The sequence below is a fragment of the Crinia signifera genome, chromosome 3 (genome assembly GCF_055691185.1).
Source record: "Crinia signifera chromosome 3, ASM5569118v1, whole genome shotgun sequence".
In the NCBI taxonomy this organism is placed as follows: domain Eukaryota; kingdom Metazoa; phylum Chordata; class Amphibia; order Anura; family Myobatrachidae; genus Crinia; species Crinia signifera.
In genome coordinates, this window is record NC_139219.1 from 302,334,640 (window position 1) to 302,606,470 (window position 271,831).

General features: G+C 46.0%; 2 protein-coding genes across 3 annotated transcripts; one reads left to right on the plus strand and one right to left on the minus strand.

The window, feature by feature from the left end:
• The first annotated feature begins 8,640 nt into the window (after positions 1-8,640).
• GREB1 (growth regulating estrogen receptor binding 1) lies at positions 8,641-134,299 on the plus strand. Of its 2 annotated transcripts, XM_083178557.1 has the most exons (32): positions 8,641-8,741; positions 52,892-53,048; positions 61,678-61,791; positions 62,139-62,315; positions 69,994-70,176; positions 73,825-73,959; positions 75,082-75,201; positions 77,091-77,216; positions 80,343-80,480; positions 80,795-80,980; positions 81,256-81,606; positions 83,678-83,806; positions 85,061-85,168; positions 86,821-87,018; positions 87,172-87,352; positions 89,886-90,078; positions 90,191-90,327; positions 93,380-93,719; positions 94,549-94,664; positions 95,132-95,331; positions 97,481-98,055; positions 100,470-100,572; positions 110,335-110,493; positions 113,612-113,754; positions 114,720-114,881; positions 115,598-115,802; positions 124,729-124,903; positions 126,574-126,792; positions 129,349-129,484; positions 131,077-131,277; positions 131,545-131,683; positions 132,600-134,299. In XM_083178557.1, exons 2-32 carry the CDS (start codon positions 52,892-52,894, stop codon positions 132,761-132,763), a joined length of 5,670 nt encoding a protein of 1,889 aa, XP_083034683.1. In that variant the 5' UTR covers positions 8,641-8,741; the 3' UTR covers positions 132,764-134,299. The 2 variants fall into 2 exon arrangements, with proteins under 2 accessions (XP_083034683.1, XP_083034682.1); XM_083178556.1 differs by lacking the exon at positions 8,641-8,741 and having other exon boundaries at positions 52,411-53,048.
• A 5,245-nt stretch (positions 134,300-139,544) lies between these two features.
• NTSR2 (neurotensin receptor 2) lies at positions 139,545-156,552 on the minus strand. The gene is made up of 4 exons (XM_083178558.1): positions 155,780-156,552; positions 150,694-150,979; positions 141,243-141,333; positions 139,545-140,250 (listed from the first exon to the last, which is right to left on the minus strand). The coding sequence occupies exons 1-4, from the start codon at positions 156,425-156,427 to the stop codon at positions 140,058-140,060; spliced, it is 1,218 nt and encodes a 405-aa protein (XP_083034684.1). The 5' UTR covers positions 156,428-156,552; the 3' UTR covers positions 139,545-140,057.
• Positions 156,553-271,831: the final 115,279 nt, after the last annotated feature.

Genomic DNA, 271,831 nt, shown 5'->3' on the forward strand with positions numbered 1-271,831 from the left:
TGCTCTGAGCTCCACGCGTTCCACGTTCCACAACATTCTATGGTTGGCGACCATCAAATGATGTGGGTGTTCCCCGTAGGCTGCGAATGGATAGTTGTGTAAAATATACATTCACATACCGTGCGAACATACGCGCCGTGCGAATGATGGGCCGGCGTACCACCATTCGCAAGGCTAGATCTGGTTGACACTCAAGGATGCAAATTTGCATGGGAGCGAATCAACCAGAATATTTATTTATTTGCAGATTCCGTTACAGTTACTTATACAGCCCAGCAGATTCCGTCACAGTGTCTTATACAGCCCAGCAGATTCCGTTACAGTGTCTTATATAGTGCAGCAGATTCCGTTACAGTGTCTTATATAGTGCAGCAGATTCCGTTACAGTGTCTTATATAGTGCAGCAGATTCCGTTACAGTTACTTATATAGTGCAGCAGATTCCGTTACAGTTACTTATATAGCGCAGCAGATTCCGTTACAGTGTCTTATACAGCGCAGCAGATTCCGTTACAGTGTCTTATATAGCGCAGCAGATTCCGTTACAGTTACTTATATAGTGCAGCAGATTCCGTTACAGTTACTTATATAGTGCAGCAGATTCCGTTACAGTTACTTATATAGCGCAGCAGATTCCGTTACAGTGTCTTATATAGCGCAGCAGATTCCGTTACAGTTACTTATATAGTGCAGCAGATTCCGTAACAGCGTCTTATATAGCGCAGCAGATTCCGTTACAGTGTCTTATATAGCGCAGCAGATTCCGTTACAGTGTCATATATAGCGCAGCAGATTCCGTTACAGCGTCTTATATAGCGCAGCAGATTCCGTTACAGTTACTTATATAGCGCAGCAGATTCCGTTACAGTGTCATATATAGCGCAGCAGATTCCGTTACAGCGTCTTATATAGCGCAGCAGATTCCGTTACAGTGTCTTATATAGTGCAGCAGATTCCGTTACAGCGTCTTATATAGCGCAGCAGATTCCGTTACAGCGTCTTATATAGCGCAGCAGATTCCGTTACAGCGTCTTATATAGCGCAGCAGATTCCGTTACAGTGTCTTATATAGCGCAGCAGATTCCGTTACAGTGTCTTATATAGTGCAGCAGGTTCCGTTAGTGTCTTATATAGCGCAGCAGATTCCGTTACAGTGTCTTATATAGCGCAGCAGATTCCGTTACAGCGTCTTATATAGTGCAGCAGATTCTGTTGCAGTGTCTTATATAGCGCAGCAGATTCCGTTACAGTTACTTATATAGTGCAGCAGATTCCGTTGCGCTTTACAATTGTAAACAGAGATTAACAAACTGGGTAACAACAGACAGACTTGGAGGTCCCTGCTGCAAGTTTACAATCTATAGGGACAATAACCCCCTATATTCCTTACCACGTGAATCTGCATTCCGGAGGAAACCCACACAAGCACGTGGAGAATAAACAAACTCCGCACAGTCTAACCCATGACCTCATTGCCGTGAAGCCATATTGCTTATTACACAGTCCATGCTGCCCCTGATTGCAGGGGGCATCGATACAGTACTTGGGGCGTGCGCAGTCTAGCGATAAATGCGCAGCTGCATGCACATTGGTATTGCCTACAAATCGGAATCAGGCCCTACAGATGGAGCCACGTCCATTTATTGCGCCTAATCGGCCCATCCAGGCGAACAGTTCACTGAGATGGGGACGCGAGAGCATCTGGCATGCTCGCACGTCTATTGCCGCAAATGGGGCGAGCAAGTGTCTCACAAGCACGCTTGCATCATTCCCGAGAGCGGTATAGATGGACCTGGCTACATCTGTAGGTCTTTTGGACATAGGCAGTGGCAGTTTTTTCCCTATGGGCTGCAGGACTGCAGCCGCCCAGATAAAATCCACCACTGTAGTGAAGCCAAATGTAGTCCGTGAGATTGTACTGGCTTCACTGTGACTGGCAGTGACTTCCTATTGGAAATCAGACCTGCCAGTCAACCACGGCAGTCCCAGTTGCATGTGTTCCCTCCCTCTGGGACTGCCTCTTTGGCTTCTATGGGCTGCAGCCCATAGAACCTGGGGAATGCATATGCGCAGAGGCCGATACTGCGCATGCACCGGTCCCGGTGCCTGGCTATCACTTGCATTGTACAGGCACCGAAACCGTGATTTGGGTTCTTTGGGCTGCAGCCAAAGCAGCCCATTGAAGCTGGGCTGGGGGTAAGTTAATGTGCATGCCCAGTACTGAGGACGATACTGCCCATGAGCCGGTCCCTGCCACCTGCATTGTAGAGGCAGAGCGACTGCGGCAGTGTGTGGGTGGTTCTCCCCTCCTACAATGAGGTAGGAGCCAACGCTGAGAGTAGGCGTTATACCTGTGTGTGTGTGTGTGTGTGTGTGTGTGTGTATTGTAAACTGACTGCACCATACAGTGGATGAAAACATTTTGTCCATCCAAACATTTTTTTATCCTATCAAAGTACATCACAGGGACTTTGGGAGTTTTGGCAGGTCTGTGTGATGTCATGACATCATGTGGTAGACCAGCAATGCCCCTCTGCCAACATATTGGATGGCCAGGATATCTCGCTGACCCTGCCAACACATCCTGTTACCTCCCCCAAATGGTTTCTTCCTGTTAATCCCTCTGCATATACAATGTCAGTGCAAGCTGGGCCGGCGCCACCACTAGGCAGCCTTAGGCATTTGCCTAGGGTGCCGGCCGCTGGAGGGCAGCAGTTTGGAGCTGGTCCCCCCACGCCGCATCACCCAGCAAGCAGCCCCATCCCTGGGGAGCGTTGTGGCATGGCGACCCGCATCACCGGCAAGCCCCCCCCCCGGAACGGAACGGAGCAGTGCTGGTGGCTGCTAATCATAAAATGTGTACAATCAGACCCAAATCCTGCCCTTTACCACATAACTGAACCTAAGAAGCACATATAAACACAATCTACTTCATTTGATGAATTTTTTGGGACCTAGGGGTGCCGTGGAAAAATTCTGATACTCTAGGGTGCTGTGATTAGAAAAAGATTGGGAACCCCTGCTTTAACCAAAGACTTTTGCTTTTTAGAACTGTATTCCATTTAAAGAACTGCCCATCAATCATAATGTGTGTTTGCATTGGTAATTGTACTAGACCATTGTCATATTACTACATACCTGCGTCATCCATGCATGTGTATGACTGTATTTGCATGTGCTGTTAGTGTTACACAGAGTAATTAGAAGATTACAACTGAAATAGGCAGGAGATTTTGGTGCGGCTGAGAGACTTTTTATATTGTAGCGAGTGCCAATAGATGACGGAAGACACCTGATTGGCGGTGTTAGACACGCCCAATAGGTGGAGCTACTCACACCCCTTTGACGGTACACCCCCTAATAAAATGAGCTGCACCCGCCTATGTGTCGCTTATAGATTTGTTACAGAATCACAGCTTCTGACCAGCACTTTATTATTATTATTATGATAATGATGATGATTTTTGGGGTAGGTCTCCCTCCAATTCAGGAGCTGTGTTTGCTTAGAGTTAAGCTGCAGACAAACTGGATGATGTGTGCTGATTCCGACATATTGAAACGACACACTCTGAATGTTGTCCGGTGTGTACACATTGTCGATGATCATGCGCCTGCCCGTAAGTCGTCAACAACATCCTTCGTTGTCTACACATGCAGGATGATGGAGGGTATCGCTAGGAATGGTCATGCTGTACAATGCAGCATGTCCTCTCCTCCCATGTATGCCGTCACTTGTCACGGCCGGCACGCAAAATGTTGCTGGGTACATACAAGGTCCGGCGTGTACCCAGCTTTAGAAAGCGGGCAAGGAACATTGCATGGGATCAGTCTGTTTCAAATACTACCGTCAGGCAGGAGCTGCAGTGTTGCCTATAACGACAGCTAGACATGTCAAAAGCTTTTTCCAACAGTCTGTCTGCTGATTGGTTGGCGGGAGGTTCTTCACATGATCTGTACTGTATCATTGCTGTAATGTATGATGTTTTATTAATTATAAGAATTTTACTGGTTGGTATTATTTATTGTATCATGTATTGGAATTTGTATGTATGCTATTTATTATTTATTTATTACCAGTTTCTTATATAGCGCACACATATTCTGCAGCGCTGTACAGAGAATATTTGAACACTAGGTGATTCATCGCGCCCTACGGGCGCTCTTCACACCGTCGTAAGGGGCTGCGCCCCCTTAATTTGTGAACGTTTGTATATGAGAAATATGGTTAGAATTGTATGAAAGATGCCCTGTATTGCAACTTAGGTGTCCGCGAATCGCGGGAGGGGGGGTCGCGGAGGGTGCCGCGAATTGCAGGAGGGTGGGTCGCGGGGGGTGCCGCGAATTGCAGGAGGGGGGGTTGTGGGGGGGTGGATGCTGCGAATCGCGGGAGGGGAGGGATTGCAGAGAATCACGGGAGGGGGGTCGCGGGGTGGGTTGCCGCAAATCGCGGGAGGGGGGTTACGGGGGCGGGGGTTGCGGCGAATCATGGTAGGGGGGGTCGCGGGGGGTGTGCCGTGAATCACGGGAGGGGGGTCACGGGGTGGGGTGCCGAGAATCGCGGGGGGGGGGTGTGTGTGCCGTGAATCGCGGGAGTGGGGGTTGCGGGGGGGTGGGGGGGGTGTGACGCGAATCACCACAAGAAAAAATCAACACAGAAAGGTCAACACATGTAAATGTTGACATAAGTGTGGCACTTCATTGGTGTCCATGTCGACACATGAGAATGAATATGAAAACATTCAAAAAATGAAAAAAAAAAACTTCAAAAACTCATGTCAACCTTTTTCAGTGTCGACCATAGCCATGTCAGTGTTTTCCATGTGCAATTTAATTCTGGAGCTGCCGCGAATCGCGGGGGGGTGCCGCGAATTGTGGGAGGGGGGGTAGCGGGGGTGGGTGCCGCGAATCGCGGGAGGGGGGGTTACGGGGCGGAGGTTGCGGCAAATCATGGGAGGGGGGGTCGCGGGGGTGTGCCGTGAATCACGGGAGGGGGGGGGTCACGGGGTGGGGTGCCGTGAATCGCGGGAGTGGGGGTTGGGGGGGGGGGTGTGGGGGGGGTGTGTGACGCAAATCGCCACAAGAAAAAATCAACACAGAAAGGTCAACACATGTAAATGTTGACATAAGTGTGCCACTTCATTGGTGTCCGTGTTGACACATGACAATGAATATGAAAACATTCAAAAAATGAAATAAATCTTCAAAAACTCATGTCAACCTTTTTCATTGTCGACCATAGCCGTGCCAGTGTTTTGCATGTGCCATTTAATCCTGGGGCTGCCGCGAATCGCGGGGGGTGCCGCGATTTGCGGGAGGGGGGGGGGTTGCGGGGGGTGGGTGCCGCGAATTGCGGGAGAGCGGGGTTCATGGGGGTTCCGGTGGGGGGTTGCCGCGAATTGCGGGAGGTGGGGGGTCGCAGGGGGGTGCCGGGGTGCCGCGAATCGCCGGAGGGGGGGGTTGCGGGGGGTGTGACGCGAATTGCCACAAGAAAAAAATCAACACAGAAAGGTCAACACATGTAAATGTTGACATAAGTGTGGCACTTCATTGGTGTCCATGTCGACACATGAGAATGAATATGAAAATATTCAAAAAATGACAAAAAAACTTCAAAAACTCATGTCAACCTTTTTCATTGTCGACCATAGCCATGTCAGTGTTTTCCATGTGCCATTTAATTCTGGAGCTGCCGCGAATCACGGGGGGGTGCCGCGAATTGCGGGAGGGGGGGTCGCGGGGGTGGGTGCCGCGAATCGTGGGAGGGCGGGGTTCACAGGGGTTCCGGTGGGGGGTTGCCGCGAATTGCGGGAGGTGGGGGGTCACGGGGGGTGCCGCGAATCGCGGGAGGGGGGGTTGCGGGGGGGTGTGACGCGAATCGCCACAAGAAAAAATCAACACAGAAAGGTCAACACATGTAAATGTTGACATAAGTGTGCCACTTCATTGGTGTCCATGTCGACACATGACAATGAATATGAAAAAATTAAAAAAAATTAAAAATAAATCTTCAAAAACTCATGTCAACCTTTTTCATTGTCGACCATAGCCATGTCAGTGTTTTGCATGTGCCATTTAATCCTGGGGCTGCTGCGAATTGCGGGGGGGGGGGGTGCCGCGAATCGCGGGAGGGGGGTCGCAGGGGGGGTGCCGCCAATCGTGCAAGGGGGGGTCGCGGGGGGGTTCTTTTTGCCGCGAATCGCGGGAGGGAGGTCGCGGGGGGGTGTTTTTTCCGCGAATCGGGGGGGGTCACGGGGGAGGGTTTGCCGCAATTCGCGGGAGGGGGGGTCACGGGGTGGTGGGTATGCCGCGAATTGCGGGAGGGGTCGTGGGGGGGTTCTTTTTGCAGCGAATCGCGGGAGGGGGGGTCGCGGGGGTGTTTTTGCTGAGAATCGCGGTAGGGGGGGTCACGGGGGAGCGGGTGTTTTTGCCGCGAATCGCGGGAGGGGGGGGGGGCGCGGGGGGGGGAGGTTTTGCCGCAAATCGCAGGAGGGGGGCGCTCACCTGGTGGCTGTGGAGTAGCAGTGCTGGGCAACATGGGAAGGCAGTGGGTGTCTGGCAATGACCCTCTCCAGGAGGGACACAATGCTCTGTTTCTAGACTTCCCCTTAATGTATGATTGCCATCACCTGTTTTAAACAGGTTAATTTCTCAGAAAGGTGTTCAGCACAGATGAAGGCAATCACACATTAAGAGGAAAGTCCAGGAACAGAGCGTTATAGACACAGACACCCACTTTGAGTGACAGATGTAGCCAAATATATAGGAGATTCACATCAGTCCCTGCCCCAGTGGAGCTTACACTCTATATTCCCTACCACATGTACACGCGCACAGACATTCTAGGGTTAATTTTGTTGGAAGCCAATTAACCTACCAGTATATTTTTGGATTGCAGGAGGAAACCGGAGTACCCGGAGGAAACCCACGCAAGCACAGGGAGAATATACAAACTCTGCACAGTTAGGGCCATGCTGGAATCGATCCCATGACCTCAGTGCTGTGTAATGGCAGTAATGCTAACCATTGCACTGTCCGTGATGCCCATTTATGTGGGTACTTGGCACAGTGGCAAGGGGTATGGGTCATTGGGTCGACAAAACTAAGGTCAACATGCATTCGGTCGATCACTGAAGGTTGACAAGCCTTAGGTCAACACATGAAAAAGGTTGTCGACAGGGTCAAAGGTCGACACACACATTATAATGGAAACTACTGAGGAAGAGAGGGATCTAGGTGTCACTATTTCAGGGGATTAAAGGCAGGTAGGCAATGTAACAAAGCAATGAAGAAGGCAAGTCAGATGCTTGGTTGCATAGGGAGAGGTATCAGCAGTAGAAAGAAAGAAGTAATAATGCCACTGTATAGGTCATTGGTACAACCTCACCTAGAGTATTGTGTTCAGTTCTGGAGGCCATATCTCCAGAAGGATATAAATACATTAGAGACTGTACAAAGAAGGGCAACTAAAATGGTGCATGGCCTACATCACAAAACGTACCAGGAAAGACTAAAAGATCTTTATATGTATACTTTAGAGCAGAGAAGGGAAAGGGGGGACATGATAGAAACTTTCAAATATATCAAGGGTTTTAACAAGGTCCAGGGGGGAGACATTCTTCACAGGAAGAGGAGCAACAGAACACGAGGACATGCACTGACACTAGAGGGATGAAGATTCAGGGGAAATGTGAGGAAGAATTACTTCACAGAAAGAGTAGTAGATAAGTGGAATAGCCTCCCATCAGAGGTGGTAGACGCAAATACAGTAGAACAATGTAAACATGCTTGGGATAGGCATATTGACATCCTTACAAAAAAATAAGGATCAAATATGGTTTGGGGTAACATGTTTAAAAAAAGAGGCAGACTAGATGGGCCAAGTGGTTCTTATCTGCCGTCAAATTCTATGTTTCTAGGTAGATTCCATCGGAACCAGGCGAAATTGGGCCAATTCACACTAGTTCATACTCAGCATCGCCTGTATCCCACTACCACTTGCCAGGGCAACGATCCATCCGGTACTTTTTCGCAAATGCCAGAAGGGCCGGTGGTGTAATGGGCCAGTCCAGCCACACAGAACGACAGTCTGGCGGCAGACCAGCGCAGACGCCTGGCACTCGCTCGCACTCCCTTTTTTGTAAGTGCGAGTGACATAGGTCTGTCGCTGCCTCCTGCACCCCTTTAACAGCGAGGGTCCTGGAGATGGCCGTGTTCCCAGGAAATGTGGGGCCAGGTGGTCACTCTGCAAGTCCTGCTTGTCAATGACACGTCTCTTTTCATGCCTCTAGTTGTCTAATGGTGGGAATCTCTGCTCCTCTGCTTTATCCTCTGTGTGTGCTATTGTGGGAGAGTGATGGGACTGCAGGGATCTGTCAGAGACTCCCTGACCCCTGCCTGCAAGGTCTCAGCCTGCCCCTGGGGGCAGCCCTGTCCCAGCCTCCCTCCTTATCCCTCCTTACACCTTTCTCCCCCCATGCATTACATCCCCAACCCCCCTCCCCATATCCACTCCCCTTGAGAAGTAGTAGTAGTACTGCATCTTAGAGCAAACAAGAAGAACTGCTAGTTATAGAAGAGGGGAGGTGGGGGAGTCCTGTCTGAGTAGGGCAGGGGGAGGGGAGGCACTCAGCAACAGGAGACAGCAGCAGCAGCAGCAGCAGCAGCATCTAGGCAGCCAGAAGCTCCGCTCACCTCTGTACACACAAATATCTCTGGCAGCAGTCCGGGCAGGACACCCCAGAGGTGAGTGCATAAATGCGGAATTCTTTATTATCAATGACTTATATAGCACCAGCATATGCTATTGCACTGTACTGGGAGCACCAGGTGCTGTCCATGCTGGAGGTGGGTGCACAACTACCGGCACTCCTGGCATTGCACGCTCTGCTGTGTGTGCTGGCAGCTGCCCTTAGGGCGATGAGGTTACTGGGTGTACTGGCCATAGAGGTATGTGCTGGGAGACCAGTCCACACACGCAGCCAGCGCTGGGTAGTCTGCGGCACTTTGTTATAAAGTAACTCCTGTCATGTGTTATAGAGCGCCGCAGCTCATGTACTCAGTGGCTGGGTGTCACTGTCACAGCATGTGTGTTATTGCAGATCATGTCGTGGATGTATGATTACTTGTTTATGGCAGTACTCATTTTGAAAATAATAAATACACAGAATATTTACTTTAACTATATAACTATCTAATAACTATTTCATATCTATTTATCTATCTATCTATCTATTTCATATGTATTTATTATAATCCCACTCTTTACTAATAACTGTTTCATATCTAGCTAATTATAACTATCTGGGGATTTCCTTATCTTTGCGGCCACCGCTATGCCAGTTGCGTTAGTCGATACTTAACCGCTACGTAAGGATTTTCGGCAAGGGAACCGCACCACCGCCCTGGGTCTACGCCACCCCCCTGTGTCCATGCCACCCTCCTGTGTCCACGCCACCATCTATTATCTTTAGTTAAGTAGTTAAGTTGTGGCGAGCGAAGCGGAGAAAGACGATGGTGCTTATCAGCACCATTACGTAAGTTCAGTTGCATAAGCGGTGGCCACAAAGATGAGGAAGTACCCTATCTATCTATCTATCTATCTATTTCCTATCTACAACTATTTCATATCTAATAACTATATATTTAATATCAATCTATCTATCTAGTGAATTATAGCTATTTTATAACCATCTATCTATTTATCAATCATCTATCTTATAACCCTTTCATATCTGTCTGTCTGTATATCTATCCATAATCCCTCTCTCTACTAATACCTGTTTCATATCTATAATTATAATTAATTCATATCTAGCTAATTCTATCTATCTAACTAATAACTATTTCATATCTATCTATTTAATTACTCTATCTATCTATCTATCTATCTATCTATCTATCTATCTATCTATCTATCTATCTATTGTGCACACATATTCCGCAGCGCTTTACAGAGAATAGTTGAACATTCACATCAGTCCCTGCCTCAGTGGAGCTTACAATCTATATTCCCTACCACATGTACACACACACACACACACACACACACACACACACAAACACAAACCCGGAGGAAACCCACGCAAGCACGGGGAGAATATACAAACTCCGCCATTTAGAGCCATGGTGGGGATCGAACCCATGACCTCAGTGCTGTGAGGCAGTAATGCTATCCATTACACCAGCTGTACTGCCCACTATCTATCTATAGTTATCTAATAACTATCTATTTCATATCTATCTATCTATCTGTCTGTCTGTCTGTCTGTCTGTCTGTCTGTCTGTCTGTCTGTCTGTCTGTCTATCTATCTATCTATCTATCTATCTATCTATCTTCTAAGAGAAGAAAGTGGATCATTAGGCGCTGACACTAGCTGCTGACCACGAAGGGTGTGTGAGGTCCCTCAATAAATACAATTGGAAAAAAGAGGATTATGGACAGCACTGAATAATACAACACTGTTTAAAAATGTAATCAATAATACTGTATATGGTTAAAAAGTAAAGTATAATAAACAAACAAATAATAACAATTATCTTTGTGCACATAGAAATCAATACGAGACCATATTTGGCGTATTCAATTCCTGCTAGGGAAAGTGGGGACGCGCTGAGCAGCATTTATAAGGGAAAGCTGCAGGAAATCGTCAGGTGGCCAATCGCATAGACAGTATACAGGAGAGGGATGGTATAATAACCTGTATGAGTAGTCCTGGATAATAGCCCAGCTGGAGGTGAAAAGCAATCTGTCTTTGTGTGTCCGTGTTTTAGAAAGGCCTCCTCGCAATAGTGGCGGCGCGATGACGGTATTAAAGTGAGCTTTCTCCCAGGGTGCTGGACCGGATTTAGGTCTGTTGTACGCTCAACGCTCTTCAGTGTAGCTTAAGGGCCCCATACATCAGCAATTAATTGTGACAATTTTCAGATATGGAGATGATTGCCACAATTAATTTTAGATGTGTGGGCTCCCCCTTTTAACAATCCCAATCAAAATCGCCAATCGATTGCTTAATCAAGTTTTTAAACATGTTTAATAATCTGGTATTAGCTGCAGATCTTTTTTATATGTGTGGGCATTCCCAATTCGTCTTCTTCATCTATTGACATTATGAACAGCTGAAATGACAATCGATTGGGCAATTTCCAGATATGAAGGTGTAATCTTTAGATGGAAAAATCTGCCGATCACTGAAATAAATCTGTAATGTGTGGGCAAGTCAGATAGATTGTAAAATCCATTTATCTGGCCAAAAAATCCCTGTATCTGAAAATCCATAAATTGTGATTGCTGATGTATGGGGCCCATTACACCTTCTTCAGGTGCTGGATGGTTTGGGGGTCTCTGGGGCCTTTTATATATATACCCCTTTGATTAGAGTAATGGGGTGAAATGTAATAGGATGAGAGATTCAGAAAGTGAGAGATTTGCTAAGAAATCTCCAGTTTTTTTAAAGCGGCAATCATTTACACTTCAAAAAGTTTTGCAGTGTAAATGATTACCGCTTTAAAAAAACCTGGAGATTTCTTACCAAATCTCTCACTTTCTGCATTTCTCATCCTATTACATTTCACCCATGGTTGTACAATTACCAATATACAATAAAAGGTCCATAATGATATAAACACAAATGATATGCATAGGAGACAGTGGGGTCGATCCTATTAGTTGTGGATAATTCACTCTCGTGAATCATCACGGCATCGGGAGCACTTTACAGCGGACTGAATTCGCTTAAAAGTGCTCACACCTCCATAGGGGTGCAAGCAATTTTAAGCAAATTCGGCCCAGCGAAGGGTGCGAGATCGGCTTCATTCGGGTGCCATTTCCAGCGTTTAACCAGCACTCGAACGGCACCTCACACCCTTCGACCCTAATAAAGAGTGGAAAATTGCATGTATATCTCCCTAGTGTATGGGCACTTTATGCCTCTGTTGCCATTGATGCTAATGGAAATGTAGGTAAACAGAAGAGCACCTGAGACAACAGCTATAGATGTACGGTGCAGCAACTACAGCTACAAGGTCTGCCGTTGTACTCTATGTGAATCAGCGCAGTGAATATACTCTTACAACGGGCTGATTGTGTTATGTTCAGACAGCGATTTAGGTGTCAACTCAAACATGCGAGTAAGCAATTCCCTCTATGTAATGTTAATAAAGTTTTATTCACAGAAGCACAGTATCAATCCTCTGACAGTGGTTTCGGTTACCCAATGCTTATGCTCCATGCAGTGGGCGTCGACCAATTGACTGTCTATCTCGATACTGTACATCTATCACCTGAAACCACACTGGATGTAGTGAATACATCAGTGTCCTTGCAATGTGCTATAATAATTAAGCACATGATGCTGATCCTGTGTCTATATATCACATTAATACACTGTACCTGTGGGACAGGATTGTGTCGCGCACTTTGATTGGCAAGAGGGCGAATCTGTCTATCCTAATCTACCAGGTATCGACCCTCCTATAAAGTAGCAATGTATCATTTCAATGCGGATTCGGCAGCCTGATGCCTAGAGGAAGGGGGGTTTCAGGGAGTGCACCCCAAGGATTTCCCCTGGACCCCTGTGGGCCAGGAGTGCTGGATGTTGGCCCAGCAGTCAAGATCCCGCCGGTCAGTTTACCGGCATCAGAATCCCTACTGTTAAATGCCCGACAGTTGGGATCCCAACTTTTCTCCCTTGTGGGGGTCCACGACCCCCCTGGAAAGAGAATAGAACATGTGGCAAACCCAGTGAGCCAATGAGCCCGCAAGGGGCTTCTTTGCACTTGCCCCCCTATCGGAATCCCAACTGTCGGTCCGTTATACCACACCCTGGGCCGCTACAAGCCTGCCTGGCCCCGATAAAGTGCTATTGTTACATTCATGTTATTAGGAAGAATACAACATACCCCTACCCCTGTCTTGTATGGGAAGCAAACCACAACCATATCCAGTTACATCTGTGAAGGGATACCGCTAATGTTTTATATTCATAACCCCGGAACTTTTACGATTAATTGTATTACTTCCAGTCTGTATTCCCTCTGCAGGGCAGTGCTGTGCTATTTGTGTATATACAGTATATATATATATATATATATATATATAGACACAGCACATGGGTAGCAGCAATGATGAGGACGCTGCATGTGCAGGAGAATGGCACCAAGTACAGAGGCAGGGAATTGTCCCTCATAAAGAGAGAGAGGAAGAATGCCCACCCATTGTGTCACATGTATTGCTGTCTCATTGTCTGTACTTGTACTTTCATCAGTGTATTGTCCTTGCTTTTATGGGGCATGCATATATTAGTGTGCGAGAGAATTGGAAAGTACAGGCTGCCCGTCTGTGTTCTCAAAGGGAACGCCCAGCGTTTTCAGGAGGATGCCCACAAAATACTAGGCCTTCCCCTGCTCTGGCCTCCCTCCCTCCCCTACCCGTGTAAACACCGTGACGAATGTGATCATTGACAAAGGGGTTCGCACTGCAGCCCTGCACATGTGTATACAGGCCCCTACGCATGCACAGAGCCGTACTGTCGGTCCCCGCAGCAAATTTACTAATGAATCGGGCCCTATGTTCGGATCCTCTGTATATGGCACAATTCAGCACAGGTTTCGTTGTAGAAACCTTGGGCGCCTTGCATTCCACCCGTGGGTATGTGTGCCAGGTATGTGCTGACCTTTCCCCTTTTTGCACTTCTGCATAAAAGATGACAATATAAATTTTCTATCTCCTTGATAATAGGACCAGTAGAGAACGCTAAGCGCTCATGTGAATCCCATGCTCCAATCAGTATCCTCAAAGTTAGACAGATGTTGATTTAATGTATGTTTTTTTCAGGTATGGGTAAAAACCGGACCAGGACAAGACCCCGGACCGCCGGACCGGATATCAAACTCTGCATTTTGGAGCTTGTAGTGTCTGGTCCGGGGGGTGTCCTGTCCGGGAGGCTGCCTGTGACACCTGTCACTAGGGAGAGGAGGGGGGGAATAAATCCTCCCGGTATGGTCCGGACATGTAGCAAAAACCAGACGGTCCAGACCACAAGGGGAGGCTGTAATCTCCCCTTTCCCATGTCCCTGGTGATAGCTATCACAGGGAACCCTCCGGACTACACACCCCACGGATCGGACACTACAAGCTCCGGACTGCATATCTTGATGTCCGGCCCGGCGGTCCGGGTCTAGTCCGGGCCCGGTTTTTACATAGTCCTGTTTTTTCTTTTTTTCCATCATTGTTTTTCTGTTATTTATCATGCTTTCAGTGCTATAGATTAGGGAACAGCTGGCCTTGTATGTGGCTAGAGGCTTCTATTGGTACTCTATTGGGCTGATTTATGTTTGGCGGTATAACCGGATAAGTCTTAACGTTCCGTCCTCAACACCTAATAACCATCCACCCAGTGTGTTAATTTCCTGTGTGCTCTGCTGAGAACACTTAATCCACGCCGCCCGTGTGGGGGCTCTGCAGTCACTTGTGCAGCAGGTAGTGACATCCAGATTATACACACGACCAAGGCAATATCAGAATGTGTGCATGTGCTCATCTGGTGTCCCCAGCTTATAGACTGTTTCTCCTACCACACTCTTATACATACTTGCAATATTTCCCCTGGCCTCTAAATTGTAAATCCGTACGTTTAAATTATTAGTGAGATTTATGATGTTGGGCCAAAAATAAGAACATTTCCAGACCTGAATGTTCCACCTTGCCTGCCCTCTTATCACCAAGTTCTGTCTGCACATCATAGAAAAGAGCGGAGCGTTACGTGCTTACAGTTGGTCTCGGCCTAACGTTTGATACCCGTGTTCCAGGTTTCCAAAATCTCCTTGAGTTTTCCATATTTTCCACATTTTACCCATATCATTTCTGCCCACACTCTCTCCTGTCCCCCCCGCTCTTCCTCTGATTGTTGCTTCAACTCTACTCTGGCTTCCTCCTCTTATGCCTGTCCCCACAGTTTCTCTTGTTCCACCCCTCCTCAGGGGTGCTGGATGACCTCCCAAATGTCGGGATTCTGACGGTCACAATACCGACATCGGAATTCCAACTTTTAAATGCCCAACACTCGGGATCTTGGCTAACAGGGACTATTCTCCATCGCGGGGGTCCCGCAAGGGGCTTCTTACTTCTATGTCTCACTGTAAAAATAATAGATAATAATTATGGAAACAGCCAGCGCTAGGGACACACACTGGCAGCACGGATGGTGTAGTGGTTAGCATTACTGCCTCACAAGGCTGAGGTCATGGGTTCCATTCCCACCATGGCCCTAACTGTGCAGAGTTTGTATATTCTCACCGTGCTTGCCTGGATTTCCTCTGGGTACTCCGATTTCATCCCACAATCCAAAAATATACTGGTAGGTTAGCTGGCTCCCAACCAAAAAAATAAGTGTGGATTATACAAATAACTGTGTGCTTCACTCATGTCCTTCCTGCTTTATAATCAGATTTAATTGCACTAGCTTGAAATATATGTTTAAAATGCTGCTGATATATTATTCCGGATAGGTGTTTTTTTTTTTTTTATTAAAATGTTTAATTTTACTGAGATAAAGTTCATGTGCAGCTCTTTTGAAGTTTACAGGATCACAGAGATGTTGGCACTCAAAGCGTTAAGGTGCCCATACACTAGTAAGATTTATCTTCAGATCTGGCTGGTTGGAACAAAAACATGGTTATGGATGAGTGACAGTTTGTCAGTTTTCCAGCATTTCCAAGCAAATGGTTAACTGTCATTTGCTCTCATCCATAACAGGTTTTTGTTCCAACCAGCCAGATCTGAAGATAAATCTGCTTGTGTATGGCCACCTTAAGACTGATAAAGTGGAGAGTCATAAACTACCAATCAACCAGCTCCTGTCATTTTTTAAATGACTGATATGAACTGATTGGCTGCCACTTTCAAGGCTTAGAACATCTGGCCCCCAATCAGCTCTAGCTAACATTTATCAAGTACATCCTATAATATGCTTGGTTGCTATGGACACTTCCCCACTCATTTTATAAGGTTCGTTACCTCTTCCCCTAAGGTCAGTCATTCGACAGTCATCCGAGAGTATTTAAAAGAACGTTATTATGGTTATATAATAGTAGTATGAGGGGGATGAGAAAGCTGTAACAAAATAGTGGCCAAATTATAAATACAACAGTAAAATTCTTTGGCAGTAGATAAAAGTCCAATTAATTAAAAAATACACAAATAAAAAAACCTCTAAAAAATTGCCTTCAAAATTAGAGGTAAATCATTAATGTCCCTTTAAAAAGACATTTGGGCTGGTTTCCCTGTCTGAAGGTCGCTACAGTTCGGTATCTCCCAGAGTTGTAGTAACTTTCCTGGTAGACGTAAATAGGGAAGCAGTATTGTCATTCACAGACCCAGTGGCCTTGGGCCCTATTCACACGCTACTCCTCCCATGTCCTGGTAATTGACTGTTACAACCAAGAGCTGACTATTAAAGTGCTACCGAGGGAACACGAAGGTGCTGGAGTCTCAGCCTTTATTTCCTCTTTTTTGAAACATGCGTTTTTGATCCTTTGTTCGCAGCCTTAGACAGGGAAGTGTCAATTGTCAGGCTTGTGTCTTGGCTATTGTACAGGCCACCTCTGCTCAATGTCTCCCCGCAGAATTGCAGCTACCTGTTCTCCAGTGTGTTCCACACAAGCTGGCTGCTCCTTTGATGCTGTTGTGTTAAACATCCTCTGCAAGGGTTATGTGATGGCTTTTGAAGCCAACACTTGGTTTCAATCACTGTGACTGGTTAATGTGAGTTAAAAGACTGCTTATTTAGATGGCTGTGTTGCTGTAAAACCCGGCCATACGTCGCCTGCACCGGCCTTCTTGTAACTTCAGTTTTGAAATGCACATTTGCAAGTTTTAATTAAACCATTATTCCAATCATTTTGAACATTCATATCCGTCCCTGCACCAGGTGAGCTTACAATCTATGGAGCAGATGTATTAAGCCTGGTAACATGATAAAGCGGTGATAAAGTGGAAGGTGATAATGCACCAGCCAATCAACTCCTAATTGTCATTTTTCAAACACAACTGATTGGCTGGTGTATTATCACCGTACACATTATCACCACTTTATCACTTTACCACATTTACGTGCACACATAGACATTCTAGGGTTAATTTTGTTGGGAGCCAATGAACCTACCAGTATATTTTTGGATTGTGGGAGCAAATCGGAGTACCCCGAGAAAACCCAAACTCCTTTCATGAATTATATATAAAAGGGCACACACAACACTAGAAGTCAGTAAGAACAAAGAGAACATTGCTGTCAAAGTAGGAACACTGGACCCAAAAGATGTTGCCCCATCAACCAATCAGCTTCTAGATCATTTATTATGTACATGCTACAAAATATTACCTACAAGCTGATTGGTTTCAGGCAATTTCTTGGCATACACCTTTAGAAGGTGCGTGATATAGTGCCTGATTCAGAGTGTTCGGAGCCCAGCGAACAGGTAAATGCTGACCCTCCGAGCTCCACCCCCGCCCTGCTGTGCTCCACCCCCGCCCCACTGAGCTCCACCCCCGCCCCTGTGCACTCACAGAAAATGCCAGCATTCCAACCCCAAACGCCCGGCACCTGCCAATCATCTTGTCTACGGCCAGTGAAGTCTAGCCTTCGGATGGTCCATATGCAGGATGACAGTGTGCATGCACACTGTGGACCATGCGCATGTGCGGCCTTTCGTTTATCCGATGTCTACGGGTCTGAATCGGAACCATAGTCTTAATACTGAAGGCTATGCCCCTGGTTCCAGAATTTCTTCCATTGACTGTTCTAGCAATGTTCTCCTCGTTCTTACTGACTACTTACTGACTACTGTTGATATCAGTGCTATCTGTGCCCCGCATCCTTTTATATTTCATTCATGAAAGGGAAGATAAAAGCAGTCGGGTAGGGGGAGGGGTGGGGGCTTGGTGGCACTGGACTGTTACAGCTGTATAACTTATAGAAGTTTCCTTTATTACTCAGATTGCTTTTTGTCTTCCGTCTGTGCGATTGCTGTAAAACAAAGTTGCTTATATTCGCTGCCCTAGGATATTACACAATACTGTGACTGTGCTCTATGCTCAGGCAATAACAGGAAGCAAATCTTGGTAATATTGTGCCGAAATAGCCAGTTGAGAACAATTGATTGTTTATCATGTTGACAGCTTTGGCATTATTATATATTTAGCTGATTTAAACAACATAAACATTAAGTTGGCCATTTGTGTTGAAGATGCTAATACAGGAGGGAGTAATAGCAGTTAATGCTGGTTATAGATAACATACTTCATTCTTTGTGTAAGATGTAACTCAATACGTAAAGAGAGGAGTTACTCTGTAGTAGAACACTGGCAAATCTGCAATGATATGTATTCTAGGTAATTGCCCACTTACATCTATCTATGCAGCAATTCTGGACCCGGGCAGAACCACTGATCGGATCCGCCAATTGACGTTCCGGTCAGCCAAAAATGCCCGAATTGTCAATTCCGACTGTTTTCAGTTGGGATTGAGGAATCAGGATTTTTAAACCTGTTTAATGTTCGCCGTTCACATACCTGACCGTCGGGGAATTGGGCTGGCCCGACAGCCATGACCCTGTCCCGTTCTCTGGCTGCTCGGCGCTGATTCCGCAAGCGGGATTCAATTTCTCGCCTGCCAAGCGCCAAGAAGGGGGGCGTGGCCGCGAGAAACAGACAGAAGTCGGTGAGCTGCGTCCGGGAGCTCGTCAATTCCCAGCCGTTCCGTACGCGACTGCCCGTATAGTCTGGCACGTTCTGCCGTGAACCCTGTTCAATGCTGTTGGGGAAGACAGGGAGGCGGGAGATTGAATATCCCCCAAAGACACGTTTCATCTATATCTTCAACTGAGTCCGGGCCACTGCAGCGTGACCTTTGGTAAAATCCGACATAGCTCCACTGCATCCGACATAGCTCCACTGCATCCGACATAGCTCCACTGTATCTGATATAGATCCATATGGTCTCAAATCACTCCAGCTGTGTCCAACATAGCTCCACTGCGTCTGCCATAGCTCCACTGCATCTGCCATAGCTCGACTGCATCCGACATAGCTCGACTACATCCGACATAGCTCCACTACATCCGACATAGCTCCACTGCATCCGACATAGCTCCACTGCATCTGACATAGCTCCACTGCATAGCTCCACTACATCTGACATAGCTCCACTGCATCCAACATAGCTCCACTGCATCCGAAATACCTCCACTGCATAGCTCCACTACATCCGACATAGCGCCACTGCATCCGACATAGCTCCACTGCATCCGACATAGCTCCACTGCATCTGACATAGCTCCACTGCATCCAACATAGCTCCACTGCATCTGACATAGCTCAACTGCATAGCTCCACTAGATCCGACATAGCGCCACTGCATCCGACATAGCTCCACTGTGTCGATATAGATCCACATTGTCTGAAATCACTCTAGCTGTGTCCAACATAATTCCACTGCATCTGACATAGCTGAACTGTGTCCATCGTCCAGCTACTGAGTTCGACATTGCTCCACTGCTTCCAACATAGCTCCGCTACTTCTGACATAGCACCATTGCATCTGACATAGCTCCACTGCATCTGAAATAGCTCCACTGCTTCCAACATAATTCTACTGCTTCCAACTTAGCTCCACTGCTATATCTAAACTGTGTCTGACACAGCTCCACTTTGTCTGACATTGTTCAAGCTTCATCCGACATTGCTCCAGCTGCTTCCGACAACACTCCACTCCGTCCGACATCACCCCTGCTGCATCCGACTTAGGACCACAATTACTAATTCGCTCCTCTCATATAAGGGTGCATTCAAGTAGGATGGATTTTCTTTGTACACAATGGTAAAATATAAGTTTTCACTCTCCTATTCTGAAGTAGTCTTGACCTTTGAACCTCATTACACCCTCTGCAGGCTTTTTATAAAAAATAAATAAAAAGAACCCTTTCTTTTGTTAGCACATAGTTTGTATTTTGCTGCCACTTGGCTTGTCCGCCACAAAGACAGTGTGGGAACGGTAGCCGTGGCCAGACTGGTGAAGGCTCTTGACATGTCTGATGTTCCCTGAATGCTTTATGTGAGAGGTCACGGGTCACGCTATAGAAAAGTCTGGATATCAGAAAAAGAAGCACATGAGAGATTTCCAATGGATCCTTTGTCCGCAGTGGTCACTTGTCATGACCTATGCCTGCGGACCTGAAAGACATAAGCAGCTATCTCACCACGTTCCTTGCCCCCTGCCAAGCAAGAGGCCTCCTGGCAGCACAGTATGGAAGAGGATGAGAAAAACAAAGTTCCCTGTACATTGATTTCAGTCAGGGGGAGCACAGGTAGAATCCCCATTAAATGCCACATTTATTATCGCAGTATTAGTCTGATTTGATTCTGTGCGTCGTGTTGGAGAATTCCTGGTAATTTTTAATTACAGGTTGAGTATCCCTTATTAATATGCTCAGGACCAGAAACCTATTGGATAACGGATTATTCCATATTTCAGAATATTTTTAGATTTGAATGAGGTATCTATGTTGAATATACACATCATATATTACATATCATGTCCCCAGTAGTGCCAGTTACAGATGTCCCCAGTACTGTCCGTTACATATCATGTCCCCAGTAGTGCCAGTTACAGATGTATCCAGTACTGTCAGTTACATATCATGTCCCCAGTAGTGCCAGTTACAGATGTCCCCAGTACTGTCCATTACATATCATGTCCCCAGTAGTGCCAGTTACAGATGTATCCAGTACTGTCCGTTACATATCATGTCCCCAGTAGTGCCAGTTACAGATGTCCCCAGTAGTGCCAGTTACAGATGTCCTCAGTAGTGCCAGTTACATATCATGTCCCCAGTAGTGCCAGTTACAGATGTATCCAGTATTGTCAGTTACATATCATGTCCCCAGTTGTGCCAGTTACAGATGTCCCCAATACTGTCCATTACATATCATGTCCCCAGTAGTGCCAGTTACAGATGTCCCCAGTAGTGCCAGTTACAGATGTCCCCAGTAGTGCCAGTTACAGATGTCCCCAGTAGTGCCAGTTACAGATGTCCTCAGTAGTGCCAGTTACATATCATGTCCCCAGTAGTGCCAGTTACAGATGTATCCAGTATTGTCAGTTACATATCATGTCCCCAGTTGTGCCAGTTACAGATGTCCCCAGTACTGTCCATTACATATCATGTCCCCAGTAGTGCCAGTTACAGATGTCCCCAGTAGTGCCAGTTACAGATGTCCCCAGTAGTGCCAGTTACAGATGTCCCCAGTAGTGCCAGTTACAGATGTCCCCAGTAGTGCCAGTTACAGATGTCTCCATTACTGTCCGCTAAATATCATGTCCCCAGTACGCTTCCCCATGCAAACGCTGGGCCTTCCCATGTAAATGCGGCCGTAACGCAGTGTGCCGGGGGAGGGCGGCTGATGTCACATGACAGCCGCCTTCCCTGTTTTCGTCCGGATCCCAGGATAAATCATTTGACCATCAAATGACCTCTCCTGCTGCGGGCACATACAAGGGGATGTGTTTTCATAACACATCCCCTCACATGGTTGCCAGGGGATACGGTGGCGTAGGAGTGGGTGCTTTTTTGGCGGGGTGGGCACTCTTTGACTCGGTAAGTTGCAAACCTCGCAGCTTACCAACTCAACCAGAATCAGGCCCATTGACCCCAAAGGACAGTTACATTTTCTAATGCTTATAAAAATTGAAGTGAGGTGAGGTTGCCTATAGCAACCAATAAAAATTTCTCATTTCTTTATTGCATCCTACAAAATGATAGACAGAATCTGATTGGTTTCTGAAATAATAATAGGTTTAATAAATACCAATAAGGCATGTTATAAGGCCCCTGTCATTATCCACTCCTCCTCCTCCTCCTTCTAATACAGGCAGTAGCCCGCAGCACGTCCGATCTGTGCAGCCTCTTTAATTAATGCATGTATAAGAGGGTAGGAGGAGATATGTAAGCAGAGGCATCCGAGCATTAGATTCCATCTCTAGGGGCTTGTACCATTACTGAACCTGGAGGAAAGGTTGTTTTAATTGTCATGCTAATGCTTCCTTCAGCTTGTTTGGGGTAAAAGCACCAGGCCAAGGAATCACATTACATTTGGAAGGGATCTAACTGTTAGTTCCCACGTCTCAATTAGAGGCCAACGTCTGCTGTCTCAGTCCCCGAGGCCCAGATTAGACTGACCCCATTCTCGCCTCTGGGGTCAGCAGTGCTGCTTAGTAAGCAGATCAGAGCATTGATCATTGGTTCTGGCTGACCATCTATTCTGGTTCGCAGTCCCGGAGGTGTTAAGCCGCGCATTGTGCTAATAATATGCTTAATATTTTATTTGGTTTGCTCATGTGAGGGTTAATAACATAAAAGGATAACATTATCTGAAGGGACAGAATTGGGCAGAATTGGCATTCAGTAACATCATTTCTTGGCCTGGGAGCTTTCTTAAAAAGAAATGATAATTATAAGCCAAAGTAATAATAATAATTTTCCAGGTTAACCACATTGACATCATGAATGTTGACTTTATCAGTGTCGACATTGTCACTGTTGATTTCATGATGACATCCGCCTTCTATTTCCCAAGGTAATGGGCTGTTCATTTTAAAAGTTCATTGTGCGAGCCTTCCGGTTGATTGGCCGCACTGCAGGTTGCCAATCACAAGATGGTGTCCATCTTATGCAGTATCATCTCTTTGATATCATCAAGAGACTCTGCCATTGTGAGGCCTTGCAATGTCTTCAGTCTGTTCCATATAGACCCTAGTTCCGAGTTGCCTACCCTCCCGCATACTGCAGGAGACCCCCATTTTTGCTATAAATCTCCTGCTGCCCTGCATTGATTATCTTAACCCCCGGATTCTCCATGGACACAGTATTGGTGTACCGCATCCTCTTGCATCCTATTGCTTAGCGATGTTGCCAGCCGCTATTTGATGATCAAAGCGGCATACACACCTTCCAAATGGCCTGATTTAAGTGGTTTAGAGGGAATATTCAATCCATGATCATGGCTGTCGATCCCTCCCGACAGCCATGATCCTGGCCCATTTGCGTTTCGATCAACAGCTGAATGACAGACGGGATTCAATGTCCCACCTGCCGATTGGCGCAAGGGGGCAAAAATGGCATGGATTGTCGATCTGAGGCCGGGATCACGACAATCCATGGCCGTTATCGGCAGAACGGCCCGGCAACTTCTAAAGTCAGGCTCATTCTGCTGTGATCCCTCTTCAATGCTGTCGGTAAAGACAGCACTGAGAGAGGACCCGCTGCTATTTCCCCGTCGGCAATAGCCGCGGCACATTGAATACCCCCCTTATTCTTAATCAGGGGGTGTCCTGTGGATCAGACAGGTGCAGTGGCGGAACTAGAGAGTTGTGGGCCCAGGTGCAAAAAATGCTTTGCCCCCCCCCCCCCCCCCCTCACCCAAACACACAAAAAAGCACCATATTTATTTTTGTTTTATTCAAATTTCAAGAATTATAAGTATAAATAAATACCATAAAAACTTTGAACAACTCCCCTTCCCCATAACAAAACTTCAAAAACATCCTGTGCTTACATCTCCTACAAATAATTTCAAAAAATAAATGTATGTCCATTTTAAAAGAACGGTGCAAATACACATCTGAGATGAAGTGGGATATAAGAAACACCCTAAACTAAGTTCTTCATGTTGTAAACAAAAGATACGCTCCTCAGTGTGCTTTAAGTGCTCATTGTTCAGCAGGAACTGCAATGAAATTCAAACAAATTCAGCCCCAGAGCGAAAAGAAAACCTGAAGTTCAAAACCTGCTGATCCAGAAGTCAATCCTTAGTTTTCTACTCAAAACTATGTCTGGAAATTCATCTTTCTGGCTTTTCGTTCAGCAAATTCATCAATGATCTTTTCCAGTTGTATTTTCTTAGCCCTCTCATTTTCAATGGACAATATTGCTAATCCTTGTAGCCTTTCTTGTCCCATTGTGCTGCGTAGGTAGTTCTTAATTAGTTTTAGCTTTGAGAAGGAACGTTCAGCAGTCGCTACGGTTACTGGGATGGACAGAAATAAAATAATTGCTGTACATACTTCTGAAAAACTTGAGGCTAAAAAACTATTATGAACTATAAGTAGCTTTGCCAAGTCTTCCACTGTAGCTAATTTTGATATGTCTGCTTTTAAACATGCCCTAAATGCAAGCAATTGTCCTGGGAAAGAACTAGAAAAGTCCTTGGAGAAATGTTTCACTAAGTTTTCAACATCTTTATAGAGCTCGTCATCTGCTGCTGTCACAAGTGTATTAGGTAGAATGGCTTTAAACTTTTGGACCGTGGCATTCAGACTTTGAAAGCGATTTGACATTTGGGCCACAAGTATATCCAAACAACCATAGAAAACGTTCACTTTAAAGTATCTCTCAGTCTTATATTCAGTCTTTCATCCTCACATAACTCATCAAACTGTCTTTTTACGGTCTTTCCCCTTTTTGATGTAAACTTGACCTCCACACTCCACATTTGAGACATGTTGACTGCGATGTTTTTAGCTTTTTCAAAATTATTTCTAAATAACCTCAGTGACTCTGTCGCATTACTAATTAACTTTGCCGCATTTTCTAACTGAGTCTCTTTTGCTTGTATGCATTTAGAAACAGTATTGACAGTTTCCACAATCTTTTTTTGAAGCACGATCCGTAACACAAACTCAAAACACCCTAACATTTTCTTCAGACTAGAGGCTTCATTACATTCATCCTTGTTTTTGCTGATCAGGATTATTTTTGACAGAGCCTTCATTATGTCCTTATACCGGAATCTCAAAGCAGTAAGTGAGTCGTTCCTTGAAGACCAGCGTGTTGGACATAATTTTTTTAAAGTAATATCACTTCCAGTGTCGAAGAGAGATGCTAATTCAGATAACATGGCCCATCGTTTGATACTGTGCCCAAAGAAAGTGTACACTCTTTCCAGAACGTCGTAGAATTTTTTTACTTCAGGTATACCCTGAACACAAACATTATGTGCAAGATTCAGTTTGTGGGCAGCACAATGTACATATTCTGCACTAGGTTCCCTCCTAGAGATTCTAGCTTGCACTCCAGAATAAATTCCGCTCATATTTGCCGCACCATCATACCCTTGACCGCGACACTTTGCTAGATCCAAGCCTTTTCTTTCAATGGAGTTCACTATTTCTTTTTCAAGACCAGCAGCAGTTTGATCCGATATTTCATGAAACCCTAAAAAGGATTCCTTGATTTGAACATTAGTTATTAAGTTCAGTTCATTGGTTTCAACTTTCACATAACGAAATACTTGGCTAAGTTGGTCAGTTTTTGAAATATCCTGTGTTGTATCCATAATGATAGAGAAAAACGGTGCAGCTTTGATTTCTTCAACAATGTCATTCTCTATCCTTTTAGACAGAATTTCAATAAGCTCGTCTTGTATTTTATGACTTAAATAGCGAACTGAACCTTTGGGCATGCTTATTAGCTGCTTCAAAACAGGGTCATAATTTGCCAAGAGTTCAACAATTGACAGAAAATTCCCACTGTTAAGATTCCCTAAAATTTCCCTGTGCCCTCGGAAAGGGAGATTACACATCGCCAATGTTAATGTAACATTAATAAGACGATCTAATACTTGTCTCCAAAAGTTCTTAGCTTTTAGGATTTCTCTTTCATTTTCTTCATCGATAGTGCCATGCATTCGCCAGTGCTGAAAAACCATGCAAGCATTTAGGTGTTGTTGGGATTTTTCATGACTAATTATCCGATCAGTCAAATGACGCCAATCTCTTACGCCACTAACCCATGCTTCTTTATATGTGGTAGAGCTGCGGTCAGCAAACAGCCAACATGGCTCACAGTATGCACTGTCCAATTTTGGTGAATAACAAAGCCATGCACGGGGGATGACTACTCCAGCCTTGGTTATCATACTGTAATATTTTTTAGAAAAACATCTTTCTCCTTGTTTTTCATCTCTAGGAAAAAGCAATTCGGGCTTGCATGATCCCTGGGAAATGATGTATCTTTTTGTCTTACTATCTGTGATCTCTAAGGGAAAATCTGCACAATGTGGGATACTGAACAGTTTATTCTTGATTTTCCTCAACTGTATCATTTGTTTCAGATTCATGTTCACTTAATAAAGGATCACTCATGTCTACTTCACCAGTATCAGCCACATTTTCAAGCTCTTTCCTTGTTTCACAACTAGTACTTGCTGTAGTATCTTGCATCATTTCGGTACTTTCAACATTGGTACTCTTTGGGTCGCTGTCACAATCCTGCATTTCAACGCGTTGGAAAAAAGCGCTTATTTTCGGAAGTTTGGAACTCTTCTCTAATTCTTCCTTCATTTCCTTGCGCTTTTGCGCCCCACTTTTAGATTTAGCAGGCATTATTGTTGACAGGAGAAAGTAGTGGATAACAAGTTATCCACTGGTGTGGGGGGCGCAGGGGATATGGGTAGCTCTGCCAAGCTGCAGTGTAAGAAAAAAGGGGGTAGTAAGTCCCCAACTGGAAAGAAGAAAAAACGGAGTACACTGCGCTAAGTAAAGTTAAATGACAGTAAAAAATGTAATTGCATAACAATGAAAGATGATAATAATTACCGATAATGTGCCAATGGTAGGGTAAAAGTAGCAATTTTAATGAAAATCTTTAAAAAAATGAATAAAGATTTTTTTTTTTTTAAATAGTAATAATAAAAAAATGTGGTTTAAAAAGTCCAGTTCATACGGTACCGTATTTTTGTGACCATAGGTGTATGGGTCCGTTCCTATACAATGTCTTCCATTAGATGTAAATGGTTATGTCCGATGTGTCCAGATGGCAGGCACTTTGTGGAGAGGCAATCTCCTGGTGTATCACCTTATGTCCTGAATAGAGCAAGTATAAGCCTAAGATGAATGGCTTCAGGTGGTTTTGCCCAAGGTGCCGATGGAGTTCCCTGGTGTACGGGAGGGAGGTTGAATAAAGATGGAAGACTGGTCCGGATCCAAAGTAGTGGTCAATAGGGAGGTTTAGAACTGGACAGGGGTATTCCTGGTAGTCCACCATTATTGTTGACAGATCTATTGACATCAAGAATGGGGCAAAATGTAATCTAAGAAATTCATTGAATAATACAATGAGCAGGACTGTATTAAGATACTGAAACCAGATGAGGCACTCTGATCTACAATAAAGGGCATAGTGTGATAGTGTTTCCACCCCAAAAATATTTCCAGGATCAGGCCCTATCTCACACAGGATGCTACATGCACCCTCACCCACTCACTAATTACTGTATATCCAGATTGGACTACTGTAACCTCCTCTTTTCTGGCCTTCCTGACACCTGCTTCTTTCTACTCCAATCTATCCTCAATCTTGCTGCCCGTCTCATCTTCCTCTCCAAACATACTACAGTATGTCCACCTCTCCTCTCTTACACGCCCTACACTGGCTCCCCTTTGCCTTCAGAATACAATTCAAGCTCCTCACACTCACTTCTAAAGCCATCACCCATTCCTCTCCCATTTACATATCTGACCTTATCTCTCTATACACTCCCTCCTGCTCTCTCTGCTCCATAAATGCATGCCGCCTCTGCTGCCAACTGGAAATTCCCTCCCATTTATACCTCCAAGATTTTGGACATCCCTATCAGACTTTCTCCTCATGTGCTTTTTCCGGTACTTGTTTCCTAGCACGGCGCCCACGATTTAAATCTTATGGCATCTTATGCATTGTATCGCATTGCATGCCATATAGCCGCATGCAATGCGATTTTAAATTGTATAAGCACCCTAATGGGTGCTTTCAATGTTAAATGCACCCCCACTATCAACGCCAACCCGAAGCGGGGCAAGCACAGCGAGCCCGCGAGGGGCGGCAGTACACGTCCTCCGACCTTTTCATACCCCCACTATCCACATTGGCGTGGATTTGATTTTATATAGTGTGGCGAGTGCACGCGTATTACTTTACATGTATTCTGCATCCGCTCGCGCTCCGAGGGCTCGCTGCGCTTGCCACACTATATAAAATCAACTGCACACCGACATGGATAGTGGGGGTATGAAAAGGTCGGAGGACGCGTCCGCTTCGGGCTCGGTGGCTCGCTGCGCTTGCCACACTATATAAAATCAACTGCACACCGACATGGATAGTGGGGGTATGAAAAGGTCGGAGGACGCGTAACGCTGCGCTCACCACGCTTCGGTTTGGTGTTGATAGTGGGGGTGGAGTGGGGGTGTATTTAATATTGTAAGCACCCATTAGGGTGCTTATACAATTAAAAATCGTATAGGGGGGCCATTTAACATTGAAAGCACCCATTAGGGTGCTTATACAATTTAAAATCGTATCCCATCGCATTGTATGCCATATACTATGGTATACGATTTTAAATTGTATAAGATCGGATCCGATCGCGTCACATCGCATCGCATACCATATTTAGGCTTATGGTATACGATGCGATGGTCGCCGCTAGGAAACAAGTACCCTTTTCCTTCTCTTAGAATAAATATATACATATAAATATAGAGAAACCAAACTGTACGCCAGCAGCATCAGATTTTAGTAGGCAAAAAAGGTTTTATATAGGCATAATAAAGTGCATAGTGACAAAAAATTCACTCAGCGCCCATATTGCCAGCTATTTCTGCCCGTGTGTACACAGCTTAAGACAGAGTGCACCAGGATTGCGTACACTGTAACACCCATAACACATTATGCCACACATCATAATGCCCATTAAACATTTATACATTATGCCACACCATAATGCCCATTAAACATTAGGCCACACACCACAATACCCCTTGAACATAAATGTTGGTGCCCCCCGTACTTTATTGTGTATATATTAAATATATACTTGTAGCAGGACAGTGGCACTCCAACCAAAAAGAATGCAAGTCACAATGATATGCTTGTTACCTATTGCTGTGATCACACAAACACACACACATCGCATAGAAGTGGCACTCACGAATGAAATGAACACTATAGTGTGTATCACATAAATGTACAGAGTAATTGCTTTATTTATTAATATAAATACATAACTCTATTTCTGTGCCCCCTCTCATATTACATACATATACATACATATATATATATATATATATATATATATATATATATATATATATTTATTTATTAGTGGATGCGGCCTGGCACTCCCTCAACCAGTGTCTATAGGCCCTGGTATATATATATATTAGTGGATGTGGCCTGGCACTCCCTCAGCGAGTGTCTCTAGGCCCTGGTATATATATATATATAAATATATATATTTTTTATTTTTGGATGCGGCCTGGCACTCCCTCAGCCAGTGTCTATAGGCCCTGTTGCATATATATATATATATATATATATATACACACACACATACACACCATGGCCTATAGACACTGGCTGAGGGAGTGCCAGGCCGCATACAAAATATATATATACCAGGGCCTATAGACACTGGCTGAGGGTGTGCCAGGCTGCATCCAAAATATATATTTACCAGGGCCTATAGACACTGGCTGAGGGTGTACCAGGCCGCATCCAAAATATATATATACCAGGGCCTATAGACACTGGCTGAGGGTGTGCCAGACCGCATCCAAAATATATATATAACAGGGCCTATAGACACTGGCTGAGGGTGTGCCAGGCCGCATCCACTAATATATATATATATACCAGGGCCTATAGACACTGGCTGAGGGAATGCCAGACCGCATCCAAAATATATATATACCAGGACCTATAGACACTGGCTGAGGGTGTGCCAGACCGCATCCAAAATATATATATAACAGGGCCTATAGACACTGGCTGAGTGTGTACCAGGCCGCATCCAAAATATATATATACCAGGGCCTATAGACACTGGCTGAGGGTGTGCCAGACCGCATCCAAAATATATATATACCAGGGCCTATAGACACTGGCTGAGGGTGTGCCAGGCCGCATCCACTAATATATATATACCAGGGCCTATAGACACTGGCTGAGGGTGTGCCAGGCCGCATCCACTAATATATATATACCAGGGCCTATAGACACTGGCTGACGGAGTGCCTATAGGCCCTGGTATATATATATTTTGGATGCGGCCTGGCACACCCTCAGCCAGTGTCTATAGGCCCTGGTGTGTATATATATTTTTTTCCCACAGACTTGTACAGGGAATGGTTTGATTTATTAATATAAATATGACTTTTTCTGTGCCCCCTGATATTTTTAGCAGCAGCCTTGTGCAGTGCGGCCCCCAGCCCCTGTGTTTATCTGTGCTCAGCGTCAGCTGTGCGGCCCCCAGCCCCCCGTTTTTATAATATGTGCGGCCCCCAGCCCCCATTTTTATAATATGTGCGGCCCCCAGCCCCCGTTTTTATAATGTGTGCACTGCGGCACTGCAGCCCCCAGCCCGTTTGTATCTGTGCTCAGCCTCAGCCGTCAGCTGTGCGGCCCCCAGCCCCTGTTTTTATAATATTTGCGGCCCCCAGCCCCCGTTTTTATAATATTTGCGGCCCCCAGCCCCCGTTTTTATAATGTGTGCGCTTTGGCACTACAGCCCCCCAGCCCCTGTTTGTATCTGTGCTGCTTGTGCTCAGCCTCAGTCGTGCGGCCCCCAGCCCCCGTTTTTTTTTTATGTGTGCGGCCCCCCCAGCCCCCGTTTATGTGTGTGCTGCACTGCGGCCCCCAGCCCCCCGAAATTGTACTTACCTAGAGTCTGGGTGCCTGGTCCTGGTGCTGTCGCTCCTCCGCTCCGCCTGCATGCTCAGCCTCAGAGCAGAATAACTTCCTGTTTCTGCTCGGAGTCAGAGCAGCAACAGGCAGCCGTGCGATTGGCTGCCTGTTGCTAGGCTACCACAGTACACCAGTCCCAGGCCGGAATGACGTGCAGGCAGGGTGCTGCTGCTGCATCCATTCCTCCTGTATACCCCGGCGACTGAGACAACAAGCTGCTGCTACTGCCTGCCACTCAGCGACACCCGTGATCCCCGCGCTGCCCGCTAACACTGTCTCCTGGCTTTCCCCACATACGGCGCACCGCGCGCCGCACACTTAAAAAAAAAAGTTTAAATGTCATGCCGGGCAGACGGCGGCATCGGGCCCCTTTAACTGCTTGGGCCCCGGTGCACTGCACCGCCTGCACCGGCGGTAGTTCCGCCCCTGGACAGGTGCTTCTTCAGAGGTAGGTGAGCACAGGATTGTCGGGGTGTTTTTAGGGAAGCGAGATGGAGGCAGCCAACTTGGGGAGCTCTGCTATCTATATTAAAATTAATGACATGCAGTTTCCTAGTATTAGTATACAGCAATCACATTGTTAATAATCGCATATGCACTAACATATGTGATTATTAATGCAAAGGACAGCTCTTGGGATACGGAACTGCAAAATCTGTAGCGCTGCTTGTTATGACTAGATATATTACAACCAGCAGGACCCCGTGATCTTCCGGCCTGCAGGCCCCCATCAGTCTGCAGGAGCCTATCTGCCCCCACTTAGCAATAGCTTAGTGGATTACATGTAAAAATCAGTGGTGACATTTAATAGGATGAGTTTTAGTAGCTTTTCAAAATCGCCCATTATCGCACTTTTTGAAATCGCATTTTTTGCTGCGAATTCGCATATTAACTGAGCTGCGTGTTCCGGGCAAAAAACTGTGATAAAGTGTGATAATGGGTGATTTTTAGTCATGAAAATGTGCGATTTTGCGGAAATGTGGTCCTGGTTCCAAAAATACAGGGCACAAAATATCTGAGGATCCCCCGTATTTTGAAATCAGCACCGGCTCCAACAGCCTGCGGTACCATGCCACAGGGGGGACACGTTTTCATAAGGTCCCCTGGCCATACCATGAGCACCGTGGCTGCTCAGCCTTGGACGGGGTCCCTGGGGGAGTGGGGACCCCCCAATAAAGAGGTCCCCCCCCAGGCTTCACCTATCCGGGGCTGAAGCCCGGGGCTGTCACCGGCGTCCGTGGGCTGTGGACACAGGCCTGATAGGTTGAAGCCTGGGGGGGACCCCTTTATTGGGGGGTTCAAGGCTGACCAGCCACGGTACTCATGGTATGGCCGGGGGACCTTATGTAAAAAGTGTCCCCCGGCTGTGGCATGACACCGCGGGCTGTTGGATCCCCCAGATTTTTTGTCCCCCGTATTTTTGGAACCAAGACCGGTCCAAGACTCTGGGGCTGGTTTCAGAAATACAGGGGACCCGTACGCTTTTTGTCCCCCATATTTTTGGAACCAGGTCCGGCTCAATGAGCCCGGGGCTGGTTATGCTCAGGAGTGGGGACCCCATGCCATTTATTTTTACAAAATTAACTTTTACACATTTTTTAAGTCAGGACCATGCACAGATCTCAATGATCTGTGCATGGTTCTGGCAAATTCGCCTGTCAGAACCTGGTCTGCATGTGTGTCGATTTTTAGTAACATTTTCCCGTTTTCGCATCTCATTAAATATGCAATTTCTATACTTTACAATGCAAAAACATCTGAATGCAAGTTCTAAAAATTGCACCTTCAGAATGTGCGAATTCGCATTAAAAGCCGCGTTTTTTGCCGTTTTCCGCATCTCTTTACATATGCGAATTCGGAAAAAACGTGCAGTTTTTTGGCCTAAAACTCGCAAAAATCACATTATCGCATGTCATTGAATGTCACCCAAAACATTACCATGTAGTGTCATTTCTGGGCATTGTGTTCCTATTGCCATACTACCAGCGATCAGCAGGTGGCAGTGCTGTAATCATTCCATCCATATTCTTATTTCTATGTTTTAACCCTTGAGTGCCAAGGGAGTTTGTCAAAATAGGTGTGAAAATTGCCAAGCAAACATTTCTATTCATCATAATGACCTGTAATGTGACCTTCTATAGGAAATAGAATATTTTTGTACACTTAAAATGTATATAACAAATGTGAGCGACGCTGGAATTTTTTGCGGATATTTTGCACATCTCTCAGAGAGATGTTATCACTCAAAGGCTTAATTAGCGCTTGAATTATCATTTGTTTTGCTTATACCCCTTTTAAGCCAAAAAAGCCTGGTCTGAACCAGGATTTGGAATATGGGGCCTGATTCAGAGCTGTTTGCTAGGCTTCGTACAGTATGTTCGCCCATAACCTGCCCATCCCCATTGCGCCCCTCCTGGAGAATGGCCCAGCGAGTGTGAAACTTCCCGAAGCCATTTGCTCACGGTGGGCCAGATGCAGTAGGCTTTAAAAGTGATTTAATTATTCTTATTAATTTTATTAAATCTATTCCATTATAGTTCAGTGGTCTTTGTTTCGTATCTGTTTTTCATTTCAATGAAAGTGGAATTATTTCAATGACACACACATAGTGGCCTCTCTAGCGCACAGCCCTTTTTCCCTTCTTTTTTTGCTTACAATTGTATAATTAATTTGCTGTTTCCTTCACCCCATGTCACCTGAAGCCAAATCAATCCACCAATCTTTAGGAGGTTCCATCTGTAGGTGGTCCCATGCCGATCCGTAGTGCTAACTGCCATGTTACAGGCTGTGTTTGAAAAAAGTCAGTAAGGAGCTGATTGGCTGGACGTTTATCTCTCTTTATCACCCTTGCATTTATCTCTTGTTAAGGCTTAATACATCGGCCCCATTGAGTCAGGAGTGGGTAACTAGCTGCTACCACCAGACTCTGACACCTGGAACCACTTGCTCCACCCAGGCTCCTACGCCAGTACCTGGAATCGCTTCTTCAGGCTCCTACTAGCGTGCTTAGGTAACTGGCTGACACCACCAGATTCCGACACTCTTAACCACTAGCTCCACCCAAGCTCCTACACCAGTACTTGGAATCACTTCTCCAGGATCCTACTAGCAAGATTAGGTAACTGGTGCCACCACCAGACTCTGACACTTGGAAACACTAGCTCCACCCAAGCTCCTGCATCAGTAACATAGAAACATAGAATTTGACGGCAGATAAGAACCATTTGGCCCATCTAGTCTGCCCCTTTTTTTACCCTTCAGGTAATCTCAACCCTTTTTGATCCTTATTTCTTTGTAAGGATATTCATATGCCTATCCCAAGCATGTTTAAATTGTTCTACTGTCTTAGCCTCTACCACCTCTGATGGGAGGCTATTCCACTTATCCACTACCCTTTCTGTGAAGTAATTTTTTCTAACATTTCCACTGAACCTACCTCCCTCCAGCTTTAGTGCATGTCCTCGTGTTCTATTACTTCTTTTCCTTTGAAGAAAATTTCCCTCCTGTACTATGTTAAAACCCTTGATATATTTGAAGATTTCTATCATGTCCCCCCTTTCCCTTCTCTGCTCCAAAGTATACATGTTAAGATCTTTTAGTCTCTCCAGGTAAGTTTTGTGATGTAGGCCATGCACCATTTTAGTTGTCCTTCTTTGTACACTCTCCAATGTATTTATATCCTTCTGAAGATATGGTCTCCAGAACTGGACACAGTATTCCAGATGAGGCCGTAGCAATGACCTATAAAGTGGCATTATTACTTTTACTTTTTCTGCTACTGATTCCTCTCCCTATGCAACCAAGCATCTGACTAGCCTTCCTCATTGCTTTGCTACATTGCTTTCCTGCCTTTAGGTCACTTGAAATAGTGACTCCTAGATCTCTTTCCTCCTCAGTAGTTTCCATTATAGTACCCTTGATACTATATTGAGCCTTTGGGTTTTTGAGTCCCAAGTGCATAATTTTGCATTTTTTTAGCATTAAACTGTAGTTGCCATGCTCTTGGCCAATGCTCAAGTTTACTTAGATCATCAGCCATTTGATTTACCCCTCCTGGTGTGTCTACTCTGTTGCATATCTTTGTGTCATCTGCAAAAAGGCATACTTTCCCTTCAATACCATTTGCAATGCCACTAACAAAGATATTAAAGAGCACTGGTCCAAGTACAGATGCCTGGGGTACTCCACTGGTAAGATGTCCCTCCATAGAATGCACTCCATTTACTACAACTGTCTGTTTCCTATACTGCAACCAGGTTCTTATCCATTTAATTGTTTTATAATCCAATCCCACACTTTCAAGTTTATTTAGCAGCCTGCGATGTGGGACAGTGTCAAATGCCTTACTAAAGTCTAGATATGCCACATCTACAGCCCCCCCTTCATCTAGAATTTTGGTCACGGAGTCAAAAAAGTCAATGAGACTTGTTTGGCATGATCTCCCTGCAGTAAAACCATGCTGTTTTGGATCCTGTAAGTTGTTTAATTTAAGATATTCCACTATTCTTTCTTTTAATAGTGTTTCCATTAATTTCCCTACTACTGATGTAAGGCTCACTGGTCTGTAGTTACTTGCTTCTTCTTTGCTTCCGTTTTTGTGCAGTGGAACTACATTTGCTCTTCTCCAGTCCTCTGGAACTGCACCTGTATCTAGTGACTGGTTAAATAAATCTGTTAATGGCGCTACCAACACATCTTTTAGTTCTTTTAGTATCCTTGGATGCACTCCGTCTCATTGATTTATCCACTTTCAGTCTTGAAAGTTCTGTTAGGACTTTCTCCCTAGTAAATGTACTTCCATCTACCTTAAGGTGCCCACAGACGCTACAATTGTACTGTGCTATGCGTTTTTGTCTGTACAATGGTTCTATACAATTTTTCTTCCAGCTTGCGATGCAATGTGCAATTGGATGCATGCGATGCGATGTGATGAACCCATGTTTGTAATGTTAAATTTCAGATGTAGTCTAAAAAGTACGTGCAGCACGTACTTTTTTAGACATACAATATCGGGCTCCCGGGAACGCGCATCGCATCGCACAAGCCCATAAACACCATACAATAATTGTACATAAGATGCAATTTGTGCTCAAAAAGTACAAAACGCATTCGATAATTAATGCGTCTGTGGGCACCTTTATTTTTATGAATGTCCTTGCAACTTAACTGTGGTCCCTTCCCTTCTCCTTCTATAGTGAATACAGAGCAAAAGTAATTATTTAGATGATCTGCAATTGCCTTGTCTCCCTCCACCAAATTCTCAGTGTCTGTACTCAGTCTTATTATTCCTCCATTTGATTTTCTCCTTTTACTTATATACTTAAAAAAAGTTTTGTTTCCTTTATCTACCGACTGAGCCATTTTCTCCTCAGCTTGTGCCTTGGCACGCCTGATCACTTTCTTAGCCTCTTTGTCATTATTATTTTGAGTCTGCTTGTATGTCCTAAAGGCCATCTTTTTTGCTTTTACACTAGTTGATACCGCTTTAGTAAACCACACTGGCTTTCTTTTCCTGGTACTTTTCTTAACCCTTTTGATACAAAGGTCCGTTGCCTTTAGTATTGCACTTTTTATTTTTTTCCACCTCTCCTGCACTCCTTTCAAGTTCCTCCAATCCGCTAATGAGTCGCTTAAACATCTCCCCATTTTTGCAAAGTCAGCCTTCCTAAAATCCAACACCTTAGTTTTTGTGTGACTGGAGTTGGACCCTGCCTTGATACTAAACCATACTGCTTGATGATCACTGGATCCCAGCTTCTCACCCACATATATGTCTGATATCCTGTCACCGTTTGTGAGTATTAAATCTAACATTGAGTCTTTGCGAGTAGACTCCCTCACCAATTGCTTGAGAGATGCTCCCTGTAGGGAATTTAGAAATTTGCCACTTGTAGATGATCTTGCAAAAGACTCCTCCCAATTCACATCAGGTAGATTAAAGTACCTGGAATTGCTTCTCCAGGATCCTACTAGTGTAGGTGGGTAACCGGCTGCCACCACTGGACTCCGACACCTGGAACCACTTGCTCCACCCAAGCAGTACCTGGAATCGCTTCTCCAGGCTCCTACTAGCGTGCTTAGGAAACTGGCTGACACCACGAGATTCTGACACTTGGAACCACTTGCTCCACCTAAGCTCCTACAACAGTACCTGGAATCACTTCTCCAGGGTTCTACCAGCAAGCGTGGGTCACCGGCTGCCACCAACAGATTCTGGATACCTGGAACCACTTGCTCCACCCAGGCTCCTACACCAGTACCTAGAATAACTTCTCCAGGGTCCTACTAGCAAGATTAGGTAACTGGCTCCCACCACCAGACTCTGACACCTGGAACAACTTGCTCCACCCAGGCTCCTACACCAGTACCTGGAATCTATTCTTCAGGATCCTTCCAGCGTAAGTTAAACACTGGCTGCCACCACCAGACTCCGACACCTGGAACCACTTACTCTACCCAGGTTCCTATACCAGAACCTGGAATCATTTCTCCAGGCTCCCACTAGTGTGCTTAAGTAACTGAGTAACACCACCAGATTCCGACACTTGGAACCGCTTGCTTCACCTAAGTTCTACATCATTACCTGGAATCACTTCTCCAGGGTTCTACCAGCAAATGTGGGTCACCTACTTCCAACACCAGACTCTGACACCTGAACCACTTACTCCACCAAAGCGCCTACACCAGTACCTCCAGGCTCCTAGTAGCGTGCTTAGGTAACTGACTGCCACCACCAGATTCCATACACCTGGAACCACTTGCTCCAACCAGGCTCCTACACCAGTACCTGTAATAACTTCTCCAGGGTCCTACTAGCAAGATTATGTAACTGGCTGCAACCACCCGACTCTGACACCTGGAACCACTTGCTCCACCCAGGCTCCTGCACCAGTACCTGGAATCGATTCTTCAGGATCTTACCAGCGTGAGTGGGACACTGGCTGCCACCACCAGACTCTGACACCTGGAACCACTTGCTCCACCCAGGCTCCTGCACCAGTACCTGAAAGCGCTTCTCCAGGCTCCTACCAGCATGGGTGGGACACCGGCTGCCACCACCAGACTCCGACACCTGGAACCACTTGCTCCTCCCATAACGATATTGCACTGATTTGCATTGTAGGGTTGTAGAGGAGCCAGGTATGACTGCCCAATTTGTAAAACTTTTCTTTTACTACTATTATCAATGTGTTTATTGCTCAGATTGATTTGATGTTTATATCACATTATGCTGAATGGAATTACAAGAAGCCTATGTCACCAAGAAACATCTGGATAAAACATCCACCGCAGCTCAGTTTAACACAGATGCATCGGACATAATTCTTTTATTTTTTAAATGTTTGGAACTTTTGGAACGATTTTTATTTGTGCTGCCGAGGCCTACGGTGCGTAATGTATGCCGCGCTCTCAGGGCTGTGCACCTGGTGTGAGGATGGTGTGAGCACTTCGCTATGAAGCCATTAAGAAAAACAGGAATGCGTTTGACTGCCAGTCGCAATGACTGTAGTTTAGGTGGCTGACCCAGTTCATCTTGACCCAGCCAAATACTTCAGTATTATAGAGACATTAAATCTTCCTATTAAACTGACAAAGGGTCACCTCCGTGCATTTACAGAAAACATTTAGCTTGTATTGTGGTGTATTTTGTTGTTGTTGTTCTGAATGAATAGACAGCTATTGAAAATGTCTCCTGTTCTGCGGGGATGCGAGTACATTCGTGTCATGTCGACCTGACTGAATATTTAGCAGCCTTTTCTATTCAACAAGCAGCATTACGTGATTGTAGGCACAGCACCTTGAACAACACACAGAGCAGACACTCGCTCGAGATGTGAGAAAAACGGTCGGATGAATGGAAGAAAGAGCTGCTTGTACGGAAAATGCACCCACCGCTGTCCCCTCTGAGTGGCTCGCTCTGGGAAGGGGAGAGTCTGGTTTCGCTCACCCACATCCGTTGGTTGGGTTCTCTTTAACCGTTCACTATGGGGGTCAATGGTTTCTCATAAACTCATTCCCATCGCTGTTTCGGATTGACACCCTATTTCTCATTTACTTATTTATTTATTTATTTACAGTTTCTTATATAGCGCAGCAGATTCCGTTGCGCTTTACAATAGTAGACAGTGATAAGACAAACTGGGTAACAACAGACAGACTTGGAGGTAGGAGGGCCCTGCTGCAAGCTTACAATCTATAGATACTTATTAGATACTTATAGAGTGCACACTGGGGCTGATTCGGTGGTGGACACTATGGGCCTTATTCTAGTTCACTCTTTCTGCCAACATCCTTCTTAGATGGACAAAACCATGTGCACTGCAGGGGGCAGATGTAAAATGTGCAGAGAGAATTAGATTTGGGTGAGTTATTTTGTTTCTGTGCAGGGTAAATACTGGCTGCTTTATTTTTACGCTGCAATATAGATCTTACTTTGAAGTAAAACCCCACCCAAATCTAATTCTCTCTGCACAAGTTACATCTGCCCCACCAGCAGTGCACATGGTTTTGTCCTTCTAAGAAGGATTTTGTCAGAAAGAGTGAACTAGAATAAGGCCCAATATCACAATCACTGGGTCTTTGTATGCAGCGGCTGTGCTGAAGTATGTTAAAGTTGCAGGAGTCATCTTAGGTAAAAAGATGCCCACTCCCGGCTTCTGTGATCCGCTGTGGTGCTGGCACATTGGATCATCTTTGTGGTCTTCTGACATCTGACAGCCGCTATTTTGTTTGATTGTGTGTTTGGGGGCAGAACCTGTAGGACATATATACAGATGACAGATGGTGAAGGGTAGTATACTTACCTTCCCCTTGCCCCCCTTAAACCTTATCCTTCCTACAGTCTATCCCTACCCCCCCCCCCTGTGCAACCTAGCCTTTACCCTCCCTGCAGTGCCTAACCCTAAACCCCATACCCCAACACCCCACCACCCACAACCTAATCCTAACCTTCCCCCTTCAGCCTAACTCCACCTTCTAAGTGCCTAACCCTCGCTCCCCACAGCCTAACCCTATCCTTACAGTCCTGTCGTTCCCCCCTACAGACTAACCCTAAATTCCCAAACCTTACCCTCTCTTCCCGGCCAAAACTGAACTCACCCGGCATACTTACGTTCTGCAGTCCAGCAGTTGGGACTCCGGCACTGGTATCCTCATTGCCACACGGGTTATGCCACGGCACTAGGGGGTAATTCTGATTTTATCGGTCCGGGACCGATTTTTGGCGACTGCACATAGTTCTTTATGAACATGCACAGCCGCTGTGTGCAAGCGGCCACAGCACTCACACACACAGAAGTCCGGGCGGAGGTCGTGGTGCGGTGGGCCAAGGGATTTGCCCATTGGGGGGGCAGCTGACACCAGCAGTTGCCCGCACAGGGCGCTCAGAGATCTGAGACACCACAGATATTTCAAAATTAATCATCCATTTGCAGCTGTGCGGGGGATTGCGGCGTGTGAGGGGAGGACGCACGGCCGTGCGGGCGACATCTGGGGGACCCACAAGCCTTGCGAGTTAACCAGAATAAGGGCCTAGGTGTGACGTGATTTGTGCACGTGAAAACTATCTCACAGTCCACCCGCCCCCATAATCACAACTTTATTATATATACAGGTTGAGTATCCCGTTTCCAAAATGCTAGGGACCAGGAGAATTTTGGATAACGGATTATTCCGTATTTTGGAATATTTTAATATTTCAATGATGTATTTTGAAGTATCTTGCATTTATGCTGTATAAACACATAAAATAAACACAAATATATTTTATTACCACATAAAATACACACAAATATATTTTATTTGTTCAAAAAACAAGGTTTCAAAACATGAAACAAAATTTGTGTACTATCTCAGATATTGAATTTCAATGCCAAGCAATAATTTTCTTGTACATATATAGTGCCAGTTACATATTATGTCCTCAGTAGTGCTGTTACATATGTCCCCAGTGAGTTTTTAGCTAAACAAATTAATTTTCCACTTTCTGGAAAGTATGGTTTTCGGAATAATTCGGATAACGAATATTCGGATACGGGATACTCAACCTGTACCATCACTTTAACGTTCCTGTTTTACTTTTGTATTTGTTATTGTTACTGCTTCTTCTATATCAGGTCAAGTGGTCCTTTCCAGATTAATAAGTTCAGATAAATATTCCGTACAGAACAATAGTTGCTTGCAGTCTGCATAAGAACATTTTACTTATGTGTGACACAAAATACAAAAAATCCTAGAATCACGATGCGTTCCACTAGACATAATAGATAGTACTCCTCTTCACTACCGCAGATAGACAGAAGGAAAACAAAACTCAGTGTTCCCCAGACCAAGCACAGAACATTCTATGACTCAAGGAGAAAACTTCGGGTCTTCAGTGCTTGGAAAGCAAATGATCTTCTTTGCAGCTAATTCGTACTCCACAATACAGAACTTCATTCATGCAGAATAATGCACTGTTAATGTAACGCAACCATCTACAGATGTATGATATAACTGTTGTAATATTTCCTGAGAGGTTATATTGTTTAAAATAATATAAAGTGTGGTAATAAATGGACAATCAATCACTCAATCAATCAATCTTATTTATTGGAGGCCCTTATTCTGGTTGACTCACAAGGCTGCAAATTCGCCGACCATCGAATGATGTGGAGGGTGCACGCAAATCTAAGTGACAGTTTGCGTGCACACTCGACAGGAACTGGGTGGGCAGCTGACAACCGTTGATTTCAGCTGCCCGACCACCAAACCCGCGTCAATAGGTGATTTCTATGGGAACGCCTATGAAACGCTGGACATTCCCAGGGGTGAATCCCCCGGCCTGCTTCCCCATGTCCCCCCCAGCCCGCAGTCTTGGGAGTGTGCGCCCTGCAAAAAGTCTGGCCTCACGCACCCGGTGCTTTCACATGCACAGAAATGCGCACTTCAAAAACATTGCATGTGAATTCGCATGCAAGCATGTGAATCAGAATAACCCCCATAGTATAATGTCTACCAGTGGCAGACTTGTGTTTCATTATTTATAACAACTTTATTAGAATAATGCTGGGTGAGCTAGTGTGAAGAGCAGTGGTGGGCAACAAGCGGCCCTCCAGCTGTTGATGAACTACACATCCCAGCATGCCTTGCATCAGTTTCCATATAGCCAAATAGCAAAACTAAGGCAAGGCATGCTGGGATGTGTAGTTCAACAGCTGGAGGGCCGCTTATTGCCCACCCCTGGTGAAGAGGGTGGGGTCTAGATTTAGGCACTAGTGGGGTGAGTCAGGGTTAGCCTGCAGGGAGGTGGAATAAGGTTTAGGCACTTACGAGGGGGCTTAGGCTGAGAGGCATCGGCAGAGGCGCCGACGGGTCATCCGGGCCCAGTTGAAATGGAGGGGGCGTGGCTAATCCCAGTGAAAAAAAATTAAAATAAACAAGAGGGAGAGAAAGGACAGGCTGCTGCAGCTGTATCTCTCTCCAACTCAGGACACAGCACTGAGCAGTGTGTGCTGAGCTGGGGAGAGAGGCTGTGCTGCGTGGCATCTCTCTCCCCACTGCCTGACTCCCTGGAACTAGGGAGAGGGCAGTTGACCCCTCCAACAGACCCAGGCCTAGGAAAAAAGTACACCCCCCCCCTTCGCACACACACACACACACACACACACCTCAATGCCACTGGGCGTTGGGTCTAGGGATAGGCTAACCTACCCCGCTTACTAACGTTCAGGATCCAAGCAGTCGGGATTCTGACACTTAAAACAACTAAACCAACATCCAGTGTTTATTATTATTATAAAATTATAGACATAATGTGATTGGTTGCTAGGAGCAACACCATCAAGCATCTGTTTTAGAAGACTTGTTAAATCTACCACTAAACTTAAGGTGCGTATACAATGGGCGATTTGTTAAACAATATTGCTTGTTTTGGCCCTTCTAAGCGATATCATTCAAAATATCGCCCAGTGTGTATGCTACGAACCGTGGGGGTTATTCAGAACTGATCACACGGCCGCAAATTCGCAGTGGCCAGTGTTCAGATAGACGCCACCCCGCCAGCGTGAATGATATCCTTCAGTGTGTCTGCGCTTCTCCACTTTATCTCTCTCGAAGGGCCATGTTAAGCTCGAAACATGATAAAATGGAGAGAAAATTATAAAATGGAGGAAAATAAACAGCCAGCCAATCAGCTCCTACCTACCATGTCACAGACTGTGTTTGAAAAATGTCAGGCAGGAGCTGATTGGTTGGTTGTTGATCACTATCCATTTTGTAACATATCCCCTTTTGTCACCAGTTATTAGTTTTGTTTTATAATAGTGTCACGATCCGAGCTGTGACCGAGCCAATCCTGTGTGATCTGATCTCCCAGTCATACCTGCCCGGCCAATCCTGGCCACCCAGTGGGTATAAGTATGCTGGGAGCTCTCAGATCAATGCTAGTGCTTCAGTTGTCTCCTGTATATGGTCAGCTGTCCTTGTCTCCGTGCAAGTGTACTTCTCCGCTGGTGTTGTCTCCCATTCTGCAGAGCGTTCCAGGTTATTCCATCTCCTGTCGACATCCAGGTTATTCCATCACCTGTGAGCCTGCCTCGTCAGCCCAGCGGTCCAGCCTAGCTCCAGGACTCTGGTCCTCCGATGCTCCTGCATCATCCATCTCCGATGTTCCACCATCGATAGTCCGATACTCCGGACCCACAGTCAAGCTTCCGTCCGTCATTCCGGACCCACAGTCAAGCTCCTACCTTCCGTCCGTCATTCCGGACCCACAGTCTTCATCTCCGATATCCATCCGATGTTCCACCATCGATTCCACAATTCATCATCCCTGTAAAGTATTGCAATCTGCATGAACTGTTATTACTCCTGCATACTTTACTGTCTGTACCATTACAACCTTCTGCATAATAAACCTGGTTGTATTTTTACCTCTGACTACTCATTGGCTCTGGGTGCACTGTCGCGCAGTTCATGCGCAGGGGTCCTCTCCAACCTCCCCGGTTCAGGTACCGGTCCAGGTCCCCACCAGAGGTCTCAGTCTTGTCGACTGAGTCCCCTGGTGTGACAGTAAGCACTAGCCAAATGGATCCAGCCGCAAACCAAGCTTCTCCACCCAGCCCTGTACAGCAACTGGCTGTTCGCTTGGATCAGCAAGAGGCTGCGCAGAGCCAAGTGATTCATTGCTTGCAAGATCTGTCTTCCCGGCTGGATAAGTTACAGACCACTCTCAGTGGCCCTGAGCCTGTCAGAGAACTTCCAAGTCCCGTTCATCCTCCTGTAATGGCTGCTGCACCTCGCCTTCATCTGTCTGTTCCCACCAAGTATGATGGGAACCCCAAGACCTGTCGAGGCTTTCTCAATCAGTGTGAGATTCACTTCGAGCTGCAACCCAGCAACTTCCCTACTGAAAGGGTCAAGATCGCCTACATCATCTCCCTCCTGTGTGGAGCGGCACTAGAGTGGGCATCTCCCTTATGGGAAAGATCCGATGCCATCCTGTCCAACTACAAGGACTTCGTGTCAACATTTCGGCGTATCTTCGATGAGCCTGGGCGATCAGCATCTGCCTCCACTGAACTCCTCCGTCTCAGACAGGGATCCCGCTCCGTCGGGCAATATCTGGTCCAGTTCCAGATTCTGGCGTCAGAACTCTCCTGGTGTGATGGGGCCTTATACGCAGCTTTCTGGCATGGCCTATCCGATCGTATCAAGGATGAACTTGCTACAAGAGACTTACCCTCAGGTCTAAGTGACCTTATTTCATTGTGTGTTAAAGTAGACCTACGCTTCCGAGAAAGGGCTATAGAACGTCACAAGAGCGCTCCAGTTAAAGTGCCAACTCCTCCGCCTTCTTTACCCACTGCTCCTGCGGTCCATTCCAAAGAAGAACCAATGGAGATAAACCGCTTCCGTTTGTCTCCAGGAGAACGTCGACGTCGACGGTTGGCACAGCTCTGCCTGTATTGTGCCGATCCTGCACATCAAATTTCTGCATGCCCAAAGCGTCAGGAAAACTCCTCCTCCTAGCCCGTCAAGGAGAGGGTAGGCTAGGAGTAATTAAGTCCTCTCCATCAGCAACCGATTGTGTCCTTCCAGTTTCCCTACAAGTTGGTCAGCATTTCAAGACTGTCTCCGCGCTTCTTGATTCCGGTGCCGCTGGCAACTTTGTTACTGCAGAACTGGTCCGCAAGTGGGGGTTGCCCACTGAAAGTCTTTCCAAGACTGTCTTCCTTACTGCTGTGGATGGCAGTAGGATTCCTGATGCGACAGTCTCCCGCAGAACTTTGCCACTTACAGTGAAAGTGGGAGTCCTGCACACTGAACTCTTGTCCTTCCTGGTTTTACCCCGAGCCACTCATGCTCTGGTTCTGGGTTTACCCTGGCTCCGTCTTCACAATCCCCGTCTTGATTGGAAGACATCCGAAATCCTTTCCTGGGATCCTTCCTGCTCTGGTACCTGTCTCCAAAAGGTACTTCCAGCTCGTCATTCTTCAGCCGATGCAGCAGACCTTCCGCCTCTTCCCTACCAAGAGTACTCAGATGTATTCAGTAAGTCTGGCGCTGATGTCCTACCTCCTCACAGACCGTGGGATTGCCCTATTGAACTCATCCCAGGCAAAGAACCACCCAGAGGTAGAACCTATCCTCTCTCTATTCCAGAGACTCAAGCCATGACCAGTTACATCAAGGAAAATCTGGCAAAGGGATTCATCCGTCCTTCGACTTCTCCTGCTGGCGCAGGATTCTTCTTCGTCAAAAAGAAGGATGGAGGCCTACGTCCCTGCATTGATTATCGCGGCCTCAATGACATTACAGTAAAGAACCGATATCCGTTGCCTCTCATCACCGAGCTGTTTGACCGTGTCAGCGGTGCAACCATCTTTACAAAACTCGATCTGAGAGGTGCATACAATCTCATCCGCATACGAGAGGGCGACGAGTGGAAGACGGCGTTTAATACCAGAGACGGCCACTATGAGTACCTCGTCATGCCCTTTGGGCTCAGCAATGCCCCAGCCGTGTTCCAGCACTATGTCAATGAGATCTTTCGGGACATTCTTTACAGTCATGTAGTGGTATATCTCGATGACATTTTAATCTACGCCAATAACATCACAGAACATCGTTATTGGGTCAAAGAGGTTCTGTCCCGGCTGCGAGCTAATCATCTCTACTGTAAACTGGAGAAGTGTGTCTTCGAGGTGAAGTCTATACCCTTCCTAGGGTACATTGTCTCCGGTTCCGGTCTTCAAATGGACCCAGGAAAACTGCAGGCCATCCAAGATTGGCCAATTCCCTCTTCGCTGAAAGGTATTCAACGTTTCCTGGGTTTTGCCAATTATTACAGAAAATTCATTCGTAATTTCTCTTCTATTGTGGCTCCCATCACTGCCTTGACAAAAAAGGGGTCGAATCCAGCGAAGTGGCCGGCAGAAGCCATCGAAGCCTTCCATCTGTTGAAACAGAGGTTCACTTCCGCTCCTGTCTTAAGACAACCTGATACCACCTTGCCCTTTATTCTCGAGGTTGATGCCTCCTCCGTGGGTGTTGGGGCAGTCCTCTCGCAGAAAGCGCCCGATGGTCGTCTTCATCCCTGTGGGTTCTACTCCCGTAAGTTCCTGCCTGCAGAGCGTAACTATGCCATCGGTGACCAAGAGCTTCTCGCCATCAAGTTGGCATTAGAAGAGTGGAGATATCTTCTAGAGGGCGCTGTTCATGAGATCACAATTATCACAGACCACAAGAATCTTCTGTATCTCAAGTCTGCTCAATGTTTAAATCCCCGTCAAGCCAGATGGACACTTTTCTTTTCCAGGTTCCGTTTCAAGCTGTCGTTCTGTCCAGGGACACAAAACCGAAAAGCTGATGCCCTTTCCCGCTCATGGGAGCAAGAAAGTGAGTCTAAGTCCACACATCAACACTTTATTATTGATCCAGTGGCATTCTCCGCAACGAGAGTTTCTAATCTCACGCCCCCTACAGGGAAAAGATATGTAAAGCCAGCTCTAAGAAAGAAGTTGCTCTGTTGGGCGCATTCTTCAAAATTCGCTGGCCATGCAGGCATTCAGAAAACTTACGAGTTTATCACCAGGTCCTACTGGTGGCCGTCCCTCAAACAGGATGTACAGGACTTTGTTTCCTCTTGTGCTAAATGTGCTCAGCACAAGACCAGTCGTCAGTCTCCTCCTGGGCAATTGATGCCACTGTCAGTGCCACATCGTCCTTGGACGCATATTTCTATGGACTTTGTAACTGATCTTCCAGAGTCTGACAAGTTCACCACCATCTGGGTGATTGTTGATCGGTTCACCAAGATGGCTCACTTCGTTCCCCTCACCGGTCTTCCGTCAGCTTCCAAGCTGTCCCAGCTCTTCATCAAAGAGATATTCAAGCTTCATGGACTGCCTCTCGAAATCATCTCCGATAGAGGAGTCCAATTCGTAGCCAAGTTCTGGCGAAGCCTGTGCTCCCTGCTTCAAATCAAGCTAAAGTTTTCCACAGCCTACCACCCTCAAACCAATGGCCAAACGGAGAGGGTGAATCAGGACCTTGAAGCATTTCTCCGCACATATGTCTCTTCTTCCCAAGATGACTGGGCTCAACTCCTTCCATGGGCAGAGTTCTGCCATAATAACCAATATCATTCTTCATCTAATGTCACTCCATTCCTTGCCAACTATGGGTTTCATCCTCGAGTTCCTGACTTCACTCTGCAACCTGTGTCCTCTGTTCCAGCGGTCGACACGACCATCCGGCAATTCGTCAAATCCTGGAAGCTTATTCGTTCTTCACTCCTGAAGGCTTCAAGCAGGTACAAAAAATTTGCCGACAGGAAACGCAGAGCTGTGCCAGCCCTCCGTCCCGGAGATCGTGTCTGGTTGTCAACCAAGAATCTTCGATTGAGAGTGCCATCGATGAAGTTCGCTCCCCGATATATTGGTCCTTTCCCAGTTGAGCGAGTCGTCAATCCAGTAGCTTACAAGCTCAAGTTGCCGCCCTATTTGAAAGTGCCAGCTACATTCCACATTTCGCTGCTCAAGCCGCTGGTCTTGAATCGCTTTCATTCCAAGCTCCCCAAGGCTCCTAAGGTTTGCACCCAGCGTGGAACAGAATATGAGGTCAGTAAGATCTTGGACTCTCGCATCCGATATGGTCGTCTGCAATATCTGATCGATTGGAAGGGCTACGGCCCCGAAGAACGATCATGGACCAATGCCATCGATGTCCATGCTCCCAGACTCATCCGGGCGTTCCACTCCAAGTTTCCCCGCAAGCCTAAAAGGTGTCCTGGGGCCACCCTTAAAGGGGGGGGTGCTGTCACGATCCGAGCTGTCAGACAGACTTTCTTACCGGCTAAGTGCCTTCGCAGGTTCAGCTTGCGGTCCAGACGTCACCTCTGCCGGCGTCCTGTCTGCCGTGCGCCATCATCGCTGCCATCCTCCAGTCTGCTCAGCGCTGCTGAGTCCGCGGCTGCGCGGTGCACCGCTCTCCTTGTCCCCAGTGACAGTATCCAATGCACGCCAATCCACCTGTCCGCCGCCATTGCTCCCAGTATCCAGCATGGTGTGCGCAAACATACTTTCCCGCCATAGCCTGACATGGGGGCTGCCATGTTTTCCCAGTCACATGTCATTCCCATCCAATCCTGTGTGATCTGATCTCCCAGTCATACCTGCCCGGCCAATCCTGGCCACCCAGTGGGTATAAGTATGCTGGGAGCTCTCAGATCAATGCTAGTGCTTCAGTAGTCTCCTGTATATGGTCAGCTGTCCTTGTCTCCGTGCAAGTGTACTTCTCCGCTGGTGTTGTCTCCCATTCTGCAGAGCGTTCCAGGTTATTCCATCTCCTGTCGACATCCAGGTTATTCCATCACCTGTGAGCCTGCCTCGTCAGCCCAGCGGTCCAGCCTAGCTCCAGGACTCTGGTCCTCCGATGCTCCTGCATCATCCATCTCCGATGTTCCACCATCGATAGTCCGATACTCCGGACCCACAGTCAAGCTTCCGTCCGTCATTCCGGACCCACAGTCAAGCTCCTACCTTCCGTCCGTCATTCCGGACCCACAGTCTTCATCTCCGATATCCATCCGATGTTCCACCATCGATTCCACAATTCATCATCCCTGTAAAGTATTGCAATCTGCATGAACTGTTATTACTCCTGCATACTTTACTGTCTGTACCATTACAACCTTCTGCATAATAAACCTGGTTGTATTTTTACCTCTGACTACTCATTGGCTCTGGGTGCACTGTCGCGCAGTTCATGCGCAGGGGTCCTCTCCAACCTCCCCGGTTCAGGTACCGGTCCAGGTCCCCACCAGAGGTCTCAGTCTTGTCGACTGAGTCCCCTGGTGTGACAAATAGTTTACAAACACGTCATCTTTATGAGGCTTTATTGTCTAAATTGGAATGTCAGTCCCTATGTCCAGATGCTTCCAAGTTGTCCACTGGTGGTGACACCTGGAGTATAGGACAAGCACAGGAAAGTATCTGTGGGTGGAGACAAATCACATTACTTATAGAATCACGAGACAAGTCTCTACATTTTGATAATTCCATGACATAAACGAGGTTCTGGTGATATTGGTCGACCCAATTGAACTCTGTAATCAGGAATAGCCGGCATTGGGAAATGATCTCCTCTTCAAGCACCGGCCCATGAAACTCCTTCGTTGATGTCACCCGCCCAGCAGGGGCGCCAGGGTACAAAATCCCAGGCACGACCTGGCTATTTGGTCTAAAATCTGTATTAGAGATCCAAGCAGTAGACAGACAGCTCCGCCCCCACTCCAGTGCTCTGCCTCTCCTGTCTCTCCCAGCAACCACTGCTGCTGCCGCTATCACCAGCAGGCTGCACTCCCTCGTATACATGTAGGGGCACATGGCTGCCAGCGAGGGCACTCCCGGGTCCTGGGGCTTCTGAGATGTAAGAAACTTGTAGGTAAAACAGGCAGTCAGAAGCCCAGGACTGAGTCTGTGAAGAACCTCTTATAAACAAGTGCAACATGGGAGCATAAGGGGGAAGGAGGGGAGCACTGAGAACAGACTTTATGGGATGTGGATGGGGAGAATAGGGGAGCACAGTGTAGGATGTGGACGGGGAAAGGGGCAATTAAACACCCACTGCCTGTCCCTAGTCACCCTCTGCCTCCAATTTCCATCCTCATTGCCCTCTGCCATCACATCCTCCTGTCGCCCTTGCCATTCTCAATTACCATCTCCTGTTAAATACTGCCATTTCCTATCACCCACTTCCAACCTATGCTTCTTTTGTCACACTCTGCCTATCCCTAGGCCATCCCTCTGTCACCCACAACCTCTCCCAGTCACCCTCTCCCTGTCATCCTCTGCATCTCCATGAAACCACTGCCTCAGCCTCTGTCCCACTGCCACCCTCTGCACCTCCCTGCCACCCACTACAACCCCCTGTCAACCTATGTCAACCTCCTCAATCACTGCTTCCATACCATTCTCTGCACCCCATCATCCTATGCCTCCTTTCACTCCCTAGTCACCCACTTCCACTCCCTAGTCACACTCTGCCTCTCCTAAGTCATGCTTTGCCTCTCTCTATTATCACCCTTGTCACCCTCTACCACCTTGTCTCCCCCTGTCTCCCAATGCATCTCCCTAGTCACCACCTGCCACCCTCTGTATCTCTGCCATCCCTCTTCCACCTCTAGCACCATCTGCCTCCCCTTGTCACCCTCTGCCTAGTCACCCAGTGCTTCATCATGCCACCCTCGGCATCTCCCTGATAGACAATGCCTCAATCTCTTCTAATGGTTAGCATTACTGCCTTAGAGCACGGAGGTCATGGGTTCTATCCCCATTATGGCCCTAACTGTGTGGAGTTTGTATAGTCTCCCCGTGCTTGCGTGGGTTTCCATCCGTACTGCCCCAATAACCAGTCTTATTTTAATACTGTTTCTTCCAAATGGTAGAGCTCTGCAAAGTATGTTGATGATATATAAGTACATGTTAATAACATTTAGCTATTGTAAATTAACATTTTGAACATTCAGCTGGGAATGCAAATATTTTGAAAAGAGTTACATTTAATAGGGACCAAGTATAAACTGGACAGGAGGGGGGGGGGGGGAGTGTCTGTGACAGCTTTCAGCAGGAACATGGGAAGGGGAGATTACAGCCTCCCTCCCTGTATGGTCCAGACAGTTCTGGTTTTTACTACATCTCCGGACCATAGAGAGAGGCTGTAATCTCTCCCTCCTCGTCTCCTCTGTGTCATCCCCCAGACAGATCGCCCACCCCCCCCCCCCCCACCCCCCCCTGGACCGGACGCTAGAAACTCTTCAATTTATTTATTATTCTTTATTAACAGTTTCTTATATAGCGCAGCATATTCCGTTTCGCTTTACAAAGGCGACAGTGATACAACAAAACAGGGTATTTACAGACAGTCAAAATGTAGGAGGGCCCTGCTCGCAAGCTTACAATCTATAGGGAAATAGGCATTGATACATAAGGATAGATACTGTATTATTTATTGCATCGATTCCACCAGAATGCAAGGTTCTGTGACTGGTTCTGGAATTTGATAAGCTTGACTGAATAGATGAGTTTTTAGGGAACGCTTATAGGTTTGGAGACTGGGGGAGAGTCTTATTGTGCTTGGGAGGGCATTCCACAGAGTGGGTGCATGGAATGGCAGAGATTGATGGCTCCGGCATTACAGGGTCTGATCCAGTTCTGGTTTTTACCCATACCCATTTAATATCCAAACTTCAGCCAAAGCCAATCTTAGCTCTTAGTGTGAGAGATGTACTAAGCCTTGAAAAGTACATTCAATCAGCCAATCAGCTCATACCTTTCATTTTTCAAACACAGGGGTAGATTTATTAATAGACGATCAGGGGAATCTGCGCTATCCCCGTGCATTATAGCAGGGGATAGCGCTTCCCCTGATCTATCACACCCGCCGAGCGTTTACTCTAACGCCGGCGGTGTGGGGCAGGAGGCATAGCGCAGGGGCGATATTTTGCACTGCGCCCCTGCCTCCTGCCAGATTTATGAACGGTCAGCATCGCTGTCGACTTCGCCAGCTGCAGACGGCGATGCCTATACCTAACAGCAGGGACAGCGCTGTCCCTGCTGCTGGGGCTGAGCTGCGCTGGGATCTCGCGAGACTAGCGAGATCCCGCGCATGCGCAGTGAGCCGGCCGGGGGGGAAGGAGACGGCGCATCAGTATTAACTGATGCGCTGTCTCCAGGAGGGACATCGCCGGAGGGGGGAGTTAGCGCTCCCCCACTCCAGCGGCAAGATCTTAATAGATCTTGTCGGTGTCCCCTCCTGCTTCGCCTCGCTAATGAGGCGAAGCAGGAACTGTTATAGCAGCGCGATAGGCGCCGCTATAATAAATCTACCCCCCAGCCTGTGACATGGTAGTTCGCAGGTGATTGGCCAGTGGTTTATCACTCTCTATTTTATTACTTTTCAAGCTCAGTACATCTGACAAAAGCAGGGACGTTTTGTGTCAATCACGTACTTTCATTTAGCATAAGAAAGAGAATGTTTTTCAGTTCTTCTGTAATTCTCAGTACTTTATGGCACCCTGCAATTATATCCAGGATCCTCCAGTCGTGATGCCGTCAGTAGAATAATGTGAGAGCATCATCTTGTCTGAGTGCACCGCTATCTCTTCAGGAAGTAGGAACAGTATTGTCTGACATACAGTTCTGACTGTGATGTTCTTGTACAGCTTGTAAACCATGGGGAGTCTCAGGCTGAAGGATCACAGACTTTTAGTCACATCTTTTATAAGGTGTCAGCCTGTGGTCACTGGTGGTGTCTTGGAAATAGCTGCTGGCAGGTTGCTTCCTGTAATATATCAGCTACAGGGTCAGATCACACAGTGAAAGAGGAGGAATCTTCTGTCTGATTGCAGACTCTCAGTGTTCCAGTGCACACTGCATCATTCATATCACTGCTCTGTCCCACAGCACAGGCTCACTTGGATTTTGCCTCTTGCCCGACCAGCATGACAATTCTTAAAATACAACGTTACACGTGAGAGTACAGACCAGAGGGATACGCGCTTTAGGAGACCTTAGGAATCTTTTTTTTTCGTTCACTTTGGAAATTTTAACATTTATTTTAATTTTTTGTTCCTATGGAAGATGGGGAATTCGTATGCTGGACAACTCAAGACAACGCGCTTTGAGGAAGTTTTGCACAATTCCATTGAGGCATCTCTGAGGTCAAACAGCTTAGTTCCCCGTCCCGTCTTTTCCCAGCTGTATTTAGAAGCCGAACAGCAACTCTCATCCCTAGAAGGTAAGAACCGGTTCCAACGTTGTTAGATTCTAGAACACACTTGTGGAATATACTCCTAAATTTACAGATGCATGCTCCGAATTCTAGAGTACATTCACAGCTTTCTATAGTATATTGCCAGGATCTGGGCTTCTAGATTACAAAGATTTCAAGATCTAGAATACAGCCAGGGTTCTAGACTATTAACAAGTTTCTACATTGCATTTTCCAACATAGCGGTTTATTTACTAAAATGCGACTTCTGCTACAGATGGGATGTTGCAAGGGGCAACCAATCAGAATGTAATTCTTTATTTTGAACCTTCTAGAAGAAACATATGTTGTTTGAACACTGCATGCCCTGGGTTCAACAACCTATGCACTCTAGAATCAGGATGCTGGGATACATTGCCAAGATTCTAGAATGAGATGTAAAATGTATGGCATTGTAGAGGGTTTGCTTCCTGACAAAATTGCTATGTGATTTAATATATTCAGTGTGTAGTACATTTTTGGCATAATAAGTATAGAAAATAGAAACAGTAACATTAAATATTAAATTAAGTCATTTAAGTTGAATAGTATGTTGCCGAAATTGGGAATCAGGGAGGTTTATGTGTCCCATTTTTCTTTCAAATTGTATTACTCGTTTAACTTGTTTTGCATTTCAGTTTAATTGTTATTCCTGACAGAGGCATTTGATTGTTAACTTTATATACATTGTATCCTTTAGACTGCTATGTATTGTCAGAAAACACTACTTTTAACACTTATAGGGCGAGATGTACTAAGCCCAGAAAGGAGAGTGATAAACAACCAACCAATCAGCTCCTACCTGCTATTTTTCAAACACCAGCCTGTGACATGGCAGTTGCAAGCTGATTGGCTGGTGGTTTATCACTCTCCTTTGTATCACTTTTCAAGCTTAGTACATCTGGCCCATAAGGTCAATGACAGCATTAAAACCAGCATTATAAAGTATAATGAAACCATTGTCATTATTGAATAATGGTTTTTAGAATTCTTCTCATTTCAGAGATAACAGTCCTGGTGGTTTTCTGATTAAACAATAAAAGGGAAATTTACTAAAACGGGACTTGTAATTCACATGGGATGTTGCTACTGGCAACTAATCAGATACTATCTATTACAGGATATTCTAGAAGGTGCTAAATAAACAATAAGTAGATTTTGATTGGTTTCCCATAGCAACATCCCATGTGAAATGGAACTCCCGTCTTAGTAAATGTCCCCCTAAATCATGTGCACTTCTGCTGTCAGTGGAGACATGTCACTTATTACTCTATTACAGACATACATTACTTGTATATTCCATTGATCGTGCTTTCTGCAGGAACCTGATCCTTTCTATGTTCCCTCATCACAGATTTTATGGCTTCTAGAGAGTTTCAGTTTGTTTTAGCAGCTGCACAGCAACAATCAATATAGCTGCACAATGTCATTCATTTTGCATAATCTACATCTTTCGATGGTAGCTGACCATCGATAGATGTTGTACGTGCTCGCATATATAAAGTGACTATCGGGTCACATATATGCGTGCACATCTGGGAGGAAATGGGCAGGCAGCTGACATCCGGTGATCCGGCGCGCACGTCACATGGCGATTTCCGTGGGAACGCCCAGCATTTTCATGGGCGACTACCCTGCCCCCCCCCCCAACATCTGCAATCTGTTCGCCGTGCCCGCATGCACCCTGCACTTGTGCAACCATCGGACCCCTTGCGAATGAAGGGGTCTGAATAAACGGACCTGAATAAGTTGTCACCTACCGCTTTATCTCTACACCAGGTTTAATACATCTGCCCCTATGATAGATAGATAGACAGAGACACATAGATAGATAGATAGATAGACAGAGACAGATAGATAGATAGACAGACAGACAGACAGATAAGGTGCGTACACACAGGGGCGATTTTGTGCAAAATCGCGGGAAATATGGTCGCTGAGCGACTATATTGCCCGCAATGGGAGTGTGCACCGGCAATATATCGCCGGGTGCGCGCTCCCGTTTTTGCCCCTGTGGTGATCGCTGGTCGCAGGAACATGCTCCTGCGACCAGCTGATTACCACTGCCGGGCTCCCCCCGGCAGTTTCTTTTTCATCAGCGACCATCTCTGGTCGCTGATGTAAAGTAGAAACTGAGCAATATATCTCCCCCGTGTGTACACAGCAATAGATAGATAGATAGACAGAGACACATAGATAGATAGATAGACAGAGACCGATAGATAGATCGATAGATAGACAGACAGATAGATAGATAGATAGATAGATAGATAGATAGACAGAGATAGATAGATAGATAGATAGATAGACAGGGACACATAGATATATAGACAGAGATAGATAGATAGATAGAGATAGATAGATAGATAGATAGATAGATAGATAGATAGACATAGATAGATAGATAGATAGATAGATAGATAGATAGATAGATAGATAGATAGACAGAGACACATAGATATATAGATAGATAGATAGATAGAGACACATAGATAGATAGATAGATAGATAGATAGATAGATAGACAGAGACACATAGATAGATAGAGACACATAGATAGATAGATAGATAGATAGATAGATAGATAGATAGATAGATAGATAGATAGATAGACAGAGACACATAGATAGATAGATAGATAGATAGATAGACAGAGATAGATAGATAGACAGAGACACATAGATAGATAGACAGACAGACAGACAGATAGATAGATAGATAGATAGATAGATAGATAGATAGATAGATAGACAGACAGAGATAGATAGATAGATAGATAGATAGGGACACATAGATAGATAGATAGATAGATAGATAGGGACACATAGATAGATAGATAGATAGATAGATAGATAGACAGAGATAGATAGATAGATAGATAGATAGGGACACATAGATGGATAGATAGATAGATAGATAGATAGATAGATAGATAGACAGAGACACATAGATAGACAGACAGACAGACAGACAGATGGCAGGGGGCAGCAGCACCTTACAAGATACAGAAACAGTAAAAACAAAGCAAGAAAAAAGGGACTTATCAAACAGAACATTATAGGACATGACTGAGAGAATGAACATTATAGGACAGAAACAGAATTTGTCAGCAGATAAGAACCTCTTGTTTATAAACCTTGCTGCATCAGCGTCATAATACCCGAATCAGCAGCAAGGTGGCAGAACCCAATGGATATGTGCCATTGTGGGCAGTGGGGAGGAGATGATGATAAAAAAAGGGATGAAAAAAGAACATGGAGGAAAAGGGCCCTGCTCGTCATATGGGATAGCCAAATAGATCATTTGCATATTGTTTTCAATATTAAAATAAGAATGACCAACCACTTTGACAGATGCACTCTCTTGTAAGCGATTGTACCGAAGGAGTATGAACAGTAGTGGCAGTTGCCCAGCGACAGTGCCATATGTGTAGTAATGTTCCCGGCTGTACTGCTGTGTATTTTGTCTCTATGTAAATAATTGTTGATGATAATAGTAGTAATAATGATACCCATATTATCATACATTCAGGTGCACTTTGTATATTGCAGGTACTCACATATGTGTTGGTTTGCTTAGCAGAATACTACTTGTTTGCCTTTTAAAGTTAATACCTCTGAACTCTTAGAACAAATAACAAAGACCCAGTAACATTGCTGAGATTAGCCATTAGGATATATTCCACTCCCTGCTTTTACTGAAAGGGAACAAAAGCTTTGGAGGATTCAGTAACCTTCATGTCACATAAGTGCGTGTACATGTGGTAGGGAATATAGATTGTAAACTCCACTGGGGCAGGGACTGATGTGAATGTTCAAATATTCTCTGTAAGCGCTGCGGAATATGTATGCGCTATATAAGAAACTGTTAATAAATAATAAATAAATAAGTGTACTGGTTGTCTGCTTCCAAATGATAGGGGCCATGAAATAACAACAGGGGAGGTTCATCAAGGCTTACAGAGAGATAAAGTGGAAAGGGATAAAACACCAACCAGTCAGCTCCCCACGGCTTTTTGGGGATGTTCCCTTATCCCGCCTGGGGACGGCAGTGTCCTGCTGGGCAGGGGGGCGCAGCGTCTATTCCCGTAAGCAGAGGGGCTGGGGGCTGGCCAGCAGCTTACAAAGCCACTAGCCATGCCACCACAGCGGCGGAAAACATGGGGCGTGGCCTCGCGGAATGTCACAATGTATAGACCACGCCCCTTGATGCTAGGCCACGCCCCCCATTTCAGGCGTGCGCCATTGGCTGATGTCCCTCCTTGCTTGGAATCAAAGTTGGGAGGTGTGCTTTATCTCAATCCACTTCATCTCCCTGTAAGGCTAATGGGTCCTACACTGGGGGCGATTTCTAGGCATTTTCTAAGCGATCTCTCTAGATTGCTTAGAAAATGCTCCTACATTGCTCTGTGTGCTGGGGCCATAGCAATAGCCATGCGCGGCCCTGCGCATCGCTATTGCCCAGTGAGTAATATCCAGCATGCTGGATAAATCTAGTTTATCGCCGGTCAGGGCCAGTGTTCTCACCGGAGAACACTGGCCCTGACAGACTGCTCAGCACATGGTGCTGACACATCACTGTGTGCTGAGCGGTCTTGCTGAGCGCTCTTGCTGAGTGCTCTGAGCGATCAAGCATCACTCAGAACGCTCAGCACATCTCCCCGCTTGTGGGCCTCATTAGTTAACAATCCCTATCTTTGTTCGGTATATCATCATTAGATGTAGAATTATCATTATACAATAGTCTAGTCAAAGGGGAGTGGATACATGGAATAACCTCCTGTCAGAGGTGGTAAAGGCTAAGGGGGGGGGGGGGGGGTATTCAGCCGTGACGATTTTTTCCAACAGTCAGAAAAATCTGCACTTTTTTGCAGTTTTTTCAGTTGAATTTAAAAATCCACCTGTTCAATCCAAGTGACGATTTTTCAACTGTCGGAAAAATGGTCGATCCACGTGTCTTAGTTAAAAATGCGGATTTCTCCGACTATTGTCCGCCGATGCAGATTTGACTGCAAACAAAGTCGAGCTTGCATCAGCGTAAAAACTGTATGAACAAGGCTGCGTTGAATAGGTACTTCCTGATTTTTCAGCTCGTTGAAGAATCAGGAAAACATTGAATACCCCCCCCCCCCCCCCCCCCCCCCAAGACAGTAGAGCAATTTATATATGCTTGGCATAGGCATTTGAACATATTTACAAAGAACTAAGGATCAAATAGAATTGAGGTAATGGTTCTCAAGTGGTTCTTATCTGCCGTCAAATTCTATGTTTATGTAATTTTCTGACTTTAAATTTGATTTTTTATTTGACCTATTGGAAATTAGTACCTACTTATGGAATATATGTTTATTGTTTTGTTAGGGTGCGTGTAAAGTTTTATAATTTGAATCCAATGTCCAGTCACGTTATGACGTATCTGGGACACAGCGTTTTCTGCCCTGATTATTGTACACGAAATGACTGACCGATGGCTGGAGATTGTAGTGCAGAGAATACATTTCCCTAAGGCTCCATTCTTAGGCAATGTATATTGGCTTCCGTCTCTCACAATGGAGGCTGTAGGAGGTGAAATTAGCATTTGCTTTAACAGCCTGAAGCTTACGCAGGCAAAGTGCTTGTTACTCTCACAATGCTTGTCTGACAAACTCTCTTTCATGTAGCAAACTCCACTAAACTTCTGCCACTAGATTAAAGCTAATTCTTTAACGCAGGAGAGGAAAGTGAAAAGAGCCGCACTTCAGGGATTCAGAGAAAGTCGGCTGAGTCTGCTGCTGCTGTTGTCGGCGGAATATTTGTATTTTTTTTAATGTAAAAATGGTCGTTCCCCCTTTGTATTTAGCTTCAGACACTGAGCTGATGTACTAAGCTTGAAAAGTGATAAAGCGGAGGGAGAGAGAGAAAGTACCAATCTGATGGCTCATAACTGTCATTTGTCAAACACAGTCTGTAACATGGCAGGGTGGAGCTGCTTAGTACATCTGGCCCACTGTGAGGACTCGGAGCACTAAACTTAATGATAGTAGGGGGGGGTTCTACTGAAGATGTTCAGTTCAGGGTGGGTATTCAATTCGGATTCCGACTGTTGGAACGTACCGACAGTCGGAATCCCGGGCTGTTATCACTCAGCTCGACTGTAACTCGACAGCCGGAATTCAGTGTTCCGGCTGACGAGTGTCGGAAAGTCGACATGTTGGCGAAAACGGATGCAGATTATCGAAAAACGCCCGTGATTCGACAATCTGAGGCTGTTTCCGACAAAACAGATCCAACTTGTTTTAAAGTCGGATCTGTTTTGTCGTAGTACGCCTCCAATGCTGTCAGAAACGGCAGCATTGAATAGGTGACGGCCGCGATTCCCGCAGGTGGAAATAACAGCCGGGATTGAATACCGCCCTCTATCTATTATTTTCTAGAAGGTGTTAAATAAATAAGAAGCGGAATCTGATTGGTTGCTATGGGCCACATCCCATCTTCAGTAGAACGCCCATCTTAGTAAATTTACCCCCTAACCTTTCGGGTTATAGTGATATCCAGGCTTGTGCACAGGTGCCTTAATTAGTACAGATGCTTGTTTGCCGCATCCGCGGTAGTCGCACGTGGTGATTGCCGTGGCAACGATGAACGTGGCTATATCTGTAGCTCAGTTTTTCAAATGAACCACCTGTGCTGAAGCCTGGACATCATGTGACCTGAGATCCAAGGTTGGGAATGCCGGTATAGACTCTAGGGATAACCCCCAGTATACACAATATGGTCCTCTTTACTTAGAAGGGCGCCCATCTCGGGCATTGAATGCACTAAAAAATCAGGTGCGATGCGACAGACGAGATGCCCGAGATTTCCCATAGGGAACAATGTTAAATGTCTCAATTGACCCGATTTTCCTGTTCAATGCCTCAATTGACCCAATTTTTCCATAGGAAACAATGTTAAATGGGCCACAGAGGACAAATAGGCACCCTGAAGTGAATAATGGCCACCCGAATTGTTAACGCCACCCCACGATCAACGTCAACCCGAAGCGTGGCGAGCGCAGCGAGCCCGCGAGGGGCGGCGGTACGCGTCCTACGACCTTTTCATACCCCCACTATCCACGTCGGCGTGGAGTTGAGAATAGAAAGTGTGGCGAGCGCAGCGAGCCACCGAGCCCGAAGCGTGGCGAGCGCAGCGAGCCCCGCGAGGGGACGCGGATACCTTCACAGGTATTCGCGTCCCCTCGCGGGCTTCACAGCTGTCCGCGTACCCTCGCGGGGCTCGCTGCGCTCGCCACGCTTCGGGCTCGGTGGCTCGCTGCGCTCGCCACACTTTCTGTTCTCAACTCCACGCCGACGTGGATAGTGGGGGTATGAAAAGGTCGTAGGACGCGTACCGCTGCGCTCGCCACGCATCGGGTTGACGTTGATCGTGGGGTGGCGTTAACAATTCGGGTGGCCATTATACACTTCAGGGTGCCTCTTTGGCCTCTGTGGCCCATTTAACATTGTTTCCTATGGAAAAATCGGGTCAATTGAGGCATTGAACAGGAAAATTGGGTCAATTGAGACATTTAACATTGTTCCCTATGGGAAATCTCGGGCATCTCGTCGGTTGATCGCACCCGATTTTTTAGTGCATTCAATGCCCGAGATGCCCGAGATTTTTTACTAACGATGCCCACGATCAAAATCGTGGGCGCCCTTCTAAGTAAAGAGTACCCACAATATTTCTAGGATTAATATCTGTAATTGTTCTGTAATAAAAGTATAATCATTAGATCTTGTGAAATACAGTACTATATGATCTCCCAAATTAAATCACTACTCTGGTGCAGAATCTTACCCCCTTTCCTTCTGAACAATAGGAGGTAGGTAATATAAGAGAAGTGCAAGATGTCAGCCCTGAGCACATCGATGGGTTAAGCTCAGGCATTGCATGAAAAAGCTCAGCAAACAGATATTTAAAGCTCAGTCAATGAATGGGCAAAGCTAAACCCATGCGTGGGTAGAGTTGAGCAAATGGATGGGTAAAGCAAGGCCAATAAATGTATAAAGTTAGCCCAAAACACGGGTTAGCTTAGCCAATAGGAGGGTTGATCTCAGCCAGTGCATGGGTAAAGCTGAGAAAATGGATGGGTAAAGCTTGGTTAATAAGGTGGTCAAGCCCAGTTAGTAATGTTTAGCCAATGGGTGGAAAATATTCAGCCAGTGGATGAGTAAAACTCAATGTATAGGTTAATGGATGTGTGACGTTCAGCCAGTGGATCAGTAAAGTACATCAGTAGATGGCCAAAGCTCAGTCAATGGAAGGGTGAAGTCAATCAGTAGAAGAGCAAAGCTCAGGCAATGCATGGGTAACGCTCAGGCAACGCATGGGTAACGCTCAGGCAACGCATGGGTAATGCTCAGGCAACGCATGGGTAACGCTCACATACATTTTGTATAGCTTCCTTCCAGCAAGTCTCCCTACCAGTAACACTGCGGGGGTCCCATACACAGGAAGTAAATGTCAGCACTGTGTGACGGGGAATTCTGACCTAGACTGCAAGCTTCTGAGGTTTGCCGGTACAGCTCATTGGATCATGACTATGACCTTGTTCCTATTCCACCTTCTGTCCCTCACGTAAGTCCTCTCTTCTGCAGGTGGTGGTGTGGATAATGATGATGATGAGGAAGACGATGATGGATCAGGATCAAGTAGCTCTACCCACTCGTATCAGAACAAGCCGCCCCCCGAAGGCTGCTGCACCACCGATGGTGAGCACATTGTATAATATAAACACAAAGGTTACACCAATCATAGCAAAATACTGACAACAAAAACTAAAGATACACTTATACATTTTGGCCTTTTCCACCCGATTTCGACTCATAGGGTCGCGAAAACAGGTGAAAAGTGTAAAATTGTATGTGCCTAACCTCCAATTTTGATCCATCGCGCATCGGATTGGATCTGGAGATCGCCATGGCTACCACAAGGATTTGTTCATCTGTCTTATGTGTATTAGGTAACAGATACGTGTTTCCCCTATTCACTGCCTTAAACCACGTGTGCAATAACCATTGTAAACTGTCTAACAATTGGACTCATTTCTCTGCTCCAGGTTTTTGTCAGGCCGGTAAAGACTTGAGATTGACTTCTGTGCTGGCTGACCAGTTCGACGTGCCTCCTGGATTTCTACTGGTGGGCGCCAAGTCCCCTAGTTTACCGGATCATATTTTAGTGTGTGCAGTGGACAAAAGATTTCTGCCAGATGATAATGGCCGCAACGCACTGCTAGGTACGTCTATAAGTAGCTGTCTGTATCCCCATCACTGAGATGTTCTGCTGAACACATGGACACAATGATTAATGTGTCTCCTGGTCCAGAACTACAGGTACGATGAAGTATGAAGATAATGAATGAGAAGATAATGAATTGAGACTTTCATGCAGCGCTTCCATTTTTAAACCTTTTGTGAATAAGAATCTATAACATGGCGGTTCTCAACTCATGTCCTCAAATACCCGGTATGGGTCATGTTTTCTGGATTTCCTTCCTAATGCATAGGGGACAGGAGAAAGAAATTATGGAACAACGGCCTGTTTGGGGTACTTGATTAGAGCTGAGAGTCAGTTTTAGAATATATTTTGGTTATTTATTTATAGGACTATCACCCATTGGGTGGTATTTAATCTGTGCCCCAATTTCCGCCCAGTGGAAATATCGCCTATTCAATTCTGCAATTTCCGACAGCGTTAAAGGCTTTCTGATTCGGCTTTGAATCTGAATTGTTGGAAACGGCCATTAATTGTCGAATTTGCGGCCCATTCCGACAATTTAGCGAACGTTTCTAACAAATCGTGGCTGTTCTGACACTCGACAGTCAGAACATTGAATACCAACTGCCAAGTTACAGTGGGAACATGTCAAAAACGGTAGCGAAAGGGACTCTCAAGTTCTTCTTTGGGACGTCTGTGCACCTTAGTTTGGATGGATTTCTCTGTGCGGCATAGGTCTGAGAAAATAAAAAGGCCACACACGTTCCCAGAGAAGTATAATGTTTCCCAAGTGAAAGGGAGATGTAGGAATGAGGGAAGGATTTCCCATTAAAGTACGCACAGATAAAATGAGATTTCATTGTGTGGAGGCCTTTAACAAAAATAATTTTTCCATCAGCTTTGCACGAAACAAACTGTGTAATGTGTAAAACTACTGTACCTCATATAAGAACTACTGTCATTCACTAGCACCCTGTCTTCCTGCTTCTGTAGCCTTCGACTGGTGACTGCAGGGTGATAATGAAATGGGAAATCCTAGAGTGACAATTACGCTGCTTATAGTACTGAACGAATAAAGCAAAGATAAAAAAAAAAACACAATTTTTTTAAATGATCTTTATTTCAATATATAACATCACACATTCTTGTTCAGATTATGAAATAAATAAAATCTTTCCTCTTCCCTGATCCATCTTAGTTCAAATGACACATAAAAAAACATTGTATATATAAATATATACATACATATATATGTGTGTATTCACCAGAATGCCGCAGCTGACGTTCACCAGCAGGGAGGTGCTCCATTTGACTGGGACACGCGAACGTCTCACACGCGTCCCAGTTTGCTGCTGCAAAACTGCCAGAAAAACAGGTTTTAGTAAAGTACCCCCCTAGGCTCATAGTGCTGGCTGTCATCTTAAGAATGTGAGGGATTTAAGGAGCATTCCCATCCAGGCGCCCCCCCCACACACACGGGTCATGCCATTGGCTGTATATTTTATGTTTAGCAATGAAATCTCCAGCCCTTATCTGTGTGATAGATCTGTATGCATCCTGTGTAATGTGGGGCTTAATACGGCTGTTTGTAAGTCAGTGGGATTTTTTTCATTGTCCAAAGCCATCAGGGATGAGTGTACAAGGACCACTGTATCCAATTCTGGAAGCATTAAACCTGACTAAACATTTGCAGGTTTCCACCATGACAGGCAGCATTAAGTCACTTTACCAGACCATTCCTGAATCCTGTAAACAGCCCCATCCTCTTTCCACTGATCAGATAGATAATAAAATCCCAACAGAAACCTAGATGAAAGCTCAGCAATTAGTGCGGAGGAAGTCATTGTATTAATAGCACTTTAAACAAAAGCACAAAAGAACAATAAATAATAACAGTGTAAGCCCGGGCCACCAATGGGGCAGCTGCCAGACAGCTATTCATCCCCTTCACTTCCTCAATAAACTTGTCCTGTGTTCCCACTGTAGACATTCCAGACAGACGGAGATAGCCCAGGTAATGCTAGACAAGCAGGTATGCAGACTGCTGGCTGATAGTGGCTGGAACCAGACAGACACATCTGCACACTGGCAGGCAGCTGCCTTGTTTACAGCTCTTCACATAGCCAGATATAGGGCTTGCTCTCCTATATGCAGCCTATCTACTTGTTACGGCAATGAGCATTATTATAAGTGTTTCTTTATATAGCGCTACCATATTACGCAGCTCTGCTAGTGGTTCCCAAACTGTGTGCCTAGTCACCCTGGGGTGCCTCGGAATGTTTGCAAGGGTGCCTCGGGTTGGGGATCCACGACCCAAAAAAACATTATTTATGCACAAAGTGATAGGAAAAACCAGTGCTGGTGGCTGCCAATCGTAAAATGTATGGACCATTAGAACCACAGCTATGTTCCCCACCACTTAACGGAACCTGAGGGTGACCATTAAGCACAATGGGGCAGATGTATTAAGCCTGAACAAGAGATAAATGCAAGGGTGATAAGGAGAGATAAACGTCCAGCCAATCAGCTCCTTACTGACTTTTTTCAAACACAGCCGGTAACATGGCAGTTGGCAGGTGATTGGCTGGACGTTTATCTCTCCTTATCACCCTTGGATTTATCTCTCGTTAAGGATTAATACATCTGCCCCATTAAGGATTAATACATCTGCCCCAGTGTACTGATTTTTTTTTATTTATCCATAAGAAACTTTTTGACATGGGGTGCCTTGAACAAAGGCTGGTATTCTAGAGCGCCCTGTTTCAAGAAAGTTTGGGAACCATTGCCCTAAGCATTCTTTTTATCAATTGCTTTTTTTGCACATAGGGGAAGATGAATCAAACGTTCTCTAGAGATAAAGTGGAGACGTTGCACATTAGGCCCTTGTGTAATAGATGGGTTTTGCGTTTTACACTTTTACCACTCTTAGGGGTCGATTCAGTTATCTGCAAATTACTTGAGGCCGATAGTAGCTTTACGCTCTACTTATGGTACCTCTGGAATCATGGGGTTCTACGTGCAGCCCCATGTGCTGTATCACATTAAGGGGGTTATTCTGGTTAATTCGCAAGGCTGCAAATTCCTCCCCCCCCTCACAGCGTGTGTCCCCATGCACAGCCTGAGAATGGATATTTAACATAAACACCCATTCGCATGCTGTGGGGAACACCCACATCTTTCGACTTTCACAGCCTCATTACCATGAGAACGCCAAGCATTCTCATGGGTACGCCCATGAAACGCTGGGCGTTCCCATATGGTAATGGGGCTATGTTGGGTGCGTGCACCCGGTGAACAGGGGCCATGACACAGAGCATAGCTCTGTCCCCAGAAACAATGAAGCTGCCCCCCCTTGTTTTGATTGGCCCACAGGCCAATCAGTCAAAGAAAATGGATGATCATCGATAGGTGGTCATCCATTGCATTGTGAGCAGGGCCCTCCTACCTTTTGACTGTCTGTAAATACCCTGTTTTTTGTATCACTGTCTCCTTTTGTAAAGCGCAACGGAATATGCTGCGCTATATAAGAAACTGTTAATAAATAATAAATTGCATAGTATTCCACTATCGATGGCCAGTTCACCATTGTCGTCGATGGCAACCATCGCTATGGAAACCTGGGCCCAGATTTGGTGTGAAAAGCTCTACCAGGGTTGTGTTATCTCAGGAATCCGACTATGGAGGTTATTCTGATCGGTGCGGCCAAACGTGCGTACGTTCGCTATTAACGTACGCTAGCCGCACGCGGCCGTTGGGGTTAAGTCCACCCACAACTCTGCCGCATACGTACGGGCATAAACAACGTAGAAGGGGAGTGGCGTACAAATGAGCGTACGCCAACGTACACGGACGGGCCAGCCCTTACACTCCGACAACTGGCGTACAACTGAGCGTACGCCGCCGTTTACGGACGTCTGTCGTCCGTCTTCCCACCGCCTTCTTGCGGAGATCTGAGTGTACGCCAGCTTGCACGGACGGGTCCCTATTGTTTTCAATAGAAAAGTCAGCTTATGTCACCGCTCGTGAGAGTGAGCGTACGTCCGTGTACGCTGACATACCCTTCACATATATGGACCTGCAAATGTTGCCTTTCAACTATAATTATGAAAATTAATTAATTGATTGAATTAATTAATGTGCAAAATAGTGGCCATGGGCTTAAAACATTGCTGAAACATCCTTTGTAGGTGTTAGATGTGGTTTATGTTATTGTATCATAAATACAAAACCTATGTTTGTATTAGAGTGAACACGTTGACACATGTCGACTTGTGTAGATTGAGTGTGCTACTGTGTAAAGTCTATGAAAGCACGTAGTGAATGTGTATAACTTTAACAAATACCTACCTTAGCATATATAAGCAGGTCTTACAAAGATTCTTACCTTAAATTAAACAAACCTTTAAATGTCGAGAAGTATAGAAAGATAAGCTTCCAATGTGTTTGAGTGCTGTGTGTGGCTTGCAGGTAGTGAAATCATGGTTTGGACTTAATAGACTGCAGCATTGCTTATTACATTCGGGTGTATGTGTTTGAGTAGTAATCCGCGTAAATTAGCCAACCCAGGCGCACGCTGGCATGCGGTATCTGTAGGGGTGGTCTGAGGTGGCGGTTGGCGGCCGCCTGTTTTGTGTCCGAAATGAACGGTGCTTTAGTCGATCGTGCGGTAGTAGCACCGCTCATTTTTGGTGCACACCCCCGTGTACGCCCATATTTACGCCCATTTTCCCTCATTATTTCGGCCGCTCCCCTCTTCACGCCCCTGTGCCGCCCCCAATACCCGTACACTCGCGTACAGGTTTTTTCGCACGTAGAGACCCGTCCGTAAGCGTTGGTGAGTGGTCGCGCCTGCGCATTAGCGAATGTACGCATGCGCAGATCATAAAAAATCCCGAGACGTCCGCGTACGGCCCGGCCGCTCCAACCAGAATAAGGCCCTATGGTAGCTACTTTACCTGGATTGAACCCGGCACTGACAAAGGTAGCATGTGATGTGAGACATGTGACTCGGGCCATCCAATCCAGGTCACGTTAAAGGCATGAACAGAGCCGGATCACCAGGGCTTGGAGTTGGTGTCACGTCCAAGTACTGGCAAATGGAAGGCCTGGCGATATCTCAGGTGCAGCCTGCGGTGGAAGTGAAGTTTCAAGCAGCTGTGACACTGCTTGAACCATTTTCAGTAACCCAGGTTCGATCCGTTTGTTGGGGAGCTAGCCCAAATATGAGGGGTGTTTATCAATGCTTGGAGAAACAAAGCTAAAGTCCCAGCCAATCAGCTACTAAATGTTTTCAAACACATCCTGTAAAACGACAGTTAGGAGCTGACTGCTTAGTACTTTATCACACTCCACTTTATTTCTCCAATCTTTGATAAATAGTACCCCCTGTTTTTTTTTCTTTACATAATATTACAAAAACAAAATGTGATTTGTTACGTTCCAATTAGAACACTCTGTAAGACGCGGATTCTTATTCCAGGATAACACAAGGGACCCTAGAATCTTAATTAAGAGAAAAAATAATAACTGATGAAAATGGAAATATTAGTTCATAACAAGGAATAGTTCACATGGTCTGATATACTTAGAATAGAAATAATCATCTAGGAGTAGATGTATGAAGCAGTGATAAGGGAGGAGAAATGATGAAGTGCCTGGTACTTTATCACCGGCCAATCAGCTCCTGACTGTTAAGTTGCGGGCTGGGTTTAAAAAGGGAAAGTCAGTAGCTGATTGGCCGGTGGAAAAAAAAAATTAAAAAAATATATATATTTTTAAATTAAATATATATTCATGTGCTATAAGCACATGAATAAAAATAACATGCCCCTTCACAGAAAAAAAATCCTGATTTTTTGACACCAAAATTAAAAAAAAAAACCTTTTAGTTTAAAAGTTCACATTCCAGCTCTCCATGAAAAGATGGAGAATTGCTACACGGAGAGAGACGGCGAAAATCACTTAGAAAGACGGCGAATATTTCACATTGAATAGGGTTGCTCACTTTTGGAGAGCAAAATGCTCCGTCCAAGGCGAAAAAAGCACAAATTCGCCATAAAACAGGGCAAATTTTTCTCATTGAATACTGCCCAAAGTACCCAGCACTTTATCACTTCTCCTCCCTAATAACTGCTTCATACATCTCTACCCCCTAGTTCCTTATTGCCAGCAAGACGCGTTTTCCCCCCTTTGGCATGTCTGTGATATAGACAGGGGACTCCCTTTAACATAAACTATTGCTTCAGTGCTTGGCTCCCCTTCATTAATACAGCCAGCCTCATTACATGGGTTGTCATCTTTACCACCCAAAAATACCAGATGGCATATTTAGCAAGTTTTACGAGATAGCAGATCTGATTAAAACTCGTTTCCTCCTCGTTTACCGACTAGATGATGATGGGAACGCTGCAGAGTCGGGACAGAGGTTGTGCTGTCCCGCCAAAGTCTTAAGGTGGCCATACACAGGCAGATTTATCTTCAGATCTGTCTGGTTGGAACAAGAACATGGTTATGAATAGGAGCAAATGACAGTTGACCATTTGCTTGGAAATGCTGGAAAACTGACACTCATCCATAACCATGTTTTTGTTCCAACCAGCCAGATCTGAAGATAAATCTTACTAGTGTATGGGCACCTTTGCCCTTGATGGCTGAAAATAGAATCTCATTGGTTGCTATAGGAAACTTTTAGAAGGCTTGATACACCTCCCCCTTGTGGACAGTAGCACATACTCATCTACCTGTTATACCCCATTACCAGGAAGAGGCAGACTACTGTCATCAGCAGTACAATAAGCCAGCATGGGATGGAGTTGAGCCTCTCTCTGATTCGGGGACAGTCAGGTCGGCGATGCGTACAGTGAGGCAGGCAAGTTCCCAGGCGGGCAGCACGGAATTAAATTACATACTGTATCGACCCTTTGCCCGCTGTATTCCAGCACAACTAATCTGTAACTTGGTACTGTTTGATTCCATCGTTTTATGTATCCTTCGGTTTATGACCCAACGTTCGGAGATAATGTTCCGTAGAGTCTCATGTTCCTACGGCCTTTTTCATGGATGTTAAGCAGATGGCTGGCAAATACCTTGATTAGCACTGCGGATTGTTCTGCCTGCCAAGTTGTCTTGACCTGAGAAGTCACTGTGACCCGTAGCAACCTATATACCACAGCATGTGATGCAACCTCCTGCATCCACTAATGCTTCATACAGTCCCTGGTACCCATAGAAACCAGACAGGCTGCACTATGAATGAGATCTATTAAAATACTGTATGAATGAGGGAGGAAGCGGTGACGTACTGTTGTGTGTCTGTATATTTTTATTATTAATCAAGTGGGTGCTCGCCTGTTACTGATGGATGTTTGACTTAATATTTAAAGGGATACACCAGATGGAATGCAAAGTCAGTGGCATTTTCTTGGAGAACTCTTGGTATCAGGGAAAGTGCACATAAAGGGGAGATGTACTTGAAGAGTGTTAAAGTGGAGCGCGGTGAACTATCTTCCATTTGGCTCCTAACTGCCATTTTCCCAGTTACATGCTTACATTGAACTTAGCTCTACTCTGATACTAGAAGCAACAGATTCCAATGCAGAGATTGTAAGATTGTGTATATATATATATATATATATATATATATATATATATATATATATATATATATATATGATAATATCTTGTCTCCTCATCCTCAGGGTTTTCCGGCAATTGTGTTGGGTGCGGAGAAAAAGGATTCCGCTACTTTACAGAGTTTTCCAATCACATCAATCTGAAGCTGACCACCCAGCCTAAAAAACAGAAACACCTGAAGTATTATCTGGTCAGGAACGCACATGGGGGCTTAACAAAAGGCGCCCTGATCTCTTGGAAGGGGACAGGTGAGTTCTTGCAGCTACAGCATTATCACAACTGGATCCGTACCGTATACGGAACACATTGTTTTCTGGTTGCGACCATTCACAAAGCCCAATCAGTAATAGGTTCAGTATTCGCTCTTTGGAGGTGATTCAGTTTCACTCGCAAAACACATTTGGTTTGCTAATGGACAAAACTATGTTGCGCTGCAGGTGGGGTAGATGTACAGAAAGATTTGGGTAAGTTATTTTGTTTCTGTGCAGGGTAAATACTGGCTGCTTTATTTTTACACTGCAATATAGATCTGTTTGGAGTACAAACCCCACCCAAATCTAACTCTTTCTGCACATGTTACATCTGCCCCACCTGCTGGGTGTCCATTATACCCCTTTTACACCGCTGAAAAATCCGGGTCAGTGGCGTGTCAGACCCGGACCTTCGGCGGTGTAAATGGGGTCAAGCCGTGTCCATTTACACGGGTCCTCTACCCAGGTCCTGACCTGGGTAGAACACGGTTAGGACCCGTGTAGAGGCCGGTGTAAATGTTCCCGCTGCGGGTCCAGGCACCCGCAGCGGGTCCGTGCACGGCATGCAGCGCTGGGGAAGCTGTCCCCAGCTGCTGCAGGAGGAGAGGGGTGTCTCAGCTGCTAAGGGCCTGGGGTGAACTGTCAGGCTGCTGAGGGGGGGAGATGGAGGGGATGCTCCCCGCTGCTGTAACTCCCCCCTGCAGCCGCGGGGCCGGGAGTGGAGGCAGCGGGAATCAGCAGTGCAGGTGGGCAGGGGACATCATCACCTGTAGAATCATATCATCACCCCCCCAGCGCGGGGTCCAGCCTCCAGGCAGCGGGGTCCGGCAGTACAGGCGGGGGATCCATTCAGCGTATACGAAGTTGCTGGCGGGGTCCCTCCAGCGTATGGGAAGTAACCAGCGAGCGTCCCTGCGGCGGCTGGGAACTGCCGCTACTAGTTCCCATACACTGGGGGGACCCCGCCGGCAACTTCGTATACGCTGAATGGATCCCCCGCCTGCACTGCCGGACCCCGCTGCCTGGAGGCTGGACCCCGCGCTGGGGGGGTGATGATATGATTCTACAGGTGATGATGTCCCCTGCCCACCTGCACTGCTGATTCCCGCTGCCTCCACTCCCGGCCCCGCGGCTGCAGGGGGGAGTTACAGCAGCGGGGAGCATCCCCTCCGTCTCCCCCCTCAGCAGCCTGTGATTTGATGCTGCAGGGGGGTCATAAGGTGCAGGGGGTGATGCTGCTTCAGGGGGTGTGTGATTTGATGCTGCTTCAGGGGGGTGATGATGTGCAGGGGGGGGGGGGGGTGATTTGATGTTGCAGGGGGGTGATAATGTACAGGTGGGGGGGGGTGCTGCTGCTGCTAGGGGGGGTGATGATGTGCAGGGGGGGATTGATGTGATGCTGCAGGGGGGGGGGGTGATGATGTGCAGGGGGTGATGTGGTGCTGCTGCTGCAGGCCATTTGTAATGACAAGGCAGGGCTGACCCAGGTCCAGTGTAAATGGTGCAGACCCTGGTCCGACCCAGGTCGAAGTGCTGTGTAAATGCAGTATAAAGCAGGGTCAGACCCTGGAAACTCCAGCGTTCAAAGACCAGGGTCGGACCAGGGTTTTTGGTGTAAAAGGGGTATTAGCAAACCAAATGTGCTTTGCGAGTGAACCTGAATCAGGCCCTTTATTCCTCCAACTAAAAGCATTGATCAAAAGGAATATTACAGATGAAGCGTGATTCATCCAGCGGGGGTCTGGCGGTCGGATCGCCAACCACCAGCCCCCCGCCAGGCATCGGAAGGGAACACGCACAATTCCCCTTCTAACGGAGCTCCGGGCTGGTCCCCGCCGCACCCACCCCTTCCGCTGCTGTTTAAAGTTAGTGACCTATATTGATTGGATGGTATTACCCAAGTCACAATCATACAGAATGCCCCAGTACAGTGTAGTTGATATGAAAGTATAGAGATATATACAGTTTTCTAAAGATGAAACTATTTCACAAATGAATAAAAGATCAAGATGACCCTTTCTTTATTTCTCATCGTTATATCAGTTTTGATCAATGCTTTTAGTTGGAGGAATGAAGAGCAAATAGGTCCTCCAAACTAAAAGCATTGATCAAAATTGATATTATGTTGAGAATGCTGTTATAAAGAAAGGGTCACATTGCTCTTGTATTCATTTGTTAAATGTTTTCATCTTTAGAAGACAGCATATTACTTTATACTACCATATTATCTACAGTGCACTGGGGCATTCTGTATGATTGTGGTTTGGATAATACCTGTCAATCAATGTAGTTCGCCAACTTTAAATAGCAGCGATGGGAGTTTGTGATTGGTCCTCCCGCTAACACCACAAGCAGGAGGTGTAAATTGATTGTTGGGGTATATAATAAAATCCAATCAGCTTTTAGCTTTCATTTATCAAGTATAGTCCATAAAATGCTTACTAAAAGCTGATAGGTTGCTTTGGTCAGCTCCTCCTCTGTAGAAGGTTTGATGCACCTCACTCTTGCTCTGGAATCAGACGATGTTAAATCCACAGTTATGGACCGACCTTTTCATGGGTACCGGACGGGTTCCTGACAGTCGGGATCCCGACAGTCATTTACCCGAAGTCGGGATCCCGACTGTCAAAACGCAGACAGCAGGTTGCCCGACGCCACCTGCTATTTTCCCTTGTGGGGGTCCACGACCCCCATAGAGGGAGATTAGAATAGGTGGCTCGCGTAGTGCAGCGAGCCCGCAAGGAGCTTTTTTGCGCTCGCCATGCTGTCTGACTCCGGGCAGTCGGGATAATGACTGTCGGGATCCCGACTGTCGGAGTCCCGTACCACACCCCCTTTTCATACGATGCCTGATAATACTGTTTTATTGGTACTTATTTCCTAGCACGGCGCCCATCGCATAAGATTGTATGCCTTAATTAAGGCATACAATCTTATGCGATCACATACAATTGAAAAGATTTTTAATTGTATGTACAGTACAATATCGCATCTTATAGATCTCATCTTATGGCTCTCATGAATCTTATGCATCCATAAGATGGGGGGCGGCGGTACGTGTTCTCCGACCTTTTCATACCCCCACTATCCACGTCGGCGTGGAGTTGACTTTATATAGTGTGGCGATCGCAGCGAGCCACCGAGCCCGAAGCGTGGCGAGCGGACGTGGAATACTTCACATGTAGTCCGCTCGCTGCGCTTGCCACACTATAGAAAGTCAACTCCACGCCGACGTGGATAGTGGGGGTATGAAAAGGTCGGAGGACGCGTACCGCCGCCCCTCGCGGGCTCGCTGCGCTCGCTACGCTTCTGGTTGGCGTCAATAGTGGGGTGGCGTTAACAATGGCGGGGGGGGCATTTCACCCATGAGGGGGGGGGGTTAGCAATTAAAATTGGGGTTTTGGGGGCTTTTTACATTGGAATCAATGTAAAATTGGGTCTCAGGGACCATTTCACATTGATTCCAATGTAAAAATCTCGTCGATCACATCGATCACATCGCATGCATCTTATGCCGCACAAACACATAAGATGCATGCAATGCTTGCGATATCGGCCCGACACATACAATCTAGATCGTGGGCGCCGTGCTAGGAAACAAGTACCGTTTTATTTAGTGGATGACATAATTTCCTGTCATTACAGAAGTGAGAAGCCGCCATTCATCTTCCAGCATGTGCTCTAGCTCTGGGGTCACCCAACAGGACAGTTCTGTCCCCACCGCAGTAAATAAGATGAGTGACCAAGCTGCACAGGTGACTAGTGGGAATCCTCTATCAGGTAAATGACAGACTTTCACCTCTGAGTAGATTGAAGCAGAAATAATGAATGCTAAAGACTGGTGTTTGCTGTTGTGCTGCTTTCTAGGTATTGGCCTGCAACACTCCTAAACCACGCCCATGAAACAGACCATTTCTGGGTGTCGGCTTAGCCACTTTCCAGTTATCGCCCATAAAGCATTGTCAAGGCATATCTTAAGGAGCCCATACACTAGTAAGATTTATCTTCAGATCTGGCTGGTTGGAACAAAAACATGGTTATGGATGAGTGACAGTTTGTCAGTTTTCCAACAATTCCAAGAAATGGTCAACTGTCATTTGCTCTCATCCATAACCAGGATTTTGTTCCAACCAGCCAGATCTGAAGATAAATCTGCATGTGTATGGCCACCTTTAGACTCACTATACAAAGTAGTTGCTCAACTGCAACTCCCCAGCAACTCAGAAACAGGCTCAAAATGATCAGTTTACAAAAAAATGTACTAAGATGGGAATTCTAGTTTACATGGGATATTGCTATGGGCAACCAATCAGATGCTATCTATTATCTTGTAGAAGGTGCTAAATAAACAAGAAGTAGGTTCTGATTGGTTGCCCACAGCAACATCCCATGTGACATAGAACTCCCATCTTAGCAAATTTTCCTCAAGAGCTCTATTCACCCATAAATTTACAGATGGGAGTTGGGAGCAAAACAAAAACAGGAGCACAGTAACTTTACACATGTACAAACCATGTTGCTGTGTAGGGTAAATAGTAGCTGCTTTTGCATGTAGTCCTCAAATACTAGACAGCTTTATTATTACACTGCAGTTTAGATTTTAGCTGGGACACCCCACCCACAAATGATTCTCTTTGCATTGTTACTTCTGCTTCCCCCTTCCTGCAGTGCAGCATGGTTTTGCCCAGATGCGAAGGTAATTATCAGGCGGCACTTGGGGAACAGGTTAGATAAAGGAAGGGGGTAAAGAGTCGGACACTAGAGTTCTATTCAAATGAACTGGCAGGTATGGCTGAGCCAGCCCGTAACAGTGAGAGGCCACAGTAGGCGACTGGTGTATAAGGAGTGGGAGGAGTAAGGTTATCCATAGAGCAATAAAGCAGTGATGATATTATCTTCCAGGGGACAATGGATATCTGCAAGCACAGATCGGGATGACCTATCAGAATGTGAATGGCACATGTTGTCTCCAGAAGTCAGCAAGGGTGACCCCATCATTACCGCTCAGACCCACTGTATTAGGTATGCTGCTTCTCTTGTCTGCTAACAAATAATAATAACAACAGTCATATTCAAAATAATTATCTGTATTTTGTGATGAAAATAATGATTACATTATAATTATGAGACCGAATTTTACTAAAGTCCATAGAGCAACTCTGACGATTCTCAAACAGATATTGGAGGTACTTTAGCCATTATATCACAGACCACTTCCTGTCGGGATGCGGTCATTTGGTCTACAGCATGATGGTCGACAGTCATTAGGTCGACACCATTAGGTCAACATGGGTCTAGGTCAACATAGGAAAAGGTCGACATGGTTCTAGGTCGAAAGGTCATTAGTTCGACAGGTCGTTAGTTCGACAGGTCATTAGTTCAACATTGTCTAGGTCGACAGTCAAAAGGTCGGCATGGGGTTTTTCACTGTTTTTTGAGCCGACTTGTGCTGACTTTCGGTAATATTACTGCCCACTTCCCATTGCATCAGTGTCCACTAACCATTATACCACAGATCACCTTCTGTTATTTCACTGGCAGCTTCCCATTACATCACAGACCCCTTCCTGTTATTTCACTGCTCACTTCCGATTATATTATTGTCCACTTCCCATTTTATCACTGGACACTTCTCATTACTTCCCTGGATACATTACCCTCCCACTTCCCAAACAGATATTGAAGAAAGCCATTACATCACTGACCACTTTCTGTTACATCACTAGCCTCTTCCAACTACATCAAATGCCACTTCCTGTGATATCACTGGCCACTTCCTGTTATATCACTGACCACTTCCTGTTATATCACTGGCCACTTCCTGTTATATCACTGACCACTTCCTGTTATATAACTGGCCACTTCCTGTTATATCACTGAACACTTCCTGTTATATCACTGGCCACTTCCAACTTGCCATATAGTGAATGGAGACAGAAATTACATCACTGGTCTATTCCCAATGTAGACAGCCATAACATCACTGGTCCATTGAAGGTAGCCACTATGTCACTGTTCTACTTCCCCCGTAGACATTAATTACCCTCCAACCTCCCATACAGACATTGGCAGCCATTACATAACTTTTTCACAGACAGACATGGCAACTTTTTGGGTACGCTGGTATTGTAGAACTACCAGTGTTTGCATAACTTAACTTGAATTTCATTGGTTACCAGATCATGCTTGTGCTTGGAGTATTACCAAATCACAGCATGCTCTGGCAGCCAAGGCCTGCACGCACTAGTAGTTCCACTTAATAAAGTAAATAACCACAAAATGAAGCACTATTTTTTTAATCCTTTATTTAGAATTCTGATCGTAGAACAAATGTGTTCTCAAAATGGGCAAAAGCACATACACTGCAGGTGGGGCAGATATAACACGTGCAGAGAGAGTTGGGTGAATTATTTTGTTTATGTGAAGGGTAAACACTGGCTCCTTTATTTTTGCACTGCAATTTAGATGCAACCATGGTAGATGGTGGGGATGGTGGCTGTGCTCATCACCTCTACCTGCGGGCAAAAGCAAGGACTCCATTATCTGTGTGCAGGTGCCCAATAACTGATATGTGGCCATACTGTAGACTTTGGCACGAAACGGGCAGCTGCTGTTATGTAGGGTAGACACGAGAATGACCATGATCCTTAGACGATTGAGAAATGATTTCCCATGAATTTCCCGGAAGCTCCCGGGTAGTCCCCAGCTCACAATTTGCAAAAAGTGTGTTTTTGTGCAAAACGATCTCGATCTGGATGCGGCCACGATGGTTGTAAGGCGGCCGGATCGCTGCTTCATGTGTTTTGCAAAGTACCCCATGTGGCCGTAGTCAGATTGGCCTTTTAAATTTATATTAATTGTGTAACTGTCGTTCTTCGTAAGAGAGATTTTCCCTATTTTTCCTTATACAGGAAATGTGACTAATTCTGGCCCTCCCAAAAAGAGGCATAAGGGTTGGTCTCCGGAGTCTCCCTCTTCCACAGAAGCCAGCTATCCACAGAACAACTTTCTTAGCACAAGTAGCTGTGGGAAAGTCGGTAAGTAAATACCCAGAAATGTATAATCTCATGCCACCCCAAAGCTATAGGTGGCCTACACCTGTTCTCTGTCTATGGGTATTTTAGAAATCATGTGGTTGCATTAAAGAGACTGATACCCTTACATTTCCTACCATGCTTCCTGGAGATGCGCAAGTGGGAAAACAGGAGGTAAGAGGGGGCTTGGAGTTGTGGTTCTACTCAGGGGCTGGCTGGCAGCTTTTAGCCTGGGGGGCAAGTCCAGAACACTTGCCCATAAGTAACAGCGCATCATCGATTCCTTGAGAAAAAAAAAAATATTGCCGCAAATGGGCGGAGAATAATTTAGTAAGACGGCGGAGCTACGATTGCGACCCGCAATCAGACAAAAATAAAATAAAAATTAAAACACTTGCTCCATCAAAGGTGAGGTGGGGGGTGCTGAGGGCTGGGAAAAAACCCTGCTCCCCCTGTATAGTAATAGCAGGACACCACAGGCTGCTCCTCCTGTACAATCATAACAGGGCACAACAACAACAACAGGACTCCACAGGCTGCTCCCCCTGCACAACAACATCAGGACTCCACAGGCTGCTCCCCCTGCACAACAACAACAGGACTCCACAGGCTGCTCCCCCTGCACAACAACATCATCAGGACTCCACAGGCTGCTCCCCCTGCACAACAACATCATCAGGACTCCACAGGCTGCTCCCCCTGCACAACAACATCATCAGGACTCCACAGGCTGCTCCCCCTGCACAAAACATCATCAGGACTCCACAGGCTGCTCCCCCTGCACAACAACATCATCAGGACTCAACAGGCTGCCCCCCCCTGCACAACAACATCATCAGGACTCCACAGGCTGCTCCCCCTGCACAACAACATCATCAGGACTCCACAGGCTGCTCCCCCTGCACAACAACATCATCTGGACTCCACAGGCTGCTCCCCCTGCACAACAACATCATCAGGACTCCACAGGCTGCTCCCCCTGCACAACAACATCATCAGGACTCCACAGGCTGCTCCCCCTGCACAACAACATCATCAGGACTCCACAGGCTGCTCCCCCTGCACAACAACATCATCAGGACTCCACAGGCTGCTCCCCCTGCACAACAACATCATCTGGACTCCACAGGCTGCTCCCCCTGCACAACAACATCATCAGGACTCCACAGGCTGCTCCCCCTGCACAACAACATCATCAGGACTCCACAGGCTGCTCCCCCTGCACAACAACATCATCAGGACTCCACAGGCTGCTCCCCCTGCACAACAACATCATCAGGACTCCACAGGCTGCTCCCCCTGCACAACAACATCATTAGGACTCCACAGGCTGCTCCCCCTGCACAACAACATCATCAGGACTCCACAGGCTGCTCCCCCTGCACAACAAAATCATCTGGACTCCACAGGCTGCTCCCCCTGCACAACAACATCATCAGGACTCCACAGGCTGCTCCCCCTGCACAACAACATCATCAGGACTCCACAGGCTGCTCCCCCTGCACAACAACATCATCAGGACTCCACAGGCTGCTCCCCCTGCACAACAACATCATCAGGACTCCACAGGCTGCTCCCCCTGCACAACAACATCATCTGGACTCCACAGGCTGCTCCCCCTGCACAACAACATCATCAGGACTCCACAGGCTGCTCCCCCTGCACAACAACATCATCTGGACTCCACAGGCTGCTCCCCCTGCACAACAACATCATCAGGACTCCACAGGCTGCTCCCCCTGCACAACAACATCATCAGGACTCCACAGGCTGCTCCCCCTGCACAACAACATCATCAGGACTCCACAGGCTGCTCCCCCTGCACAACAACATCATCTGGACTCCACAGGCTGTTTTTTTTTTTCTTAGTTATATGGTCACCTGCTTAGGCTGCTTGTGCTTTATCCCTCCAGGTCCTGCTGCAGCTCCCCGCTTCTCTGCCCTGCTTGCGCCACAGCCCCACCCAACACCTCTGCCTGTCCTCCGTCCACCGACCAGATCCTCTTCAGACGCATGGGTGGGCGGCGTCAGTGTCCTGACGTCCCCACACAGCATCTATCACGGGCAGTAATCAGGTGGAACAGGTGGCCGGCCCTCCTCCACGTAGTCCTGGAGGCCAGCGGCCATGTTCCTGTAGCTGCGGTTTTGAAAGCCGGCGCCGCAGGCTACAGGAACATGGCCGCCGGCGGGGGAGGAGGCGGTAAGGCAGCTCGCAGCACGAGTCACGACTAGTAGTGCGGCCTGGGGGGCACATGGCATCCTGCACCCCCGGCCCAGCCCGCCCCTGGTTCTGCTCCACCTATTAAGTGCGGCAATCACATGTTCAAGCCACACCCATCTCGGTAGCACACAGGATTATAGGGATATGTAAATGAAATCACATCATCATGCTCTTTGCTGAGGTGGGATTGGCTGCACGATGCCATTTGCATTCTCCGCCTACCCATTTTTCTTTTTATAAACAGTTACTTTTATAGCACACACATATTACATTGTATTTTTCCAGAGAATATGCCAGTGATTCAACTCCATCTTTGCCAAAGAGGAATTACATCTGACACTTCTTTTTATCCTTTAGGTAACTACAACCCTATTTGTTATGAAGCAGTGATAAGGGAGGAGAAGTGATAAAGTGCCTGGTACTTTATCACCGGCCAATCAGCCCCTGACTGTTAAGTTGCAGGGTTTAAAAAGGGAGAGTCAGTAGCTGATTGGCCGGTGATAAAGTACCAGGCACTTTATCACTTCTCCTCCCTTATCACCGCTTCACATCTACCCCTCAGTTCTTTATATGGATATTCATATGCCTGTTATATTTTGATTTGCTCTCTGGACTTAGCCACGCCATCAAAAATGTAATACCTATGATGTCACACTTATCCATTGCCAAGAGCGTACACCCCTACGGTATTGTATTGTGAGAGGATTGGAATACTTGAACAAAAATTTACTAGAGGACAATGGTAGAAAAGAAAAAACGATTATGGAAAAGGGGAAACAAACAATGACAACTTTACTGAATAATGGACTGTTCATGCAGGCCTAATACAAGTATTGATACATAAACTAGATAAATGAACAGAGTACACTATAAGAGTGCATTTACAAGTCATGATACATTTTTTTTAGATACCTTAGGTCAACTGGGCGCTCCCCAGTCCACTACTGGAAATCTCATCCCCTCTCCCTTGGTGGCCACTGGAGAACCTGTTTGTATACCAGACAACTTACTGAAGTCATGCATGAGTACGCCCGTCATTTTTAAAGGTATGTATCTGACCAGTGGGAGGATCTGCTTGTAAATCCTAGTGTTAGAAAACACCAAGGGGTTTATGTAATAGCCGCAATATCCTGGTGAGACGACATATATTTATAGCAGCACACAATTAAAATGCCAAATTAGTGGCTGCCTAATATTTATACTGTGGCCCCGTGGGAGCTAATTAAGAACTCTGGCCCTGATTGGATAAGGTCCAGCTGTTGGCGCAGTAATGCCTGTGTATGATCTGGAGCAGATGTGACAAGAAAGTGACAGCTGTGAATTACACGTATTAGAAACCTTTTTCTAATCTGCTTTACAGGTCACGGGAACTTCCCTTATCTCTGCGGTAATGTGAATGACGTCATTGTCAGCCCTCTCTTGTATAATTGCTTCAAGAGCTCACAATCCATGCCCAAGACCTATGAACAATATGGACCTACTACCATTCAGCCAATCTCAGAGGAAATGCAGCTGCTGCTGACAGTCTATTACCTTGTCCAGCTCGGTAAGTCCATGATACAAAGAGATAAACTAGTAAATTCACCATTTGGTATTTATATGCACTGAGGGCCATGTATTGGTGAATTTAAAAACCATATCTGAAATAACTGCTCCTCTCCCCATTGCTGCAGTTTGTCTTGTTATGAATAAGCTCAGTGTGAGTGACAGACTTGCAGCCTTGCGCTGGTGAATTCGGGCAGACAGGCACAAGCAGTGATGTCACAGCAGCTTAGCTGCCTACACTCTAAATTTGAATGACAGTATTTTGTTTTCCTATAGGTCCAGATCAGGTTCCTCTGATAGAAGATCTGGAACAGATTTTTATGCGTTCCTGGAGGGAGACGCACCTTGCAGAGATTCGCCAGTACCAGCAAACCATGTCGCAGGCTTTCCCCCACCTACCGAGCCCCATCACCGCACTGACCGCCTCTCAGCTGCCCTGGTTGGCTGGCTTGGCTGCCAGTTCTTGCAATGAAAGCGTTAAGATCATGGAGTGCAGCTATTCGTTAGCAGAGGGACTCACCGAGATGTTCAAACTGCTGGTGGAAGGAAAGCTGACGAATACCAACTACGTGGTAATAATCTGCACAACGAGACACAACTGCCTAGACTCCTGCATTGTAATAACAGGTAGTTTGGATCACTTAAATACACGATTTAAGTCACTTTACCCCCCCCCCCCCCCAATAATAATAATAATAAAAAAATTATATCCATGTTGTAATTGATCCTGTTCATAAGGGTGCTATGGGTGGTCTGTAGCCTGTAGATTTTGTTTTAATAGTTGATGGTTTGTTTTTCTAATAATTCATAACTTAGGAAAATTGTATACAGTTTCTGTTACATGTGGGTCTTGGGGCCTTTCATTCCACGGAACCCTATGTTCCGGACCAGCTGCCGCATCTTGCTGAGTACTGGCAATTACAGTGGGCCTAATTCAACTTTGCAAAGTTCCGCAAATTACAACTCCCGGGGCAGGCTGCGGGGCCGACCAATACAGGGAAAGACTGTCCCGCTCACCAGTTCCCATCCATGTATTGTGGCTGCTGCAATCCCCTCCCCAAACGGACCTTTGCCGCCCAGTCAAGTCATTGCCACCCCCTCTCTCTCCTTAAACTGCGGATGCGACTGCAGTGTAATTGCGCATGTGCAGATTGCCGAAAATGGCCATCTACGATTTTGTATTAATGTTTACCAACACACACAGGAAAATCGGTGATACAGTGATACAGGTTTACTATAAAAGAAAAAGATACTTTCAATGTTTTATATAAACCAAAGTATTACTGATATAGACATAATACTTACATGGTTATATAGTAGTAAGTTTATATGACTTCTGTGAAGTTAAAAATGTTATCAATATAATAATCCAATTTGTTCTAAACACACCCGAGCATGATGTTGTCGAATTTATTTCTCCACCTCCTGCAAGTGTAATCGATCTGAAGTAATGCATCACAGCAGCTGTTGCGAGTGTTGATGAGGACATGCTCCTATGTGTTTGGAACAAATTGGGTTACCACATTGATATCTGTCGTGTTACAAAAGGCTCACACATAGAACATTTGTCATTTACTCATAGAAACGTACAGATATATTATGGCTATATCAGAGGTGGCCAAACCTGTCCTCAAGATCTACCAACAGTTCATGTTTCTCAGGCAACTTGTGGATCTATAGATGGAATGAATGCAGCAGGTTTGAAAATGTGACAGTTAGTAATGACTACAGCTGTGCACCAGCTGGGTGATCTGGGGAATGTGACAGTTAGTAATGACTACAGCTGTGCACCAGCTAGGTGATCTGGGGAATGTGATAGTTAGTAATGACTACAGCTGTGCACCAGCTAGGTGATCTGGGGAATGTGACAGTTAGTAATGACTACAGCTGTGCACCAGCTAGGTGATCTGGGGAATGTGATAGTTAGTAATGACTACAGCTGTGCACCAGCTAGGTGACTCAGAAAACGTGGACTGTTGGTAGATCTCAAGGAACGGTTTGGCCACCCCTGGACTATATCAATAATACTTTTGTTTTTAGAAAATAGTGAAAGTGTCTATTCTTTTTATAGCAACACTGTAGTGGGGATCCGGGCTTTGCGTCAGCATGTATTAGGTCAATAGGTCAACCATTTTGACCTCTTGCTTGCAATGACTTTCTTCAATGTCCACCTCGCGCATGTCCACCTTTTCGGGGTCCACCTAGAGACACTGTCGACCCTATGATCCATACCCCTGTAGTGCAATATCTAATGTAGGGTACACACCAGAACGACCATGATCGTGCAATGATTTCCTTGAAATCGTAAGATGGTCGCACGATTTGTTGGAACACACGATCTACACACGATCTGCAAACGATTCGCTCACCATCTGTACCCAATCCAATGTAGATGACAAATCTTTAGTGCAGAAGCTAAAATCGCCAAAGCGACCAAATGACCTGCAGGGCTGCGCATCAGATTGGAAACACATCCAATTCTGCTCTTTTTACATGGAATTGGTCAAAATCGCATCGAAATTGAGGGAATTGAGCCCAAATCTTTCTGGTGTGTACCCAGCATTAGAACAGCCAAGTACGAAGCAAGGTTACGGCGCATGCATATTTTTAACTGAGCCTACCTACTTTAAACTTAAAATGTATATACTATATGGATGCATTCTTATTTTAATATTCAAATTTATGTTGGCTTTTAAAGGAAAGTACCAAGCCCGGATGTTAATAGAAAGTATGTACTCTGCATCCGATTACCTGAAAGAGGTGAACTACGAGCTGGTCAGTGGGAAGGCGGAGTCTCTACGCGCGTTCTTCAGCTCGCTCTGTCCAGGTATTTACTATTCATTTACAGTACTGCTGAGAGTGTCCTAAGGTGGACATTCATATAGAATGCTGCAACAATCGCACGGTACTTTAATAAGAGAGTGCCCTTTTTCTATAAGTTAGAGTGCCTTAGTTTTTGGTTTGTTAAATAATTATATTATTTATCTGTTCTTGGCTACGTGTCTACATTATAAGTTCGCAGGGCATTCGCACAGTACGCTGTGAGCGTAGACTAGCCACCGCTGGCCATTCGCAAAAGAAGATTAACAGCCGCCGTTTGTGGCTGGCAATCGAGCATTGTCAGGGAGGAAAAATGCAGGCTTGGCCTGGCCGTTGTGAGGGAGGGCCGCTGGCGACAGAAGCGGCCTCCATCTACCCATGGCCAAAGCAGTGCTGAGTAAGTGTAGACTTACCCAGCAGCTGCGTACAGGGGTACAACCATTCGATGGCGGGTGATTGCGGATGGATTTCCCCCTGTTCGCAGGGCTACGAAAGCATTTGTAGCCATGCACAGGGGCGGGATTTGAAGCCCAGTGATCAGGTCTGAATAAGGGCCTTAGTCTCCCGACCAATGAAAGATGTGGAAGGTGCACACATATGCTCCGCCCACAAGGATGGATGCACCCTGCGAACAGTTTGTTCGCCGTGGGTGCAGGCACCCACATGCGCAGAAATGCGAAAAGCGCAACATTGGCCATACGGGCGCACGTGGACCTACGAACGGACCAGAATAAGGTCCTTGGGCTGTTGGGGGGCACACTCCTGTAGTGCCAAGTCCCTGCAGGTAGTGCCTACCGCCGGTTTCTAGATATTTCTTGCCATCCCTCTTTCCCCTCTTCAATCATCTCCACTACTAGCCTAGTGCATTACTCTCTTCAATGTATTAATTACCTTTTTCGAATTTATGTGTCTATAACTTCAATAACGTTTTACATTTTTTGATCAGTTTTAAAAATAAAAAAAATCACATATTTTTATATTTTCTTTATCTGCAAAAAAACAAAGACAACAGAAACATGGCAGCTGTGCCACATCAGTGCCAGCCTAACCCACCTCCAGTAATCTAGCTTCACACTGTGCTCTATAACATTGGGGATTATTCAGACCTCATCGCTTGGCTGTTAATCTATCGATAACCCCCATGACCTGTGAATTCGCAGCTGTGCGGTCAGGTCTGAATAACCCCCGTTGTGAGAATAAAATCGACTCTTTTGTATCTTACAGTTGAATGCATTGATAGATGTGTGATCTGTTTTGGCAGATGGAGACATAGATGTACTTCTAGACAAGTACTACCAAGAAAATCACAGCGTTATCTCTTCAACACCTAAAAAATCACATGTAAAGACCAAGCCCGTTACATGCCCAAGTAAGTGCAGAAGTTACTGGGACTGGTGGGATCATGTGTATCGTTCTGTTGCAACATAGTACAAAAAATACTGTATATATAGATGTACTTTGGGCCTAATTCATGTTTGTACACAGCTGCAATTTTCAGGATATTGAACTACTAATCATCGCAAGTGAAACTGACACCCATCGGAGCCATTGCAGAGTCCTTAGTAACTGCGTACCCATACTATAATGCTGAACGTCAACTCCTAGAGTCTACGATCAGTAGCAATGCTGCCCCCATGTTTCTGTACATACAGGATTGCAGCTGATGGCACTGGCAAATACACACCATGAAAATGGCCATGACATCACTGTGTTTTTGCCGTCAATCATTCAATGTATAAAGGGCCTGATTCAACCTGTATGCAAGGCTGCAATTTTTACACATGGACAAAACCATACTGCGGTGCAGGTGGGGCAGATGTAACATGTGCAGAGTGTTTCTGTGCAGCGTAAATACTGGCTTCTTAATTCTTACACTGCAATTAAGGTATCAGTTTGAACACAAACCCACCCAAATGTAACTCTCTCTGCACATGTTACATCTGCCCCACCTGCAGTGCAGCAAGGTTTTGCCCATCTTCAAAAATTGCAGCCTTGCTAACCTGGTCTGAATCAGGCCCAAAATCTCACCACGTGCAGCTTCACAGAGGAACCTTTGCACCTGTACAAATACAAACATGAATTAGGCCCTATGCTGCCCATACACTAGACCAACTTTCATCCAACCATCTAACTAGTCGGTTGGATCGAATAATAATCTGTTACTGGTTGGGAGCCAATGGGGAAGATGTATTAAGCTTTAACAAGAGATAAATGCAAGGGTGATAAGGAGAAATAAATGTCCAGCCAATCACCTGCCAACTGCCATGTTACAGGCTGTATTTGGAAAAAGTCAGTAAGAAGCTGATTGGCTGGACGTTTATCTCTCCTTATCACCCTTGCATTTATCTCTTGTTAAAGCTTAATACATCTGCCCCATAGTACTTTGTAATTTAGTAATTTGCCCCCAAAATCTGGAAACGGACAAAAACTGCCGCTCAGACAGGATACTGTGCTGTAGTGGAATCTGTTTGATTTAAACAATTTGATTGAATGTTGTTACCCATGTTCAAATTACTATTCTCCATTTTTACAGTGGTAAATACATAACCTCCGTGTCTCAAGTTGCATTCTCTTAATAGGCCACATTTTCTCATATCACCACTAGGTGGCAGTAGCATACAATTAAGTGAAAGTAGGAGAATTGACTTTTGGGTGTAAATGTACTAAAGCTGATAGAATCTGAATTCCACTTTTCACTTTTTAGAAGCTTTATTAAATGTATCCCTTTAAATTTATCCCTTTCAAATGATCCCTATCCCTATTTACATCCCTGGTGTGTACAAACAGTAACGTCCGCACCGTGGCTATGTCTACATAAGACCCCTCTCGTATGGACACACCGCACTTTCCATTACTGATTCACGTTCAGCCCGCAGAAAATAACTAGATGCGCCCACTTATGTCCTACCCAGAATCAGGCCCTTTATCCGCACCGGTTTCCCCTTGTCCACAATATGATACATTTTACACAAGACAAGCGTATCGCAATCTGACGCCGGTGCGTGTTCTCTGTATGTGCAGGTTATAATGCTGATTGGCACCAGATCCACCCATCCCAACTGGCAGTGGCACAGAAGCTGCTGTCTCACGTCTGCTCCATCGCTGACTCCAGCACCCAGAATCTGGACCTGGGCTCCTTCGAGAAAGTGGATTTTCTGATCAGCGTTCCCCCGTCAGAGGTCACTTATCAGCAGACACTGGCTCATGTCTGGAGTTCAGGTATCACATCAAGGGGACTGATGATGCAGTATCTATATGGGAACATAAACGTATATCATAAATAAATCATAAATAAATAGATTGTAAAGGGCTATTATTAAATTATAATAACTGTAATAAGATAAGTGATTGTCTGTGATGTCATACACACAGGCGTTCTCCTGGAGCTCGGCCTAGAGAAGAACCAGCTGACCAAGCAGTTTATGGAGCAGTACGTCATGAAGCTAGATGCCGATTCGCCAAGGAAATTTAAGACGTTTCTTCAAAAAGCCGCAGAGAACCCGCACACCCTCTTTGTCCTCGTACACGACCACGCCCACTGGGATCTCACCAGGTCACTGTTTATTTCGATTCAGCGTCCTTCTATTACTTTAGTATATAAGCTCTTGCGTTCTAGGCTGTCTTTCTATGTAATTATGTATATGTTTGAAGTCTTGCGCTTGTTTTGCTTTATGCTGGGTACACATTTATCGATATCGTCCATGAAACTCCCAGGCAAACTATATAGTGCATACATACTATAGGATACCGCTAGTGATATTGTTCCGTGACGTCATCCTGTCTCCTCCCCATACTGTACATGCAGTTGTTAACAATATAGTCAAAATTAATCTGCATGTACCGACGACGGAGGACATCATTAACGACCCCCGGGAGCGTGAATTATTTACGATATTGAGCATACACCTTGGATGATATTACAAACGATATCTCTCATCTTTTGTAATCACTTACCCTGTACCCAGCTTTATGGGGTGATTCAGGTTCACTCGCAAAGCACATTTGGTTTTCTAATGCACAAAACCATGCTGCACTGCAGGTGGGGCAGATGTGCAGAGAGAGTTAAGGTGCCCATACACCGAGCCGATTTGGGCCGATTTTGGCTCATTGCGACCAACCGGGCTGTGAAATCAGGCCAAATCGGCTCGATTTGATGTCCCTCAGGTCCGATGCGCGGTCCCGTGTGCATCGGGCCCGAGCAGGTGGTCGGACCTGCTGGCCGTCCGACCACCCATCCTGGGACCTCCGACCCGAGCATCGAGGGGGTGGGCTGCGGGGTCCAGCCAGCTGGTTGGGTGGTGGGCAGTGGCGGTTGGGAAGCGGGGTTCTGACTCCGTGCGGCTCTGGTCAGCGGGTCTGGCGGATGAATCTCAGCCAATCAGCATCCAGCCAGTGTTTTCAAATTCAGCAGCGCTTCCCGCTCCGCCGCCCCGGCGAATAGAGCTACTCACTCAGTTCCCCATCCGCCGGACCTGCTGACCAGTGCCGCAGAGTGGCCCAGCTGCCAGCCACATGCCACAGGGAACCAGCTGCCCCCTACGGACCCCGCTGCCCCGCCCCTAACCAGCTCCCCAGGGATATAAATGCAATAAATCGCATGCGATTTATTGCATGTATAATTTGGCACATCAAGTGCCAAATCGTAAGCAGCCTCCCGGGGAGCTGCCGGGCAAACTGGTCTGACTTGTCCTAAGGACAAGTCGGACCCAGTGTATGGGGACCTTTAGATTTGGGTGAGTTCATTTGTTTCTGTGCAGGGTAAATACTGACTGCTTTATTTTGACACTGCAATATAGATTTCAGTTTGAATACACCCCACCCAAATCTAAAGGGCCCCTTAAGGTACCCATACACGTTACAATTATTGTATACAATATTGTATACAATATCGCATCTCATCCGATCTTGGTTTTGCGATGACATCAGATTAGATGAGATCTAGTACAAAACGTACGTGCAGCACATACTTTTTGTACTAGATCTCATCTCATCTGATGTCATCGCAAAACCGAGATCGGATGAGATGCGATATTGTATACAATATTGTATACAATGTGTATGGGCACCTTTACACTTGTGAGATTTTGTGAGATTTGATCCAATTCAGGTGGATTGAGTCAATTTATCTGACAAGATCTGATGCGCCTGTCTGACAAAATCTTATGTGCCTGATGTGTAGGACACAATCCACAATCCTGTGCCATTGGGTATAACCAAGAGATTGTAAGAGATTGATCCTCCTGCACATAGGATAAATCTCGAGTCAATCAGGTTCAATTTGTTGATCAATAAGTTGAACAAGTGTAAGGGGGCCTTAACTCTCTCTGCACATGTTACATCATTAGCAACCTAAATTTGCTTTGCGAGTGAACAAATATTTTTTTATTATAAATTTGCAATTGTACTGTAACCCACAGCAATCAGCTAACATTTTCTTTATATTTGTAGTCCAAAATCTAGTTGCAATACATTTACACGGATATTTCTTTAGTATTTGATAAATTCCTTTGGTTCCTTGTGATCGGTTTAAATTGTTGATGCCAGTATAAGTCTAGTACTGCTAGTTACGTGACATTGAGTAAATCTGATGTTCCTATGATAGAAGTACAGTATATAAATGTGTAAACAGCAAACATTAGGACTAGGACCCATAACTTTTTGCACGGATGAGCCTCTTGTCTTTCTTCAAACTATTGACTTTTGGAAAAAGGGGGTATAATGTGCAATATGTTGGTAAAAAATCATTGTCACAAAATTTGCATAAAATGATTGAAAAAAAATATTGGTGAAGACCACGATCTGACATTTTTCAAACACAGTCTGTGACATGTGAGGTGGGAGCTGATTGGCTGGTGGTTTATCACTCTCCATTTTATCACTTGAAGCTTAGTGCATTTTGCCCTTATCCTGTAACCACCTACCTGTCTGAGCTGTCACACGTTCCGCAGCATAGACAGATCAATACGTTAGGCTTTATCATTATTTCCCTGCCTAACCCCTATCGGATGCATTTGTAGTGAATACGTATAGTACTCCGGATTTCTGTCCATCAATAGTCATTGTGTCTGTGTCTTGTTTCATGGCAGCTCTGTGTGCAGTTCATATCCGCAGAATGAGACCTCCATCGGGATGGTTGATAGGCTACTGAACTGCAGGGAAATAAAGGACTCACCCAATATTTTGGTTCTTCACGTGACCTCCTGCCCTTATGCCCTGCAGAGCCAGAACACTCGCATCAGCCCCTACAATGAGATCCACTGGCCTTCATCATACAGTCATGTAGGTATTGTATAACGCAGTCACGCAGCAACGTGCTTCTAGTCGTATGACTTTAGATATTTCCCGTGATGGATATCTGGTACACAGTATGCTTTTGGTTTGGTTCCTGCAGGGAATGGAGGCGTACCATGGAAACAGAAAATACTTTGGCTTGTCACAGTACATCGAGTCCACGCTGTCTGGACACAGTCTCCCCCTTCTGCGTCATGACAGCTCGTTTGAAGCAATCGCACTGGCATTAGGAAAAAGGTCAGAGAAACCAATTCATGTTCAGACTTGTTATATATAGGCTTAATATACTGTGCCTTCCAGCCAGGACACTGATCAGTTATACAGGTTCTGTGGCTTACTATACTGTGCCTTCCAGCCAGGACACTGATCAGTTATACAGGTTCTGTGGCTTACTATACTGTGCCTTCCCGCCAGGACACTCATCAGTTACACAGGTTCTGTGGCTTACTATACTGTGCCTTCCAGCCAGGACACTGATCAGTTATACAGGTTCTGTGGCTTACTATACTGTGCCTTCCAGCCAGGACACTCATCAGTTATACAGGTTCTGTGGCTTACTATACTGTGCCTTCCAGCCAGGACACTGATCAGTTATACAGGTTCTGTGGCTTACTATACTGTGCCTTCCAGCCAGGACACTCATCAGTTATACAGGTTCTGTGGCTTACTATACTGTGCCTTCCAGCCAGGACACTCATCAGTTATACAGGTTCTGTGGCTTACTATACTGTGCCTTCCAGCCAGGACACTCATCAGTTATACAGGTTCTGTGGCTTACTATACTGTGCCTACCAGCAAGGACACTCATCAGTTATACAGGTTCTGTGGCTTACTATACTGTGCCTTCCAGCCAGGACACTGATCAGTTATACAGGTTCTGTGGCTTACTATACTGTGCCTTCCCACCAGGACACTCATCATTTATACAGGTTCTGTGGCTTACTATACTGTGCCTTCCAGCCAGGACACTCATCAGTTATACAGGTTCTGTGGCTTACTATAATGTGCCTTCCAGCCAGGACACTGATCAGTTATACAGGTTCTGTGGCTTACTATACTGTGCCTTCCAGCCAGGACACTGATCAGTTATACAGGTTCTGCGGCTTACTATACTGTGCCTTCCAGCCAGGACACTGATCAGTTATACAGGTTCTGCGGCTTACTATACTGTGCCTTCCAGCCAGGACACTCATCAGTTATACAGGTTCTGCGGCTTACTATACTGTGCCTTCCAGCCAGGACACTGATCAGTTATACAGGTTCTGTGGCTTACTATACTGTGCCTTCCAGCCAGGACACTGATCAGTTATACAGGTTCTGTGGCTTACTATACTGTGCCTTCCAGCCAGGACACTGATCAGTTATACAGGTTCTGTGGCTTACTATACTGTGCCTTCCCGCCAGGACACTCATCAGTTATACAGGTTATGTGGCTTACTATACTGTGCCTTCCAGCCAGGACACTCATCAGTTATACAGGTTCTGTGGCTTACTATACTGTGCCTTCCAGCCAGGACACTGATCAGTTATACAGGTTCTGTGGCTTACTATACTGTGCCTTCCCGCCAGGACACTCATCAGTTATACAGGTTATGTGGCTTACTATACTGTGCCTTCCCGCCAGGACACTCATCATTTATACAGGTTCTGTGGCTTACTATACTGTGCCTTCCAGCCAAGACACTCATCATTTATACAGGTTCTGTGGCTGGCTCACTTCAAGTCTGCATTGGTTTTAATCAGCTAGTCAGTGGCGGCTCTTACCCTTGCGGAGGAGGGGGGCTGCCGCGATGCGGCCTTCCCCCTCTACTGCCACTGTTCTCCCCCACGCTGCTGCCGGTCCCAGCCGCCAGTCCCCTGCACGGGGCCAGCGCATGCGCAGTTACTTCATACCTACTAACATACCTACTAACCGTGGGCTGTCTTTGCAGCAGCCCCCGGAGCCTTACTCAGGTTCCCGGTCCGGTGCATGCTCAGAACCCATTTTTGGGGCTGCCCCGCATTTGCGCACAAAGAGGCATCCCAGGGGGAGGGAACACCTCCCAATGGGACTGCCTTGAGTGACTGGCAGGTTGGACTTCCAATATTTTTTTATATATTCTTTATTTAGGTTTTTCAAGGGATTTAATGACAGTACACATCATTTTGACATAGTGAGACATAAAGTTAACAAGGAGTTATATCAAAAATTCAAACAATATAACAGAGTATAGGAGTGATGTAGTGTTTCTTTAGCAAACAGTCAATTAAATTGAATTGGCAATGGGAAAGAAAAACAACTTCCCTGAATTCTTCTATCTAATAAAAATAAAATTGTGTTGGCAATCGGGAAGTTCGACTTCCAATATTAAGCCACTGCCAGTCACATTGAAGCCAGAGCAGCCTCACTGACCCCATGCTGAGCAGGTCGGGACCCACTTTGGGGTCAGGTCCCACAGTTTGCGAACCGCTGAACTAGAGAACCTGTGTAATTCATGAGTGTCCCGATATAAAGGGATAGTAGGGTACATCTAAATTCAAGCTCACATTTGTGATACTTCAATAGTACATTTTATGTATATCAACTTAAAAGGTGCATTTTACTTCCTAATGGTTTCAGCAATAATTATGACAAATGTATTTAATGTATCTTATATTTTATTCTAAATACATAGAACATTGGTTCCTAAACTCAGTGCACAAGGCACCCCAACATTCCAGGTGTTAAAGACATTCATAGGTGCCTTAATTAGTACCTCAGTCCTTTTGATTATACCATATGTGCACACGCATGGAAAGCTTTAAAACCTGGACTGTTAATCTGGGTACTCACTAGGGGATCCTTAACGAACGATATTGATAACGATATCAACGGAACCAATATTGTTCAGGGAAATTACTCGAACTCCTGCCGAAAATGCAGTCGTGGTATAGACTGCAAGTTCAGATGACAAGGGGGAGTGGTTAACGACTCACTGGAGAACGCACCATTAACGATATAGTGCGTACAGACTAGACGGTATGCACGATGATATTATTATTGTTATTTTATTTAATAATAAATATTTATTGAAGCACATTTAAGCACATTAAAGGGATAAAGAAAGTGATCGGGATGTAACCATCAAATGCTTTTTATTCCTGCCATGGAATGCCGAAAAACAAACCTACCACTACCCAACGACAACAGCTACCACTTGTTGTGGTTCTGTTATTATTTGTTCTCAGACTGTTGCTTTTCAGTTGGAAAGTACCTTGTTTTACTGTTCTCCATCCACTGCTATAGTCAATTTACTTTTATTTGCGTTAGGTTTCCGAAGCTGCACAGCGCTGTGATACGGACCTTCCTTCTCATCCAGCATTACTCCTCTGCCCTGATGGCGGTGTCCGGTCTGTCTCAGATGAAGAGTTACACCTCGGTGGAAACGGTTGAAATTGTTCAAAACCTGCTGAACTCCCCCAAGCAGTGTGCCAGCGGCCACGGTCCCATGGTCCTCTTAAGGATCCCTTGCGTTCCACTGGCCACGTTAGCCTATGAGCGCCTCTGTCATGTTAGAGAGCGACTTGGTTTGCAGCACCGATTTGAAATTATATTGGGGGCGGCCAACTCTGCAGTCACTATCGGGAAGCACTTTGTGGACCAGCTAAAGGTACCAAACTCCTCATTGACTAACTCATTTTAATGTTCTTCTTAAATTGACGTGTTCGGTATATTGACATTGAGATCATGTTGAGATATTGTTATCGTGCAATGTTGACCAATCTGTTTCCCATAAGCCTGTTAAGTTAGCCAATACCTAACTGAGGAACAACCATAACCCTAAAACAGGGTGTTGGCATTGACAATTTGGACATTATGTAATGTTGACATTGGGTCACTGGTGACATTGTGGAGCTCCGAACATATACCCATTGCCAGAAAGAGCTGGGAGTCCGGCAGATCCAGTTCTTACTAGATACAAAATCTTTTTTTGAAATTAGCCAATGGGGATCGTGAATTTCATACATAGCTCTCAGGAGAAATCATTAGCATATGTGGGTGTTCCCATGAGAATGAGGCCATGACATAGCCAACGGGGGCATACAGCTGACATCACCGGATGTCAGCTGCCCTCCCATTTCCTTCTGAACGTGCATACATATGTAAGGGTGCCTCAGACCACCCTTACATATGCGTGCACGTTTGATATCATTCAATGGTCACCGACCATCGAATGATGTGGGTGTTCCCCTGCGCGCTGCGAATTAATGTTTAGGTAAAACATCCATTCACAGCCAGTGCGAAGGAACAGGCCTTGCGAATGGTGACCCAGCGTACCACCATTCGCAAGGCGGGATTAGTTTGACTCGCAAGGAGCGAATCTACCAGAATAAGCCCCTAAGTGTTGGACTTCTAATACCCTTATAATTACAGTACTGTTTCATTATGCCCAATGTACTGTATATACACATTATAGCTGTAACATCATTATTTGGAAGGTCTGGCAAAAGAAGGAGGATGAAGACTGGCAGCCACAGACGTACCTAGAACTGGAGGGCCTGCCGTGTATTCTTATATTCAGCGGGACGGAGCCTCTCGGTGAATCTTTGCCAAGGTAAGCTGAAGATTGATGTAGAGGCAAGTTATCCCTGATGCAATGAGAGGGCCATACAGTGGCGTAACTACCTAATGCAGGGCTGGGCAACACCGGCCCTCCAGATGTTAATGAACTACACATCCCAGGATGTTTTGCATTAGTTTTGCTATGTGGCTATGCTGAAACTGATGCAAGGCATGCTGGGATGTGTAGTTCATCAACATCTGGAGGGCCGGTGTTGCCCAGCCCTGACCTAATGTGTGCCCCCCCCTGCAAATTTTTCGTAATAATTGCGATATTGACATTTTCACTGATGTCGGGATTCTGGTGCTGGTGTTGCAGCCTCCGGTCAGGATTCAGGCGCCGGTCTTTCTACCCCCAGCATTCCAATCGCCGGACAGTTCTCAGTACCGTATAGTACTGTGCATGGAATGTCCCAGTGACCAGTCCAGATAAATATCCAGGTTTTTTGTCTCTATTTTCAGATCCTTAAGATACTGCGACCTCCATCTGGTACAGTTCAGCACCTGGGAGAGAACGACAGTGGAACAAGAGCTGGGCTTCGCTTCGTGTTTTATTAATACAACGTTACCTCAGGACAGAGTGCTGGGCAGGGACGCGATGGATAGCGACCCAGACAAACAAAGCAGCAGCGACAATGAGGACGAGGAAATGGGGATGAATGGTACGCGCGATAATAATAATATTATAATAATGGTAATAGCTTATGTGGATGTTGTCTATAACAGTATCTCTAGTCTGATCCATTTACATGCATTCTTCTGTGTTAAAAATGCGAATAAAAACCATGTGATATACACCAGCGGGAATTTGAAGTGAACCACAGCAGCCAATAGGCATTTAGCTTTTATTTGTGCAAGGTAGTGTAGGCATGTGTCTGGTTGGTTGCTGTAATGAGGTGCAAATGTTGACCATAAGGGAGTCCCGATGTTTGTGGGAGTGCACATGTTCTATTAGGTGCATGTGCAGTTCACCTTTGCGATGTCTTCAGCGACTCGCATAGACCAACACAGAATCCGGGGTGGGGGTGGACAGCAGCCACGACCTGAATGGCCCACGAGAACGCCTAGTCTTTTATAGGCGTCCCCAGGAAAAGCTGGGCATTCCCATGGCTATGCGGGCTGATGCCTGCCGGGGGTGGGGGTCACAGGACATCGATCCCACCCCGTTTTTGTCCCGACGGCCACAAAAAAAAGTCAGTTTCCACAGACTTTTATTTGCTAAGGCAGGAGAAATCATTGGATGGTCGGCGAAATGCGAGGGGGTGTGTTTTCGCGCCCCCCTTCATTTACACTGCAAAGTTTGATGTTGCAGTGTAAATGATTGACACTTTAACATAACTGGAGATTTCTTACCAAATCTCTCACTTTCTGAATCTCTCATCCTATTACATTTCACCCAGAATTTTACGGCAGTTAAGAACCACTTGGCCCATCTAGTCTGCCCCATTTTTAAACATGTCACCTCAAACCATATTTGATCCTTATTTTTTTGTAAGGATATCAATATGCTTATCCCAAGCATGTTTAAATTGTACTACTGTATTTGCCTCTACCACCTCTGATGGGAGGCTATTCCACTTATCTACTGTACTACTCTTTCTGTGAAGTAATTCTTCCTCACATTTCCCCTGAATTACGCCTCCTCCGTCTTGGGAGCAGCCCCTGCATTCGATGGTCGCCGAACATCGAATGCAGGGCCGCACGCTCCACCAGCTCCCGCCACCCTAGACCACACGGACACTTGTCCGTGTGAAATCATGTATGGGGGCGGGCAGCTGACATCCGGCGATGTCAGATGCCCGCCCCCTACACACGCGTCACGGCTTCATTACCATGCATACGCCCCGCGTTTGCATGGGAACGCCCATGAAACGCGGGGCGTATGCATAGGGTAATGAGGCTAAGTAGCCCCTCACGCCCCTCTACGCCCCCTGTGCGGCGTGTCAAGAATACGTGCGGCGAAATCGCCTGCACATGCGCAGAGTGACCTCTGCACATGCGCAGACGATAACCATCGGCGGGACGACCGCATGCGGAGAAATCCGCACCGATCAGAATAAGGGCCTATGTTTGGTATATGAGCGTTAGGTCAACACATATTAGTTCGACATACATTGAGTCGACCACTGAAGTTCGGCATGGCTAAGGTTAACAGGGTTGGAAAGTTGACTCAAGCATTAGATCGACCAGGGCTAGGTCGACAGTCAAAAGATCGACATGAGTTTTTCATGTTTTTTTAAACCGACATGTGGCAACAAGCGGTATTTTATGCCCTACCATCCACTAGGGCAGGCATGTCCAACCTGCGGCCCTCCAGCTGTTGTGAAACTACACATCCCAGCATGCCTTGCCATAGTTTTAGCATTCCCTAATACCAAAAGTATGGCAAGGCATGCTGGGATGTCTAGTTTCACAACAGCTGGAGGGCCACACGTTGGACATGCCTGCACTAGGGCGTGGAGAGAGCATACAATAGTGTGCCGAACGTAACGAGGGGATGCGTAACACTTTGACGGTGCCCATGGCGACCATGTTGACATTCGGAACAAAAAAACATGAAAGAATCATGTCAACCTTTTAACTGTCGACCTTGCCATTGTCAACCTAATGCTTGAGTCGACCTTCCAACCCTGTCGAGCTTAACCATGTCGACCTATTTCATTCATCAACGTAAGCCATGTTGACCTTATGGGGTCAACCCAATGCATGTCTACCTAAAATTGGTATATGCTATGACCCGTACCCCTATTTTTACCTTGTTTGACTGTGTACTAAGTGACCAATATGTTTTTTTTTAACATCATTTGGTAGGATCGGCTGCTGGCAGCGAATCATCATATTCAGCAATGGCGGAGGACACAGGAAAACCGACACAACAATCAGGAGTATCCAATAGTGAAGACTGTGTGGTCTTCTTGTCGCCGGATAAGAACACCACAAAACCACCTGTCGTCACATGTGAACCACCTGACAGTAACATCTCCAATGTGGCTGTAATGAAGAATCAAAGCTCGGTATCCACAACCTCTTCTACATCATCTTCCTGCTCTCGCAGTGGGGTGAGCTTGCAGATCTCACAGTGCGCTATGGCTAAGACTTATAAACAGCCGCCTGTTGTGTTTCTTCCTAAACTGGTGTATGACATTATTACCTCCACCGACAGCAGCGGGCTGTCTAAGTCATCGTCCTTCCTGCCCCATTGTGATGTGTCCTGGGCCAGTTCCTTTCGCCCACTGCTCAGCAAGGTGATGACTTGCACGGAACAGTCCCTCTATTACCGCCAATGGACGGTGCCGAAACCAAGCCACATGGATTATTGCAATGTTAATGAAGGCAGAATGGATACCTTCCATCCGAGAAGATTACTGCTCAGTGGGCCACCGCAGGTAAGTAGCTATAGCCGGAAACTGTGCGTTTTTTATGTTTAAAGAGTATGAGGAGAGGGTGTAATTACAGATAGGGGGCCAGATGCACTAAGCTTCAAAAGTGATAAACCACCAGCCAATCAGGTCCTACCTTTCCATGTCACAGACTGTTTGAAAAATGTCTGGCAAGAGCTGATTGGCTGGTTGTTTATCACTCTCCATTTTATCACTTTTGAAGCTTAGTACATCTGGCCCAGGGTCTGTTTAGGATTCAGGCACATCTGTACCAGACATAGGTGGCAACTGATGCTACCGTCCTGTGCCACCTCTCTTTTACACTGTTCGCCACTTGTCACAGCTGGTGGACTTACTGAGATCCATCCAGTGGTGTCCAATGCCAGGTCAGGTTCTCGTTCATCCTCACTTGCATTTGTCTATGATGAAGGAGCTAGGTATTACACAAACAGAAGTATGGGTGAAAGAAACCTGTCCCAGTACTTCTATGTCTGTCATCACAAGCGTTGTCAATATAACCTGATACAAGGAAAGTCCAGCAGTAGTCTAGTCACTCTTCATCATAGATATCTCCAGCCTCCACTCTCCATGATAGATATCTCTAGCCTCTACTTTCCATCATAGATCTCTCTAGCCTCCACTCTCCATCATAGATATCTCCAGCCTCCACTCTCCATCATAGATATCTCTAGCCTCCACTCTCCATCATAGATATTTCCAGCCTCCACTCTCCATCATAGATATTTCCAGCCACCACTTTCCATCATAGATATCTCTAGCCACCACTCTCCATCATAGATATCTCTGGCCACCACTCTCCATCATAGATATCTCTAGCCTCCACTTTCCATCATAGATATCTCTAGCCTCCACTCTCCATCAAAGATATCTCTAGCCTCCACTCTCCATCATAGATATTTCCAGCCTCCACTCTCCATCATAGATATTTCCAGCCACCACTCTCCATCATAGATATCTCTAGCCACCACTCTCCATCATAGATATCTCCAGCCTCCAATCTCTATTATAGATATCTCCAGCCACCACTCTCCATTATAGATATCTCTAGCCTCCACTTTCCATCATAGATCTCTCTAGCCTCCACTCTCCATCATAGATATCTCCAGCCTCCACTCTCCATCATAGATCTCTCCAGCCTCCATCATAGATATCTCCAGCCTCCACTCTCCATTATAGATATCTCTAGCCTCCACTCTCCATCATAGATCTCTCTAGCCTCCACTCTCCATCATAGATCTCTCTAGCCTCCACTCTCCATCATAGATATCTCTGGCCTCCACTCTCCATCATAGATCTCTCTAGCCTCCACTCTCCATCATAGATCTCTCTAGCCTCCACTCTCCATCATAGATATCTCTGGCCTCCACTCTCCATCATAGATCTCTCTAGCCTCCACTTTCCATCATAGATATCTCTAGCGTCCAGTCTCTATTATAGATATCTCCAACCTCCACTGTATTGTAGGTGTCCTATTCTGGGAAGTCGGTGGATTAGTGGATGAGATTTGCAGAGTAGTGTAAGGAAAAACAGGTTTAGTAGATTCCAGACATCATGCTAACCCTTGGCCTATCCTATATTTTAGGCTTGGTCAAGCATATATTATACCCCTTTCACACCGCACTTGTTAATCGGTATATTGCCATTTTTTTCTCATTTCAAAATGTTTAAGGCTGCAGTGGGAAAGCGCCAGAGTTGATTTATCGGTTAAAGATAACCGGTATTTCAAAATATTTAAAAAGCAGAGTCCTATATGTTTCAGAGCCATTTTTTATGCAGTGAGAATGTCTCTGAAACGGTATTTAGTAAATACAACAGATTACAGACCTGTGATAGGCTGTCCCCTGCATTCTGCCTTGAAAAGTGTTCAGGGGATTAAACGGGTTGACTGATGTGAATGGTATTGAAACGGTATTTAAAACGGTAATCCACTGCAATGTGAAGGCTTAGACCCATTTTAAATACCGTTTAAAAACACAGTTTTTTAAAAACATTTTGGCAGTTCTGGCTGGTGCTGTGTGCCTACAGTGCGGTGTGATAGGAATGCAATGGCAGAATCAGCTACACGCCATCTAGTTTGCCAAATTAGTTGTAGAGTACATAGGAGTCCATTCACACTCGTTCTTCCTGATGACGAAACATGTTGGCCTTGAAATGTTGAAGTCGCAGTAAAGTTATGTTGATACATTGCTGCATTGCCGTGCATATTTTCTCTGCATCTAAAGAACTGTAAGTTAGTTTTATAAGCACATAACATGGTTAATTCATTCCCAATGAAACGCTGAAAACTAAGAATTGTTATGTTGGTTTTCCTATCATGTTTTTTTTTTTTTTTTGTATCATTGTAGTACCATTAGCCAATCATAAGGCACACATTGATACACTATTGATTGCTCTTCTAGGTTGGGAAAACGGGAGCCTATCTCCAGTTCCTCAGTGTCTTGTCCAGAATGCTGATCCGGCTGACGGAGGTGGACGTGTACGACGAGGAGGAGATTAATATAAGTAAGTTGTTTTTCTTTACCACATTATTGTCTGCTCAATATAGAACTGTTAGGGCCGGTTGTGATCTAGGGGGTCGGTCTACCAGTCAACCTTGTACTGGCCCCGCCGTGCCGTGGATACATTCTCTTTACAGAATCTAACGATATCGATATAATAAACACATGACATAAATTAATAAATACATGAAATATCTAATTAAAATGTATCTTTGTATCGGGAATAGGGATATCACTCTTGTGAGATCATTATATACATATAGGTTTAACTTTCATGTTTTTCAACAATATTCTGCAAAACTCATAATTGAGTATTCTGCTGCGTGTAGTGTAGCTCAATACTTACCAATTGTATACTTGTTCTGTTGGTGGTCCCAAGATCTCAATATACAACAATACATGGGTAATATGTGTCTCATACGGACATTGGGCTGCATGGTGGAAGATACGCATGACATTCGCTCAATGGCAGGTTAGCTGAGATTACACATTTGCTCAATCGCAGGCTAGCTGAGATCAGACATCCGCTCAATGGCAGGCTAGCTGAGGTCAGAGATCTGCTCAATGGCAGGCTAGCTGAGATCAGACATCTGCTCAATGGCAGGCTAGCTGAGATCAGACATCTGCTCAATGGCAGGCTAGCTGAGGTCAGACATCTGCTTAATGGCAGGCTAGCTTAGGTCAGACATCTGCTTAATAGCAGGCTAGCTGAGGTCAGAGATCTGCTAAATGGCAGGCTAGCTGAGGTCAGACATCTGCTCAATGGCAGGCCAGCTGAGGTCAGACATCTGCTCAATGGCAGGCTAGCTGAGGTCAGACATCTGCTCAATGGCAGGCTAGCTGAGGTCAGACATCCACTCAATGACAGGCTAGCTTAGCTCAGACATCCACTCAATGGCAGGTTAGCGGAGATCAGACATCCACTCAATGGCAGGTTAGCGGAGATCAGACATCCACTCAATGGCAGGTCAGCTGAGGTCAGACATCCACTTAATGACAGACTAGCTAAGGTCAGACATCTGCTCAATGACACGCAGAAACCATGACAGGTTGAATGAATCAGGCTTCTGCCAGACGGGATCCTTGAATACTTCTGGCCAGTTTATAGCAGTCTCTGTTAAATCCCTTTACATTGGATCTGTAAGTTATGTCTATATACTAGCGTTAGTTGCGAAGCAAAAAAAAGAGTCTGTAATAAGAAATAATAAAAAATGAGTTATTACATGCTCAGTTTTGCTCTACTTGAGAATACAGCAAAATATTATTCTTAGTGGTCATGTGACACTGAGGATGCAAGCAAAAGTGTTTTGTGCTTGCTCCAATGAAACTTTCAGTGAAGATATAGCTCGAAATCTCCCACTGAAAGTAATGTCACCCCACATAAATCCCAAAGCAGCCGTCTAGCCAGAAATGTGCTTCCACAAGGAATGGCCACCATTCTGGAGTCAGTGGTGAGGGAGGCTGCAAAGTAGGAGATTGCTAATGAGAAGCACAGATGCTCACTCGTAGAGTCCTCCATGGTGGTGGACGGTCAGTACACTCTATACAGGCCTGTTCAGGCTACTCTTGGTTTTGGCTTCTTTAAAGAAACTTCAGGACTGTGCAAGATGTAGTGGAACACAAAATCGGGCCCTGGAAAATACGAGAGTTTGCAGCTAGTTGAATATCTAAATCAAAAGACCGGACCAATTTTAGTCCAATCTGGATAAATACCGCTTTCAGACCGCACTCTAGACCCGGGTTATTGCCGTGTTCTTGCAGCCCCAACACGGGTCAAGGTGCGGTCTGAAAAGGCCACCACGGGTCGAGCAACATGGGTGTTCAAACCTGGTAATGACCAGGGTTGAACGCGGCTAGGACCCGTGTCAAGTACAGTGTGAACGAGTGCCTGGGTCGAGCGAGCCGTGTCCCGTTCACAGTATGGAGGAGGCAGCACTGTCAGCTCCAAGTACTGCCTCCTCCCGAGCCCCCGATGATGTGCCGCCGCCCAGCTCTGCCCCATGTGACATCACCGACTTGGCAATATGCTGTGTCGGAACTTTCAGACCGCATTGCCGTGTTGCTCTGGGGATGGGACCCGTGTCCTAATCCCGTGTGCGACACGGCATTTGCGGTCTGAAAGTAGAACTCCTGCATACTCCATTGTAATGATATTTCTTATCCATCGGGACAGGAGCACTTTGTTCAACTTGGCTCACAAAAAAAGGACCAATACAATGGGCTAAAACTACTAGGTTTGTTAAATTGGATTTGTCTGTAGACAGATTGAATAGAAGGTCACAGAAAGCCTGACTCTTTGGTACTCCTCAGAGTGCCGGTAACTGTCTTTTGGCAATGCGGACTGGTATCTACTGGAAGGAACAAGATATAAATAATCTAAACAATTCCAGGTCAATTATATTCACTTACCACTGTTTAAAATGTATGATGATGGCTCAATAAGTAAGGTAAACCGAGCTCTCATGCCGGGCCAGAGCAGGTAGACCACTTCTTCCCCTCACGGCTATTATTTGCTTCTCACATCACTCACACTGTCCCAACATCAGGTGTAAGATGGCAGGGCTGGTGGAAATATGGTCAAACATTGAGGTGTGTAGTGTAGCCAGATTTCTCTGCCTAAAGGGAACATCACCAGCTGAAATTCATCGCCAACTTCCTTGGGGCATAGTGGGTGGTAGATGGTTCCCATTCAGTGTATATGCTAGATAAAGCCTGTTGCGGGTTTGTCTATCAATTATGCTAGATATGTTCCCCTGACCACCCCATGTTCTACGCACAACCACCCTACCATGAGTGGGCCTGCTGCTGGATTATTATACCCAGGTCCTTGCCTCATACCCCCTTATGGCATTAAGATAGTTAAAGAGAATATAAATTCCTGGTGGGAGCAAGTTTGATGAAAGTGTAGAGGATACAAAACATTTAAGATTTTTTGACAAATAAGATGTTTCCCTCTTTTCAGGAAATCCAACAAAAATATGAGCTCCCCATGAGTGGTTTTACACATACTTACAATTGAGACATGCTGCCTTCACCAAGTGGGACCATGGAGGACCGGATTTGGCTATATCCCCAGCCGAATTCAGCAGGACCTTGTCCGAAGCTGATTGCTAGAGTTTACCGGATGCCATGCCCAATATGGGCATCATTCCTGCTTCTTTGGTGCCTGGAGGCAAGACTTGGGAGAAATCTCTGAGGAACAGTAGAGGGAAGTTTGAGGCTTCCAAGATTGGTTTCATAAACACTCATGAAAAGTTTATCCAAGCTTTTACCAATGACAGATTTATCCAAGCGCACACCCGGGACAGATTTATCCAAGCTCACACCCAGGACAGATTTATCCAAGGTTACACCCAGGACAGATTTATCCAAGGTTACACCAAGGACAGATTTATCCAAGCTCACATGGGACAGATTTATCCAAGCTCACACTCGGGACAGATTTATCCAAGCTCTCACCCATGACAGATTTATCCAAGGTTACTCCCAGGACAGATATATCCAAGCTCACACCCTGAAAAGATCTATCCAAGCTCACACCCAGGACAGATTTATACAAGCTCACACAGAGGACAGATTTATCCAAGCTTACACCCAGGACAGATTTAACAAAGCTCACACCCAGAACAGATTTCACCCAGTTATCACCAATGACAGATTTCACCAAGCTCACACCCAGGACAGATTTAGCCAGTTTCACACCCTGGACAGCTTTATCCATGCTTACACCCAGGACAAATTTATCCAACCTCACACAGAGGACATATTTATCCAAGCTTACACCCAGGACAGATTTAACAAAGCTCACACCCAGAACAGATTTCACCCAGTTATCACCAATGACAGATTTCACCAAGCTCACACCCAGGACAGATTTAGCCAGTTTCACACCCTGGACAGCTTTATCCATGCTTACACCCAGGACAAATTTATCCAACCTCACACTGGGACAGATTTCACCAAGCTCACACCCAGGACAGATTTATCCAATCTCACACCCAGGACACACTTATCCAAGCTCACACTGGGACAGATTTCACCAAGCTCACACCCAGGACAGATTTATCCAAGCTCACACCCAGGACAGATTTATCCACGCTCATACCCAGAACAGATTTATCCAAGCTCACACCCAGGACAGATTTATCCAAGTTATCCAAGCTCACACCCAGGACAGATTTATCCAAGTTCACACCCAGGACAGATTTTACCAAGCTTACACCCAGGACAGATTTATCCAAGCTCACACCCAGGACAGATTTTACCAAGTTATCCAAGCTCACACCCAGGACAGATTTATCCAAGTTATCCAAGCTCACACCCAGGACAGATTTATCCAAGTTCACAGCCAGGACAGATTTTACCAAGCTTACACCCAGGACAGATTTATCCAAGCTCTCACCCAGGACAGATTTTACCAAGTTATCCAAGCTCACACCCAGGACAGATTTATCCAAGTTATCCAAGCTCACACCCAGGACAGATTTATCCAAGTTCACAACCAGGACAGATTTATCCAAGCTCACACCCAGGACAGATTTTACCAAGTTATCCAAGCTCACACCCAGGACAGATTTATCCAAGTTATCCAAGCTCACACCCAGGACAGATTTATCCAAGTTCACAACCAGGACAGATTTATTCAAGCTCACACCCAGGACAGATTTATCCAAGCTCACACCCAGGACAGATTTTACCAAGCTCACACCCAGGACAGATTTTACCAAGCTCACATCCAAAGTGCATGCCCATTACAGATTCACCACACTCCCCTAGTGGAAGATGTTGCAGCAGTATGATAAGATAAGAGACTTGTAAAAATGCCCAAACTGTCAGAAGAACGAGGACACTTTTTTGCATATGTTTCTGCTATGATATTAGCCAATCCTGGTACCATATTATTTATACCAAGTATTTAAATGAGGTGCTAAAAATGAATGTGCCACGGGAACCTTAACTCATTGTGCTGAGGATGGTGCAGTCGGACCTTTACCTAATAATAATGACCTTATTTATTGCAATAAATCACAGGACTGTGGGGCAGATGTACTAAGCCCTGGAGAGTGCTAAAGTGGAAAGAGATAAAGTACCAACCAATAAGCTCTTAACTGTCATTTTTCAAACACAGACTGTAACATGGCAGTTAGGAGCTGACTGGTATTTTATATCTCTCCGCTTCATCTCCCTTCAAGGATTAGTATATATTGCCCTATATATTTCTGTTGCATATTATTACTTATACAGGTGTTAATGGATAGATAGATAAATAGATAGATAGATAGATAGATAGATATTCTTTAGTCCCAAAATTATTATCCATTGATGATATAGGGGTATCGAGTTTGTGCCATTCAGTTTGGGTGCTTAATACGCTCGGGTAACACTATAAAGATCAGGCAATTAGTTTGATCATTACAATAATATGGTCCCTATATGTCCATATGAAATGTAATGTTATTACACTGGTTTTGGACCAATTAACTATTGTTTGTATATCTTTGAGTTAGCATCCAATATCTAGGCTACATGGCGAGAAGAAATCACAATGTTATACAGGTACTACTAACTCAGGTCAATATTTTAAAGCAGGTCCCCTACTTTCTTTAAGAGCAAAATATTGGGTACTTATGTAATATCTGGGCTCCCGTTTTTCTTATGAGACCGCGTCCCCTCGCGGGGCTCGCTGCGCTTGCCACGCTTCGGGCACTATATAAAATCAACTCCATGCGTAGTTGGATAGTAGGGGTATGAAAAAATGGGGTGCATTTAACATGGGAGCCCAGATAATACATAAGTACCAAATATTGTTTTTAGATAAGTTTATTGTAACTGCTTTTCTTGCAGTTAATAGGCCAATAAGCTATTTTTTAGTGAAAACATGACAACATCTGATATTTATTGAATTATATTAAATCTGAGATATATATAAAATTCCATACCAATGTAATATACGTGCTGTGTTTTTTTGTTATTTGTAAAGAACATTTGGCCAAATTGTTTCAAAGTGTTTGCTAGGTATGGCAACCCCTAATTTTGTCATGATCTGATTGGAGGAAGTGGATTTAAATACTGAACATTGTGCCTCTGATGAAATGCGTTTGTAAAGAAACGCGTCAGTTTAATTTCTAGATTTTTAATAATCACCTGGATTGTTGTTTTATCCATTTCTATACAAGGGTTTATATATACGATGCATTTACCATATGCTGGTGAAAGATATTCACAAACTATTTAAACACTAGATTAGAACATTTGGTCAAATCGTTCTGAAAGTAATGATGTGTTTGCTAGGTTCTGCAACCCTTCATTTTGTAACTATCTGATTGGTGCAAGTGGATGTAAATACTGAACATTGTGGCTCTGATGAAATGTGTTTGTGGAGAAACGCGTCAGTTTATTGCTAGATTTTTATTAGTCACCTGGATTGTGGTTTTATCAATTTATTTAGAAGGCTTTATATATCTGACACATTCAGCATATGCTGGTGAAGATATTCACGAACTCAGAACTATTTAAACACAAGTGATCTGTATGATCTGTGGTCCACTTATGGCAGCTACAGTACTAGCCTATCAGAGACAGGGAAACCTCTTTCACTGTACGACATTGGGATATTGTGGTTAATTTTGAAGGGGTATGCTACAGCTGGGAACAACATTTATACAGCCTGTATTTTAATGCAGTCCTATTTGGGCTTATTTCACTCCTAAATAGAAGGCTACTGTACATTATTATGATGTAACGTAACAGTCTTATTGCCAGTTATATAGGCAGATATACCAGTGATAATGACATTTTGTCTAAACTATGGTGTGTTAAGTTACATACATCCGGTCATGGTATTAATTGCGGTTATTTTAAAGATTATATTATTTAATTAATAAATTATGTCATTTTTATTAAATGTATTATTTTTTATATTCAATATTATTTAAGCCACGTGTCTTGGCTCCGTTTCTCTACTTATAAGAAGACTAAACCATTGCTGGATTTGTGTTATATCGTTAAGATGTACAAGTTGTTTTTCTGTATGTTTATGAATGTGCTGATTATACTTATTATTTAGATTGTTTTCTCTAAGCAAAATAAATGAGGCTTTTTAAAATATTTTCTTATGGTTCTTGACTTTATTATAATAAAAGTTGCCTGATTCTTAAGTGTCTAGACATATTTTTTAAGCAGCAATAACTTGAAAGGCAAAAACAAGTTTTGACATTTATATTATTGCCGTTGTAAAAATACAGGCAGTCCTGCTGGAATCGCACGCAAATGACAAGCCACGAGGAATCAGGGTTGCCTACCCTCCCAAAAATTGTGTCCCCCACCTGGCCCCCTGGAAAGGTGGGCAACACTGCTGGATCTCCCCCACGGCAGTGTTAATTTCTTGCGATTCGCAGCTTTTCATGGAAGGGCGGGGCTAAAGATGCAAATGGCATCATTTGGCCCTGCCCCCTTCTCAAAGACCCGCAAATTGTGGGATTTGCAGTACTGGGGGCGGTGCTTGACATCTAAATCAGGCCCCACCCCTGAAGTGCTGCTGTCTCCTCTCTGGTCTTCTCCCGGACAGGCGACTTTAAAAGTAGGCAACCCCACGAGGAATACTTAACATTTTGCTGACTGCCTTTGACCTGTCTTTATGGGACCTGATGTTGGGGGTATGCGATTATACACATATGCAGACCCCTTTGTGAAAGCCGAGACATTCGCTTTGTTGAGGGAAGGTAGGGGGCTGGGGCAGGGGAATACCCAGCATTTTGTGGAAAAGTAGGCATGTCGTTGCCTGTGTGGGGCAGGCGGCTGAGGTCACATGATATCAGGGCCGCCCCCTTTTCAGCAATCAGCGACGGAAATAAAAGTCAGTCTAGACTGATTCTTATTACCAAAGTGCAGAAAAATCATTCAATGGTCGCGATCATCGAATGATTTTTCTCCCCGAATGCTTTTCTTCATCTCTGTAAGGCTTTGTACATATGCTCCACATGAAGGCTATAGATGCCCCAGCGGTTTTAGGGCTCATCCAGGTTTGTATTAGAATGATGACTTTGGTCAAATACAAAAAGCACCAATAACTTTGTTCCTGTGGCCATGATGGTGTATAATAATAAGACAGTGAGTACCTGGGAGAGGGGCAGTGAGGAGTCATAATGGGTACAAGTGAATCTGCTCCAAGCAACATAAATATAGCGGGTAAGACATACCTCCCAACTGTCACGATTTTAGAGGGACAGTCCCGATTTTCGGGTCCTGTCCCACCCACGGCAGGCATTGTCCCGCTGCGGGGGGTGACAGTTGGGAGACCCCCCAATCTAGTAGAATAGACGCTGTGCGCATGCGCACAGCGTCTATTCTCGTATGAAAATGAGGTTGCGGCTAATTAGCATAAGCCACGCCCTCGTTTGCATACGCCCCGCCCCCTTTTCGGGAGTGTCCCTATTTGTTCAAGACAAAAGTTGGGAGGTATGGGTAAGATCAATTTACAAGAGCTACTTAATTTGCCTGAACAATTCATTCCATACACTGCAACTGTGCAGTACGCAGGCTTAGGCCCTTATTCAGATCTGATCGCAGTACAAATTTGTTCTCAAAATGGGCAAAACCATGTCCACTGCAGGTGGGGCAGATGTAACATGTGCAGAGAGAGTTAGATTTGTGTGAAATATTTTGTTTCTGTGCAGGGTAAATACTGGCTGCATTATTTTTACACTGCAATTTAGCTTTCAGTTTCAACACACCCCACCCAAATGTATCTCTCTCTGCACATGTTACATCTACCCCACCTGCAGTGCACATGGTTTTGCCCATTTTGAGAACAAATTTGTATAGCGATCAGATCTGAATAAGGCCCTTAATTCTGATCTGGTCATGAAGGCGTTTACATTAATTGATGTGTTCATTCTTAGTACATAACACCATCACAAGACTTTCCCCAAGACCTTCATTTAGGTTAAAAAATTTAAAAAGTATTTCCTTCCTCTAGCGATAACCTCAATTAAAAGATAAGTATCACATCATCAGATAGATGTTTTTGGAATAGAAATGTGATCAATGTTTATACATTACTAGTAGTAGTAATAATAATAAATACATTTATATTGTGTAATATTTTATTTTCCTCTTAAATACTATTTTGAAGAACAATCTCTATTTTATTTATTTACAAAATGTCTGTCAGTAAACCTCCATAATGCTGCAAGTCTCCTGAAACAGGGAGGAACATCAAACAAGGAGGGATCTAAAAAAAATTCCCCATTTTCATATTTAAAAAATGATACTTATTTTTCCAATAAACATGCAGGGTTGCCTACTTTTAAAACCTCCTTTCCAGGAGAAGCCCGGAGAGGACGAGGAGACTGTCAACAGCACTTCAGGGGGCGGGGCCAATGTAGACTTCATCACGCCCCAGTACTGCAAATCCCACAATTTGCAGGTCTTCAGTGAGGGGGCGGGGCTAAAACTAATTGCATCTTTAGCCCCACGGCCTGGGCTGCCCTCCTCTCCAGATTGCCGTGAGGGGGACCCGATTTTTGGGTCCCGGCCAACCCTCAATTATAGTTTTCAAACTTTCAACAGCAACAGAAAGGTTTATCTGTAGGCTCAGTAGGAGCCAGCAATGTCACTGAGGCACTGGTGGAGGCAGCCATTTTGTAGGGGGAACGATAGTTACCAGAATGCGGCCTATCAAGTGACTAGCATCCAGCATTATAGCAGAGCATCATGGCCAAAGCTCCTGTAACTGTTCTTATTTGTGTATGTATTGGTTTCTTAGGCCTCGCGAAACAGCAAGAGCAGCCTTTTCACCAGATGATGGACACGTGGCCGAGTGTGGATCTAGTGAAGAAGATGCCCTTTGACTACATTCTGCATGATGCCAAGTACGAAGGTGCCAGTGTGATTTGTTCTGACTTCCAGCATTCTGACCCTGAAGGTAGGAGAGTTTCATTCTGGGTAAATAAGATTGACGGTCTTGTCCAGCTACCACTCAAGCCAATGAAGTGACCCCGTTACCACATGTGGAATGTTGCCACAGTTCTTGTAGTGTTTAATGATTACCTTTAATTACTAATTATTAATTAAGTACATGAAAAGAAAAATTAAGAGCAAGAAATGAATTGGTCAGCTGAAGAGAAGATAAAGGTGGATTGTAGCATGAGAAATTATGCAGATCTGCATGGTATAGAGCAGGCATGTCCAACGTTGGCCCTCCAGATGTTTTGAAACTACGCATCCCAGCATGCTTTGCCACAGTTTTGCTATTAGAGAATACTAAAACTATTGCAAAGCAGGCTGGGATGTGTAGTTTCAAAACATCTGGAGGGCCAACGTTGGACATGCCTGGTATAGAGCGTCACAGTCATATTACCCTCAGGGACATCTGCCACAGTTCTGATAATTGCCATGTTGCTAGAAACGCATAGGGAAAGATGGATCAAACCTTGGAGAGAGATACAGTACCAACTAATCAGCTTATAAATGTCATTCTACAGGCATGTCCAAACTATGGCCCTCCAGCTGTTGTGAAACTACAAGTCCCATCATGCCTTGCCACAGTTTTGCTATTAGGGAATGCTAAAACTATGGCATGGCATGCTGGGATGTGTAGTTTCACAGCAGCTGCAGGGACACAGTTTCGACATGCCTGTTCTACAGGCTGTGTTTCAAAATTGACAGTAAGGAGCTGATGACTTCCTCTCTCTTCACTTTATTTCTCACCAACAATTGGTACATCTCCCCCTTACTCTGTGTTAATGATATGACCCACTTCCGTACAAATTATCAAAATGAAGGGACAAGCTTTGTGTTAAGATCTGCAGACAGGGCATTATATGTTATGTATCAGCATAGATGAGGTTCAGCTACACAGCTTTTGTCAGCATATGCTGTCTAATGGTAATATTAGCTCTTTCCGTCCTCACGTTCAGTGCAGCTGTCATGTCCTTATCTCCAGGAATCAGGCTGCTCAGCAGAGCTGTCCAATACCGAGTCTCATCATCAGTTTCTGTCTGTCAGTCTGTGTATATCAGCTGATCGGCGAGTGCTGCGAATGGCTTGTTGCCTTCAGTCAGGGTGATCATTGTCTGGCAAATAATAAAGAAACACTGAAGTCTCCTCCACTTTGTGTTCTGTAATACTGGGCCTTATTCTAGTTCACTCTTTCTGACAAATTCCTTCTTAGAAGGACAAAACCATGTGCACTGCAGGTGGGGTATACGTTACTTGTGCAGAGAGAATTAGATTTGGGCAGGTTTTACTTCAAAGTGAGATCTATATTGCAATGTAAACATAAAGCAGCCAGTATTTACCCTGCACAGAAACAAAATAACTCACCCAAATCTAATAAACTCACCATCGGGTATCCCCCTGGTCCACCCCGACGGTTGATACACCTAAATACAAACTTAACTCTAAACCTTATATAACTTAACTTAAAATAAAGACACGACACAAAGTGCTGGCGTTTCAAAAAGAATGTCAAATTTATTTTGACAATTAACTAAGACTATTAATGGTGGCGGCACTAAAGAACGGTCATTATAGGAAAGGTGGGGTTAAAGATCACTATGCATACATACAACGCTGGGTGACCACTCTCCCTGGTCAGCCACCAGGCCTGGTGGTGACGGCCATCCCCCGGACAGACGCATGGCCCATGACAACCGATGTCGAGGGAGAGTGCACCCCACTACCTACACACACACAGAGTTCTTAAAGAATGACCGTTCTTTACCGCTGCCGAAGAGGAAGAGAAATAGGGAAGGGTGGGTGGGGCTTCTTGGACAGAGGGTGATCACTCTAAACTCGTGATCATTCCTATCCTGTCTAAACCCTCCCCCTGCTCTGATAGGCCTTGTGCCCATCCTCATTACCATAGCATGTGACCAACAGCAGAGTGTACCCTGGGAGAACCCTCAGTGGTTTATGTCACCTCAGGCTTATTCAGCCTTCTGTGTTTCTTTCTCTCTGCACATTTTACATCTGCCCCCCTGCAGTGCACATGGTTTTGTCCATCTAAGAAGGATTTTGTCAGAAAGAGTGAACTAGAATAAGGCCCATTGTGCCCATTTCAGAATGGATCGCTAATCAGCAAATTTCTCATTTGTGCATGCGCAGGGTTCTCATTGTGCATGTGACTATGGCCCTGATTCTGGTTGACCGGCCATCAAATGATTTTTCCTGCCATCGGAAATATAAGTCAGTCTCCACTGACTTATATTTGCAGGCAGTTGGATGAAGACAGGGCAGGCGCTGCCCTCAGCCACCATCAGCCGCCTACCCCTGGCACACCCGCAATCCCATGGTAATGGCCAGCATTTTCATGGGGACGCCACGTCCGAGTGCCACCATCGCCCTCATCCCGCCCGCAGCTCCCCGTTACGAACGGCCCGGCGACAGTGTAAATCGACGAGAGTTTTGCGCATTTCCGCGCATGTGCACACCACGACTATCAGGTCAGGATCCAAATTCAGTTCACGCCGAGTGAAACGGAATTGGCCCCTAAATATCCATACACATAACAGTTGCCTACAGTAGATGTCGCAGTTTGATTGACAGGAAGTCAGTTTTTAGGAGCGGAAACATGGCGTTTTCTGTGTGTTTGCGAAAACACAGGCATGCCCAGGAATTTTTGGGTTGGGACTCTGACATTAGCGATGACCGCTTCCAGACTGATTCTTGACCGGATTAGTGGAAGCCCTAGAGTGGTGCAGATGGCAAAAAAAACAACTGATCGATGGTTCAGTTTTTGTGAATAGATGGCATGGCTATTTGCATTCACAATTTTGGAGCGGTGTATATTATTGGGGCGGGGGCTGGATGTTCTGGTTTTATCCCTCTCAGGGAAATTGTGGAAATAAATGATCGTTTATCACGTTTTATAGCTTGGTTTATGCAAAAATGCGGCCAAAACTCTGACAGCGGGATTTCTGCTTGAGTCCGTCCCGCCCTAGATGTTTATATCACATTTAAAAAACTAGTAATGAAAATGATCTGTTGGTGTTTGGTTCTTTAGTCCAGACTGACACCTTTATACTGCATTCTGTCCACAGATAAACCAAGGAATAGAAAGAATGACGAGTTATATGTACGACGACCTACAACACGGATGAGATTGTCTAAATATGCCTCTTATAATACCTACCACCACTGTGAGCAGTGCCACCAGTACATGGGATACAACCCCAGGTTCCAAGTAAGCAATGTTGTGCAGAGATTGCATGTTATTTCTGTAATGATAATGTTCTGTATTGTACCAAGCGGTCAGGGCACGATGCCTCTTTGTGTCACATTGCTGTTAGTACGTTTAGTATACGGTCATTAGTTTGACAGCACTAAGGTCGACATGAGCCAATGTCGACACATGGGAATGTCGACATGCCATTATGTCAACATGGGCTCGGTCGACAGTCGACAAGGTTTTTTTTTATTAGCCGACGTGTGCTGACAGGCGGTATTTCATACCCTACCATCCATGAAGGAGTCCATGTCGACTGTGTCAACATTCGAGTTAGAAAAGGGAAAAACACCATGTCGACCTTTTGACTGTCGACATAGCCCATGTCGACCTAATGAAATATCGACCTAAGCACACATCGACCTTCCCATGTGTCGATCTTGGCTCATTTCGACCTTCAATGGTCAACCCAGTGCATGTCGGCCTTACTGCTGTCAACCAGTGACCCATACCCATATGTTTTACCCATTATACATTTACTTGAATTGGTGTCACATAATAATTGAATTGGGAATAAAGGGAGAATCTCTCACACAGTCTTCATCGTGCTCTCCTGTTAGGGGCCCAGTCTTGTAGCCAGTCGGCTAACTGCAACCTTCATAATGCAGCCAGTGAGATCCTTGGAACAGTCCCAGTAGCAGAGAGTATTTCAGGAAGTGTGCAGGAGGCAGTGACCATAGAGCGCTTGATGTTCATGAAGACAGTGCTTTGTGTGACAGGGGCAGTGTCATGGTGTGATTAGAGTCACTGAGACAAGTAGGAAGCCACAGACTGAGACATAGTTATCGAAGGCTGCAGGGTCCCCCAGCAGCACACAAAGTGATATTAGGCTCCTGTTACCCTGATGAAGGATGGTTGTAATGTCAAACGCATCACTCTATGATGTTCATAAATCGCGTTGTCGCTTATTATTTTTCTCTTAGATGTATGAGTCAACATTACATGCTTTCGCGTTCTCCTATTCTATGCTGGGGGAGGAAATACAGCTGCACTTCATCATTCCTAAGTCCAAAGAGCACCATTTTGTTTTTAGCCAACCAGGCGGCCAGCTTGAGAGCATGCGGCTTCCTCTCATCTCGGATAAGGTAAAGGAGAGTGCTATCCCTGGTCCTTCTTAGAATGCTCAAACGGTGATCAGGAACAAGGTATGGGGTATAAACTGGTGAGGCAGACTGAGGCTAGGGCATTACTACTCTGCCTGCTTGCTCTTCACTACTCACAGTTTATAACACGGAATAACACATAGTCTTGGTGGTAAGGAATGTTAAGAATAAAATACAATATGAATGTAGGGAGATGTGACACAACCAAGTACATCTAATTATTGAATAACTAGTTACCCGCCCAACAAAATTATAGAACAATAATACAATAGTGTCAGCGCCTGGCTGGCCACACCCCCCAATGAACCAACACTTGTATTGCTCTGTCAGGCACCATCTACTGACTGCCAGTCATGTGCACAGCACTTGAATCCCCCCCCCCATAGAGGTGAGGAGCATTAGCTCATCTATATACTGTTTTCTAAATTGTTACTTGTTGAATGGATTATTTTTTTAAATTAGTATTTCTTGTTGCCACAAACGTGGTAGAGAGTTTAGAGAAAAAAAACTGACCTGTGTTGCTTCCTGACTCCCCCTAGTGGGAGGGCTTTGTTCTCACCAACTGAGAATTAGCCATGGCAACTGTGGCCAATTTAGACCAGCCATTTTGTTTCTGTCCCTGAAATGTAATACGATAATTATTGAATGGTAGTAATTATAGACTTAATATAATTTTTTTCATGTCATTGTTTTAATAGAGTACTGACTGCGTGAAAAGTCCGATCTTCACCCCCACGACAGGCCGCCACGAGCACGGGCTGTTTAATCTGTACCACGCCATGGACGGAAGCAGCCATTTGCACATATTAGTCGTCAAAGAGTATGAGATGGCCATCTACAAAAAATACTGGCCAAACCACATCATGCTGGTCCTGCCGAGTATCTTCAACAGCGCTGGAGTCGGTAAGTGCGGACTCCAATCACTGATATCAGTAAAATAATTATTCTTCTGAACTAATGTGCGATGGCCTGTTACTTTGTACTGCATTTCTTATTAGAGTATATATCTAGACCAGGGATTTCGACCCAGGGTCTTCAGTGCCAGGTTTTAAGGATAGCCATACATGAGCACAAGTGACTTATTTAATATCTCCGTTATTTTGATGAAAGCATCTGTGCTCAAGCATGGATATCATAAAAACCTGCCCTGTTAGTGTGCCTTTAGGACCTGGTCCTGCCGAGTATCTTCAACAGCGCTGGAGTCGGTAAGTGCGGACTCCAATCACTGATATCAGTAAAATAATTATTCTTCTGAACTAATGTGCGATGGCCTGTTACTTTGTACTGCATTTCTTATTAGAGTATATATCTAGACCAGGGATTTCGACCCAGGGTCTTCAGTGCCAGGTTTTAAGGATAGCCATACATGAGCACAAGTGACTTATTTAATATCTCCGTTATTTTGATGAAAGCATCTGTGCTCAAGCATGGATATCATAAAAACCTGCCCTGTTAGTGTGCCTTTAGGACCGTGGTTGGGAATACCTGCTGTATCTTACACCTCTGTGTCTGCTTTCTGCCACATACTGTATAAAGATGCACTTATATGCGCTCAAAGGGCCTGATTCAACAAGGCTCGCTGCTTAGCGAGCCCTAAAACGCCACCCGGCGGAACAAATGATTTCTCTCCCCTTCAGAAATAAGTGTGCCTGAACTGACTTTCATTTCCTTCGGTGTTCGCCAAAGAGGGGCGGGCGCTGACGTCATGTGCAGATGGAACAGGGGCGAAATCGTCCCCGTCCGATTGGTGCTGAATTACCCCCAAAGCACACTAAGATCTCTCCTCCTAATCTCCATTTATCTTCTCCCCAGTTCACTCTTCAGTTGCTCATCCCTTCTTTTAGCGTGTAAGCTCACAGGCAGGGCCCTCCATCCTCATGTTAAACGCCTGCTGCTACCCATGCCACCACTTCTACCTGTCTCTTGTTTCCTAGACCATGGTCAGTGACTCTCCCCCTGTGTGCGTGCCCTTGTCTGGGTACAGCTCATTGAGTAAAAGCAATCAAATAAACACAAAGTGAAAAGTCAATGAACACGTGCGCTAAAGCAGCCAATGGAGAGTTCAAACTGAAAAATGGTGACCCAAACACCATCAAATATGTAGAAAACAAGAGGTAGATTGTCCCTTCCACTGGCGCTCTAATAGGATGGTACCTCCCTTGAAATTGAGGTACGATCCTCTTCTCCCAAATTTATACGACAGCTACGGTATATAAATAAATACCATACATCCCTTTGAATACAGCAACGCTCCTCTTCTCCGCCTCTGAAATAGTATACTTCTGTATCGCCAATATGGGTACCCCTTAATTGGTGGGTGGTCAAAGAGTGAAATGGACTCCCCCAAAAAGGAATGCAAAGAAATGGCAAAAATAGTGTGATACCATTTAATAAAATACAGAAGTGAGACAAATACAATCAGATAGGTGAATGGAAGAATGGCCTGTTACCCGTTTATGTGGAGAACATGGATGGCAATCCAGTCCAATTCTTCCATTCACCTATCTGAATGTATTTGTCTCACTTCTGTATTTTATTAAATGGTATCACACTATTTTTGCCATTTCTTTGCATTCCTTTTTGGGGGAGTCCATTTCACTCTTTGACCACCCACCGATTAAGGGGTACCCATATTGGCGATACAGAAGTTTACTATCTCAGAGGCGGAGAAGAGGAGTGTTGCTGTATTCAAAGGGATGTATGGTATTTATTTATATACCGTAGCTGTCGTATAAATTTGGGAGAAGAGGATCGTACCTCAATTTCAAGGGAGGTACCATCCTATTAGAGCGCCAGTGGAGAGGACAATCTACCTCTTGTTTTCTACAGCTCATTGAGTGCTGACTCACCTCCGCGTACATGTTAGGTAATAGTCCTTGCCTCTTGTCTGCATCCTATGCAATTTGTCAGTTTATTACCTTGTTGTTCCTGAAATATGTCACCTTATATTTACTGTACTTATATTGCAAGTTTCACTGTTACTGTAAATATTTCCTCTGCGAAGCTGCGACACGTCTCTGGGTTGGGTGTTATTGTGGCATGTACCTGCCATCTGCTTGTATGTACAAATGCATGGCATCTGCGCCGCTACTGATGTGTGCAGCTTGAGTAAGTGTACGCAATTGCGATAGAGTTTGTGATGGCTTTGGTGCACTTGGTAACATTAGCAGCACCGTAGCCTAAAAAAAATCTCGATTGCAATTGTATTTTCATACAAACATGAATTAAGCCCAATGTTCTGCCTTAAAAATAAAATAATTATTTATTAAGGTATATTCTATGCATTTGTTATCTATTTCGTTGTTACCAATATAACTTGTTCTAAAGCTGGTGCACATTAGCTTTTGTAATGTTCTAACATTTTAAAAACCAGCGTAGGGTTTAGAAAGGGGGGAACACGCCCATTAGAAACATCCTGGTTTTAGTGTGTAAGAGTAAGAGTAGTACAGTACTGTAGGTGTGAACGTGCTCTGAAAGGTGTTAACCTTGCCTCAAGGTCAACCTGACTGTGCTCTTGTGTGTGTCTGCCCGGATACTGGTAGGGCCACAGATTTCGTCACTTTATGCCAATCTTGCATCCAGTTTGGACCATTTTAAAATGTTGGCAGCCACATATGACATATGTTATAATTTAACATGATGTTTTATATATATTGCCTAATGGATTTGGTTCTTCTCATTCTTGTCTGATTGTGTACAGTCCTGTCACTGACGTTTCGTTTCTCACTGCACGCCTTGAATAAGTGAGCACTACAACGGACATCTGGTCATCAATGACAGGAGGATAACTGACTACTTTATTATCAGAACACTATTCTAGTGCTCCGTTATTTCCTATTAATATTTTCATATATTTTCTACTGTTTTGCTGCTTGTAAATGCTTCTTAAGGCCAATATTCAATTAGCCCCCGATCATTGATTGATCATTGTTCCGGTGGGCAGGGCCGGATTAACAATGGGCCTGATGGAGCTACAGCTCCAGGCCCACTCTCCAAATAGGCCCATTTTTTAGCTGAGGGCCAGGGCTTTCCAACGAGCCCAGCCCCGCGTCGCTAGCCCCCCGGGAACCGGAGATACTGGCAGGCAAACCTGGAATGTTGTCCCCATAGAGTAACATGGGACCCGCTAATTCCGAACCTCCACCCGGTTCCAACGGCTGCCAGTTCCCCCTCCGGCATCACAGAAGCTCGAGGTTGATCTCAGTCGAATCTTCAATCTGATACCTGGCCCACATGGGTTCATTGGTTCTAGAGATATTGCGGGTAAACCATTTTTTTTTTTTCTGAAATGTAATTTCATGGCTGTTCATGTTGTTTGAGGACAGATTTCTCTGGAACCAAACGGCCCAGTTTGGTTCCTTAGCCGCTCAATGCCCCTATTTATGAAGCATATTGTGCATTATTGCTCAATCTGTTTGGTATAGTGCAGGCTTGTCCAAACTATGTCCTTCCAGCTGTTGTTAAACTACAAGTCCCATCATGCATTGCCACAGTTTTGCTATTAGGGAATGCTAAAACTATGTCAAGGCATGCTGGGACGTGTAGTTTCACAACAGCTGGAGGGCCACTGTTTGGATATGCCTGGTATAGTGTGTATTTTGGTTCAATCCATGTGGCAAAATGTGAATTTTGCCTTAATCTGTGTGGCATAACGTGAATTTTGACTCAATCCATGTGCCATAGTGTGAATTTTGGCTCAGTCAGTGTGAATTTTGGCTCATTCCATGTGGCATAATGTGTAAGAGGCAAGTACAGTATAAGGGGGTTACTATTGTGTTGCATGATTTGTATAAGGGGTATATGGTGTGGTAAACTTAGGTGACCACATAAAAGGTGCTGAAATGTTGTCTACCAAGTTTCGGCTTTCAGTATATTTTTTATGACTGGAGTGCCGCCTCACCCCGCAAGTACCAAATATACTCAAGTATAAGCCTACTTTTTCAGAACATTTTTTATGCTGAAAAAGCCCCCCTCGGCTTATACTCGAGTGAGGGTCCCACTTGAGTCAATACGTTTTCCCAGTTTTTTGTTGTTAAAATTAGGTACCTTGTCTTATATTCAGGTCGACTTATACTCGAGTATATACGGTATCTTAGGACATCGGCATCCTGCGGGTGCACCTTTGGAGTGCACCCACCAATATATCTCCCTGCATTTTTCTTATGCCAGCACCCTGCCTTTTCCAGGCATATATAATTAGTTGAAAGTATTTACACAAATACAGACACACCCATGAGCAGACCACTCAACAGAACACTGGTCACGCCACCCACATTATTAGGTGCGGGCCGCAACCCCTATTATTGCGCATAATAGGCCCTTGATCATTTTCAGCTCCAGGCCCATTTAGACCTTAATCTGGCTCTGCCGGTGGGCTATTCATTTAGCCCTGATAAGCTGGCAGGAGACATGGCTTATTGGGGATTTTGTATCACCTGCCTCAAGCAGGCAAAGCAAAATCCCTGAAATCCCCTTTTCTAGTGAAAATAAACAGGTTTCACTGAACCTGTATGTTTTCAGGCAATTTTTTTTTTCCAGGGGTCCAAATTGGATAGCCAGAAAAAAAAAACATCAACTCCGAAATGGGGGAATTCTATTAGCAGCTATAAATTATCACAGGAAAATTGATCCTCCTAGGGGTATCCAATTAGCCCGGAAGTCAGTAGTTATTGGATAGGCCTCAGCAGGTTGAAAAGAAAATCCCTAACAACATGAGGGTTAACGAGTGCCGTGACCTTGTTAACACACTTATCCCTGAATTTTCTTCAGAAGGGATGCATTCGCTGGCTACCGCATTGTTATAATGGCAAATGCACTGACTTATGCAATTATTAAAGCAAAGGACAGCTCTTACGGTAAGAGTTGTCCTTGATGACCATTAGTCCGTGTTACCACTGTGTGTTGATGACCATTAGTCCATGTTACCACTGTGTGTTGATGACCATTAGTCCGTGTTACCACTGTGTGTTGATGACCATTAGTGCGTGTTACCACTGTGTGTTGATGACCATTAGTCCGTGTTACCACTGTGTGTTGATGACCATTAGTGCGTGTTACCACTGTGTGTTGATGACCATTAGTCCGTGTTACCACTGTGTGTTGATGACCATTAGTGCGTGTTACCACTGTGTGTTGATGACCATTAGTCCGTGTTACCACTGTGTGTTGATGACCATTAGTCCATGTTACCACTGTGTGTTGATGACCATTAGTCCGTGTTACCACTGTGTGTTGATGACCATTAGTCCGTGTTACCACTGTGTGTTGATGACCATTAGTCCGTGTTACCACTGTGTGTTGATGACCATTAGTCCGTGTTACCACTGTGTGTTGATGACCATTAGTCCATGTTACCACTGTGTGTTGATGACCATTAGTCCGTGTTACCACTGTGTGTTGATGACCATTAGTGCGTGTTACCACTCATTAACTTGGTACTTTTAACGGGTGTTAAAATGGCTGTTGGGGGAATTTGGGAGTCTAATTGGATTGCCCCGTTATTAAAGCCCATGGCGAAATTACCTTTAACCAGGGCTTAAAGTGGTCGTGCAGAGGTGGGGGAACTAATTTTTCTGTACCACCTAATTACCCCCCCCCCCCCCCCATTAGGCAGAGACAGGGCCAGTGGTATGGTTTTTGGCACCCCCCTGCAAACTAGACTGCTATTCTGTGAGAAAACCCTGTTGGGGTTAAAATGTTCCACCTCACCATGGGTCAGATGCACTAAGTTTCAAAAGTGATAAAATGGAGAGTGATAAACAGCCAGCCAATCAGCTCCTGCCGGTCAGATATCAAACACAGTCTGTGACATGGCAGATAGGCGCTGATTGGCTGGCTGTTTCTCACTCTCCATTTTATCACTTTTGAAGCTTAGTGCATCTGGCCCCATTAGAGGTGGTGGAACTCAGTTCCACAACGTTCCCCCTCACTTTGACGCCTGCCTTTAACTTAAATTAGCTTTAACGTCCATGGCTATTTAATTCCAGACTTTTTTTTTTATCTTAACCCCTTATTAATGACTGCTAACTGCTAATCCATGAATAGTTTGTGTGTGTGCGTTTGTGCATGTGTGTGTTTGTGCGTGGGTGTGTAATGGGTTTTTAGAAAACAGCTGATTAAGTCTGCCAAACTACTGCACATCTGCCTACATTTATTTATCATCATAATCACGCTTTAGCTGAGCCCAAAACGTTAACCGGTCCAATATACGTAGGCTGGATCAAAGCATCACTAGGCCTAATTGTAAGCAGGCCGCACCAAGAACATGGTGACATGATGCTCGTTACAGAATTGGAGCGATACGCCCCTCATTACACACATCCATCAGGGCCTCTACGACCTTCAGCATTCCCGAGCGCACTGACATTTACACTTCTTGTGTCTCTGACGCAAACATTGTATCATTCTGCATTTCTTCTGTGTTTCCAAATATTTCACTAATTAGTAGGAAATTCAGATTTGTCTTAAGCAGCCCATACACGGTCCGTTTAACGGATCCGTTTGGGACTTCAATAGTACACATCGGATCGCATCCCTAGTGCATGCAGTGTGCATGCACGGCGATCCGATCCGATATGTACCTAGTACAAAAAGTATGCGCAGCACATACTTTTTGTACCTTACTATGTGATGCGCAGGAGCGCGCATCGCATAGTACAGAACGGAGCCGCACACAACGGACCGTGTATGGGCTCCATTAGAGAAATTTGGGTATGGGTTTTGTGTCCCGACTCCCGATGCATTTTACTAGTATTCATAAGGAAACCCGCATAGATGTGTTTTTGGGAGGGCTGTACAGTGAGTTGCCCTATGTGATTAAGGGCCTAATTCGAACCTGCTATACTCCGACCCTTGCAAACAGGAAAACACCACCCTGACGAATGCCTGTTGCCCCTGCCCGGAGTCTGCTCGTTAGCATTCGAGTGGGCTTGCATATAAATCCACTCGCATGCGGCTGAACGAAAGAGAAATCATTGTTCGCTCAACATTTGATTGGTTGTAGGGATGGCCATCGTTGCAATTGCCATCGATGGCAACCATTGATGGCAATTGCAACGATGGCCATCGATAGTGCAACTGCAACTGGCCATCGATAGTGCTAAACTATGCAATGGCTGACCATCGATATTTTTACATATCGATGGTCAGCCATTGTGTTGGATTGATTGGCCTGTAGGCCAATCAAAACACGGGGGCGGGGCTTCGCGGGTGTTGGGGGCAGAGCTATGCTCTGTGTTCCGGCACTTTGAAAAAAAAAAAGCAAAACATCGTTTTGCTGTTCCATCGATGGAGGGAAACCATCTGGTTCTCCCCCATCGATGGCAAATGTATTCAACATCGGTAATGAACCATCGATGATTTCAAATCATCGATGGTCGATGGCCATCCCCAATTGGTTGTGAGATACACAGATCTTATTCAAATCTTACTTACCAGTTTGTTCTTGTACAAGTAGGATTGGTGTGTCCTAGTGTGATGCCTTGGGGTGATTGGGTTGGGGTAGCCCGGGGGGGTCCCATGCTCTTGATATGAACCTTCGGAATGTTAGGGACCCACCTGATGAGGTGATTTTACCTTATTCTGGTAGATCAGGCCGAGAAATGAGGTGAAATCAGCCCAAATCGCATGTGTGTGACATTCGCCACGTGCGCATCAGACCAGAGTCGGAGGTCGGACATGCTGCACATAAGAAATAAATCACATCCAATCAGGTGCGTAGGTCTGTGCGAGTGGGAAGCGCTGTGCAGGAGATGCACTCTCCCCGCTCTGCATCCCCTGCTGCAGCGGTGGGCGGCAAGAAATTGCAAATGAATGGGCGGCTGCTGATTGGCTAAGAGAGCTCTCTCAGCCAATCAGCGGCCGGCCATTAATTAGTAAGGGTTTTTTTTAATTCTCCTCCTCCCTGCTGCTCCTGCAGTCTGTCCCCCACCTGCAGCTCCCCGGGTGTCCTTTACCTGCAAAAAATACTGAAGGTAGAGAAATAAACTCCAGGTAGAAGCAAGATAAATTATTTAAATAGGTAGAGTTCCAAACAGTAGTGTGATAAAGCGTAGTGCTGAACTGCGCACAACAGACCCTCCTGTATTGAAGCTAAAGAAATACACAGCACCTTTTATTCTGCTTCGGATTGGGGTGTGCATTCCAAACTTACCCCCCTATATCCCTGTCCTACCTGTTGGGTGCCACCACAACTGAAGGGGCCAACCCCACCATAGCCCCACCACCCTGTCAGCAGCCTGCCTCTAGTGAGGGGACACGGCAGTGATAGTAAGACACAGTACATGATTTATGCACCCACTACACTGTTACCTTAGGCCAGGGGTGGGGAACCTTTTTTGTGCCAAGGGCCATTTGTATGGGGAAAAAATCCTTTGGGGGCCATATTTAAAAATGTCTCTCACAAATTGTCCTGTTGTAGCTGTCCCACGCTCCGGTGGCTGCCACTGAATGGGACCAACAGTCTCGCGAGAACTACTGACCTCTCACGAGTATTCCCCTTTATTTTACTCCCGGCAAAGCCGCCAGGCAGGTGGGCAGGCCACGCAGACCGGCTACGGGGGCCACATACGGCCCCCGGGCCTGAGGTTCCCCACTCCGAATGATAGGTCAGCAACATCCCTGTGTACAAGTCACTGTCCTTCTTTTCCAGTGATGGAATTAGCTTCTTAGAGTTCCACTGTGTACACAGCTGTGTAAATGTATCAGCAATAACGGTTAACCTTTAACGGGAGCCCGGAGCCTTCATTTAACCGACCGTAAAAGAACATTCCTGTTATGATATTGACTGCAGACAAATAATGCACTTTCCCTCCTGTGCCTCTGTTCCCAGGAGCTGCTCATTTCCTAATTAAGGAGCTCTCGTATCACAACCTGGAGCTGGAGCGGAACAGACAAGCCGAGTTGGGGGTCCATCCTCAAGACGTCTGGCCTTTCGTCGTCATTGCTGATGACTCCTGTGTGATGTGGAACGCCATGGAAGTCAGTGTGACAGGTGGCAACCAGAGGTACATCCTAGCCCTGATAATCACCACTGGCATGTCTGTCTGTACTGTGCTGGACGGATCACGGCTTATTAGCGGAGCGTTGCCGTGTTCTCTATGCTATGTATATGGGGAATCCTGTAATAAGGCGAATAATAGGATAAAACCAAAGTCAATCAATTATAATTGTGCTCATTTCCTATTGTTAGTCTCATCGTCCTACTCAGCTACATGTTAGCAATCATGAATGATAAATGGTGCTGAGGACTAGGAGCTGATTGGCTGGATCACTATTCATCATCCATGAGTGCTAACAAAAATATCACTCATTGACAAATCTGCCCCAAACTTATTTTGGGCATATAAAGAACAAAAAAAAACGGGACGAAGTCAGGATGCCGACATTTGGATGTTGACACATGAAATTAGGATTAGCCTGTGATTAGGATTAAACTAAAAATAGGAGTGTGGATTCATAATGTCAGCATTAATATACTATTTGACTTTATGCCATTCTGAACATTTCGACTTCCTGGATGTCGACAGTCAGATCTTATTGACATAAGGGTGTCAACTTAATGAATGTTAACATTCAAACCACACCGGGGGAAAGTCATTAAATCATACCCTCCAACTGTACCTTTTCATTTTGGGTCTCAACTGCCCATTGTAAGTATAGGAAAGGGGGGGGGGGGGGGTGACCATGCCCCTTTCTAAATTTGTACCGGTTTTTAATCTTCAGATGTTGGAGGGTATGTTATATAAATGTGCATTTGTTACAAAGGGCCTAATTCAACGTGCAATTGCAGATTGACAAAACCATGCTGCACTGCTGGTGGGCAGATGTAACATGTGCAGAGAGAGTTATGGGGCTTACACAGGGGGCAATTCCATGGCTAGATCACTTATAAATGAAAAATGTCAACATGAAAAACGTTTTTCATGTTTTTTTTTTCCCTTAAAAAAATGGCTTGTTCATATTTTACCATCCCAGTGAGATATAACAATTCCGGATGAGGGAGCTGGTGCATTGTCGTGGTGGAAAAAAGAACGGTACTTGTGTAGTTTCACGGCGCCATGCTACTTCCGGCTTCTCTGCTCGCCACAACTATCTAAAATAAACTAACTGAACTCCATGCCAACATGGATAGTTCATACCCCCACTATCCATGTTGGCATGGAGTTGATATTAGATAGCGTGGCGTAGCGAGTCACCGATCCCGCAGCGTGGGTGAGCGAAGCGAGCCCCGCAAGGGGACTCAGACGCACAGCGCCGTGAAGCTACACTAGTACCAAAAGAACTAACCTATGAATCAATCTGACATTTGGTATGGCAGTGTTTGAAAGATGGTAGTATACGGTAGGAATACCAACTTTCCTCAGCATCGCCACCTGTCTTCAAACACAGGTACTTATTGATCCACCCTCGTATGCACTAAGCCTTGGAAAAATAGATAAAGTTAAAAAAAAGAGACGAAGTATCAGACAGTCAGCTCCTAACTGTCACATTCCAGTTATTGTTTGAAAATGACAGTTGGGCGCTGTTGGGTTTGTGCTTTATCTCCCTTCACTTTATCGTTCTCCAGGGCTTATTACATCTTCCCCTATGCAGGAACAGAAGAAAATAAGCCCAATGTCTGCCTTTTAGTGACTTTACATTTTCATTTTGTGACATCTGATGTCCCGTCCCCCAGGGAGTGCTTATGGACTGAGAGAAATGTGTCTTTAAAGTACATTCTGCAGCACATGGAGGCGACCCGGGACATCGCCCAATATGCCCTGCTAGGGATGCGCAAATGGACGAGTAAAACCAAAAGCAGAGACGTGAGCGACCCTTTCTCCCGCTGCCACCTGCACGACTTCATCCTCCTTAATGTGGACCTCACACAGGATGTGCAGTACAACCAGAACAGGTGGGTCGGCTGCTCCAGCACGCCATCGATTAATCAATGAGTCTCGGATAAACCAGTGATGAACTTTTACTTGCATTACGCTGTTTAGAAATGTGGACTCCCTCTGGGAATGACAGGGTTAACTTTCCATTACCTCAGTGTATTGCAGATCCCCGCTTTTACGTAGTTATCCTGTATCCATGGCAACAGCACTCGCTGCAGTGTTGTCTCTTCATTGCCTAGATTTTGCTGTTTACTAGAACCCTCAAGTTCCTAGTGCTGAAAGTGTTGGAGAAACACTTTAAGTAGCAGCAACAAACAGCGATGACGTCACAGCATTGCAATACGTGGAACAAGTAGTAATGCTGCACATTAGCAAAAGTATCTTTATGCATGTAAAGCTGGCCATACATCTACAGATCGATTGTCAGATTGGGCTGGTTGGAACAAAATCCTGTTAATGGATGAGAGCAAATGACAGTTGACCATTTGCTTTGAATTGCTGGAAAACTGCCAAACTGCCATTCAAATATTACCAGGTTTTTGTTCCAACCCGCCCAATCTGACAATCGATCTGTAGCTGTATGGCTAGCTTAATTCTGGGGCCTTCATAACTTGTTCCATAGCAATTAGGCAGAGGTCCTGTACCAGCTGGGACCCCAGGTGCCAGTATGGTAGTCAGGGCCTCTATGTTCTGATACTTGGTGCATTGTGCCCTTTTATTGCATATAGAAGCTACTATATTTGTGTACCATAAGCCAGACATATTTATATGTAATAAGCATTTGTAGACCTACCAACAATGTGAATGAGACTTCTTTGAAGGTTAAGATCAAATTAAACTTTCCTGCCACCCAAACTTGCTGCCTAAACCCTCTAGGGCCAGATGTATCAAGCTTAAGAAAAATTATAAAGTGGAGTGCTAAACAACCAGCCAATCAGCTCCTACCTGTCATTTTTCAAACCCAGCCTGTAACATGACAGGTAAAAGCTGATTGGTTGGCTGTTTATCACTCTCCATTTTATCACTTTTTGAAGCTTGGTAATACTTCATAATAGGCCAATGGTTCCCAAACTTTCTTGACCAGGGTGCCCTTGAATATAATCATTTGTTCAAAAAGTTTCTTATGGATAAATCATGCTTGCCTAATTTTAAAAACTAGTTTCAGGGAGATTATAGTTGGTAATTGAGGGGGCGTGTCATGCTCCACCCAAAGGGCGTGTCTAGTTCCATATATGGAGAGATTGTGAACGTGGCACCTAGGAGCGTGGGTGTGCACTGCTACATCTGAGAGGAATCTTGTAAAATGGCTTTTATCCAAATGTAGATGAGCCCCAAAGCCGTTAGTAAGAGCTACTATACTTGGTAAAGTGCTGGGAAATGGTGCTGATGATTCAATGTAACTGTATCTGTCTCTCATTCCTTTTTTCCCCAAAAATGTAACACAGTGTAATGTGGTCTAGGAGACATGAGGGAGATTGCTAGACTAATGAGGGAGAGAGGGAGATTGCTGCTATTTCAGGGAGTCTCCTGCAGAATGCAGGAGGGTCGGCAACTATGGGATAAATAAAAAAAAAAGTAAATTGAGCTTAATGGTCACCCTCTGGTTCAGTTATGTGGTGGGGAACATAGCTGTGGTTCTCTTCTAATTGTCCATACATTTTATGATTGGCAGCTGCCAGATCTGGTTTTGCCAATCACTTTGAGCATGAATAATTTGTTTCGGTTGTGTCACCCCAGGGTGACTAAGCAGACAGGTTGGCAACCACTGCTATAGGCAGTACATGGCGCCATTTTTCTGTAGCCTCCGGTTTCAGCGTTCCATTGTTTTGAGGCTCCAAATAGGAGATAGCATTGCACATTCAAGCAGAACCCCAAACTTCATAGTTCCTAAGGCTGCTTAAACCTGCATATTTCACCTTATAAATGGCATCCTCAGTGTTTGTGGGAATAGGTCACTATGGGGGGGGGGGTACTCAATCTGGGATACCAACTGTCAAAATCCTGGAGTTTGTTTGTCTGAACAGACAACACATTTAAAGTCAGTATTCAATGTACCAACTGTTAAATGTCGGAAAATCTGCCAATTTTTGCAAACGGATGCGGATTGTCAGAAAATGGCCGTGAATTTAACAATCCCTTGTCTGTTTCTGACAGAACAGATCCGACTGTCGGATCTGACACCCTTCAATGCATGCATTGAATAGATGAGTGCTGATATACCCCCCCTAGATCTGTGTGTGCATGTGCTGTCAGCAATGTGACTGCACATATAGCAAGTGACCTTCATATCCTTATTATCAGTTGCTACTCAGCTTTCATCCCCCTTCCCCATTGGTTTGTGCTCAGGCTGTACATTGGACATCGCATCAGGACAATCTGGTACATCTGTGACAGACAATAACAGGTATATTATTAAGATTGGGTGCACATGCTATTTGCAGTACAAACATTATTATATTAGGTGTTACATCCGTAGCTCTGATGCGGAGTACAAGGTGACTCTCAGAGTTTGTCGTTGTTGCCTTGTAGATGGTAAGAGGCTGATGTATCCCTCTCTCTCTCCTCTCTGCCAGGTTCACCTGTGATGACGTGGACTTTAACCTGAGAGTGAACAGTTCGGGGCTGCTCATATGTCAGTTCAATCGCTTCAGTGTCATGAAGAAGCAAATTGCGCTGGGAGGCCACCGATCTCTGCACATTAAGCCAAAAGTGAGGACAATTTTAGCCTTTAGCCTTCATGGCCCACTATGGGTGGCCAGGTCTCATGGGATAAGGGAGAGTCTGCTGGTTCACATCCCTGCGAATCATACCCCTTTCAGACATAAACAAAAACCCTGCTCATCGACTTGGGTTAAAAGAAATGACCGGGATAATGGCTGTGGAGCCATGTCCCTTCAGTCGACCAGGGTGACTCCCGCTACTTGCAATCCTGGTCAGAACTCCTGCATATATGTGAGAGGAATGACATGGGTCTTTATGACCCAGGTCATGCCTAAAGGTTAATTGGTGGAGGACAGTAGCACTTGGAGATGACATCATCTTCAAGCGCCCACTGTAAGTTGGAAGACCCAGGCCACGGGAAGACCTATGTCCAGTGTGAAAGGTGACAACCCAGGTTGTCACTCATGTGTGAATGGGGGTCAGTACAGAAAACCCTGGTTTCAACACGTGCTCTGTATCCAAGATACGAGTTGGGGTTTAAGTCTGAAAGGGATATATCAGTTATTGGTGATAATATCATTAAGTTATTACAATAATAATATACAGAATATTCACACATAATGACCAATGATCCAACTAGTCCCCCCGTAGCATACATTAATAATATCACACGGCGCTGGATGTCTTTTTAACAAATACGTTTTTCAGGATAACAACCCAAACAAGAAAAGAAAGATACAATAGTGTGATACTGTAACACCTCATAAATGAATAAATAAAACTGCTGCAATGCTTCATACACCTGGAGTGTGGGGGCCCCTGATGTGTGGGGGGCCCGGGGCGCCCCTTGGTGGATCTGCCACTGCCCAAAACAGGCGTCCCTGGATGCTGGTATGCGACAAGAATCCCAAGGGTCCTCCTCTACTTCCTATGTGCCAACCGGTTTCGATACTCACAGGTATCTTTATCAAGGCATCGTTTTGGGATACATCTTTCTTGCTTGTTTTGTCTACATTTGCATGTGGGCAAAAATATATGGTGAGAGTCCCCTTGATCCTAATCTGTCTGCTGAATGTATTTAATGTTATTTTTCATAAAAAACTATACTGCAGGATCGTATTGGGGACAAATTTTGCTCCTCAATCTAACGCATTGGTCGACCTTATACATAGACATATAAATGTGTTACAAGTTACTGCCATTGTGGATTTATTTATTCATTTATAAGGCGTTACAGTATCACAATATTGTATCTTTCTTTTCTTTTTTGGGTTATTATCTTGAGAAACGTATTTTTTAAAAAGACCTCCAGCGCCCTGGAAACTTTCCAAATCCTGTGTGGTATCGTATATGAGATTTGAAGTGGTTATCTAGGCTGCTAATAGCGCACAATATATTAGTCTATTAGCTTGTTTTTGTTTATTGTACATTAATAGTTTATCCTGACCTGTGTCTAAAAAAATCCCTAAATTCGTTTTTTTGTTATTAAAATGAACCTGTTTGGGAGTCTGCTGTGATCGTCACCTCTTTTGATCACTGAGCTGAAGGCTATATATACTAGTTGAGAATGTTGGCTTAGAAGAATTACGTTGAATGTCCTGCTTACTGTATAACATTTGCTCTCTATGTTCGCCCTCCAGGCCCTTGAGTCGTCAATGTCTGTTTCCCCGGCTCACTACATCTGTGCTCCGGATAGCAAACACACCATCCTGGCTGCCCCCGCTCAGCTACTACTGGAGAAGTTTCTCCAGTCTCACAGCCAGCGATTCTTCCCTCTGTCGGCCAATAACAGCAGCCATCCTGTGCTCATTGTGAATTGTTACCTGAACCTAGGACCTCAGGTACACCGAAACTGCAAATAATTTCCAATAATTATGATTTTCAAAGTAACTATAAGACTACAACCTATCAATTCACTCCTTCCTTGTACTGTCTATGAGCTATGAGGCACTTTTTACCTCATGCATCAGTGATGGCGCTAGGAACTAACTGAATGGATAGGCTTGACGTTGGTTCTGCTCACAAAATGGCTGCCTTTTGTACCTCCGTGACACCACTTGCAGTGTCACCCACAAGATGGCTGCCTCATTTACATCTCTGTGTTTCAGATGACGGTCTGCTATGTGAGCTCACGGCCTCACTCTGTCAATGTTAACTGCACGGGGGTGACGTTCAGCGGGCTCTTACTGCACCTTAGCGACTCCTTTGTCGTTGCCAGTTTCTTGAAAAAGTTCCAGTTTCTAAAAGGTAAGTTGGACACTGACTGCGCTAATCCTCCATGTGACTAATCAGGACGCCAATGTCCCCTGATGCCATGCAGTCATTAAATAACATAAGCCGCCATCATAGTTTTTATGATGTGACATTCTTTTGTTCATTAAAGAAAAGCATTTAATTGCTTTTGTGATAGAGGTGTCCTTAGTGACTTACAACATGATAGATCAGATCGCATGCAGCGTATAATTATCTTGTTCCCAGCATGGGAAATATTGAGTAATATTCAGTGAATGGATGAGACATTTCAAAGCATGACAGTAGGAATTAACCTAGCAGGATTTGGGGTGTGTATTGTAATATGGAGTGATAGAGACGGCTTATAATAAGAAAATAAAGCTAGATATTCAGCAGGGGAACATTGTGGACTATTAATCTGGTCCGAGAATTAAAGTGATTCTCCAGACTGATATGAACGTGCTCCTGATTCTGTTTTAATTTGCTTTTTTGCCATTTTGTGTGCATTCACAATGCAGGTACCCAGTACTGATCACAATTTTCACACTGTTTGGCTACACTGCAACATATACTATTGTGTTATTGTGCCACATCAGCCTGGAAATGTTTCTGAGAAGGGGAGGAGCTACAAGCAGTGATATGTGGGCGTGACCAGTGCTATGTAAACATGTAAACCCCCTACCCTATCAGCCTACATGGGAAAAGCTGTGGCCAGTGCTCTGTGGGTGTGGCCAGTGATGTGTGGGCGTGGCCAGTGATTTGTGGGTGTGTACACCCTTACATTCTCAGCCCCAGTGTCTTCCCAAATACATAAAGATGTAAAAATCTAGGTAGAAAGCTAAGAATACAATTTTAATACTTAATATTGTTGTCAGAGGCAATTGTGCATAGTAAAAGTGAATATTCATGACCATCTTGTTTACTTGTTCAGGTGCCACCCTGTGTGTCGTGTGCCAGGACCGCAATTCACTCCGCCAGACAGTAGTCAGATTAGAATTGGAGGATGAGTGGCAGTTTCGTCTACGGGATGAGTTCCAAACAGCCAACGCTAAGGAAGACAAACCCTTGTTCATCTTGACTGGGCGGCATACATAAAAGCAGTGGCCTGTACCATGGACAGCTCTAAGAAGGAACCTTTGCCCAGATTTGCATTCACCCTTACCTGTATTAGTAGAGATAACTACTATTTTTTATTTTGCACTGGATATAAAAAACTGGATTGTATCGCTAATGGCAACAAGCCACAATACCTGTTGTGGTAAAGAGTTTACAGTGGACCATGTGACTTTTTGCTCGGTTTATTTGTATTAGAATATATTTGGATATATTTCCAAGCACTGAGGAACAGGCGCTTTTTTATCTATATTTTTCTGAAAATGTTGGAATACCATCTTTTGTTTCATTTGTATTGTGTTATTATCTACTGTATGATTAGAGTATGACAGGGGGAGGGGTTACATGTAGTCCTGCCCATGAGGAGCAGCATAAGATGCTACAGTTCGCATTCATTGGGTGCCACAGGCTTGTCTGTTTTGAAGTTTGTTTGTAATGGGATCATCAAGTTCTGATAATCATGGTCAGTGAATTTTACTTGTCAACACAATTTGCAAAGATAACTTTAAATTTGGTGGTGATGGTCATCAGTGTGTACACCATCGATAGTTGCCATATTGGAGAAAACAAAGAGAACCATTGATGTTATGAAACTATGTAATGGTATACCATTAAGGGTTCATAACATTACTTGCACAAGGGCAGCAGGCCTGCCCATCACTCCCGGACTCTTACTCTGCTCCTGTATGTGAGTGCGCAGGAGTGGGGCTGGACTGCTCACTGACAGCTGAGCCACAATTCCATCAACACATCCTAATGGAGTGTTGCCTTTCTTCAAAGACCAAGCTGCCACCTTCCCTGGCAAGTGGATAGGCAATGTGAAAACACGCAACATCCGGGCCCGTCACAGAACCCTACAGCAGCCCCTCTGCGTCAGTCTGGTGAAGCAAATAATCACTCACCTGCATGAACATTGATAACACCTGTGGATTGCAGGCAACTCAGAACCAGGACCATAATATCAAATGCGAGTGCCCAGCTGATGTTCAGCAACAACTTTCAGAGCTCCCTGTCTCAGGCGGAACGTCCTGGGGAAATGTCACCATATCAGTTATGCTGTGTTCACACTGCCCGTGTGAAATACCCGGCTTTTACCCGGCATTTTAACCCCTTCAGTGGTATGCTGCCGCAGCGGGCTGTCCCGGAGAAATTTCCGGGCATGCCACAAATATGAAATAGGTGCGCGCCAGTGGTGTCCAGGTGTGCACCACTGGTGCAGCACCTCTAAAGGCCCCCCTCCCCAATCACCCCCCCCCCCCAACCCTCCATCACCTGTTCTCCGGCGATCACACGCCGGAGCTCTTCTAACACCGCTCCCCCCGCCTGCTGCCATACATTTAGAAGCAGTGAAGTCGGCGGCAGGCTCGGGGATGTTCAGGGCGGCTCGGGGGAACTCGTAAGCGCTCAGGCACCCGAGTCCTTCCGAGCCGCCGCGAACATCCCCCAGCCTGCTGCCGACGTCTCTGCTCAATGTGACAGGTGGCCGGCGAAGGACAGCGGCGGCAGAGGTGAGGGAGGGGGGGCTGGCTTCCCACTGTGGTTGGTTTTGCTGGGGCAGGACAAACCTGCCCTGGTAGGTTTGTCCTGCCCCAGCAAAACCTACCACTCAAGGGGTTAATACTGGGGACTGCAGTGACGGACCCCCGTTCTCATTGCTAAGGCACATTTCCGGGTGAAGTAGTTCGCCCGGTTATTTGCCTTTTAACACGGTTTTTTTTTCAGTGGGAATGGGACAACCCGTATCTGCATACTCGGATCTCAAACGGGTAAAAAGCAGGGTTGGAGACCCGGGAATTTTTACATGGGTTGACCCAATCACACTGAAAAAAAACCCCCATGTTAAAAGGAAAATTACCGGGTCGACACGCTAGACCCGGGAATTTGCCTAGCAGTGAGAACGGGGTGTTATATCACAAGGTGGGAAGCCAATCAGAACACGCTAATGACTGGGGGAGTTTTTGTTCTAGTTAGAAAAGGACTTGGTATATTTTACATACGCATGTTAATCTTACTGACGTATATTTTTGTAAATAGCGTATGTGCTATGTGCAGTATTGTTTGTCTAAATTAATGTGTACATGTTTTTTTTTTAAATAAAATAAGCATTATATACAGATCATCATTTTATTAGATACAAGAATTCTTTGTTGGGCTAATGGTTCATAATAAACACATAAGGAATACCCTCTAACTTATGTCACTTTCTCCTTTCATTTCAGCTGTTCTACATTTAGGGTCTGATCAGACCTGTTTAGCAAGGATCCAATTTTTGCAGATGGACAAAACCATGCTGCACTGCAGATGGGGCAGATGAAACATTTGCAAAGAGAGTTAGATTTGAGTGAGTTATTTTGTTTCTGTGCAGGGTAAATACTGGCGTCTTTATTTTTACACTGCAATTTAGATTTCAGTTTGAACACCCCCCACCCAAATCTAACTCTCTCTACACATGTTACATCTGCCCCACCTGCAGTGCAGCATGTTTTTTTTTAATCTGAAAAAATTGCAGGTCTGAATCAGGCCCTTGGGGTTTATGTATGAAGGCAGATGGAGTAAGGGGTGGCTTATTCCGTTCCTTCATATTTCCTACGATAGCAGGCGTAGCGAGGTTGCGCACACATGATAATCAGATTAATCATCAGCTTGCAGCATATTGCTCTGCTCCATCCCCTCTAGTGGTGGCTCCAGAGGTGGGGCTGCAGCACAGTTCAAAATTCAAATTGGGGGGCCACACCAACTGCCAGTGAGTCAGTGTGGAATGGCAGTTGGCGGGAGTGGGTGTGGCTCCCCTCTGGAGCCATTACTGGATGCCACCAATTCCCATAATCCCCTTCCCCAACATGTAAACTCTCTATAAGAAATGTTGCTGCAAACATCCACACCCCTTCTCTGTATCCAGATAGATCTACAGTAACAAGATAAAACAGTCAACCCCAAATGGTTGACAGGGTCAAAGGGTCATGAGGTCAAAGGTAGACAGTGCTTAAGGTCAACTGGTTCAAATAGGTCAAAATGTCTGAACTACGATTGAGAATAGCAACTTGCTCTAAGAATGGTGATTAAAGCGAGCCTGTTCACAGTGTTGACCTTTTTATTCTGTCTACATTTTCCATGTTGACATTTGGGGTTGACCTATTGACTGTCCATCTTTTTGCTGTAGATCGATACCCGTAGTTCAGTCATTCATGTTGCTGCTATATTATAGGGATGGCCATCAATGATTCCTAATCCTCAATGGTTTGGTTTATGTCCGCTGTAGAATAGTTTCGCCATCGACGAGGAAAAACCAGATGGTTCCCTTCCATCGATGGCACAATATAGCCAAATGTTTTTTTTTTCATTTTATTTTGCCCAATGTGCTGGCACACGGAGCATAGCCACATCCCCCAACTCATGTGAAGCCTTTCCCTCAGGTTCTGATTGGTCCATGGGCCAGTCAGTCAAAGAAGATTGATGAGGTTAAAGTGAGGGGGAATGAGGTGGAACTGAGTTCCACCACCTGTAATGGTGAGGTGGATGCCAAAAAACCTACCACTGGCCTTGTCTCTGCCTAATGGGGGAGGGAAGGGGGAGTAATTAGGTGGCATAGAGAAATTAGTTCCCCCCACCTCTGCATGGCCACTTTAAACCCTGTGGATAACCATCGATAGGTAACTCTACTAATGGTCATACATAGTATTTTACCGCTTCTTATATAGTGCGCACATAATATGCAGCATTTTACAGAGAATATTTGGCCTTTATACAGCACCAGCATATCACATTATCCTTAATAGTTGTATTCAGTGGCGTAACTTGAAATATTGCGCCCCCCCCCGGCCAAAAGTTTCTGGTCCGCCCACCTGCCACATATATACTTACATATTCAGGAGCTGGGCTGTCAGCGTTGCGGGTGGGAGCGGGGCCTGATGTCAGTTTCTGCGTGCGGGAGCCGGGATGTCATCGCTGCGGGTGGTAGCTGGGATGCCTGTCAGCGCTGCAGGTGGGATGTCAGTGCTGCGGGCGGGTTCGCTGCGTTGGTCCCGGCTCCCCTCCTGGCTTCATTCTGATGCTGTGAAGAACAGACCATCACAAAATGTCCGTCCCCATACAGCAGACAGTTTCAGAGAACTGTCTGCTATATGGGGGCGGACATTTTATGATGGTCCGTCTCCAGAGCAGCAGAATGAAGCCAGGAGGGGAGCCGGGACCACCGCAGTGAATACAGGTAATGCTGCGTGGGATAGGGGGGCATTACAATAGCATCGCAGCCCCCTCGGCTCCCGCACTTACACAGCACCTCCCCGAGACCGCGGGGACTGCGGGGCTATTGTTACGCCACTGGTTGTATTTGTATTTACTGGAATTTAATATGAACAATGGGACTCATTTATTAAAATCAATGTGGAAACACTGTTCTCCTGTGTACATGAGACTTCGTTACATCATCATATTGTGTACAAATAGGGTAATGTGACTTTAGCATTTACTAACAACACTGTCCAGCTGCATCTACGTCATTCCAACACTATCCCTAAAAACATAGCGATAGGTAAGACAGGCATTTAGAAAAATTCACATTACTAAAAGAAAAATTCAAATCAATATCTTGCGTTTATGCTATAACACTGGTCTTTGATCAATAGACCTAGGGAGAGATTTATAAAAGCTTGGAGAGAGATACAGTAGAGAGAGCTAAGCAGCTACTACTCAGTTTTTAACTGTCATTCATTTTACAGGCTGTGTTTTTCAAAAATGACAGTTAGTAGCAACCAGTACTATTTTATGAAAAAATAGGTGCAGGAACTCTGGGTCGGGGGTGGATCGATTAAATAAAAATAGATAGAGAGATGCATATATTGTATTGAGAAATTAAGGCACTCACAGGGGGACTTTAAAATAAAACTTATCTTATGGAAAGGTTCTGATGATGTCATATTTAGATGTTCAGGAACTGAGTTCCTGTTGGTTCCTGCTGAAAAATAGCACCGGTAGCAACTAATCAGCTCATTTGCTGTATCTCTCTCTAATCTTTGATAAATCTTCCTCTTAGGTGCCCATTTATCAAAGAGTTTTAGCTATTTAAAACTCTGTGTGTATGATAAATGGTGCTCCAGACAGTCAATCAATTAACAATGTCATTTTTCAAACGCATGACAGGAGCTGATTGGCTGGATCATCACTTATCATTACCATGATAAATGGTCCCTGATTTTAATCTCAATTACCTGTGAAGTCATCTGAGGACCTTTCACAGTGACCGAATTGGGGTCCGGATTCAGACCAGGTCGCTAGGCTGCCCGCTGCCCTGCCAAACTACTGCCCCCCACCACCACCCGCTTCCCCTCTCTATAGCATGCGAGGAGATGTTTACGAGAACACACGCCTCGCATACCAAACAGGAGATAAATCATTTGATGGTCGCTGACCATTTTTCTCCCCTTCAGAAATAAGGGTCAGCGTAAAATGACTTTTAATTCCGGCCGCTGATTGACGAAAACAGGGAGGGTTCTGATGTCACACGATATCAGCTGGCCGCCATGAGCAGGCAATGCCACACATGGGTTCCCAGGAGAACGCCCTGCATTTTCAAGGGGATGCTCATAAAACGCTGGGTGTTCCCCTGTAAATGCACAAGTGCAGACCCCCCACCGTCGAAAACGGGACCAAGTTCGCACCCCTACAAAATAGCCCCAGGCTACGGAATATGGGCATTGGTATTGTGCCTGCCATAACCGTCTATTCCCTCAGCCAAACCCGAACCCTACCTGACCTCAGCCTAACCCTACATTCCTGCAGCCAAACCCTAACCCTACACCTTTCTTCCCACAGCCAAAACCTAACCCTACCTTCTCGCAGCCTAACTCTAACCCTACCTTCCCACAGCCAAACCCTAACCCTACTTTCTTGCAGCCAAACCCTAACCCTACCTTCCCTCACCCAAACCCTAAACCTACCTTCCCTCAGCCAAACCCTAACCCTACCTTCCCTCAGCCAAACCCTAACCCTACCTTCCCTTAGCCAAACCCTAACCCTACCTTCCCACAGCCAAACCCTAACCCTACCTTCCCGCAGCCTAACCCTAACCCTACTTTCCTGCAGCCAAACCCTAACCCTACCTTCCCTCAGCCAAACCCTAACCCTACTTTCCCACAGCCAAACCCTAACCCTACCTTCCCACAGCCAAAACCTAACCCTACCTTCCCTCAGCCAAACCCTAACCCTACCTTCCCTCAGCCAAACCCTAACCCTACCTTCCCTCAGCCAAACCCTAAACCTACCTTCCGTTAGCCAAACCCTAACCCTACCTTCCCACAGCCAAACCCTAACCCTACCTTCCCACAGCCAAACCCTAACCCTACCTTCCCACAGCCAAACCCTAACCCTACCTTCCCTCAGCCAAACCCTAACACTACCTTCCCTCAGCCAAACCCTAACCCTACCTTCACACAGCCAAACCCTAACCCTACCTTCCCACAGCCAAACCCTAACCCTACCTTCCCTCAGCCAAACCCTAAACCTACCTTCCCTTAGCCAAACCCTAACCCTACCTTCCCACAGCCAAACCCTAACCCTACCATCTCTCAGCCAAACCCTAAACCTACCTTCCCTTAGCCAAACCCTAACCCTACCTTCCCACAGCCAAACCCTAACCCTACCTTCCCACAGCCAAACCCTAACCCTACCTTCCCACAGCCAAACCCTAACCCTACCTTCCCGCAGCCTAACCCTAACCCTACCTTCCCTCAGCCAAACCCTAACCCTACCTTCACACAGACAAACCCTAACCCTACCTTCCCACAGCCAAACCCTAACTCTACCTTCCCTCAGCCAAACCCTAACCCTACCTTCCCACAGACAAACCCTAACCCTACCTTCACACAGACAAACCCTAACCCTACCTTCCCACAGCCAAACCCTAACTCTACCTTCCCACAGACAAACGCTAACCCTACCTTCCCACAGCCAAACCCTAACCCTACCTTCCCTCAGCCAAACCCAAACCCTACCTTCCCTCAGCCAAAACCTAACCCTCCAACCCCTAACCCTGGCATTGGCATTAACAAGTATCAGGATTATGGCATCAGTCTTCTAGCTGATGGTCTGCAATCCATCTAGATGCCAACTGCATCCCCAGGTACCACCTTACATATCACAAGGGTAACATTATAAAACATTTTTTGTAGAAACTAAGAGCTCTGGATGCGTTGGGCTGATAGATGAGACTCTTAGCTATCCTTGTCCTTATGTCCTTGTCCATTCTGCAGTGATATGGATAATGTTGCTCTCAGTCACATTACTGCCCAGAGCGGCAGGAGCTGGATACAGAGGGAGAGCTCTCTGTACTGCAGGACAAGCCGACCATCTTTAGGAACAGCTGGCGGTAGGAGGAAGATACCACATTGTAGAGGACAGGATTCACAGCAGAGCTGACGTAGAACAGCGTGTTGGTCAGCATGTAGAAGTAGTGGTAGAACGTGTACAGGAATCTATTGGAAGGAAGCAGTAGAAGAATTAAATTGCACATAGATTGCAATGGTTGCTCAGTGCATTCTATACTGACCAGGAGAAAGGAGAATTATTACTATGATGGCTTGTATCATACCAATATCAATGTAAATGAAAGCTGTCACACAGCCCTGGAAGTCGCTGCAGGGAGCTGGTCTGATGTTCTAAAGTTCAGACTGTTCTCTGTTCTGGCTTTTACCCACCCCCCGGCCCATTCAGAAAGGCTGTGATGCCGTCTTCCCCCTTCTCCCTCTGGACAATTGTTAGAGAGATGCTCCTCCTCCCTGGACTGGACACCTCCCTTGATGAAGACAGAAAGTTACGTGTATTGGAAGCTCAGGTAGGGATGGCTATTGGTGTGTTCACCATCGATCATGAACTGGCAAGTGACCACTGATGGCTGTCAGCTGTCCAATGGATGACTATTGATGAATTCACCAATGATTATCACTGTTCTCTCACTGACTGGCTCATGGACAACTCTGAAACTGGAGCGGCTATACTGGACCATAAGGGAGCAGGGCTCAGTTCAGTGTCCTGGCACCAACTGAGGGGGAGAAGATATGATTAGGGTACTCTGTTTCATCAATGGTGAAGAGCAATAGGTTCTCCCTCATCGACTGCAACATCTAATAGTGGCATTAAACCATTAATGGTTTGTAAACATTTTAGGTCTATGGGTAACCCTAGGCAGAGGTCTCTGTGGGGAGTCTATCTGGGGTCTGAGGCATTCTGGTTTTTATCCAATCCTTTTTCCTGACCAAGCATGGTCCCAACACTTGATACAAAGCAGCCATGTTTGACCAGGGCAACACTAAAGCATGATGGTTTGGAACCTGTCTGTGGTTTTTGGCAGAAAGATCTCTGTTAAAACACATGGAAATGACCAATCAATATTATAACCAGGAAAATCTATTGGTCCACAGTTATGTTGTAAATAAATATGGTTGGTTCAAGTAAAGAAGACACTTACCCTGACCAGTCTTCATCCGGCACGTAGCAGAACATGAGTCTTCTTGCATGGTACGGTAACCAGCACACCACATAGGCAATCACTATAGCTCCTGTGGATTGGATATACATTTTTATGAAATACAAGTATAAGTACTGTATTCTGATGGGCCAAACCTGTTCCCCAACGCAGCTTTACTAATGGGTAATAAGCAGGTAAATGCACTAATGCTAATATCAGTGGTGGCTCCAGAGGTGGGCAAAGTCAAACATTCAAATAGGGTAGCAATACCAACTGCCAGTGAGTCAGTTTGGAATGGCAGTTGGTGAATTTTACTACTTATTACCTACAGATGGAGCGGGTCTCGCTCTTGCAGGGATGGCGAAAGATTCGCCAGCCGCAATCCCCCTCCAGCCGCCGTAAGGGTACGCGCGCGCATCTCTTAAAACGGGGCTCCCCCCAGGTCCCCACCACCTTGCCGACGGTCGTCCGGGGTCCCCACCACCTTGCCGCACCCCCCTAACCCTGTCCGTCTCCCTGAAGCGAGACGGGAAACTGAGACGTGCAGGCGTGTGAGACGCACATGCGTCTCAGTCAGATGGGGCACCTCTCCGCCAGATTCTGGCGCTGGCGGAGCGCCAGCAATAATGAGAGGCGCTCCATCTGTATATTTGCCTTCTTTATGGCTGCCAGGTTAGAGCAGTGGAGGGTGTTGCAGTGAGCGTAGTTTGACATAACAGAGTTACATTTGGGTGGGGTGTGTTGAATCTGAAATCTAAATTGCAGTGTAAAAATAATGCAGCCAGTATTTACCCTGCACAGAAATAAAATACATCACCGGATGTCAGCTGCTTGCCCATTTCTTCCCAAGGGTGCACGCATATGTAAGGTTGCTCAGAGCTCTGAACACTCAGCGCATTAGGGATGTATAAAAATGCCGTCTCCGGAAACCGGAAGTACGGACAACGCCATTTTAACTATAGAGCTGATGTACAGTGCTCTATATCCCGCCCGAGTGGAACGCATGTGCGCAACAGATACCAGAAATGATGAAACCAGAAGTCCGGAAACGGACCCTCAACATCTAAGAATAACAAACTGTGTTTTTAATGATTTATACTGCTCGTTTTCTGATCAAAATATAAGTACCAAGTACAGCTCTGTCTCCTATTTCAGAATATAGAAGCCGATTCCCAGTTTTTAGATTTACCCGATTAATTGTTACCTACATGCCACAGGTGTAATCTATTCCTCCTAATACTTGGGGTATATAAATGCTGATATTAGGTACACTATACAGCACCTTGAAAAAGCTCTAAGAGCAAAACACGTCGGTGTATTGGAGCCCTGACACCCACCATTGTCACCCAGATTCAGCTACTTCTTTGTGACCGGACCAGCTTTCCTCATCAAATATCCCAGCAGCCGTAATTTATCAGGACACCATCTCCACAAACCAGGTTGAGCCCTATAACAACAGGGGCTCCCTTGGCTGGAAGAATACAAACCAGGTCGAGCCCGTCACCAACAGGGGCTCCCTAGGCTGGAGAATTACATCACTCCTAAAATCTACCATCGGCCTGCTTCATTGGGACATATCAGGAAGCATACATAGGAACGGACACTGAGACTCTTACCTTTGAGAAAACTGGGTGACTATCACGGCTCTATATTTCATTTTAATTATCAGCAATAGTACCATTCATTTTTATATGTGTTATATTTTAACAAGTGTATTTTTAATAAATGTATTTTTACCTCTAAATGTTGCATATTAATAGGTGAAAGCGCGGTTTCACACCCCTTTTCTTTCCATTGCTCAGAGCATTACATATGAGTTTAAATTCACACGCTGTGAGGAGGGGGGTCGGCCAACCCGGCATTCAGTGCGTGAGTTTGGTGGACTCGCAAGGCTGCGAATTCTTGTGAATAAACCAGAATAACCCCCTAAAACTTTTTTTTTTTTTACTTTTTTAATTTAATTTAATTTTCTTATGAAGTCAATGTTTTATAAATGAACTGACATTTGTCTAAGTGCAAATCTATACCAATATTTCACGGAAATAGATTATTTTGACTCCTGTTAATACAAGCATTGTCGCTGCGTCCTTCTGATTCTCAGCGTGTTTTCTGGATGTAGTTTCTGGAGCTGCACCTTCCCTATAGCTGAGTCTGAGAGACTCTCCTATGAGTCTCTGTAAATTGGAACCGCAGAGCACGGTGTGCATTTATAGAAGCAATTTATCCTCACCAGGAGCTCGGATTGAGAGGTGACATGTAATTCCTGCAAGTACATATTCTATGAAAGTCTAATAATGTACGGTTAGCCCCCAACAGAACAGAGATGGCTCTATCACAAGGGTCATTTATTTTCATACATCTATCCTGGACCTCTGACATTGCCATATATGAGTTATTTATAAGAAGAATATAGACGTCGGGTTTAATCTTTAGTACAGAAATCACAGAAGGGGAGCTGTACCAAGCCTTGCAGGGAGATGAAGGAGAGACGTTCCTCAAAGCCCCATACACACGGGGCGATTTCAGACATAACCACCGGGAATATGAGCGACCATATCCCCATGTGTACGGGGCGATGGTCGCCATGAGTGCACTCCCGTGACCAGCCCTGGGGTGGCCGCTGGGCGGAGGAGCATACTCCTCCAACCAGCGGCTTCCCCCGGCAGAATGTCTCATTTTTATCAGCCACCATCTTTGGTTGCTGATGAAAACGGGACCATGAGCAATATAATCTCAGAGCAATATATTGTTGAGCAATATTAAGCCAATACTGCTCAGCGATCATATTGCTCTGTGTGTACCTAGCTTAAAGGAACCAATATTCTGTCATTTCAGAGACTGTTTTAGATAAATGACAGAAGCTGATTGGTTTGTTTGGACAAATTCTATACTTTATCTCTTTCTTCACACCACAAATGCCTACCCTCCCGGAATAACAGAGAGGCTCCCTCCCATAAATTGGGTCTAGCTCCTGGCAAGTCTCCCGCATCGGCCCCGCAGCCCCCTGACCTGCACAATTAGGTATTTGTTGCAGCGGGAAAGGGGCGCTTCCCCGCTGCAACAAATTCTGGAGTTTGCCGGTCCGCAGCGAGGGGGCGAGGCTAAAATGGCATGAATAGCATAATTTTGCGTCATTTTAGCCTCTTCCCCAATCCGCAGATCTGCAAATTTCCGCAGTACATTGGCATGGGGGTGGGGCTTGGGGACGGCAGCCTAGGGATGGCTATCGTTGCAGTCACCATTGATGGTTGCCATCAATGGCAATACTGCAACCAGCCACCAATAGTAACAAACTATGTGATAGATGACCATCGATAGTTATAGCTGTCGATGGTTATCCATTTTATTTGACTGACAGGCCTGTGGGCCAATAGGAATGTGAGGGCAGGGCTTCAGGGTTGCTTAGTGTCACCTTGAACGAAAAAAAAAACAAAGAAAAACATTGGTTCTTCTCTGCGATCGACGGAGGGAAACCATCTTCTTCTACCCCATCGATGGCAAAAGGAAAGTATTCGAAATAGCTCATACACCATCAATGATTTAGAATTATCAATGGTCGATGGCCATCAGCCTCGTCCCGCCCACCCGACATGAAGTATCTGGTCTTTCTGGGCTTCTCCCAGAGAGGAGAAAAAAAAGAAGCAAGTATTCTCCACAGCTAGATACATCTCCTCCACAGCTAGATACATCTCCTCCACAGATAGATACATCTCCTCCACAGCTCCACAGCTAGATACATCTCCTCCACTGCTCCACAGCTAGATACATCTCATCCACCGCTCCACAGCTAGATACATCTCCTCCACAGCTAGATACATCTCCTCCACAGCTAGACACAACTCCTCCACCGCTCCACAGCTAGATACATCTCCTCCACAGCTCCACAGCTAGATACATCTCCTCCACAGCTCCACAGCTAGATACATCTCCTCCACAGCTAGATACATCTCCTCCACAGCTAGATACATCACCTCCACAGATAGATACATCTCCTCCACAGCTCCACAGCTAGATACATCTCCTCCACTGCTCCACAGCTAGATACATCTCATCCACCGCTCCACAGCTAGATACATCTCCTCCACAGCTAGATACATCTCCTCCACAGCTAGACACAACTCCTCCACCGCTCCACAGCTAGATACATCTCCTCCACAGCTCCACAGCTAGATACATCTCCTCCACAGCTCCACAGCTAGATACATCTCCTCCACAGCTAGATACATCTCCTCCACAGCTAGATACATCACCTCCACAGATAGATACATCTCCTCCACAGCTCCACAGCTAGATACATCTCCTCCACTGCTCCACAGCTAGATACATCTCCTCCACAGCTCCACAGCTAGATACATCTCATCCACAGCTAGATACATCTACTCCACAGTAGCCGATTTCCATTCAAATAGACAAGTGCCCCAAAATTAAATATCAGAGATTTAGAGAGGGCGAACTGCATTTCAGCATTAATATCGTGCTTACCCGGAACAAAAACATCCCAATAACAATGATGGCTTTCATGGAGAACATTTAAAAAAAAAATCCAAGGCTTTATGTAATTATATCTACAGTATGTCATTATATGTTATTTCCACAGATAGTCAGAGAAAAAAAAAATGATTGCATGAAAGACAGGTGCTGAGTAACCGGAATGCACTCTGGTACATGGGGCACATAGACGTCTCTTTTATTTATGTTGTTTGTGCTTTAAGCAACACCAGTGCTGGGAAATGAAGAGAGGTCGTCACTTTACATTACTGCTACAAATCAGAGGGCAATTTTAAAACCTATAAGCCACAATGACGCCAAGTCGCGGGAAACTGATTTTTTATTTTTTGTCACACAACTATATTTCTATACGAGCTAATAAATACAACATGATATACTGTGCAAAAGCTTAGCCGGGCAGAAATATGTAACCCTTTTCACCACATTTAGTAGTTGAATTTGTTAAAAAAAAACAAAAAAAAAACTTTATGGTCTGATCTGTATTCCCGATTGGGTGCTCCTGCAAGCCATATGTGACTGCAAATTTGCAGCCCGGCTGATTATCAATTGACTTCGCATGTGTACCGTCTGAGAACGAATGTGCAAGGCCGTCCTGAGATAAAATCCAACATCTTTTTTAAATCATTAGCCGTTCTAGTTGATCAGGAATCCGGCATTTGCGGGCGGTACCTAAAATGTGGGCGGTACCTAAAATGTGGGCGTTTTCAGGGAAGTCATGTGACTCAGCTCTGGCCCTGATCAGCTGGTTCTATCTCAGTGGCCGAGCAGGTGGATTGGCAGCTAATCGCCCGCTGGTACTCTGACAGGCTTGTTGTGCTTGCCACAGGCTCTATTCTCCCTCTATGGTGACAATAGCCCGTTGGTTAGGATCCCGACTATCGGGAAGTCGAACAGTTGGGATTTTGATGTTGATGTACTGAAGTCGAGATCCCGACCGTTGGCCAGCAATCATCAGAATCAGGCCCATAATAGTGAATTGTTAAGGAACGGGCTCTTACCTGAGCACTGTGAGGCTGTAATGCTAACTAACGGGATTTGGGTGTGGGAGGTTATCCACCTTTTCCTGGGGATGATTCCATTAGATGCTACACATCAGTCCTCATCGGTCTATAAATAGATGGACAGTTGCCTGGCTGCAGCTTTCACTAGTCAGTGAGGAACGCTGCCACTGGAAATGGAAGGCTATTATTACTAACGAGGAGATGGATGTAGCTTACAATTATGCTTTTTTCTATTTTGCTAATATTACAAAAAAGGAAACAAATATTGGACCTTATTCTGGTGCGTTTGCAGCCAGCGTTCGTTCACACGGGGATGTTTGGCGTATGTGCATACGTCTGGTGCATAGGCCGAGGGAACAGATTGTGCACCAGGTGCACACATTCAACTTTGGGGGTGGTGGGCTGGGGCCTTCCAGTATCACTGACTCCACTTGCGGTAATGAACGCAGGAGCTGGAAATAATACCAGTCCGTCTCTCACTCCGGTGCACTAGATCTCAGGCGGCTGTAATCAGCTGTGCGCCTCCTGCTTCCAGCTCCTGCGTTCATTACCGCAAGTGGAGTCAGTGATACTGGAAGGCAGGAGAATCCAGAGACTACAGTGGCAGAGCAGTCTCTGAGAATAACATCTTCCCTGAGCAGATGGCATCCAGAGGAAAGGGGCCACACGGGCGACCGCAGTGGCAGCGTGGGAGGCCGTGACGTCCCCAATCCAAGGAGAAGTCCCTAACAGTATTTACAGTGGAAGGGTGAGAGTGGTCTTTTTTTCCCTATTCTCTGCTCCAAGCCTTTGGAGAGGTGACTGTGAGACTGTGTTTAAAAGCCCCATAGGAGACACCCGGGAATAACAGCTTTCCCTATGAGTTATTTGCTTTTTTTCTGCATAATCACAAGTTACCCTGAAAAGGTCTGGTTTGTTACATCAAGAATCACCAATTTCCCTAGGAGGCAGTGACCGTGTTGTGCAAAAGAACTGCTTTATACATTTTCCTGCTATATTTTTTTACGTACTGTATATTTGTTATGGTATATGGAAGCCATTTTGTTATAGATGTGGAGTTTTTCATGTTTTTTTAAATAATTTTTTTGCGAACTTTTAAGGAGGAGTGGATTGCATTTATTTTAAAAAAACAAGAATCATCCTGGTTACCCTGATACCAAGGGTCCAGCGCTGTGGGAAAGCCTCAGAAATCTTGTTTGATTTTTTTCGGTACTTGTGTATTTTGGCGGCGCCCATCGCATCGCATACCATAACACATACGATGGTATGCGATGCGACGCGATATCGTACGATAGTGCACGATGGCATACAATTTTGAAATTGTATGCCATTGTACATGGCATACGATGCCATACGATGCGATGCGATGCGATTAAACATTGTATAAGCACCCTAATGGGTGCTTATACAATGTTAAGCACCCAAATGGGTGCTTACAATGTTAAATGCACCCCCACGCCACCCCCCACTATAAACGTGAACCCGAAGCGTGGCGAGCGCAGCGAGCCCGCGAGGGGCGGCGGTACGCGTCCTACGACCTTTTCATACCCCCACTATCCACGTCGGCGTGGAGTTGAGAATAGAATAGTGTGGCGAGCGCAGCGAGCCACCGAGCCCGAAGCGTGGCGAGCGCAGCGAGCCCCGCGAGGGGACGCGGATACCTTCACAGGTAAACGCGTCCCCTCGCGGGCTTCACAGGTGTCCGCGTCGCCACGGACACCTGTGAAGCCCGCGAGGGGACGCGTTTACCTGTGAAGGTATCCGCGTCCCCTCGCGGGGCTCGCTGCGCTCGCCACGCTTCGGGCTCGGTGGCTCGCTGCGCTCGCCACACTATTCTATTCTCAACTCCACGCCGACGTGGATAGTGGGGGTATGAAAAGGTCGTAGGACGCGTACCGCCGCCCCTCGCGGGCTCGCTGCGCTCGCCACGCTTCGGGTTCACGTTTATAGTGGGGGGTGGCGTGGGGGTGCATTTAACATTGTAAGCACCCATTTGGGTGCTCAAAAGCACCCTTTAGGGTGCTTATACGATTTTTGGTCGTATAGGGGGTCAAAATCGCGTCGCATCGCATCGCATGCCATCGGGTGCATGGCATGCGATGCGATGCGATCTGTTCGTCGTACGACGGACATCGGGGGCGCCGCCAAAATACACAAGTACCTTTTTTTCTAAATTTTTGCCTAGTATACAGTTGTACTATTGTTTGAGGACAAGCAGCTGTGGGACTTTTTTGGCGCTTGAGAAGTTACTTTGTCATTTTTTGTTGTATACATGTATTATATCTGTGTGCGACTGAGGGGGTATTCAATGTGGGATTCCGACTGTCGGAAGGTTCCGACAGTTGTAATCCCGGGCCACCTGTGGAGTGGTGAAAAGTGGGCGTGTTAAATCCACCTTCAATGCTGTCGGAAACGGCGGCATTGTATAGGCGGCAGGTGCTATTACCCCTGTCGGAGTCCGAAAGGGCGGGACATGAACTTGGCATAGGAAAATGGCAGATGCTGCATCGTAACACTTTGTGTACAAATTCAGAGACTCAGTCACACCCAGAGCACTGAGGTCATGGGTTACATTCCACCATGGCCCTAACTGTGTGGAGTTTGTATATTCTCCCCATACTTGCGTGGGTTTCCTCCGGGTACTCTGGTTTCCTCCCACATTCCAAAAATATACTGGTAGGTTAATTGGCTCCTAACAAAATTAACCTTAGAATGTCTGTGTGTGCCTGTACATGTGGTAGGGAATATAGATTGTAAGCTCCACTGGGGCAGGGACTGATGTGAGTGTTCCAATATTCTCTGTAAAGCGCTGCGGTATATGTGTGCGCTATATAAGAAACTGGTAATAAATAAAGAAATGCCTTCAGCAAAGCCCAGGATATGGATATTATTGCAACATCTATGATTATCCAAGTCATATATGCGAGTCTTCAGAAAGCAAACTCTTTGATGGGACATTGCTTAACAAAACTGGGTGTGAACATTATCAGAGGATTTCTTACGAGCCTCCAATGTGGCAAAACGATCTGTAATACCGCTTTCGGACCACAAATGCAGGGTTGCACCAGGACTTTTAAACGGTTCAGTCCCAGTTTGCTGACATCATGAGGTGGCACGTTGGAGCGTTGATGCGTCATCGGGGGTGGGGGAGGAGGCAGTGCTTACAGCTGGCGCTACTCCAAGCACTGCCTCCTCCTAGTGTGTACGGGAAACTGATCGCTCGACCCGTTTAACCTGTTCACACTGCACAGCAACATGGCAACAAATCAATAAAAACTTTGCTTTTTATCTGTTTCGGATTGCCGTGTTGCTGCCGGTTAGCTGTAACCGGTAACCCCTTTCACATCGCACTAGTTACCTGGTCGAACTGGCAAGAAACCAGCTTGTACCTGGTTATTAGGTGCGATGTGAAAGGGGTATTAGTTTGGCCATGTCCAAAGGAATGATAGCCAGTTTTCACACTCAGATTGTAGATTGAAGTTTACTCTCCAGAAACTTTCATTGGATAAATTGAATGAGTAACAGTATTCCACTAATGTTTTTTTTAGAGAGTGGGCAAGAGGTCAGTTGACGAGCCCTCTGCTGAAGACATTCTATCTAGAGTGGAAGATGGCGTTAGACAGGAAATGCAAGATGTAGCACCCATCAGTCATGAGCTGTATATCTTTATACATGGACATATGTGATATGAAGGCTGTGGAAGGGTATAGGTATGAAGTAGCTATCGCTGCTTGTTAATGCAGCAGACGGCATCTACAGTATTACCAGTCTACACCACCTGCTGCAGTAGTAATCTATGGATCACTGCAAAACTATTGGGCAGTTTGCAATGTAATGCAGTGCCCTTTGCAAGCTATGTAGTCATTGGTGATGTTGGTACATTAAGCTACAACTTTGTACAACATTAACACAACACAACAGAGATAAATGATTGTCTTAACTGAGCATGTAGATACTGTTCTGTAGCGCCTGTATGCGATTGGGATCACTGGACACGATCAAGTTTTTCTTCCCAATTGCTCCAACCACCGGTATCTTAGATGGACTGGTGGTAGAAGAAAGAGACATTGGCGTCTTGTGTATTTCCTTAGGAGCTCCGGTGCTCTTGCAAGAGGACTCCAGGCTTAAGCATGATCGGGAACGTAGAGACTCCAGGTGACTCACAGTGACACAGTTCAATCCACCTATCAATGTCACTGGAAGGACGAAAGACACAAATGCATTGACCTGAAGAAGAAAAAACATATTTGCAGAACAAATGTTAGAAATATTTTAGTAACTCTCTTTAGCCTACAAGATGGTCCAAGTGATGCTGAGAGTAAGACTTACTGACAACATGCCAGCAGCCAGAAAGGGGATTGCTCTATAAAGCATCATTATTATCTCAGCTTATGATGCGTAGGGACATAATTATTACACTTATGTTGCTGAAAACTGGACGATTCGGGGGCATACCTTCAAAATGTAAGCACCCCCAGGATGAAATACTGGGGTTCTGCTGCAGACAGGGATGTGTCCCTGATAATGACCGCTTGCACTGGTTTGATAGCTTTGCAAGTGCAGTAGCACCCTGGGGGCAAAGTAAAGTAATCGCATCAGTGATGATCACTTTACGTCACACATCGAAGTTATCTTCAGATGGCGCTAGTTACTGTCCCTTTATATGTATATGAATACATACTGACAAATCTTAATTTATTATTACCAATAATTAATAAATATCCCTCGTAAGGGATGCAGTCAAAATCCCGACAGTCAAAATACCAACAACCATTGACCGACGGTCAAAATCCCAACAAGGTCCACTGCTGCCCCGTCACCCTCTTCCTGTCACCCACTGTCTCTCCCTGTCACCTGCTGCCTCCCCCTGCCTCTCCCTCACCCACTTCCATGTTACATAGTGAGCTTGGGCTGGGATGGAGGGGGGGCAAATTATATTTTTGCACCTGGGCTCACCACCCACAAGTTTCTCTACTGAATCAGTCAATCAAAAATTGTCATTACACTGTATTCGTATATTGAGACAAGTCACTTTGATTAGTATAGACTATACAGAAAATTGGGATATATAATCAATGGCGCAAAAGAGATGATACTTAAGTTTCTTAGTTTCAGGCTTTTTTTCCCCTCTCTTGTAGGATGTTATTCTCAGATGGGCAAGGTTCGCCAAATCAGGGTGTATTACGTGAAAAAATACAGAAAATAAAGATTACAATTCAATATTGGTGTGTCCTTTATTATGAACACTCTAGAGAGTGGGTGCTCTAATTGTATAAAGAAACTGGGTCACTTCAGGCGTACCAGAACTCACTGGGTAAATGTTGGTTTCCCTCTTGTAAAGGTTTCTTTTATCCCGAAGGGGCTCAGTCTCAGTGTGAATATCTCTCCAGATATTTGTGAAACGATCAAAAGGGCTTTTCCAGCCGTGCTCATGAAAAAGAGAAATCAGTGTCTGAGACTCTCTTTCAGTAGTGAAAATAAGTATATGTGAGAGCTGTACAGAACACAGTGAGTTGTGACAGCATACCTCACTTACATAGGTGATTAAGAAAGAACATATGTAAAAGGTTTCTTTTCCTTAGATAGAGGAGAAGCGTATCCCTACTCACGATGTTATGAGGAGTTTTCAAACCTATAAAGGTTTCTTTCTCCCGTATGTTCTTCGTTAGTGCTCTGAGCAGTTATAATGTCCACTATTTCAGTGCTCCCAGGTGTATAGGAAATGTGGAAAAAAATAATACCAATGTGGTTAAGATATGTTGAGAAGGTGATATTTCATATAGAGTTATCACCCTGAGGTTTGATGGCGTACCTTACTCACCCCTTAAAATGGGGGCACAAAGCCCGTAGCGGTTTCTTTATAGATATATCCCAATACTGCTTTGTGTAAAACCAGGAGGCCAATGTAGGTAGAAAATTCCAAAAAGATTTTAATCCATAAAAACACTTAACATAAGTCCCATGGGCAGGACATGAGGACACATAAGGAAATATCCAAAGAAAAAACAATATCCAGAAAAAAACAAAAAAATATATTTTAAAAAAACCAAAACAATCTTTAAAACAACATGATATACATACATCCGAGGTGGTGGCTGTTCACTATCCTCTGGCAGGATCTACGCATTTCGGTCGTAATGACCTTTATCAAGATATGCCAGAGCAGAGTGAAAAGCCTGTATTTATGTGATGAACAGCCAATCACAGGGGACAGGAATATCACCTTCTCAACATATCTTAACCACATTGGTATTCTTTTTTTCCACATTTCCTATACACCTGGGAGCACTGAAATAGTGGACATTATAACTGCTCAGAGCACTAACAAAGAACATACGGGAGAAAGAAACCTTTATAGGTTTGAAAACTCCTCATAACATCGTGAGTAGGGGTACGCTTCTCCTCTATCTAAGGAAAAGAAACCTTTTACATATGTTCTTTCTTAATCACCTATGTAAGTGAGGTATGCTGTCACAACTCACTGTGTTCTGTACAGCTCTCACATATACTTATTTTCACTACTGAAAGAGTCTCAGACACTGATTTCTCTTTTTCATGAGCACGGCTGGAAAAGTCCTTTGATCGTTTCACAAATATCTGGAGAGATATCCACACTGAGACTGAGCCCCTTTGGGATAAAAGAAACCTTTACAAGAGGGAAACCAACATTTACCCAGTGAGTTCTGGTACGCCCGAAGTGACCCAGTTCCTTTATACAATTAGAGCACCCACTCTCTAGAGTGTTCATAATAAAGGACACACACCAATATTGAATTGTAATCTTTATTTTCTGTATTTTTTTCTCGTAATACACCCTGATTTGGCGAACCTTGCCCATCTGAGAATAACATCTTACAAGAGAGGGGAAAAAAGCCTGAACCGAAGAAACTTAAGTATCATCTCTTTTGCGCCATTGATTATATATCCCAATTTTCTGTATGTTATATTGTTGAAGTAAAGGTGTATCTTCAGGGATAGTGATCTCAGGCAGCACTGCGCCACGCACCTACTGTCATTCTATTTTTCCATTGATTAGTATAGAGTTTGAACTTGGTGAGTCCATAGAGAAACATCTGAGTATAATACACCCTATACATTGTACTTAATGCATTCTCTGTCACTGCGACATGATGGGCAGATATCCTGGAAATACTGAGTCTAGAGCATAGTTAAAGAAAGATCACAGTTACACCTGTACAACCCAATACACGTAACTGTGAATCAGCCCATTGTATGACACCCTGATACGCTGAAGGCTAAAGCTCCAGGGAGATCCACCCTCTCAGTACTATTACTAGGAAGGAAGGTGGCACTGTAATACTGTATATGAAGTTATCATGTACAGCAATGTACACACACTTCTGTACTGAGGATGGTGTGAAGGGTTGGGAGCATTTGGTCTACAGCATGATGGTCGATAGTCATTAGGTCGACAACATTAGGTCAACATGGGAAAAGGTCGACATGGGTATAGGTCAACATGGGAAAATGTCGACATGATTCTAGGTCGAAAGGTCATTAGTTTGACAGGTCCTTAGTTTGACAGATCATTAGTTCGACAATGTCTATGACGACATGGGTCGACATGGGAAAAGGTCGGCATGGTTCTAGGTCGAAAGGTCATTAGTTTGACAGGTCGTTAGTTCGACAGTTCATTAGTTCGACAATGTCTAAGTCAACAGTCAAAAGGTCGACATGGGGTTTTTTCACAGTTTTTTTACCTGAATGTCAACACAGTCAATATGGACACAGTTTAAAGTGCACCACATCCTCTCGCTACGCTCGGCACACTATTTTATTCTCCCACCACGCCCTAGTGGATGGTAGGGCATGAAATACCGCCTGTCGGCACATGTTGGCTCAAAAAGCAGTGAAAATCCCCATGTCGACCTTTTGACATTGTCGAACTAATGACCTGTCGAACTAACGATCTGTCAAACTAATGACCTTTCGACCTAGAACCATGCCGACCTTTTCCCATGTCGACCTAAAGGTGTCGACCATTATGCTGTAGACCAAATGACCGCATCCCGGTGTAAAGGGCTGTAAAAAGCTGGGAATATGTATTGCTCAGTTTCTTGGACTTCGAAATATAATTGTTATAATACATGGCTAGGTGGCCGGTGTGAGAATTTTGCATGCAAATGGGCCAAAAGTGAATCTTTAAGTTTGATTTTTAAACAAACAATACAACGTGCCATTCTCAACGAACAATTCGTCAGAAGTGGAGAACATCTTTAAAAATGGTACCACATTTATAGATTTTGGTTAAATATAAAGGGAGAAAAGGGGACCATCACCAAAAATCACCTTCTAGAAATAACTTATATGATTGTGATTTACAGGAGAGTAATTATCGGTATGATCACGCTGTATATATAATATAACATCTCTGTGCAACTGCTGTAGGTAACACTGTAACAGGCTGGATGAATGCTGCTAATTTATTGCAATACAGTAGGAATAAAGAGTAATAACAGAGAGGTGAAAGAATGGGGGGGGGGGGGGGGCAGCATGCAGGGAGTGGATAGAGAAAGGGATAAAAGGGAGAGAGGACAAAATAAAGGGAGAAGGGGGGAGAGTGGTGTGGCAAAGAGGAGAGCAAGAAATAACAGAGAGAAATTATATGTACAGTATATAGTAGTAGTAATAATAATAATAATAATAATAATAATAGTGCAATAATAATAATAATAATAATAATAATAATAATAATAATAAAATAATAATAATAACAAAATAATAATTATGAAAATATAACATATTAATAATAATTATGAGAACAAGAATAATATTACAATAATAAATAAATAAAATAATAATATTAAAAATAATAATAAATTAATAATTATGCTAAGAATTATAATAATAAAATAAAAATAATAAAATAATAAATTAATGATCATTATAATAGCAATAATAAATATAATAGTAATAATAATAATAATAATAATAATGTGTAATTGTTATTGTTATTATTATTATTATTATTATTATAATGCCCCATCCCAGCAGGCATTGTGCTACCTGTATGAAGACCTTCAGGGTGGCAGTAGACACCAGGCTGGTGCACACCAGTGAGGATGGATCAGACTCTCCGTCCTGGCTCAGGCTCTGGTATCTCACCCCCATGATAAATGCCATGGGCAGGGCGAAGAGGAAGGACGAGAGCCAGATGGCAGACAGGATCCTCTTGGTCCTCCCCCGGGACATGAGCATCTTGGCCCGGATGGGGTGGCAGATGGCCAGGTAGCGCTCGCAGCTCAGGCTGGCGATGTTCAGCACGGTGGCATAGGAGCAGACATCCCGCAGGAAGTAGTAGCTCCGGCAGCCGGCGTCCCCGAACACCCACGGGTAGTGGAACCAGATGAAGTTGTAGAGCTCTATGGGGATGCTAATGAGCAGGATGAGGATGTCAGACAGGGCAAGGCTCACCAGGTGGTAGTGCACCGTGCCCTGCTGGCAGCTCTGCAGGCTGCACCTCTTCAGCACCAGCCAGATGGTCAGCACGTTCCCCGTGGTGCCCACCAGCAGGATGAGGATGTACAGCACCGTGATGAACACCTTGGAGGACAGGCTGGTGTCCACCCCCAGCGGGTGGGAAGAGTCCCTGGTGGCATTGAGAACTTCCGAGGAGCCTGTGAGATTGTCCGGTGCCAGCATCTCCTCTGCCATGCTGCTGCTGCCACACTGAGGGTACAGTGGAGATGCAGAGGGGCTTTGTGCATGTAGCACACTCCCGCAAGTGACTCACGCCACCTGACCGTGTACACTGGGACTGTACCTGCAGTGCCCACACTGTGCCTGGTGCGCTGCCCATGGTGCTGAACTGCCAGCTCTGCGCTACTCTCCGCTAAGACACTCACACTCATGGCACTGGGTGTACCTGCTGGGGACCTCGGTGCCAACGGAGACAGTCCTGTCTGCCAGCTTCATGCTAATGGAGGGAATGAATGATGAAATGAATGAAATAGGAAAGTAATAATGATGAATCAATTAAAGAATAGTAATGAGTTAGTGCATGAATACTAATGCTAATAATTAGTGAATTAATCAATAGTAATATAATATTGTGTGAGTACATACCTGAGTAGCAATAATGAGTGAATTAATAATAATAATAATAATATTGGAATTAATGAATATAATGAGTTAATGAATAGTAATGAGTGAATAATTGAAAAGTTATAATTAATGAAGAGTAATAACCAGTGAATGACTGTATAGTAATAATGAATGAATGAATGAATAAATGAATCAATGAATCAATTCATTCATGTATACAATTTATTAGCGATAATGATTGAATGATTTAGTGAATTATATATATGTCTAGTATCCATGTGTGTGTCTCCAAAACACTGCCATCTGTTGGCAGCGAGTGAAACTACATCTCTTTCTCTCTCACACATGCACAGACACAGAGGCAATCACAAGGTAGCAGACTAGCTTTCGAAGCATTTTCTTTGAGCGACTTACTGGTAGTAATATATAAGTGTATGAATAGTAATAATGAGTGAATAAATCAATTAATATTATTACTATTATTTGTATTATTAATTACAACAATAATACTAATAATACTAATACTAATAATAATGTGGGTGAATAAATAGTAATAGCAAATGAATTAATAGTAATAACTAGTGAATGAAAAGTAATAATAAGTGAATAAATCAATCAATAAATAGTAATGAGTGGATAATTGAATAGTAATAGTAATAATAAGTGGAAAAAAATAGTAATAACCGGTGAATTACTCTATAGATATAAAAATGAATGGTAATTATGAAATATAATCGCTCCATCACTCGCTCTTCTCAGCAGAATCTACAGATTCCTAGGCAACTATATAGAGCAGGGGTGGCCAAACCTGACCTCAAGATCTACCAGCAGTTCATGTTTTTCAGGCAACTTGTGGATCTATAGTAGGAATGAATGCAGCAGGTTTGAAAATGTGACAGTTAGTAATGACTACAGCTGTGCACCAGCTAGGTGATCTGGGGAATGTGACGGTTAGTAATGACTACAGCTGTGCACCAGCTAGGTGATCTGGGGAATGTGACGATTAGTAATGACTACAGCTGTGCACCAGCTAGGTGACCTGGGGAATGTGACAGTTAGTAATGACTACAGCTGTGCACCAGCTAGGTGATCTGGGGAATGTGACGGTTAGTAATGACTACAGCTGTGCACCAGCTAGGTGATCTGGGGAATGTGACAGTTAGTAATGACTACAGCTGTGCATTAGCTAGGTGATCTGGGGAATGTGACGGTTAGTAATGACTACAGCTGTACACCAGCTAGGTGATCTGGGGAATGTGACGGTTAGTAATGACTACAGCTGTGCACCAGCTAGGTGATCTGGGGAATGTGACAGTTAGTAATGACTACAGCTGTGCACCAGCTAGGTGATCTGGGGAATGTGACAGTTAGTAATGACTACAGCTGTGCACCAGCTAGGTGATCTGGGGAATGTGACAGTTAGTAATGACTACAGCTGTGCACCAGCTAGGTGATCTGGGGAATGTGACAGTTAGTAATGACTACAGCTGTGCCCCAGCTAGGGGATCTGGGGAATGTAACAATTAGGAATGACTACAGCTGTGCACCAGCTAGGGGATCTGGGGAATGTGACAGTTAGTAATGACTACAGATGTGCACCAGCTAGGGGATCTGGGGAATGTGACAGTTAGTAATGACTACAGCTGTGCACCAGACAGGTAATCTGGGGAATGTGACAGTTAGTAATGACTACAGCTGTGCAGCAGCTAGGTGGTCTGGGGAATGCGACAGTTAGTAATGACTACAGCTGTGTACCAGCTAGGTGATCTGGGGAATGTGACAGTTAGTAATGACTACAGCTGTGCAGCAGCTAGGGGATCTGTGGAATGTGACAGTTAGTAATGACTACAGCTGTGCACCAGCTAGGTGATCTGGGGAATGTGACAGTTAGTAATGACTACAGCTGTGCACCAGCTGGGTGATCTGGGGAATGTGACAGTTAGTAATGACTACAGCTGTGTACCAGCTAGGTGATCTGGGGAATGTGACAGTTAGTAATGACTACAGCTGTGCAGCAGCTAGGGGATCTTGGGAATGTGACAGTTAGTAATGACTACAGCTGTGCATTAGCTAGGTGATCTGGGGAATGTGACAGTTAGTAATGACAACAGCTGTGCACCAGCTAGGTGATCTGGGGAATGTGACAGTAATGACTACAGCTGTGCACCAGCTAGGTGATCTGGGGAACGTGACAGTTAGTAATGACTACAGCTGTGCACCAGCTAGATGATCTGGGGAATGTGACAGTTAGTAATGACTACAGCTGTGCACCAGCTAGGTGATCTGGGGAATGTGACAGTTAGTAATGACTACAGCTGTGCCCCAGCTAGGGGATCTGGGAAATGTAACAATTAGGAATGACTACAGCTGTGCACCAGCTAGGGGATCTGGGGAATGTGACAGTTAGTAATGACTACAGATGTGCACCAGCTAGGGGATCTGGGGAATGTAACAGTTTGTAATGACTACAGCTGTGCACCAGACAGGTGATCTGGGGAATGTGACAGTTAGTAATGACTACAGCTGTGCACCAGCTAGGTGGTCTGGGGAATGTGACAGTTAGTAATGACTACAGCTGTGTACCAGCTAGGTGATCTGGGGAATGTGACAGTTAGTAATGACTACAGCTGTGCAGCAGCTAGGGGATCTGGGGAATGTGACCGTTAGTAATGACTACAGCTGTGCACCAGCTAGGGGATCTGGGGAATGTGACAGTTAGTAATGACTACAGCTGTGCACCAGCTGGGTGATCTGGGGAATGTGACAGTTAGTAATGACTATAGCTGTGTACCAGCTAGGTGATCTGGGGAATGTGACAGTTAGTAATGACTACAGCTGTGCAGTAGCTGGGTGATTTGGGGAATGTGACAGTTAGTAATGACTACAGCTGTGCACCAGCTAGGTGATCTGGGGAATGTAACAATTAGAAATGACTACAGCTGTGCACCAGCTAGGGGATCTGGGGAATGTGACCGTTAGTAATGACTACAGCTGTGCACCAGCTAGGTGATCTGGGGAATGTGACTGTTAGTAATGACTACAGCTGTGCACCAGCTAGGTGATCTGGGGAATGTGACCTTAGTAATGACTACAGCTGTGCACCAGCTAGGTGATCTGGGGAATGTGACCGTTAGTAATGACTACAGCTGTGCACCAGCTACATGATCTGGAAAATGTGGACCGTTGGTAGATCTCGAGGACCAGTTCGGCCACCCCTGCTATAGAGAGAGAACTCTAATACTCTGTACTGAGGACCTGAGCAGCAGCACATACAGTAAATGTATTATAAACTGGGCAATTTCAGCTCATTATTTTCTTTGGTTTGAAGTGCAGATTAACATAAAGGAATATCCATTCATACAGACAGAGGCATTGTATAGGTGTGTGAAATGGAATTCTGCTAATTGCAACCAATGGATAAGGCACTTTATATAACAGGTAAATGTTGGTTACTGTGGAATGGGCATTGAGCAGAGAATTACTGCTGCAGCCCACTTCTTAGCAACGCGTGGTGACCCCTTATTATTCCATGGGAAATTGCACATTAATAATGCATGGCTAGCTTCTTTATGCTCATTTTACTTACACCTATATAAAATATGAAGAATAAATAGCATTTCATCATCTGGGAATAACAGAAGACGTTTGAGATTAAAAGCAATTCAAATGCCAGTATGGACACAGCCTTATCCCAGATGCTGTTTTATCCAATCAGTTTGCGACCAATTTCGGAGGTTGCGGTGATAGTAAAGATACAGCACCAGCCAATCCACTCCCAACTGTCAGTTGCAAACACAGTTCATTGGCTGGTGCTTTATCTCCTTTAACTTTATCTCCACTATATCTCTTCTCCAGGCTTAATACATCTGCCTCATTGTGTGGAGTTTGTATATTCTCCCCATGCTTGAGTGGTTTTTTTTCCCAGTACTTCGATTTTCTCCCCCCAATTCAAAAATATACTGGTACGTTAATGGGCTCCCCACAATAAAAATTAACCCTAATATGTAACTGTGAGTATGTACATGTGTTTAGGCCAAACTACATGGGCGACGGACAGGTACGGGGTGGGGGGATGTTAGCGGCAGCCAGGCATGGAGGGGTAAGGGGGGTGCGGTAGTGGCTGTGACAGTGGCTCTCTGTTCACAGCCATCACCGCACATCACTGTTCCCATATACAGGCTTTCACCACTACAGTCCACCATGAATGCAGCTGCAAGGCTAATCTTCCTAGCCAGACGTTCATCGTCTGCAAAGCTACTATCAGTCACTTCATTGGTTACCTGTATTCTACCATATTCAATACAAAATACTTTTACATACACACAAGGCCATAAACCAAACTACACCAACATACATACAGATGTAGCCTCTGCCATCCTTAGCCGGCGCTCTCCAGACCCTCCCTGCTGGCGAGCGCCGGCAGACAGGGGCTACACTGAACTGGGATGCGCGTGTGTCTCACGCACATCCCAGTATCTCGGCGGGGATGCTGCGTGTCCCTGCCCTGCCTAATGCATTTCGGACACTCCTGTCCTTCATCAGAGGCTCTGATGAAGGACAGGAGTGTCCGAAATGCATTAGGCTGGGATATCTGGACGCACAGTGTTTGTGGAGGATAGTGTTTTGCGATGGTTTGTGTCTTATCAGGTTAAATTCTTGATATCAAAATTTGCTGAACCTCAGACAGACAGTTGGATTTCCAGTTTGTATTTGTAATTATATTTAAATGATTTATCACTTAAGCGCCCATATGCACTAACCCCTACTATTGTATCTACACTGTCTTAAGGCCTGTGGTGGGCTGCACTGGTGTAATATTTAGCGCCATCTTTGAACCAAATCCAACACTTAAGCATAGGTGGTAAGGCAAGCTGCTGCAGTGTAATGACAGTATAATACTGAAGGGTGACTGCTGCAGTGTAGTAACACTGATGGAGTCCAGAATAAACACAATAATGCAGATGGATCGTCAGCAGGGGTGGATTTAGGGATGAGGGCGCCCCTAGGCACAACAATAATGTTCACCCCCCGTGCCTAATTGTATTATTTTTATTGATTACTTAAGCCCTCATTTGATAATAGCCAATATACTGGATTTATAAAAAAAGCCACTAACTGTCACATGTTCTTTTATTATGAATACATATTTACTAAGTAGGACAGTTTACAGGGGCAGTATCTGCATGTCTATCCATTTACACTCTATTTAAGATGGTATACAATACAGTACAGGGGATATTTTGCAGTTGTTATTGGTACATTTTGGGCTGATAGTACTATCAAAGGCATCCAAGTGCCGCCCCCAAACATGTGCCGCCCCTAGGCACGTGCCTCACGTGCCTAATGGGAAATTCGGCTCTGATCGTCAGCACCTCTGGAGGGGCCCGGGCAGCTACCCACTGGAGTGTCAACCACCTCCCGGGCACCCGCACACCGCCTCCCCCTCCCGGTGCCGGTGCCCCCCCAGCCAGGCACGCACAATACACAGTGCAGCCTGCAGAGCGCCGAGCCTAGGACACAGAGGGGCTCGGCGCTCTTCAGGCTGCAGTGTGCGAGACCTGACCGACGGTGGAGGCTGAAGGAGCCGGAGGGCGATGCCACGTGATGGTAAGTAATGGGTAGGGGGAGGCGAGGTGCTGGCAGGCGCGCCCAGGGAGGACAGGGGATGGACGGGGATGTAGCGCTGTGCCGCTGGGGGCCCGGACTGTAGGTCAGTCCCGGGCCCCAACAGTTCTAGTGGCGGCCCTGACAATAAGACTCTCCTCCAGTCCAGAACAAGTGTTTCTTGAAAACTCCCCTCTTTAGGCAATCTTATCAAATTCCAGAATCAGCCACCGTACAGTCCACACATATCCTCTCTGTTTCTTTTTCACATTTTCCATCCTCCTGAGCTGACCCCTGCCCAAACTGCTGGGTCACTGTATCAGACACCACACCCAGAACCTTTGCTTTTTGGTGGAATTAATGCAATAAAGAATCTGTCCTTGTGTATCAATGCCTATTTCCCAATAGATTGTAAGCTTGCAAGCAGGGACCTCCTACCTTTGACTGTCTGTAATATCCAGTTTGTTGTATCACTGTCTCCTATTGTAAAGTGCAATGGAATATGCTGCGCTATATAAGAAACTGTTAATAAAAAATAATGGTAAAGCTCCTTACAATTTCCTACACAGTGGTGCCCCTTATTTACATTACGTCACTTAGTAGTGCCCCTTATTGCTGTTATGCAACTCAGTAGTACTCCTTATACATGAATACAACACAGTAGTGTCACTTATACACAATGCCCACAGTAGTAGTTCCCATTACACGCAATGCCCACAGTAGTATTGCCACTTATACCCAATTCTGAGAGCCGCTGGCCATGCCCCCACAGCTGTAAAAATGGGGGTGTGGCATCACAGGAACGCCCATGTGCATGTGTTACATTTGGGAGGTATGCATGTTGGAAGGTATGCATGTATTACATTATACAATACAATCTCTACTAGCCTCACAGAATTGTGGTCCCTTGCGCAGCTGCCTAGTAAACCTATGTGTTAAGATGGCCATGCATATACTGTATATAGAGATAGTGCACCTCATCAGACAAGTCCCTAACATCCCTATAGCCAATGCAGGGATGCCAACCCTCCCAGAATGGCCGGGAGGGTCTCGGAAATTGGGCCCCCCTCTCGGCCCCCCGGAAAGGGGGGCAACCCTCCAGCATTTACATCCATCACCCGTGAATCCCCACCCAGCTGGGGGGTCTGCGGGTCAAATGACACGATCACATCATTTTAGCCCCACCCCCCTGCAGTGCAATGCCTGAAATACAGGCATTGCACTGCAGGGGGCGGGACTAAAATGACGCATTTGCTACAGCCACGCCCCCAATAGAGGCAAAGTTGGATATCAAGATATTCAGATATGAGGCGCTTAATATGGGTATGCTTTGCTAAGGAGCAGTTCAAATATGGGGTAGTCAGCCCCAACACAAATGGATAACAAAAAATAGGAAGAGGGTGAACTGCACTAAATGAAACACCGCTGTGTGACAAATATTACATTCAATAAAAATAATACATTTAAAAACACATTTTATGTTAGGCAATTAATAAAAAATCTTAAAAATTAAACTGTGGTAGTGCACTTATTGGAACTGATATAGGTAATTTATATAGGTAATTAAATTACTTGTATTAGTTCCAATAGGTGCACTACCACAGTTTAATTTTGAAGATCTTTTATTAATTGCCTAACATAAAATGTGTTTTTAAATGTATTATTTTTATTAAATGTAATATTTGTCACACAACGGTGTTTCATTTAGCGCAGTTCACCCTCTTCCTGTTTTTTGTTATCCGTTTGACGCCCCCAATAGAGCATCCTGTCTGTAGCTCCACCCCCAAACTGCCCCTTTCCCCTCCCGGCGATGGTCACGCCCCCCTACTTCAGTTAGCTGGCTGCCCTCTCCCGGAGAGGACAGCATAGAAGTCGGCAACTATCAGCTAATGTAATGTATGCAATGACTGGTAAAAGTTTCCTGTAATACACACAATACATGCAGCTTAAATTTCCTGTTTATGGAACTATTTGACATTGTCTAGTAGTCATTTGCTTCTAAATGTTTGCTTAGAAAATCAGTGTGTGCCTCCTGCTGTCCTCACCACGTCCCTGTTATTGTACTGTATTACCCATTCACAGCGTGCAATCACTCAGGCTACACATCAGGCCGCTGATAACAGGAGAAAGTCATATTGCAATAGTAGAGGACTGGCGTGTGTGAGGTTACCTCCTGCCCACACACACACACACACACTTTTCTTTTTACATTTTATTTGAGGAATCTGCATTTACATCAACACAAAATACCATTCTAAGTACAGTGTTTGTAACATAATATTAGGAATAGAACAAATTATTTGAACATTTAAGGAGGTTGCCTGTAATAAGCAGCTTCTGGTTCCTACATATAGAAAAAAACAATTTGTACTGTAATCCTGGCCAGTGGCGTAACAATAGCCCCGCAGACCCCGCAGTGGCGGGGAGGCGCTGTGTAAGTGTGGGCGCTGGGGGGCTGCGGGGCTATTGTAACGCGACTGCCTCCTGCCGGGACCTCACCTGCCGCGTCTGTGGCCGGGACCCACATATTTAATAGTCTGCGGTCCCGGGTCCTCCGTCCCCTCCTGGCTTCTGCTTCTAATGAAAAGGGACATCACAAAATGTCCGCCCCCATACAGCATACAGTTTTTGAGGATGCTAGAGGATGCAGCGTCCTTCTCTAGCATCCTCAAAAACTGTCTGCTGTATGGGGGCGGACATTTAGTGATGGCCCGTTTTAGTTCTGCCACTGATTCTGGCAGTGCTGGATATGGTTTTGTTGAGGATTGGAAAATGGGTTTGATGTGAGGAAGAGATGGGGTGTACGAATGGGCACAATTCAGACCTGATCGCACGATCGAAAATTTGTATGGCCAGCGATCAGTTTAGCCTTCGTTCCGCTCCAGTGAAATCCCGCCTCGCTCTATGTGCACGGCTGCACATCCTGTCAACCACTGCATATTGAGAACTTGGATTGGGGTGGAGGGGGGGCCCAAATTATATTTTTGCACCTGGGCTTATCACCCTCAAGTTCCACCACTGATCAGCGTGACTATTCTCTATTTGCCTATCAGCTGGCTGGCAGATAGCAAATGGCTGTTAGCTTTCTGATTGGTTGATGGGTGTAGCCAATCAGAGCACTGACAGCCTTTCAGTGTATGGAAGCATGTAGAGAAATATATTTGTGTGAATGAGTGTTTAGGGACCCCAGTTCATTGCTTAGCCCAGAGCCTTCAATGCTGTTAAGGCAGCCCAGTATGTTGCATGGCAACATCCACTCGAAGCATTAGCACCCTGGCAAGAAATGAGAAGGCAGCTCAGATGTCGAGAGGAACTAGGTGCAGACGGAGGGCTGAGTCCATAGCAGCTGCACTGCTTCCACCTACTGTACCCAGGGCCGTAACTAGGGGGGGCTAGGGGGTCACGCGCACCGGGCGCTGGAGGGTGGGGGCGCTAGTGTGAGGTCCCGGCAGCGTGGTCCCGGGGATGGGCAGCGGGGGTCCAGGGACTGGTGGGTTAACGCTGGCTCCTGCCGGGGCTCGGGGACGGGCAGCGGGGGTCCGGGGACTGGTGGGTTAACTCCGGCTCCTACTAGCGCTGCCGGCAAGTCTTTTCAAAGTCATCAGCGCTTCCTGCCGCCAGGCAGATAGCGCTAGGAGATGGAGTGAGTGAAGGCTGCCGCTACACCAGTCCCTGGACCCCTGGACGCTGCCTACCCCTGCTGGCTGCACACAGGTATGTTGGCAGCGGGGGTCCAGGAACTGGTGTAGCGGCAGCTTTCACATACACAGCCGCTCGCTATTTGCCTGGCGGCTTTCACATACACAGCCGCTCGCTATTTGCCTGGCGGCGGGAAGCGCTGATGATTTTGAAAAGACTTGCCAGACGCTGATTGGCTGAATTCAGCCAATCAGCGTCCGGCAAGTCTTTTCAAAATCTACTTCCCGCCCACCGCCCGGCAGCGCTAGGAGCCGGAGTTAACCTTCTACAGTCCCCGGACCCCCGCTGCCTGTCCCCAAGGCAGACATTTGGTGGGTTGTTTTTTTTTTTGGGGGGGGGGAAGGAGACCAAATGACTGCCGCCCCGGTCACCGAAACACCTGGGGCGAAATGTAATAGGGTGTGATTTTTTAGACATGTGCGATTTTTGGTCAAAAACGGCCGAAATCGCACATTTTCCGAAAATCGCACATTTAATAGGTTGAAAATCGCGGTAAAAAATCGCACTTTTTACCGCGAAATCGCACTTTTAGAAGTGCGATTTTTAGTCACATTTCGGTACTTATGTAGTAACTGGGCTGCCGATTTCTAAATCGGGTCGGATCGGGAGATCGCATCGCATCGCATGCGACCATGCGATTCGATGCGATGCGATGCGATGACCCGATTTTTCCATAGGAATCAATGTTAAAATGGACTGAGTCCATTTTAACATGGAATTCAATGGGAAAAATGGGTCCTTTTCATACCCCTACTATCCAAGTGGGCATGGAGTTGGATATAAACCTGTGGCGAGCGTAGCGAGCCACCGAGCCCGAAGCGTGGCGAGCGAAGCGAGCCCCGCGAGGGGACGAATACCGTCCCCTCGCGGGGCTCGCTTCGCTCGCCACGCTTCGGGCTCGGTGGCTCGCTATGCTCGCCACAGGTTTATATCCAACTCCATGCCCACTTGGATAGTAGGGGTATGAAAAGGACCCATTTTTCCATAGGAATCATTTTAACATTGATTCCTATGGAAAAATCGGGTCATCGCATCCGATATCGGATGCGATGCGATGCGATGCGATATCGCATCGCATCGCATCTGATTGTATGCCTTAACTTAAGGCATACAATCAAAAAATCGGCAGCCCAGATACTACATAAGTACCCACATTTCAATTCGCATCCAGATGTTTTCCCATTATAAAGTATACAACTCGCAAATGTAATAGGGTGCGATTTTTGGTCAATGTTACCAAAAATCGCAAAAAAAATAGACCAGGTTCTGACAGGCGAATTTGACAGAACCATGCACAGATCATTGAGATCTGTGCATGGTTCTGTTAATAAAAATGTGTAAAAGTGTTTTTATAAAAAAAAAACAGCGTGGGGTCCCCCCTCCTAAGCATAACCAGCCCCGGGCTCATTGAGCCGGACCTGGTTCCAAAAATACGGGGGGACAAAAAGCATAGGGGTCCCCCGTATTTCTGAAACCAGCCCCGGACTCTTGGACCGGTCCTGGTTCCAAAAATACGGGGGACAAAAAATCTGGGGGTCCCCCGTATTTTAAAACCAGCACCGGGCTCCAACAGCCCGCGGTGTCATGCCACAGCCGGGGGACACTTTTTATACAAGGTCCCCCGGCCAAAACATGAGCACCGTGGCTGGTCAGCCTTGGACGGGGTACCTGGAGGAGTGGGGACCCCCGCAATAAAGGGGTCCCCCCCCAGGCTTCACCCGTCCAGGGCTGAAGCCCGGGGCTGTCACCGGCGTCCGTGGCCAGTGGACGCCGGCCTGATAGGGTTAAATCCATCATACATATCATTACATTGCTTTTTACCGGCGAACTACAAGTGCCAGCAGACCTCCCCCGCATGCTGGGACTTGGAGAACCACAAGTCCCAGCATGCGGGGCATTAATGGGCCCGCTGGGACTTGTAGTCCACCTGTAAAAAGAATGTTTATAAAAAACACACACACAGAGAAGTACAAGTTTATTACACACACACACCTCACTTTTACACCAGCATACTTACCATTCCTGGATCCAGCGCTGGTCTGGCTGCTTCACAGCCGGCTCCCCCCGCACTGACAGGCAGCGGGGAGAACCGGCTTTCTCCGTTGCTTCTAACAGCTTCTGTAGCGCTGTCCGAGATACTGTAGCTCAGCCAATCACGCTCTCAGCCTCTGTAGCACTCGGACAGCGCTACAGAAGCTGTTAGAAGCAACGGAGAAAGCCGGTTCTCCCCGCTGCCTGTCAGTGCGGGGGGAGCCGGCTGTGAAGCAGCCAGACCAGCGCTGGATCCAGGAATGGTAAGTATGCTGGTGTAAAAGTGAGGTGTGTGTGTGTAATAAACTTGTACTTCTCTGTGTGTGTGTTTTTTATAAACATTCTTTTTACAGGTGGACTACAAGTCCCAGCGGGCCCATTAATGCCCCACATGCTGGGACTTGTGGTTCTCCAAGTCCCAGCATGCGGGGGAGGTCTGCTGGCACTTGTAGTTCGCCGGTAAAAAGCAATGTAATGATATGTATGATGGATTTAACCCTATCAGGCCGGCGTCCACTGGCCACGGACGCCGGTGACAGCCCCGGGCTTCAGCCCTGGACGGGTGAAGCCTGGGGGGGGGAGACCCCTTTATTGGGGGGGTCCCCACTCCTCCAGGTACCCCGTCCAAGGCTGACCAGCCACGGTGCTCATGTTTTGGCCGGGGGACCTTGTATAAAAAGTGTCCCCCGGCTGTGGCATGACACCGCGGGCTGTTGGAGTCTGGTGCTGGTTTCAAAATACGGGGGACCCCAGATTTTTTGTCCCCCGTATTTTTGGAACCAGGACCGGTCCAAGAGTCCGGGGCTGGTTTCAGAAATACGGGGGACCCCTATGCTTTTTGTCCCCCCGTATTTTTGGAACCAGGTCCGGCTCAATGAGCCCGGGGCTGGTTATGCTTAGGAGGGGGGACCCCACGCCGTTTTTTTTTTAACTTTTTTTTTTTTGCACAAAATCGCATTTATAAAAATGCGCACATTTTCATGACTGAAAATGCGCACATTTTCATGACTAAAAATCGCGGCAAATCGCGGCAAATCGCATTTTTTGCCGCTAATTCGCATCTCATTACATATGCGAATTCGCGGCAAAAAATGCGATTTTTAAAGGTGCGATTTGGTGCGATTTTTTTTTGTCTAAAAATCGCACCCTATTACATTTCGCCCTAGTTTCGGCCCTGCTGTACCTACACCCTTCTTACCTGTCATTGTTAGAATTAGTTATGTGGTGCTGAACAGGGTTGTGCTTTGGTTTGTACTATATTTGCTAATTCAGGTAAACCCCCGGAAATAGAAGCAATCTCTCTGACTTCCTGAAGAGTCTAGTAATCTCCCTGACTCCTGAAGAATCTAGTACGGTAATCTCCCTGACTCCCTGAAGAGTCTACCAATGTCCCTGACTCCCTGAAGAGTCTAGTAATCTCCCTGACTCCCTAAATATTCTAGCAATCTCCCCAATTCCCTGAAGAGTCTAGTAATCTCCCTGACTCCCTAAAGAGTTTAGCAATGTCCCTGACTCCCTGAAGAGTCTAGCAATCTCCCTGACTCCCTTAAGAGTCTAGCAATCTCCCTGACTCCCTGAAGAATCTAGCAATCTCTCTGATTCCCTGAAGAGTCTAATAATCTCCCTGACTCCCTGAAGAGTCTAGGAGTCTTCCTGGTTTCAGCTTACCCTGGTTACATAGATGCTTTAAACTTGGACAAAAAGATATATTCATATGGGATCTTCTGTGCTATTTCTCTGCATTGGATATAAGGCACAATGATCCCTATTTCCATTACATGCAGTTTTAAATAAGGTTTCTTGTGGCCACTTGTATGGAACCACATGTGAGTTGAACACAACATGATCAAGAAATGGAAAGTATCAGTGTATTTTCATATTATGAGTAATAATTCTCAGGCGGACCAGTACACATCCCCTCTCACACCGCTGAAATGCATTTTCAAAAGTAGGCCAGAGTCGTTTGACCACAAGTACAGTATTATGACTGGCAGCCATGAGCTCTAGTTCTTCCTAGCACACTGACCATAAATAAGCATCAACTGGACAACCATGAAAAAGTTGGGGACCAGTGTTTGGGCTAGAGGGCAGGCATGACCAAGAGTGTGGAGGCATAGCCTTGTCATGTTGCAGCAAAGTAGTAGTTTGTAACCACCCACCAGGTGCCAAGTTAGGGGGTATAAGCATATGCCCAGGGCCGGTGTGAAGGGTCTTGCCATCCCAGGCAAAACTTCAATCTATAACCCACCTGCACCTGTAAAAATCTTAGGTGGCTTCTTAGAAGATCCACAGCCACCACCTCTATTTAGTACAACATAGAAGTTTGTGATAGGCAGATGTGGTGGCACACCCGAGATCCTGGCACCCTAGGCAGCTGCCATAATAATGTTAGAGCTAGCCCTGCTTGTACCACATCCTAGAGGCATAGACCCCTGCCATATCCTAGATGCATAGACCCCTGCCATATCCTAGATGCATAGACCCCTGCCATATCCTAGATGCATAGACCCCTGCCATATCCTAGATGCATAGACCCCTGCCATATCCTAGATGCATAGACCCCTGCCATATCCTAGATGCATAGACCCCTGTCATATCCTAGATGCATAGACCCCTGCCATATCCTAGATGCATAGACCCCTGTCATATCCTAGATGCATAGACCCCTGCCATATCCTAGATGCATAGACCCCTGCCATATCCTAGATCAGTGGTTCCCAACCTGGGGTACTAGTACCCCTGGGGGTACTCTGCAGACCAGTTGGGGGTACTTGAAAATAATATTGGTAATGGCGGAAGATGAAAAAGTATTTTGATGGCAGAAGAAGACCCATTGCTATGGAGAAGAACCATGTTGTGTCACTTATGGTTCTGTCTTCAGCGTCATCAGTGTCTCATTGTGCTTTTGCCTGACCAGTAATCCACTGGGAGCTTCCCGCGCTGCCCTCAGGCATCAGCGATCATCTGCCTCGCACTGACACGGGTGGAAGAAGCAGCGGCATTAATCCTACAAGTGTAAGTGGGAACCCCCATGGAGACAATACACAGCCAGCGGCCAGACACGGAAGGGCATTCCTGTCCGCTACTTCTTAATATAAGGACATTCATAAGGATACGCATACCGCTCACATCCTCTCCATTCATAAGTACTGTCTATATTTTATATTTCGAGGGGGGGGTACTCTTCAATGAAAAGCCTAATCAAGGGGTACAGGAGAGAAAAAAGGTTGGGAACCACTGTCCTAGATGCATAGACCACTGCCATATCCTAGATGCATAGACCCCTGCCACATCCTAGATGCATAGACCCCTGCCATATCCTAGATGCATAGACCCCTGCCATATCCTAGATGCATAGACCCCTGCCATATCCTAGATGCATAGACCCCTGCCATATCCTAGATGCATAGACCCCTGCCACATCCTAGATGCATAGACCCCTGCCATATCCTAGATGCATAGACCCCTGCCATATCCTAGATGCATAGACCCCTGCCACATCCTAGATGCATAGACCCCTGCCATATCCTAGATGCATAGACCCCTGCCATATCCTAGATGCATAGACCCCTGCCATATCCTAGATGCATAGACCCCTGCCATATCCTAGATGCATAGACCCCTGCCATATCCTAGATGCATAGACCCCTGCCATATCCTAGATGCATAGACCCCTGCCACATCCTAGATGCATAGACCCCTGCCACATCCTAGAATAAACAGAGCTGTGCGACATGCTAGAATTCATAGACCCTTGGCACATGCTAGGATGAATAGACCCATGCCACATGCTAGTAGGAGTAGATGCATGCCACATGCTAGATGGAAAAGTCATGTGTAACATGCTAGAGGAATAGACCCGTGGAACATGCTAGGAGTAGATGCATGACACATGCTAGATGGAAAGTCCCATGTAATATGGTAGAAGGAATAGACTATCACTATGAGAGATATATATACATAATACTTGCCTACTTTTGAAAACTAGTTTCAGGGAGATTATAGTTGGTAATAGAATTTTGCCCAGCGCCCCATTGAGGGGGATGTGTCATGCTCCACCCAAAGGGCGTGTCTAGTTCCATATATGGAGAGATTGTGAACGTGGCACCTAGAAGCGTGGGTGTGTACTGCTACATCTGAGAGGAATCTTTTATTATGACTTATATACAAATGTAGATGAGCCCCCAAGCAGTTAGTAAGAGCTACTATACTTGGTAAAGTGCTGGGAAATGGCGCTGATGATACAATGTAAATGTATCCATCTCTCATTCCTTTTCCCCAAAAAAATATAACAGTGTAATGTGGGCTAGGTGACATGAGGGAGATTGCTAGACTAATGAGGGAGAGAGGGAGATTCTCATTCTTTATTTATTTTTTACATATTTCACTAATAACCTACTACAGCTCCTCTCACCAAGTCTTGTGTACATAGCTATGAGTGCAAGCATGCCCTGGCTCCAGGCTCACATGAGGCTCTGACCTTTAATGCTCAATGAATGACAAAGTAAATGTTACCCATAAACTGGGGATTGCTTTATTACATGTTTTTATATACATTTCTGTTATACTGTAATGATATTATATGCAGTTGCTACTTGCTCAGGCAGATCTGGCGGAGTGTCCTCCTCTGCTGGAGGAAAGTGCGCATAAGCCGTGCAATCTGAAAAGTGATTCCATGCAATAACTCTATACTGCAGTTCATGGAATGGCTGACAAAATGCAATCAAGTGGCCTGAGCTTTTCTACCATCCCTCCCCTGCATGTATACCTGACTGTCCCTCATTACGAATTGTATTTTATTTATTTACAGTTTCTTATATAGAGCAGCAGATTCCGTTACAGTGTCTTATATAGCGCAGCAGATTCCGTTACAGTTCCTTATATAGCGCAGCAGATTCCGTTACAGCATCTTATATAGAGCAGCAGATTCCGTTACAGTTTCTTATATAGAGCAGCAGATTCCGTTACAGTTCCTTATATAGCGCAGCAGATTCCGTTACAGTTCCTTATATAGCGCAGCAGATTCCGTTACAGTGTCTTATATAGAGCAGCAGATTCCGTTACAGTGTCTTATATAGCGCAGCAGATTCCGTTACAGTGTCTTATATAGCGCAGCAGATTCCGTTACAGTGTCTTATATAGCGCAGCAGATTCCGTTTAGCTTTACAATAGTAGACAGTGATAAGACAAACTGGGTAACAACAGCCAGACTTGGAGGTTAGAGGGCCCTGCTGCAAGCTTACAATCTATAGGGATATAGGAGCAGGGGCGGATTGGCCCACCGGGAAACCGGGCCATTTCCCGGTGGGCCGTCCCATAAAAGACATGAAGCGGCCGCTCACACCGCTGGCCGCGGCCACAGCACTTTGCCCAAAATAAATATGGCCGCGGCCAGCCTCATCGCTGACAGAAGGTAAAATGGCCGCGGGAGGGCTGGTGCGCATGTGCGGCCACACGCAGCTCCTCCCGCGGTACTTTGCTGTGCGCGCGTCTGCTCCCTTCCCTTGCCTATGTCAGGAGGGGAGGTCCGTCCACGGCTGCTGGAGGAATGCACCGCAGTCAGTGCCAGCCGCGGGGCAGGGAGAGCACAGCAGACAGGTATCCTAGAGCCGGAGGTCCCCGCTGGAGCGATGCAGAGATAGACAGGAAGCATCCTCCCTTCAAGAAGGGTAAGGTTAGTAATCCACTGCAGGGTATCCCTTATACTACACCCCCCATCCTAACTCTGACCATATACCCCCCCCCATAACTAAGACCATACACCCCCTGAAGTAACTTTGACCATACACCCCCCAACCTAACTCTGACCATTCACCCCCCAGCCTAACTCTGACCATAAACCCCCCAAGCGTAACTCTGACCTTGCATCCCCCAGCCTTACCCTGACCATACACCCCCCAGCCTGTCTCTGACCATATACCCACCCAACCTATCACTTACCATACAACCCCCCCTACCCTAACTCTGACCATACTCCCCCAACTTATCTCTGGCCATACACCCCCCCAACCTACCTATCTCTGACTATACACCCCTCTAGCCTAACTCTGACCATACACCCTCCCCTCATCTCTGACCATACAACCCCCCAACCTATCACTTACCTTACAAATCCCCAGCCTATCACTTACCATACACCCCCCAAGTGTAACTCTAACCTTGCACCTCCCCAGCCTAACTCTGACCATACAGCCCCCAACCTGTCTCTGACCATATACCCCCAACCTATCACTTACCATACAACCCCCCAGCCTAACTCTGTCCATACTCCCCTCCAACTTATCTCTGGCCATACACCCTCCCTGTCTATCTCTGACCATACACCCTCCCTGTCTATCTCTGACCATACACCATCCTCACCTATCTCTGACCACACCCCCCCAGCCTAACTGTGCCCATACACCCCCCAACCTATCCCTGCCCATACACCCCCGGCCTATCTCTGACTATACACCCCCCCAACCTATCCCTGCCCATACACTTCCCCAGCTTATCTCTGACTATACACCCCGCTAGCCTAACTCTGGCCATACACCCCCAGTCTATCTCTGACCAAACACCCCCCAGCCTAACTCTGACCACCCCATCTGCATCCTAACTGACCACATACCCCTCTTGCAGCCCTACTCTGACCACACCCCCCCTCACGCAGCCTAACTGACCACACACCCCTTCCCGCAGCCTAACTCTAATTATACACCCACCAGCAGCCTATGCCGCTCCTGCAGCCTATACCTAGCTATACACCCCCCTACAGCCTACCCTTATCCATCCATACGCACTGCCACAGCCTAACCATACACACACACATCCACCCCTGCAGCCTAACCACTCACACAGACAATATATAATATGATACAAATAACTCCGCAAGCCTAGGCCCAGCTCAACTTCACAGCGGGAAGCAAACCAAAAGCACCTGACTTTACTTTAATCAGTGCTGTCACCTGTGCCTAGCGGTGCCCCCTTCTCATCCTTCTCCACTTGTGCTTCCCCCCATAATCTGTAGGATGGCTCTGGCCGACCCACGGGGTCGGCTTGAAGAGATGAGCTCAGCTGACCCATGTGGGACAGAAAGAGTGGTGTGCTGGCGCTGCTATGCAGGAGTCAGGAGTGGGAAATAGGAGCATCCCTCTGCAGCTGTCTCACCTGTGTGAGCCTGCTTCTGATAGCAGAGGGAGTGACGGAGGCTGGGACCCAGGAGCTGCGGAGAGAAGGTGAGATTCTGGTTTCCTTTCCTTCATATCCTGCCCTGCTTCGACTACTCCAACTGGCCTGTTTCCCACTACTACTCTCAGCTTGCCAACTTATCCGCACTACCACTTCTCCAGTCTGCCCCTACTTCCCACTATGGCTCTCAGCTGGTCCCGATTCCCACACTACCACTCCCAACAGCTCCCTCCTTCCCACTACTAATTCCAGACTGCCCCCTGCTTCCCAATACTACTCCCTGCCTGCCGTTTTCTCCCCACCACTACTAACTGCCTGCCCTCTCATCCACATTACCTCTACCAGTCTGCTTTCTGCGAACCACTACTACTCCCAGCCTGCTTCCCACCACTACTACTCTCAGCCCGTACACTTATCCACACTGCCTTTACTAGCCTGCTTTTTGTTCACCACTACTACTCCCAGCCTGCTTCCCACCATTTCTCCTATCAGCCCATCCCCTTATCCACGCTACCTCTACCAGTACTACTAGCTTTCTTTCTGCTTACCACTACTACTCTCAGCCTGTCCCCTTATCCACGCTACCTCTACCAGCCTGCTTACTGTTCACCACTACTACTTCCAGCCTGCTTCCCACCACTTCTACTATCAGCATGTCCCCTTATCTGCACTATCTATACTAGCCTTCTTCCTGCTCAACACTACTACTCCCAGCCTGCTTCCCACCAATACTGCTCTCAGCCTGTCCCCCTATCCACGCCTACTCTACCAGCCTGCTTCCTGCTCACCACTACTACTCTCAGTCTGCTTCCCACCAATACTGCTCTCAGCCTGTCCCCCTATCCACCCCTACTCTACCAGCCTGCTTCCTGCTCACCACTACTACTCTCAGTCTGCTTCCCACCACTTCAACTATCAGACGTCTCAGTGGGCGAGATTCTGCAACAAAAAAAGCCGTAAATACCTAGTTTTCAGGGATTTTACCGCATTTTCATACGCAGCAAAGCCCCGCCGCCGGGGCTTTGCTGCGGGGGATTATGCCAGGTCTAGATGGCATAACCCCATGGAAGTCTATGGGCTTCCCTTTGCGTCCCCCACCGTCTTACGCCAATCTGCGCCGCTCCCCCTCACCTGTGTCCGGGCAACCTCCTGCTGTGCTGCCCGGACCAGTGATCTCCTCCCTGCACCTCTTCCGAGTGCAGGGAGGAGGAAGTGGAGCCGGGTATGGGTCCAGGGAGGGAGGGGGGACCCGCTGCATATCGCCGGCCACAACGCAAAGGACAGCTCTTATCGCAAGAGCTGTCCTTTACCTTAATGATCGCATATGTTAGTGCATATGCGATTATTAACTATGCGAATGCCAGCGATGTGAAGCCGCATTTATTAGAGAATCCCGCCCCTTATCTGCACTACCTCTACTACTCTCAGCCCAGTGGCGGATTCAGGGGGGGGGCACCCGGGCACGTGCCCCCCCTGTCATTTATTTTGTAGCTGAGGACCAGGGCTTTCCAACGAGCCCAGCCCCGTGTCTCTAGCCCCCCGGGAACCGGAGATATCGCCTGGCAAACCTGTAACGTTTTTTCCCCATAGGATAATATGGGACCCATCAATTCCGACCCCCACCTGGTTCCGACGGCTGCCAGATCCCGCCCTGGCATCACAGAAGCTTGTGGTTGATTTTATTCAATTCCAAATCGCTGGGCCTTCAATATGATACCAGGCTGGTCCAAATCGGTCAATCGGTTCCAGAGATATTGCGTGTAAACCGATTTTTTTATTTTTGAAATGTAATTTCATGGCTGTTCATGTTGTTTCAGGGCAGATTACTCTGGAACCAAACGTTCCAGTTTCACTGGACCAAAATCATTCAAAGCCCACTCAAAAGTTCTTCAATATAATACTTGTCTCATGTAAATGGGTCAGTTGGTTCTGAAGATAAAGGCGGTTAAATGAGATAACTGGTTAAAGGGGGGAGGGGTGGTTTTCTCTCCCCCTCACACCAGAAAATGCAGGGACTAGGCTGGTGTAAAAGGGGCCAACCTGGGAATGCATTTTCTGGTGTGAAAGGGGTATTATTTCAAATAGCCGGGACCTGCAGTGCTCTGAATACAGCCAGGCTCTGCCACTGTCAGTGGCTTTCACTTCTGCTGTCCCCCATTTACCACGAGCATGTATTCCCCCTTGGCAATGAGGTTGTAATCCCACATGGCAACGAGCATGAAACCTCTGGCAATGAGCATGGAACCCTTGGCAATGAGCATGTAGAGAAGCAGCACTTATGTAGCATAATTTTTAATAGGCAGTATGGTGTTTGGCATAACACATAATGGACATAATGGCGTGTAACTTAACGTGTAATGGACATTATGGTGTAAATGTTTAATGCGAGCCTTTGGTAGACAATGTCCCTGTTTATGAAGTGTATTGTGAATTTTGGCTTAATCTGTGTGGCATTATGTGAATTCTGGCTCAATCCATGTGGCATTATGTGAATTTTGTCTCAATCCGTGTGGCATTATGTGAATTTTGGCTCAATCCATGTGGCATTATGTGAATTTTGGCTCAATCCGTATGGCATTTTATGCATTTGGCTCAATCCGTGTGGCATTATGTGAATTTTGACACAATCCATTTGGCATTATGTGAATTTTGGCTCAATCCGTGTGTGTTTATTATGTAAATTTTGGCTCAATCCATGTGGCATTATGTGAATTTTGACACAATCCATGTGGCATTATTTGAATTTTGGCTCATTCCATTTGGCATTATGTTTAAGGGGCAAGTATAATGGGGTCTAGTATTTTGTTGCATAATGTGTAGAAGTTGTATATGGTGTTGACACGCCCCCTGTTGAGTGGCCACACACCCTTTTCCGGAGCGCGCCTTCGGCGCGCGAACAACTACATCCTTCACTTTTGTCGCCATGGTGGGCCTGCATACTTTAAATGCCAGGGCCTATTTTTAATTCCATTCCCTCCCTCTCCTGCCGCTCTCTTAGCATGTACACTGGCACCACTAACACCGCCCCTCCCCCACCCAAACCCTTTTTTATCATTGGTGCCCCCCCTGTCATTTTATCCTGGATCCGCCCCTGTCTCAGCCTGCTTCCTGCTCACCACTACTACTCTCAGCCCATCCCCTTTTCTGCACTACCTTTACTAGTCTGCTTCCTGCTCACCACTACTACGCTCTGCCTGTCCCCTTATTCACGTTATCTCTACCAGACTGCTTTCTGTTCACCACTACTACTCCCAGTCTGCATCCCACCATTAATGCTCTCAGCCAATCCCCTTATCCACACTACCTCTACCAGCCTGCTTCCTGATCACCATTACTACTTCCAACCTGCTTCCCACCACTTCTACTGTCAACTTGTCCCCTTATCTGCGCTGCCACTATTCCAGTCTGACCCTGCTTCTCACTACTACTCCACACGGCCCCCTGCTCCCCTCCAGGCATCATGGTACAGTACCCACCCTAAACATCACCCCACCTTTGGCATATAACCGCAATCCAATACATCCCCAGCCTCCAAAATATACCCTTTCCTAGATGCACGGCCCCAGGGACATACAGAACTGGCCATACCCCCCTCCCTCCAGGTAAATAGACTGTACACGCTAACCCAAGGCCTCCTAGACACAGTATCTGCAGTCTAGGGACATATACTTTACACCCCAATTGTTTTTCTATTGTGGAGCACAATATGTTTTTTATTTTATTCCTGTGGGGGCTAATGTTTAATGATTTTTATTTTTATTGGGGGAGGGGGGGATTGTTGTCAGTGTGGTTTTTTTCTCTGTTTGGGGCCAATGTGTTCATTCCTGTGGGGACAGATGTTTTTCCCCCTAATAAGGGTCAGTTTGTTTACCTATCGGGGTCAATTTAATATTTTCTGTAAGGGTAATGCCTTTTATTGTTTTAAGTGTATTATAAATGTGTTCTGCTTTCCTAGCGGTTACAAGGGGTTGGCTATTCAGACACATTATGGGTGTGTGATTGAAGTGTTACGGGCGGGTTGCTGAAAATAGGGTTGCTTACAGAGAAGCTGAATTATTCGTCTTGGAGACGGATGCTGAGATGGATGATCTGCATCTAGGATAGGGCAGGTGAAAGTTTCAATGGTGCAATCACTGGTGGTATTGTTAAGGCATTTGCATAAAGTTGCAGATGCAACTGCAGCAAAAGATGCAAGGAAGGCCGCAACTGCATGCAACTCAAATTCTTGAACTAATTGAGCATCTACCACTATCTGTACGTCTATTAGTAGGGATCCTGCCCCTCTTGAAAAACCCCGCCCCCTCAGCAGACCCCGCCCCCATTAGGGCTGCTTTCATAAATTTCCCGGGCTGGTTTTCCATCCCAATCCACCCCTGTATAGGAGGGAAACACAAGGACAGGCACCAGTAATAGCATAGCAGTCCCACCAAGTTACAAGTCCAGAAGGGAAGCTATATAATACATAAGTGCCTCAGACGTTTATGCGTGTAGAACTTAAATATGATAGGCATGCCTGAAGAGGTGAGTTTTCAGGGAACGCTTTAAAGTTTGGAGGCTAGTAGAGAGTCTTATACCCCTTTTACACTGCTGCAAAACCCCAGGTCTTCGGTGGGTCATACCCGGGTCAGTGGCGGTGTAAATGGGACACGCCGTGTCCCTTTACACAGGACTTCTACCCAGGTCCTGACCTGGGTCACATATGTCACATTTGTATGGGACCCGAGCAAGCCACCCTCAAGCAAGAAGAACCAGCCAAGGAGCACCGGTAGACCAGACTGAAGTGGTCAGCAAGTTTGCTCGCAGGGGTGCTGTGAAGTTATTATTGAAGGAGCCGTGGGAAGTAGTTGGGTATACATTAAAGTTAAAGAGTGTTCTGAGAGGTGGACTCCGACGGGGTGGGGAAACTGTGAGAGGTGGACACTGGCCCATAAGCTGCTACAATGCCTGAGACTGAATGGGAGGAACTCGGGGAGATGGTGATGCTGGTGACATTTTCTCTACCTTCCTCTTATGTACCACCCGCAGCTTGCCGTGTGCATGTAGAGTGCATCAGTACAGACCCGGGGAGGCAGATGGCATCCTGCCCTTATGGTCAGCCTGCCACCGCTATTTGCTTTCTAGTCCCTCAGTAATATAACAATGGATTCTGCAATTGCAAAACGAGCTGTTGAGAGATGATTCAAGTTGAATTTTTTGTTAAAATAAGATTCATTTTCTATGATAATATGTAATTATGTATTGTGATGATTATAACACCGGGTTATTAAAATAAAATGTATGAAAGGCGTCTATGCCATCCCTATCAGATGATCTGCATAGCCCATAATATGTGCAGGTAATTACTTCCCCCCCTCACTGTACAAATCTCACTGTTGGACAAAGTGTATTAAATAGAATAATCATTTGCATACAGAACACGCTAAGAATAATGAGGGGTATTTCATACAGCCTATGGGCCTGATTCAGATCTGATCGCACTCCTGCTAATTTGCAGCGGCCAGCGATTAGGTAAACGCCACCCCACCAGGAGGAAATCCCTCCTTGCGAATAGACGTGCACGGCTTGCAAATCTATTCGCAGTCCTGCAAATATTTCCAAATCCATTCGCAAGCCCGTCACCATCAAATGACTTTCCCAGTGTGCGCAGGTGGGTGCAGCCTCTGCGTAGCCCTGGACTTAGTTGGCGGGTGCAATGCAAACATTCTCAATGGTGGCTGGAGCTGACGTCACACACACGCCCCTAAAACGCTTGGGCAAGGCAGCATTTTTTCTGGCACTCCCATATACTCCCGGTTACTTCCTCCAAACGCCAGCTTCCTGTCAATCAACTTGTGAAAGGCTAGCGAGTAACAAAAGTAGCTGGATTTTATTGCTACACGCGGCGCGCACAAGCGTTGCGGCCCAGCTGCAAGCACAGTCTTGGTTCCATTCCCTCTATGGCCCGGGTACTCTGATTTCCTTCAGTAAACAGAACTCCAGTGTGTAAGTATTTGCATGTACATGTGATTCGGGCAGGCTAGAAGAAGTTCTTATCTGCCATCATATTCTAGAGCAGTGACTTTCAACCGTTTTACCTCGGGGCACACTAAAAAAGATTCGACAATTGCCAAGGCAACCATGAGATCCCCACAGGGCAAAACACATTGCCCCCCCCCCCCCCCAAAAAAAACCGATTGTTCCCATATAAAAAACAATCACACTGGTCCCCACAGGTAACAAAGATAAAATACTTTGGTTCTCTGCATGAAAAGAAGAGACAAGTAAATACGTAACAGTTGAACTGGTGATGGCTGTAAACTGGTTTGGGCATCTCTAGATCTGGGGGCGCACTTGAGAACAGCTCAAGGCAAACTAGTGTGCCACGGCACAGTGGTTGAAAAACACTGCTCTAGAGTATGCTCACATGGGAGGTAAAACGTCATTAAATACCTTTCAGGTTACTGGATTGATGGTATAGATGTGCGCGATGATCCTGAGGGCCCTCTGCAGCTCTCACTAGCCACTTCTGATACACTGCTGGCATAATGACCTCATATTCATCTAAAAATAGCTCTGTCAGACACTATTCTCTTGTTCGTATGACTCATCATTACACTATAATATTAGGCCCGATTTAGAGCTGGTCACACAGTGGCTGATTATGGGCTGCAATGAGCATGCGCGACGCTGACCAGCAATGAAGTTCTGCTACTTTTGCTATTCGCAAGCTCTTGGCAAGGTGACTGCCAGGAAATAGGCGCCTGGGGGTAGTAACCAGCCCGTTTAGTGGGAGTGTTAAGAAAAATGCAGGCGTGGCAAGGAATACGCTGGGAGTGTCCGGGAAAACGCAGGCGTGCCTAACCATTTCAATGTGTGATGTCTGGTCCCGGCCGGCTATGCCTGTATTAATCACAGCGCAGAGTATCTGGCTACTCTGAGCTTCCGTTCAGGGTGGGCGGAATTTACCTGGTCGCTAGGCAGCGAATTTACGCATCTGAATCCAGTATATGGTAGTCATACAGGAGCCAAACCAGTGGCATACTTTGACAGCATATGAACAATATCTGTGGCACCTATAGCATGTATTGTGTTTTTATATTTATTGTTTAAACGATTTGTAATAAATATTACTGTATTAATACAAACCACTTCACTGCAAACGGTATAACTTTATTATTTTTCTTTACTATATCTATTAAGGGAAGTGACAAACCCCTTACCAGCTGCTATTGACAGCGTGCGTGCTTCTGTGTATATATATTGTACTGTATATACTATGTTCATGTAAAGTGTGGAATTGCTGGCTTGCATTGACTGCAGTGAGATGTGTCGGAGGAGTCACTAATTAGTCCCCGCGAGTATTGACAGATAAGTATTTTTCTCTGAAAGTGAACATTTAATGGGGTGACATCATCAGTTTGTCTATATCTCGCTCATCTGATTATTGTATTTCATAGGCAGCTGAGTCACCCACCTCCGGCCTCCGGCAGTATTTCTGTTGTGTCCTGGAAGACAATAATCAATAGACCTTTCTGACACCATGCGGTGTAAACAGTGGTAAGCTGTATTACGTTTGTTCTATGGTATACTTACACTGCTGTCCAGTAGGCTGAGCTGTAGGTCACACTGAGAGAGGTCAGCGGATCAGAACTGGAATTATTAGACATCATACCTGATTCTGCCACTCAGGCCCTTGTTCTGGTTGACTAAATTTTGCAGCTTTGTGAGTCAATCAGTGGCGTAACTAAGTTTTGGGCGCCCCCCCGCCGCCTCCCCGCCAAGCACCCCCAATCCCCCGCCGCCCATGCAAACCCCCCCCCCAATCCCCTGCAGCCTTACCTATCGCGCTGGTCCCGGCGGCTCCGTTCTTCTTCTGCTGAGGACCACCACAAAATGGCCGCCCCCATACAGCAGACAGTTTCAGAGAACTGTGTGCTATATGGGGGCGGCCATTTTGTGGTGGTTTTCAGCAGAAGAACGGAGCCGCCGGGACCAGCGAGATAAGTAAGTCTGCAGGGGATTGGGGGGGGGGGTGTAACTATAGCACCGCAGCCCCCGACGCCCCCACATGCACAGCGCCCCCCCCCCCCCGCTGTGGCGGGAGCTGCGGTGCTATAGTTACGCCGCTGGAGTCAATTAAACGCCGCCTGCAAGAATGCCCACGGGCCATACGCACGCCGATTTCCCCCGCAAGCATGCGATTGGATGTTTTGCATGAACATCCATTCCCAGCTTGCGTGCAGGGCAGAAATCATTCGATAGTCGCCAACACTCTCTGGTGGTTAGTTTTGCCGCGCACTGGTACGGAAAATGACATCCGGTGATGTCAGCTGATCCATCCCTGGTACCCACGTCACTGGTGAATTACCATGGGAACGCCCACCGTTTTCATGGTAACCCCAATGAAACGCCGGGCATTCCCATGGGTTCGAACCGTACCCGCTGCCCCACGCCCCCGTCCACACTGCTGCGAATAATCAATTTGCAGCGCCCATTCGCACAAAGCTGCTGCACATGCACAAACATATTTATGTGCACGTGCACAAACAAAACATCGCCCCCCTGTGCGAACACGAAGTGGAGCGATTGAACCATAATGAGGGCCTCAGTGTATTGTTTATCATATGTTGCACAATACAGTGTGTCCATAAAAATATATAAACTGCACTTTTTACCACAAGCATTTACATCTCAACAATAATGTTACAAAAAATACAATGCATTTCCTGCCTCTTCCAAGTAGGTATCCGGATGGCTGACATACAGGGGGAAATTTACTAATCCTGGCCAAACATGGACGATCCCCGGAAGAAGAGGATTGGCCGTATACAAACCGAAAATACAAATGAGATATACAACAAATTTACAAAGCTGTCGTATTCTGATATCGTAGCTGCTTGTACCCGTTCGTATTCGTAACGAGTCTTATACGTATTTGACTGCTGCCATAACGTGTGGTGTGGCAGCATTGCACATATCATTGTGATCCGTGCAATCCTGCCCAGTGTAAGAAAAGAATAAATAAATAATTGAAAAAAAAAAAAAACAGCGTGTGGTCCGTCCCCCGTTCCCCCATGGCTAGAATCAGCCCCGGGCTCAAAGAACCAGTCCTGGTTTTAGAAATTCAATAAAATAAAGTTGATTTCTCAATTTCTAAGACCAGGACCGGTTTTTTGAGCCCAGGGCTGGTTCTAGCCATGGAGGGGGAACCCAACGCTGTTTTTCTTTCTATTTTTTACACTAAGAAGCCTGCACGGATCTGACTGATCCTTGCCGGATTCCCTCAAATACGAAAAAAAAACATGGTCTATTTGAAATTCTTATTTACTACTGATTCGTATTCGTATTCTCCTGTATGAATCATTAGTAAATTTGTCGGTACCATTAAAAAGACGGGCGGGCTAAAAATTACACGCAGCGCTGTGAACGTCGCAGTGCTGTGTGTCAACCAGAATCGCCCCTTTCATAACATTTATGTGTCTAATGCCAGTAAGTACCTACCATAATGTGCATTAGTACCCCAGGTTGTCTATATAGAATAACATCTAAATACAGCAAAATGATCCAATCAGCCCAATGTTGTGTGTAAAGTGTATTCACAGTGATCAACAAGGCAGAGAACACGGAAAGCCCTATATTATAAGTGCTTATTTGCAGATCAGGACTGTGGCTCCCTGTGAATAATGCCCAAGAGCAATTTGCTCTGAAGTCAGATTTATGATTAATCCGCTACAATGTAAATCAAGGCCAATGAGCAATCAGTCACCAGCTGTACATCGTAATGTTCCTTATTTATACAATCACAATTTCTAAATTTATGCAGGTTTGGCCCATTTTACTCAGAAGTTTAAGTGGCTTCAATAAAAGGACATCATACCATAATCTTTTTACTGTCTTTGTGATGGCTGGAGTTTCATATATAAAAAGTACCAAAATCCAATATACTTGGGACGTGTACTCTCAGTACACCACTTCAGCTATAAAGAGAATAATTTTCTTATATATTTTGGGATTGTTGAATATACAAACTCCGCACAGGGCCATGGTGGGAATCAAATCCATGACCTCAGCATTGTGAGGCAGTAATGCTAACCATTACACCATCTGTACTTGGCCCACCTGTGTCCCCTCCATTATGCATCACACCCCCTATATAAAGGGGCATTGGCGCCATTTCACTCTTTGATAGAAAGTAAGGAGCATGGAGAGGAGCAGTGGCAGTGTGCGTTCAGGAACAGGTGTTGGTGGCAGAGTGAGGAGTGGCAGAGGGAGCAGTGGCAGAGTGAGGAGTGGCAGAGGAAGCAGTGGCAGAGGGAGCAGTGGCAGAGGGACCAGTGGCAGAGGGACCAGTGGCAGCAGCCAGACAAGTGTGAGAGGCAGCAGTGTGGCAGGCAGCATGGCCACAGCAAGGGCAGCCCCACACCAGGCCCTGGGCGTCCAGCCCCAGCAGGAGGAGGTGGAGGATCCGCTGGCATCCCCATCCTACAGCCAAGACCTTGACCATACCCCACACCAGCTGCAGGAGGGCCACATGTCAGAGGTGGAGGCAGATGGTATTGGTCACACATTAGTTAATGAGTACACTTACAGCACAGGTACATTTTGCAGTACAGGGCACATGTGCTTACCAGAAAAGTATCTGCTGATGATGTGTGTGCGCACCAGATTCCCCCTCTGCGTACCCCTCACTACCGGAGGTGTGGTAGGTTGGGCTTCCTCAACGACTGCTGCATGCTCCTCCTCCACATAGGCAGGTTGGGACAGGGCTATGTTGTGCAGCATGCAGCAAGCCTGGATAATCATGACTACTTTGCCAGGGTGGTAAAGCAGTGTACCCGACGACCTGTCCAAACACCGGAAGCGACTCTTCAAGACACCAAATGTGCGCTCCACCACATTGCGGGTTGCAATGTGGGCTTCATTATACCGGTGCTGTGCAGGGCCCTCTGGGGTGCGCAAAGGTGTCATGAGCCAGGAAACACAACCATATCCTGAGTCACCTAAAACACAGATAGGAAGTGATTGCCTTATATGGTAATGTATGTGTTGCTTTCAAACAGGACACACTGGTAGAAGAGCAATATGCTTGTGAAAGAGGAAACACACACATTGCAGCAGATACAATTAGGGACAGACAGGGTATTATGTTAAAAGGTACTTACCTAGTAGCCAGCCCTCTGGCATTTGGTGGTTGGTAAATCTGTTCCAGAGGGCTGAGTGTCTCAGAATATAGGCGTCATGGCAGTTTCCCGGAAAGCCTGCAACAACACTCAGGATTTTCAAATTTGCATTGGATACAACCTGCACGTTCAGGGAGTGCCACCCACGCCTATTGACGTAGACGTGTCCCCGCATGTGCGGTGCCCTAATCCCAATGTGTGTGCAGTCTATAGCTCCCAGCACGCGAGGGAATGCTGAGAGTCTATAGAAAGCCAACTTGTGGTCCTGCCACTCCTGCTCAGAACTGGGGAATCTGATGTATGTCCGCCACAACTTCTTTAAAGCAAGTAACACTTGAGTGAAATGCTTAGAGAAAGTGGCCTGTGATACCCCCAAGGCCCATGAGGTCACAGACTGAGTGGAGCCTGTGGCCAAATAGTAGAGGGCACACATTAATTTGTGCAGCCCAGACACTGCATAGTTGCCTTCCCCAAAAGGGTCCAAATCCTCTCTCACCTGCTCATATAAGTCCAACAGGTTAATGCGGTTCAGCCTAAACATCCCCACAACCTGCTGATCCGAGAGGGAGTCCAGGTAGAGCCGAGCACGATACATACGTGGGGTACGCAGTAGTCGGGGGGCTACCTGGATCTGGCGCGCAGCTTCCTCCCTCCTGCGCAGCTCCTCCAAATGGGCCACATCACAAATCATCAACTCCAAACCACTCTGCAAAATCTCCATGTTTCAAACCCTCACAGGTGTCCTAAATGCTGTTGGGGTTTATGTAGGGGTGTTTGTGAGTGAAAATGAGGGCACCTGTGGTGAAATTAACCATGTGTGCACTTGACCAAAATGAGTTCTGTGCAAATTCGCTAAACAGAACCTGGTCTGAAATAAGTGCGATAATTAGACACCTAAAAAGTGCGATTTGCGAAAACGCATTGCATTAAATAAGCGATTTGTATACTTTCCTATACGAAAACATCTGGATGCGATATAAATGCGAAATAATCTCGCACTTTTGGTCCGCATGCCTTAACGCACATATTATGCGATTTCAGCCCCTTAGCGCATACCATTAAATTGGCGATTTCAGGGAAAAATGCGATATCGCCATTTTGTGGTCTAATTAACGCCAAAAAAAGCAGATCTCATCCCATAGAATGTCACCCCAAGTTCCTTGTTTTTGCGTGTAGATTCGATGTTCCCTGTTTTTGCGTGTAGACCCTTCCTCTCTGCCCTGTCACCTTGCTCCCAATCTTCTCTGATAACTTTCTGGCTCACCATGTTATCATGTATGCTTTTAGACTCAGTAGCCTGTTATGTTTTCTTTTCCAACGATGTCCAAGCTTCTTCTAAAATGATCTTAACTGTCTGGCAATAGCAGTTGTTGCGGGAGTGCATCCCACAGTCCCACTGCTCTCTATGTGAATAAATATGGAGCTAGCTTGTAGAGATACAGTACGTACCTACTGACCTCTGCATCAAGTTACCGTCTGACTGACAGTCTAATAAAGCTTCCAGCAAGTTCCCTGCCTTTATCAGTCTTACTGACTGATATTCAGGGGCGACACCACCACTGGGCAGCTCTAGGCATTTGCCCAGGGTGCCAGCCACTGGAGGGTGGCAGTTTGGAGCAGGTCCCCCCCCTGGATGGAGGTGAGTGGCGCTGGCCCCCTCCCGAGCGACTAGGCGGCCACCGCCGCATCACCAGTTCCCCTCCTCACACCTGGAGTTACTTGGCGGCACTCGCCGCATCACCCGCCCCCCCCCCCCCCACCCTGTGGACTTGCCGCATCACCTGACACCCCCCGCCCCTGGCAAATCCCCCATCCCCCTGGAACGAATTGGCTTCCTGTCACCGCAATACCCAGCACCCCCCATGTGTGGAGCGGCTGGGGGAGCGGGTGAGCACCGGACCGGCCGCCCCCTGTGAAGGTCCCTGCCGGCATGTGAATGGATGTGTACCCTTACATATCCATTCGCATGTGGGCATACAGGGGGAAATGACATTCAGTGGTCGCAAATAAAAGTCACTGTACAGATGGAGCCGCCTGGCTCCGCCATCCATTGGACGAGAATGTTCTGATGGAGCTCCCCATCGGTCCCCGCCATCTCGCCGCTGGTCCCCGTCGGTTTCCGCCACCCCCTGCACCCCCCCCCCCCCAACCCTGCCCTTCTCCCTGAAGCAGAGACGGGCAGGGTCCCATCACCCGGCCGCTGAGTGACTGGCTCGCGCGTCCCATTCTAATTGAGTCCCTCTCAGCCAGCGCTCCTAAAGGGGACATTCTGGCAAGCGCCACCCACCCAGTGCAGGTTTTGTTCGCCGGCATTTGCATGGGAATGCCCAGCATTTTTCTGGGCACACCCACTGTTTTTGTGGGCATGCCCAGGACATGCTGGGCATCACTATGCACCAGCTCCCTGTCCGACTCTTGCCCGCCCCAATGTGTGTGACTGCCTCGCCGAATGTGATAGTTGCTGTACATGCGCATAAACACATGTGCCCATTCGCAGTCCACACAACATCAGAACGAGGCCGAATTCAGAAAATACCGAAATAAGATACACTATAAAAATAGATGGGAATGGAGAATTTAGAAACTAAGGGCCTGATATTGAATGGAATGTTTGCCAGTTTCCAGAATGTGTTTTACATATTTTTCATGCTGAGCACGCACGGGAACCAAGCATACACTGTATAGAGTAATGAACAGGGGTCCTTGTAGATTATGGGCTACAGCGCAGTTAAAAATTCAAATAGGGGAGAAACACCAACTACCAGTGAGTCCCAGCCGGAGATGTATGGCATTGTTTGGAGTTGCAGTTGGTGTGGCTCCCCTATTCAAATTTTGAACTGCGCTGTTGTCCCCCCTCTGGATCCGCCACTGGTTGTAATTAAGCATTTCTGGATAGAACCCATTGGGCTCTAAAGGGCATAAATGACCCTATCCCATTTTTATGTGTGTTTTATAATGACCAATAGAGTGACTATAGGGCCTAGAACAATATGTTGCCTAGGGGTAAGTGGGATCTTTATCAGTATCTACATACAGCACACACACAGTATTATAAGCAGTCAAAATGGTTATAAAACGTGTGACATTTGAGATTTAATGGAAACATTTACAAGCCTGGGAATATTTCGGACATTGGATTTCATACTGAACACACGATTATGGGTTATTTCAAATGTGATGTTTTGTACAATAATGGGTCTGTTGTTTATTCGCACTTTTGGAAATGATGTTATTTATATTTTGTGTTAGTGCTGTTTTATATCATACAATATGGATTGGCCCAGAATGTATATAACTACAGCATTACAGTAAAGGAGCAGAACTAAAAACTACAAGTGCATTAGTGTATTTACTGTAAGTACTATTTAGACTTTCAAATTTTTTGCAGTGATAATGAAAGCAAAGTATTCAGACAGCGACATCCATTTACTGTCCTTGGAGATATTTTAGTGAAAATTCAAAAGTAAAATAATTGTTAGTTATTATTACTAAATTGTTGTAATGATTTCATGTGTTTATTTGCTTATAATCATATACAGTGGATTACAAGCAAAACAACCTATCTACAGTATCTAGTTTATAACCCCCCCCACCCCTCCCTCCCTCCACAAAAAAAAAAAAAAAAAACTTAGTACAGTGGTTCCCAAACTTGTTTGAATCATGGCACTCTGGATTATCAGAATTTTTTTCACGTCACCCCAGACCAAAAGTTTATTATTTAGAAATGTAGAAAAAAAAAGTAAGTAAATTGATTTTATATATCATAATTAGATTTAATTACCAGGTGAGGGACAATATTTGCTTCTGTTTGTCCACAAATATTATGATGGGCAGTGACCAGCACTGTTTTTTGACACTCACATTGATAATAAATAATTTGAATTGGTCATGGACCACCAATCAAAGGCCACGACACACAGGGGGTTATTTTGGTTCACTCTTTCTGACAAATTCCTTCTTAGATGGACAAAACCATGTGCACTGCAGGTGGGGCAGTCTAGGACAGTGATGTTTGGAGTGGCATTAGGTGTGGCTCCCCTTTTTGAATATAGGACTGTGCTGCAGCCCCACCTCTGCAACTGCCACTGGTAAGGAAGTCCAGAAACAGAGCATTTTGTACCTAATGGAATGGGTCATGTTGGAGGGTATGCTAGTGTTTGATCCTGGTATATCCCAGAACCCTCTGGAATAACATACATTTGCAAATCCACATTAGTAATCTGCTGAATCACCACCAGAGGGCATAACAACTCTCAGTTTATGAAATTATAAAACAACATTAGGGGCCAAATGTAATAGCTGAGAGTTTCATAAAGTGAGAGATTTTGGGAGAGAGCAGCAATCAATTACATGGCAAAATCAGCCTGGTTTTGCCATGTAATTGATTGCTGCTTTAAAAAAAGGGGAAAACTCTCCCAAAATCTCTCACTTTCTGAAACTCTCACCCTATTACATTTGGCCCATGGTGTGAAATTTAATGGGATGAGAGATTCAGAAAGTGAGAGATTTTTTTTTTTAAATCGGCAATCATTTACACTGCAAAATCAGTTTGATTTTGCACTGTAAATGATTGCCGCTTTGAAAAAACTGGAGATTTCTTCCCAAATCTCTCACTTTTTGAATCCCTCATCCTATAGAGGTGCCCATACACTAGTAAGATTTATCTTCAGATCTGGCTGGTTGGGACAAAAACATGGTTATGGATGAGTGACAGTTTGTCAGTTTTCCAGCATTTCCAAGCGAATGCCCAACTGTCATTTGCTCTCATCCATAACCATGTTTTTGTTCCAACCAGCCAGATCTGCAGATAAATCTGCGTGTGTATGGCCACTACATTTCACCCCTGATATGATGCAGGAGACAGATTGAATAAAACATGAGCTTGCATAAATGTGAAGCAAAGTTGAGTTTTTTTATTTGAAAGTCGGATTTTTAATACGAACACAGGATCGGAGTGACACAAGAAAGACTTTATACACATATCATCACTGAACACAGAGTATACTCATTTAAAACAAACTTTCCTTTTTTTCCACTTGCTAAAATGTACAAATAAAATAACTTTTTGTTACCCTAACCCTCCCTTCTTACACCCTAAACATATATTTCCTCCCCACAGCCTAACTTCAACCCTCCCCATTAGTGCCTATCCCTAATGTTCATGCCCAACTCCCCCTTCAAAGTGTCTAACCCCCAACCAACCTCCCTCCCTGCAGCCTAACCTTAACCTCCTCCTCACCCCCGGCCACCTAACCCTAATTCCCTGCTAGTGCCTAAACCTAACCCCTTCCCCCTAATCCCACGCAGCTGAACTCTAACCCAGGGCAGTCAGGATGGTGACAGTCAGGATGGCAGCAACTGGTATTCTGGCATTGGCATCTCCATTGATGTTGGAGGGGGGGGGGGGGGTGTTTTCTAATATGAACAAGAACTCAGAGGGAAGAGAGGAGAAATATATGAAATTGAAGGAGAGAATGAGGTATGGCTGATCCCAGAGGCGGAGCCAACCCATAGTTAACCCCTTTAGTGGTGGGTTTTTTTTTTTTGGGAGCGCTCCCCCATGGCGAGTTTTTTATGGGGAGCGCTCCCTTAAAAAAAAAACACCACTACCTCCCTGGGTTCAGGCTGCACTGTCAATCAGCGGCTGCCCGGACCTGCACCCCCCGCGCTGTCATAAGCCAGCGCCGGGGACTTCAATACAAAACCTGGAGGGGAGGGGGGGAGGAGAAAGGAGGAGGCGGCGCCGCAGAGGGGAGGAAGCCGGGCAGTGCGAAGCTGCCTGAGATCAGTGATTGAACTCAGCAGCGCTGCCCGGCTGTAAACGGTGGCAATCCCGAGAATTTTCCGGGCTTGCCAGACTGGGCACTGAGGCACAGCCCGGAAAATTCTCGTGATTGCCACTGAAGGGGTTAATATCCACTGTAGGGGTGGAGCTTAGATGGTAGCTGCACTATGCCCCACCTCTCAAATATTTTTCTTTAAGAAGGGGGACAAATCTAACTCTCTCTGCACAAGTAACATTCTACCCCACCTGCAGTGCACATGGTTTTGTCCATTTGAGAAGGAATTTGCCAGAAGGAGTGAACCAGAATAACCCCCATGAATATTTTGTACTACTGTATTTCCATATAGAGGTTGCAGGTGGAACAAGACAGATGCAGATGTAACATGTGCAGAGAGAGTTAGATTTGTGTGAGTAATTTTGTTTCTGTTCAGGGTAAATACTGGCTGCATTATTTAGATTTCCGTTTCAACACACCCCATCTAAATCTAACTCTCTCTGCACATGTTACATCTGCCCCACCTGCAGTTCACATGGTTTCTCCCATTCTGAGGACAAATTTGTACTGCGATCAGATCTGGATAAGGGCCATTGTGTCAATAATAAATATAGGGGTGTTTTAAGTCATGAGAAGTCTAGATGTACAATAGTATGGGATACAGTGTTTCCTTGTAATTGAATCATTTCTACAAATGACTGAGAAACCACTTACATGAAATGCTGTGTATGTTGTAGCACACTGTTAGGGCATGGAGAAAACAACGTAATTAATCTGCACAGTTCACAGGCACTTTACTAAAGCCAATTAATGTCTATTACAATGATCGTGTAATAGGACTGAGAAGCCGAGGGCACCACTCAGTGCTTAATGAGTTTATAATCTGCGTAAAATGATGTTCATTATCCAATAGGATTATATGCAATGGTAACATGTGCTAGTTTCAGTTTTGTAAATAAGGATTATTTTTTCACGTTTGCATACATTTTGAGCAAAACTCGTCACACATGCAAATGTATGTTTTCAGAATATTTGTATTAATATGCATTAATGTGAGATATCGGCTAAGGTATTATGTAATAGTATTTGAAGGCTCCATTGAATCAGTGTATAATTACTTTAAAGTATTTGAATAGTGTAACGAATACAGTAGAGAATAATTTTTTTTCCCATGCAAACCAACTGCCAAATAAAGGAGGTTATTCTGATTAACTCGCTCGGATACAACATTGCTCGGAGCACGTTTCTCCCTACTGCGCATGCGTACCGTTCGCTATGCGCATGTGCAGGTTCACTCAGCCGAGCACGGACCTGACCCAGCGAACAGAAATACTCTGATGAGCATGCTCGGACACAGTAGGCGTAATGTGGGCGTATCGTAGGGCGCGGCATCAAAACTTGGCGGCAACTGGTGCGTATACATGTCTGGTGACAAAGTGCTGGGTGGCAGCCTCTCTCGAGTCACCGAGCGCTCGGGTCGTTTCACATGAGAAATACTCGCAGAAAAAAGTCTCACGCCTCGCAGCCCAGCCGCCTTAGCGGACCCGCATTTGCTCGGCCAATCAACACGCACAATAGCTAAATCACTTTCAGCTGCACACAATACACACTCATGCGGCATAGATGTTTCTCTCATTTATCAATGAACTAATTACATGGCAGCAACACAGGAAGCACATTTTTGGGTAATTGGGTAATGGTTTGAACATTACTTCTGAGCGGATTCGTGCTGTGGGTATAAAACACCAGCAGAGCCTGTTCGCTCAGCCGTCCGCTTGTTCGTAAGCTCGTCCGTATGCTGGAAGTCCAAGCAGACAGGGTAAGATCCGTATGCACATGGTAGCATACATGCATTTGCACGCCACTGCCCTTTGTGTGCTAATCTGCTTCTAGACACGACCTTGCTCCCTGTGTGCGTTCCGTTCGCTCGGCTGCGAGCGAATGTGTAAGCGAAACAAACCAACCAGAATAAAGGCCCAAATACATTGCTTTACTGACAGTATACTCCGCTTCTTTTCAGTAATACTGGGGCCCTTTCAGAGTTGCACATGTGTCTGCATACGTAATTATGAAAAAGTATAGACTCTCCATTATCTCAGCGATGGTAAGGGGGTGTGGTTGCATAGATATGGCCAACGTTGAATACAGATCCACATTTTTATTTATAACCACATAAGGAGGCCACAAATTTGCCCTCGCCCTTTCTGTGTCCTGATCGCCTTCTTTAAAAAAACATGTGACCAACAATATGGTTTTTGAAGGTAGGGATTCCAACTCAGAGTGGTTGCATTTTTTTGTGGCTGACCTCAGGGCCAGATGTATCAAGCCTCAAAAAGTGATCAAGTGGAGAGTGAGAAACAACCAGCCAATCAGCTCATAACTGTCATCTTTTAAACCCAGCCTGTAAATGGCAGTTGGTAGCAGATTGGCTGGCTGTTTATCATTCTCCATTTTATCATTGTTTGAAGCTTGATACATCAGGCCCTGATGAATGATTACTCAAAACAAAACCACCTCGTATGTCTATAAATGAATAAAATTCAACAAATTTACCTTAAGGGGCCTACACACATAGCGACACTGCTGAGCATTCTGAGCAATGATACTGTAGATCGCTCAGCAAGATCGCTCAGCACACAGCCCTGACCCCAGCAACCCCGACAATTAACTAGAAGTGATAAAGTGCCTGGTACTTTATTACCGGCCAATCAGCTCCTAACTGTCCCTTTTTTAAACCCAGCCTGTAACTTAACAGTCAGGAGCTGATTGGGAGTTGATAAAGTACCAGGCACTTTATCACTTCTCCTCCCTTATCACTGCTTCATACATCTACCCCCTAATGAGATTGTTTAGAAAATGCCCGGGAATGTATATATATATAAAATCAACTTTACTTCTATTAAAACTTGTTTTAAGAGCTGACAGCCCTAAGAAATCGACAGTTAGGGCCTTATTCTGGTTCACTCGCTGGTGCACTCAAAATGTTTTAGAGATATTTCTCCCTTACGAGTCTTCCCAGAGTTTTCTTCTCTTCAAGACAGATTTAGTCTTCCTGCCAAATGATTTCATCTGTACCTTCAAATCCGTCACCTTTATACTTCAGTCTTAGGTACTCCACCTTATCCAACCTTGAACCTTTACTCTTTTGTAAACTTTTTGTCTTTGTCATTTGGACTCAAAGGGTTTTATAGCTTCTCTTTATAGTGTTTTCATTGCCCATAAATGGATTTTCCAAGGAGCCACATGAACTGGCCTGGGAGGAGGACATTGGAGAGACTCTAGAGCTGGAGGAGTGGGCTACAATCCGAGAATCTGTTGCCAAATATTCTATCTATATCCCAATTCGGGAAATTGCCTTTATGCGCCTTTATCAGTTTTACATAGTACCTTCCTGATTTAGAGCTTTTTCTCTGAGTTGTCTGGTAGATGCTGGAGAAATTGTGGAGAAGAGAGCTTCTTCACACACATCTACTGTCTCTGCCCTAAAATTAACCTCTTTGGAATACTGCACATCACTTAATATGCTCCTCCTTCCCTGGCCCATTCCCAAATGGTGCAAAAACACTATAGGGGATATTCAATGTAGGGTCACGGCTGTCGGGCTGGCCCAACAGCCGTGACCTTGTCCCGTTCTCATGTCCCGTCTGTTCAATGTCCCGCCTGCTGAGCGCCGAGAAGGGGGCGTGGCCACGAGAAGCGGACGGAAAACGGCGAGCTGCGGTGCGGCGGGGAGCTTGTCAATTTCCAGCCATTCTTGGTAGAACGTGCCCGACTGCTTGTAAAGTCTGGCACGTTCTGCCGAGATCCCTGTTCAATGCTGTCAGGGAAGACAGCATTGAATAGGGCCCTGGCGCCATTTCCCCCGTCGGGAATGGCGGCGGGAGATTAAATATCCCCTATAGCTCTAAGTAGGCACATAAATAATGCAGCTAATTGCTCCATCGCTTTACTCTCCTCAATTTGGCACAATTACCATCTCGAATGCACAACTAGCTACATACTGTACATAAATCTTCACACAAGTTCATGGGAATCTGGTCTCCTTGGATTTCCTATCATGAATCTTACCCACATAATTTTCCCCTTACCTTTTGTCAATAACCTTCCATTCTTATCCTTCTTTCCCCTCTTCTTTTCTTTCCGTTCTATTTCTCCGCCTATCCCTTTTCCCCATTTATATTTTACAGGATCCTTTTACAAAGATTTTAACTTTACTTTGAAAATAATGTTGCTATATTATTGTTATCAAGAATGTTTTTGCACTCCTGTTAAACCTCAATAAAAATCACTTAAAAAAAAAAAAAAAAAAAATGTTGACAGTAAAGGGAATGAGTTCCACCACCTCTTTAGGACAAGTTTAAGCTCTGCTCAGTACAAACTTTAATTGCTGTTCCAACCATATGCAGGACAGAGGGTTGATAAGTCTCACATCCATGGTATTTTCTTTTGAGTACTTTGGCATGGTCTATCAGGGGTAAATCAGGAAACCCACACCCATTGCCCTAAAAATATCTTACGATCACACAAGGAGAAAAAGCCACAATGTATATTAAGGCTACACAGTATGACTTACATTGAGTAACTTGGCAATATTTATGTAAATTCATTAAAAGTCCGTCATTGATATGACTATAGCAGTTATGCTCAATGCATCCATGAAATGGAATCACACAAAGTGCTAAAACAATGATGGGAAACACCTGTATTACAGCAACAACACTTGAAATGAATCTTTTGAAACTGTAGCAGTTACTGGCTTTGTAGACTGAAGTTGCGTATCTTTGATACTAGGGTTACATAAGACACCCATAAGATGGTCCATCCATGTGCGTTTGAATCTTCCAGTAATCACTCAGAAGCGGCCAATACATTTCTGAGGTCGTGCGTCTCGATCAGTCCAGCAACTTTGTGCTCTTAACAACATAGAAGACGTGTTGTGCGACGCATGTATAGATGGTAAATACCCATCATTTGTGTAACTGTCGGCATTGGGTGCATCTCAGAATCAGGCCCAGATTGATGAAAGTCTTTGCAAAATGGCAGGTGGTCAGGCAGCTGCAGTACTGCCCAAATGTATACCGCTCAAATGTATACCTCCCAACTGTCCCGATTACAGCGGATAGTCACGATAATCGAACACCGTCCCACTGTCCCACCCAGTGGCACCAGAGAGGGGGAAGAAGGTAGTCTTTACTCTTTGCATGTTGAAGGGGCCCATCGGTGTGCCGTAGCGTCCTTTGAGTGAGGGAGACAGTTGGGGGAGCTATAACCACCACTGCTATGTTATGCAAAGCAGCACTGATCATGCACCAAAATGTGGAGGTTTAAATGTTCCACCTCACCATTAGAGGTGGTGGAACTCAGTTCCACCCCGTTCCCCCTCACTATAACCCCTGGTAATACCTAATCTAATGTGTACAAACCCTAAAGCAGGGATGGGGAACCTTCGGCCCTCCAGTTGTTGTTGAACTACACATCCCAACATGCCCTGCAACAGTTTTAGGATTGACAAACAGCAACAGGATTCCCAGCCTTCTCTTGGCAAGTGGCTCAAATTATGACAACAATAGCAATGGTATATAGTACGAACACTAGAGCTGCTGCCATATCATGTAATGTAAGTTACAGAGTGGAGCTGCCTCAGATTCCCAGTGACAGCAGCTTCTTCTACCAAGTTTGCTGAGTCGCCAATCAGTGCACTGGACCAGAGAGTAGCCACCAGGAAGAAGAGACAGGAGCATTACCATGTGGTGGGAGAATGTGACTTTAGAAAGTGCAGTAATGTTTGATACAACCTATATAATAGATCATCTATAGTATTAGATATTGATGCTGTATTCTATACAGAATCCAGTGTATAAAATGGCCACTGTTTACATTACTGTTAGACTATCTTAATTTAAAAATCAGATGGTCAGAAGGTCATTACTCGGTGCTTCTACGGCTCCCTCAGACTATCTTAATTTAAAAATCAGATGGTCAGAAGGTCATCGAAGTGAAACTTGAATATACCGGGCATGTACCCAGCAATGTGCCAGGAGCATGACACTGGGTGATACAGTAAAATATGGTGGACATTCACCTCACAGGAATGTGAAATACATTCTCTGGGTCAAACTTAGCATTATAACATAGAAACAAAGTTCAGTATGCCTAGTAGACATTATGCTTCATATGCATAATTACTTCATTATTTTGGTATTCTCAGTCCAAGTAATGTTGGCAAGAAATCGAAAGGACAAAACACAGGATGCCAATTGCTTTGTTGGCATTGCGCCGTGATTCAAAATATCATCTGCTACAACTGCATACCAAGTACAGAGGACCAGTGCGTCTCCTGTTCTCACTTAGCTGAAAACAACTAATGCTATATAAAATAATGATTTCAACATTCTGCAAGGATGTTATAGTCTCAATTTTGCGAGTTGACTCAATTCCCCTCCCGGACTTTCCTAGCCTTGTAGTTGTGTAGGGAGCCATACAGCAGGATTGCCGACTTTTACAGTCTCCTCTCTGGGAGAACCTCCCGGAGAGGAGACTGTCAGCAGCACTTCTGGGGGCAGGGCCTGATGGAGACATGGGGGAGATTCTCGAAAAAAAAATGCGGTACAAACCCTGTTATCTTGGTTTTTGGCATTGGCAGAAAAAGCCTAACGCGACCCACCGCCGCCCCACACCGACACCCCTCCCCCCCCCGGACCTGTGACCTCCTGGTACTTGTTTCCTATCTGGGCGCCCAGGTTTTCTACGTACGGCACCGTAATGAAATCGGATCGCATCGCATCGTACACACACACGATATTGAACGATGCGATGCGATCCGATTCGATTTCCCATAGGAAACAATGTGAAATGGCTCAATTTAGCCAAATTCTCATAGGAACAATAGTAAATGGGCCAAAAACACCCCTGAACATTGAAATGTCCCCCCAAAAGTAGTTTACGCCACCCCACCATCAACGTGAACCCGAAGCGTGGCGAGCGCAGCGAGCCCGCGAGGGACGGCGGTACGCGTCCTCCGACCTTTTCATGCCCTACTATCCACGTCGGCGTGGAGTGAGAATAGAATAGTGTGGCGAGCGCAGCGAGCCACCGAGCCCGAAGCGTGGCGAGCGCAGCGAGCGCAGCGAGCCCCGCGAGGGGACGCGGATACCTTCACAGTTATACGCGTCCCCTCGCGGGCGACGCGGACACCTGGGAAGCCCGCGAAGGGACGCGTTTACCTGTGAAGGTATCCGCGTCCCCTCGCGGGGCTCGCTGCGCTCGCCACGCTTCGGGCTCGGTGGCTCGCTGCGCTCGCCACACTATTCTATTCTCACTCCACGCCGACGTGGATAGTAGGGCATGAAAAGGTCGGAGGACGCGTACCGCCGCCCCTCGCGGGCTCGCTGCGCTCGCCACGCTTCGGGTTCACGTTGATGGCGGGGTGGCGTCAACTACTTTTGGGGGGACATTTCAATGTTCAGGGGTGTTTTTGGCCCATTTACTATTGTTCCTATGATAATTTGGCTAAATTGAGCCATTTAACATTGTTTCCTATGGGAAATCGAATCGGATCGCATCGCATCGCATCGTTCAATATCGTGTATGTGTACGATGCGATGCGATCCGATTTCTCTACGGAGAATAGCATGGTGCGCAATTAACTTAGTGGGCGCCCAGATAGGAAACAAGTACCGACCTCCTCCTCCCCGCACTATGATCCTAGAGCCTGGCGAGCAGCAACAGCAGCGCCGGGTAAGGGAGGGAGGGGAGAGCCGCCAGGTCTCTCACCGCAAAGGACAGCTCTTAATGCAAGAACTGTCCTTTGCCATAATTATCGCATATGTTAGTTCATATGTGATAATTATGTTAGCAGTAGCCGGCATTGGGCAGCGGTAAGGGGGCACGGATGTTAGCGCATCCCCCCCATAATCAGTCCCTGCCCCCAGTAATGCAAATTCCGCAATATGCGGGTCTCCGGTGAGGGGCGGAGCTAAATATACATGCTTTTCGGGAGGCTCAGAGCCATCCTGGGAGGGTTGGCAACCCTGCCATACAGTGGTCGGTGAAAGGAGTCTTAAAGCAAGAACTTGTTTATTGCTCAGAGAAGATGTCTTCACAAAGATAATTGTCCACTACATACAAGTTGATACAGACGTACATGACTCTCAAGATGATCACAGGATATGCAGCTTCCTAGCTCAGTGGAACCCTATAATCCAGTGGCAAACCCCAATACCGTGGGGGTAAGCCCATACTGGTCTCTGCAGCCAATCAAAGAGGTGCACTTAACTTGGACATCTTGGAGAAGTTGGTCCTCTGTACATGAGAGCACCTGGAAGTTTCTTGGGGTTCATGATTTCCCTCCAAAACTTCCAGGATTCTACTGTCAGGACCTAATCACCTCCTCTGGCTGAATCACAGGAGGTGGCCATGCCTCCCTCGATTAGACCACGCCCCCCAAATTTTAACTGGGAGCGGCATACCTCTCGGCGGCCCTGCTAGACACCAGGGAAACTGAATGGTTTTATAACTTCCACTCCATTGCCGCTGGGCTCTCTACAGCAGCCACCATCTTGTCTTCATAGCTGGGTACCCAGCCACACCGCTATATAAATAAGGATGGTTGTGTTACAGGATTCATACAATTTTTAATATACACATTTTACACACTTCTGTTGGGGAACCATCTGGCTGCTGTTGAACTACACATCCAAGCATGCCCTGCTACGGTTTTTCTATTTAGCCATGCTAAGCCTGTTGCAGAGCATGCTGGGATGTGTAGTTTAACAACAGCTGGAGGGCCGAAGGTTCCGCATCCCTGCCCTAAAAGCACATGCGTCTGGTATCTGGGTCCCCTCATCTCTAATTAGCAGCTGAGTAGACTCTGAACGTTAAGGTCACTTGGAGATCCTATCGCTGTACAAGAGTTTAGCGAACATAGATAGATCTCCATGGATATGGTGCGATGGCCATTTCCCTAATGCGCATGATTAAAACGCTGGAAAACTGTCCACCATGACATTTTCCTGGTGATTTCTGTATAGCTGCTGCTGCAGACTTGGGATTCTGGAGGGGTAAACACATCACTCAACTTCAGTTCTCCTTCCTGTCTAAGCCTACCCTAGGCTCCTATTGGCTAGTTACACAGGAGTCTGGGGGCGGGCTTATACAAGAAGGAGCTGAGTGCTGCTGCCTGAGTGCAGCGGGGGCTGTGAAACACACATCACTGCCTAATCCCGGGGCCATCGTTTTGTTTTATGAGGCGTAATAACACTATTTGAACGTAATAGTGTTATGAGTCTATTTACTAAGCCTTGGAGAGAGAAAAAGTGGAGAGAGATAAAGTACTGGCCAACCAGCTCCTAGTTGTCATTTTCCAAACACTGCCTGTAACATGGCAGTTAGGAGTTGATTGGCTGGGAATTTATCTCTCTCCGCTTTATCTCTCTTCGGGCCAGATGTACTAAGCTTGAAAAGTGATAAAATGGAGAGTGATAAACAGCCAGCCAATCAGCTCCTACCTGTGATCTCACAGGCTGTGTTTGAAAAATGTCAGGTAGTAGCTGATTGGCTGGTTGTTTATCACTCTCCATTTTATCACTTTTCAAGCTTAGTACATCTCGCCCTTCATGGTTTAGTTAGTAAATAGGCACGTAGGGGTAAATTTAATATAAAGGTTCTATAAGTGGATAGCTCTCATTTCATTATTGCATCCTAGCCTGTCTGGCCCCCCTATAGTTATGCCACTACTCAGTTCTAGAGCACACTGATTCTGGAACAATTGGCCCCCCTGCTTAGCGAGCTTTACTGAATAACCCTCTAAATACTCTCCGCAAACATGTGCTTAAGTCCTCGTCATTCCCTAAATTTCAAAAGTGTCTCCCTCTAGTGCAGGCATTCCCAACCACGGTCCTCAAGGCACACCAACAGTGCAGGTTTAAGTGATATCCAGGCTTCAGCACAGATGGTTTATTCAGAATCCCTCAGATACTAATTAAGTCACCTGTGCTCAAGCCTGGATATCTACAAAACCTGCATTGTTGGTGTGCCTTGAGGACCGTAGTTGGGAATGCCTGCTCTAGTGGATGGTAGGTGCCCTGGGTAGATCATCTAGGTCCCAGTGCTAGAGCTTACCGTTATTATGGAGATGCACGCAGTTACGCTCCATATGTACAGACAGCTCTTATCTCATTGGGATAAGCAGCGGAGAGTGAAACAAGTTCACCCGGCGCTATTTTGTACTTCGGAGATCAGGCTTTGTGTACGAACATGAGCTGGTTACTGAACAGAAATACTTCGGGAGTCAGTTGTAAGGAAAGAGTGTGCTTAGCTGTCTGTCTCAGATTTCCCTGTTAGCTGCCATTCCAAGAACTTGTGCAGGTAAAATTAGCAAACAGACACGATGAGTGTAAATACGTTTACCCAGAGTCTTCATTGTCAAAGGCAATTTCTTCAGGGCAGAATGTTGCTCCAAGGCGAAACCTTGGGGAAATTTTAGCTCGCTCAGGCCACTCACTTCCCTCTCGGTAATGGATGTTAATCCTGATCAGCATCTCTCAAAAGAAGACCATCTAGAGAAAGAAAAACAGAAGCAACTCCCAGACTACCACTTGCAAGAGAGAGAAGAGAGAAAATTGACACTTGCAGGAATACCTCTGGGCCTGGAGTACAACTGGTCTTGGGTAAGGTATCTGTGTTTGCCAAGCTATTCTCTTGCAGAACTTTGATTTGTGCAAAGTAAATGTCCAGTTTAATTAAACAGCTGGACTGCAACTGTTGGTTAATGTCTGCTATTTACAGTCGCTGTGCCTGACGGCTGTGCAAAGGCTTCTGGGAGTTTGCTGGCCTTTATATCTGGAAATAGTATTTAATGGATGCAGATCCTATGGTGGAAAAACACGTACAAAGGGCCGGATTCAAAGATGTATGCTAATGACGATGCTCTTCTGTGTAGGCAGATACTGTGGACTAACTTTACTAAGATGTAAGTTCTATGGAAGATGGCATGTTGTCCATAGCAACCGGTTAGATTCTACCTATTAATCTTCTAGAAGGTTTCAAATAAATAAGAAGTCAAATCTGGTTGCTATTGGCTTCCCAAAAACTCCCATCTTAGTAAATCTACCCCTGTGTAGAAATATGCAAATGTTGCGACCGGTACTATGACGCATCATCCAACGCAGATTGGTTATAAGCCTACCGAGCAACCCTTTGGCTTCTCAGAATGGAACTAAGGGGTCTATTTACTAAGTTTGGAGAGAGATATAGCGGATGGAGATTGTACTGAGGGCCATATTCTCTGAGCTTCAAAAGTGATAACATGGAGAGTGATAAACAGCCAGCCAATCAGCTCCTACCTGCCATGTCACAGAATGTGTTTGTAAAATGTCAGACAGGAGCTGATTGGCTGGCTGTTTATCACTCTCCATTTTATCACTTTTGAAGCTTAGAGAATCTGGCCCACAGCCTGTAACAGGTCAGTTAGAAGCTTATTGGCTGCTATTCAATTTATGTCAAATGGTGGGCTGTAATAGGGTGCAAGTTCGCCGGAGGTCTGGGATAGCGACTGAACGCAGATGTTTTTTTTTTTAAAGCGGCAATCATTTACAATTACAAGGCATGGTCTTGCTTTGTAAATGATTGCTGCTTTAAACAATGTCAGAAATCCAAACCCTCTCTGAGGGGGTTTATTTACTTAGATGGGATGTTGCAATGGCCAACCAATCACATTATATTTATTATAGTTTAGAAGGTGATAAATAAATAAGAAGTACATTCTCATTAGTTGCTAAGGGCAACATCCCATCTTCAATATAAGTTGGTAAATAATCCCCTGAGAGTGACATTGCAGTAATGTGCTGGGTATAATTCTCAGTACCTGCTGTTGTGTTGTTTAACTGCCCAGCACAATTTAACTGCATACGGAACGTGATTTTCTGTTTATTCTCTATGGAAGTGATGTATCAAATCTTGGCTAGATAACTTACCAAACAATCAATCAGTATATAACTTTTTTTGCTTTTGCTTTGTATGAACCTCTCTGCATCAGCTGTTATTTAACCTCAGTGGTCAAATGCACAGTGCAACTTCTATACTCTTGTCCTGTATGCTGTATGGAATTCCCAGTGTCTGTCTGCTTCTATATAAGCACCGTATAGTAGTGTTGAGAGAATTTGCATTTACATTTTAGCAGATGGCACTTGGGGATCAACATAGGACGGGAAGCGGTCATCTATTAGAATGAACTTAGGTCTACAGTCATTAGGTCGACCCCACTAGGTCGACTGGCAGGAAGGTCGACCTGACTTAAGGTCGACATGGGCCAAGGTTGACATGACTTAAGGTCGAATTTGCATAAAGGTCGACATGAGGAAGGTCAACTGGTCATAAGGTCGACATGGGTTTTTCCACTGTTTTTTGAGCCGACATGTGCCGACAGGCGGTATTTCATGCCCTACCATCCACTAGGGCATGGTGGGAGAATAAAATAGTGTGCCGAGCGCAGCGAGGCACCGTGCCCGAAGCATTGCGAGCGAAGCGAGCGATGCGAGGGTCCGATTCTCATTGCCAACTGTGTCAATGTCGACTGTGTCGACATTCAGATAAAAAACAGTGAAAAACCCATGTCGACCTTATGACCAGTCGACCTTCCTCATGTCGACCTTTATGCAAATTCGACCTTAAGTCATGTCAACCTTGGCCCATGTCGACCTTAAGTCAGGTCGACCTTCCTGCCAGTCGACCTAGTGGGGTCGACCTAATGACTGTAGACCTAAGTTCATTCTGACAGATGTACCGATTCCCATAGGACTGACATGAGGGTTCAAAGACACAACAGAAACACAAATATGAAAAAAAAATTTTTAACAAAAACAAAAATTCTAATGCAAACTTTCTTGTGTGTATCAGATACATAGACTATTGCAATAGTCTCCTAACTGGTCTTCCCAAGAACAGACTCTCGCCACTGCAATCCATTTTAAATGCGGCTGATTGGCTGATCTTCCTAGCAAGACGCTCATCGTCTGCTGATCCGCTCTGCCAGTCCCTCCATTGGTTGCCTGTATCTTACCGTATTCAATATAAAATACTTCTACTCGCATATAAAGCTATTAACTTGTTAGCTTGTTTCCTAGCACGGCCACAATCGCGGGCATCGTGTACCTTAAAGTTAAGGTACACGATGCCGGCGATGGACCTGATTTCTTTTGAAATCAGGTCCATTTTGCCGGCAAAGGAAAAATCGCGGCATCGCGTCGGTCGCGGCCATTAACATTGCCCCCGACGCGACCAACGCGATGCCCGCGATTTTGCCATAGGCTTCAATGTTAAAATAATTTTAAACATTGAAATCGGGAGCATCGCGTCGGTCTTGTGCCATTATAATGGCACAAGATGAGATGGACTTGATTAAGTCCATCTCACATAGGAAACAATGTGAAATGGGCCAATATGACCCATTTCACATTGTATATGGCCCCGTCGTCACCCCACAATTGACGCCAACCCGATGCGTGGCGTGCACAGCGCGCCCGCGAGGGGCGGAGGTGCGCGTCCTCCGACCTTTTCATACCCCTACTATCCACGTCGGCATGGAGTCGAGAATATAAAGTGTGGCGAGCGCAGCGAGCCCGAAACGTGGCGAGCGCAGCGAGCCCCGCGAGGGGACGCGTATACCTGTGAAGTAATACGCGTCCCCTCGCGGGTCTCGCAGCGCTCAAAGCGCTCACCACGCTTCGGGCTCGGTGGCTCGCTGCGCTCGCCACACTTTATATTCTAAACTCCACGCCGACGTGGATAGTAGGGGAATGAAAAGGTCGGAGGACGCGCACCGCCACCACTCGCGGGCTCGCTGCGCTCGCCACGCTTCAGGTTCGCGTCAATCATGGGGTGGCGTTCAGGGTGTCAAATTGGGGGTGTAGGGAATATTTTACATTGAATCTAATCTAAAATCGGGTCCCAGGGACCCTATTCACATTTGATTCAATTAAAAAATTGGGTCGGTCGCATCGGTCGCATGCGATGCGACCGATGCGATTTTTCCGACACGACCACCCCGATGGAAATCGGTGTGGCCGTGCTAGGAAACAAGTACCCTTTATTTATCTCAAAATATCTCCCATCTCGGCCGCTATACTCTGCTCAAGATCTGCGTCTCTCTCCTGTACGGATCACCAGCTCCCAATGTGTTTCCCTCCTATATCCCTATAGATTGTAAGCTTGCAGCAGGGCCCTCCTACCTCCAAGTCTGTCTGTTGTTACCCAGTATCTCTGTTTACAATTGTAAAGCGCAACGGAATCTGATGGGCTGTATAAGAAACTGTAAATAAATAAGTTAGAGACTTCGGGAGGCAGGGCTGCAACTTTTTGATAGCAGGGCTGCAACTTTTTGGCCAGTTAGCCCCCTCCCCGTCTGAGTGGGATTCCACCCCTGAGCACGAATGGCATCGCATCTGTGAGAAGACGGGGAATTCCTTTCGTAATCACTAACCTTCTTAAATAATTCCTCCCCACCCCACACAGCATAGGCCAAGAATTACTCGCCACAGAGATGGCTGCGGGGAGATCGGGAGTGCTGATGATGTCCCCCCTCCCAACGTCAAGATCCATCTGCATTTTTGGGCTGCACTCCCAGAAAAATATGGGGCGCTGCCCGCAAACGCCGATCACAGGGTGTCGCCGGCTGTGGCTGCACGGGGGGCTTGCACATGCGCACTGCAGACTGTGCGACCCTGCGATCAGTGAAAATTGCTTGTATTCAGCACACTGAAGCATGTAACTGTATATATCTCATATACTTATACCATTACTGGCGCACAGCATTAAGGTTGTGGGTTTGATTCCCACCACTGTGTGGAGTACGTATATTCTCCTCGTCCTCGCATGGGTTTCCTCCCACAATTCAAAAACATACCGGTAGGTTAAGTTGCACCACACAATAATGAACCCTATGGGCTAGATGCACTAAGCTTCAAAAGTGACAAAATGGAGAGTGATAAACAACCAACCAATCAGCTCCTGCCTGACATTTTTCAAACACAGCCTTTGACATGGCAGGTAGGAGCTGATTGGCTGGCTGTTGATCACTCTCCATTTTGTCACTTTTAAAGCTTGGTGCAAATGGCCACAAATGTGGTTAAGAACATGAAATGTATTTACTAAGATGGGAGTTCTATTGAAGATGGGATGTTGCTATGGGCAACCAATCAGATTCTATTTTCTAGAAGGTGCTAAATAAATAAGAAGTAGATTCTGGTTGGTTGCTATGGGTAACATCCCATCTTCAATAGAACTCCCATCTTTTTTTTTTGAATTGAGTAATATTTTATTGATTTTTGAAAAAACAAAGAAAACATAAACTTAAAAAAAACAATAAAAAATGTATACAATAAAATTTTAATATAAGAATCTCACAAAGAAAAAAGAGAATAAAGTAGCGCTACTACACCAATGAACATTCAAAGTATACCATTTAATAACATATAAAACATTTTAAAACCATTTCAAGTCAGTAGTGTCCAAATGAGCTCCAATATGCCAATTTAGACTCTGGGTGGCTAGAATGTGGACACTACTGGCGGTATACATAGGAACGGATCCCTCACACATTGGGGGAGATTCTCTAAGCTAAAAATGCGGTAAAAACCCCGTTATCGGGTTTTTACCGCATTTTGGGATGCTGTAAGCATCCCCCGCCGGGTTACCGCGGCGGGGGGCATCGCCAGAAAAATCTGGCGATGCCCCATAGAAGCCAATAGGCTTCTATCGCAACCCTCCGCCGCCCCGCACCGACCCCCCGCCGCCCCGCATCGCCCCCTCCCCCCTGTTGTTTGTAATGGACTCAACCGATGGCACAGTTGGCTAATTCCAACTGTGCCATCGGTTGAGTCCATTACAAACATCTACAGGATACCATAAATTGGCTAATACGGACTCCATCATATTTCTCCATTGAGATCAGAGCAGGACAAACCATTCTCCAAACTTGGTGACTATATAAATTGGGTCCATTCAATTGAATTTATACAGTTTCATTTATTTGTGTTTTTTTACTTTTGTGTATTTTAACATGTTTAATTGTCATTAAATTAACTGCATGTGGATTGGATAAAAATCAGCGCTGCTTCTTATTGTCTTCTTTACCTTTACCCATTTGGGAGCTGACTACTCCCTCAAGCAGCAGCTTATTGACAAAACAAACTCTGGATAAGCGCTCTACACTAACTTAGGCTAGTCTTTTCTCTATATCCTATATATGACTTTCAACTCCCATCTTAGTAAATAAACCAGCGGCGTAACTATAGCACCGCAGCCCCCGCCACCGCGGGGGGGGCGCTGTGCATGTGGGGGCGCCAGGGGCTGCGGTGCTATAGATAACCCCCCCCCATCCCCCGCAGACTTACCTATCGCGCTGGTCCCAGCGGCTCCGTTCTTCTGCTGAGGACCACCAAAAAATGGCCACCCCCATATAGCACACAGTTCTCTGAAACTGTCTGCTGTATGGGGGCAGCCATTTTGTGGTGGTCCTCAGAAGAACGGAGCCGCCGGGACAAGCGCGATAGGTAAGGCTGTGGGGGATTGGGGGGGGGGGGTTTGCATAGGCGGCGAGGGGGCGGCAGGGCAGGGGGGTAGGGGTGCTTGGCGGGACGGCGACGAGGGGGGGGGTGCCCCCCCCTAACGGCGGGGGCGCCCAAAACTTAGCTGCGCCACTGAAATAAACACCATAGATTGTAAGCTCCACTGACACAGGAACTGATGCGCTGCGGAATATGTGTGCGCTATACAAATAACTGGTAACAATAATAATATACTTTTCAATTTTGCGGTCATTATACTGTACTTGCCTAATACAGCTTCAGTGCTGTCATGACGTTGGCTTCTCCTTTTAAAATGAACATTCTGTTGAAAATTCACTCATAGGCTGCAATTAAAACAGTAAAGAAAAGGGCGGTGTAAGCCCTTTTCTTTACTTCCTGCACAAAAGGTATTTGTAGTATACCTTTCTACACTCTTGCAGCCGGACACACCCCTCACTGTCCACAGCGCAATCTGTCCCTACTCCCCCCTCCTGCAATTAAAACAGTGTCAATCATATTACATTATATTGATAAGGAGAGAGAATGTCACTCTGCACTGCTAGTGACATGCAGCACAGTGGAGACGAGTCTGAGATTCTCAGAAAGCACTTGTCTCTCTTATTCTGAGAATGTACGTCTCACATCACATACTGTACAGTATAGTAGGATCACACACATGTTGTACAAATTACAGCTGGCAATATGCCCCACTTCCTTTCTGGAGAGCTCCTTGGTAATGGGCCTAATTGAGATTTGATCGCAGGGAAAAATTTATCCTCAAAATGGAAAATTGGGAATGTGTAGCTGTGTACATGGTGCTTCGGCAGGCAGCCATAGATACATAGCCAGCGCCGGTGGCATTTCAATTGGACGCCGACCGACAGCCAACTGGAGCTTGCGGTCTGGCAGCCAATCGGGAGCAAATGCTCTGGCAACCTGATTGTCTGCCATACCACAAGCTCATCTGGGCAGTGTCTGGGCAAAGTGCATTTTCAGGCCAAAATCCTGGGATCCCACTGATCCCAATCCTGGGATTGACCTCCCAACTCTGGGGTCATTGGCACTGGTTGCAAAATGTAGTTACTTCAAACCCCATTCACTCATATGTGTTATTATCAGGATGTCCAGCTATTATGAACCTCAGTCTACTCACATATTGCCACTTACCCCCAGCACCCCCTGACACATCTAATCCCGCACAGTAACCACTGACAGAATAATTCATCCCTGTTATTTGTGGGTATGGGTCAAAGGGTCGACAGACTGGGACGACCACTGAAGGTTGACTCACCTGAAGGTCGACATGGGCTTAGGTCAACAGGTCACTAGGTCGACACGTGCATGGTTTTTCACCTTTTTATCCCGAATGTCGACATAGTTGACATGGACACTAAAACAGTACACTGCGTTAGCTCGCCATGCTTCGGGCACGGTGCCTTGCTACACTTGTCACACTGTTCTATTCTCCCACCACACATGTCGGCACATGTCGGCATTATAAAAAAACAGCTTTCAGTGGTTGACCCACTGCATGTCGAGCTTCCCCTTGTCGACCTAGTGGCTGCATACCGTTATTTGTACGCTCTACTGATGAAACAGAAACAAGAATAAACTCGCCCCAACATTTACATAGTTAAAAGTAATTCCGCAGTATAAAATTTCAGATTGTCTTTTATGATACATGTGTTTTATGTTCTGTGTTATATTATTATTTACAGATTATTGTGTCGCAGCATAATATAAATGAATCCGTGCTAATCCTGCATCACATTTATTCCATTTGCAGAGTATAACCTTTCTGACCACATTTGTGTACACATCAATTACACAATATGTGACCGGTGTGATGCTCCTGTATATTATACATTAGTCATCAGTAACCAAGGTGATTATAACCAGATCGAGTACGGTACCCAATCAACAGAAACTAATTATTCATTTTATTCTCTGGTTTAATGTAAACAAATATATACAGCATATAACATGTATACAAGCCGCTACATCTTATTCACTTTATATAATCACCACAGGCTTATTACCCTATAATCACCATCATTATGTATTTATTATGACAACCTCCCTTGGTGATAAATTCCACAGGATGAAACAAACACAAGATCTCCCACTATGTACAATGACTAAATTCCACAGCAACATAATCTGCAATAAATTAGCCATTGTCCGTGTTCTGCTACTACGTCTGTATGTAATGCTGACTCCCCAATTACACTGAGAACAAATAGGTGGTTAAAAAGGCCATCCCTAAAAATGGGGGAGATGTATTAATCGTTTTTAAAAGAGGACAAGAGGAGAAGTTGCCTTGGCAACCAAACAGCTTCTGGTTATTCACATTGTCAATCACATCTGACCTGGGTTATTGAACATGCAGCCTAATTCAGGTCTGATCGTAGGGCACATTTTGTTGGCAAATGGACAAAACCATGCTGCACTGCAGGTGAGGCAGATGTAACAGGTGCAGAGAGAGTTAGAGGTGGGGTGTCTTCCAAACTTAAATCTAAATTGCTATGTAAATCTGGGTAAACATGTACAGATTTATCTGTCCAGTATGTCTAGTGGGAGCAAAAATCTTATAATGTACGGAGCAAATATCAATAAAAAATATGCTCTCAAATGCTGGAAAACAGGAAAAAAAATTGTTTGGATAAATTTGTTAAATCAGATTTTATCTAATTGACACTTGTCTGTTTAACCCCCTCCCTCCCAGCAGCCTAACTTTAACCTTCCCCGCTAGCACATCTAAACATAACCCTCCTGCCCTGCAGCCTGACCCTTACCTTTCCCTCGATGTAGCCTAACCTTAAGTCCTCCACTAGTACCTAAACATAACCCCCCCCCCCCTCCCACCCTTCTCCGGCTGCCTGCTAGCAAGCTCCAATACTGGTGGTTATGCATCCACTGAGGAGCACTGGTGGTGATACATCCACTGAGGAGCACTGGTGGTGATACAGCCACTGAGGAGCACTGGTGGTGATACAGCCACTGAGGAGCACTGGTGGTGATACAGCCACTGAGGAGCACTGGTGGTGATACAGCCACTGAGGAGCACTGGTGGTGATACAGCCACTGAGGAGCACTGGTGGTGATACAGCCACTGAGGAGCACTGGTGGTGATACATCCAATGAGGAGCACTGGTGGTGATACAGCCACTGAGGAGCACTGGTGGTGATACATCCACTGAGGAGCACTGGTGGTGATACATCCACTGAGGAGCACTGGTGGTGATACAGCCACTGAGGAGCACTGGTGGTGATACATCCACTGAGGAGCACTGGTGGTGATACATCCACTGAGGAACACTGGTGGTGATACAGCCACTGAGGAGCACTGGTGGTGATACATCCACTGAGGAGCACTGGTGGTGATACATCCACTGAGGACAGGAGCACTGGTGGTGATACATCCACTGAGGAGCACTGGTGGTAATACAGCCACTGAGGAGCACTGGTGGTGATACATGTAGTAGTGCTTTGATTGCTTAAACCGATCCTGATCATCTACAAATAGCCAATCGGAAACAACTACACTGTGCCGCTGATAGTCACATCTCCCGTACATACTTTTGCACCCTTTTTCTAAATGAGATACACCCCCAGTCACTGTGTCCCAGTAAAATTAAGTAGTAATCAAGCTTCCAGCCACTGAGTATTCCACATGTAAGGAACCATAAAGAGAAGACATGTGGACAACTTGATAAGGGCGTTTGTATTTTCTTTGTGCACAATACACAAATAAACAAAAACACAACAAATTCCAATTCTAGGTGAGCCAGCGCATGTATAAGGGAGGAGAGACACACCAGCATTGTGGATAATTAAGGAAAAGGAAGTATTTCTATGGAAGTACAGCACAGTGACCCACTAAGGGCTCTTGACACGGGGAACCGCACAAAGAGAAAAATAAGGCAAAAATAGAACGTTGTTAAATATAGAAGCTAAATGGATATACTTACTGAGCACTCGAGAAATCCTGAAACATTAGTCTTTCCAAGGTCAGGAAATGCAGCTTTACCGCACATAGCGGAACCGCGCTGATTGCTGGGTATAATGTGCTTAGAGCGTGAGACAGATTATCAGAGAGTACATATAGTATGTGTACAATGATTTACTAAGCTCTGTCATCCATGTACGTTACCAAATCAGACATGTTATTGGTAATTACACCAATGTACGCTTATTTTGTTATGATTTCCTCTTCTTTACTATTTTTATCACATATTCATTAGGTCAACATGGTCAAACAGTTGACATGGTCAAATGGTCGACATATGTTTTCATGATATTTTTTTTTTTTTAAAGAATTTTATTGACAGATAATCACAAAAGTTTTAGCAATACACGTCCAAGACACAAAACTGTAGTAAACATATTATAACGAGTACAACAAATTGTTGACATTGATGTAAACATTGTGGTAGTAAAGTGTTGGTAATCACATAAAATATACACAAAACAAAGTGTAATCTCAACAAAACAAGACTAAAACAGACCTTCATGAGACATAAAAAAAATTTGATTAAATAAAGTGAAATGGGTCGTTAAACAAAACAAAATGGGATTCCTGCGTCAATCACTTCCATGTTATACCAAGTGGTAAGTTGAAAGCATTTACAAAGTGCATCTTTAATAGGTGATGACAGTGTGTGAATATATGGTAGCCACGTTTAAAAAAAAAAACGACCTGCCAGTTTGTCTTTCTGGAGTGTGGTGTCCGTCCAGTCCACAGAGAACAGATACGCAGTCTGAGGGTGCATTAGAGTCAATGGGATCGAGTCAGGTTGAGTGGCTTTCTTGGTTGCTGCAGCCAATTTATTAAGTAAGATGCGGTTGCCCTTAGGCAGGGTAGGGGATAGCGTTTTAGGGTATATGCCCCAAAATGCCCATGTCTTGTTAATTTGAAATATTTTCAAATCCATGTTAATATAAGTCTGAAGGTCATGCCATAACGTTTGGACCTTTGGACAAGACCAAAGGCAGTGATTTATATCTACGTCCGGAGAGCCACATTTATAACAATTGGAGGAGGACTCACCTTAAACAGCAGCGTTTGAAGGAGCTGGTTATGCCGGCTCCAACTCCAATGCCGCCAGGTCTTACATGAGACAACGTGTCCACCGAGGCAGAGAGAGAGCAAGTGGATTGCTAATTAAGGAAACAAACAGGATGGGATACCCCCAGAGTCTACGAACCCCCAAGAGGGATCTGAGAGCAGGCTCCCCAAGACCCTGGGGAAAGCAACAATGCTAAAAGGTGACACACTAATACCAAATACCAGGTGTAACAATACACAAGATGGAGACGTAATAAAAGAAATGACAAGAGCCGTATTGCAACAATGCACAAGATGACAAAGAGAAGATAATAAATGCAGGCAACCCTGACTTATCTGGGTGTTGGAAATCCACAGGAAGTTCAGGGGTAGGTAGACTGACAGGCTGTAGCTGGAATCTGGAACAAGCTGACTGCTGGGCAGCACGAGACAGGCACAACGAACGCTGGGCTGTGGAGCCTGGGAACCGGGAACACTCTGAGCACAAAGGCAGAACTATAACAAGCGTCTGTGCCCAGCAGACGCTGGCCTTATATGTCAAAATCGCCGCCCTGTGGCGTGTGACATCAGCCGCCGGCTGACGCGAGCAACCGTCAGTTCAGGATGGAAGTTCGGGCTGTTGCCTAGCAACGGGCCCGACACTTCCGCCTTGTCCGTCTGGCTACTGCCAGAGAACATGGCCGCCGTCTGCTGCATCCTGGAGCCTCCGGCGCTGTCACTGACAGCAGCGCTGCCAGAGGCAGAGGGTCAGCAGCGGCGGCGCCATACAGAAACCGTCATCTACGGCCCAGCGGAATGGAAATCTAGTACCCCATTCTAGTTTGGCAGATGGGTAAAATGCCAGTGCTTCAGTTTAGGAGTAGTTAACTTTAAAGCCTGACACTAGATAAAACGTGTCTAGTATGGTAAGGAGATGGCAAAGCTCCATGCGGGTTACTAAAGAAATTAAGTTCTACGTTGGCAGACATAATACCGTTCCATCTTATCGTTAAAAATGCGTGCGGGTCTTGGTATAGGGTGCAAAATATAAGTATGAACTCTGGCCCAAATTCCTGAATTTGTAAAACTCTTGGTCAGGTGCATCCAAGAAACCCTATCAAACGTTTTGTCTGCGTCACAGCTTACTACTATGTTTTCTTTTTCTGAGGCATTATGTGTTGCAATCATGGCAGTTAACAAGGAACGGACATTATGTACTGATTGTCTATTTTGTAAGAAACCCGTTTGAGCTCGGTGTAGTAGTTAAGGCAAAATGCGTTGAAGACGAGAAGCCATTATCTTAGTAAAAAATTTAAAATCTTGGTTTAGAATAAAGATAGGTCTGTAGGAAGAAACCAGGGTTAGATCTTTGTTTGGTTTGGGTAACACAATCACCAGCAAGAAAAGATGGGGAGTTGGATGTCATCGTCCACCTAGGCACAAATGACCTGGTTAATGCTGAAGTCATGGCTGTAAAAGATGAATTTAGAAAGTTAGGAACTGCTCTAAAACAGGTGGCAACCACTCTAACTTTTTCAGAAGTATTGCCAGTACACCAAGGGGAAGATAGAACTCTGAGAATTAGAAACTGCAATGTTTGGCTAAGGAATTGGTGCAACGAGGAGAGATTTGGATATTTAGGTCAAAGTCAAGCTACCTGGCAAGACAGAGCCTTATATAAAAGTGATGGACTGCACCCATCTTCAAGGGGAACGAGAATATTAAGTGAGAAGTTTGGAAGCTTCATAAGCAACTATTTAAACTAGCAGAGGGGGGCAGTGAACCAAATAAGAATGAAGAAATCTGCTCCTCCAACCTAGAGGTATTGTCTCTGCAGGCAAATGGAACAGAAAGCCTATCCACTGCAACAGAAGATAATGCCGATGAAAACCGAATAGATATAGGCAGAAAATGAACATAGCTAGCAGCAGGAGAAGCACAAACACAACTTTAAGAGCTATGTGTGCAAATGCTAGGAGCTTAGGAAATAAAATCCCAGAACTAATTGCAATAATGACAAGGGATGAACTGGATATTGTGGCTATTACAGAGACATGGTGCAATGAAAATCATGACTGGGACATAGCTATACCAGGATATACTTTATTTAGGAAGGACAGAATGGGAAAAATTGGAGGAGGGGTTGCAATATATCTGAAAAAATATATAAAGACTACCTTAATACAAAGTATTGAAGAAAAAACGGAGGCCCTTTGGGTGACCATAGAAACAGGGGAGAAGGCAATTCTTCGTATAGGGGTGATCTACAGACCACCAGGTCAGGAAGAGGAACTAGACAAGAGCCTATTGCAGGACATCAATAAAATGGCATTAAAAGGAGAGGTGATAATCATGGGAGACTTTAATCTACCTGATGTAAACTGGGAGCTGCCTGTTGCAAGTTCCACCAGAAGTAGGGACATGCTGAATTCCTTGCAAGGAGCATCCCTCCAGCAATTGGTGAGGGAGCCCACTCGTAAGGACGCAATATTAGACTTAATACTTACAAATGGTGACAGAATATCTGACATAAATGTGGGTGAAAATCTGGGATCCAGTGACTATCAAGCAGTATGGTTCATAATAAAGACAGAGACTGACTCATCGCACACAAAAACAAAGGTGTTAGATTTTAGGAAGGCTGATTTTGTAGAGATGGGAAACTCTGTAAGGGATTCTTTGGCTGAGTGGAAGAACTTGGAAGGAGTGCAGGATAAGTGGGAAAAATTAAAAAGTGCAATTCTAAAAGCAACAGAACTTTGTGTCAAAAGAGTTAGGAAAAAACACAAGAAAAAGAAAGCCATTGTGGTTTGCAAAAGAAGTAGCAAGTATTGTGAAAGCAAAAAAGTTGGCCTTTAAGAAATTTAAGCAGACGCAGAAGAATGAGGACAAAGAGGTGTATCTTGTTAGACAGAAGGAGGCTAAGAAGGTAATCAGATGTGCAAAAGCACAGGCTGAAGAGAAAATGGCCCAGTCAGTGGGTAAAGGGGAGAAAACTTTTGTTAGGTATATAAGGGAAAGGAGAAAAACAAAAAGTGGAATAATTAGACTGAAGACAGAGAGTGGAAGTTTTCTTGAGGGGGACAATGTAATAGCAGATAATATTAATAATTATTTCTGCTCAGTATTCACTGCTGAAAGAGAGGGGAAGGGGCCACAGTTGAGTTGCAAGTATAGTCAGAAAACTGAGGGAGAGACAAGTACATTTACAGAGGAGAAGGTCCTCACAGAACTCTCAAAACTGAAAGTGGATAAATCAATGGGGCCAGATGGGATACATCCAAGGATACTAAAAGAGCTTAAAGGGGAGCAGGTAAAACCAATAACAGAATTATTCAACCAGTCACTAGCTACTGGAGTAATCCCAGAGGACTGGAAAACAGCGAATGTAGTCCCACTGCACAAAAGTGGAAGCAAGGAAGAGGTAAGCAGCTATCGACCAGTGAGCCTTACATCAGTAGTAGGGAAATTGATGGAAACACTCTTAAAACAAAGAGTTGTAGAATATCTCAAAACCAGCAATTTACAGGATCCAAAACAGCATGGGTTTACTGGGGGAAGATCATGTCAAACAAATCTTATTGACTTTTTTGACTGGGTGACTAAAGTAATAGATCAAGGTGGGGCTGTAGATGTAGCTTATCTAGACTTTAGTAAAGCTTTTGACACTGTCCCACATCGCAGACTGTTAAATAAACTTGAAAGCTTGGGATTGGATTCTAAGATAGTTGAATGGATAAGAGCGTGGTTGCAGGACAGAAAACAGAGAGTTGTAGTCAACGGAGTACAGTCAAAGGAGGGAAAGGTTACAAGTGGGTTCCCCAGGGATCTGTACTTGGACCGGTGCTTTTTAATATCTTTATTGGTGATATTGCAAATGGAATTGAGGGTAAAATGTGCCTTTTTGCAGATGACACAAAGGTATGCAACAGGGTAGACACAACAGGAGGGGTAAAACAAATGATTGAGGATCTAGGCAGATTAGAGAAATGGTCAAGAGAATGGCAACTACAGTTTAATGCCAAAAAATGCAAAATCATGCACTTGGGTCTCAGAAATCCAAAGACTCAATATAGTATAAATGGCACTATAATGAAAACTACAGAGGAAGAGAGGGATCTAGGTGTCACTATTTCAGGGGACTTAAAAGCAGGTAGGCAATGTAACAAAGCAATGAAGAAGGCAAGTCAGATGCTTGGTTGCATAGGGAGAGGTATCAGCAGTAGAAAGAAAGAAGTAATAATGCCACTGTATAGGTCATTGGTACGACCTCACCTAGAGTATTGTGTTCAGTTCTGGAGGCCATATCTCCAGAAGGATATAAATACATTAGAGACTGTACAAAGAAGAGCAACTAAAATGGTGCATGGCCTACATCACAAAACGTACCAGGAAAGACTAAAAGATCTTAATATGTATACTTTAGAGCAGAGAAGGGAAAGGGGGGACATGATAGAAACTTTCAAATATATCAAGGGCTTTAACAAAGTACAGGTGGGAGACATTCTTCACAGGAAGAGGAGCAACAGAACACGAGGACATGCACTGAAACTAGAGGGAGGAAGATTCAGGGGAAATGTGAGGAAGAATTTTTTCACAGAAAGAGTAGTAGATAAGTGGAATAGCATCCCAACAGAAGTGGTAGACGCAAATACAGTAGTACAATTTAAACATGCTTGGGATAAGCATATTGATATCCTTACATAAAAATAAGGATCAAATATGGTTTGAGGTAACATGTTTAAAAAAAGGGGCAGACTAGATGGGCCAAGTGGTTCTTATCTGCCGTCAAATTCTATGTTTCTATATTGAAGTCAGTGGGGGCTGAATTACCGGACAGAATATGATTGACAAGGTTTGAGAGATGAGGCAGCAGTTAGAGAGGAGTTTATAGTAGACAGCAGACAACACATGAGGTCCTGGTGTTTTTCCATTAGCTAAAGATTTAATGACGGCTTCAATCTCTGCTTCAGTTATGGGGGAGGTGAGAGTACTTCTATCATCTGTGTAAGTGGGTTATATTAGCCCGTGCTAAGAAGTCAAAACCTTGTATAGGGTGATCTGGTGGGGCGGTGTACAGTTTTTCAAAGAAGTCAAGGAATTCCGTTTTCATTTCCTCTTGGGAGGTGGTGACTTTTCCCTGGGCTGTTAGGATATAGGAAATAAGTTTGGGTTTCGAAGAGGTATAAACCAAGTGAGCCAGTAATTTACCTGGGCGATTACCCCACCTGAAAAATTTATTGGACTGATATGACAGCCTCAGTTGTGCTTGTTTGGTGCAAAGCGTGTCATAGACAGATTTTGCATCCTTGTAAAGTAATCTATTTGGTTCAGATCGGTTAGCCAACAATGTGGAGTAAGCAGATGTGACTAGGATTCGTGATATGTCCATACTTTACCCTCCCAGTGGGCACAGAGTGAGTATATAATAGTGTGCCGAATGCAGCGAGGTACCTTGCCCGTACACTTATATGGAGTCCAAATGGACCTATGCCGACATAGACACCCCAAAAAAATTAGAAAAACTCATGTCAACATTTCCCAGGTCGACCTTTTTCACATCGACCTTTTGACCATGTTGACCGAATGCATGTCAACCTTTTTTTCATGTGTCGTCATTTTGACTGCCGACCAAAAGTGGTCGAACTTTTTGACTGTCGACCTAGACACTGTCGACCTATTGACCTATACCCATACATTACATTACACTGACCCATGGTCATTACCGATGGAATTGTTCTTAGTGGCGTCAGCAGCCGGGTGCTGAGGGGCGTCACCCAGTTAATGGCGCGGTCTCTTCTGCGCTCTTGTCACAGATGAAGAGCTGGCACTGCAGACAACCCAGTCTGTGGGGCGACCAGCATCTCGGGGAGATGCTGGACATGATGAAAATGGGGTCCCCGGAAATCCATGCTCCTGTCAAATAGGTGACACCCCCTTTTTTGATGGGGGTGGTTGGGGGTGTTAATGCAAAGTGTACGCTGGGTGTCACCACAGCCATTGGTGTCCTCTGGGTGTTCTATGAGCTACACTTGTGTAAAAAATGTACACAGCACCTTAGTGTGTCATAGTTACTTACCTACAGGAGACTCCCTCAAATAGTAACAATCTCCCTGTCTCCCTGAAATTTTTTGAAGGAATGAAAAAATGTAATTATATATATATATATATATATATATATATATATATATATATATATATACATTGAAATGGAATCATCCGTGGCATTTCCCTGCATTGGTTATAAAGCACAATGGGGCAGATGTATTAAGCCTTTACAAGAGATAAATGCAAGGGTGATAAGGGCCCTTATTCTGATCGATGCGGATATTCCCGCTTGCGTACGGGCCGCCGATGTTTATCTTCTGCGCATGTGCAGAGGTCACTCTGCGCATGTGCAGGCGATTTCGCCGCAAGGATTCTCTATACGCCGCACAGGGGGCGTAGAGGGGCGTGAGGGGCTACTTATCCTCATTACCCTATGCATACGCCCCGCGTTTCATGGGCGTTCCCATGCAAACGCGGGGCGTATGCATGGTAATGAGGCCGTGACGCGTGGGTACGGGGCGGGCATCTGACATCGCCGGATGTCAGCTGCCCGCCCCCATACAAGATTTCACACGGACAAGTGTCCGTGTGGTCTTGTGTTGCGGGACCTGGTGGAGCGTGCGGCCCTGCATTCGATGTTCGGCGACCATCGAATGCAGGGGCTGCTCCCACCATGGAGGAGGCGTATCCCCGTCCAATTTCATGCGGATCGCCACATATCTGCGTACGGACGGCAGGTGGCGATCCGTATGGAAGGCGGGGATTCGCCTGCACGGTCGTGGCCGCATATTCTGATCGGGCCGCACCGATCAGAATAAGGGCCAAGGAGAGATAAATGTCCAGAAAATCAGCTCCTTACTGACTTTTTTCAAACACAGCCTGTAACATGGCAGTTAGCAGGTGATTGGCTGGATGTTTATCTCTATTTATCACTCTTGCATTTATCTCTTGTTAAGGCTTAATACAAGCCCTAACACGTATCAGTGTTGTTTCTACAGTAAAGTCCAAATACACTGTTAAAAACATATATTACAGGGATATTATTGCTTGTTGTTTATGATGGAAATTTCCCATGGAAAAACTGACCATGTGGATTCATATTACCATCCTGATTGGTCTGGTTGATGTTTGTATCCAGACTTGGGTGACACAGCAGTCCTAGAAATTGCCCTATGATTTCAAGGGCTCAGGCTTCCCACTTTATGCAATCTTCCTCTTGAATACTGGATAAATTAGGGATCATGCAGCTATCCCCAGAGCCATCTTAACAGCAGCGTGGGCCCCTAGGCAAAGCAATGCATTGGGGCCCTTACCCATTCTCCCCTCCTAGGGGTGGGGGGTGCTATCAGCAGCAGCTTTGATGTCCCACGGGTGGCAGCGGGTGCTCTATCTTCCACTCAACATGTAGGACCTGGAGCAGTAACTTCTGCTAATTACTCCTATACCGCACAGGTGGTGGGAGGGAGAACACTAACGTGTGGAAGGGGGCACTGAGCTGAATGAAGGGTCCCTTGTAAATGACTTCCAGGGAGGTAGGGGGTGTTTTATACGCAGGGGAGGGTTGGACAATGGAGTGTGCTTAATCATGGACGTGCAGTGAGGTAAATGTCTCAAGAGTCCCTGGCAAGTACCAGCAGGGCCGGCAACAGAAATCTTGGGGCCCGGTACACTGATCTATCTGGGCCCCTCCCCCTAACCACATCCCCTTGAGCAGAACATTTTTAGTATACTGCATATTACATGTGTTTTTTTTTATTGTTACAAAAGAAACATAATTCATAATCACTAATACTGGAGGGGGGTCAACGTAAGTATCTTTACAGGAATCCAGGCTTGGTGCCTTTATTAACCATTGCTAGGCACTGCACTGCCACAGCAATGCTTACAGCCACTGAGCCACACAAAACTTTGGGGCCCCTCACAAGCTTGGGGCCTGGTACAGGTGTCCCCTTTGACCCCCCCTGTCGCCTGCCCTGAGTACCAGAGCCAGATATGCACACAATATATGAGCCATGGGGTACATACCAGCATTATACACATGTGCAGCAGTGTGTACTGCTGGAGATTCACTGAGTTTTGATAAGAGATGTGCAGAAAAGGTAGCCAGGTGAGGCACTGCCACAACTGCCATAGACTTTTTACTCCAGAGTTTTGACTATAAAAATTATTAGAATAATAAAAATAAGATTTTTTTTTATAAATTATTTGTATTTTTGACATATTTTATCAATTCAAAATGCCGGTATATGCGCTAGTATGACAGGAAAGGCTGTGCCTCACCTGCCTCACCCCACCGCACGCCACTGGGCTTAATATTCGTCATTTTCCGGTGGAAGTGCAGCTTGTATAACTGCAGATATCGCCATTATCTGGAAATAGATTTCTTAGCCTTCAATAGTATAAATGTGGTAGGGTACAATCACGTGTCGGTGTAGGTGGTCAGTACCTGAAACTCCGGACTCCTCTTCTGACACTGCTCTGTTGGGTCTGGCCGACTTCACTCGCCTGCAGTTCGGAGGGTGGAGGGACAAAGCTTCCCGGGGAGAACAATACCTCTAAACAACCCCACAAACCGGTCAATACACGTTGGGTCGGTGATCAGAATGATTTATTTAGGCTGCTACTTAATGCGGGATCACCGTTAGGGTAGAAAAGAGTTATTCATATAATAACAGTTCAACCGATAATCAATAACAGATACACAACCTTTACACTGTCAAATATTAAGTATTACGGTGGTAATATAAAATATCCTGCCATATAAATATTGTGCGCAATGGGGCCCGCTGTAATACCCGTAGGCCACAAGTCACACAATATACAATTCTAACAATACCGCTGTTAACCTGTATACAACAGGGAGTAAGGGTCACACAACAAAAGGATTTGCAATTACACTTATAAAACGCTGTATATTCACACAGTTAGTAGAAACACTAGTAAAAGGGTCCATAAACCAAAAGAGCACTGAGTCCCTGAGTTTTGGCACTAAGCCAATGAATACAACTGTCACAAAGATAGTCACTGGTTCAATGCGGCAGTGAACTGACAAACACCACCTAGTCCGGGGGTTTTAGGCTGCAAGGTGAAGGCAGGCTGTTCTGAGTTGGCCTCAATTGAAAGGGTGCAGGTGATACAATGAAAGGCCGGGAATTGCAGTGGGGTTAGGGAACTGCTTCCTTGGTGACCCCTTGTGTGTCCCCTCTTGTACAGTCCCCAACCGGGTTACTATTGCTAGCAGCAATCCCTATTGCAGGCCAAGTGTTGGCCGACTGGCCGGATATATGGCGCCAAAGGGGTAGTGGCACTGGGGGTATCAGGCTGGCTGAGTGGCTGGCGGTATCTGGGGCACTGTGCTGGGGCCGGTGACCTGGCTTAAGGAGTACCTGGTGACCTGGTGCAGTTGCAGGCTCCTGCCCGTCACGAGCAGGGACTCGGCACTCTTCACCGCTGATGTCTCCGCAGTATATGATCCTCTTCACCGGGGGCACTAGTGGGGGCGCTGCAGGCGCGGCGTTGCCCCACTCAGTGACTCCGCCGGTTCTCCGGTTTCTGCTGCGGCGTGGCGGGCTGCCTCCGGGTCCTCTTCTCCTTGCTTACCGCACGGCGTCTCTCCTACCCGGCGGTGATGTCACTCCTCCGCGCCCGGGGTGTCAGCCACCTCGCGATCCCTCTGTTCAGCTGCGGCAGCGCGCTTCCCCGACTCCGGCTCTCTCACGCTGTCAGGTCTCTCCTCACACGTCGTCTCCCGTCCGTCTCCTTCTTCCTCTGCGCGTTCCCCTCTCCTCTTCGCGCCACCAGCCTTCTCCTCCCCTCTCAGTTCCTGCTCCGTTTTTCTGAGCCCGGATTGGTGGACGGGCAACTCCGTCCTCAAATGACCGCCCGCCATCTTGGATGAGGGCACCGCTGCCCACCAATGTCCAAAAACGAACATAACAAACAAAAACCCTTGGCTGGGTTCAAAACGGGGCACTTCCAAGTTCTGGGGTGCCACATAAAAACCTAGAGTCCCAACTTTCAGGAGGTGCTGAGGACTTGGGGATCAGAGATCAGGAGCCAGAGCAATCCATTGACAAAAATATAAAACTGTACACCAGACGTTTGGAGCTGGAGCAGGGACCGGCTGCTGGAAGGCTGATATCTCTGGTTCTCGGCATGATAGAGACAAGCAGCTACTGTTCTCAGAAAAACTCTAAGTCAGACAGAACCTGAGAAATATGACTGGGAATTGTAATTAACAGGTCGGATGTGGACTGCTGCTTTGAAGTTGGATATCCCCAGTTCCCCAGGGCTGATTTTCAAAATTCTGTTATCCCTGGAAAAAGGGGATCCTCGGCTATCAGTATATGGCCCTTATACACCTGCAGCCCCTGGGCAAGTGCCCATTAAGCCCATACAAAAATACGGCCCTGGCTATCCCAAAAAATTAGGTCCAGATGTTTGTGAGGGACGTCTGTGGGTGGACTGGACAGGTCACAGCAATTTCAGGGATGCCGGAGGTATATTATCTGGGGAAACACGTTGAGCTGTTTAAACCCTTCTTGACACCATCCCTGAAATTGCTGTGACCTGTCCAATCCACCCACAGACGTCCCTCACAAACATCTGGACCTAATTTTTTGGGATAGCTGCATGATCCGTAATTTATCCAGTATTCAAGAGGAAGATTGCATAAAGTGGGAAGCCTGAGCCCTTGAACTCATAGGGCAATTTCCAGGACTGCTGTGTCACCCAAGTCTGGATACAAACATCAACCAGACCAATCAGGATGGTAATATGAATCCACATGGTCAGTTTTTTACACTGGTAACCTCCTCTCACCAGGCTCCATGAAGTAGCAGGGAAGACACAGCAACAGCCCGACCCTGTGGGGAGGAGTTCAGCATGTAGTAGATTCCTATTGGAAGCTTCTACTGCTCATCATACACAGAGCTGGAAACTCCTCCCCCTCTTGGGCTGCCAGTACATGGAGAGATGACTGCAATAGCTTCCAACAGCTACAGTGCTTCTATGGGCTGCTGTCTGTGCAGCCCAGAAGCAATTCTCTGCAGTGAGCATGCCCAGACTTCAGTGAGTCACTCAGGGGGTTATTCTGGTTCACTCTTTCTGACAAAATCCTTCTTAGATGGACAAAACCATGTGCACTGCAGGGGGGCAGATGTAAAATGTGCAGAGAGAATTAGATTTGGGTGAGTTATTTTGTTTCTGTGCTGGGTAAATACTGACTGCTTTATTTTTACACTGCAATATAGATCTCACTTTGATGTAAAACCCCCACCCAAATCTATTTCTCTCTGCACAAGTTACATCTGCCCCACCCGCAGTGCACATGGTTTTGTCCATCTAAGAAGGAATGTGTCAGAAAGAGTGAACCAAAATAACCCCCTCAGTGTGATGCAGCTGAAGGAAGGTATGCATTGCAACAGAGTGGTGCATGAAAGTTTATTTTATTTATGTGTAGATCTTTATTAAGAGTATCATTTTGTGTACTTTAATTAATATTAAAGTTATTAAAAGTGTGTATTTTGCTCTGTACCTGTGTTTGTGTGCATATGAGTACAGCGTGTATTTATACTATAGTAATGCATAGAACCACTTGTACAGTGTAAATCAAACTAATAACCTGCAAATAATGAATGACTGTTTGCAACGAGCAGCACCCAGGAAATTGCAGCCCCCCGTAAGTCTAAAGGCAGGAGCCGCCACTGTCTATAACACGCCTCTCATATGTAGCAGTGCACGTCCTTGTCCTTAGGTGTCACCTTCACAGTCTCAGTGACATGCTTCTTCAAAAGTAGGCCAGTATGAAGTGTATTCTGTGCTACTGCCTTACTATGTGGCCTCTAGTATTACTGTAATACTCCAGTACTGTAATTCAGCACTTTCCTGTTGCAGTTAGCAGTGATGGACAAATGAAGAAAGAGGGTTGTGGGTTTGGACGCACACCTTATTGTATGAAGGTTTTATCCTTTTTTAGAATATATTTTTTATTAAAAATGTCCTTCTAAGAGATTTTATAAAAAATGGGGGCCATACATTGAAACCTTGCCTAGTGACACCCAATCACAAATATTACGCCTATATGAAAATACCTCATGGTTCTTGGTCCGCCAATTGACCACCGCTTGACCTGTTGAAAGAGGTTCTAGTCTAAAGAAATCCTAACTATGCAAAATCATACGTTATAGCCACCCTTGTGCCTCTCATGAAATATAGTCATAGATGTCCCATTACCTACCCTGCCCTATATCTTTCCCGTGTATTGTCTACATTTTCATATACATGTATGTTTTCAGATATTGTTTTTTGGTCAAATTGAAAATATTGGTCACCCTGTGTGGTGCTTTGATGTCAAACAAGGATTGTATTATTGCCTTGACATAATCATGCCGAATTGTGACCTTTACAATAAAACGTGTTAAAAAAAAAAAAAAAAATGTCCTTCTAGTTTATTTTATTGTGTGAAACTAGAGGGCATGAGGACTGTTAGACAGTGAAATAAAGAGGTTAACATTGACATACAATTACGACATGAATGACCATATAGTGAGACAAAGAAATTGGACGGTGAGAAAGAATAGGATTCAAATTGGTGCAGAGCTGGGGCTGTTTGTGCAGTTTTTGTAGTTTATACATATGAGATGAATGCTGGTGTATCTTTTCCTTTATTTGTGGCTGTATTGCCTTCAATAGATACTTCTGCTCTGTTTTTGGCACAGAGCCCAGCTTTTTATCTCTTCTCAGTGGCAGGAAATATTGCAACAGTAGCAGTTGTTGAAATCTGCTTAACACAACATTTGTTTCACTTTTTAGGTGATTACTTGCGGCTCCCTTTTATGTGGGAGATACCAGTTTTTTTCTGCTTGTGTTGAATCACAGTAAATTCATACGATATGAATTTCAGGTATCCCTGTAATCACTATGATTATATTATCCCTGTGTGGGGTTTCTGCCTGGACCGACAGTAAACTCCACAGGGTATTATATTTCTAAATTCCAGTAATATATACAATTATATTTTCCCCTTAAGGGGTTTCTGCCTGGACCGGCAGTAAACCTCCTCAGGGTTTTATATTGCTGGATTAGGTCTAATGTATATACTTCAGCAAGATAACTGTCTGGTGCTATATTTCTATTTGCCCTTTATGGGGATCTGTTGGCCAATGCCGCCAAGTCCCTTTCTCTGGCCCTTATTCTGGTTGGTGCGGTAATGTCTGCGTGCGGTCGGTCCGCCGATGTTTTGTGTCTGCGCATGTGCAGAGGCGTCTCTGCGCATGTGCGAGCGGGGCGTACGGCCAAATCCCGCATGAAATGTAAACACTCCGAACAGGGGGTGGAGAGGGGCGTGAAGGGCTATTTGGACTCATTACCATATGCATACGCCTTGCGTTTCATGGGCGTTCCCATGCAAACGCTGGGCATACGTATGGTAATGCGGCCGTGACGCACGTGTAGGGGGCGGACATATGACATCGCCGGATGTCAGCTGCCCGCCCAGATCCCTGCTTTTGCACGGAAAAATGTCCGTGTGGTCTGAGGTTGCGGGAGCTGGTGGACCACTCGGTCCTGCATTCGATGGTCTGCGACCATCGAATGATGGGGGAGGTTCCCTGAGATGGAGGAGGCGTATTCCGTGAAAAATACACGTGCGGTCCGTTCGGCCAGCTTCTTACCGCGTACGGACGGAGTTGGCGATCCGTATGGAAGGCGGGGTTTCGCACGCACGGTCCTGGCCGCATATTCGGATCCGGCCGCACCGATCAGAATAAGGGCCTCTATTTGCTACAATCTCTGCATATTATGACATAAGTACATTCATCTACAAACATTTCCCCAGCTCTGCCCTTCCCTACACGTGTTTCAACTATCTAAGAGTCTTTTTCAAGAATAAAATCAGCAGCCCCACTGATGCTTTATTTATCATATTGTGGTCTCCAATCAGATGGCTTCTATTGGTCACATGCGCTGTTTGCGCCTGTCACGCTCTTCTCCTGGCTCATTGTATTGCAGGTTTATTTCCGCCCTTAGTCCGGCGTGCTATCTACTTGTGGTCGCGGCTATCCAACTGCAGCAGATTTATGCTCGGCACCCCACCAACCCAAAAAATATATTTGTGCCAAAGACCTATATCGACAGGTCAAATATCATTAAGGTGCCCATACACTAGTAAGATTTATCTTCAGATCTGGCTGGTTTGAACAAAAACATGGTTATGGATGAGTGACAGTTTGTCAGTTTTCCAGCATTTCCAAGCAAATGGTCAACTGTCATTTGCTCTCATCCATAACCATGTTTTTGTTCCAACCAGCCAGATCTGAAGATAAATCTGCGTGTGTATGGCCACCTTTAGAGTGCAGAATTAAATCTCCCTCCGCCCTGCAGTTACCAGTGACCAGGATATATCTTCAATGGGAAAATGATGTGTGAAACTGCATGCACAGATGTACAGTGACGTATCCTCATATACTGGCAGTCTTATGTCATACACCGCGAGACGCCCGATGCGACGGAGACGCCCTGACACCAGAAGCATAGGAAACATTTCCATAAATACTGTATCTTACTCACATCCTAGTGGCATATGAAGCTGCTCTGTGTACCAGAGACGCTAGGCTGGGGCTTCTGTAACGCAAAGGAGTTCGTACAGTCCATGTAGAAGGTGGCAGTTTCTGTACACCAGACCCTGCAAGGGGGATTAGCCACAGCTGCTTCTATCGTAACCCTTTCTACACAGGTTTGACAATTAGCTGCATGCAAATGTACAAGAACCAAAATCCCCAGTGGTCAGACCATGATGGTAATGAGGTTTTGTCACTTCATGCAGATTTTGTAGACACATCTATATACTGTACTTGTAGTTCTAGCTTTGTAATATAATGAATAACTTAGGCCCTTATTCTGATTGACGCGGAAATTCCCGCATTCTTACGGAGCGGTCCGCACGCCACGGTGTTTTGCCGCATGCGGCCATCGTCCGTAGAAACGCCCACGTGTCCTCCGCATTCGGACGGACTCACTCTTTAAGAACAGGGCGTGTTTACGGACGACATACAAAGCATGCGTGTGCGGGAGAAACACTCCGATTCGGCACGGTATTACAGAGTATTACAGTGTATGCTCGGGAATACCGCATCCGAACGGGAGCCAAGCGGTGCTACCGCACGTAAGCGGAGTATTTACGCCAAACAACCCACTATGAAGTATCTTCTGCAATACATCACATGACCCACTTATTCAATTACCTATCCTCAGAAAAAACAGCTTATTTGGAATTGGAATCAATTAGATTCCAATATATCCTTACAAGCATGCCTAACACATGCATTGCACACATTAACCCTTACAGCAATTGAAGTGCAATGGTTTCAATTAAAGCACTGACAAGCGTCCTATTAGTGAGTAATGAGTAAAGGAGTCGATTCTATTGGGTTCAGGTGTTAATGGTTGTAGTCATTAGGCGTACGTTCGCCTACCGCATGAACGAGTGGTGTCCGCAAAGCAATAGTACACTTGTGGACACCGCACATTTCTTCCCTTTTTGATCGCGTGCATTCGGAGTGGTTTCCGAATGTACGCCCCCCAACATAAGTGTACTCCCCCGTGTCCGCCCATGTTTCCGCCCCGTTTTGCCCACTTTGAAACTACGCCCATGTGTCATTCCGCATGACGCCCATAATACGCCCCTATTTCCCGACTGATAGCGGTGAACAGTTTTGGACGGGATTTGGCCGAACTGGTACCGAGTCAAGGCGTGGCACATGCGCGTTGCGTTCTCCACGCATGCGCAGACGCCATAAAGACGCGATCCGTAAGTACGCGGTAAAGTCCGCGTCAATCAGAATAAGGGCCTTAGTTTCATGGTGGGTCTACAATGCACCCTGTCCCAAGGACCGGTAAGAAGTGGAGTGCCCAGAATCAGAGGAGCGCACTGTTACGCACCTCCGAGAAAAGAGGGTGTGGTTTAAATGAAAGAGGTGCTGTCTACGTAGGAATCCCGATGGCACCATCAGTTCCTCCTCTATGACAAGAGCCGGGTGCTGCAGTGTGACATTCTCCTGTCACTGTGGAGAAGCAGCTCCGAGGGTGACACCTGGATGCAACCACCGCCACCTCTTTCTGACACCACTGCCCAGAGTGTACAAAGGACTCTGGCACAGATGTATTAAGCTTGGTAAAGGTCGACAAGACTTAAGGTCGACATGGGCCAAGGTTTTCACTTTTTTTTTACCCGAATGTCGACACAGTCGACATGGACACAGTTGGAGTTGAATCGCAGCCCCTCGCTTCGCTCTCAATGCTTCCGGCACTATTTTATTCTCCCACCACGCCCTAGTGGATGGTAGGGCATGAAATACCGCCTTTCGGCACATGTCGGCTCAAAAAACAGTGAAAAACTCATGTCGACCTAATGACTGTCGACCTAAACCCATGTCGACCTTGGCCCATGTTGACCTTAAGTCATGTCGACCTTGACCCATGTCGACCTTTAACCCTGTCGTCCTTGGGGCCAGTCGACCTTTTGGGGTTGACCTAATGACTGTAGACCTAAGTCTGGTCTGACAGATGACCGTTTCCCGTCCCAGGTACCCTGCAGGATTATGGCAGGTGCCATGGGGAAATAATGACGCACTCCCAGCATCCCACTATTTATTTGCTGCATATTTGAGCCTATATATTATTATGTGCATCAATTAGTCTGCTGTAACTTGGGAGAATTTTTTATTTGAAATCAAGAAATATTTTCTAAAAATGTATTTCAGTCTTTTACTTTCCGAGAAAAAATTTGACATTACCGTTGATGGAAATGTTCACCAGCCCGAGTGTGCCTCATGGCAGTGACAACATTACACAGGTCCTGTAGCACTGCAGCAATGTTACAGCAACTGGGTGTGTCTGGGATCTTCTTTGATTCAGTGGGGCTCATTCAGAAGTGAATGCATTCATGTTTTTAAATCTACAGTTTGGTGTCCGTTAAAAGTGTGGATTGTGATAAATAGGGACCACCGCAGTGTTAAAGTCACATTACCCTACTTGTACACAGTATAATAATAAAGTGTCACCTACACAAAAATAAATTCTAAAGTCGCATTTTTAGTAGGTAAAATACAAATTAAATAAAATGAAGATCCAACATCAGAAAGGAAAAGAAGGTACTTGTGTATTATCACGGCGCCCCCGATTTCCATCGCAGGGCAATGTACAACCACAAAATCGTGTCGCATCGCATGCCATGCCATATGATCGCATGCGATGCGATGAGACGCGATTATACCCGATTTGTAATTGTACAGGCACCCAGACCCGATTTTTAATTGTACCCCCACCCTGATGGGTAATGACAATGCTAAATGCCCCCCCATTGTTAACGCCACCGAACTATCAACGCCAACCCGAAGCGTGGCGAGCGGCGGCGGTACGCGTCCTCCGACCTTTTCATACCCCCACTATCCACGTCGGCATGGAGTTGTTTTTATATAGTGTGGCGAGCCACCGAGCCCGAAGCGTGGCGAGCGCATGCGCATTACTTCACAAGTATTACGTGTCCACTCACCGCGCTTCAGGCTTGGTGGCTTGCTGCGCTCGCCACACTATATGAAATCAACTCCACGCCGACTTGGATAGTGGGGGTATGAACAGGGACCATTTAACATTGAATCCAATGAAAAATCGCGTTGATCGCATCGCATGCGATTTGGTTGCATGCGATGCGATTTTCCCGAAAAATCGCATCGCATCTTATTATATGCCTTAAGTAAAGGCATACAATCAAAAAATCGGGCGCCCAGATACTACATAAGTACCAAAATAATTAGCACAGCATCTACATTGGTTGCATGCGATGCGATTTTCCTGACCCGATCAAAAAATCGGGCGCCCAGATAATACATAAGTACCATTATTTCATTTGAATCTGCTGGAGGAATCAATACACAATCCAACAATCAACTAATCAATAAGTCAAATGTGACTAGATAATGCTGTAAGCAGGGCCGGCTCTATCATTAGGCAGCTTTAGGCAGTAGCCTAGGGCGCCAGGATGCGGGGGGGGGGGGGGGGGGGGGGCGCCACCAAGTTGCTTATCAAAAAATTAAGGTTGTCTATGAGGATCCTGGTTGTATTTAATGCAGGTGGCGGCTGTGGCACTTCTAAGACCTCACCTCCATACTTTCCTTAGAGGCATACTTCCCTACCTAACCCTAAGGGGTTGGAAAGTGGGTATTGGTGGCAGTATGGTGGTGGTGGTGGTGGTGGGGGGGGGGGGGGGGGCGGTAGGTTGAAGTTTTGCCTAGGGTGCTGAGAAGCCTTACACCGGCCCTGGCTGTAAGTATAAATGTCTTATCATAGTCATACCTCCTAATGCATCTGTGCCTTCCTGAGTCACTAAATGAAGTTATTTTCATGTCTTAAGGCCCCCTTACATTTGTCCGACTTGTCATAACGACAAGTCGGACCCGATTGTCCCAGCAGCTCCCCGGGAGGGATCACATGCGATGGCACTTCATGTGCCAAGTTTTGCATGTGATAAATCGCATGCGATTTATCACATGCCACTCCCGGGGAGCTGCAGGGACAATGGGAGCGGGGGACAGCAGCAGGAATATGCCCGCAAACAGAGAGTGGGCAGGGGGGGGGGGGTCGGGGTGCAGGGAGCCGGGCAGGAAGCCGCTGGGCAGGGAGCAGGGGGGCGGCGGCGCAGAGTACCAGGGAGCCGGGCAGGAGAACACGATGCAGCAGCAGCACTTCCAAAAAAAAAGAAAAACCCCATACAAACGAATAGGAAGCCATTGATTGGCTGAGACCTCTCTCAGCCAATCAGCGATTGGCTGAGAGAGGTCTCAGCCAATCGCTGATTGGCTGAGAGAGGTCTCAGCCAATGAATGGCTTCCTATGCGTTTGTATGGCCCTTTTTTTTTTTTGAAGTGCTGCTGCTGCAGCGTCTTCTCCTGCCCGGATCCCTGGTACTCTGCGCCGCCCCCCCTGCTCCCGCTGATGCTGCCCGGCTCCCTGCGCCTGACTCTGGTAGGTCCCCTGTTGTGGGGGAGCACGGCTCCGGGCAGCACATAAGATTTAGCAAATCTTATGTGCAGCCCGTCCGACCTCCCATCTCCGATCCGATGCGCACGGGGCCGCGCATCGGGTCGGAGGGGATGTCACCATATGCGATTTGGGACGATTTCACGGCCCGATTCATCCGAATCGGGCAAAATCGTGCCCAAATCGCATAATGTAAGGGGGCCTTTAGTTTCAAATTAAAACAAACACGCTTGTTTATTTTGTTAAAATACAATCACATACAGTATAATTACTGCGGGATTTTCATTTGCAAAAATTGTTTAATTGTAAAGCAACAGTGACACCTTGTGGTAGAATCACGAAAAGTATCACCATGCAGTACTGGTTACCTTCTGTACAACCATACAGTACCTCCCAACTGTCCCGATTTCCGCCAGACAGTCACATTTTGTTGGGGCTGTCACACCTGCGGGCAGCAGTGTCCCACGGTGGTGATTCAGCGAGTGGCCCTCTGGGACTTGGTAAGCTGCGGGCTTCGAAGCTTACCAAGTCAACCAGAATGAGGGCCTAAATACCTATTTGCAGCTAATTGCATGCTATCCGGTATCTTGATGAGTCTAGAGCTGGTTGATCTCTTTGATTTCATCAGCGTCTTTAATCCACCTCTCCTTCTTCTGGATACTGTGGCTTATTTTAGCGTCTCCTTTAAAAGCTCTGGCTATAGTTATTGGTAAAGGTGGTACAACTCTCCCACCTGATAGTTTGATCCCCTAGGGCAGTGGTTCTCAACCTCAGTCCTCAGGACCCCCAACAGTTCACGTTTTCCAGTTTTTTTACCCGAATGTCAACACAGTCGACATGGACACTAAACCATAGCGTCCACTTACATTGCTTGCTGCGCTCGCCATGCTTCGGGCTCGGTGCTTCGCTATGCTCGGCACACTGTTTTATTCTCCCACCACGCCCTACTGGATGGTAGGGCATGAAATACCGGCTGTCGGCACATGTCGGCTCAGTAAACAGTGAAAATCCCCATGTCGACCTTTTGACTGTCAACCTTGCCCATGTCGACCTAATGTGTGTGTCGACCTAACGACCTGTCGACCTTGTCCCATGTCGACCTAGACCCATGTCGACCTTTCAGTATGTCGACCTAGTGGTGTCTATCTAATGACTGTCGATGTGTGTAGGCGCCAAAAAACTAAAAGTAGGTGCACTACTAACCAGTGGTGGCTCATACCTTCTGGAAGGAGGAGGGCTACCACTGGCCGCGATGCAGGCACCCCCCCTTGCCGGAGCCACTGCCACTCCTCCCGGTCCCCGCCACACTGCATTTCCGGTGCCTTTACTATGACAACAGACACCGGGACTGGCGCATGCGCAGTACAAACCTCTGTACTGCGCATGCGGCCAGATTACCAACGTAGGTACTGCGCACATGCAATCCCCAGCTTTTAGGGGCTTACACTCAGCAGCCCTTAGAGAGGCATCACAGAGGGAGGGAACACCTCCCAATGGGACTGCCTTGGTGACTGGCAGGTCAGACTTCCAATAGGAAATCACTGCCAGTCACAGTGAAGCCAGTGCAATCTCACTGACTGCATCTGTCTTCACTACAGTGGCGGATTTTACCTGGGGGGACTGCATCCCATAGGTAAAAACCGCCACTGCTACTAACCATTAATGGATGTTAAAAAAATAAATTTCCCTTCTCAATAGTCATTGGTGCACACATGGATGTTTCTCACATCAGGGGTCATTCAGCTCCTAAATATTGGTGCTACATGTAGATGCATTACATATGTTGGTCCTGCTTGGACATGTTTGTAGCTGTATAGTGTATGTGGATGGGGGAAGAAGAGGCATCATTGCCATCTATTGTTATACAGGAAGTGTATGTTACACAGGAAGTACAGTACCTCTGTAGTCAACGTTCAGCATGGCTGCAACTAGTAAAGCCACACTTCTGCAGTTCTCCAGAATCCTGTGGTAATTCGTGCACAGGCCACTAAAGTGTTGATGTTTCCTTTCCAGTTTACTACAGAGGAATTTATTTTCTGTTGCCACTTCTGGAAAACAAGAGCAGTATGAGCGGTAACTGCGCCGGTTGTTATCTCAGTAGACTGGGGCGTTATGTTTAGGATTTACAGGATATCATGGCAACAAAGAATAATCACCAGCTAATACCATTACCTTTAGCCTTCCTGATTGAACGGTTAATCCCCTAATGTGCTGTCAGGCCAATGCTGATACAGACTGATACATATCTCAGACACTGAGAAGCGAATTCGGTAGTGACTTACTGCACTAAAATGTACACTGAAATTTTCCAGCTTTAATTTGCTGACAGAAAATGGCTATTATTAGTTACATTATTTGGCAGATCGTCAGGAAAAACAAGCAGGCTGATATGCCACGTGCTCCGAGAGTTATGTAGCTGAATCTGCTGTCACATCAATATTCAAAAGTGATCATAAGGCAAAGCGAATTGTAAATTCCTCAGTGACTGTGTACCATACTGCATTGTTGTTTCTTTAGGTATAATCAGGGCTATTTTTTAGTAGGCTCCAGCAGGAACTGAGGCCCTTATTCTAGTTCACTCTTTCTGACAAAATATTTCTTAGATGGACAAAACCATGTGCACTGCAGGTGAGGCAGGTGTTACTTGTGCAGAGATAATTAGATTTGGGTGGGGTTTTACACCTGCCTCACCTGCAGTGCACATGGTTTTGTCCATCTAAGAAATATTTTGTCAGAAAGAGTGAACTAGAATAAGGGCCTCAGTTCCTGCTGGAGCCTACTAAAAAATAGCCCTGGGTATAATCACCGTGGACCAGATGCACTAAGCTTCAAAAAGTAATAAAATGGAGTAAAAAACCTGTTATCAGGGGTTTTACCGCATTTTGATATGCAGGAAAACCCGCTCGGCGGGTTTTCGCTGCAGGGGGTATCACCAGCAAAAGCTGGCGATATCCCATAGAAGATTATGGGCTTCTTAACGCCACCCATGTTGCCCCGCACGAACCCCCACCTCCTCACACCTACCCCCCCTCACTTGTGTCCAGGCAGCATAGTGCTGTGCTACCCGGACCAGTGACCTCCTCCCTGCACTGTAAAGGCCCCCATACACTAGGGCGACTTGTCCTTAGGACAAGTCGCCCCCGACTTCCCCCTGAGCTTCCCCGGCTGCTCCCCGGGGGAGCTTGATTAGATTGGCACTTGATGTGCCATTTTTTAGATGTGATAAATCGTCTCGATTTATCACATGTAAAAAACCCGGGGAGCAGGGGGGGGGGGGGGGGCTACAGAGGTGGGAGCTGGTGGGAGCAGGGGGGCGGGGGACACGTCTGTGTCCCCCGCTGCTGGGGACGCTGCGGGGGACAGCGTCGGTGCGAGGCGGTAGAGGCAGCAGGGGGGGCTGGGGATGCTGCGGGGGACACGTCTGTGTTCCCCGCTGCTGGGGACGCTGCGGGGGACAGCTTCTGTGCGAGGCGGTAGAGGGAGCAGGGGGGGCTGGGGACGCTGCGGGGGACACAGGCGGCATAGAGCCGGGCAGGGGGAGCCGGCCGGGAGCTGTCAGTAATGAATAAAAAAAAAAGCCCATACAATGAATGGGCAGCCTGTGATTGGCTGCTGAGCGCTCTCTCAGCCAATTGCTGACTGGCTGAGAGAGCGCTCAGCCAATCACAGGCCGCCCATTCATTGTATGGGCTTTTTTTTTTTATTCATTACTGACAGCTCCCGGCCGGCTCCCCCTGCCCGGCTCTATGCCGCCTGTGTCCCCCGCAGCGTCCCCAGCCCCCCCTGCTCCCTCCACCGCCGCGCCGCCCCACTAGGTCCCAAGTCGGGTGATCGGACGTGCAGCAGGTCCGACCACCCGACGCAGATCCGATGCGCACGGGACCGCGCATCGGATCTGAGGGGACATCAAAACTAGCCGATTTTGGTCCGATTTCGGCCAGATCCGACTGATCTGGCTGAAATCTGACCAAAATCGGCTAGTGTATGGGGGCCTTCAATCCTCTTCCTGGTGCAGGGAGAAGGAGGAGGAGACCCCACCCCACCAGCAGCAGCATCCCTGGGTAAGGGAGGAAGGGGGGAGCCGCCGGGACCCGCTGCACATCGCTGGCCAGATCACCAGATCATCTTATTGCAAGAGCTGTCCTTTGCCATAATTATCGCATATGTTAGTGCATATGTGATAATTATGTCTGTGGTAGCCGGCGATGTGTGGCCACGGATGTTAGAGAATCCGCCCTGTGTATGAAAAATGTCAGGCAGGAGCTGATTGGCTGGTTGTTTATTACTCTCCACCAGGATTGCCTACTTTTAAAGTCTCCTCTCCATGAGAAGCCCGGAGAGGAGACTGTCAGCTGCACTTCTGAGGGGCCAGGCCTGATGTCATTAAGCCCCGCCCCCAGTACGGCAAATCCCACAATTAGTGGGTCTTTGAGGAAGGGGCAGGGCTAAATGAGGCAATTAGCTTCTTTAACCCCTCCCCCAAAAATCTGCCAAATGCGGGAAATGAATGCTGCTGCGGGGGAGAGGAGGGGGGGGGGGCGCCGGTATCTGGGAGGGTTGCCCACCTTTCCTGGGGGTCAGTAGGGGGGACTACTGACCCCAATTTTACCGGGCCCGGCATACCTCTCAATGGCCTTGACTGTGAAAGTTACTGCTACGGATGCTACATAAGATTACAGGCCACTGCACACACATCTGTGCATCTGTGCATCTGTAACCAAGGCTTTCCACCCCTGAGGGGTTATTGTGGGATCCCAGACTACAGTCCTTACAATCATAGAGCTTACTGAGACCCATTTGACTGCCAGGGCTGATATGTACTGTAGCATTGCCGAGGCCTGTTCACATTGGGGATTATCGCAGGTCTCTCTCAGGCTAATTAGGAAACTTCAGTCTCCCACCGTATTCCACAACAGTCTCACAAAGTAAGGACAAGATGGCCTCTGCACATGCTCAGTAGAGATCTCCGTGGCCATCTTGGTGTAGGGTATTGAAACACCCTGGAAACAGGAAGGTGTCTGTAGTAGCTCACTTCTCTTTCAAAGGAGTGGTGGCTCTAGAGGAGGACGATGGGGGCTGCAAAACAGTTCAATATTCAAAAAGAGAACCACACCAACTGCCAGTGAGTCAGTTAGGAAGGGCAGTTGGTGCAACTGCCCTATTTGAATTGTAAACTGTGCTGCAGCCCTACCTCTGGAGGGGCCGACGGTAGTGAGGACCTTTCTTTTTTGACATAAATGTGATGTTATATATGAACTGATACTGAGCCGAGAGATGCCCCGGATTAATAAACTGTACTCAAAAAATAAACTGGTTCAAAACCAATACACTTCCAGTGCACTGTCCATGTGGTCCAAGTCCAACCTGTGCGACAGTGACACTAAACGGGCAATGAATATGCCGGGTTCCTTTATATATTTCCTTCATAAAGTATAGATATGCAACCAGTATGTAAGTAAGGCCTAAAAGCTGCGCTCTATTCCTTCAACAGTTGAACATGATCCCATAGAACGTCTCTCGGCTTCCTCTTGGATGACGTAGAATTCCTACAAGAATGCCAGGGTCGGGCCACGCAGTAAATGATGTGCTAGATAACTCCCCATACTGTAGGGTTTTATGTGCCCGCAAATATTTATTTTGCTATTCATCCCTCACATGGAGGTGGTCACTTGATAGGCGACACTGCGTTAATGCACATATACGTTTACAGAACAGTTAGTTATTCCAATGCATCATGTGATTATCGCTGGTATGAAAAGTCTGTTACATTCCTTATGGGCACACAATCTCCGGTTCTACCATTCTGGATTTTAGATTAATTTCATGTTCAAAAGCCAATATGATTATTTTATTTGTTTGTACGTCTTATTTTATATGATTAATTTGATTATTAATGTTTGGTATACATTGCATCTAGTTTGTAGTAGTAATAATAACAAATTGCTATTATTATTCCTTTCTTACTCTTTCGGGAGGATCTTAATTTTGTGGGGAGTCCCCCAGAAGAGCATGCAACCCTCATAATGTATATCTTATGCCTCTTTCACAGAACAAATGCCAGGCTGCATACAGGATTTGGACACCGTTCCGTCCCAGGAGTGACCCAGCATTTGCGAGGCAACCCAGCTAAAAACGGGTACAATCAGTACATTCGATTTTAGCCGGTACAGACTGTTAAAGGGCCAGATGCACTAAGCTTCAAAAGTGATAAAATGAAGAGTGATAAACAACCAACCAATCAGCTCTTGCCTGACATTTTTCAAACACAGTGTGTAACATGGCAGGTAGGAGTGGATTGGCTGGCTGTTTACCACTCTCCATTTTATCACTTTTCAAGCTTAGTGCATCTGGCCCAAAAAACGGTACTGTACCAGTTAAATCGGTACAGCTGCAGGTTCTGGGCCCTTATGAAACTGCATTGCCCACTCCAAACCGTGGAGCAAGTGATTGCTGAAATACACAATGCCAAATATTCACTGCTCTGGATTCTTAATGTGAATTCTACCAGATTACTGTGAACAAAGAATCATCAATGCACACAAAATGCATGACACCTGCGGGCTTCTTCACATACTCAGTAGAGAGATCTCAGAGGCCATTTTGGAATAGGGCATGAAGCCTTTTCAAACTTCTTCCCTCACAACAAGTTTCCTACATAACACAAACATTTAATTTCAGTGAAAGTTCCTTTACTGGCTGCATGGTCTATAACAACAGTACCCTGACACACAAACGTGGGACAACTGTCATTGTGATATTTCTTGGTGCTTTTCAAACTTTTTTTTAAACTTGTGCTTATCTTGGATTTCCATTCACGACAAATTAGATCATGAGTTTGGCTTGTGGATGTCCCTAGGCTCACAAAATGCAATGTTTGCTAATTCCTCATCAAACATCTTAGGTGGTTTGCTGTTATATAGGGGGTTATTCAGATTCAATTGGTCCCCCGGGTGTTCGCACGGGGGGACCGATTGTTTGCGACTGCGCATATGTTTATATTCGCATGTGCAGCCGCTGTGTGAGAGTGCCCACAGCACTCACACACAGAAGTCTAGGTGGGGGGCATGGGGCAGTGGGCCGGGCAATTTACATATGGGAACGTCCAGCGTTTCATGGGCGTTCCCATGCAAATTGCCTGCTGACGCAGGTTCAGGGGGGTGTCAGCTGCCCACCAGTATCAGCTTGGTTCTGATCGGGACTCAAGAGTGGTTGAAAAGGGGTGTGACCTTGCAAGAAGGGGGCATGGCCTTGCAGGAATACCCAGTTTTGTCCCAGTTCTTTACACTGTGGTGGCATGCTTGGAGCTCTGAGAGCTGCTGGCCATGCCCGCAGTCCTTGCAGGGTAGGTCTCCTAAATGTCCCCCCAACCGCAGGACAGTGGGGGGGGGGAGTAGGTACTAATTACCCGGGACCAGGCTTGCTGGAGGGGCCCCGCAGGTCCGACCCCTCCCTTTCCCCTCCGTCCCTCCTGGGTAGCAACAGCAGCACACACTTCTACAGCATGTGCTGTGCTGACAGCAGGCTCAGCATGAGTGTCTCACTGACAGTGTGAGAGGTCATGCTAAGCCTGCTGTCAGCACAGCACATGCTGTAGGTGTGTGCTGCTGCTGCTAAGATGACAGTTTTTAGAGTTTTCTTTCACCTTCCTCTAAACATTTTGGGGGCGTGGCCTAAGTGTGGTTGGTGCCCACACCTCCCACACTTAGGCCACACCCCCAAAATTTTACCGGGGCCCGACATTCCTCTCGGCTGCCCTGGGGACAGTCCCATAAAAAGAGTTGGGCAGAAGGACCCCACACTATGGTTTGAATGCTATCGTTTTCACGGTCAGCTTGTCAGAACTGAATACTGATATCAGCATTTTTTTTACTGGACCCCAAGGGTGTTGGCCCACACAGTTTTGCGAATACCAGTCTACGCTGTGTGCACGTGTTGGATATACTCTTTTCTTTCTTTTTCTTTTTTTTTGCATCATTGTTTTTCCCCCCTATTGGATTTTCTAGTTATCTACTTAGCATGAGAATAAGTTTAAAACAACCAGCACATTCAGTGTTCTGAATAATACACTTGTGAAAGGAATGCATAACACACTGTGCTCCCAATACTCGCTGGCAGAATGTGTTAGAAACCGGTGTTACACACTACAGCAGGCAGGGGCTTGGCTGGCCATGTGATGTTTAGACTTGTACAGAGAGGTTGGATTGGACAGGAAGGACCACAGCCTCTTTCTTTGTAAGCAGAATATCTTGAGGACAGCCAGCAATTTCCAGGAAATAGTTGTGAGAAACTTTCACCCTCATATATCAGAGAAGCACAGGCACATAATGTGGTATTTTATGCTAGGAAATCTATGCAGGTTTATTTACCTTGTGTAAATGTGAAATGTTTGCACAAGATATATTCTGGATCAGGTGTTATCACAGTATAGTTGCATATAGAACAGGAGAGTGTAGTGTGGCTATGCGCTTTTGGGTGCACTGTATAGACGTGTCCAAAAGGTAATAAATAATTAGTAAAAAAAGGCAGCTCTCTGAGGAAGCCGCTGAGTGTAACGAGGCAGGGAAATGCGTAAGAAAAAGGACCTGGTACCAGTGTTTCTACTTGCGGACCTTTGGATGACCACCTACCCACCACCACCAAAACGGCAGGAGGTGTTAACCCAGCCTGGGACTGAGTCGATATATTGGTAAGAGGGGTGGCCCCTTGTCCAGCTGGGTGTAGTACAGGGGTCCGACAGTCAGGAGACAGCATGGTGAGCGCAACTAAGCCCCTTGCGGGCTCGCTGCGCTCGTCACGCTGCGGGCGCGGTGGCTCGCTACGCCAGCCACCTATTCTTTTCTCCCTCTATGGGGGTCGTGGACCCACACGAGGGAAAATCCGAAGGCCGTCGGGAACCCGGCTGTCGGTGTTTTGACAGTCGGGATCCCGACGTCGGGTAAATGCCTGTTGGGACCCTATCCGGCACCCGTCCAGCTTCCAGCAAAAAAGCATTTTTGATACATACAGGAGTGGTGAATATAACAAAAATCCACATTCCACGGAAATGATTGCTGTCTCAATTCTAACTATTATGGACTAACCAATCTACGCCTTTGTGTTACCTTGCTTCACTAACCATAAACAATAATTGCTGCTTGCTACTATACAGTGACTTTGCTCTTTCATGCCTTTTATATTACTAACAACAGTAATAGTATTATTGATTGTACAGGGATCTCCATCTTATAGCTATTATTATTTGTGGTCTAATTGTTTTGTGAATTTTGTATTATTTGTTGTATGTTTATTTTTCCTATTTTTCTGATTTAGAATTAAAAATTACATAATTTTCTTTTAGACTGTGTATCCTTCCGATTTAATGATTAAACAGCAGGGGCGGATTGGCCCACCGGGAAACCGGGCCATTTCCCGGTCGGCCGGCCCAAAACTCATTAAAAAGGGTTCGGCTGTGCTCCCCCCCTGGGCTGGCTGGGCCACGGGCAGCAGCTGCAGCACTTTGCCCAAATCCAAAATGGCTGCAAGAGGGCTGCTGCGCATGCGCGCACAGCACCTCCCAGGCTCCCAGCTCCCATAGCACCTCCGCCCGGCCAGCAAGAAGCAACAGCAGCAGGTGAGCTGCCCCCCCCCCCCCCCCCAGGCCACCGCTGCCGGCATAACATACCCCCCCCGGGGAATTCCATAGCCCCCCTCCCACTCCTGGGCCGGATTCGAGTCCCAATCCGCCCCTATTAAACAGTGACCGCTAGTGGTATAGTGGTAAACAGAAAGAAATATTCTGAGTGTATAATATATGAAAAGAATCACCTCCCGCCACCCATCAGGCTTTCTGATTCCCTTACCTCCTTCAAGCGCTCCCTCAAAACCCACTTTTTTCGACTAGCCTATCCCTCCTCCTAACCTCTTTTGATCCTCCTATCCTGCCTTCGTTCCCCTCCGTTCCTACTTATCCTGTTATTTTTCGTTCGTCCACCCACCTATTTTTAGTATGTTAACTCTTATGAGTAGGGTCCTCCTGCCTCACGTACTCACCCTACCTCTTTACCTCACATGTCCTCCTGTCCTGTTCTTCCCTTCCTCTACTTCATCTTCAGTCTCCTCGACAATTTTGACACCTACTTCTGAACTGATGCTGATTTTATTTCTACCAGCTATACCCCTATTTATACTGTATTTTTCAACACACCCTGTACATTACCTTGTCATTTGTTTTTTGTTTGCTATGTACGGCGCTGCGGACACTTTGCGGCGCCTTATAAATAAACGTACTACTACTACTACTACTGATCATAAAACAGTATTCTCTTCTCTTATTAGTTGCATATAGACACATAAGACCATGTGTACCCAGCAGGATATCGTCAGCAATGGGCAGGGCTGCCACTAGAAATTGTGGGGCCAGGACTAATTCACCACCCCAGAATGAAGTGCAGGCTCCCCCCCCTTCCGGCTCCACTGCCCCGAATTGCTTGTATAGGCATACTTCCCAACTATCCCACTTTTCGCAGGAACATCACGTTTTTTGGGGACATTCCCGCGTCCCGCCTGGGGCCGGCAGTGTCCTGCGGCGGAGAAGGGGGGCAGTTGGGGGTTCCATCTGACACTATCTCCCCAGCCCCTCAGGCTGCAGAATAGATGCTGTGTGGGGACATAGCCAGCAGCTCAGAAAGCCGTTAGCCATGCCCCCACAGCGGCAAAAATGAGGCGTGGCCTCGCTGGAATAGGCCACGCCCCAATATAGCTAGGCCACCTCCCCCCCAAAATGTCCCTCTTCAAGGCTGGACAATGCTGGGAGGTATGGTATAGGAGAGCAGTCTTCTCCTCCACCTCCGGACACTTGCAGCCATTTAAAATTGTGAGCCAATCGGAGCTCCTGGCCTGGCATACAATCAGAGTGGCTACTGGTACAAGAGCTCTGATTGACTCACCAGACGGTGCCACATGTTAAAGAGCTGCCAGAGTCCAGAGGTGAAGGAGAAGCCTGTGTTCTAGAAGCGGTACGTGAGTAGTGGGTTCCAGAGGGGGCTGCTCAGTGGAGGCAATTGGGCATGACTACGAGGGGGTGTGGTGGGCGGGATGAGTGACCTGGGCCCTTCCCTCTCTGTCAGAGTGGCCAGACCCAGGACAGCTGTGCCCACAATACCTCCTTAAAGGCAGCCCCAGCAACAGGAGTCAGTTAGGTAGCTATCATTGGCCCAATGCCAGGAGGATGGAGGGTGGGGGGAAACAAGGGGTCAGATTTATTAACCTTTAACAATAGATAAATGCAAGTGTGATAAGGAGAGATAAACGCCCAGCCAATCACCTGCTAACTGCCATGTTACAGGCTGTGTTTGAAAAAGTCAGTAAGGAGCTGATTGGCTGGACATTTATCTCTCCTTATCACCTTTGCATTTATCTCTTGTTAAGGCTTAATAGATCTGCCCCATTATCTGCTGCAAATAATAGGCAGGTTTAGAGCTAGGGCTGACACTGATGAATTAGCTGTTTTCCAGACAGAGATTTCCTCCATACAGACAGAGCTTTCTCTAGAAAATCACTGCAAGAGATCTGTGTATTTACTTCTCCTCCCAGAAAAGCAACAGTGTGACAACTATACATACTAATACACCTTAAGCGGAGGACAGCTTGTGGCCTGCCTATCACTTATGTACTGTATGGTGTAGGCGCAAACAATACTCAGTCAATGAGTTCATTTGGAGTTTGTGACAGGAAAAATACCCTGAGATCAGTGGCGTAACTATAGCTCCGCAGCCCCCGCGGTGGCGGGGGGGCGCAGAGAAATTGGGAGCGCCCCCGGGGGGGCTGCGGGGCTATAGTTACCCGTGGTCTGCGTCTCGCCCGGCTCTCTGCCGGGACCTGCCTGACGTCATGGTCCCGGCCGGCTCCTGCTGCAATGAAAACTGACAATTAGAAAATGGCTGCCTCCATACTGCAGACAGTTTCCTGTCTGCAGTATGGGGCAGCCATTTTCTAAGAGTCAGTTTTCATTGTAGCAGCAGGAGCCGGCCGGGACCGTGACGGTCAGGCTGGTCCGGCAGAGAGCAGGACAGGTACGGGTAAGAAGGGGGGGGGGCAGGTTAGGTGTGTGTGTGGGGGGGGGGCAGGTTAGGTGTGTGTGTGAGGGGGGGGGGCGCCGAAAAAACGTGCGGCGGGGGGGGGGGGGGGGGGCAAGATAGTTAGTTACGCCCCTGCCTGAGATTGTGTCCATACATATGCTACTGGCTACCCCTGTGAAGATGACTCACCCTGCTGCCACTGCCCCCCATAATTATGTTTACATGTAGCCAGGACTGGTGATCGGTGATCATCGGGTCTGTCTGAGATTACACATACCTCCCAACTGTCTCGGTTACAGCAGGACAGTCCCGCTATTTGAAGACTGTCCTGTTGTCCTGCCCAAGGGTGGCAATGTCCCACGAGCAGGTGGCAGTTGAGGGGAGGCAGAAATCATGACGAGACAGAAGGATTTCAGCAAGTCTACATCAACAGAAGATCTGTGGTTAGTTCTCTAAGAAGTCTGAAACAACCTTCTTACCAAGTTCCTTCATCAACTTCCACAGACTGTGAGCCCCCATCACTATGCCACTGTGTTTGCATACAATGTATTGTTTGCAAGCCCAGTCATGGCTGCAGGATACTACAAATCCTTTTGGCCGCACATCGGCTCAGAATCAGAGGTAAATCACTTACTATATGGCAATTTTCACACAATTTATTGAATGTCCCCGATGGGTCAAAATCTTGTGAAAAAAGGGCCATATCATACTAGTGTACGGGAGGGGGCATGGCCACACAACTGTAAAATCCAGAGGGCGGCAGGGTGTGGGTGGGATCACACACCCACTCAGTGAGATAGAGGGAAGGCTGCTGCAGCTGCCTCTCTCCTCAGCTCAGCTCAGTGCTGCAGAGTCGGCCTGTCCTCTTTCTCCCACTGCCCAGCTCTCCGCAACAGGGGACGGGGAAGTGGACAAGTGGACCCCAAGCCCTTTAGAGTACTCACTCCCCCCCCTTCTCGACGCAACTGCATGCAGCATTGTGGGTCTTCCGGAACTCATCCGTCTATAAGCCTCACTTATAGTACCTAGTCAGTGATCAGCAGGTGTGTCCATAAGCTCTGAAGCTGGTGTTATTACCACATTGCTCACTGTAATTATTTTTTTTGTTCATATTTTGTGCAGCGGCGTAACTATAGCGCCGCAGCCCCCACCACCGCGCGGGGGGGGGGGCGCTGTGCATGTGGGCGCGCCGGGGGCTGCGGTGCTATAGTTAACCCCCCCCCAATCCACTGCAGACTTACCTATCTCGATGGTCCCAGCGGCTCCGTTCTTCTGCTGAGGACCACCACAAAATGGCCGCCTCCATATAGCACACAGTTCTCTGAAACTGTCTGCTGTATGGGGGCGGCCATTTTGTGGTGGTCCTCAGCAAAAGAACGGAGCCGTCGGGACCAGCGCGATAGGTAAGGCTGTGGGGGATTGGGGGGGGGGGGGTTTGCATAGGCAAGGCGGCGGGGCAGGGGGGTAGGGGTGTTTGGCGGGGCGGCGGCGAGGGGGGGCGCCCCCCTAACGGCGGGGGGGCGCCCAAAACGTAGCTACGCCACTGATTTTGTGTTTGTAGTAAACTTGTCTAGATTACAATTTTCCATTATAAGTATGTGAAAAGCGATCTGCTTACTAAAACAAAAAAGTGAATTAAAGGGTTTGGAAGTTTCCATGAAAACTGCTCCAAAATCCCTTTAATACATTCAGGTCATACTCAAATAATGTGAAACGGGTTTGAAAACACTTTTTGTAAATATAATGTTAATAAATGGACTCCTTAGCCATGTTTTTTAGCCGCCACAGGGATATTAGATCTTAAACCTGCCCCCGATGCAATTCTAAGACACGCCTCCTTCCCCTGATTGGCTGTCTATTGATAGCTGAAACCACTAACGATTTCTCTTTAAAAGATTTTTTTAGACCATTGGTGATGATGACCATCCCTAACCTTTCATCAGGGAGGGACCAAGACTAAGATGTGAGACAATTGTTGTGTAATCGCCATCACAACCATATTAAACTACTTTGTTCCGCTCTGTACCTGAAGCAAAACTGCACAATGGGAGGATGAATGCAAAGACAGCATAAATCGAGATATGGCAGCACCGTGTGTTCAATCAACAGGTCAAGGAGTTTAAAGTGCTAAAAGAATGACACTTGAAGTATAAAATGTTTGTTGAATTCCGGGGTTTAATAAGATGTAAGGGATAGTGGTAAAACGATCACCGCTCTGGCCATAAGCCAGGAAATAGCTGAGTGTAGAGGAACAGCCAGTGAGCAGGTCATTGAGTTTGTTACCATGAGAACTCAGGGGAAAGCGCAAGAGTTCTACAGGGGGATTCCGAATACTTGAATTGAGAAAAAAGTAAAGTACCATTCAACTTTTTTTTTTAAGTTACTAAATAAAGACATTCTATAGTCGAAGAAAAGCGAGGTACTTGTGTATTTTGGCAACGCCCATCACATCGCATACCATAAGGCATGCATGCGATGGTATGCGATGCGATATTGCGCGATATTGTACAATGTCATACAATGTTAAAATTGTATGACATTGTATATGGCATACAATGCGATGTGATGCGATGCGATGCGATTAAACATTGTATAAGCACCCTAATGGGTGCTTATACAATGTTAAATGCATCCCCACGCCACCCCCCCACTATAAACGTGAACCCGAAGCGTGGCGAGGGGCGGCGGTACGCGTCCTCCGACCTTTTCATACCCCCACTATCCACGTCGGTGTGGAGTTAAGAATAGTAAGTGTGGCGAGCCACCGAGCCCGAAGCGTGGCGAGCGCAGCAAGCCCCGCGATGGGACGCAGATACCTCTGAAGCCCGCGAAGGGACGCGGATACCTGTGAAGGTATCCGCGTCCCCTTGCGAGGCTCGCTGCGCTCGCCACACTTCGGGTTCGGTGGCTCGCTGCACTCGCCACACTTTCTATTCTCAACTCCATGCCGATGTGGATAGTGGGGGTATGAAAAGGTCGGAGGACGCGTACCGCCGCCCCTCGCGGTATCGCTGCGTTCGCCACGCTTCGGGTTCACATTTACAGTGGGTGCATTTAACATTGTAAGCACCCATTTGGCTGCTTAGAAGCACCCTTTAGGGTGCTTATCCAATGTTTAATCGCATAGGGGGGAAAAAATCGCGTCGCATCGCATGCCATCGGGTGCATGGCATGCGATGGGATGCGATAAATACATTGCGCGATGCACATCGGGGGCGCCGCCAAAAAACACAAGTACCAAAAGCTTTATTTGTACTTTTGTTCTTGCAACACTGACTGTGGACACAATAACAGGATGGATGCACCACTAAGTAACAGCCCCTATCCTCTGATTGTCTTGCCATCCACTCTGTAGGGAAAGCAGGGGTTCCGAAAGATGGGTGAAACTATAGATGGTGTGCCATTGACAGTCTCATGCCATCAATGCTAAGCACCCAAAGCACCATCAGTAGAGAACATTGATGCGAGCACTGTCTATCCTGCTTAAGTTGCAGGGTTTTGCCTATAAGCATAGGGCGCCTACACACTGAGCGATACAGGGGCATTTTCTAAGTGATTTAGTTAAGCTTAGATAATGCCCTGAAATCTCCCCGTGTGTAGGCTCCATTAATCTATATTTGTGCTGCAATGTACCTGTTGAAAAACTGCGTGAATAAAGGACGAACCCATACACAGCATAAATGCAGATATGGGAGCTCCCTGTGTTCAGTCAACAGTTCAACGAGTTTAAAATGATCAGAAGCTGTAACAGATACAGCTGTGCTCTAAGCTATGTTGGCCATCAGCCAGAAAATATCTCTGTGTGTGGAGATTCGGGGAGTGAGGAGGTCATTGAGTTTGTTTACCATAAGAACTATGGGAAAAACGCAACATTTCTACCAGGGACTGGGGGCAGGAGGAGGGGGGGGGGTTTGATTGAGAAGAGGGGGGGGGGGTTAATGGCTGTTCTGAATACTTGATTTAGGAACTAAGTAGAGAAAAAAATCCTCGATCTGACACTTTTCTGTAGTTATATTGTTACATATATAAATCATCATCTATATATATGTCTAGTGTCCGCGAGTCACCGAAACACTGCCATCTGCTGGCAGAGAGTGAAATTACATTTCTTTCTCACACAAACACAGAAGGTAGCAGACTAGCTTTCATAGCTTTTGCTTTGAGCTAGTTATAAATATATGTTACCTGCAGTGAAGTGAATGTGATGCATACCACCACTCATTACATGCATATTGCCGGTTACTAGCGCGTAAAGATTTCTGCACCATACCTGACGACTTTTAAAAACTCCTCTCCGGGAACAGCCCAGAGAGGAGTCAATGGGGGGCGGGATGAGGCGAAGTTTTGGGGACAGGGTGAGGCTGACGTCATCTAGCCCCGCCCCCACGATAAGCAGCCTCATTAATTCGGGGGTTTGTGGATGGCGGGAGGGGCTACAATGAAACGAAATGACGCGATTTGCAGCATTTTAGCCCCACCCCCTCCCGTGGACCCACGATAATCTGCAGTTTATACCACGGGGAAGGGGGGGGGGGAGCAGAGGCTGGGGTCAAAATGCAGGAGACTTACCCACCTTCCCCGGGGAGATGGGAGGGGGAACCAATTTGTGGGACCCTCCCGGCCATTTCGGGAGGGTAGGCAAGTATGTTCTGCACACAATGTCGGGGGTGCTGAGAAGGATCTGATTGGATCCCTCTCAGGGGGAAAGACAGAAAGAAGAACATAGGCCTCTATTGGCTAATGCAATATACAAATGGTATTGCCCTCTGAATCCAGGACCTGATTCACACTAAGTTGTACTTTTGCAAATCCTTCGAAAAATATTTCTGGCAGTGTTTGTCTGTGCGGGGGGGGGGGGGGGGGGGGGGGCATAGCAAGGCCATCCCGCTCACCTGGTTTCTCTACACAATGTGTCTGCAAAACTAAGTGACCTCAGATGGCCAGAAGCCCCTAGCTGCAAAGCCCGGTGCATGCTGGCCATGTTTAGGGTCGCAGCAGCAGCAAGTGACGTGACACTTTTACCGCTGCCCTCCCCCGGAGCAGGCCAGGTAAACCTGCTGCTCCGTTGGGAGTGGAATCAAATAGGCAATCGGAACTGCGCAGATCTGTGAACAGCGATTTTCATAGATCTGCAGCTGTGTCTGAAACAAGTCCCCAAGCTCCAGAATATATGCCAATTTTTGGAGGTATTTTTGCATTTTTTGTATTGCTGCATCCAGCTCAGTGTACAGCAACATCAGGACTGCTCAATGTGGTTACAATGTCATTGTGTTATGTTTTACCAACTGAGTGTGTTTCAGCCCTTAGATTCAATACTATAAAGTAAAAATGAAAATCACAACTGATTTCGCACCTACATCTGTTTGTGTTTTGTAACATAAACGGAATGTAACTTGGATACACCGATAGGACTGGGGGCGATATGTATTAAAATACATCGCCGCCCATCGCGGCCCCCCCGCCGCGATGCCGCCGCATATGTACTAACATATGCGGCTGGCATCGCGATGCGGTGACGGAGGCCCCCCGCGATACCTGGAATGTGGTGTGCGGGGGGTCTCCGTCAACTCTCTGCCCCCTTCTGCATCCCTCACGCCGGGAACAGCTATGCAAGCTGTCCCCGGCGCCTCTTCCTCCCCCCTGCAGCCGGAAGGACGTCCGGCTGCGTCACTAGGGGGAGGAAGGTGTTACCTTCCGGGTCCAGGAGGACCTGGACCAGGTAAGAGAGGGAGGGGGAGAGGGGGGTCGGCGGGTTTTTCGGCGGAGGCGTCGGGCGGCGAAAAGAAGCCCATAGGCTTCTATAGGGTATCGCCACCCAAAGGTGGCGATACCCTACACTGCGGTGACGGTGCGGTCGGGTAATAGTACATAGGAAAATGCGGTAAAACGGGGGTTTTACCGCATTTTCCCTTTAGTACATCTCGCCCTGGGTACCAGACAGGCTGATATACAAGCAGGACTGAGGGACAGGCAGATGCACTGACAGTGTTATAACTGTGGACTGGGCCATATGCCCCCTGGGCCAGTACGATTTCAGTGTCCTGGGGACGGTTGTCTGTTCCATATGTGCCCGGTGGCCACTCAGCCTCTCATATATGAAAAATCAGCTCAGCCAATCAGCCTTGGAGCAGAGGTTGGTGGCCGCGAGTCATGCAAAGGATGCGTTCCAGCCGCTTAGCCTCTGTTACCAGGCTGATTGTCTGCCAGGGGCTGGCTGGCAACTTTTAGCCTAGGGGGCAAGTCCAGAGCACTGGCCCATAATCAGCCAAGTCACCGTCGAAAGGAATGCTTTTGCGCGCCGTAGGCGCGCCGAAAAATTAGGGGCGTGGCCTATCATAAGGGGCGTTGCCTGTACCATGATTGTATTGTGTACCTGCAGATTGCACATTTTAGCGAACCTTGTAATACCCATTACACATAAAGCCACATGCCGTAATGCCAATTACACATTATGCTGAACACCATGATGCCAGTTACACATTACGCCCAACACTGCGATGCTAATTACTCAATACACCGCACACTGTGATGCTAATTACACATTATGCTGCACACCTTGATGCCCATTACACCCCATACTGTGATGGCAATTACCCAATGCTCCCCACACCGTAATGTCCATTACGCCCCATACCATGATGCCCATTACACCGCACAATGTGATGTCCACAGTGCCAGATATGCCCCCACAGTGCAAGATATTCCGCCACAGTACCAAATACACATATGCCCCCACAGTGCCAGACACAAATGCCGCCACAGTGCCAGATATTCTGCCACAGTGCCAAGTACGCATATTCCTCCACAGTGCCAGATATGCCCCCACAGTGCCAGAGACACATATGCCCCCACAGTGCCAGAGACACATATGCCCCCACAGTGCCAGAGACACATATGCCCCCACAGTGCCAGAGACACATATGCCCCCACAGTGCCAGAGACACATATGCCCCCACAGTGCCAGAGACACATATGCCCCCACAGTGCCAGAGACACATATGCCCCCACAGTGCCAGATACACATATGTCCCCACAGTGCCAGATACACATATGCCCCCACAGTGCCAGATATGCCCCCACAGTGCCAGATACACATATGCCCCCACAGTGCCAAATACACATATGCCCCCACAGTGCCAGATACACATATGCCCCCACAGTGCCAAATACACATATGCCCCACTGTGCCAGATACACATATGCCCCCACAGTGCCAAATACATATATGCCCCCACAGTGCCAGATATGCCCCCCACAGTGCCAGATACACATATGCCCCCACACAGTGCCAGATATGCCCCCACACAGTGCCAGATATGCCCCCACACAGTGCCAGATATGCCCCCACAGTGACAGAAACACATATGCTGGGGTGAGGGAGGGGGGGGGGAGAGCGCTTACCCACTCGCTAGCTGCGGGCCGTGCTGCGGCTGGATCAGCTTCTCCAGCCCTCCTGCGCTGGCCGCGGCTTCCAGAACACGGCCGCGGCTACAGGAAAATGGCCGCCGGCCTCCTGCACTGAGAACATGTCCTCAGTGCAGGGGGCCGGCGGCCATTTTCCTGTAGCCGCGGCCGTGTTCTGTAAGCCGCGGCCAGTGCAGGAGGGCTGGAGAAGCTGATCCAGCCGCAGCACGGCCCGCAGCCAGTGGGTGGGTAAGCGGCCCGGGGGGCATATGGCACTCTGCCCCCCGGCCCAGCCCGCCCCTGTTGTCTGCACTGATTATTCTTATAAAACTGAGCAAGCAGAGGCAACTGTTGGCACCAACCCGGCCAGCTGCATCAACTGCAGCATAGGGATGGGCATCGGTGCGGTTGCCATCGATGGTTTCCATCCTTAGAGGAGCTTAGGCATATTCATAATAACTGATGGACGCTGTGCAAGCTTGCTGTCTTCTTTTGTAAAATATTATTAGCATGCACTTGTTACACCCCGGCCGCTAATACTAACACGGTCCTCAAGGCACCCCAACGGCCCAGGTATTAAATATATCCATGCTTGGCCACAGGTGACTTAATAAGTAACTCAGTCAGTCTGATTTAACCATCTGTGCTTAGCCATGGATATACCTAAAACCTGGACCGTTGGGGTGCCTTGAGGACCGCGTTTGGGAACCTCTGCCTTAGGTCATACCTTCATTGCTGACAACTTTTCTATCCTTAAACTAAAACACTGCTGGTTGACGCCTCATTCATCTCTCGGGTGTAACAAGGAAATAGCGCCATCTTTATTTCACGTGTTCCATTTTTTTTTACTTTGTCGTATTTTTTAAGACACTGGATGATTTTTTCTTTCTCAAAATGGGCAAAACCATGCTGCACCGCAGGTGGGGCAGATGTGACATGTGCAGAGAGTTTAATTTGGGTGAGTTATTTCGTTTCTGTGCAGGGTAAATAATGGCTGATTTATTATTACACTGCAATTTAGAGTTCAGTTTGAACACACGAAAGGGGGGTTTTTGGGGGTCAATCGCACAAGACTGAGATATAAAAAGGACCCCTATACATTTATCAGTTGAAAAATCAATTTATCAACAGGCGGGGTGTGCTACCCTCGGACACGGAGATTTAAGGACAAAAACAGAGAAAGAGAAGAGTGTCCTCTGGGTGGGTGCACCTTTGGAGAAAATTAGAATCAACTAATAAAATTTAACCTTTATTGTAATAATTTTTTAAAAGGCTGCGAAATGTCTTAAAAACATATAACATACAAGGGTGGGTGGACACACTTTAAAATAAGGTGGCAGGCAGTGGTTGCTGTTGGACTTGTAATAATAAAGTAAATGGTTGAAACGTAGCGTGTGAGACAGAGATAGCTTCGAACAGTGGGTTCTGCAATTATATATATGAGCACAACACCCTCTTCTGTTACGCTAAATCTCTTGACGGATTGGATTCGTAATCTCTAGTCCGAATGGATTAAATACGTGCTCCTAGATTCTACTCTGTGGTTTGGTCTTGGTTCATGTGTCAGATGCCGTGTTTATGCTAATCACAGTCACTGATATTCGGGATACAGATCCTGGGAATCATGGGATATACCCTCTATTTAGATGTCAGTAGGATCTGAACCTCAAGTCACAAGTTTATTAATATTCACAGTGGGTGTAGTAGCGTCTCAGTAGTATGGTCTTCGTCCTGTATATATCAGGACTCTGAGAGAGATGCTTGCTACACTGGAGATAGAAGGAACTCTATATATAGTATCCTTGTGACAATTGGTTAGAATCACCGAAATTATTGGTCTGAGACCTGGTCAGTGGGGTGTCTCCCTAGCGCAAGTGTCCGGGAGACCTCAACCCCGGGTGGGCAGTTAAAGAATTTAAAGACGTATTTAAATGAGCAAAATGATTTGAGCAAAATTGTTCACAATTAAAGTGGCACCTCTGGGGTATAGAGCTGACCTGTATAAATGACAGGAGCACTAAGACCTCCAGGGCAATCTCCACTGTGCAGAGTAAGGAAGGAACCCTGTGCAAGGTATTCCTACTGGGAGCACATAAGCTGGTATGAGCCCTTATAAGGGCTATTAGGTCTCACAGTGCGCATAGATCAATCAAGTATGAAAAGTAACAAAATCAGCAACAGGAAACTGCCTGTAGCAAGCATCTCTCTCAGAGTCCTGATATATACAGGACGAAGACCATACTACTGAGACGCTACTACACCCACTGTGAATATTAATAAACTTGTGACTTGAGGTTCAGATCCTACTGACATCTAAATAGAGGGTATATCCCATGATTCCCAGGATCTGTATCCCGAATATCAGTGACCGTGATTAGCATAAACACGGCATCTGACACATGAACCAAGACCAAACCACAGAGTAGAATCTAGGAGCACGTATTTAATCCATTCGGACTAGAGATTACGAATCCAATCCGTCAAGAGATTTAGCGTAACAGAAGAGGGTGTTGTGCTCATATATATAATTGCAGAACCCACTGTTCGAAGCTATCTCTGTCTCACACGCTACGTTTCAACCATTTACTTTATTATTACAAGTCCAACAGCAACCACTGCCTGCCACCTTATTTTAAAGTGTGTCCACCCACCCTTGTATGTTATATGTTTTTAAGACATTTCGCAGCCTTTTAAAAAATTATTACAATAAAGGTAAAATTTTATTAGTTGATTCTAATTTTCTCCAAAGGTGCACCCACCCAGAGGACACTCTTCTCTTTCTCTGTTTTTGTCCAGTTTGAACACACCCCACCCAAATGTAACTCTCTGCACATGTCACATCTGCCCCAACTGCAGTGCAGCATGAGTTTTGGCCATTTTGAAAACAAATTTGTCTGCAGTAGCGCATGCAGGGGGGGTTTCTGAGTACCCAGAAACCCCCCTAGGAATATAAGGACCCTAGTATGAAAGCTGAGGGTCCCCTCTTTCCATGGGTAAAGAATTTTAAAAATCGGCCCTAGGGAACCGGAGATATCTGACTTCAAAGCAGTGGTCTCCATCCAAGCCTGTTAATTGCTCTCCCAGTCAGATATTTCAGGTTCTGTCTGACTTAGAGTTTTTCTGAGGATATATTCCAAAAGCTGGGACTCTCCCTCTCTGAGGAATACTAAGAGCTTGTCTCTACTATTCCCAGAACCAGAGATATCAGCCTGCTCCAGCTCAACACACCTGGTATGTAGTTTTATATACTCATTGGCAGATTGCTATGCCTCCTGCCTCCTAGTCCCTAGTACCAATTGGTAGGTGGAATTCTCTAGTTTTTAATTCCATTAAAAGCTAAGAAATCTACTTCCGGGAACTGGAGATATCTGCAGTCAAGCAAGCTGTCCTCCCACCAGAAAATTATGAATAATAAGCCCACTCCACTATACATCCCTCCTCTGCATATTAAACATCCTTTACCACCCTGGAAGTTATGTATCATCAGCCCAATGCCCCCTTCTCCCACCTCATCTCCCACCATCTGTGCAGTAAAGGGGTAATTAGTGGAAATTACTGGGCATTACATGCTGAGTGGTTGATATAATACCCCCTACGACCCTCGGGACATCAAAGCTTCCGTTCATAGCACCCCCCTCCCCTACCACTGGAGGATAGGTAGGGGCCCCATATACAGTGCTATGCCCAGGGGTCTACACTGCTGTTATGTATATATATATATATAACATAGTGTTGGAGCAGCACATCCACATAAATTTCAAGTGCTGTATGGGTGCAACAGCCTGGTTCCAGACGATCTCCGGTTCCTATAAATCAATATGCATTCGGCGGCACCCCAAATAATTCCAGCAATAGTCAGGAGTATGACAACGTTTCGAGTACTTTAATTCCTCGTCATCGGGTCAACATTACATAAGAACAATAAACATTTATATACATACATACCAGTGCGTGTCCCTCCTCTCGCTCCGGACGCCGTCCTTCCACTTCCGCACATGTCATCGACGTGCGTCGTACGATGTCACTACGCACGGACGTCTGTGCGTCATGCCGTCCAGACGGCCTCCGTCGTCAAGGAGACAGGGGTCTAAACAGAAAAAAACTTTATTAACACCACATAAGAACAAGTGAAAAAAATACCGAAAAGAAAAAAGGTTTAAAAGAGATGTCAGAACTATTCGCAGACATAAATAACAGGCAATAATTATGCAATACTAGATATTATGTATTAATAGCTTCTTAAAATAGTAAAAAAGCATGGGAAAACATAGGTCACGTTACTACTGAAAAGTACAATATATGCATGTCATTAAGGAATAGCAGCTTTATAAAAGGCATTTGAGACCCAGATACTCGTTAAGGCCCTTAGGGGCTAAAGTTTGGAGGCGATATATCCAGGCAGTTTCGCATTGTAGTAGTTTCAAGGATCTATCACCTCTTCTAATAGAAAAAGGGATGTGGTCAATGAGAATAAATCTTAGTGAAGGGATATTGTGGCCAGCCTGTTGGAAGTGGCGTGCCACAGGCTGGTCGCTAGATCCAGTTTCCAAGGCTCTTTTAATAGAAGAACGGTGTTGAGCCATGCGTTCCTTTACAGGTCTGTCGGTCTTACCAACATAACTCTTGCCACATGGACAGGTCAACAAATAGACAACATACCTGGTGGTACATGTCAGTTTGTGTCTGATGTAATATTTTTTTCCGGTCAGGGGATGACAAAAAAATGAAGAAGCAGTCATGGAGCTACAGGTAAGACAGCCTAAGCACCTGTAGCACCCATTTTTCCTGGATAGGAAGCCATCGCTACAAACCTTACTATTTTAAGAAGCTATTAATACATAATATCTAGTATTGCATAATTATTGCCTGTTATTTATGTCTGCGTATAGTTCTGACATCTCTTTTAAACCTTTTTTCTTTTCGGTATTTTTTTCACTTGTTCTTATGTGGTGTTAATAAAGTTTTTTTCTGTTTAGACCCCTGTCTCCTTGACGACGGAGGCCGTCTGGACGGCATGACGCACAGACGTCCGTGCGTAGTGACGTCGTACGACGCACGTCGATGACATGTGCGGAAGTGGAAGGACGGCGTCCGGAGCGAGAGGAGGGACACGCACTGGTATGTATGTATATAAATGTTTATTGTTCTTATGTAATGTTGACCTGATGACGAGGAATTAAAGTACTCGAAACGTTGTCATACTCCTGACTATTGCTGGAATTATTTGGGGTGCCGCCGAATGCATATTGATATATATATATATATAATTATTATTTATATACCTTTGGTCTTTCTATAATACTTTAACTGACCGGCATATACTGGGTCACGTAAGTGTCCATCTCCGTGCTTTGCTACGCCCCTCTCTGGAAACCCCCTTCTGAAAATCTTGCGTTTGCCCCTGCGATGAAGTCTGAATTAGGCCCATCATTATGCTGCTCTCTAGGAGCAAACATTTACAGCAGATTGTGTGAAATCCGTATCAGAGTGCGCCATTTTGGAGAAGTTTAAGCGGGGGGGGGGGGGGGGGGGGGGAATTAAAGGCCTAATATATCACGGCTCGCTAATTCACACTAACTCCCTATCGCATGGTTTTCCCTCTCGTCACAGCGTTGAGTAAGTTTAGACCAGGGGTGGCTAACCAATCAAGCAATGAGCCAAAAAATATGTTATCGTACGACAAAGAGCCGATACCATGCATAAAATGGGCATGACCTAGCTCCCACAAGGCCACACCCTGTTATGTGGCCTAGCTGTCACAAAGCCATGCCCCATTTTTGTGTTCACACCTTTGGAATGACGTTTGTAGGAACATAACCTTGTGTCAATCCTCAGTGTTTAGATAGACTGGGGGTGAGACAAGCACAATGAAAATGCACAATTTACGTAATCTTTATTTACTTTTTTACTTTGCTGTCATTTTTTTTTTCATTAGTGGGACTTTTGACAATCCTTGTTTTCAATCATTATTTTTACAATTCTGGTTTGTATGTGAAGCTACTCTCAGTCATTCTCTCACATTCAGTAAAATAGCCCTGCTCTGACGTACGGCCACTGCACCTGCTCTGCCATCTGGCTGCCGCACCTGCTCTGCAGTCTAGCCGCCACACCTGTGCCAGATTAAGCCTTTGGGGGGCCCAGGGCACTTTAGACAGTGGGGCCCCCTTGCACTTGTCATTAGTGGCCGCAAACTGCACAGGAGAATATTACACTGTCAAAACACAGAGTAAAGGCAGTATAAACTTGGTCAATGGGTAATTGCAGGAGGGATATATATATATATATATGTATATATATATATATATATATACATACATACATACTGTACATACCACATGAAAAGCCTGTGTTTGTCCCTCTGCACCTTACTTTGCAGGACTGTAGGAGACCTGACAGTCCCAGTGCTGCCTCTGATTAAAACCCTCCCATGACTAGGCTGCTGCTGTTGTCCTCCATGGGCCTGTGAAGCATGTAATGAGCTCCACCAATCAGAGCTCAGCATACCTCTCAGCCAGGGGCGTAACTATAGCACCGCAGCCCCCGCCACCGCGGGGGGGGGGGGCGCTGTGCATGTGGGGGCGCCGGGGGCTGCGGTGCTATAGTTAAACCCCCCCTCAATCCCCCGCAGACTTACCTATAACGCTGGTCCCGGCGGCTCCGTTCTTCTGCTGAGGACCACCACAAAATGGCCGCCACCATATAGCACACAGTTCTCTGAAACTGTCTGCTGTATGGGGGCGGCCATTTTCTGGTGGTCCTCAGCAGAAGAACGGAGCCGCCGGGACCAGCGCGAAAGGTAAGGCTGTGGGGGATTGAGGGGGGTTTGCATGGGCGGCGGGGCGGCGGGGTAGGGGTGCTCGGCAGGGCGGCGGGGTAGGGGTGCTCAGCGGGGCGGCGACGGGGGGGCGCCCCCCCTAACGGCGGGGGGGGGGGGGGGGGGGCGCCCAAAACGTAGCTACGCCACTGCTCTCAGCCTTTACCCTATTGTGCAAAGTGTCATGGGACTTAGTCAACTCCCAGTAATGCACTGCACACTTGTGCAGTCAGTGTGCCTTGGCTCCCGATGCTCAGCACCATTAATCTTTGCCACATTGGCAGATAGGCGAAGCTGCAGCACTACCCCACTCCCATGTACAAAACCCTTAGCTATTTTTTTTTTTTTAAATACATGCCAACCACAGGAAGTCCCTAGCTAGAAGGGGGCCCAGGGGTACTGACTTTAATCTGGCCCTGCACCACACACCCAGCCTCCCACCCCGTTCATGATCTCTGTCACCGCTTCCTGATGCTGGGTACAGCATGCTCTTCCTGCGATGTGATGTCATGACTTTACATCGTGCATACAGAAAAGTAGTGCACAATCTTAGGAAGCAAGCGGGAGACAGCAGTGTAGCTCACAGTTTAGGAGGCATGCAGTAGTGTTTTCTTGTGTTGGAGCCGAATCTCATTATGAAAAAAGCCACATGAAGCTCAAGAGCCACAGGTCGGCCACCCCTGGTATAGACATACTCAGCGCTGCGATGGCCGTGAGGAGAAGCAGACTGCTGAGGACTTTAGCTGCCTTCCCCCCAACGGCTGGGGAACTCCTGTGTTTTCTGGGACACTCCCACAAAATGCTGCGTTACCGCAGGCAGGATGTCAATGACCTGCGAGCAGCCTTTGCTTGCGCCTGGGTATAGCGTATCGTGTGCATGCATGGTCATCCGATGTCGCAGCCCTGTATTCGGATCTGAATAGGGCCCAATATATTGTCTAATAAATTATATTGATGTGATTAATTATAAAAATAACAAATCAGAGGTATTGCTGCATTCATGGACATTTGGATTGTCCTAAAGTGGTCAAGGTCTATTCATTTAATATGTTCTCTGTTTTGTGGGAAAATGTTTTTTGGCTTCTTGGAAAGGGGTTTTCTTGGACGGGGACACCCTAACTTTTGTGTCTTGTGTAGGGCATGCAGTATTAATTACCAATAGAAATATCCTTTTATAGAGATGAGAAAAATGAAAAGTAAATAAAATACATATTTTGGAAGAACTGAAAAATATCAGTAATGGCCCAAAAAAATGCTTCAAATCTTTAACGTTTTTTTTTTTCTTTTATCCAGAAATAAGTAAGACAAATAGACGGTTACAATTGAAGCACGAAGCATTTTCATGTATGTTTGTGTAACTTGTTCTAGGCCTGGTACACAGATTTGCTGAGGACAGAATGTTTGCGTTGGCGGAGAAGTCTGAATGCACTCATTGACCTGCGGCTGAGTGTAATGTTCTCTGCTTTTGCCGACTGCAGATTCCCATACAGAAAGTTATAGATCGACCACTAACCTGTACCTGTTGGAATGTGATAATGGTGTTTGTATGCAGCCAGATGAAGATGAAAGATGCAATGTCAATTGTTACAAAATACCTGAATGATCCCTTTCCACAAAGCTTGTCCTTGTGTTTTTCAGTTGGAAAAAGTACTCAATTAAAAAAAAGATGTATGTAGGTTGTATTATCTGCTTGCTGTGCTCTCATCCATAGGATGGACTGCTAACCATAGAATTAATAATAATTTGTTCAGTTTTCGAATGATTGCATGTGCGCAGCATTCAAATTGCCCATACACAGTGGCAATTAGTGGATTAGTGGATTAGTGGATAAATATCCGAACACATAGAAGTAGCAGTCTAGCAGAGTAATCGCAGTGTGACTGACAGGAAGCCAGTGTGTAGGGGTGGAAACATGGCATGCTCAGGCATTTTATGGGTGGGTCTTTGACATCAGCGAAGGCCTCTTCCCAGTGGCGTAACTACTGTAAGGCAGCCCCAGCTGCCGCTTGGGGGAGCAAGTGGCAGCAGGGTCTGTGTGGGCTCCGGCACCCGCTCGACGTACTGACATGCTGCTGCCTGCCGCTGCCCACTGGCCAAGCACCGGAGGCAAGTCAGTCGAAACGCAGGGGTGTCCAAACTTTTTGCGACGAGGGCCAGATTTGGTGAAGTGTAAATGTGTGGGGGCTGACCATTAGGCCTGACATTCTTTGAATCATTAATCACATCAGAACGGTCCCCCACTCTGCCCCCATTCACTGTATGTCCCCCAGCCTTCCCCTTCACTGTATTTCCCCCAGCCTGCCCCCATTCACTGTATGTCCCCCAGCCTGCCCCTCCTTCACTGTATGTCCCCCATTCACTGTATGTTCCCCACTCTGCACCCATTCACTCTGTCCCCCAGCCTGCCCTCTTCTCTTAATGTCCATCAATCCCTCCATTAATTGTATGTCCCCAGCCTGACCCTCCTTCACTGTATGACTCCCATTCACTATGTACCCCACTTTTCCCCCATTCACTGTATGTCCCACAGCCTTACCCTGCTCCCCCTTCTCTGAATGTCCATCACTGCCTCCATTCACTGTATGTCCCCCAACCTGACCCTCCTTCACTGTATGTCCCCCACTCTGCCCCCTCCCTTCTCTGTATGTTTCCCAGCCCCTTGTGTGAGCCAGATGAATGAGAGGCAGGCACTGCAAGGACAGGAGATGCTTGGGCTCCCGCTGCTGCCCTCCTCCGCTCTGCATGTTACGGAAGCAAGCTTCCCCCTTGCTGCCCCCCTCCCCAAACACTGCTGTCACTGTGATTGTGGAGTAGTGTGATATACGATTGCAGCAGCAGGGGTAGGACGCCAAACACATCTGACTGTGGAGGCCGGCACCTCCTCACTGCAGCAGACAGCAAGGTAAAGGCGCGCTCGCCGGGGCCCCACCTTGAGGGCAATATTCAATGAGCATTTTGGCGATGTGCAGCGAATCCTGTTTAGGATTCACTGCACATTCGCCTCTGCTCGCTGCGTTCCGGAGCCTCGCCGGCTCCAGTATTCAACGAGTCAGGGGCTCGCTGCCCCTGACTGGCGAATTTTAACTCCTGCGGCGATGCCGCAGGGAGCCCGAGGACGGCGGCAGGCAGGGAGATGGAAGTCTCCCTGCCTGCCCCAGAACGTTTGTGGGGGGGAGGTGGGCTCCCCGGGTGCCAGGCAGCACAGGCTGCCCCCGGGGGTGCCAGCAGGGGACCGGGTATATTCACTACACCCGATCATGCATATGTAATGATCGGGTGCAGTGAATATATGAATATCTAATGAGCGGCTCGGCTCCGGCCCCCTGCTGGCTGGTCTGTGTAAAAAAAAAAATTATAATTTTTTTTTTATTAAATATATATTCATGTGCTTACAATAATAAAAATAGCATGCCCATCCTCAGAAAAAAATTCCTGATTTTTTGACACCAAATGTAAAAAACAAAACATTTTATTTTAAAAGTTCACATTCCACTTCACCATAAAAAGATAGCGATTGCTACTCGGTGAATCATGGCGAAAAAAACCTTGAAATGTATTCGCCATCTGGTCATTGAATAGGGTGATTCACCGTTTTAGTCAAAAATTCACCTTATAGCACAAAATCGCCATAAAAACATGGCAAATCAGCCTCATTGAATACCGCCCTTAGTGTCCTGTGCTGTGCTTCCCACATCTGATGCTCTGCCCGCTTCCAGCTGGAGGCTGTGGGCCGCTTGAAATGACATGCCTGTATTAGACATATGCAGCTCACATTGCATTTGCAGTGTTACTTTTCCGAGTGTTGAAGTTTGCATTTGAGGTTTGCTTTCTCCATTTGCAGTGTTTATTTTTTTTAAAATACAGCATATAATGAAGTTTTATTTAATTTTTATTATTATTCTTCTCTCAAAATATGAATCTATTATGTTTTAACTGCTGAACCATGTGTGAATGTGATTGATTAAAAATGATGAACATGTTTGACTTTCTAGGATTAAGCTCAATATTTTTAGTCAATTGAGAATTTTTTTTTACTTAAAAATGACTTGGTCAAATAAGTTCAAACTGGTTAGGTTCATACTGATGATACCTGAACCACGCTGTCGCCTTGTGTGACCAGGAATGCAAGCTGGATGGGACAATGGAGTACAAGTACCCCATTTATGGCTGAAGTCCTGCGGCAACTGACTCTGTTGTCTCCGGTAGTTCCAGTTGTTTAATTTTCAGATCAACAGTTAAAAAAAGGTTGTCGCTAAAGTGATCAACACAAAACAAGTGTTTTTAGGGTTAGGATTAGTGTTACAACCTTACTGGAGGCTTAGGGTTAGGCAATGACCCAGACGGATAGAGTTAGTTTCAGCACCGGGGTTAGGCACGTAGGGGTATACTAAGTTTACTAAAATGGGAGTTCAATTTAAGATTGGATGTTGCCCATAGGAACTAATCAGATTTGATCTATTAACTAATAAAAGGTGCTAAATAGATAAGTAGAATCTGATTGGCTGATATGGGAAGCATCCCTCCTTCAATAGAACTCTTAGCAAATTTTATTCAAACTGGGATTCCGACTGTTGGAATGTCCCAACAGTCAGAATTCAATGTTCTGACTGTTGAGGGTCGGAAAGTCAGAGGATTGGCGAAAAACATTTGTGATTTCGACAATTCGCAGCCATTTCCAACAAAACAGACCCGACTTGTTTTAAAGTCGGATCTGTTTTGTCAGAAACTGCCTTCAATGCTGTCGGGAAAGACAGCATGGAATAGGCGAGGGCCGCTATTTCCGCATCCGGCATTGAATACCCCCCATAAGTGATCCCTGTTGTATGTGCTGACAGATATCCCTCTCATCCTTTTGTCCACATCGACCCATTGACTGTTGACCAATGGGTGGCGAATTATTCTTGTAGACCATTTCACTGTTGATCTAATGAACCACACCGTCAATAGTACGCTCTAGAATGAGGGGATCCGGTATCCCAGTGATAGATGTTATTGCTGATTTCTGCAGCTGGGACTGGGCCGAGGCCAGGGGCGTAGCTAAGGGTTCATGGGCCCTGGTGCGAAAGGTCAGCTTGGGGGCCCCCCTACATACAACAAAATTAAAATCTCGGTCTGGAGTCAGTGCTGTTGTGGAACTACACGTCCCAGCATGCCCTGCCACAGATTTTAGATAATGGATTTCTAAAACTGTGACAGGGCATGCTGGGACGTGTAGTTCCACTGTAACAGTGGAACTACACATCCCAGCAGTTTTAGCTATTTTCCCCATAATCTTAAAAGCCTGACAGGACTGGAGTCAGTGCTGTTGTGGAACTACACGTCCCAGCATGCCCTGCCACAGATTTTAGATAATGGATTTCTAAAACTGTGACAGGGCATGCTGGGACGTGTAGTTCCACTGTAACAGTGGAACTACACATCCCAGCAGTTTTAGCTATTTTCCCCATAATCTTAAAAGCCTGACAGACTGGACTCACTGTAGTCTGTGACTCTGTCCGATATAGGGCGCCGGGCGGTCCTGCTCCTGAGTCCTGTCCTAGCACAGCCTACACGTGCTGTGTGATGGCATTGGCGCGGAAGCGGTGGGAGAGGGAGGGGGAGGTTGGAGCCCGCGTGCGTCGCGCTGACGTCACGCGGCAAGGGGTCCCCTTCCTATTGGCTGCCTGCGGCTGGGGACGCTGCAGCCAATCACAGCTGAGATACGGCCACCGTGTCCCGTCCCCAGCCGCAGGCAGCCAATAGGAAGGGGACCCCTTGCCGCGTGACGTCAGCGCGACGCACGCGGGCCCGCAAAGCAGCACTGGGAACGGGTGCGTCCTGTTCGCATCCCTTTCCCAGGCCAGTGGCGGGGGTTGGGCCCCCCTGGCTCAGGGGCCCGGTCGCATCTGCGACCGCTGCGACCCCTGAAGCTACGCCACTGGCCGAGGCAGAACAGTAGCCGAACTCTGCAATAAACTGCTATAATGATGCTTTTACTGTAATACAGGAGCCCCGCCACATATTGTAGTTAGGAAATGAACGCTGTAATGTGCTGTGTAAAAACTGGAAACAATGCCGAAGTTAATTCACAAGAGATTAAATTCTAGGAATTGTGAATACATACTATCGGCATAACATTGCCGTCCTTTGGGTATTATTGTACTCTGCATTCACATATCTCACAACCTCTGTCACAGTTACGTTTCACAACTATATTTTTTCTCTTCTATTTCTGACAATTACAATAAAGCACGAGATCTTGTGTACTCAGTTCACTGGCTCGGCTCCCGGAATGACATGTGACTGTAAGGTAATTTTATTAGCTTAGGACATTGCATACAGAACAGGAACCGTGAAAGGTTCAAAACATGATAAGAAATACAACTGAGAACCTTGTCTATGGATTGTTTATTTACTAGATCAGATTTGCGTCCCATTTATCCTTTAGATACCAGATTCCTAAACTTGGTCCGCAGCATCCCACACAGGCCGTGTGTTGCAATCCGGGTCAATCCGGGATAAACGACACACTTTGATGTATCAAGCTACAAAAACTGATAAGATCTCCATTAGTTTATTCTTCTACAACATTCAACCTTGAATCCTTAACGCATAACCTTTCATTCAAAATAAATTAAAACTAACCTAAGTGAAACAACCTTAGATTCCTACCATGTAACCCTTATGTAGGTGTAAAATAATGACCGGGACACAGTATGGCTTGGCTTAAAAGGTCACAGATTTTTATTCAAATTGGTAATTGACCTAACTAGGGAATGGTGGCCAGGGGACACTGCATTACTGCCCTAGCTTTGCTTACATTGGGCCATGCTCCAGAGGACGATACGTCCTCCCCAATTGAAGCACCTATCATTGCGGGGGCTCACCTCACCCTCGTGGACCGTGGACATTAACCACACATGTAACGACCAAGGTCCCCTCACACTGAGCAGGACATACTCGCCAATGATTCAAGGGTAGGTGGGGTCCTAGGTCATATATGTCCAAACATTCAGCGTTCCACACCTTTTTTCCTAGGGCAGTTCCAAACTTTTTTGAATCATGGCTCCCGAGTATCAGATTTTTTTTAAGGCACCCCTAAAGAAAAAGTTCGGTGGAGGACTACTTAGCGCATTGCAGGGCTTAAGTCGGTCCTGTAGAGGTGGTGGAACTCATTTCCCCTCACATTCCATATGCCATGCAGAAAAAAAGAAGCTGCTGGGACCTGAGTGATGGGGCGAGGTTTTAATTTGAAATTATGGTGCAGGGCTAGTGCGCAATTTTAACCCATGGCTTTTGTTTCAATTTTCAAGTGTGCCCCTAAAAGAGTCTTCTCTTTTCATGATCTTGTATCACTACCCCTAACCGTAGGGAGAATTGGCAACGACAGTAGAACTTGGTTCTCCTTTAAAAAGAAACACACATTCCTACCAATTGTTGCCATTGCAATCACCTTAATCAAATATTTGAAGAACAGTGTGGAATCTCTCTCTCTGTACGGGATCTAAGTACCGATAAGCATAACTGGTTTCATGGGAAAGGTGACCGGTATAGGTGAAGCACATATTTGTGGTTCTAAAGTTTACCACAAGGTTGTATATTCGTAACAAGAGATCAGTGATTCCAAGTCATATATATGCCTTATTGGCCAAAAATGCATCCAGTTTTGATTTCAATTCATTAACAGTAGTTGCTGTAATCACCCCCTGCCGGCAATGAGTTCCAGAATGTTACTGCTCTAATGGTGAAGAATCCTCTTCTTAATTCAGTACGGAATTTCTTTTCCTCGAGCCTCAGTACATGCCCGCGTGTCCTAAGTATAGGCCTGTTAGTGACCAATCATCTCCCAGTTCCATATGATTCCCAATCCTGTATTTGAACATACTAATCATATCATCTCTCAACCTCCGTTTCTCCAATAAAAACATATTTAGCCTGGTTAACCTATCTTTGTATTCTAGTGATTCAAGACCTTTTACTGGCTTAGTCACCCTCTCTGTACCTGTTCCAATTCATTTATGTCCTTTTTTTTAATATTAGAGTATTTCTTTATTTTTTCTTATTCATTGCATTCATTGCCATATAAAATATAAAAGAATCCTTAACATTACATATAGATTATGTTTCACGAGTAATACTTCTTAACATAACATTTCATTCATTCATCCTCCATAATAACAATGTTTCACACATTTATATTTTACATTTTACCTTTAAATGCATGTCCCTTTTAATGCAAGCCAGTTTGCTTTTGCTGCTGCATTTGAGCAGTGTGCACTATTACCCAATTTTTCATCTATGATGACCCCCAAGTTCTTCTCTACAGCAGAATTCCCTATAATAACTAATTTTAGCCTATAAATAGCTTGCTCATTTTTGTTCCCATAAGGAATTACTTTAAATTTTTCAACGTTAAACTGCATTTTCCACCTTTCTGCCCAACTTTCCAGTTTATTTAAGTCACTTTGTAGTGTTTCCACATCCTCTCCTGAGTTCATTTCCTTACTCAATTTTGTGTCATCCGCAAATATTGCAATTTTACACACTATGTCACTTTCAATATCATTAATAAATATATTAAACAAGGTGGGTACCAATATTGGTACGCTTGGTCCACTTTGGACCTTACCCCAGCTGGAATGTATACCATTTACCACCACTCTCTGTCCCCGATTGCACAACCAGTTTTTAATCCCATTACAAATTTTATCCCCTAACCCTAAATTACCTAGTTTCATTAATAACCTTTTATGAGGCACCGTGTCAAAAGCTTTAGCGAAATCAAGCAGTATTACATCAACATATTTCCCTAAGTCCAGCACCCTACTGACTTCCTCATAGAAGCTAATCAAATTCGTCTGACATGATCTATTTCTGACGAACCCATGCTGAGCCTTACTTATCACTTTCTCCTATTCTAAGAAATTTTGGATACTATCTCTTATTATTCCTTCTAATATTTTCCCCACAATGGATGTAAGGCTGACCAGTCTATAATTTTAAGGGTTAGTTTTGCTACCTTTCTTCCATATTGGTACTATGTTAGCTATGCGCCAGTCCCTTGGTACCGTCCCCGAGTTTATTGATTCCATGAATATCAGATATAATGGTAGTGCTATGACAGAAGTCAATTCTGTATTCATATCCTAGTATCCTAGTGTGTATTTCGTCCGGGCAAGGAGATTTGTAACTATTTAGGTTCTGTAATCTATTTTTGACTATTTTCTCACTCAAACATACAGTTTGGGAGAATTTGTGGGAGATCTTCTCAAGATTGAAGCAAAAAATTAATTGAATAATTCCACTTTCTCTTTTCCGTCTATTACCAGGGTACCCTGCTTATTTTTTAGTGGCCCAATATTTTCCTTCCTTAACTGTTTCCCGTTTATATAACTGTAGAATTTTTGGGATTAGATTTGCTATCTGCGGCTATTTTACGTTCAGTCTCTAATTTAGCCATCTTGATTGTATTATTGTATTTTTACAGTTCTTATTACATTCTTTATATTCGGCAAATTATATATATATATATACGTATATATACAGTAAGTAAAAAGTACTGTGAAGATGTATATAGACGAAAAGCTCCCCTATCTTGGGTGCCAAAAACTCCTTTAAAACAGGTGTCCCACCTCCATCCGCACACTCATGCCCATGACTCTACGATAGGACGGAACAGTTCTATACTTGACCAAGGTCACCGTCTTATTACCACCCAGACATACTCACATAACTGAGAGGGTGAACAGATGGATCAGTCCGTCTGCAAGTGCGATCTTCATCTGTTGCCCAATACGCTTCTATAACATTTATGCAACAAGGGCGTAACTACCATAGGTGCAGGGGGTGCAGCTGCTATGGGGCCCAGAGCTGAAAAGGGCCCACTATGCCTGTCAAAGTATCACGTGCTGTATACATTTTTCAGCATTAAGTGATAAATAGGGGCCCTTACAAACTTTTGGGGCCCACATGTATCTAGTTATGCCACTGTAAAAATATGCAACAGTACGCAGTGTCCAACTCATAGAGCAGTAATAATGTATCCAGCTTTGTCAAGTTCTTTGTATTATTTACTGCACTATACTGTATTCATATTATTCACCGCTGTATTTACTATATTCACCGTTTCATACCTTGTTGTTGTTATTGCTTATAAAACCTGCTTTTCCTGAAATATCCCATGCACTGTCAGTGTCATTGGGTCACGCCACTTAACGCCTGATAATGCAAAACATATTTATCACCTCTATTACAACATACAGTCTGTGTATTATTGTTTTGTGACTTTACAATGTTCACCGTGTAATGATCACACTGCATTGTGTCACCGCGCTTTTAACATTGTCTGTTGTAAATCGTCCTTGGTACTGCGCATGCGCTGGCCCCCAGCTTCTATGGGCTGCTTCAGCCGGTCCCGGCACCTGTACACTGCAGATGACAGGCACTGGGATCGGCACATGTGCAGTTTCGGCCTCGGTACTGTGCAACTGCTTACTCCGTGTTCTATGGACTGCAGCCATTGCAGCTGATGGAGGCATCCCGGAGGGAGGGAACACCTCCCAATGGGACTGCCTTGGGTGACTGGCAGGTCGGACTTCCAATAGGAAGTCACTGCTAGTCACAGTGAAGCCAGTGCAGTCTCACAGACTCAGGGCCGGATTATAATGGAGGCACAAGGGGTCAGTGCCCCTGGGCCCCCCTCTAGCTAGGGGCCCCCTGTGTTGGCATGTATTTTTCCAAAAAAAATAATTTTTTTTATTTTTTTTTAGCTAAAGGTTTTGTGCATGGGAGTGGGGTAGTGCTGCAGCTTCACCTATCTGCCAATGTGACAATGATTAATGGTGCTGAGCATCAGGAGCCAAAGCACACTGATTGCACAAGTGTGCTATGCATTACTGGGAGTTGACTAAGTCCCATGACACTTTGCGTCAGAGGGCAGAGGCTGAGAGGTTTGTGCTGAGCTCTGATTGGTGGAGCTCATTACATGCTTCTCAGGCCCATGGAGAACAGCAGCAGCAGCTTAGTCATGGGATGGTTTTTAATCAGAGGCAGCACTAGGACTTTGAGGTCTCCTACAGAGTAAGGTGCAGAGGGACAAACACAGGCTTTTCATGTGGTAAGTATGTATGTGTACTGTATGTGTGTGTGTGTGTGTGTGTGTGTGTGTGTGTGTGTGTAATATCCCCTGCAGTTACCCATTGACCAAGTTTATTCTGCCTTTACTCTGTGTTTTGACAGTGTAATATTCTCCCATGCAGTTTGCGGCCAGTAATGACAAGTGCAAGGGGGCCCCCCTGTCTAAAGTACCCCGGGCCCCCCGAAGGCTTAATCTGGCACTGCACAGACTGCATATGCAATGCGTAAAAAGAGAAGTCTAGAAGCTCCTAAGCCGGGGGTCAAAAACAGATTGGTACTGTAGGCTTATTCAGATGCAACTTAAATACAGTCAGGATGCCATACTTACCTTTGTGAGGGTGACCCCTAGAAGCGTGGACATGTACTGCCACCTATGAGAGTCGCTTCATAAAATTAATAAATATGTGTGGTTCCATATACAGTATGTGGCTACGAGAACCCTTATTTAAAATACATGCAGACATAGGGAATCATTGGTCCTCATTCAGGCCCTTATTCTGATCGATGCGGATATATCCGCGTGCGTTCGGCCCGCCGATGTTTTGTGTCTGCGCATGTGCAGAGGTGTCTCTGCGCATGTGCGAGCGGGGCGTATGGCAAAATCCCGCATGATATGTGAACACTCCGAACAGGGGGTGGAGAGGGGCGTGAAGGGCTATTTGGGCTCATTACCATATGCATACACCCCGCGTTTCATGGGAGTTCCCATGAAAACGCTGGGCGTACGTATGGTAATGCGGCCGTGACGCACGTGTAGGGGGCGGACATATGACATCGCCGGATGTCAGCTGCCCGCCCAGATCTCTGCTTTTGCACGGAGAAATGTCCGTGTGGTCTGAGGTTGCGGGTGCTGGTGGAGCACACGGGGAGGTTCCCTTAGATGGAGGAGGCGTATTCCGTGAAAAATACACGTGCGGTCCGTTCGGCCAGCTTGTTACCGCATACGGACGGAGTTGGCGATCCGTATGGAAGGCGGGGTTTCGCACGCACGGTCCTGGCCGCATAATCGGCTCCGGCCGCACCGATCAGAATAAGGGCCTCAGAGTCCAACGTAGTACGCGTATGCTTAAACTGCAGTCTCGCCAAGACTGCAGTTTAAGAAGTTACTGGGGGGTAGTGAGGACGCAACGGGGGCTAGTGGCGATGGGGTGGCGACCGACTTTGTGGGAGTGGTCCCAGCAAATCAAGCATGTCTGGACCTCTTGGAAGGAGGGGTGAAGCCACATGCAGAACAGGGCTGTCTTAACAGCATTGTGGGCCCTAGGCAAAGCAATGCATACTGTAACTTCCTGCATTGTCTCTCCACCTGTTACCGGCCATCCAGCAATTAGCAGCTTACACCAGGTATAACTGTTTGGCTGCAGACCGGTAGAGAATATTTCCCAGCAGCTCTGATTTTGTGTAATTCACAACCAAACCAGTCGTGCAGCCTCACAAGAAACTCCAGAGGCATCAGGAAACCCCTGCTTGAAGGCCCCTAGAATTGAGGG

Coding starts and splice junctions, on each gene's coding strand:
- NTSR2 (XM_083178558.1), bottom strand. CDS start 156,427: ATGGCAGAGGAGATGCTGGCACCGGACAATCTCACAGGCTCCTCGGAA. Junction 150,980..155,779: donor CCCTGAAGGTCTTCATACAG/GTAGCACAATGC, acceptor TTTCTTCTTCAG/GTCAATGCATTTGTGTCTTT. Junction 141,334..150,693: donor GAACAGTATCTACATGCTCA/GTTAAGACAATC, acceptor TCCAATCCACAG/GAGCTATAGTGATTGCCTAT.
- GREB1 (XM_083178557.1), top strand. CDS start 52,892: ATGGGGAATTCGTATGCTGGACAACTCAAGACAACGCGCTTTGAGGAA. Junction 94,665..95,131: donor CTCGGTGAATCTTTGCCAAG/GTAAGCTGAAGA, acceptor CTCTATTTTCAG/ATCCTTAAGATACTGCGACC. Junction 131,684..132,599: donor AAAGTTCCAGTTTCTAAAAG/GTAAGTTGGACA, acceptor TTACTTGTTCAG/GTGCCACCCTGTGTGTCGTG.